The sequence below is a fragment of the Mustela putorius genome, unplaced genomic scaffold (genome assembly GCF_011764305.1).
Source record: "Mustela putorius furo isolate JIRA1106 unplaced genomic scaffold, ASM1176430v1.1 tig00003937_pilon_pilon_pilon, whole genome shotgun sequence".
Lineage (NCBI taxonomy): Eukaryota > Metazoa > Chordata > Mammalia > Carnivora > Mustelidae > Mustela > Mustela putorius.
In genome coordinates, this window is record NW_025422082.1 from 5,749,365 (window position 1) to 5,993,931 (window position 244,567).

General features: G+C 43.2%; 2 protein-coding genes across 5 annotated transcripts; one reads left to right on the forward strand and one right to left on the reverse strand.

The window, feature by feature from the left end:
• The first annotated feature begins 21,881 nt into the window (after positions 1-21,881).
• On the forward strand, positions 21,882-232,735 carry DOCK5 (dedicator of cytokinesis 5). Of its 4 annotated transcripts, XM_004763249.2 has the most exons (52): positions 21,883-22,189; positions 81,178-81,261; positions 101,734-101,774; positions 106,771-106,826; positions 108,669-108,765; positions 118,121-118,269; positions 120,951-121,086; positions 122,664-122,821; positions 124,121-124,202; positions 126,519-126,648; positions 129,757-129,829; positions 133,332-133,474; positions 136,629-136,754; positions 141,188-141,312; positions 143,517-143,615; positions 144,930-145,002; positions 147,190-147,293; positions 148,265-148,448; positions 154,955-155,052; positions 155,299-155,388; positions 157,080-157,180; positions 159,187-159,321; positions 164,264-164,375; positions 165,089-165,159; positions 165,750-165,856; positions 167,684-167,820; positions 172,350-172,445; positions 176,906-177,004; positions 179,986-180,080; positions 181,523-181,601; positions 183,307-183,407; positions 185,633-185,691; positions 186,004-186,158; positions 186,800-186,885; positions 189,078-189,237; positions 189,985-190,025; positions 190,670-190,760; positions 193,964-194,083; positions 198,535-198,624; positions 200,562-200,666; positions 205,561-205,702; positions 207,678-207,759; positions 209,170-209,254; positions 209,648-209,734; positions 211,634-211,810; positions 215,780-215,863; positions 216,486-216,623; positions 218,474-218,640; positions 225,710-225,878; positions 226,595-226,733; positions 227,763-227,866; positions 228,663-232,735. In XM_004763249.2, exons 1-52 carry the CDS (start codon positions 22,147-22,149, stop codon positions 228,765-228,767), a joined length of 5,610 nt encoding a protein of 1,869 aa, XP_004763306.1. In that variant the 5' UTR covers positions 21,883-22,146; the 3' UTR covers positions 228,768-232,735. The 4 variants fall into 4 exon arrangements, 3 of the variants coding, with proteins under 3 accessions (XP_044925433.1, XP_044925434.1, XP_004763306.1); XM_045069498.1 differs by lacking the exon at positions 227,763-227,866 and having other exon boundaries at positions 21,882-22,189; XR_006603519.1 differs by lacking the exons at positions 218,474-218,640; positions 227,763-227,866; positions 228,663-232,735 and having other exon boundaries at positions 21,882-22,189.
• A 2,922-nt stretch (positions 232,736-235,657) lies between these two features.
• On the reverse strand, positions 235,658-239,116 carry GNRH1 (gonadotropin releasing hormone 1). The gene is made up of 3 exons (XM_004763247.3): positions 238,917-239,116; positions 237,554-237,649; positions 235,658-235,803 (listed from the first exon to the last, which is right to left on the reverse strand). Exons 1-3 carry the CDS (start codon positions 239,067-239,069, stop codon positions 235,765-235,767), a joined length of 288 nt encoding a protein of 95 aa, XP_004763304.1. The 5' UTR covers positions 239,070-239,116; the 3' UTR covers positions 235,658-235,764.
• Between the last annotated feature and the right edge of the window lie 5,451 nt (positions 239,117-244,567).

Genomic DNA, 244,567 nt, shown 5'->3' on the forward strand with positions numbered 1-244,567 from the left:
TATTTGTGATTTCTTTCTCTCCCTCTTTGTCAAATAAATAAAATCTTTTTTTAAAAAAAGTCCAGACATTAATCAAAATATATGTGGGAATTTATTCTCCCTCTGCGCTTCCCCATCCACACTCTCACCCCACCCCGCCACCCCCACCCCACTCACACATGAGCACACACTCTCTTTCTCTCTCTCTTAAAAAAAAAAAAAAAAAAAGTGTTCATTGCAAGATGGTTTGTAGCAGTAAAAACCCAAAAATAATTCATCAGTAGAGCAAGGTAAATAAATTATGGTAATCCAAACAGAATATTGCGTTGCATTTTTCAGCACAGGAAAGCTTTTTTGTACTTACAGAAAATCTCTGCTATGTTAAGTGAAAGAAAAGCAAAGTGCAAGTTCTAGTTCAGTAGGTCTATGCTTTCAAGTTGCCACAAACGAGATGGTTTAGAACAACAGAAATGTATTGTCTTATGTTTCTGAAGGCTGGAAGTCCAAAATCAAGGGGTTGGCAGGGTCACCCTCTCTCTAAAGCCTCAAAAAAGGGTCCTTTCTTGCCTCTTTCAGCTTCTATTCTTGGCTGGCCGTCCCTGGCCTTCCTTGGCTGGCAGGTGCACTACCCCAGTCTCTGCCTCTGTCACCAGCAGAATTCTCCCTCTCTGTGGCCCAATTTCCCCCTTCATAGAAGGTCACCAATCATATTAGATTAGGGTCCACCCTAAAGACCTCATCTTAACTTGATTACATCCACAGACACCTTATTTCCAAATAAGGCTATATTCATGGGCACTGGAGCTAAGGATTTTAAAAATACGTTTTGGAGGGACCTAGTTTTACCTATAATTGTCCAGAATAATACACAGTATCCTGCCTTTTGCATAAGAAAAGGAGATAAAAATACATTGCTAGTATTTATTCAGAAATTCTAGAAGAATTTAAATTATATATAATATAATAATAATAATATCAGAAACTAATATAAATCTGTATCCTCTAAGGGGAGACTAGTGCACATGCAGGTGAGAATGGAAGCCAGATTGTATGTTTTCTTATATCGTTATTATATGTTATTTGTTTTAACATGAACATTTTACCTCTCCAAAAAATAAAAACGTAATTCAAAAAAATCACTGTGGGAGTGCCTGGGTGTCTTAGTTGGTTGAATGTCCAGCTCTTGATTTCAGTTCGGGTTGTAAGCTTGGGATCATGAGATGGAGCCCTGAATCAGGTTCTGCTCACAGCAGGGAGTCCGCTTGAGATTCTCTCTCCCTCTGCTCCCCGCCATCCACATCCCCCTGAAGACATGCTCTCTCCCTCTCTCTCTAAAATAAACCGATAGATCTTTAAAAAAAAAAAAAATCGCTATGATATACTGAGAGCCAAAGCCAACGGTACTTTGGGTCCAGAGTCAAAGAGGATGGCAGAGCATGACTTCAGGGATGTCAACTGTCCTGCCCAAGCACACACCTCAGAGGCATGGGGCCAAAGCAGGCCCTCAGAATAGACACCAGCAGCCATACCCTGAACCCCACACTGAAAGCCCCCCAGTTCTGATGGGCCCCAGCAGCTTTGGTACCGGTGAATCTGTAACAAGAGAGTCTGAAGTAGGTAGCGATTCAATATCAAGAAGAGACGACCCCTGGGAGGTACGTTTATGTGGCTCTTTACATGGCAGAGACCTCACCAGCTGGTCAGGCTGAGAGGATCTGTTTGTGAACACACACGAGATACTCCCTAAAAAAACTTCTGGAAATAGTGTAAAAGGATTTTGAAGGGAAAACAGGGTCTACAGGAGAGAAATAATGTTTGTTTGTACTGTTTATGAGATCCCTGGGCTTCAGTCGTGCTACTCACAAGCTGTGTCACCTTGGGCAAGTTGCTTGCCATCTCTGTGTCTCAGTGTCCTCAACTACAAAGCAAAGATCCCCTCCAATCCCCTTTTTTGTCCTCTTCCTATAGGTGAGCACACCTGCTCACTTCACATCAGGTGTGGCCATGCCAGCTGGCCAATAGAATGAAAGAGGAAGTGATGGGCAACGGGTCTGAGCAGAAGTTTTCAGAACTATTACCAAGTTCAGCCACCTCTTTTCCCTCTGCCATGAGACCAAAATAGGGGCTGACCTTGACCTTGACACCAAAGTGAGGGAGAGCTGCTGAGCTACAGCTGACCCACAGCCACCCTGAAATACAAGTAAGAAATGAAACTTTGTTGCTGAAACCACTGAAACTTGGGTTTGCTTGCTACCACAACCCTACCAAGCCATACTGTTTGATAGTGAGCACTTTCTCCCTCCTAGGATTGTCGTGAGAATTAAATGCGTGAATAGATCGAGCATTTATAATCATTGCTGGCGCAGTTATCACTACTTAATGCTTGTAACCGTTGTTTTGTTTTGTTTTGTTTTTAAGATTGTCTTTGCCTGCTTGTCCCTCTCCCTCTGCTGCTCCCCCAGCTTGTGTTCTCTCGTTCTCTCTGTCAAATAAATAAATAAAATCTTAAAAAAAAAAAACTTACAGCAATTAAAGTAAAAGTTCTAAGAAAGATAAGAGACATATAAGATGAATCCAGATGGTCCTATTACCACATGGTAGATATTCCAGAACAGAGAACAGAAAATGAATGGAGGACATCATCAAGGAAGTAAGAGAAGAAAAATGCCCTGAGTTGGGAAAAAGTGAAGAGATGTGGGTCTTCCAGTTTAAAAGGAACATGAGCATGATCTCAGGTCGTGAGATGGAGCCCTGCCTAAGCCTGGAACCTGCTTAAGATTCTCTCTGTTCCGGGGCACCTGGGTGGTTCAGTGGGTTAAAAGCTCTGCCTTTGGCTCAGGTCATGATCCCAGAGTCCTGGGATCCGGGCCCCGCATCGGGCCCTCTGCTCAGCAGGGAGCCTGTTTCCTCCTCTTTCTCTGCCCACCTCTCTGCCTACTTCTGATCTTTGTCTGCCAAATAAATAAATAAATAAATAAAATCTTAAAAAAAAAAAAAAAGTAGTTCAAATTAAATCAGGAAGTTAGAAAGCTCTTTGAAACAAGCAAAAAAACCTTTGAGTTCATTCAATATATATGTTGAATATGAAAGTAAAATTTTGCTCTTCTTTCCTATGAACACGAAAATAATAAAAACAATACGGTCCTCAGTAAAACAAAAGCTGTCCAAGAAGATCACAGGTCTGCACAGGACAAATTAAAATGTGAACCAATTTTTAGTAGTTGCTGGGCAGGGAAATTCCATTGACCTTGATACTTGGTATTTTTTTCTTCCAAGAGGAACAGTTTTAGAGATGTAGGATTGCATTTTCTTTTCTATAGGTCTGCTCATCCTGTTTTTCCTTCAGTGATTAATACCTTCAGAATCATCATATCAGAATCACTATGTTTAATTTGAGAACTAATCTATAGACATACAGACAAAGCACATGGAAAGCTTAATTATAAAAAATTAATCCTTGACAATAAGAAGCTAATGATATCACTGACAAGTCAAACATAGAGGAGTAGGAGGAAACCTGGGGAAAAAGTATAAATACAGCAACTCTTGCATCCTACTTATAGGCCATCAATAAACAGTGTCAAAAGTCAATGTCAAGTCAGTTAATGAGAGGAGTAAGGGAATGTTGAGGGGCAATAGAAGGGAGGGTGTGTGTGTTAAATCATTCTTATCAACAAGTAAAAATATCAACAGATACTTTTAAAGTTTATCAATCAACAACTAGAAATATATAAGCATGCTATTTAGAGTTTGGTAGCAAACTAGCAGAACATTTGATTGACACAATTAAAAATTATTTGGGGGGTGATTTGATTTTTTATTTTATGCCCTCTATGCTATTTATTATCCTTTTATTAAGTGTGGTAGACAGAACAGTGATCCCCAAGGATGTCTATTTCCTCATCCTTGGAACCTGGGGCTATGATACTATACATGGCAAAAGGGACTTTGAAGATGTGATTAAGCGACAGATCTTGAGATGGGGAGATCATACTTGATAATTTGGGTAAGCTCCATGCAACCTCAAAGGTCCTTATAAGAGGAGGCCGAGGGCAAGACTCAAAGAGGAGATGTGACAGAGGCAGCAGACACTAGAGTGATGCACTCTGAAGGTGGCGGAAGGGGCCGGGAGCCAAGGAGGCTTCTAGAAGCTGGAAAACGTAGCAAAAAAGATTCTCCCAAAAGAAATACAGGTTTGCTGACACCTTGATTTAGCCCCTAAGATTCATTTTGCACTTCTGACCTGTAGAACTGGAAGAGAGTAAGTTTGTGTTGTCTTAAGCCGCTCAGTTTATGGTCATTTGCACAGCAGTAACAGGAAACTAACACACTCTGTGTGTATTACTTATGCTACTTGTTAAAAAAAAATTAAAAGAAATAAACAGATGTAAGCCTGTTGGTGGAGGAAAGGTGGGAAATGGGACGACGCCCCACCCTCTTTCCTTGGTGAAGTAAGGGAAGGCCACGGTCTGATGTTTCAGGTACTCGTTTTAAGAGTTTCAGTCAGGCTGGAAAAACTGCAGGAAGATCCACATCATGAAAACACAAACACTGGATTATCAGACACGGTTCTGTTTTGAATGGCTTCCAACCCAAAGAACTTTCTGCCACCCTGCCCACCATGGCTGTCCAGGGAGGGTGGCCCAGGGACCAAGCTGATGTCTACGCCTAGGAATATCTCTGAGGAATCTTGGCCCTATGAGAGTGGGATGGCCCCACTCATGGCCTTTTATTTAGAAATGAGTGCGGCCATCAGTTAGAAGGATTGGTGAGAGATCCCACCGACTAGTGCCTACGAGAGATGGGCATAGCTCGGTTTCAGCCAGGTAGGCAAGAGACCTCCCTTCTTCATCCAATCTCCCCTCGACCGTTCCTCAGGGTGACTTTTATTCCCAGTGCTGGGACCTTACACTTCAGAAGCACCTAGCAGGATGACGGACCACAACTCTCAGGCTAACTGGTGACAAACTAAGAAGACACACTTCACCCCATCCCCTCATTTTTAGCACAACTGTGTGCAGAATTTAAAACTACCAGAGAGTCCTTGGTAGTCAGTCCAAGAAGTCTGGTTGGTATAACTCAAGTGAAATACAATCTTTCTCCCACTGAAAAGAAGGAAAAGTAGGTGGTGACAGCGCAGGTGACAAGCGCAGTTGGGAGTTTGGAAGTGTAGTTGGGGGGAGGAGGGGGACTAAAAGATTGCATTACAGCTCCTTTTTGAAAATTTCTTTATCACAGCACTCAACGCCACTTGAAAGGGTCTTCATTTATCTGAGGCTCTGGAGTGTTGATGTTTCTCCTGCACCTGCCAAGTCATTCCTGAAACTTACACTCTTTCTCCCAGCCAATGGAATCAATCTGTTAAAAACGGGAATGAGTCGACTTTGCAGTGCTTTGGTTCATGGAAGAAATAGTCATTCTTGGCAGAAAAGAAAAGAAAAAAAAAACCCACTTGGTGAATAAGTACCAGGACAAAGACAATGTTTAGTCAAAGAACAGGGGAAATAAAGTACTCAATCTAGGGATAAGAATTTCTCCTTTCAGGGACAGCTGTTGTATGGTTGAACCAACATACATGGTAGCAGGATAAAAGGACACTGACAGATCAGTGTAAATCCATCATGGAGCCCATTCCCCCAGTGAAGAAATTGCCTTCAGGTGAAGCTCGGTGATTGGCCCAAGATCTATTAGGTGGTAAGTGGCCGAGCCAGGAATTGAAAGCAGATGTCCTGACTCCAAGCCCAGGGCTGCCTACTTAGCAAGCTACACGGCTGTCAGAAAGACTTTGTGATGCTAGCTGTTTGTATGCCTCTATCACTTCTGCTCATTCTTTCTTAGCCAAGCAAGCCACATATCCACGAGGCAGGGTGTATAAACCTGGAAGCGTAGTGAATAAACGGGAAGGATGATATGATCGATACCATTTCCTTCTGTCCTTTCGGACCAGCAGTGGTAGCAGCTGTTGCTAATCCCTAGATTACCTTACTGTCCTGCGTTGGTCTCTTCCACCCCTTGGGTCCCCAATCCCCTCCACTGGCACCTCTCTGTGTAAATATTCAAGAAGTTTCCCGCTTCTTAGTTAGGCCAACAGTGTCTGCCACATCCACATTTGAAAGCTTTCTGCATTTGAGGATGTCCTGGGCACAGAGAACAATGTGTGGTGGGGATTTTTTTTTAAGTAGTATATCTAAAAATACCATGTGCGTAATAATCATGATTGTGATCAAACTCATATCGGGTATAGTTTGGTTCCATTCTGAGTGACAGAAAATCCCAGCTGACAGTGGCGTAAACAAGAAAAAACTTTTTCTTACACATAGACTATGCCTAGAAAGAAGAGACCCAAGGTTCTGATTTGGTAACTCTGGATTTATTGGGGACCCAGGATGATCCTACTTCATGCTCCAAAATAGAATGCAGCAATGATGGAATGTTCTGGAACTTAGTAGTTCAGATGGCAGCCTCCTGCCACCCCATCTTCCAATTATTTTGAAAGGGGCTAACTGCCTATATTAACTTCTTTTTTTTCTTTTTGGCTTAAAAAACATATAGACTGACCCAATTTCAATTGGCCAAAACTCCATACCTAACCACAGCTAGCCACAAAAGAAGCAAAGAAACACTAATCTTTATTCTGAGCAGCTATGTATCCAGCTAAAAACAAAAAACAAAACAGGAGTTCAGTTATGAAAGAAGGAATAGAGGGACTAGACATCCAGGAAAAATCAGCAATTTCTGGCACTCCCCACAAACATTTTCATGAATTGGTAAATTTTGAGTAACTATTTCTGTATTCATAGGAGCTATAAACCCCAGGGAAGACAGCTATTTTTCCATTTGAATTTGAGAGGAAAGAACTTACTTTTCAGAACCCTGAAAGACATGTGATTAAAAAAGCTTGCTATCCTCTGAGTTATAAAAAGAAAGAAAGCAGCTAAATGACAAGTTGAAACAGAAATTTGCTACAAATGCTATTATACTGATATTCACTAAAACTCATGTAGTCAATGTTTATATCACACTTTTTTTTTAGAATTTACAATTACTCTCATTAAATCCTCACCCAAAATTTGTAGTCTGCTTTATCATCCTCATTTGATAAATGAGAAGGTTGAAATTTAAAGAATTTAAATGATTTTCCTGGGTTTAAAAACAATGGACTAAAATTAATGTCCTCCCAGTCCAGAGTTGAGGATCTGTCTTCTTCCGTCTCTCCAGCATGCTTCCTTTTGTGGAATTTCACAGAGCACACGTCTCCATGTTGGAAGCAGATGACAATGACTCCCATAAAATCTCTGGATGACATACAAGGACACTAGAGATCTGAGCTATGTGACCTGCATGAGTCACTGAAGAAAAGTTCCAGCCCTTTGTTGCAAAGTACTCCTTCTGTAAAGGCAAGGGGATCATGCCAAAAGCTACATTTTGTTCTAAGTGAAATGTACAGGCAGTGAAGCATGGCGGCCCAGAATTCCGTCCATATGCTCTGCTTCCTGAAATACTTAGCCGCTACTGCTCATCATTCTGCCTCAGTTTCCAATACACTCCTAAGACTGCTAGACTTGTAGGTTGGGTACATTGGGTTTTTTAAAAACCCAAATTTAAAAAAAAAAAAAAAGAAAAGAAAAACCACACCCATGTTTACTGGAGCATTCACAACAGCCAAGAGGTGTGATTGATGTATGAACGGATAAAGAAAATGTGGCACATACATACAATAATATATTATTCAGACTTTAAAAAAGAAAATAAAAGGGGAGTCGGGGTGACTTAGTGGGTTATAGCCTCTACCTACAGCTTAGGTCATGATCTCAGGACCCTGGGATGGAGCCCTGAATAGGGGTCTCTGCTCAGCAGGGAGCCTGCTTCCTCTTCTCTCTCTCTCTCTGCCTGCCTCTCTGCCTACTGGTGATCTCTGTCTGTCAAATAAATAAATAAATCTTAAAAAAAAAATCTGTCACATGCTAAGACATGGCGGAACCTCAAGAACCCTATGCTAAGCCAGTCACAAATGGAAATAATACTGTGTGATTCAACTCATAGGAAGTAGCTCAAGTAATCAAAATCATTGAAACAGGAAATAGAAAGGCAGTGACCAAGCACTGGAGAGAGGTGGGAGGAGGAATTAGTTTTAATGGGTATAGAGTTTCAGTTTTGCAAGATGAGAAAGTTCTAGAGATCTGTTGCACAACAAGGTAAAATATACTTAACGCAACTGAGCTGTACACTTAAAAATGATTCAGATAATACATTTAATGTCATATGGGTTTGTTTGTTTGTTTTTTTTAACCACAATTTTTAAAAAAGAGAAAACAATTTACAACTAGTACACACGCATGTAAGAGGTAGGGTTGCGCAGGCCAGAAGCAGGATCCTGGCCTGGCAATCATTACACTGCTTAGAGATGCCAATCGAGTCTGTAACTGGGTAACTAAACCGTATCTTTTGGGCACACCATGCTTAATCAGATTGGAACTCAGCCACTGAGCTTTTCCAGCCTTTACAGCTAGATGGCATTAAATACTGCCAATGCAAATGTGCAGCGAGGACAGGGAAAGGAGGTCTGTTGAGACAGATTTTTGACTACTCACAGTGTACAACTACCACAGTGCTCTTTATACCAAAGGCACTGGATAAATATTTATATAGTTGAATTGATTGGACTCTAATAGTATCTGGTGTTGACTCTCTTTATTTGAAAGGTGTCCTCTTAAGAAACAACACACGCTGGCATGGAGTTCCCAGCCGTGGGCTTCCCGCTGGTCTCAACTCCACACCACTCCCCATGGGTGCATGCTGAGACTGCATCTCCAACTTCTGCTTTTCCTAGGAAATGCCTCTTGGGTACATATTCCTGATTTTGTTTCTCTCCTCCAACTGGATTTGCAACCCTGCTGGTGTCTCCCTCTCCCTTTCCCCTCTGCCCTCCTAAACTCCATCTATTCTATACTTTTCCATTTGCTTTATCCCCTCTTTGTTTGGTGTTTTCAAACCTTGGACACAAAAACCCATTATATTCAGCACAAATCCAGGGATTCACGGGAACATAGTACTACCAGTTTTTAGCATCTCCATACAATGGCCAGTAAAAAGTTTGGATGACTAGGGGTGCCTGGGTGGCTCAGTGGGTTAAAGCCTCTGCCTTAGGCTCAGGTCATGATCCCAGGGTCCTGGGATTGAGCCCCACATGGGGCTCTCTGCTCAGCGGGGAGTCTGCTTCCTCCTCTCTCTCTGCCTGGGTGTGATCTCTGTCTGTCAAAAAAAAAAAAAAAAAAAGAGTTTTGATAACTAGGCTTCTATCCTAAATAAGGACCAATAAGTCATTCTTACCCTCCGATAGAAAAACAATGGTGATGGAAGCCTTAGTCTCAGAGGGGGAGCTTTTCAGGGAAAATCTGGCCCATCTTCCTATCACTAACAGTAATCTGAAAATATCCAAAAACAAGTTATCACTGTCAGACACACAAATTAGCACAAAGGCATATGAAGGCTTGAAACTTGATACCCGGGTTTTTTTTTTCTTGATTAAAATAGGAAGGACCACCCAAAATAACCTGCAGAACCTCTTTTTTTGCCCTAATAGTGCTTTATAATAATTCACTCCCCTGTGCAAGTTCTTCTGAAGGTGATAACTGAGGCTGAAGGGAAGGAAACCTATATTCTGGAAGATCTCCCCCAAGGGGGATCCCAAGACATAGCCAGAAACCAGACAAAGGCAGAAGAGCAACCTGGAGGCTGATTTCTGATTAGAAAGTTCTACCCCTGGCTCTATCCGCCCCCGCCTATAGGACCTGGGCTAAGCAGTTTAGTGACTCGCAAGCTCCGATCTATGTAAAGCTCTTAGCACAGTAATTCTTCATAAGATTTAAGGAAGTGGAAATAGTGAAAGCAACACAAAACACCTGCTCCTGCCTTGAAAGGGCAGGGGTTTGTTGTTGTTGTTGTTGTTGTTGTTGTTGTTTTGAGAGGGCAGGTTTTAAAAGAATTTTGAAAAATCAGAACGAGCTATTGCGTAGCTGCAATTTACATTTACAACAGTGGGTGGCAGTAGTATCATATCTATGGAGCATGACATTGTCCCTAATTTTTTTTTTCTTTCTTTTTTTTTTTTTTTTTTTTTTGTTTTTTAAACTGCATTCCTTCTTAGCTTTCTTTTCCAGGAATAGCAGCATTCCCCCACCACACACACACACACACACACACCATCACCACCATCACCACCCCACCGTGATCTTTTAATTTTTGTTAGCCCCTTAGAGTTTCATAGGCTATTTGCCGTAGCACAGTAAATTATTTCTATTTTAAAACACAGACGAAAATTACCATGGGCTGACTTCATGAAATTTTAAAATTTATTTTGAAGTCTTGCGCTCTTTCTAATTCATTCCCTAAACTTGACTGTATTGTTCTACTACGGGCATTGAAACAAACATTTCGCCTCTGTGGACATCATTAATCCCAAGAAAGTTTCAAGCCCCTTTTCCTAGGATACCATATGATGTGTTTATTTAGAAGGAGTGTTTGAAGAAAAGATTTTGAGCATGGCAAGAAAACTACCAATGGTTCTGAAATCATCCCTCAATTGTTTGTTAGTTAATTCAGCGGTGATTATAATTGTGTGTGTTTTTTTCTGTTTAATTTTTAAATTTTTTGAATTGTTGTAAAGATTTATTTACTTATTTTAGTGGTGGGGCGGTGCAGAGGAAAAGAATCTCCCAAACAGACTCCCCACTGAGCATGAGCTGACTCAGGGTTGCATCCCACAGGATCATGACCTGAGCCCATACCAAGGGTGGGACACTTAACTGACTGAGCCACCCAGGCTCCCCTACAATTATATTTCCCAGTTCAGTTTGTGTTGCTCTCACAAACACCTTCGTGAATTTTATTTCTTATGCTGTTGCCACTCCAACTAAGTTCAGCCCAGCCTATAGCTACAATTGGGCCTTATTTGGATGCATCAGGCTTGAACTGTAACATGTGGCCCAGGGCTCCTTTGCATCACAGAGTTAGAGATTTTAGAGTTAACTCAGTCCCTAAGGGTAGGAGGCTCCCTCTGAGCCAACTGTAGGCAAACACAGGCTCAGTGCAAAATGTATTTGTGCAACCACACCCCAAAGTCTTGTTTGCAGCTGTAGTTCTGTGGTCTGAGCACAAAGGGTGGTGTTAGCAGAGATCGACAACAGGGGCAGGGCTGTCAGTTCACCCTGGGGTGGGAGGTGAACTCTGAGGGTCCTGCCAATGCTTCTTAGGGGAACAGGAGCACCAGCCTTGCAGAATTCAGAATGACATCCTACCAGTCACTGAAAGGCCCATTCTACCCTAAAAGAGCACACTACTGACAAAATAATAGCAATCGGGCTGACCCAGTTAAACTCTGTGACAAGTGAAACAATTTTGAAGCTAAATTCTCTTCTGTGTTTAAAGATGGGTTAAGTTTAAAGGGGGACTCTGAACTTTGTAGAAACTGAAATATCACACATTATATACAGTAGTAAATTTGGGGAAAGAATCCCATTGTTTGTTTTGTTTTTGTTTTTGTTGGGTCTTTTTTTTTGCTTTGGTTTTTGTTTTTTGGGGTTTTTTGTTTATTTGTTTTTTGCTTTTGTTTTTGTTTTTGTTTTTTGGTCTGTTGAAGTCCCCTTACATGTACAGCAAAATAGGAGAAAAGACTTTAATATAGTATATGATAAAATTCTGATTTATTTGAAAATATTCATTGCTGATTCTGTTAGCCAGTTATATAATTGTCAGAAAATAACAATTTGGTCTCCATATTTCACATTTCCTTGCATTCGATACAGAGAGCAATCCTGAATTCTGCTCTAACCACTGTGTTGCAGGACCTCACTTCTAATTTCTGGTGAATGGGAATGCATGACAGTCAGCACTTAAGTGTTGTTTCTTAAGTACTTGTTTCCAACATACGTTCTTCATAAAATTGAGGATGCATGTCTTATTCTTAGTTTGCTAAGAGTTTGGATTGCAAGCAAATGTTAGTTTTTTTTATTTTGTTTTAATATTTTATTTATTTATTTGACAGACAGAGATCACAAGTAGGCAGAGAAGCAGGCAGAAAGAGAGGGAGGAAGCAGGCTCCCTGCTGAGCAGAGAGCCCCATGTGGGGCTCGATCCCAGGACCCTGAGATCATGACTTGGGCCGAAAGCAGAGGCTTTAACCCGCTGAGCCACCCAGGTGCCCCGCAAATGTTAGTTATAATCAAATGCCTTTTGTATATCTACCCACATGATTGCTATCCACACTGAATGCTTGATGCGATGCACTAATATTTCATTCTGAATCTCTATTAATCTCTGTATTTGTATTATATTTGCACAAATATCAATCTGTATTTTTTTTTCCCTCCCACATTTTAACAGGTTTTTCTGCCAGGGGGATGTTGTTTCATATGGTAAATCAGGAAGCATTCATTCCATCTTTTCCTATGGAAAAGTTCATACTACATCCTCAACTGATCTTTTCTTGGAATATACAAAAGTATTTGTCTTTATGGCTAGGCCTGCCACATTTTTTAGATATAATATTTTGACCACATTTTCTATGTCTTCTATGCTGTTTGGCTGCCTGAGGTTGTGTGTTTCTTGGCTCAATTTTGTTCATTTACATTCTCCCAGTGAATTCTGTTTGTGATTTTTTACTATTTACTAAGTAAGAACTATACGCATAATCTTACATAAATTTGCTTCTCTAACTCTGTAGTCCTATGTTCTTTTGTATTCCTAGTTTGCATATTTATGTTTTGTTTGTTTTGATTTTTTAAGTAGGCGCCAGGCCAAGCGTGGAGCCCAACACAGGACTTGATCTCAGGACCCTGAGATCAAAACCTGATCTGAAATCAAGAATCACACACTTAACTGGACTGAGCCACCCAGGCACTCCTGTTTTTCTCTTATACTTGGCTGGATTCACTACAGGTCTATTTATTTTATTGGTATGCTTCTACTTAAAATGGCTCACAGAACATTAAGTAAAATACATGGCCGCTGGAATTTTCCTGTTGTTCACATTTTAGATGAATAGTAGTTTCCTGTCTTCAAAGAACTACTTAATCTGAAGAATTCTAACATTTGAACCCAGGCAATGAATTACAACAACAGATTCACAAATAGGAAGACTGAAGTCAAGAGAGGCCCTTTTGGCAAATTACAGGAGAAATCAAAACAGAAGTCCCAGAGCCAGGGCCGGCTTAGCACTTGAAGCGTGGGCCAAGCCCGGTTAACAAGGACGGACATTAGCAGTCTGATCATCTCTAAGTGGAGTTTGCCTCCACAAAGAACATAAGTGAGTTTACTTCTCCTAGAAGACCTTTTGCCTCTGTGGTATGAGTAGTTCTGAGAAATGAAGCCTGAGGCATGATTTTATGGAAGGGAAGGGCTTGTTTAAATAAGAGCATTATGCCACTGTAACGTGACTAAGAAACTAGGTAAGTAGAAAGCCCCAGGGCGCCCTCCCCTGAAGTGGTTGAGCCAGGTGATCTCGGCAAAGTATGTAGACATACCTTGTTATCTTGAAAGAAGTGAGCTCGGGAATATTGCCCAAATAGGAGGCGAAATAATCTTGGGGGGAAGCCAGACCCTGTAGACTTTAGAATGCCATGCCCGAGATTGTAGACTTTAGAATGTTGTCTATAGGGGCGCCTGGATGGCTCAGTGGGTTAAAGCCTCTGCCTCCGGCTCAGGTCATGATCCCAGGGTCCTGGGATCAAACCCCATGTGGGGCTCTCAGCTCAGCAGGGAGCCTGCTTCCTCCTCTCTCTCTGCCTGCCTCTCTGCCTACATGTGATCTCTGTCTGCCAAATAAATAAATAAAATCTTAAAAAAATAAATAAATAAAGGGCTTGGCAATCACAGATTCGCTTGATTCAAAGAACCGCTTTCAAAGGATCCCAATTTAAGATCTTGCCATCCCAATGAACAGTCCCTAAAACTTGGAGTTACTTGTCCTGGGACACTAAGTGTAGGTTCTCTCAAGAGAATAAAAAGGCTGATATTCAAAAACATGAATTCTGAGGCCAAGAACAGTTAAAGACAGCAAATGGTGGTCTCAATCTTAGTGCGCTAATGAGTGTGAAAGCATTTCAGAATATTACTCATCTATATATCCAACGGTGATGAGAACAGGATATTGGAAAGGTATCCGCACCCCCATGTTCACTGCAGCATTATTCACAATAGCCGAGATACGGAAATAACCTATCAATGGATGAATGGGAAAAGAAAATGTGCTGGATTTATTTATGCACAGTGGAATATTATTCATCATGGAAATAGAAAGGGATCCTGCCATTTGCAAGAACATGGATGGATCCTGAGGGCATTATGCTAAGTGAAATAAGTCAGAGAAAGACCAGTACTGTATGGTCTCATGTATATGTGGAATCTAAAAAAAAAGTCAAACTTATTAAAATAGAGAGGAGATTGGTGGTTACCAGGGCCTAAGGGGAGGGGAATATGTTGGTCAAAGGGCACAAACTTCCAGTTATAAGGTGGATAGGTTCTGGAAGTCTAACACACATGTGATTATAGTTAACAATACTGTATTATGTATTTGAAAACTTCCTAAGAGTAAATCTTAAATGTTTTTACCACACACACAAGGTGGTATAAGTGACAGAGGTGGTCCTTATTGTGGTCCTTACCTCACAGTATAGAAGTGTATCAAATCATCATCACACTGCACACTTTAAACGCATGCAATTTGGGGCACCTGGGTGGCCCAGTGGGCAAAGCCTTTGCCTTTGGCTCAGGTCATGATCTCGGGGTCCTGAGATTGAGCCCCACATCAGGCTCTCTGCTTAGTGGGGGGCCTGCTTTCCGCACCCCCCCACCCCGCCGCCCGCCTCTCTGCCTACATGTGATCTCTGTCAAATAAATAAATAAAATCTTTTTTAAAAAACGCATGCAATTTGATATGTCATTATATTTCAGCAAAATTTTTTTTTTTAAAGTTCCTATCAGTCACTGGTTCTACAGCTTCAACACCCTTATTTATTTCCCTGCCAAGTCCCCCTTCCACTATTTCTGGAAAAGCCCAAAGGGTGTAACTCAGAATTCACAGCAATCTGCCGACTTTTTCTTTTCTTCTGCTCTGACCTTTGCCAGATGGTCTCATCAGTATCTACCTGGCTGTGCAAACTTTTTCATGGAGGATGTCACCTCTCTTGGCACCATGAACTGAGAAAACCCATCGTCATTTCCACTAGGATACTCATGAGAGTGCCTCCCTCCATTCTTTTCCTGCTCAGCTTTACTGAGATATAATTAACATATAACACTGTGTAAGTCTAAGGTGTACAACATGTTGATTTGATACATTCATCTATTGCAAAATAATTAATCCCACAGCTATAGCTAACACCTTGATCACATCACATAATTACCATATGCTTTCCTATATAGTTCAGGTGAGAAAATTGAAGATCTACACCCTTAGCAGCTTTCAAGGATATAATATAGTATTGTCAGCTATAATCACCATGCAAGATCCTCACAACTGGGGCACCTGGGTGGCTCAGTGGATTGAACCTCTGCCTTTGGCTCAGGTCATGATCTTAGGGTCCTGGGATCGAGCCCCACATCAGGCTCTCTGCTTGGCATGGGGTCTGCTTCCCCCTCTCTCTCTGTCTGCTTCTGTGTCTACTTGTGATTTCTCTCTCTGTCAAATAAATAAATAAAATCTTAAAAAAAAAAAAAAAAGATCCTCACAACTTATTCATCTTCTAACTAGGGGAGTTTGCACCCTTTGACCAACTTCTCCTCACTTCTCCCAACCCCCAGACCCTGCCAACCACGAAACTTTCTATGAATCTGGCCTTTTTTAAGATTCCACCTTCAAGTGAGATTATACAGTATTTTTCTCGGACTTACTTCACTTAGCATAATGCCCTCAAGGTCATCCATATGCTATCACAAAAGTCTGTCTTTCGGGGCACCTGGGTGGCTCAGTGGGTTAAAGCCTCTGCCTTTGGCTCAGGTCATGATCTCAGGGTCCTGGGATCGAGCCCCGCATCGGGCTCTCTGCTCGGCGGGGAGCCTGCTTCCCCCTTCTCTCTCTGCCTGCCTCTCTGCCTACTTGTGATCTCTGTCTGTCAAATAAATAAATAAAATCTTTAAAAAAAAAAAAAAAAGTCTGTCTTTCTCATGGTGGAACAATGGTCTATTGTATGGACACACCACATCTTCTTTATCCATTCATCTTGGATGGACACTTTGTTGTTTCCATATCTTGGCTGTTACGAATAACAGTCTGAAAAATGTGCCTCCCCCGTCCACCTGAGGAAGTCTACTTGTTCCACTTGCTCGTCTGCTGTCTTACAAAGGCTTAGCTATGTTTTTTATTTATAGCTCCTATCATTCAGAATAGAGTTCAGAGGATCTAGGCCAAGAGACAATTCCCCCAAACAGATACTGTTTTCAGGAGTGCCCAAATCTCTAAAGCAACTTTTATTACCTGGAGTCATTCTCTTCCAACAACTTGTTTTCCAGGAGCTTCTCTCAAACTCTTAATGTAGCAGACTTCTGGTGGAAAGGTCCTACACTGATGTCTCCCTTGTCACCCTGACTCTTCTCCTGGCGGCACCCCCAGCCTTTCCACTCACTTCAAAAGGTGGCGGTCATAGTTTTGAGCAGGGATTGGCCAACTATGGCCCTCGGGCCAACAACAACCCACAACCTGTTTTTGTACAGGCTTCACGTTGAGAATATTTTCTACATTTTTAAATGATTGAAAAAGTCAAAAATAGAATATTTCATAACATATGAAAATTATGAGATTCAAATTTTGCATCTACAAATAAAGTTTTATTGGAACACAGTCACACTTATTTGTTCACATATTGTCTATAGCTATTTTCCTGCTATAGTTACAGAGTGGAGCGGATGCAACAGAGACCAGATGGCCTGCAAAATCTAAAATATATGTATGGGCCCCTACAGCAACAGTTCACTGACTCCTGGTTTAGAACATGGACCCTGGAGCCAGTCTGCTCAGGGTTTGAATTTAGTTCTGCCGCTAACTCATCATGTGGGCAATAACTTAGATTGTTCTGGGCCATGCTTTCCACATTTGTAAGGGTGGGGGGCAATAGTTTGATTTACCTCATTAGGTTGTGTGGGGATTAAACAAGTTGATTTAGAATAGTGCCAGGCACAGGCCATGAATATTATTATTGCTACACTACAGCTGGCGACCACGGAAAATCTATCTGGTGTTAAATAAAAATTCTGGATCCAATATGTGTTTCTTAACTGACCATGAAGTAATGGGAAGACAAATGTGCTGACTATGACAGTTACCTAAACAATATAGTCACAGTGTCACTGTTACCAAAGATTGCAGAATGAAGCTTCACTCTTGTCACAAGGTTAAATTTGTGCATTTAACTTCTTGTTTACCTCTATCATCCAGGAATCTCAGCGACCAAGAAGTTTTCTTTTTTTTATTTTATTTTGAAGAAGGTTGAATAAAACTTTTCATTTAAAAAAATTTATTTTTTTAATTTGTCAGAGAGAGACACAGAGACAGCACAAGCAGGGGGAGTGGCAGGCGCAAGGCACCTAGTGTGGGATTCCTATCCAGGACCCTGGGATCAAGACCTGAGCCAAAGGCATATACTTAACCTACTGAGTCACCCAGGTATCCCAAAACTTTCCCTTTTTCAATGTTTGATGTCATTTTTCCATGTAAAATATAATTTTATATATTGGCATGTACAAATTAATTATTTTGACATATACAAATTAATTATTTTGACTTATGCTTACACCATAATTTTTCCACATTGCTTCTTAGTTTCTACCTCCTCTTGTTTTAAAGAATTTAAGGAAGACAAATTTTCAACACATATAGGAACTTTTCAAGATACACGTATGAGTAAAGTTTTGAAAACTCCAATGGTTTTCATTGTTTCTCACATGAATATCCAATTTTCATCAAACTAATGACTTTGAATTGCTCATGTCATCAGCTTCTCCCAAAGGTGATCTTGAAGCACATTTCGGTCTTTACAGCAACGAGCATTCTAGAAACAAAACTACAAGCTTTCTGCTGTGTGAATAGGATGAAAGTGCTTCCCAAGCTTAAATCACACAACAATGGGGATGAGGCTATGACTTGCTTTAGAGCGCCGACCATCATCTCCCACTCATCAGAGAAGCAGAACCTACAATATCACATGGCAGAAGCACAAACAGACCCCAAAATGCTCACCAGACAAATCATTTGGGGGGTGGGGCAGAGAGTGGATAGTGATGTGAGTTTGTAGGGTACATTAAAAAAAAGTGCTTCTAGGGGTGTGGAGGTCAGTTTCTTTGTCCCCTTTAGCTCACAGGTCCCAAATGACAATGCATCGCCCTGTGCTCCACCTACATACAACCACCTTGTCCTAAAGCATTTGCCCTTAGAAGACCGTAAAGTGGTGGTTAGAGCCGATTATGCTTTTCCCTTTTTTTTTGGCGGGGTGGGAATTCTAGCAAATACACTCATTCATACATAGGCTCAAAGAATGAGCCTCTTCTATCTAGGAAGACAAAAAAGAGACACTTTTTTAAGCAGAATCCATAGCTTCTTTCAGAGAAGCAATCTAGTCAGCCAGATGTGGCAAAATAAACCTGGTAATCAATGGAGGAAGTGAAGGCTCTTGCCAGTTATCCCCACATTTGTCTTTCTCTTAGTCATTGTAAAGGATAGTCACAATTTTCATGTCAAACTGGCCTCCAAATTAACTTATCCTCATTTCTTTCTCCAAAGCACACTTTCTCCAAGGCATACTCTCAAGCAGAGTATGCTAATGCCGGCGGGTGCATAAATGTGTTTGTATTTGTGTAGGTTTTGAAGTCTGAATATCTCTGGTTGTGGAATATGCTTACTGTTTCTTCTGAAAAGAAATCAGCCGGAAGTGAAATGATATTTCTGGGAATCACACTCTTATTACACCTACCCATCTGGTTGACTCTCTAATTTTAAAGCCTAATTTTAATAAAAGACATTGAATAGCTCTGCTTTTATGATTTAAATGGACTTTCAAATTTGGATTTAACCATCTGATATAACAAAGTGGGTGGGCTTCAGGCTTCAGAGGAAAAAGAATAAACATACTGAAAGTCGTAATTAAAATTTTCCGTTTGCCTCCAACCCTCTTAATGCAACCATTGTCAAACCTGAGATATCCAATGCCCAAATTCAAACCTCAAGTGTTGCAAAATGTGGTAGGGGGTGGCAGCTGAAAACATTCCAGAAAAGGCAGCCGAAATGATTTTGGTAGAAATCCAGATCCACTTAATGAGCACGAACACTCTGATGTATTAAATTCAGAATATAACAGTGGTTAGAGAACATCCGTGAAACAATTTCCTTGAACAAAGGTGATTAAAATAACTTTGTGAAGGTCCCATTCTATAATGCAAATGCTTCAGCTCCTAATGGTCCACCTGTAGGCATCACTGACTGAGAAAGGTATGACAAGGTAAGCCATAAAGAAGTAAGAGGGCAAAACTTCAGTATGGGACAATTTGGATGTATTTACCAGTTGCTCAAGCCCTCAGCCTTAGAGTCATCCTTGACCCATCTATCACACCCAGGGACAAGATCCAAGTTCTCTGGGGCCTGAAGCATATAGGGTAAAGATCTTAAGAAAACACACACACAAACACAACAAACTTTTTTTCTTTGCAAATTTTCCAGAAACATAAGCTAATGAAAATGTCCAGAAGCCTCACAGTAAATTCCCCTCAGTGCACACAGCACTCCTGTTGGTTCTGCCTTCAGTGTATGCTAAGAATCCAACCTCTTTTCAATCTCTCCCCTACCATCCTGGACCCAACTATTTTCATTTCTTGCTTGAACTACTAAAATATTCCTGTGTCTTCCCTTGGGCCTCTATAATCTGTTCTTCCCACAGGCAAGCAAATTAGATTGTGTCCTAGGTTGGCTCAAAACCCTTCAACCTTTTGTTGTAACATATAAGTCCTTATTACTCCTTTCAGGGTCCTGCTCTATCCGGCCACCCTATGCCTCTTGGACCAAACTTGGTCCTTACTGACCTCTTACCAACCAGGATTTCTTATTGTTTTAAGAACATGTTAAACATGCCTCCAGGCCTCTGCATTTGTCGTTCCTGAAGTTCAGAATACTTTCCCCTGGAATCCATACTTCCTTCTAGTCTATCTTCAATGTCACCTTCGCTCAATATAAAACAGCAGATTCTACCCCTCACCCCCAATCCTATCCTCCCTGCTTGGGATTTTTCTCTACATGCTTAGCCTCATGTGGCAGTATCTTTGTTTTGTTTTTACTCTCCTCTTCCGGACTGTAGGCTCTATGAGGGTAGGGGTTTTACTGTATTCATTGCTGTGAACCATTCTTAGGACAGTGCCTGAAACCCAACAGGCACATACCTAATGTTTGTGGGAAGAAGAAGAGATTATCTAGCCTGGAAACTAGGTTAATCATGATATCATTGGCAGAGAAAGAAAAATTATTTTCAGGGAGATGGTGGAATGCCTTCATGCCTTCCTGATGTTGAGTCTAAAGTGACAGATTCTTAAATGATCACTACACTCTGTGAATAAATGCCTATTTTTGATGGAGAAGAAAGTAAGGAGTTAACTCACCTAGAACAGGACTTTTTTGTTTTGTTTTAAATTTCAGATTTGGTTTTGCAAAAGTTACCAAACTTACAATGCACTAATTCTCCAATCAAGTTTCATTCTCTTCTACTACGTGTAAATTTTATCTTTCTTTCATGTTCCAAACAGGCAAGGAAAATGTCATAGGCTGCAAGGACAAAACAAGTTGTTTCAAGAGGTGTTTTCTCAAACCCTCAACATAAATGGGCTGGTCATTTACTCTGAGATTTTACTTCTGTGGGTCGTTAGGTAGCAAAACGTCCCTCCCCCTTTCTCTACCCCCCAACTCAGGTGTCTCTAATCCCACCGTCATTCCCGAGGTCTCTCCTGGAGGAAGTGAGATCCGGAAGGGTTTCCAGAGGGCTCCAGGAGAAGCCTTCTTCAGTTCAAAGGAGCGAGTCCCTGCGTTTGGCTGTTGGTCAAAACTACACAGGCAGCGAAGGAGAGAGAGGACTCGGGTGTGCCCCGTCCCCCACTCAGGCTGCAGGTCTCTTGGAAATGGGGGGGTCCTAGGGGAGAACTTTTCCCTCGAGCATAAGGGTCCGCATTTCTCCAGCTGGGGAGGAGTGCCGGTGTTTGGGAGGGGGGTACAGAATTTCCAAGTTAAGGCTCTCTGAAGAATTTTTCCCAACTGAGCTCCCCTAGGAAACTGACGCTTCTGCAGAGCACGTCTCCCTCGCATCGGGTCTCTATTTACCCGGAGACGGAGGAGCCCGCTTTGAAAGCTATACACGGTGGCCCGGGGAGATCATGTCAGCCCCGGAGTCTGGCTTCCGGCTCTCTCGGTGTCAGTTAAAGCTCTAGGGGGTGAACGCCGTAGTCAACTGCTCATTCATTCAACAAATATTTATTGAGCGCCGCTGAGTGCCAAACACTGGGGGTGTCCCGGGCCGAGAAGCAACTTATGAATTTATGCTCGTTCCCCCAGAGGCGCGACGCGCAGTGGGCGCGACCCCGCAGTCCTTGCCCACCCGCGGCCCGCAGCCCGCCTGGGTGTGCCCCGCGCCTCCAGCGCGGCCCTCCCGACGCCCCCCGGGATCCAACCTCGAGGGTTTAATCCGGGTGAGGAAGACAGTGCGGGGGAGGGGGGAACGCCAAACACTAAATGGAAAAAACCTGAGCCGAAGCGGCTCCCGGGAAGTGCGCGAGGCGGAGCCGGCAGAGCGCAGAGCCCCAGGGCGGGCGGGAGAGGCCGGGCGCCCGCGGGTCGGGGCGCGGAGGCGGCCCCGGCGGGCGGAGGGCGCGGCCGGCGGGAGGGGCCGGGGCGGCGCCGGGAGGGGCGCGCACGGCGGCGCGGCCGCCCGGCCCAGCAGGTGACCGCGGGCCGGGGCCGAGCCGGAGCGAATCCCGTGCGGGCGGCGCGACTGGGAGACGGCTCTCGGGGTCCGCGAAGTTTGCCGGAACATGGCGGAGGAGCCCGGGGCGCGCGGGAGCGCGGCGCGGCGGCGGCCGGGGCCCCAGGAGCTGTAGCCGCCGCAGCCGCAGCCGCAGCCGCTGCCGCCGCGGGGCGAGGTCGCCGCCATGGCCCGCTGGATCCCGACCAAGAGGCAGAAGTACGGGGTTGGTGAGTGCTCGCCCCACCCCGCCCGCGCCCGGCTGCCGCGAAGTTCGCGGGAGCGGCCCTGGCTTGCGCAAAGTTGGGCGGCGGACGCCGGGCCACTGGGTACCCGCGCTGCCCGGTACCGGGTTCGGCTCCCGCTGCCCTCGCAGGCGCAGTCAGGGCTCAGCTACCCCGGCGACAGTTCCCGGTTGGGGACGTCCCTCCCGGTTTGGGGAATCCGAGGGGCTGAAAGTGCACTCGGGCTCCGGGACTGGTCACCCGGCTCCCGAACCGGCGCTCTGCACGATGGAAACGTCAAAAGACGAGCGCTTGCCTGCTATTCATTTGGGGGCACCGCGCCCGGGTGCTCGCCTTTCTCCTCCGCATCTTTGTGGTTTCATTGAGTAGTTTGTAATTCGGCCGCCGTCGGCCGAATGCGGGTGCCGCCCGGGGACCCAGGGCTTTCTGCCTTCCTTCTTCCTGGGTTCTCTCTGAGGTCCCAAAGTGAGGGTTTGGGGGTGGAATGCCGCCCGCCCCCCTTTCCTCCCAGGGACTGGGACTCTGCTAACAGTTGTAAACTGAATGGGAAACTGAAATCGTGGGGTGGGGGTGATGGAAGAGACAGGAAGTGTGTGACCAGGCAGCGGGGGGTGGTTGCCCCCCGGGGGCGGGGGGGGGGAGTACTGGTTGTGCAGACACGCTCGTCCCTAAGGGACCGTGCATGAAGACAGACGGTGTTAAGACTGCCTTCCGAGCCCCGAGTTTCATCGTGGGATAACATGAGGATGTTTTGTTAAGAAAGCTGTGACAGGTCCTGCCCAGGCACTTGGCATTCCTAACAGCGGTCCTGGAGGAGCCCCCACCACCCGCGGAGGGATTGCTTTTGTGTTGTTTTGGACCCAAAACACTGGCTGTGCCTGCTTTTGACCCAGGGGAAAAACCGTGGTCCTTGCACCTTGTATCCAGGAGTGAGGTTGCTGAGGTCTCGTGGGAAGACTGCCATTAGTCGGTAGATTACAGGGCAAGTAGATTTCCGAGCGGTTCCCTAGAATAAACACAGTTGTGTGTGTTGAGAATTTTATCACTTCCTGTCAGGTTCATTCATTTGGGCCATTTGTAATTTAATCTTTTACTTTCGTCCCTTCCCCGCCCCCATTTCCCCCTCACTGCTTCAGTTAGTAGGGAGTGGTCCCTGGACCTCTTATGTGCTTCTGCGTTTTCTGACCATGAAGTCCTTTGCAGAGATACTCTTAAACGTCCTCTAGTGCTTTTCAACTCTGTAACCAGGAGTCAGTTTAAAAAAACCAACAACCAAACCCTTTCATATTTACTATAGTATTCTTAATTGTTACCCTTTATATATGTATATAAGTGTATATAATACTATATATTGTATATACATAATTCTTGTTTTCCCTCTATTTTAAAAAAAAACACACAACTTGTTTCCTCTTACATTTTACTTAGAATCTTTGCACTTTCCTGTGGTTCCAACTCAGAAATGAGTAGGTCATTCTTCTGCTCCAGACCACCTTGTCATAATTTGGTCATGAGGCTTTAGCATGGCAGGTTCCAGTAAGTAGCCAGTAGTTATGGAGGGGAAATGGTCTCATAAGATAGAGGGAATTCGTTTCTTTATATTTGAGTGTTATAGAGTACTACTAAATTAAGGCATATTTAGGGACGCCTGGGTGGCTCAGTTGGTTGGACGACTGCCTTCGGCTCAGGTCATGATCCTGGAGTCCCAGGATCGAATCCCGCATTGGGCTCCCAGCTCCATGGGGAGTCTGCTTCTCTCTCTGACCTTCTCCTCGTTCATGCTCTCTCTCACTGTCTCTCTCTCAAGTAAATTAAAAAAAAAAAAATCTTAAAAAAAAAATTAAGGTATATTTAGCGATGCCTAATCATTAATTACTACTTACAAAGTTATCAATTTTAATTTTAACAGGATCCAAAACAATTTATGACTTTCATGTAGGCCCCCCATATGGGGTTTTTTGTTTGCTTTAAATATTTTATTTATTTATTTGACAGAGATCACAAGTAGGCAAAGAGGCAAAGATTGAGGAAGAAGCAGACTCCCCGCTGGACAGAGAGCCTGATGCGGGGCTCTATCCCAGGATTCTGGGATCATGACCTGAGCCGAAGGCAGAGGCTTTAACCCACTGAGCCACCCAGCCGCCCCCGCCCCATGGTTTTAATGCCATTGTCACAGGAGCAAGTATGACATGTTTTCTTTCTAATACACTTTCCCCCCCTGTTCTGGGATCAGATTACCTGGTTATTTATCATCAGCCAAGAAAGTATTTGAGTTGCATTTCCAGGGCATAGGTGGTAGCAAAATTGCCCAAGGATATAATTTGGCACACTTATTTTACTAGACACAATGGATTCTGATTAATCTTGGCTTGACAAAAGGACCCACTGTTAGGACAGATTAGCCTCAGAGATAAATCACCATTGTTTATTCCTGAAACTCACTGTTGTTCGTAACACCTCCCTCCTTGGAAGCCTTCCGTGGCCTACAGGGTAAAGTCTTAAATTGAGCCCAGCTTTCAAGGTTATGATAATCTGGTTCAACCTGTCTCCACCAGCCTTATCTCTCCTGGCGTCTTTCGTGAACTCACTAGTGCAGACACTGCCCTTCTTTGCTCTTGTGCAATATTCAATGGAGAGGCTCTCCTTTGGGACTTTGCTCCCTTGTGCCTGTCCCCTGCCCGGAGTACCCTCCCATGCCTGCATCTTCCCGAATCCGGCCTTTTCCTCAGGGCTCAAATCCATTTCCATTGCTTCCCCAGATCGGGTATGAACCAGACCTTCCCAAACACTACAATCACTACATTGTGCCATCCTTTGTTACTTATCCTTTTATCCTTGAGTTCACTGAATCAGAAGGTTATGGTTCTGTATCCCTGTCACAATACCAGGTATAGAGCATATATTCAGTAACTGCTTATTCGTGGCGTTGAGGTGACATTGTAACTCCCTAACCTAATTTCTATGATGATTTAATGCAGTTCCTCTCCCCACCCACCCCCCCATTCACCACAATATGAGTTTTATTTTGTTTGGTTAAATGTGTGAAATGAGGCCCTTCAGTCTGTCTTTACCTTTGCAAGTCAAAAAAAAAAAAAAAAAAAAAAAAAGAGATGTGCTGTTGAGAAAATAAGCATAGAGTAGACAGACTCATTTAAATATGATTAGGAAAATTGGCTTGTTGGATGTTTGGGGGGGACAGTTATCACTTGTGAGCGCCTGGTGGTCGGATTGCGTTTCTGGGTGAAGGAAACCATATGATAGCCATTTGGAAGCATTTTAATGACTCACAGCTACTCTGTGTGAGGGTGGCGCTTTGATCTCCATTTGAATTTTGCTAAGGGAAGCTAGCAGTCTCTATTCTTATATTATCTTGGTGCCACTCACTATTGGCTGCTCCTGACATAGCCTAGATTTTTCTATGGGGACTGAAATGCAATCTGTCTGGGCTTTCTTAGTTCTTAAACATAGCTCTGTTGGCTCAGTCTCTAGCATTTAGAAGGGCCTGAATGACCCACACGTGTTATCTGTGTTATCAAGGGAGAGGACCAATAGATTCTCTTCTTGAAAGTTCTAGTCCATTAGTATCCCGGTGTGAAGTTCTGCGTGCCAGTTCTTGGATACAAGGGCACTTCCCATTGCCATGGAAAGCTGTCTTATTTTTCTTTATTTTCTCTCTCTTTCTTGAAATTTTTGTTTGAGAATATGAGGGTGTAATCACTTTTAATCTAAATAAAGATTTAAAGAATGTTAGTGATATATATCCAGGTTACTCTTCTGATGCTTTGAAACATTTGTGTATAAGTCTGCATCCAAACAAGCAGTTCCTATCAATAATAGCCCCAGATTATGTGGATGGTTGATTTTTTTTTTTTTTTGCAGAATAATTAATTATTGCTTATTTGTGATCTGTATTGTTATAATGCGATAAAAGGTAGTGTGGGAAGAGCTTTGCTTTCACCATTAGCTCTTCATCTGTTTGGTTCTGCTAAACCGCATTAATCTGAAAGCACTTAGCTCAGTAGACTCTCAATTGCTGTGTAAAAATTGAGAGCAGACCCTTGTAGCTTTTTGGTAATGCAGTCAGGTGTGCTGTGGGTTCCCGTTCAGCTCTTGAGGGGAGGGTCTCAGAGGATAACTGGTCTGGGTTCCCTTTAAAGAGGGGAACTTAGAGACTAAAGTCGTAAAGTGAATTGCTTAACGCAAGGTAACCTTTTGACTGCATGAACTCCCTTAGTCATCTGGTTAAGCCTGTGGATCATTTCCTTCGAATAATGATTTTAAGTGCACAAAGTCAACTATGAAGGGTTGGAAATGAAACCCAGTTGTTTTGAAATACAGCTGTCAAGATATTTTTTAGAATTTGTGGTATGGTAATATATGTGCTTATTGAGGCGCTAGATAACAAGATTTAGTGGCAGATCTAATAACTACCCTACTTTTGAATTAGTGATGAGCGTATGTGATTTTCGTAAGATATCTGCAGTAACTGTGATATGATACGAAAATACCTATGATTTGGGTTTGCTGCAAGTGGGGTATATTGCCTCCAGTCATAATTAAAGTAAATGCTGAGTGTTAGAAAATAGAGATGCATTTTCTTCCCCTTTTCACATCCATGGGTCTCTGAATTTGAACACAGAATAAAAATCCTTAGCTGAAAATCACACAGCTAATTAGTTATGGAACCAGAATAAGGAACAACAGTAACACTTGTTGGTCATCTATCTACAGGAGGCCTGATGCTGCTGTAGATACTCTACATCTGGAGAAGTCTTTGCCCCAACGTATTCATGTTCTAATAACATGGAGGCTAAGGATAAGGGGAATAGAGAATTAATATTTACTATTAATTTACTTTGTGACTGTTTTAAACCCTGTAATTCAGTATGTTCCAGGTACATGTGGGGGTTATGGAGATGTTTTTCAGGGGAATTAGAAACTTCCTTGGCAGTAATACTAAGATATTATTGGCCTGTTTCACTTTACCCTCCCATAAGTATACAGTACAGTTTCCCAGAGACTGCCTGAAGTGTAATACTGCAGCAGTCTGAACACCGAAGTCGACGGAGGAATCCAGTTGCCTTTCATGAAGGCAAAGGTTAAAGAGCTTTACACAGATGCAAAGCTGTGCATCTCCTAAGTGTTTTTGTTTGGAAAAGTGTTTTTATTTGGAAAAATACATATTCACAAAAAAAATGCATTGGGTTTATTATGATTATTTTATTATTTATTTAATTAAACACAAAGATCTTGTTATTTGAGAGAGTGTGTGCATGTAGGGGGAGGAGAAGGGAGAGGAATGGACAGACTCCATATTGTGTGCGGAGCCCGAGGTTGGGCTTGATCCAGGCTCCCTGAGATCATAACCTGAGCTGAAATCAAGAGTCGATTGCTCGACCCACTGAGCCTCCCAGGTGCCCCATAATCATTTTATTTTTACGATTTTATTTATTAGAGAACGAGCGGAGGGGAAGGGTGGGAAAGGGCAGAGGGAGAGAGATAAGCAGATTCCCTGCTGAGCTTGGAGCCCACTATGAGGCTCCATCACAGGACCCCAAGATCATGACCTGAGCCGAAGGCAGCTGCTGAACTGACTGAGCCACCTAGGTGCTTCTATTATGATTATTTTAAATTAGTTAAAATCAAAAAGTGTAAAATATCTCGGTTTTGCTTTCTAATATGATAAATAGTGATAGACGTAACCCACATAAACAAAAGCTCTTTGAGATCTTGAGTAACTTTGAAGAGTAAAAAGGGGTTCTAAGACCAAAAAGTTTCAACCTGCTTCTTTTTTTTTTTTTTTTAAAGATTTTATTTTATTTATTTGACAGACAGAGATTACAAGTAGGCAGAGAGGCAGGCAGAGGGGAGGAAGCAGACTCCCTGCTGAGCAGAGAGCCTGATGCGGGGCTCTATCCCAGGACACTGGGATCATGACCTGAACCGAAGGCAGAGGCTTTAACCCACTGAGCCACCCAGGCGCCCCTCAACCTGCTTCTTTACCTGTTATTTCATTAAACTGAGATAATGCTGTAATTCTCCTATATTGCCCCCTTTTCCAGATAAGAAAACTGAGGCTTATGGAGGATACATTTTTCATCTGTGGCTGTATAATCTCGCTCAAGCCAAAACTCTACTCCATATGTTTTCCCAAACTTCACTTGTTCATTGTCACCTTGATCTCTGACGTGTCCAGGTGCCCTTGTGAAACAGCTTCATGTCTGAGTCCATACCTAGTTGCCTGGTCTGTTTCCCACTTTATCTTCTGTGTTGCCACCTTTTTTTTTTTCTTTCCATTTTTACTGAAAACAACTATTGCAAAAGAAAATCCTACGTTCCTACCATTAAAGGAGAGCCAGTATCACATGCCATAGGAAAAAGCAACTATAAAAATAACATCAACAAAAATAAAACAGCAGTGTCCTGGAGTCTGGCTAGAATCCGGTCCCTGTCAAGCCATTTCTCTATTAAAGAGCAAACATGATGCCAGATTGAGGCATTCTTTTTGTTGTAATGTAGATCCCTGTGATTGGTGGTAGTTAATATTCTGTGAAGTAGCTGGGAACCCTGACTTGGGGAATACTGACTGAGCCATGGCTCCTAGGGGAAATTCAGGGTCAGGTTCTTAGGAGCCTCTGGTTGTGTTTTCATCAACTGGTCAGCCTTACTTTATGTGTGTTTCTGTGTCAGGTTTAAAGACCTGCTTTGATATATAATTTTAATATATGTTATATAACACATATGTTATATGTGTTAATATGTTATATAACATATATGTTATATGTGTTATATATATGTTTATAGACTTGTTATATGTGTTATATAATTTAATATCTGTTATATAACATGTGTTATATAACATATTACATATTATATTTTATAATATGTATTTATATTTTATAAATATAAGTTAATATAATATCATTGATTCACCAGCAGTGAACTCACAGCCTGAGCAAAGCACGATGACTCAAGCCTGAACCAAGCTCATCTCACACATGTATTTTCTCCATGAGACAAATGCCAGCCTTTTGGGCCCAGGGTACTACCCAGCACTTCAGCGCAATGCTTGGGGCCGTTTCCAAAGGTGAAATCATTAACAGAAAGTGTAATATGAGAAGAACATGGCACTGCCTTTAAAACCACAGAGAGGATACTTGTTTGCCGTATGAGAACCGAAAGAAAAAGAGGGCATGTGGCCTGGTTGGATCTCAGGTGGGAACTTGCACATCACATTCTGCCTCTCTACACACATTTGAGAGAGGCTGTGGAAGGACCAGGAATATTCATTTGAGGCTGCCGGTAGATTCTAGCAGGTAGGAGAATTCACAAATACAGAATCTACAAATGATAAGCACCAGGTGTAGTTGGTGAGATAAAAAGAATTAAAAATGGAATCATCGTTAGAATAATCCCTCCTTAGCTTCTCCTCAGAACCCTAGCTAAGGGTACTACTGTCTTTGTCCATACCTTGCCCGCCCACACCTCTCAGTGTCTCTCTTTCCCCCCTTTCTTCTCTTTACGTGGTCTGGGACTGTCCTGCTTATTTGATTGTGTTTACTGCTTGTCTCCTGTGCTACAATTTAAAGTTATGAGGACAGGAACTTCGTTTTTTTCATTAGGGAACTCCAGCCCTGCGAAAAGCACCTGACAGGTGGTCAGCACTCAGTAAATAAATGACAGTAATAAATGAACACTGAACCCATCATCTACCTAAATTTGTCTTGGCTATCGTAAGAGGCCATTTTCTCTAGGCTATGGAGTATACTGCCCTGTGTGTCCTTCCAGTGGGGCAATCAAAAGTAGTGGGAAAAGGAACATTTAAATAATAGATAAAGTAGATTTAATACATTGCTTGAGCAGAGGATTGTATGAACATTTTGGGGTGGGAGAGGAACTGAGATCCTACATGGTGCCCTATTAGATAGGAAGGGAAAGTGGGAATAGTCCTCCTCTTCCCCTTCCCCCTCCTCCCTCCCCCTCCTCCAGCATTATTTGTGGAGGCTTCATGGAGGAAGGTGCTTGACCACAGTGGTAAATAGGGTTTAGGAGATTCTGAGTCATTGCATTAGTGCTGTGTTGAGCACATGACTTGGAGAGAAAAGAAGATGAAATCTAATGAAAGAAACCGGATTTTATTTTTAAAATTTTATTTATTTATTTGAGAGAGAAAGAGAGGGAGGGATTGTGGGCAGGAATAAGGGGAGGGTCAGAGGGAGAAGCAGACTCCCTGCTGAGCAGGGAGCCTGACCTGGGGCTCGATTCCAGGACTCAGGGATCATGACCTGAGCTGCAGCAGACACCCAGGGTGCCCCGAAACAAGGCTTTTAAGTGCATTTCTTCCTTCGTATTACAAAAAAAAAGAGTGGAGATCCCTTAGAATAAGCACAGCATATACTGTGCACAGGGTAATTTAAAAAATAGGAGATTACAAGTCACGTGGAGAAGAAAAGTAATTTAGAGTATTGGCAAGGGGCTTTGCAGCAAAAGGGAGTACTTATTCAAGCTTCAGTGTGTCCACATTCTCTGAAGACTTTTTGTGGTGGTCCTACCTTTCAATGTGTTAGCTTTCAACATAACTTGTAGTATCTCCTCATCTAAGTATTAAGAGACGAACCAGTGGAGTTCGGGGGATGAGGAATCAAATCTCACTGTAATGAATTGTTCCATAAATGGAAACTTTCCAACTTCTAGTTTCTTCCCAGCAATATTCAGTGTGACAACAATTACAACTCTATACGTAGGAAATATTTTAATACTGTCAGAAGAATCAAGAAAGGAACCTGGGTCAGTATATTACCACTCATTTAAATTGAGAATTATAATAGAATTGTACTAGAATTTGACCTGTATCTTTGGCCCCAAAGATTGATTAAGGTCACATAGTTTGTCCTTCACAAAATGTTTGAAAGGAGGGAAAAATAGTTTTCTCCCTCATCAAAGATAAAATCCTCTGGGAGAGGTCTACTGTTTGTGGGTGTTAAAGGCGTTAACAAATCCTTTGGGAGACCTTTGACATTGGTTTGTAAGTAGCCTCTGGCATTCCTTAGGAATCACAGGCTTTTATTTTTAAGTTTAAGAAAGAGCTTTTGAGATGGGGCTAAGAAATGACTTTGAGGGAGAGGTTTGGGTGAGCAAGGGAAAGCGGAGGATGGTTGTGTTAATTTTATTTTTGCAAGTGATGCTCAGGCCGTGTCCTCTGGGAGCCTGGCCTGGCAGTCGGGAACTCAAAGGATTGTTTGAATCGCTGGCAACCAGTTCCCAAGCAAGAGACAAAAGTGGTCTTTGTCTTTCACAAAGCTCTGTGCCATCGCAAAGCTGCTATTGTTCCAGTGGCTTTAGATTCCTGGATCCACGTTTCCAGATTGTGCCATTTTCTCTACTTTTCCACACCCCATTAAACCCTGGCACTGTCCATGTCAGACGCCGTAGGTGGACCCCATGGATGCCCTCGCTCAGAATCCTAGGCACCCGTTCTTTATCTTGTCAAATAACTTAGCTTGGGGAAAAGAAATCACAGCAGAGATTAATTCTCTCTTGAAAATAGCTCTTTGCTGACTCAGCTGAGGTGAGTAAGACTACGTCCTGCTGACTTGTTCGTTACACGTGTACCTGGACAGGATGCGCTGTACTTGGTTTGTACTTTCTGCGAGCCTGGAATGATAGCGCTCTCCCTCCCCAGCCTGTCCTTCTGGAGACCAGTTATAAGTCATAAACCTCTGTTATAAAAATCTGACAGCTTTGCCCTTTTGTGTATAGAATCATAAAATATTAAGGTCTAGTTGCATCTGTACACCTCCCCTCATAGCTAACATATTGGGAAATATATTGGGAAAACATGCCCTAGAGGCAGGAAGTAATCACCCAGAGTCACAGGGCTGCTCACACATTTGTGTTTCAGCCTGTCCTCTTCTAGGTGCTGCTTCTCCCTTTACAACCAGCGGAGCAAGTTTCTTTAGATGTCTGCTTAGGGGGTCTGACAAGTGATTGCCCCCCATGAAGTCCTAAAGGGAAAATGCCCATCTTCCCTGTTTTTTGCTAGGTGGAGTTTTTGGTATATATATATATATTCAATCATCTCCCCCCTGGGCGCCTGGGTGGCTCAGTGGGTTAAGCCGCTGCCTTCGGCTCAGGTTATGATCTCAGGGTCCTGGGATCGAGTCCCGCATCAGGCTCTCTGCTCAGCAGGGAGCCTGCTTCCTCCTCTCTCTCTCTCTGCCTGCCTCTCTGCCTACTTGTGATCTCTCTCTGTCAAATATATTTAAAAAAAAAAAAATCAACTCCCCCCCCACCTTTTATTGAAATACCACTGACATATAACATGATGGTAGTTTCACTTGTACAGTGTAAAGTGTCTGGCATGTGAAATGATCAGCATGGTGAGTCTAGTTAATATTACAAAGGTTTCCTAATGATGAAGACTTCTTTTCTTTTTTTTTTTTTTTAAAGACTGATTTATTTGCTTTAGAGAGAGGGGGAGCATGAGTAGGAGGGATAGAGAGAGAGAATCTCAAGCAGACTCCACCACGCCAAACATGGAGCCAGTTGGGGCTCAATCCCATGACCCTCACATCACGACCTGAGCTGAAACTAAGAGTTGGACGGGTGCTGATTAGCTGCACCACCCTGGCACCCCGTGATGAGGACTTTTAAAAGGTACCCTCAACTTTCAAATATACAGTACAGTGTTACAAACTGTAGTCATTATGCTGTACATTACATCCCCAAGACTTACTGATTTTAGAGTTGGAACTGTGTACCCTTTGATCACCACCCATCCCCCACCTCTGGCAGTCACCAGTCTGTTTTATGAGTTCCGTTTTTTTTTTTTTTTTTTTTTTTAAGATTCCACATGTAAGTGATACCATGCAGTTTTTGTCTTTGTCTGTCTGACTTCTTTCACTTAGCATCATGCCCTCAGAGTCCAAATGGCAGGATTTTCTTCTTTTTGATGGCTCAATAATATTCCTGGTGTGTCTGTGACACATTTTCTCTATCTGTTCATCCTTCAGTGGACACTTAGCTTGATTCCAAATCTTGGCTGTTATAAATAATGATGCATTAAACATAGAGGTGCAGATATATTTTCAAGTTAGTGTTCTTTTGAATAAATACCCAGAAGTGGGGTTGATGGATTATATGGTAGTTCTGTTTTTAATTTTTGAGGAACCTCCATACTGTTTTCCACAGTGGAAATGTTTATATTCCCATTGACAGGACACAAGACTTCCCTTTTCTTCACATCCTCACCAATACTTGCTTCTTGTCTTTTTAATAAAAATGTTCTAAAGGATGTGAGGTAAGATCTCCTTGAGGTTTTGATTTGCATTTCCCTGATGACTACTGATGTTGGGCATCTTTTCATGTGCCTCTGGGGCATCTGTATGTCTTCTTTGCAAAAATGTCTATTCAGATCTTTTCCCCATTTTTAATTTGGATTTTTTTTTTTTAGCTTCTGAATTTATGATTTCTTTATATATTGGATAATTCCTTATCAGTTAGGTGATTTGCAAATATCTTCTCCCATTTGGTAGACTGCCTTTTCATTTTGTTGATGGTTTTCTTTGCTGTTCACCTTCCCCTTTTTTAAGAGTTTTGGGAAGGAAGTGTGTTTGGAGGTTTGAGCCTGCTAAGTAGAAGTCGAGCTGTGGGTTCCATGCTGGTCATGTTTCAGTCCTGCTGTGGGCCCAATGGTCTTTGGTCCCCAGCACCATGGTATTGACATGATGTCAGTTACAAAATTAATAAGCAGCATGACATTCTTACAACATTATAGGTGTGTTTGAGAATGAATGTTACTGTGGTTTACCGAGTGTTGATGGGTGAAGGTGAGGTCATGTATTGATCATAAAGGATTTTAGTATTGACCTGGAAATGAGAGAAAATTGGTCTTTTTTTAGACCTGTATTTTGAACAAAATGATGATGCTTTCTTTGGAACACTTAAGCTTGGAGAAGTTTGAGTGAGGCTCCTTGCTGTTGTGGTGAGTGCAAGTCCACCTACACTGTTCCCATGGGAAGGGACAGCTTGATAGGAGGGCGGCAATGCAGTCTCATCTCAGGCAGAGAGCCACTTTGGACTTCATATGGGAACCAGCTCCTCCTAGAACAGGGCTGGCATCTTCTGCCTGGCTTTGAGGCCCTCCAACCAGGCTTTGAGCTCCCTTGTGAACAGAAGCAAGTAAACAAGAGAAGGCCTACCCCAACATCATGGCAGCATGATTCGTTTTCTTTTTTTTTTTTTAATTTATTTTTTTTTAAGATTTTGTTTATTTATTTGACAGAGAGAGATCACAGTAGACAGAGAGGCAGGCAGAGAGAGGGAGAGAGGGAAGCAGGCTCCCTGCCGAGCAGAGAGCCCAACGCGGGACTCGATCCCAGGACCCTGAGATCGTGACCCGAGCCAAAGGCAGCGGCTTAACCCACTGAGCCACCCAGGTGCACCTTCTATTCTTTTTTTAAAGATTTTATTTATTTATGTGACAGAGACACAGGGAGAGAGGGAACACAAGCAGGGAGAGTGGGAGAGGGAGAAGCAGGCTTCCCATGGAGCAGAGAGCCTAATGTGGGGCTCGATCCCAGGACCCTGGGATCATGACCTGAACCGAAGGCAGATGCTTAATAACTGAGTCACCCAGGTGCCCCAGCATGATTCATTTTTGTTTTTCCATCTCACAGGATTGTGAGGCACAGTTTCCATGAACTTACATGCTTGTATATCTTTTCTCAATCAGTGGATACTTGAAGCGTAGTAACACATTTATTGTCTTTGAAAAAGGGATCCTAAGGCTCAGAAAATATTGGGAAATTTGGTATAAGTGAAATTCTAATGTGCCGGGTCTTATAATAATACTGTGTATGCCGTATCATTGTGGTCTGAACAAATCCAATTAAAATTGGTATAATCTCTATCAAATATTGATTAAAATAGAAAAGTGCATATACGAGTTCCATTTCTGTGAGTTTATCCTGCAAATATAGTAATACATATGGGGAATGATATATGGACAAGATTATTCATTAGGGCATTACTCAAGAAAAATGTGAAAATGTATGTGACTCAGTCATGAAAGGGTTTAGTAATTTATAGCAAATACAGTGGAATGCTACACCATTAAAAAAATGGAGCTCGGGGATAGACAAAGAATCTGCTAAAGATGATACTGGCATTTGGCAGTTTAAGGATGAGCTTTTCAGAAAATGGGGCTGGGTCAGTTGGCTGTGTATATTGAAAAAATGTACTGGACCCCTACCTAAGGCCAAAAAAATTGATCACTGGACCCCTACTTTCTGCCATAAAAAAGCGATCCAAATGTCTGGAAGGTAGAGGCTTTCAGAAGAGCGTGTAGCAGGGTCATCTGGGTGGCTCAGTTAAGCATCTGACTCTTGGTTTTGGCTCAGGTCTTCCTCTCAGGGTTGTGAGACCCTGTGTCTGGCTCTGTGCTAAGAGGGGAGTCTGCTTGAGATCTTTCTCTCCCTCTGCCCTCCCCCACTCTTTCTTTAAGAATAAATAAATGCATCTTAAAAAAAAAAAAAAAGCAGAGAGCATAGGAGAACATTTTGACCTTGGAGTCAACAAAGATTCTAAAAAGGGACACAAAAAACCACCAACTTAAAAATTATACCGAGGCTATTAAAATTAAGAACTTCTGTTCACAGGAAGTGAACAACCCACAGAAGGAAGAAGACATTCCCAGTGCACATGTCTGACCAACAGATCATATTGCAAAGTTGTAAAGAACTAGAAATTGGTAAGAGAAAAGAATAACCCAGTAGAAAAATGGGCAAAAGATTTGAATAGACACTTCATAAAAGATGATAATCCAGATGTCCGGTAAACATTTGGAAGGTAGCTGCTTTGTATTTGTCATCATGGAGTTGTAAACACAATGGCAGTCCCACCAGAAGAGCTAAGTAAAACACAAAACCATGGAAGGCACCTGGGCGCCTCAGTGGGTTAAGTGTCTCCTGTGGCTCAGGTCGTGATGGGACCAAGTTCCACATCTGGCTCCCACTCAGCGGGGAGTCTGCTTCTCCCTCTCCCTTTTACCCCCCACCTCCCCCACTTGTGCTCACTTTCTCTCTCTCTCTGACAAACAAAATCTTTAAAATAAAAACAAAACATGGAATCATTCCAGCTGTTGATGAGGACATGTGGCTATAGGAAGACTCCCATGTTGTGGAAGCACAGATCAGTACAACCATTTTGGAAAGCAGTTTAGTAGATCTTAGGAAGTTAGGTGTGGACCTCTTCTGTGCTTCAGCAGTTTCAATGTTAGGGGAATGACAAATTTCTACCAAAAGCCTTGTGCAGAATGTTCAAGTACACTATTTAAAATAGCTCCAAATTGGAGACAAACATCTATGCCCGTTGGCAATTGAATGTATCTATAAATTATGGTGTTCCCACCGAATGAAATCCTATAGTCAGTGAGAATGAAGGATTTATATGTCCTCACAAAAATACAACTAAATCTCACAAAAGGCTGTGGGGAAGAAGGTGAACACGAAAGAGTACCTATCGTGTTACTGAATTTCTATAAATACCAATATAGGCCATTGTAGCTGGTTTTTAGAAGTCAGGGTAGTGGTTACTCTAAGCGCCCCCGCAGGGTGAATGAAAGGTGTGCGGGCTGTGAGGATGAGCAGAACGTATAGGTTATTGGTAATATTTGTCCTTTCTTGATCAGGGTGCTGTATAGCTAGGTGATTCGGTTTATGAAAACTTAGTGCACTGTATGTGTATGACACGTGCATTTCCTGCATGTATATTACACTGGCAGGAGAAGAGTGAGGCAGCTCTCTATACCTTGATATGGGCTGTTTCCAAGATATATTAATTTTGTTAGACAAATATTTGTGCCATCCCCACGGTATGTCAGGCATAGTTCAAGGCACTGAATGCAGTAGTAGGCAGAGAAAAGTGTGTGTTTGCATGTACTTGTAAATGCTAGACCATTTCTGAAACTGTACATAAGCAGTTGTCCATCAGTTGTTTCTTGGAAGAGGATGGTGGATTGGATGTCAGAAGTAGAGAACTTTTATGAGTGTTTTAGTACCTTTTGAAGTTTGTGCTGTGTGGACTACACAATCCACATTGAACCAGTGTGGATTTACCAATATGAACAAATAAATAAATTGGACTTAGGTATCCTGTGATTATTAATGTAATGTGTGACCTAAAGGCAGTAGCTGTTGTAACCGCTGTTTTGGAGGTCTAGCAAATGAAACAGAGTATTTGGGTGGTTTGCCCCAAATCATACAGGATGTCTTGGTTGGGTTCGGCAATTAGGTCTTCAACCCCATCTCTCAAACTATGCTGACTCTTGCATATTCTAGCATAAATCTAACTTTATGTGTCACTGTATTCTCAAGGACCATCTGTAATTTAGCATACTTTGCTTTCTATGGCTGGGTGTATTACTTGTGACACACTCTGTCTCTTTGTTCACAATCAGAAGCCAGTTCCAAGATTGCTCTTCAGTAAGGGCAAAATGGAATTTTCATGTTTACACTAGTCTCATCTGTTTATAATCTTAAAACTAAAAACTTGTAGAATCACATCTCACTAGTTTTAATCTGTCGGCTGTTCTGTGGAACTGGATGACTATTTTGTGGCTGATAAATCATTAATCTCTGGCTTTGACTCCTCTGTTCAAAGTATGAGGTCATGGTCTTTTTTTTTTTTTGATAAGGTAATGGATAGTCCCATGGCCTACACAAGACTTGGTCTTGCATTACTTAAAATAAAATGTTTCGCTAACAGAAGAGAATATTTATTCTGTACAGATTAATTCTGTAGTCTAACAACTTCACTAATAGGGTATGCCTTTAAAAAAAAAAAGTCATGTTCTGGGGCACTTGGGTGGCTCAGTGGCTTAAGTGTCTGCCCTCGGCTAGAGTTACGATCTCAGGGTCCTGGGATTGAGCCCTGCATTGGGCTCCCTGCCCAGTGGGGAGTCTGCCTCTCTGCCCCCTCCTGCTCATGCTCTTTAATCGCTCTCTCTCTCAAATAAATAAAATAAAAAAATAAAATAAAAAAATAAAAAGTCATGTTCTGAGTAAGTGAAGCAGAGCAAGATGACGATGTTGACTTGCTCAGTGCCACATGGTAAGCTCACATGGTTACCACTTCCCGTCCTGCAGACTGTAGTTACTTCCAGTGGCCAAGGCATATTAGAAATCAGAATTGTCCAGGCAGATGCAAGAGCCATTTGCTGCGGAATGAAGTTCTGGAGGGTAGCTTCTTGTGGCTCAGAATTTTGAAGTTCCGGTCTACTGACTTTCATGAATCTTTGCTTTATGAAGTCATATAAGGCTCTAAGCCAAGTGAGAAAGTAGGATTATGGTTAGCATAAGTTCCTGGTACTGCAGGCAGGTAGGGCAATCATTATCTGAAATTCTACTAGGCAGGAGCCAGCCGGCCTGAGAGTACACTGATCTGGCAATCAGGTGCTTCTGTTTGCAGAGCAGGGTTGAGTATTAAGTAGTTAATGTTGATTAACTCTGAACCCATCTTCAGAGGTCCAAACTAGATTCTCATATATTTCCAGTGTCAAAGCTCTTAGGGATAGAAACAGCCAGTCTTGCAAAAATTGTCATAGAAAATACTTGAATTCCCGGGGCGCCTGGGTGGCTCAGTGGGTTGAGCCTCTGCCTTCGGCTCAGGTCATGGTCCCAGGATCTTGGGATCGAGCCCCGCATCGGGCTCTCTGCTCAGCGGGAAGCCTATTTCTCCCTCTCCACTCTCCCCTGCTTGTGTTCCTTCTCTCGCTGTATCTCTCTCTTCAAATACATAAATACAATCTTAAGAAAAGAAAAGACTTGAATTCCCAGAGGTCTCTGGAGGAGGGACTTCTGTTCTCTGTTTCTGTGCTTTTAGAGTAGCGCCCGCTCACTGGCCTAGATCAGCCTGGCATCTGAAGAGGTATACATAAATAATAAATTCACACATAACTGGTGGACTAACATGGGTGTTTTGAGTCAGGCCAACTGGAATTGAAATCTCTACTCACCATGACTTAACTTAGCGCTCTGAGGAAGTACCGCTCTGAGGAAGTTCCCCACGTACTTGCTACGTTCCAGTGGCTTCTGGGCTGTGAGGATTATGTAAGATATGGAATGTATGGAAAATACATAGGAAGAGTAGATGCTTTACGAAGGCTGGCTTCCTTCCCTTTGGCTTGATAGAATGCCGCAAAGTACATCTTCTCCAGCCTCATCTCCAGTCATGGATTCACAGACATTTGTGACCAGTAGCCGGCCATTTCTGGCCCTATCACATAGACTATCATAGAATCTGAAAATAGGAATCCATGGAGGACAGAATCCTGAATGATGGGCTTTTGGGGTTGTGGGCCTTTCTTTAAGAAGACCGATGCCTACTTGAGTCCAAGAGAGTTGGCTGCTTATAGAACACTGCGGAATATTTCAAAAGAACCTTAGATACCTCGGGGGAGGCTAGTACCCAGTTCACCTTGGGCAGCGTGAGGACTGCAGCTCCAGCTTTTTTCCTAATCGTCGGTAGCTTCAGGGAGGTCTTTTGGAAGCTCACGGATTCTGAAATAGTATGACTCGTGGAAGAATTCCTTTCATGTTTGAGCTCTGACCTAAGCCAAGAGCCTTGGAAATTTTGAATCCATCTCTTATATTTTCTTTCCTGAATTAGATATGAGCCTGCCTGCTCCATTCAGATTTGACAGTGGGATTATTTCAGAAGCAAACGGCTCATTCCATGAAGCAGACCATAGTCCCATCTACTGTCCTTCACGCCATTTTGATTCTGATTTAAGGCAGTGACATGAGGATGGATTTTGGATCCGGGAAACAACCCCTCATTTGTTGTCCAAAGACCTTCATTTGTAAGGATCAGATCTGAGTCCGAGAGTGTTAGGGAGGACCGATGCACATGTGGAATCTTGCTTTTATTTGCTTTCTTTTTTTCACTTCTTTACTTTTGATTTCTCTTGGATCCCAGGGGGCTAAGTTCCAGGTTGAGGAGGCTTTAGCTAATGGTTATAAAACCTTAGGGAAAGTACAGCCTTTCTGTGGTCCTAACTTCCTAAAACTGCTCCTATCAAGAAATGACAGATGAAGGAAATATCCATGTTATCTATAGTGAAGTGTGCATTCCCTGTAATATGTCTTTTTCTTCTTGCATTTATCAGCAGCCTTGGGTGACAGGGTTTTAGACTTTTGGAAGATTAGAGGGTTTGTTTTCTTGCTGAAATAGGCACTCTGCCATGTTCTTTTGTCTGCCTTAGTTCTGAGACTTTTTGTTTTCTTGTTTGTTTGTTTGTTTGTTTACCAGTTTTTAGCACTACGTGTTTGGATTAAGCTTCTGGAGTGATCTGGCTTGTAAAGGTCACTTGTTTTTTATATTCTGGAGCACTTAGGGTTTGGAGGGATGATGAGTAGAATGAAACCCACAGAGAAGGATTGAAACCAGGATTAGGAAGGCAGGCTTATATTTCAGTCTCTGTTACAGACACAGTCAAGTGGCTTGACTCTCTTTCGCTCTGTTTTCCATCCATAAAATAGAGACAGTATTTTCTGCCATATTCCAGATTCTCAGAGTGTGAAGAATTTTCAAATTTCGAAAATTTCTACAATGAATTGAGCAAGTGCTGGAAAGGCCACAGACATTGACCAAGAATTTTAAGATCTAAAGTTGATAGGCCATTGAACTTTCTGCCTGAAGCCTTACTCAGAAATTGTTGTCTAGGAAAAACTTTGGGGCAAAGAAACCCATTTCTTCAGGACTCTTCTCTTCACATGCCGATTGTAATCAGATAATTTTCCTTCCAATTACTTGGTGGCTTTTATAGACTCTTCAGGCCGGTTAAGGGATTCATCACTTAAAGAACTAATTTTCTCTTGACAGTGAACTTGTGATCTCATTCATCCGGTTTCTAGTTCTGAGATTTCCCCTAACACTCTGAGAATCATCTTTCTCAAAGACTTAAAGAGAGATCAGCTTTAATAAGGGGTTGATCAAGTTCAGTATGTGGTTTGAAGTATGAATCTGCTGTTGCTAGGTCAAAGCTTAATCCCTATGTTATATTCTTGATTTTTTTCCCTTCTCCTATGGGCATTTAGATCTAGTGAAAGTAACACACGCAGACCAGATACATGCCTTTAGATGGCATCTGTTGATGCCTTCATGGATCTTGTTGTCTCTGATTTGGTTGTCAGGGCTCATCTCTATTGTGGAGCTCACGAGTTAGCAGGTATGCAATGGTAGGTGCATGAAGGTGAGGCAGAGGTATGTTACTGACCAGCCGTTATTATGTCATTGTTCTCTATTCTTTCACCATGTGCAAACAAGTGTCTGAGGAGCATAATGTGCTCAGCGCTTGGAAGGATCCGGAAGAGAAATGGACATAAATCTTGTTCATGGGAAGTTTGTAATGAAAGAAAGGACCCTACGTTATGAAGTCAGAAATAACTGAAGTGGAAGGTTAAACATGAAAAGGGGGCACAGAGCTGTACACTTTGGATTCTAGGGGTTTAGAGAAGCAGAGATTATTTAAATTGAGGGAATTAGGTAGTTTTCAGGGAAGAAGTTGTTGACCTTTATGGAGCTGGGCATCGAGGTTTGGGAAGGCTGGGGATATGGCTCAGCACGAGCCCTGGCTCCGGCCTGCGGAGCAGGTATCTGTGGGAAATGCAGAATGAGGAAGCCTTCTGTTCTGGCTGCAGCGAAGGCTGGGTGAAGAGAAGGGGGAAATGACAGAGATTACCAAATGTCAGATTGTCGGGGAGCCCTATTTACCTTCACTGCTTTTCTTCTTCTTTAACCATTAATGCTACGATGGTGTGCTGGCACACTGACTCTCCAGAAAAAAGAAAGCAAGCCTCTAATTTGTAGCATTTGCCAATGTCTAGGGTATAAGTACTCCCACTGTGGCCAATTTCAAACTAACAGCGGATTAACAAATGGCTCACGAAAATCCCTGAAAGTTTAGCAGTTGGCTCTCACACGCCAGGAGAAGCCTGCTCCTGCACCGGTCCAACAGCCTCATGTAGTACCTGGAACAGTCGCTGTACCTGTCTGGCCAGGGCCACTGCAGCAAACTTGGGGAAGGCCTAGGTAACCAGCCCTGTCTTATACTGCATCTGACTTCCTCAGCTGTTGCCGATTGGTGTGTGGGTGGGCACCCCACTGCAGGAAGCTGTTCCGTAGTCTGGACAATGACATGGCTTGGCTCAGAGAAGTAGAGTCAGTCATAGTCCCTATCTTGGGAGTCTGAATGAGAGAATCCCAAGAGGCAAAAGCTATAAAGGATGCGATTTGAGAGAGCTGTGTCCTTGGCGAACTGAAGTCACATGGAGGCCAAATACAAACGGAAAGACCGTATGGAAGATGGAGGTAAAGGGTGTTACGCTAAGTGAAATGAGTCAGAGAAGGACAAATACGATATGATTTCAGTCACGTGGCATTGCAGAAAACAAACAAGTAAACGAATAGCAGAATCAGACCTATCAATACAGGGAACAAACTGGTGGTTGCAAGAGGGGAGGGGGTGGGGGCGGGACAAAATGGGTAAAGGGGAGGAGGAGATGCAGGCCTCCAGCGATGGAATGAGTAAGTCATGGGAATAAAAGGCACAGCACAGGGAATATAGCCAATGATATTATGATAACAATGTAACGGGACAGATGGTAGCTGCACCTGGGGCGAACACAGCGTGGTGTAGAGATTTGTGCCGTCTTGATGTTGGACACCTGAAACTAATGTTAACACTGTGTGTCAACTGCACTTAAAGAAAAAAGAGAAACAGGAAAACCAGATGGAAATGGAGGAAGCTAACAGAAGGCAGCAGCTATGGAGAGCAGCCCTACAGCCTCTGGGGTCAGGGGTAGTGGGGGTGCACCCAGGTCCTGGAGCCCTCCTTGTTCTCAGCAATTTCCATTTCCAGGTCCAGAACATCCCGTTTCCTGATGCAGCTTGGGTGGGTCTCTGTTCCTTACAATGGGACGGCCTGACTGAAAAAGCTGATTTGGGACCTCAGAGTTCCTTGCAGAGCTTTCTGTGAGCACAGACAGTCGGAGGAGAGGACAGATCATGTGCTTTTGATTGAAGGTCAAGTATGCCCCGTCCTTGATTTCTCTGCACGCCTCCCAGTGGCTTGTGAATATTGGTTTTCATTCCAGCAGGTCTGGTTTGGAATCCGTGACGTTGGAAGAATAGCCAGTAGGACATGTGTTGGGGGGTGATATTTTGTTGGCACTTGCCACCATAGGAAATCATGAGAAAATCGGAGCCATTGGCAGTCGGGAGAAAAAGAAGTTCTTTATTTGCGGAGGGCATCTGGTGAGCGAGGGTACGTGAAGATGCCCTGTCCTGCATTGGTATGCAATGCCGTTTGAAAGAGGCTTAGGGCAAATTTGAGCCTTCACCCCTCTGATGTTCTCTCTACTCGCAAATTGGTGAATAATTCAATTGAGAGCAAGAGGGTGAGCGTGGTGCCCTATTTTTGCCCAGGCCTTAGTCATACACACAATGAAGTAGCTAATCCCAGAGCCCAGGGTCCAGGGTGGCAATCTGGCATTGTCTTGAGGGGAGGATCCTCTCTTTCTAGGAGACATGGGGGGAGGGGCTAAAGGGACTGCTTGGGGATCAACAGATGCGTACTCTGCTCACAGCTCCGTTGCTAACCAGCTGTTTGGCCCTTCTTAAGCTGCCTCTTTGGGGGCCTCCAGCTCCTCATCCATAATAAAGGATTTTGCCAAGAGAATTTTAACTTTTTGTTTGAGAAATAAAACTCCTTCAGACCCTAATGAGAGCCATGGATTCTTGCCACAGAAAATTGTACATATTGCATACAGACGAAATTTCACATACAGTTTCAGGAAGTTTAGAAATCTTCAGGGACTCACGGACCCCAGATTAAGAAGAACCCCTGCATTACATGATGTTCGAGCCTTTTCTGTTTGTAAAATTTCATTTTTCCAAGACTTGGGATCCTGGAAGGAACTTGGAAAGTCAGCTAGGCCCTTCTTTCTGTCAAATGAGAGATAAGACTCCTCTGAAACTCGGCAAACAGAAGGCTTAAACAGCCGGGAGGCCTGTCGGTTTCATTCCAAGACTCCATTACCTCCTGGAGTGTGAGTTCTAAGTGGGAAGAAACAGACAGCAAATTTGAAGTATATATAATATAATGGCAGTTAATGCTAAGCGCTGAGAATGTTGGTAAAGGATTGTAACACCATGGTGAGTGATAGGGGAGGGTGCTGTGGTTGACTTAGCCATCAGAGATCACTTCTCCGAGGTGACGACATTTGGGAGAGATCTGAAGCAAAGGAGCGAGGCATGCAAATCTAAGGTAGGAGTATTCCGGGTAGAAGGCTTGGCACAGTTGAGCAGTAAGGAAGACCAGCAAGGCTGGGAGTTGAATGGGAAGTTGGCACAGTTGAGCAGTAAGGAAGGCCAGCAAGACGGAGAAGAGTGGGAGGTAGGTAGAGGGGTTGGCCAAGTGTGGATGGGGGTAGTTCTGTGTCCACTTGAAAAACAGTTGTATGTATCTTAATTGACATCTCAGAATAATGGTTACTCATCAGACCATTCATTCACTGCTAAGTTTTGTTCATTATACACAACATGCAAAGCAGTGAGCTGGTCAAGTAAGACAGTGTTTGTCCTCAAACCTGGTGTGTGTCAACAGCACCCCGACAGCCTTCTGAGGCTAAAGGTTCTAGAGCACCAGCCAACACCCAGAACCTCCAGGGTATAAGGCCCAGGCCTCTGCTGTGTTTTGTCCGAAAAACTGCCCAGGGGACCCTGATAAGCAGTTGCTGCGTCTGCCTTGGCAGTACCATGGGAATAAGGTAGCTGCATCTCCAGGAAGCTGCCAGTGGACCAGAGGGGACGGGACGATGCTTGAGTTACTGCCTGTATAAGGGAGTGGGCAGTATGTCACGTAGGAGAAGCACAAAATGTGCTAAGTGGGGTTCCAGAAGCAGAAGTGCATCCTTTGCATTGGAGAGGTCAGGGAGGCCCAGGGAACAACTAAGCCAGTTTCCTCACCTCTGCAGTGGGGACGATAGCAGAACCTAATACAGAGGGTCCTAAGAACAAAGTGGGTAAGTGCCTGAGAGCTTTCCAGACAGGGTCTGGCACATGGTAGGTACTCGGGAAATACGACCACTTGAATTGGGTCATAAAGAATGGCTAATGTTTTTTACAGTTGATCATCTAAGAAAAATTTTCTCGTTAAGCTTCCATGTAAAGAGCCATTCAAATGGAAATCACCAGCTCTTATGAAAAATAAAGAATCTGGCTGTTAGCTTGATGAATAGTCATAGTTAACAAGGGGATCAGGATTTTCCAAATCCAAATCCATCTGTATAACCTTACACAGGAAACACTTTGTTCCTGACTTTGATTGGTGCTTAATCCGATTCATTGAAACTTTCATCGTATACATGTATTGCTTCGTTGATTGGACCAGCTGTTAAGGACCTCCTGTGGTCCAAGCATTGTGCTCCGTGCAGTGGGCAAGGATGCCATGGCCACGGCCTGGAGGAGCATGTATTCTGTGTAGCAGAAGTAAGAAGTACACATAAAAGTCACAGTAGGTTGAGTTTTCGTTACAGAGGTACCCCCTAGGAAGGGAACTAAATACACATCTGCTTACAACATCTGGATCCCATTTCAGCTGGAGAGTCTGTTTTAAAAGGAAACATCCAGATGTGTCATGTGACTGTGACCAATTCATTCACAGTAGTTAGAGAGCGTCTGAATGGTTTTGTTTATGTTGGTGCTTGTAAGTAATAGGGTTGGAACCCCCTTTCTGCTGGACTGCAGGATAGCTTTGGAAAAGGAAGGCTGTAGAAGGCTGGTGTGATTTCCAGCAGTACCCAGAATTCTGGGGCCGACAGAATCCTACTTCTTCAGGCCTTGCATGTGAACGCTCAGGAAACAGATTAAGGCATTAGTTCTTGGCCCTGTTTAATTGACCCCTGAATCTTGACTGCCAAAACTCAATGAGGATTAATCTGCTTTTTAGAGAATATTCCCTTGCGGTTCAAAGGCCAGTTTCTCAGTTCCAAGAAAAAGGCACGGTTAATTCTTAGCATGAGCTTCGTAGCTTGCCCACAGTGCTTGTGGGTGGGCAAGTCCGTTTGAAAAGGCCTCCTGACTCTGTTCTTGGTGGAGTGGCAGTGTGTGTGGGTTGGAATGAGGGATGGAAAGCTGAACCCTGGGCTCAGTGGGAGTCTAATCAAGAGAGAGGTTTCCTGTGGATTGGGTCCAGACCCAAGAGGTGGAGGGGGCCTCTCTGTTTCCTGCCTGAAATGAAACGGCAGCATGGGAAGCCCTGGTGTGTTACGGCAATTTCCCTGGGGCAACTGGCCCCTTCAGAGAGCTCTGCTCACCTCTACGTACTTGTTTGTTTCACACGCATGTCTGGGGCCCTGGAGAAGTGCATGATGGCGGCAAACAGCTGACGATGCCAGGTTTCTCCCGCTTCTGGCTGGGAAAACCGCCAGAGCCTTTTACGTGGTGGATGTGAGGTGCTGGAGACCTGGGCGGCAGAGCTCCGTTTTTACCCTCTTCTGGGGTGTCCTCAGGCTACATCAGGGCCTAATGAGAACTGGAGGCTCAGTAGCCTTCTGGGAGGAATCAGCTTTCTTTGCAAATACCTCCCCGTTCTCCACAAGGAGAAGTAATAACGCAAATCAGATGCATATCCAGGATTGCATTCATTCTGATCCTGACATCGTAAACACATGTATTTGTGAAGATGACTGCAGTGGACCTGGGAAGTGTCCCGCTTCTTACCGCGGCCCAGTTTAGGAGCCCCCTTTTAGGACCTTCGGAGGAGGGGGCGGCTTGATGCATCCATAGCAAACCTGCCAGCAGGGTTCTCTTTGCTCCCCCACCTGCCTCTCTGCTTTTAGAGAACTAATTCTTCCCTTCACATGGCTTGTTCCTCTTTTGATTTTAACCTTGGCTAGTCTGCTCACGCTCCCCGCAAGTTTGATGGACGGTGGGGGTGGGGAGCGGGGAGCGTAGCAGGATGAGCTGGGACAGCATATCTGGCCTGTGAGTGGGAAGTGGTTTAGGGTTAAGTAATCCGGGGGTGCGAGTGGGACAGACCGTTTCTGAGCACCTCAGATAAAGGAGAAGTGGCCTTTCACACCTGAACGTAGGTTACATCAGATCGGGTAGTTCTGGACTTCAGTCCCGTGTTTGTCTCTGCAGTCTCAGGTATGAGAGTCACAGCTGGTACCTCTCATTTCGCACAGTGATTCTGGCTTTAGGGGTCCCAAGGAAAGCCCTCATGCCCCCGCCTCCAGCCCCCGCCACTGTTGACGCCCCCACCTCTGGCTCCTGCCGCTGACTTCACCTGCCCTGTCTCAAGGCTCCTTGGCTGAGATGGTTTGCTGTGGTCTGACAGCCCACCTCAAATTCCTGTCCCTTGTTTCTCTTTTCTTGCATGGAAGTAGGTTGGATGGGTTCAGTGCACACTGGGTGAGGGTTATCCTTCCAAAGCTACCCTTTGTAAATGTGAGGGGGACAGAGATGAATGGGACATTGGGTTATGACATATGGGTGAGGCCCCATCTGTCCCAGGCCTGTGGGCTGAGGTAAGGACACGGCACAGAGGAACAGAATGGGACGCCTTACATCAGTGTTCCTACCCTACCTTGTTTTTACTCCCCTACTGGCCAGCTTCAGATTTGCTCTTACCAACAGCAAGCTGGTAACTAGAGTAAAAGGCATACTATAACTCTGGCTGTACCTATTTCTGCCAAGCATCAGCAGACGAGTCTTCGGAAGGAAGTGGCATGATCTGCGAGCGGGGTTATGGGAAAATGTGCAGGCCATTCAGCAGGACATCCTGAGCTCTGTGTCTCTGATGGAGTCATTCTCTCCACTTCTGGGATATGGTTCTTCAGACCTGGGAGTGCCCTAACAATGGTTCAGCTGGCTCTTTGTGTCTGTTTCAAAAGCATAGGGGGAATTGGGTGACCAGTTTGATTTCAGCTTTAAACCATGCACCAGCTAGAGTGACATGGCAGTCAGCATATTCTGTGGGAATAGAGCACCTTTGAACAAAACGGTCAATTTGTGTGAGGTGGGGGTGGGGAGGTTTTTCTGTGTGTGTCTTGGATTGACAGACACCCGAGAGAGAGGTACCGAACTTTCTTATCAGAGGGCAGGAATTGTTTCTCCGTGCTTCTGGGCCCCCAAGACCTTAAAAAAGACCATCTATCAAAGCAGTGTCATTTTATTATTGAAGAATTTACTAATAGAAAGTGACCACTGTTAACTTTGGTAGCGCTTCCCCCAACTTGGATAGAGTAAAAGTTTATGTGATCTCTATATTAAATAATTAGAAATAACAAATCTTAGGATTTCTTAATCTTTTCAAACTCTGGAAACACTATACTACACACACTCACACACAGTATTCATGTAATAATTGGGAGGGGATTTAAGAACTATTTTGTGTTTAGGGGCACCTGGGTGGCTCAGTAGGTTAAGCCGCTGCCTTCGGCTCAGGTCATGATCTCAGGGTCCTGGGATCGAGCCCTGCATCAGGCTCTCTGCTCAGCAGGAAGCCTGCTTCCTCCTCTCTCTCTGCCTGCCTCTCTGCCTGCTTGTCATCTCTCTCTCTGTCAAATAAATAAATAAAATATTATAAAAAGAACTATTTTCGGGGCGCCTGGGTGGCTCAGTGGTTTGGGCTGCTGCCTTCGGCTCGGGTCATGATCTCAGGGTCCTGGGATCAAGCCCCGCATCGGGCTCCCTGCTCCGCAGGAAGCCTGCTTCCCTCTCTCTCTCTCTCTCTGCCTACTTGTGATCTCTGTCTTTCAAATAAATAAATAAAATCTTTAAAAAAAAACTATTTTCTGTTTAAATGAGTAATGATATTGATTATCTTTGGACACCTAAATAACGGGCATCTTTTTAAAAAGAAGCAATTGAAATGGGGTGTTTGAATCACCAACTGCTTTCTGAAAACTTGTGGGACTTGTCCTGATCAGTGGAATTAGCTTGTTTGAGAGTTTTGGGTTCTTCTTTCAATGTCAACTGATAGGGACGTTGAGTATGCTAGATGTCAGGCATGTCAATCTGGTACTTTTATCCCAGTTACCCTGAATGCAGAAATCAAGCTTGAGCTCTTGGGTGGGACATGTTGGTGGACGACAATGGCTCAAGGTTGGCTATGAGGGAATGTTACTGCCCAGGCCATCACTTGTGAGAAGGGAGCCATGTCTGTGATTTCAAAGAGCAATAAGATAATTTTAGATGGTCCAGTACATGGCATTAATTTAACATTGAATCATATGGTGAGTAAGTGATTTCTTCTGAAATCCCTTTCAATACCTCTCGTTTCACCAAATAGGAAATTTTGGTGTAGGGTGTTAGTAATACCTCTCAAACTGGAATTTCAATCTCACAGGCCACTGTAGCTCCTGAGACTTTACTTTTTTTGGAGATACGAAATTTTACTTAAAATTTGTTTTAATTCCAATATAGTTAACATATAGTGTTATATTAGCTTCAGGTGTACAATATAGTGATTCAGCACCTCCATACCACAGCTGGTGCCCATCACAAGTGCCCTCCTTAATCCCCATTTCCTATTTCACCCATCACCCCACTCACCTCTCCTCTGGTAACTGTCAGTCTTTTTTCTGTAGTTAAGAGTCTGTTTCTTTGTTTCTCTCTCTCTCTTTCTTTTGCTTTGTTTGTTTGTTTCTTAAATTCCACGTATGAGTGGGGCACCTGGGTGGCTCACTCGATTAGTTGTCCAGCTCTTGATTTCAGCTCAGTTGTGATCTCAGGATTGTGGATCAAGCCCCGCATCAGACTACACACTGGGTGTTCTGCTTGCTTGGAATTCTCTATCTGCCTCTCCTGCCTGTCACTTTCCTCTGCTCATACTCTCTTTCTCTTAAAAAAAAAAAAAAATTCAATTTATGAGTGAAATCATGGTAATTGTCTTTCTTATTTTACTTTGCATTATACTCTAGTTCCAGGCATGTCATTGCAAATGGCAGAATTTCATTCTTTTTTATGGCTGAAAAATTATATATACACACCACATTTATATATATACCACATTTTCTTTATCCATTCATCTATCAGTGAACACATGGACTGCTTCCATAATGTGGCGGTTGTAAATAATGCTGCTATAAACATAGGGTGCATGTAACCCTTTGTATTAGTGTTGTTTGTATTTCAGGGGTAAATGCCCAGGAGATCGGGCTTACTGGATTATAGTGTAGTTTTATTCTTAACTTTTTGAGAAAACTCCATACTGTTTTCCAGAGTGACTACACCAGTTTGCATTCCCATCAAGTGTGCAAGAGGGTTCCCCTTTCTCCACATCCTTACCAACACTTGTTTTTTGTGCTTTTGATTTTAGCCATTCTGACAGGTGTGAGGTGGTATTTCATTGTGGTTTTAATTTGCATTCATTCCCCTGATGATGAGTGCTGTTGAGCGTCTTTTCTTCTTGTGTCTCTTGGCCATCTGGTTGTCTCTTTTAGAGAAATGTCTGTTCATGTCTTCTGCCCATTTATAATTGGATTATTTGTTTTTTGGCTGTTGAGTTATATAGGTTTTTATGTAAGTTTTGGGTGTTGAGTTACGTAAGTATTTTAGATACTGATTATTAAGTGGATGTGTCGTTTGCATGTATCTTCTCCCCTTCTATAGGTTGACTTTTAGTTTTGTTGTTTCCTTCACTGTGTAGAAGCTTTTTTTTTCTTTAAAGATTTTACTTTATTTGACAGACAGAGAGCACAAGTAGGCAGAGAGGCAGGCAGAGAGGGGGAAGCAGGCTCCCCGCTGAGCAGAAAGCCCGATGCGGGACTCGATCCCAGGACCCCGAGATCATGACCTGAGCCAAAGGCAGAGGCTTTAATCCACTGAGCCACCCAGGCACCCTGTGTAGAAGCTTTTTATTGTGACTTAGTCTCAGTAAATTATTTTTGCTTTTATTTCTCTTGCCTCAGGAGACATATCTAGAAAAATGTTGTGACCAATGTCAGAGTTATGATTGTGCTCTGTTCTATGATTTTTATGGTTTCAGGTCTCACATTTAGGTCTTTAATTCATTTTGAGTTTTTATTTGTGTATGGTGTAAGAAACTGGTCCAGTTTCATTTTTCTGCATGTTGCTGTCCAGTTTCCCCAGTATCATTTGTTGAAGAGACTTTTTCCCATTGGATATTTTTTCCTGCCTTGTCAAGAACTAATTGACCAAATAATTGTGAGTTTATTTTCGGGTTTTCTACTCTGTTCCACTGATCTGTGTGTCTGTTTTTGTCCCAGTACCATGCTGCCTTAGATTGCTACAGTTTTGTAATATGGCTTGAAATCAGAAATTGTGATCCCTCCAGTTTTGGCTTTTCTTTTTTTTTTTTTTTAAAGATTTTATTTATTTATTTGACAGACAGAGATCACAAGTAGGCAGAGAGGCAGGCAGAGAGAGAGAGAGAGAGAGGGAAGCAGGCTCCCTGCGGAGCAGAGAGCCCGATGCGGGGCTCAATCCCAGGACCCTGAGATCATGACCCGAGACGAAGGCAGTAGCCCAACTCACTGAGCCACCCAAGTGCCCCAGTTTTGGCTTTTCTTTTTTAAAATTGCTTTGGGTAGCTAGGATGTTTGTGGTTCCATATAAATTTTAAGATTGTTTATTCTAGTTTTGTAAAAAATGGTGTTGGTATTTTGATAGGGATTGCATTAAATCTGTAGATTGCTTTGGGTATTATAGACATTTTTTGAAAAGATTTTACTTTTTTGTTAGAGAACTAGCACAAGAGTAGAGTGAGGAGTAGAGAGAGAAGCCGACTCTGCACTGAGTAGGGAATTCCAAGTGGGACTCAGTCCTGGGAGTATATAGGGTCATGACCTGAGCCGGAAGCAGACACTTAACCCACTGAGCCACCAGGCACCCCATGTAGTATAGACATTTTAACAATTATTTGTTCTTCCAGTCCATGAACATGGAATGTCTTTCCATTTCTTTGTGTCATAAGGCTGTACTTCTGATACTTGCACTATGTTTCTTTCTGCTAGATTCTTTTTCTTTTCTTCTGCTCTCTCTTATTGTTGTCTCTTTTCTTTTCAGGGCAGGACTTTTCATTTTGGAGATGCTTCCCTAAATGTTTGCTGATTCTTGACCGATTATCTGTATATACAGATGAGAAACTCTGAACTGGCTCTTTCCTTTTCTTTCTCTCCTTTCTTCTTCTTTTTCCTTTCCTTTTTCTTTTTCTCTTTTTTTTTTTTTTTTTTTCTCTTTTTTTTTCTTTCTCTCCCTCCCTCCTCTTGTCCTTTCCTTTCCTTTAAGACCTTCACGTGCCTTCATCTACAGATATTTCTTTGGACAGGGCAGTTCATATTTTCCCAGAAAAGATTTTGGTTTTGGATATTATTAGGAGAAGAGGTCTGGGGTCATCATCAGCACAACTTTATATGTAACCCTCTTGGTCTGCCTCACTCCACCCCCTCTCCCTTGCCTGATGTCGCTGTCATTCAATTTTTACAGAGGATAAACTTCCTGTCTCCTGTTGGGTAGAGAAGGGTTGCCATCCTGAAGCATATGGGGGCTGGGATGTCATTCATTTATCCAGCTTCTCACACTTCCCCACTGGACAACCTGCTTCTCCAGTCTCACTATAATCATGGTCAATCTATCTATATTGCATTATTTCTACACATTATTTTTCAAAATCTACACTGTATTTAGGTATTTAGTTTGCTATTTTTCCAAACACAACTAAATTGTGTTTAAATTCTCTTGTCTATTTCTCTGTATTTCTAATATGTGAAATTACTGGATCAAATGGGAAGAAGACAATAAAGTAAGTGAAGCTTTTCAAAAGCTTTAGCTGTATTTTGCCAAATCTTAAATCCCAGTTCCACCACTAATTGTTGTCATCATCACCATGATCACCATCACCCTCGTCATTGCCATCATTCACTGTCACCATCATATCACCACCATTATCATCATCATCAGTATCCATCACCATCACCGTCGTCATCTCTAGGTGAACACTTGCCAGGACTGTTCTAAGCATTTTACATTCCCATTTCTTTTAATCCTCACAGCAATCCTGTGCAAAAGTCGCAATTACTAGGCATTTCGGTAGAGGACAAAATGGAGGTTTAGGGAAGTTTGGTAACTAGTAGTTGGTGGAGCTGGGATTCCTGTCCAGACCCACTGGCTGCAGAGATATGGGGATGCTATCAGCTTGCCATCCCCAGGGTTACCCTGTGCTCCTGTTTCTCTGAACTTATCTCCAGGCCATTTGGGAGTGAAGAAATGCCCTCATCCCTCTATGTTAGCAAGGAGTGCTGGCTTTTGTTAAGATCTTTGCTGTTTGCGGGGCCACTGTTTTCTTTCAGGGAGCAATTATGAGTGGGAATTCGTGTCTTCTTCATGCTACTCGAGTCCACATTGCAGTGTAGGACAACTCTCAAAAGCCCCGGCATAGGGATAGTGCTTTAGTTTGGTTTCTAGGGTGGTTGTAGATTTTTCTTTCCTTTAATAATCCTGATATTATTTCAAAGGAGATCGGAAAGGCAGACCATACCCCTGAGGACCTCTGCCTTATCACTTATGAATAGTTCCCAAGCACCATCTTTAAAACAAAAGGAAATACAATTCGGTGGGTCATATCATGTTCACTCTGGATGGATGGATATGATAGCTCTTAGGAGACAGGGGGCCTGAATCTCCTCCTGACTCAGACGCTCCTTTATTTTCTCAAATACAATTAAAAGAATGATATGCCCAAACCCTAGCTGTTTCACAGAACTTCCCCGAGAGTAAGTAAGAAGATCTCTGTAAATTTGTTTTTTCCCCCCACTAATCAGATAGGATGAAGACCAGGAATCTTAATTATTGTTGCATTACCACACTGAGGTAGAGATCATGAGAATTCATGCCTTTCTATCTCATCTCTTGTTGTTCTACCTGTTCCTACCTTTCAGCAGAGGCTCCTGGTGAAACCCAGAATGCTCTCACTTCTTACTAGAAAGCACAGAGCACAGTCAGCTAAAGAATTTTCATAAAGGCCTTGGGACATCAGTATTTCTTTACTATAAGCAGACTTCCCATCTGCAGGAGGGTTGGAGTGTTTGAGGAAATTTGCCAAAAAATGTCTTCCAGCCTTGGTGTCAGTGACAACTACCTGCCTAGCAAACAATATGCTGTGTGACCTTGTCCCCTGATTTCCTCTCACCATCTGAGAGTGTAGCCCACCCAGACTCCTGCTCTGGGCCCTTTGCTGTGGTCATTTCTGAGCATTTCTGTTGAAAGCTCTGGAACTGAGCAGCTGATTCTTCCATCCTTGTGGGGGACTGGTGGTTTACCCATGGGTCGAGATTTGGGAAATATGCAAGCTGTGTCATCCTCTAAACAGCGTACATGTGCTGAAAGGTCTTATGATCCAAAAAAAAAAAAAAAAAAAGTGACTACTTGAAGTACTTAATGAAACATAAAAAGTGAAATGAGAATGAGTGGTAAGACTGGATTGCTATTGTCAAGAGAAGTAATGTCTTGGTCTGCTTGGAGTGTTCTAACAAAACACCCTAGACTGGGTTGATGAAACAATAGTCATTTGTTTGTCACAGTTCTGGAAGTTGGAAGGTCTGAGGTCAGGGTACCAGCATGGTTGGGTTCCGGTGAGGACCATCTTCCAGGCTTGTAGTTGGCTGCCTTTTGTGTCCTTACGTGGTTAAGGGAGGAGTGAAGAGGTCTGGTTCTTCTCTTCTTGTAAGAGTAAGAATCCCATCATGGCAGCCCCATCACCATGACCTCATCTAAACCCGATTGCCTCTCAGAACCCCATCTCTGAATACCATCACGTTGAGGATCAGGGCTTCAGTATATGAATTTGGGGAGAGGCACCAATATTCCTTCCATGACAAGAGTTGTCTTTTTAGAAAATCTTATAAATACACACATATATATGAAGATGGATTTTGGGCTGTTTTGGAAGGTGATTATTTAGATTTTTCATAATCTTTAAACAGAATCCAATTTCTGTTAAGTAGGGAAATGCTGTACCTCATGGGTGACGCGTGGACATTTGTGGCCTGTTACAGCTGAGACTCATCATAAGAGAAAGTTTAGTTTCTCTGATTATCCTATCTGAGTATTACCCCACCCTTGCTTACCCAGCATTACTTTTTATAGCACTTATCGCTTTCTGACTTTTTCTGGTTTGTTTCCTGCTCTGTCTGCAGCAACTAGAACAAGACCAAGTTGTACTTGATATGTTGTATGAATGAATGAGGCAATTTTATCTTAAGCATTTTAAAGCTTTCTCCATTTATATCATATTCTCGAGTTCTTTTTTTAATAATATCTCTATATTAACAATTGTATCTTTTTTACCCCATGATAAATATTATTGGCATTTTTTATATCCATAAGTAAAAGAACAAGTGAGTCACTGTGAATTTCATTCCCTTGCAGTTGGAAAAGGTAGAAATGAACTGAGAATAAATCTTTCTTCACTAGGGCACCTGGGTGGCTCAGTGGGTTAAGCCACTGCCTTCGGCTCAGGTCATGATCTCGGGGTCCTGGGATCAAGTCCCGCATCGGGCTCTCTGCTTGGCAGGGAGCCTGCTTCCCTCTCTCTCTCTCTGCCTGCCTCTCCATCTACTTGTGATCTCTCTCTATCAAATAAATAAATAAAATCTTTAAAAAAAAAATCTTTCTTCACTAGGAGAGGGAAACTAGTTTAAAACAGATGGGCAAGAACTTGCAGGGGTTGGCATGAGGCCCCTTTTGGCAATGGGACACAGATTCATCTTTCTTTCCTATAATTCATTAAATATAAAAATAATCTGAAAGGCATCTGTGTGTTTCAGAACAAACTAAATAATACAGAGACGAATAAAGAAAAAGTTACTGACTTCATTGCCTCCACCCCCACACGGGCCCCCTGGGACCCTTCTCAGATAGTCCTACAACTTAACAGTGAAAAAAACCCCCAAATAATTCAATTTAAAAATACACAAAGGATTTGAATAGATATTTCTCCAGAAATGTATACAAATGGCCAATAAGCCCATGAAAAGATGTTCAACATCACTGATCATTAGAGAGATGCAAATCAAAACAAACTGACGTATCACCTTATACCCATTAAGATTGCTACTATTAAAAAAACCAAAATAATAATATTGGCAGGCATATGTAACAATTAGAACCCTTATATCTTGTTGTGGGAATGTAAAATGGTGCAGCCAGTATGAAAAACAGTATCGTCGTCCCTCTAAAATTAAAAAGAGAATTACCCATATGATCCAGCAATTCCACTTTTGGGTAAGACCACAGAGAACTAAAAGCAGTGTCTCCAGGGGCACCTGGGTGGTTCAGTCAGTTAAACATCCAGTTCTTGATGTCAGCTTGGTCATGATCTCAGGGTTATGAGATCAAACCCTACTTGGGGCTCCCTGCTCAGCACAAGTCTGCTTGAAATTTTCTCTCGCCCTCTGTTCCCCTGCCCCCATGTAATTTTTCTGTCTCTCTCTCAAATAAGTCTTTTAAAAAATAAGGGTTTCTAGGAGAAAAGGGTATGTTTGTGTTCATATCAGCATTGTGCACAGTAGCCAAAAGGTGAAAGGAACCCAGGTTTCCATCGATGGATTAGCGGATAAAATTGTGGTATATACATACGATGAATATTATTCAGCACTTAAAAAAGACTGAAATTCTGACATATACTACAACATAGATAAAGTTAAGGATATACTGAACGAAGTAAGCTGGTCACAAAAAGACAAATGCTGTGGGGTTCCTTTTCTATATGAGGTAGTAGTTAAATTCATAGAAACAGAGAGGCACCTGGGTGGTGCAGTCAGTTGAGCACCTTACTCTTGGTTTTGGCTGTGGTTGTGATCTCCGGTTCATGGGATCGAGCCCTGCATGGGGCTTCACGCTCAGCACAGAGTCTGCTTGGGATTCTTTTTTCCTCCATTCTGCCCCTTCCACTCATGGTATCGCTCCCTTCCTCCCCCACCCCCTTAAAAAAATCATAGAAACAGAAAGTACAGTGGTAGTTACCAGGTGCTAGCAGGTAAGGGGAAACGGGGAGTTACTGTTTAATGAGTAAAGAGTTTCGGTTTTGCAAGATGAAAAAATTCTGGGGGTTGGTTGCATAGCAGTGTGAAGGTATTTAATGCTACTAAACTGTACACTGAAAATAATTAAAGTGGTAAATTTAATGTTATGTGTGTTTTACCATAGTTAAACATTTTTTTGAAAAGTAAAATAAGAAGTTAGCTGTGTCATCAACACCCATCTCAGTGTTCGTATAAGCCAGATGTGTATATAGGCCAATTTTTGCTTCCTGTTTATTTAAAAAAAATATAGGGGGATCATATTGCAAATATTACTCAACAGATTGCTTTTTTTCTTCCTTTTAAATCCATTAACAGCATATCATGTGCAAATGTCCAGGTCATTTTTTTTTTTTAATTTATTTATTTGACAGAAAGAGATCACAAGTAGGCAGAGAGGCAGGCAGAGAGAGAGGAGGAAGAAGGCTCCCTGCTGAGCAGAGAGCCTGATGTGGGGCTTGATCCCAGGACCCTGGGATCATGACCTGAGCTGAAGGCAGAGGCATTAACCCACTGAGCCACTCAGGGGCCCCTGTCCAGGTCATTGAATATAGATGTGATTCACATGTCTTTCAAAAATGACTCATTATTCATAGGGTATGTATCTGATGATTTATTTAATGTTTCCTTTTTCTAAACCTTCTGGTTATTTCCAGTTTGGTTACCACTACAAACAGTGCTGCAATAAACACCTCTATTTGTATTTTTTTACATGCTAATGCTTTTATTTCTGCTGGTTTCCAAAACTAATTGCTAGGTCAAGAATATTGTCAGGTTATTTTCCAAAAAATTTATAGTGGTTCATGTTCATACCGGTACTTTATGAGATGTGAACCTGCTGACCCCTCTCTTAGTACCAGATTCTGTAGTCTCCTGCTGGATAAGTTTGCTATTATTTTTCAGACTTGTAGATGTGAAGTTGAGTATGTTTTCTAAGTGTACCAGCTCCTTACCTCTATTTGTATATGGGATAGGATAGGGAGTCAAATTTTGTTTTCCTTCAGGTGAATAGCCAGCACCATTTATTAGATCATTTTTTCTCACTAAAATGATGTTATCATATGTATTTGCATATTTTTCTAGACTATTTGATACCATGGATTTATTTTTCATTTTTATGTCAGTGCTGAACTGCTTTGAGTATATAGAAACTTTATAGATAGTTTTAATGGGTCGAAAGAAAAATCCCTTTTCAAAAAGTTATCTGTTCTCAGATATCTTTTCATTCTTATAAACTTTTAAACCATTTTATTCAGTTTTCTTGAAGTCCATTGTGATTCTGATCTGTTTATTACATATAATCTGGTGTACGTTGTATGTGCTTGTAGACTTCCAGTTGTTCTTTATGATTAAGAGAACTATATATGCTCATCATTTTCTTTCTTTTTTTTTTTATTTATTTGACAGAGATCACAAGCAGGCAGAGAGGCAGGCAGAGAAAGAGGAGGAAGCTGGCTCCCTGTGAAGCAGAGAGCCTGATGTGGGACTCCATCCCAGGACCCTGAGATCATGACCTGAGCCGAAGGCAGAGGCTTTAACCCACTGAGCCACCCAGGCGCCCTCAGTGCTCATCATTTTCAACCAAACCATAAAGCACTAGATAAATGCCATCTCTTATCTCTTGAACACATTAACAGTTTATTGCGTGAACTTGCAGACATTTTCTCTGCTTTTGAAACACACATTGACTTACAAAAATGGGACATCACAGATAGGTAGGTATAACAGTATAATCTTGTAAGGAAAAATTATGGGCATTTTATTAACAACTCTAGTACAGGGCACCTGGGTCCTGGGATTGAGGCCTGAGTCCTGCTCCCTGCTCAGCAGGGAATCTGCTTCTCCCTCTCTCTCTGTCTCTCTCCCTGCTCAAGCACATGTGCGCGCGCGCTCTCTCTCTCTGTCTCTCAAATAAATAAATAAAATCTTAATTAAAAAAAACTCTAGTTCAATACGCATGCATATTCATACTTCACTTTTCATATATACTCTGTGGTATTGCACAGTATGGATGTACTCTAATTTATTGGAACAATTTTTTTCTGGTAGATACATTGATTGGGGTGCCTGGTTGGCTCAGTTGGTAGACTGTATGACTTGATCAGGGTTGTGAGTTTGAGTCCCATGTTATATATAGAGATTACTTAAAAATAAATTAAAAAAAAACCTCAAATGATGTATTACTTCTTGCCCTTTCACTTTTATGAATGTATTAATTTACTAGGGTGGTCACAGCAAAGTACCAAAGACTGGGTGGTTTAAACAGCAGAAATGTATTGTCTCACAGTTCTGGAGCCTAGAAGTTTGAGATCAAGGTGTCGGCAACATTGGTTCCTTTGGAGGACTGTGAGGGAAGGCTATGTTTTAGGCTTTAGCTTGTACATGGCCTGCTTCTCCCTGTGTCTCGTCTTTTCTTTTTTAGAGATTTACTTATTCATTTGTTAGAGCGAGCAAGCACAAGCAGAGGGAGCAGCGGGCAGATGGAGAAGCAGGCTCCCTGATGAGTAGGAAGCCTGATGCAGGGCTGATCCCAGGACTCAGGGATCATGACCTGAGCCGAAGGCAGCCACCCAGTTGGCTCAGCCACCCAGGCTTCTCTGTGTCTTTACTTTATCTCCCCTCTATGCATGTTTGTCCATATTTTCTCTTCTTGTAAGGATCCTAGTCATAATGGTTTAGGGCTCACTCTAAGGACCTCATTTTAACTTGACCACTTCTGTAAAGGCGTATCTCCAAATGTGGTTAAATTCCGAGGTTCTGGGAATTAGGACTTAAACATATAAATTTGGGGAGGGGACAGAATTTAGTCATTAACAATGAACAGTCCCATAGTGATTACTCCTGTACATTTTTCTTCATGCACTTAAATACATCATAAACTCCTATAAGTGCTGTGTCAGAATTTATGTACATTTCTAATGTTCATGCATAAAAAGAGTTGTGAATTCTTTTTCTCTCTCTACAATTGGTGATATTTTTCCTTATTGGTTACATAGAACTTACCAGGGAAGCCATGTGTGCTTTGAGTTTTGTTTGGGGAAAAGTATTAATGATTCAGTTTCTTTAATAGCACTGCTCAGATTTTCTAACTCTTCTGTCAGTTTTGTTAAGTTGTATTTTTCAAAAGAATTTCTGTATTTCATCTAGGTTTTCAAATTTGTTGACACTAGTTTTTAATATCTAACAACTTCTGATTTTGTTGGTCCTTTGAATTGAATGCATATTTTTGGTTTTATTTAATTTCTGCTCTTCTTTCTATTATTCCTTCTTCCTTTGGATTTAATTTGCTATTTTTTTTTTTTAAGCTTCAACATATGGATGATTTGATCCATATGTTGAAGATGATTTGATCATTGATTTTTTCTAAAACCAAATGTTGGTTAGCTTTGGAGCTACATGGAATTCTTACTGTTCGGTTGGGTGTGTAATTTGATACGACGACTATTAAAGCTGTTTGGTGATATTTACTAAAATTGAATATACATATACCATGTGATTCAGCATTTTCAGTCCTGTGTAAATATCCTGTAGAACTGAGTACATATGCATACTGAAAGACATGTGTGAGGGTGTTTATTTTATGGAAGCATGTAGCTGAAGGGTCCCAGATTGGCAACAACCCACATGTCCATCCAGCATGGATGAATAAATCATAGATTCACAAAATGGAATACTATGTAGCATTGAATAGCATTTAAATAAAGCAAACTACTAGTAAAAGCAAGTACATGAATGAATTGCATATATATAGTATATGATTCAGATTCTGTGTACTGTTTAACCACAGACCAGGGGACCTATAGTTTCAGGAGAGTGGTTATATTTGAGAAGGAAATTGGGAAGGGTCATGAAGGGAGCTTCTGGAGTACTCACTCCTAATGTTCCATTTCTTCACCTAGATGGTGTTATGTACACAGGTTCATTTCTTTCTTTCTTTTAAGATTTTATTTGTTTATTTGACGGAGAGAGAGAGATCACAAGTAGGCAGAGAGGCAGGCAGAGGGAGAGGGGGAAGCAGGCTCCCTGCTGAGCAGAGAGCACGACATGGGGCTCGACCCCAGAACCCTGAGATCATGACCCAAGCTGAAGGCCGAGGCTTAACCCACTGAGCCACCCAAGCGCCCCCACAGGTTTATTTCTCAATAATTAATCAAACTGTGTATCTGTGATTGTGTGTCTGTTTTACTTCAATAAAAAGGTCTGTTTAAATGTACTGCATGTTTCTTAAATGGAAATGGGACATATCCCAAAAAATGTCTCTTTGGTATTCTTACTTTGCAGTGTTTGAGAGTATCTGTCTCCCACACTCTTCCAACCTTGAGAATTGCCCTATTTTAAAATATTTCCTAATCTGATGGGGAAAAAATGGATTGCTACTTTTTTTCATTTTACTATTTTTGTTGGAGATATTATGCATTTATTGGACATTTGTATTTCTTTTATATTTGGCCCATGTTCTTTGCTTATTTTTCTCTTGAGTAAAAATCTTCATTTTTCACCATGATTGGTAAAATTTTATGGCATACATCTTTCTGTCATTGCCATGTATGTTGTAATTTTTTAAAAGACCCCTTATAAAAGAACATTTTTAGCTTCACAGCAAAATTGAAAGGAAGGTACAGAGATTTTTCATATATCCCTTGTCCACACATGCATATACTCCCAGATTATCAACATCCCCCAGCACGATGGTACATTTGTTACAGTTGATGAACTTACATTGACACATCATAATTGCCCCAAGTCCACAGCTAAGAGTAGGGTTCATTCTTGTTTTTTTATAGTCTACGGGCTTGGACAAATGTATGACATGTATCTGTCATTATGGTGTCATGCCAAATAGTTTCATTTCTAAAATCTTAAAAAAAAAAAAAAAAGACCTAAAAATACTCTGTGCTCCACCTATTAACCTCTCCACAACTCCTACCTCCACCCCCACCCTCCAAAACCTGACAATGACTGCTCTTTTCACAGCCTTGTAGTTGGAATCATACAGTAAGTAGCTTTTTCAGATTGGCTTCTTTCACTTAGCAATATGCATTTGAGGTCCCTCCATGGCTTTCCGTAGATTGATAGCTCATTTCTGTTTAGCACTGAATAATATTCTGTTGTTTGAATGTTCCAGTTTATTCATCCATTCACCTACTGAGGGACATTTTGGTTGTTTCCAAGTTTGGGCAATTACGAGTAAAGTTTCTGTAAACATCCCTGTATATGTTTTTGTGTGGACATAAGTTTTCAATTCATTTGAATAACTACCAAAGAGTGCGATTGCTAGATCATAGGATAAAAGTATTTTTTATTTTTAAACAGATTGCTAATCTCTCTTCCAAACTGGCTGTACCATTTTGCATTCCCATCAGGTTCCTATGGAAGAAAGTTCCTGTTGTTCTACATTCTCACCAACATTTGGTGCTGTCATGGTTGGATTCTGGTTATTCTAATAGGTCTATGGTGGCATCTCATTGTTGTTCTAGTTTGCAGTTCCTGAATGACATATGATGAGTATCTTTTTATATGCTCATTTGTCAATTACATATGAGTATCTGTTTTTGGTGAGATGTCTGTGAAAATTTTTGACCCCTTTTTTAATTGAGTTGTTTATTTTTCTTATTGTTGAGTTTTGGGTTCTTTGTATATTTGAGATATAAGTCTTTTTGTCAATTGTGTCTTTTGCCCATAGATTCTCCCAGTTTGTGACTTAGCTTCTCATTCTCTTGAGAGTGTCTTGTGCAGAGTAGAAGTTTTAATTTTAATGAAGTACAGCTTATCAGTTTTTCTTCCATGGATTGTGCATTTTGTGTTATATGTGAAAAGTTATGAAAGACCTATGGTCATCTAGATTTCTTCCTGTGTTACCCTCTGGGTGTTATATAGTTTTGCATTTTGCACTGAGGTCTAAGATACATTTTGAGTTAATTTTGTGAAGAGTATGAGGTCTGTGTCTAAATTCTTCTTTTAATTCTTTTTTTTGTGTGTGTGCATGTGGTTTTCTAGTTCTAGCACTGTTTGTTAAAAAGACTATCTTTGCTCCTTTGTCAGAGATAAAGATGTATTTTGACCAAGATATATTTGTGTGTGTCTGTTTCTGGGCTTTATTCTGTTCTCTCCATCAATGTATTATTTTGTTAGTACTGCACTGTCTTGATGACTGTAGCTTTATAGTAAGTCTTGAAGCTGGCTAGTATGAGTTTTCCAACTGTGTTCTTCTCCTTCAGTATTATTTTGGCTATTCTGGGCCTTTTGCCTCTCTATATAATCTGTAGAATCAGTTTGTCAATATATACAAAATAACTTGCTGGGATTTTGATTGGGATTGCATTGACTGTAGATGAATCAAGTTGAACTGACAACTTGATAATACTGAGTTTCCATGAACATGGATTATCTTTCCATTTATTTAGTTCTTCTATTCCATTTGTCAGAGCTTTTTGGTTTTCCTTATATAAATCTTGTCCATAATTTATTAGATTTATACTTAATATTTCATTTTTGGGGTGCTAATGTAAATGATATTGTTTTAAATTTCAAGGTCCATTTGTTGGTTCCTGGTATATAGGAAAGTGATTGAATTTTTTATATTAATCTCATTTTTTTTAAAGATTCTTTAATACTTTCTGTGGAGATGAGCATGTCTGCAAATATCATTTACAAGGATAGTTTTATTTCTTTCTTCCCAATTTATATACCATTTAATGTCCTTATCTTACTACATTATGTAGGACTTCTAGTCTAATGTTGAAAAGAAGTGGTGAGAAGGAACATCCTTGACTTGTTCTTGATCTTAATGGGGAAGCTTCTTGTTTCCTACCATTAAGTATGATGCTAACTTAGGGTTTTTGTAGCTATTTCTTAACACATTGAGGAAATCCCCTCTATTCTTAGATGACTGAGAGTATTGTCATGAATGATCAGTTGATTCTGGTGCCAATTCCAATGTGAATGTGTATGTGTCTGTATGTAGGGAAACAGCAACCAGTGCTTTGGGTACCAGTTGGGTGTCCTACAATTCAACTCAGTCTGATACTGTCTTCCTGGAGATGGAGTCAGATTCTATAGTTTAAGGGCTCAGCCCTATAAAACTTCCCCCCCAAACTTTCAGGCACCAGTTTCAAGCTATTACTTGTGTTTCTTATGGTCCTGCTACAGATCTGAGATTCCAGTGACCCCCTCCAACTTAGAATGCCCGTCACAAGTCCGGGCTGTTACCTGTCCTTCTGACTGACTGGATATAAATCAGAAGTTCTTGTGACCTCTTCTTTGGGTTTAACTTGTTAGAGTGGCTCATGGAAATCAGTGAAACATGTTACTTATTGCATTACCTATTTATTATAAAGTGATGTAACTCAGGTACAGCTAGGCGGAAGAGATGCATAAAGCAAGGTATGTAGGGAGGGTTGTGTTCACATGTTCACCAACCTGGAAGCTCTCTAAACTCAGTTCTTTGGGAGTTTAATGGAGGACTTACCCAGTGGCCTTGATCTGTGATTAATTCCATTTTTAGCCCTTCTCGCTTCTCAAGACAATGGGGGGGTTGGGACTGAAAATGCCAAGCTTCTAATCATGACGTGTCTTTCCAGTGACCAGCCCTTATCCAGGGGCCCATCCAGAGTTGCCTCACTGGAACAAATGGCACTTCTATCACCCAGAAATTGTGAGGGTTTCAGGAGCCCTTTGTTAGAAGTGAAGGTCAACCAGTAATTGAGAGGTGCCTGGGTGACTCAGTGGGTTAAGCCTCTGCCTTCAGCTCAGGTCATGATCTCAGGAGTCCTGAGATCGAGCCCTGCATCGGGCTCTCTGCTTAGCAGGGAGCCTGTTTCCCCTCTGCCTGCTTGTGATCTCTCCCTCTCTGTCAAATAAATATATAAAATCTTTTAAAAAGTCCAGTAATTGAATGAAAGATGCTTTTAATACTCTTATCACCCAAGAAATTCCAAGGTTTTGGTTGCTCTTTGTCACAAACAGAATGAAGACCAAATATACATATTTCTTACTATAAATCAAAGTACCTTTCTTACTATAAATCAGATGGTTACTGGATTTTATCAAAAGCTTTTCCTGCTTTTATTGATATGATCATACCAGCATATTGTAATTTTTTTCCCTGTTTGTGATTCATTTTTCATGTCATTATGGTCTTTTGTTCTATGGGAGCTTGCCTTTTTTTCTGACCAAATTTGCGGTCTTTTTTGCTATCTGACCTGGCCATCAACTAAGAAAGGCTTTCCTTTTTCCAGAGTTACATTGCTCTGTATTTTTCTTTTAGTACTTTTATGATTTTTATTTTATTAAGTCTCTAATCCATTTAAAATTTGTTTTCATATATGTTATGAGTGCACATCAAACTTATCTTTTCTCTACCCAGGAAGGTGCTTATCTTGGCAACATTTATTAAATAATTTCTATCCTATCAATAGCTTAAATTGCCAATTTTCACTTTCCCATATTTGTGCCTATTTCTGGATTTCAAAAATTTTGCTGACTGATCTGTCTATTCTAAGTAACCACCTTAGTTTCATCATTATAGCTTTTAAAAAAAAAAAAGTATTGGGGGCAAGTTTCCTTTTTGTTAATTCTTCATTTTCCAAAATATCTTTGATTTTTTCATACATTCTTCTAGATGCATTTCATTATCATTTCTGTATCAAAATCCTTAAGATTCCATTGCAGTTTTAGTTGGAATTTAATTTAGGATACCTTGTATTTAGAGCATTGAGATCTTTGTTGAGACCTAATATTACTACCTTTCTTACAGGAACTTGCTATGTTTCTGTTTACTTGGGTCTTCTTTGTGTACTTTAATCTTTTGAACAAAGGTTGTTTGACTCAAAAATTCTAAAGTCAGTTGAACTTGAAGGCAACAGTAATTCACAGATAGAAGAGCCAAGAAAGAGTTGTACATGTATGCTCAGATTAAATGAATTATTAGGGGACTGATTGTCTTAGTCCATTTGGGCAGCTGTAATGAAATACCACACGCTGCTTATAAATAGCAGAAATTTACTGCTCACAGTTCTGGAGGCTGGAAGTTTAAGATAGGGCACCAACATGGTCAGATGAGGGCCTTCCTGGTCATAGACTTCTCCTGTTCTCCCATAGTAGAACAGGAGAAGCTGTGGGAGAACAGGGAGCTCTGTGGGATCTCATTTACAAGATAGTAATCCTCTTCATGAGGGCTTCACTCCCAAGACTTAATCACTTTCAAAGGACTGCCTTTAGGGTCAGGATTTCAACATATGAATTTGGGGGGTGAGGGATAGATACAAGCATTCAGACAATGGTAGAAATTTACTCTAGGCAACCTAAAGATAAACCTGAACAATGCAAAAATCATGAAGTAATGCTATAAAAAGGTTAGTAGGAAATCAGCAGTGAACCAGAAACCAATTAGACAAGCCTATACACAAGCAACTAATTAGTTTAAATATAGGTGCAAAAGAGCATGGAACAGTACTTTTTCTAAAAACAGATAAAAAATAATCAGTTAACTATAATATTACATAATGAAGCTGCCAATTTATGAGAAGAAAAACTAAGAAGTAGTGTAGATCTGAGGATATAGAAGTGTTTTTCTTACATCAGTTGATTAATGTCTAATTAAAGATACTGATAAGATAAATTCAAGAGTTTTTTGAAGTGGCAAAAGAATCAGTCAAACTTTCTGTGCTTTTCAATTAAAATTTTTAAAAAGCAAGGTATAATTTGCATACAGTAAAACTCACTTTTTTTTTTTTTAACCACATAGGTCTGTGAAGTTTGACAAATTAATTCATTTGTGCAACTACCACCCCAATAAAAATGTGAAATACTTCTATTACCCACCAACTTTTTCCTGTGCTCCTTTCTGGTCAGCTCCCTTCTATCCCTTTAGCCAGTACTGACTGGCCTGACTCCTCTATAGTTTAGTCTTTCCCAGAATACTGTGTAAATGGAATCAGACAGTGTAAATGTCTTCTGTTGAGTATAGTTTCTTTCACTTCATATAATGCATTTGGGATTCATTCATATTGTGTCAGTGGTTGTTCCTTTTGATTGCTGAGTAGAATTCCAGTGTATAGATGTACCACACCTTGTTTACTTATTCTCTTATTGAAGGACATTTGGATTGTTTCCAGTTTTTGACAACTACAAATAAAGCCTCTCTTATAACCAGAAGGGGAAAAAGGAAACCAGAATCCACAGAGCAAGATATAAACAAAACAAACCAAACAAGAATATTTTACAGGAAATAGAAAGCATAAGATGACAAATAGATTCAAATGTTTATAACAAAAAATATTGTTAAGCTTTCCATTAAATGACAGAGAATTGAAAGGGGAAAAATAGCTGTAAGCTTAGGTGACCAACTCTATTCTTTCTGAAATTTCTTGAAAGATCCAAAGAACTACCAAGATAGAGAAAACCTGGAATCAGGTTAAGGGAGTGATGCCATCTATATCCCCTATACTTGGCACATTTCACATACCACATAATCACATTCACGTCACTCCACACTTACATTCCCAACCCAACCCCCAGCCCCAGAGGAACTTTTTTGACAGTATCACAGCCTAGTGTGGGTAAGGAGAAAAAAAAAAACAAAGACTGTACAGTGGTGTACAGACAGGGCTTGACTAAAGGATGCTATCCTGAATGCTCTTAGATCTCTTTTGAGGAGATTCAATGAGGGGAAGAAGCTGTTGTAATTTAGATAAGTAGAGACACAGATACCTGGGGCCTCTTTTATCACCTCTTCAAGAAGACAGGTGTCAAGAAACCTATGGGCACATGGGGCCATGCCTGATGCGAGTCTCCTCTTTTTACAGAGACCCAGGAGGGACCTGGGCAGGTCAAACCACACAGCAAACTCTAAACTGTGGAATAGTTGGAGCATTGCAATCCCTCAAGTGGTAACACCATCAAAGGTGGGGATAATCCCAGTGAGTTTGTAGTTGAGCTTTTGTAAATTTACTTTATGGCTGGGATGTGGTGGAATGGAAGAAAGTAGAGAGGGCTGTTCAAGCAAAGAGGGTTACCAAAGACCACTCAGGAAGGGATGAGCTTTGAAAATTCTTAAATCATATGCATCAGTAAAAAATAGAGAACTATGGGAAGATTTTTGAGTGTCTTGTTAGAAAAGTGTTAGAGTGGCATGATTATGCAGCATAGTGTTGTAGGGCCAGTAATAGCTAGTTCTTCCTATGCAAGTATTGTAGGAATACTATTTAATCTCCACAACAGTCCTGGGATGTAGTTGTCATTGATTGTCCTGTTGCATACCTGAGGAGCACTGAGAGCTGGGCAATCAGCAAAGACCCGAGGGTAGTAACCTGAGTTCTAGATGATGAACAAAGACAAACACAGGAGGAGTGGAGATGGGGAGCATCAGGTCTAAGATGCTCTGCAGGTGTCAAGCCTGCATGACTCAGAGAATGAAGTCTCTAGTCATCTAACTGAAATAGACTGGTCTTTGTGTTTTCTTCTTACCTATAGTATGCTGTGATATAATAAAAAATTTCAAATGAGGCAGGGAGTAGGTTGGGGTTGTGAGTGGGGAGTGAAGTGGGTGTGATTATGTCATATGTGAAGCTCATGTTGCCTTTTGATGCTACATGATTTTTGTCCTCTGTAGTTCACAGCATAGAAGCAGAAGTTAGAACTGTAACACTTTACGTTGGAGCAGATTATTTTGAAATAAGTTATAACTTGCTAATGTGGAAGACCAGGAAATACATTTTTCCAACTAGCTTTAGAGTGATTTCTATTTTTAAATGCCAAAAACCTAAGAAGCCTAGCTTTCTGGCTGGAAAGGTGTTATTTTGCTATTAACATTTAGATTGCATTGTAAGGTAGCTTAGGTTGTTATATTTTATGAGCAATATTTTTTTATGAATATGCATGCCTAAAATTTTAATGCTCTGGCAATAACTTGAAAGGCATGTTGAGTTGGTAAAACTTATCTACTCTACTTCTGATTATGCTCAAATGTATATGAAAAGAAAGTGGAAGTTGGGTGAATTTTTTAAAATGTAAAATTATTATAGTGAAATACAACCCAAAATTTATATTTTTCTTTTGTTCTAAAATTAAATCAGAGAAATAATGTAATCGCCTCTTTTCATACTGCAGGAAGAAACGAGATGGAAAGATTTTCCGTATCTTTGCATTGAATCGACTCCAAATAATTGGGTCTTTTTAAAAAGGATTTTTAAAATTTATTTTAGAGAGTGAGAAAAAGAGAGGGGGGAGGTCCTGAAGTGTTGGCTTGAACCAGCAGCCTCAGTGGGACCTAGGGAACAGGTGCAAATGCAAATTCTCAAGCCTGACCTGCTGAATCAGAAACTCTAGATGTAAGGCCCAGCAGTCTGTGTTTTAACAATCCCTCCAGGTGACTTTGCTGCAAGCTAACATTTGTGAACCACTGGAATGATATTTATGAAGGTATATGTTACCCTGTAATGAGTTATGTAAAAGAGGTATTTTTTATTTTTTGGGGGGCGCCTGGGTGGCTCAGTCATGATCCTAGGATAGAGCTCCGCTTCAGGCTCTCTGCTCAGGGGGAGCCTGCTTCCTCCCTCTTTCTCTCTGCTTGACTCTCTGCCTACTTGTGATCTCTCTCTCTGTGTCAAATAAATAAATAAAATCGTTAAAAAAAAAAAGAGGGTTTTTTTTGTCCTTATGAATACGCCCCCTATATATATGTAGGTGTAGATCTGTCTGTCTAGTTGATGTTCTTTGTTTGAATTAAATACTGAATACATAAAAGAATAGTTGCATCACTTGTGAAGAGTATAAAGAGAAAAGTAATACACTCTCCTGTATTTCACCATCCAATGAGTTGCAAAAAAAGGTTCTCTGAATATTAGCCACATATCCATAGTCCCCCACTCCAGTCCTAGCTTGGATATAAAAATATTCTGAAATTTGTGTGTTTTATTTCCAGTTTTGCCCCTATGTTTTACCATATACACGTGCATATTTTAAAAGCCTAAATCATTTAGTTTTGCAAGGTTCTGAGTTTTCTGAAAAGCGTCATCTTGTGTATATTTCTCCAGTGATTCTTTTTTCTTTGCTCAACATTTTATTCATGGTATGTGTGCGGATTTGCATGCATTCATTTTCTTTGCTGTACTGTCTGTTTGAATATACTATAATTAATTTCTCTATTTTCCTTTCAGTGGACATTGAATGGTTCCAGTTTTTGCTGCTACAGACGCTGCTTCTGTGCACATTCTTGTACCTGTTTCTTTGTACATTTGTGTAAGAGTTTCTCTGGAGCACTGGTTTTCAAGCTATTTCCCTGAGAATCTGTGGGAAGAAATGCACATTACATCATAACCCAGTTTTAGTTTCCTGGTTATAGTATACAACAATACAAAGGATTTCTGTATATTGACAAAAATTGGGTCCTGACACCACCTAAACTCATTTGTTGTTCTGGTAACTCTTTTGTGTAGATGATCACGTTATTTTCTATGTCATCCTTTCCAATTAGTAAACTTTTTATTTCTTTTTCTTGCCTTATTATACTAGCTAGAGCCACCATTAAAATGTGGAATAGGAATGATGAGAGCAGATGTCCAATGTCTTCACCTTGTTCCGGTATTAGGGAAGCACGCTTAATATTGGACAGTTTGATATGATGTTAGCTGTCGGTGTATCATGTATGCTTTTTTATCAGATGAAGATATTTCTAATTTGCTGACAGTTTTTTCTTTTTAAACCGTGCAGGGATATCAAATTTTATCAAATGCCTTTCTGCATCTATACAGATGATCATATTTTTTTCTTCTTAATGTGGTAGGCTACATTGATTTTTTAAAAATATATTTATTTATTTGACAGAGGGAGAGAGATCACAAATAGGCAGAGGGAGAGGGGGAAGCAGGCTCCCCACCGAGCTGAGAGCCCGATGCGGGGCTTGATCCCAGGACCCTGAGATCATGACCCAGGCCGGAGGCAGCGGCTTAACCCACTGAGCCACCCAGGCGCCCCGGTTACATTGATTTTTGAATGGTCCTTGGGCTGGTAAGCAGTATGTTGCTCCGTTTCAAATACTTTGGGATTTTTAAAATGTCTATTACTGATTTTTAGTTCAATTCCATTGTAGTCAAAGAATACACCTTGTATGATTTGACTCCTTTAGTTACCTGAGTTGAATTTTATTGCTTGATCTTTGTCATTTCTAGGTCTTTTTCTGTTGTTTCATTTTTTTCCTGGATGATATTTTGGATCCTTTGCATGCCTGCTAAATCTTGAACTGGAGGTTGGACATTGTAAATCTTATTTTGTTGGGAGTTTGGATCTTGTTCTGGGATGCAGTTGAGTTATGAGGACACCTATTCTCTCCATGTTTGCATTTGATCTTGGTCAGGCTGGACCAGCACAGCCTGTACCTATGGGCCAGCTGGGTTGCACAACCGAGGCTCTGCTTTTCCCGTACTCAGAGTAGTGGCCACATCGCGCAAGGCTTCTCCATGCTGGTTGTGGAAAACATGAACGGTTCCCAGCCCTGTGTGAGGTGTGGAAATTGTTCTTTCTGTTCCTTTCTAGTGGTTCTTTTCTTTGACCTTGGGTATTTTCTTTGCATGCATGGACTGAGCAGTACGCAGCTGTAGACTCGGGGGGACACTCCTTTCCGATTCTTTGTCCTGTGTATCTTGGCCACCTGGACCTCCTGGAATTTTCAACTCTGTTTCCTCATCTTAGGGTGACTACCAGGTGCTGTTTGTGTTTCTCCTCCCTCTACTTTTGACTGGAGATCTGACTTTTCAAGAAGTAACCAGAGGCAGTTGTAGACTTACCTCATCTGTTTCCATCCTCTCGGGCATCCCTCTCCTGCACTGCATGCTGTTTGGTGCCTGAAAATCATTAGTCCCATTTTGCCTATTTTTCAAGACGAGAGAGTTCATTTAATCCCTGATATGTTCCCTAGTCCAGTATAGTCACAGTGGAAGTGAAAAACATATATAAAATATATATTTTTAGGAAAATAATTCCAAATTCATAATAATATTTCCAATTCACATACCTTAGCCCAGATTTTTTTTTTTTTATTTGTGTCTTCTATGCTGAAATACCTTGGTTCTAAAGATATCACTAAAAATTACTCACTTTTATATTTCTTTTCAGTTTATTATTTTTTTATTCTTCTATTTATTTTAGAGAGTGTGTGCAGAGGCAATGGCAGGGCATAGAGAGAGGGAAAGAATCTTTTTTTAAAAAAAGTATTTATTTGAGAAAGAGAGAGACAGATAGTGACAGAGATAGTGAGAGAGAGCACAAGTAAGGAGGAGAGGGAGAAGCAGGCTCCCTGCTGAGCAGGGAGCCAGATGCAGGACTCAATGCCAGCCTCTCAAAGGCAAATGCCACCTAGGAGTCTTGCAGGGCTTGATCTTACGACCCTGAGATCAGGACTTGAGCTGAAATCTAGAATTGGAGGCTTACTGGGCTAAACCACCCAGACGCCCCTCATTTTATTCTTATAACAACCCTAAGAGGCAGGTAAAATACCCATTCACAAATGTCATTTTATTGATGAGGACATTGAAGCCTGATGATTAAATGACTGTGAGAGTCTGGGATGGTAGTTTTCCTGGCCAAGCTGTGGGAAGGATCTTCAGTGGCCTGACTGTAAGTAGGTTTCACCTTCATGTCACTTTTCAGCTACACACACACACACACACACACACACACACACACACACACACACATGCACGGCTTACAATTTCTCATGTATGAAACAAGGAGATTGGACCAAATGGTTTCCCAGATTTCTTCAGCTTCTTCCCAGCTGTTTGCTCTTCTCATTCCCCTCTCCTCCTGGCCACATACACACACATTCTGTCTTCTCGCTGTGCTGGCAGCAAGATGTGACTGTGATGGATATAAGATGGAAGGCGCCAGGGTTCAGTTCTCAGACCCTCCTGGATGTGATCTGTGGTGGGAAGGCAACCAGTGAAGCTTGTCCTGGGACACACCCTGCTGAGATGTAAGCCCGGGTCCCAACCCGCTGCTCTTATATTCTCGTTTTCAGACTGATGTTTTCAAAGTGATGAGTTTCACAGCCTGGTTGGGACCATTTCTTCTTCTCAGTGAACTGTGTTTGGTCTCTAATCCATGTATGTGTGGAGAAAATACTCACATTTTTGCCTATCGTTTCAGGGCGGTTCTAGATTCTGCAGTAAGCCGTGGCTTTTATCTTCAGATTCTCTATTTCTCAGCTGTGATTTCTGTCCATAAATTAGATGCAGTAAACTGGACGCAATCTTAGATCTGATCATTTTTTATCTCAGTTCTGTTTAGTTTGTATTTAGTAAGAAAGCATACCAAGAAGAACCTGATTCATACCTTATTTTGTTGGGGGAAGGTGTTCTAGGCTTAGTAGTAGGCCAGGTTTGTGTTTTGTTTTTACTTCATCATTAAAACTCTGCCTTAATTGCCCTCAGATTTTTTTCTCTTTTACTTTTTCTTAACAATAAAGAGATCAGTGGAAACAAATAGAAGCTAATAGAACTGAAGGCGGGGGGGGGGGCACCTGGGTGGCTCAGTGGGTTAAAGCCTCTGCCTTCGGCTCAGGTCATGATCTCGGGGTCCTGGGATCGATCCTCGCATCGGGCTCTCTGCTCAGTGGGGAGCCTGCTTCCCTTCCTCTCTCTCTGCCTGACTCTCTGTCTACCTGTGATCTCTGTCTGTTAAATAAATAAATAAATAAATCTTAAAAACAAAAAAAAACAAACTGAAGGTATGAGTAATATTGGAATGTGTTTTAATGTTGTACCCAGGTAGAGAGTACTACAGTGAGTACATGATTGAAGCATCTTTGGTATTCTGAATATAAACCTTGGTTCTTAGAAGGGATGGCAAGAAAATGGTTAAAATATTAAGATATTCCCTCACTCTCATGCTTCTTCTCAGGGGAGCTCTGTTCTCAACTGCCTGTCGTATAGTGGTTTTGCTGTCCTTAGGGACACCTGTACTGAATTGCCCGGCAACCTTTACCCTGGAAGGACTGCAGGGCTAGCTTGTTCTGCTTCTCTGCACGCCTTCCTGATTGCCAGACTTCATTGCATGACTTTCACTGGCTTATTGGTAAGGGGGCACATGTCCATCTTCGAGGACATGGGTGCCACCATTTTCAAAGTAGGGGAGCTGGACTGGGCGAGAAAGGGAAAATGACTGCCATTTTTTCAGCGTCTACCAAGTGTTGGTCATGGTCCTAGGGATTCTGCATACCTTCTCCTCTTCGGGCTTCACAAAACCTTATGAAGAATGTACTGTTGCCTCCACTTTTTAGGTGGGGAAGCTGTGGGAGAAAGCTCCACATATTTGTAGAATATAAAGTTCCCCCTATAATTGTGACTTGCCTTTTTTCAGCTTTTCCTCTTTAGACATTCCAGGTAAACTTAATTTCATATGAGTTTAAATGAGGTGGTGTCTAGAAATCATGTGGTAACAGTGAGACAGTCTGTAAACTATAGTTGAAATATCTGTGAAATATCTCTCCTGTTAAGGGTATTTACTAGTTTCGTCTACAAAGAGATATAATCCTTAAAACAGATATTTCTTAAAGCATCACCAAAAAATTGGTTGATAAATTCACTCGTCTCCTTAGTAGTCTGGAGAATGAAGTTAAGGATCCTGTAAGAGCCTTGTTCTTGGAGTACTATGGGGGAGAAATGTAAGCTGCTGTCCTTACTTGGTTGTCCCTGGCTGGGATGTTTCTGAGTAGAGAAGTGCCAGCATGGTCATCTCATCCTAAAAAGATGAGTTTGGAACCTAGATAGAATGATCAGTGTAGGGGTGCCTGGGTAGCTCAGTGGGTTAAAGCCTCTGCCTTCAGCTCAGGTCATGATCTCATGGTCCTGGGATTGAGCCCCACATCAGGCTCTCTGCTCGGCCTGCTTCCTCTTCTCTCCCCGCTGGCCTCTCTGCCTACTTGTGATCTGTCAAATAAATAAATAAAATAAAATCCTTAAAAAAAAAAAAAAGACAAAAGAATGATTAGTGTAAAGCCATAGATTTACACTTCTTGGGGTCAGACCTGCTGTTGAGTCTATTCTCTGATCCTTAGAGTAGACTGGAATTAAAGAGCAAAAGAAAGAAAAGTCCATTTGGCCCTTGGGGACGTACTGCATTAAGTCTGGGGCAAAGATCAAAGGTGGAATCTTTTTTGTTTTTGTAGTTCTAATGGTCGAAAGTAGGTAGATCAAGATAATACTGAAAAAGATGAAGTTTGGCCATTTTTTAATATTCTGTATAGTAAACAATTCAAATTGGAACATTGGTCTGTGTTTGCTGGATTTTTCTTTTGTGGAGTCTACCAAATGACTAATAGGAAAAGTCATGTCTGACTTATTCTTCAGGGGGTGTAATTTGAGGATTCATGAAAGAACCTAATTTATTAGGAAGATGAAATGCTAGTAATGCATAGACTTTTCACTCTAGAAACTGATTCTTGTTTTGGGGCCTGTTCGTGTATTCTTTTGTTTTCTTACTGCATGATCTTAAGACCCTAACCTTCTTTTTACCTCTCTCATAGAAGCCTCGTTTAAAAGAAAAGGCCAAATCAAAGATTTGGTAAAATGCAAACTGTTTTAGATTTGCAGACATACTGTCTTGTCTACTTAGCTCTGCAAAATTACACTTTCATGATATAAACAGTAAGCTGCTTGGGGAAAAATTCCAGCAATTCGTCTTTCCCAACCTTACACATAGCAGCCAACAAGGCAATTTATATTCAACAACTCCCTGTTCTTGTTTAATTTCCTCAGACAAAACAAGAGATTGTGGTGGGCCTGCTAGTTCAAAACAGCACAACTTGTTTCTCCTGCTTCTTATCATCACCTCATGAATCAGAGGCTGTTGGAGCCACAGGGACCCTTAGAGTCATCTGATCTGATGCCTAGTTTACAGATGGGGAACCGAGGCTCAGACTGAGAACTCATTCAAGATCATGTGTTTGTAAGTGGTATAGTTGAGTCTTCAATAGTGTTTTGTTTAACCCTCAGTGTTTCCCTTATTTTCCCTTTATCTGTCTTTCTTTGCAATAATTACTCACATTCCAGGAAGAAAGCACCGTCCACTGAGAGCTAGTTGTATGCCTGTTTTCCAGATAGCTCCAGACTAGTGGACAACGTGATTACCAGTCACTGCTTCGTATAATAACGCTTGTGTTTGGAAGTCGGATTTCCGTTTTATGAGAGAAATCTAAGGCAGACATCATACTGAGAATCTCTGAGGCTCCTCTCTTTGTTTCCAGGCTGTTCCTTCACCATTTGGGAGCAGCCTTATAAAATACGACGAAGGCATCATCACCAGCATTAGGAACAGCCTTGCTGCTTATAAAGCTGAATTACTTGGGGCAAGGTGTTTACCCCTTCTGAATCTGTTTCCTTATAAAATACTGTGGTGGGGCCCCTGGGTGGCTCAGTGGGTTAAGCTGCTGCCTTAGGCTCAGGTCATGGTCTCAGGGTCCTGGGATTGAGCCCCACGTCGGGCTCTCTGCTGGGCAGGGAGCCTGCTTCCTCCTCCCTCTCTGCCTTCCTCTCTGCCTGCTTGTCATCTCTCTCTCTCTGTCAAATAAATAAATAAATAATCTTTTAAAAATAAATAAATAAATAAATACTGTGGTGTGTGGCACACACTTCTTAGAGTTACTGTATTACATATGGAAGGGAAAACATAAAATACAATGGAAATGAGGGGTACTGGGAGTGGGAGAGGGAGGGCAAGGTTCAAAGTGCATCATTGGAACGAAAAAATGACAACTCTGAGTGATTGGAAATCTTGTTGGTACTTCTGCCTGAAGACATGAAACTGGTGAATGTCCTCTACCTGGTGACTTTACACCAGTGAAAGCCATTTAAGGGTTGCGCCTCCCATGGGAATCCCTCTGAAAGCTTGGGTTGAAAAAGCAGATTCTCTCTTGTGTAATAAACAAAAAGTGGTGGGAGAAGTGATTTTGATATCTCTTTCATAAGGGCTAGGGGACCACAGCTGTTGCTTCTCAGGAAGACAGAAGCGTCTTAAGGTTTGGGGAAGAAGCGCTGAAGGACTGAATCGATTGGTCGATTCTGTAAAAGTCATCGTTGTGTCTTGAGCATGTTCTTTGGGTCTAATCCAATGCCTGGCAATGTGGAAGACACATAAATAGTGTGCGGCCAGAGCCACATGCGTGAGGAGTTTGCCTTCTGATTGGGGCAGATGAGAACCAAGATTATCTGAGATTAACAACCCTAACTGTGTTGGAAGGAGAAGACGTCAGATGTCAGAAGAAACAGATTCATGCAGGGTGATAGGGAGTCAGTGGTTGCTTGTCGAACGGAATTGTGAATGTGAGCTTCGGGTGGTTATGTAGCAGAAGATGAACTGTTGTTCCAAGTAGGGATAAACCGTGGTTTGAGCACAGAATTTAGGGGAAACTGTTAGAGTCTTGACTGGAGCAGAGGGCAGAATTTGGCCAATGATGGAGGCTCAGGGAGATAATTAAGGCCAGGAGGATTTAGGAATCTAGGAGTTATGGTTTATGGTATGTGTGTGTGTGTGTGTGTGTACAACAGTCCTTTGTAGGTGTTTGTGCTAGGTGCTGCCTGTGAGAGTGTCTGCCTACTTTCCTGATGACAAGAATGAGGAAGAGATAGACCTTGGTCATTACACAACACATTGTGACACAGCAACCTCATTACTTCCTGTTTCCATCTGTGAGCAGGGCCTCTGGAAGGAACAGACAGGTTCCGTGGGAGTCTGAATGGGGACTAGGGAGAGTCAAGGCTATGAGATGTATGTTTTCTATGGAAAACCAGACATATACTTCCATGGGCAAAACCATTGAGTGACCTGACTCTCAGATGAAGGAGAACTTCTGTGGACTAACAGCCAATGGCCCGTGGCCCATGAAGAGGTAGTTTCTCCGAACCCACTTCATTAGCCCAACCTTGTTCTGAATTCAGTCTAATCTAAAAGCTCAGTAGTAAATTAATTTCAACATAATTTGTCCAGGCTTCTGTGCCAGGACTACAGAAGAACACTCTTTGGGTGAGTCTCTCCAGAAAGAGAGGCCACTTGATAAAAGATTTGCTAGAGGTGTGCTCCTCCCATTCACAGATAGACTGTGAGGTAAGGAAAAGCCTCCCTGCTCAGGTGGCAGACAGAGGGTGCATTGCAGGTTTCAGAAAGAGCAGTGAGTACCCACAGTTCACAGTGCGGGCATACCTTTTTTCCATTTTTTAGTGACCCTTGTGGGATCTGGCAGATGGATTGAATGACGACCCTCATGTGCTCGTTAGAGCTGCAGAGATGGGGAATGTCTCGGTTCCTTGAATCCTCAGGAGAATGGCCAGAAGTGAATCTCTGAGGTGGTTCTTTCTTCCCGAAAGGATGCAGGTCCCTAATTAAAAGTGAGGGTAACAACTAGACCTACTTTTAAAAAAAACAGCTTTATTGAACACTATTTATGTACTATAAAATTCACCCTTTGAAATATATAGTTCAATGGATGTTAGTAAATTCAGAGTTGTGTAACCATCCCCTCAATCCAGTTTGAGGATCTTTCCACCTTCCTGAAAACCTCACTCGTGCCTGCTGTGTTCTGTCGCTCTTGCCTCCTCTTCCCTGCCCAGGCAACCAATAATTGGTGGGACCAGGTCTGATAGATTTGCCTGTTCTTGACATTGCAAATAAATGGGAACCTAAAATAGGCATTTCGCATAGGGCTGTCATTTAGCATAATGCCTTTGATGTTCCCCTGTGTTGTAGCACGCGTCCGTATTTCATTCCCTTCTGTTGTTGAGTGGTGTTCCATCATACCGATATACCCTAGTTCACATATCTATTCATTCGTCAGTTGATGAATTGTTTCCACTTTTTGGCTATTGCAAATACAAGTGTTGGCTATATTTGTTTCCTTTGACTGTTGTGACAAATTCCTGCGAAGTTGGTGGCTTAAAAACAATAGAAATGTATGCTTTCACGGTCTGAAGATCAGAAGTCTAAGGGGAAGGTGTTGCTGGTCCGTATTCCTTCTAGAGGCTCCCATTCCTTGTTGCCTCCTCTGGTGGTAATGCCAGTCCCTGATGCAGCCCTTTCCTTCATCTCCACGTTGCCTTCTCTTCTGTACATCTCCCCAAACTCCCACTGACCCTCTCTCACCAAGATACATGGGTTTGCCTTCAGGGCCCACGCTGGTAAGCCAGAAAAAGGTCTTCCTCTGAAGATCCTTCACATACTCAAATGTTCGGCCACACACAGGTTCTAGAAATTTGATGTGGCTGTCTTCTGGGGGATTGTGTTTCTGCCTACTTCAGCAGTTGTGAGCATTCACATAAACTTGCTGCGTAGACGAGTTTTTATTTCTCTTCGTAGATAACTGGGAATGTCATTGCTGGGCCACAGTGGTAACTTACGTTTAGCTTTCTAAGTAATCATCCACCTATTTTCTGAAGAGACCAGGCCATTTTACATTTCTGCTCATGATGTCTGAGGGTTTCAGTCTCCACATTCTTACTGGTTGTCTGCCTTTTTGAAACTATAGCCCTTCTAGCGGGTGTGAAGTGTTACCTCATTGTGGTTTTAATTTGCATTTCCCTGATGACTAATGATGATGAGTATCTTTTCATGTGTCTTAGCCAGCTTATGATTCTTGGTAAAATGTCTCTTCAGAGCTCTTACCCGTCTTAAAATTGGGTTGTTGGGGCGCCTGGGTGGCTAAGTCATTAAGTGTCTGCCTTCAGATCAGGTCATGATCCCAGGGTCCTGGGATCGAACCCAGTATTGGCCTCCCTGCTCAGTAGGAAGCCTGCTTCTCCCTCTCCCACTACCCCTGCTTGTGTTCTCTCTCTCTCTTGTCTCTCTGTCAAATTAATAAGGAAAATCTTTAAAAATAAATAAATAACTAGATAAATAAAATTAGGTTGTCTTTTTGAATTATAAAACTAAGCTTGTTTTTCATAATCTGTCCCAGTCTCTGCCAGTCTTAAGAATGTGGTGATTGAGGTGACCTTGATGAGGAGGTGCTGGGGCCATCCAGGTCCCCGGGATCCCTGGAACTGGGACAAGGCAGCCATGTCTGCAGGGCACCATGTCATTCTGTTCCTCCCAGGTAGATGGGACCCACAGTGCCTTTTGACTCCCAGTTACTGTGTCAGGGAAGCGAGGAGATGGCTTATTCTGTGTCTTAGAGATCATAACCTCAGTGGTGTTATAGGCTGGCTGTTGTCTGATGAACAAGGAGACCGACCTAAAGAACCCCACAGCATATTCTCATTATAGCCTGTTTTTCTTTCTTTTTCTTTTTTAAAGATTTATCTATTTATGTTAGAGATAGTGAGTGCGAGCAAGAGCATGAGAAGGGGGAGGGGCAGAGTGAGAGAGAGAACCCTGGAGCAGACTCCCCACTGAGTGTGGAGCCCAATGTGGGGCTCGATCCGAGGACTCTGAGATCATGAGCTGAGCCAAAGGCAGACACTTAACGACTGAGCCACCCAGGCGCCCCTTGCCGTTTTTTTTTTTTTTTTCTTTCATAACTCTTGCCACGATTTAAATTTAGTTGTCTCTGTAATATTTTACGTTGACTATCCTCCTCCTCCTCCGAGATCATTAAGAACCCCTGGAAGGTCCCACATCTGTGTTTTGTCGCCACCACTGGTCTCTAACACCATATGCTGTAGGCAACCAGCCAGTTTTTGTCGGGTGGAAGAGTGACTGGGACATGCCAGTCGTGGGGGTTAAGGAGGATGTTCTCTGCTTTGCAGTGGGTGATTCACACAGAAGTACGAGACAGACGGTTGTCTGTTAAATAAGTAATTCATGAGCCGCCGCATGTGCTGCTCAGTGTCTCGTATTTTACCCACCACTGACACCATTTCCCCCCTGTATTCTCCTTTCCAGCGATCTATAACTACAACGCCTCTCAAGATGTGGAGCTCTCCTTGCAGATTGGAGACACGGTTCACATCCTGGAGATGTATGAGGGTAAGTCTGGATGGCCTTCTGCCAGTCGGGGAAGGGGAAAAACAGTGGGAGTTACTTATTAATGAGGCACTTAGAGCAAACATCAACATGCTTTACTTCCTGAGGTAGGACTTTAGGTTATACAGTTTCGTACCGAGGGCGATTTCAGAACAGCCTGTTGAATGGAGAGGTGCCCAGACGCCCGAAACTCAAAGTATACAAGTTGTTGAAGCCCAAGCATGGGATGCCGAAGGGTCCGCCGCAGGGCTGGCTTGGGACGAGCCACGTGGGACACCAGATTGGCTGTCGTGCCAAGGAGCAATGCTGATTAAGTGGCTTTTTCTACTCAGCACTAAATGTTGCCAGATTGGGGGAGAAATGAAGGAGAGACTTAGAGGTCTGAGATTCTTTCACAGAATTAGGTCAGGGCTACAGCCGATCCAGTAAAGCCCACTAAGTGTATTCTTGCAACGAGCTCGGGCCAGGGAGGTGGTTCTGGTTAACCTATTAGTGGACTGCAGGGTAGTACACAGGATTCCCAATGGTCTGAGAGGCGTGCGTTGTGTCCCCCGCTCCCCCTGCCACATTCCACCCCACCCCAAGTTTTAGCTCCAACTCAAGCTCTCAGATTCCTAGCTGGACTCCTCCATGCATCCACATGTCAAATCCCTGAGTACAACAGACACGGACCCAGGCCACTAAAGTTGAAGGTCAAAGCAAAGACCAATTTTGAGGGCCCATTTATTCTCTCTGAAGATAGAGGCAGGAATGAGGTGGGACACTAGGCAGACTTTCCTCATAGAGTGAGGCTTGTCAGAATCAGGGTCTCTAGATTTTCAGGATCTGCACTCCCCTTCATCCCATTAAGTGCTAGTGATGGTGGAATGGCAGAGGTGGTCACCAAGAACCTAATGTGGATTCCTAGGATGGGGAAGAAGGGTTGTGAAGCCGCGGGGCAGGAGAGGGGGGTGGGGCACAGGAAGCAGCGTTTGGCCATAGAAAAGCTAAGTCATTCTGCCCAATTGCACAGAAGAGTCTGTTACTCCTGCTGCCTCCCTTTATTTTTAGGCAGAGGGCAGGGGTTTGCTTCTCCCTTCCACACAAATCAAAGTACAATCCTGCAGCTCCAGGGGAAGGGAGAAGCAAGGGGGTGCTGTGTGGACCCTTCCCACTCTATGGTCTTTTCTGTTTTCATCCTCACCATCTCAGGTCCAGCCCAACAGCAATTCCATACAGTCCCTAAGTCTCTGAGGCACAAGGGACAATCCACTGTCGTCTCATCTCAGGACTCCTTTGCTTATTGAAGCCATAGTCCCCTCAAAACTTACTGGTCATACCTCTTTGTCAGGAGCCAAATTAATCCACTCTAGGGGCACCTGAGTAGCTCAAGGGGTTAAGCCTCTGCCTTTGGCTTAGGTCATGATCTCAGGGTCTTGGGATAGAGCCCCACATCGGGCTCTCTGCTCAGCGGAGAGCCTGCTTCTCTGCTACTTGTGATCTCTCTCTCTCTGTCAAATAAATAAATAAAGTCTTAAAAAAATTATTCCATTCTATTTAGCCTATCTGTGGACCCACATTTTTGCATTGTACAGGTGAAAGGTTTACGTTTGATTTCTGTACCTTTTCTATATGGGCTTGAAAAGAATGTGTATTAAGATCATGGGGTGAGAGTTCTATAGATGACAATCAGGTTCTGATTTCTCCGTCTTTTTTTCCCCCCGAAACACGTTTTTCTGCATTTTCCGTCCCTGAGAGAACCATTAACTCTTCCACCGTGCTTGCAGTCTACATCAGCAATGATTTACACTGATGTCAGTTTTTTGCTTTATATATTCTCAGACCTGTTTTTAGGTACATACAAGTTTAACTTTAGAATTGTTATATTAAGCAGTTTGAACTTTTAATTACTGTTTACTAAATCTCCTACCATTATCTTTGTCTGTAGTAATGATTTTTCCTTAGTCTACTTTCTCTGAAATTACAGCCAACTCAGTGGCAATCCAGTGATTCTCCTGGATCCATGAGGCCATCAGAAATGCTGCTCAGCCATTCAGGACACTTTTTTTTAAATTTGGCAGGTGCCCCAACAAGAAACCAGCCTCACATGCTGGTCTCATCTTTCTGGGTTTTGGTCTTTTTCAGATCTTGACCTCGTAATTCCCACTTTACCATGTTAGATTTTCAGTACGTGTGTACGTATATGTGTGTGTATGTGTGTGTTGGGTCGTTAAATTTTTCTAAGTGTACTGTGGAGTGTGGGAGGGAAGAGTGGAGAATTGACTGGAAATAAAGTAGGTGATGTCTTTTGAATACATTTTCAAAATTCTTTTTTTGGTCTCTATGTGACCCCAACATATTTTTTGAAATAGCTAACTGAAGCACTTTGTCCTCATAGGATTCATATCAATGACCATTTCATATTTGCATCCTCTCTGTACTTAACTGAGTAGTCTCCCAGTTGACCAATGAACATTCTGAAAGATGGCACTCCTCTGGAGCAAGCTGATGGGGTCACAGAGCTTGGTTGAAGATAAATGGAATCAGAGACGCACAAGCACATCCGTTTCAAGCTTGAGTCCAGAAGCCACAGTGCTCCTAGCGTTTCGCAGCTCATACAGCGGTAGGCTTGCCGGTGCTGGCGCCGCTGATAGACAGTCACACAGAAACCTGCCAGGTGATAGATGTTGTATCTTGAATATGATGATCCTGGTGCTCTTAGTCCTGACAGCAGGAAGCTGGTGTGCCTATTAATTGCTACCATAAAATACTGGGTGTGCCACAGGACCCTTTCATGTCAAAAAAAAAAAAAGGATTTCCGTGCCCATTCAGCAAAACTGCCATGTGTCAAGGTATGAATGGGCAGACTTAGAACATGAGCTTCCAGAGTTAATCTGCCACCACCAAGTGGCCTGTCAGTTTTACAGAGATTATTATGTTGGATTAAGTTTTTAAATAGTGCTTATTTTATGGGGTTAATTTTTTTTAACAGTGCCTGCCTTGCCAGATGCAGCGATAGGTTCTTCTGTCTCCTAAGTACTTCGAGTTCTTGGCTGGATTCTCAGATTCCTTTATTATTTCAGGCAGTGCAGGACTGAGTGAGGGCAGGAGTCCTTTGCAAACATTAAACGCGGTGGAAATGCTGAGTAATAACTTGAGTTCTCTCCCTCTTCCCCCATCTCCTCTTTCCTTTAAAAAAAATAAAAATAAACAGAATGGAAACACCCAAAGTACTGCCAGATGGAATTTAAGGCTAATGCTGGCACTATTTCATGGCATCAGGGATTTTGGGTCTTCCAGCTTCCTGTCGGATTTGGCTCCTGGGCTCCCCACCGCACGCTCTGCTCCGCCCCACCTTTGCGATATTCTCATACCAGACCCATGTGTGCTTTTTCCGGTGTGGACAGGAGTCTACCTTTCTGGAGCCCAGATATGGAAAATTTTCTTCTGCCCACAACCCACCACAGAATACCACTTAGAACTCTTCCTTTTGCTGTTTCCTGCCCTGTGGTTGAATGAATAATTACGAAAGTGGTAGCCCCTTGAAGGCAAAGCACGCTCCCCTTTCATTTCAGGGTCGGTGTCTAGCGTAGCACCTGGCGTAGAGGGGGTGTTCTGCAGAAGTCTGCTAGATGGTTGAAGATCAAATACGAGACCAAGGCAAGCCCGTTGCAAGGCAAGCTAGTGTGAAGAGTAAAAAGGGTAGGGGGCCATCTCCATAAAGCCCCAGATATTATAGGCAGAGCTATTCTCCTTCCATGAGGGAAATACAGGAGGCGCCAACATTTCCTTGTCCTTTGCAGACTACAGAAGGATTTGGTTATTGCATGAGGTTTTTTGCTTTTGTTTTTAATAACAGCTTCATTGAGATCTATTTCAAATACCATGCAATTTACCCATTTAAAGTGTACAATTCAATGGTTATTTACAAAGTACGCCATTCACAGAGTTGGGCAATCATCATCACTTTCTACTTTCAGAACATTTTCATTATCCCAGAAAGAAACCTTGTACCCATTTGGTGGTCATTATCCCCCAGCCTGGAGCATCCACCAACCTAATTTCTGTCTCTATAGATTTGCCGAGTCTAGACATTTCATGTAAATGGGATCATATAATATGTGGTCCTTTGTGACTAGCTTCTTCTACTTACTGTAGTGTTTTCAGGTTCATCATCCTTATAGCATGTTTCAGTACTTCCTATCTTTTTGCAGCTGAATAAAATCTGTTGTATGCTTATATCACATTTTATTTATCCATTCATCAGTTGATGGACATTTGGATTGTTTACACTTTTAACCTATTCTGAGTAATGCTGCCATAAACATTGATGTGTAAGTTTCTGTGTAGACATATGTTTTCATTTCTCTTGGGTATGTTCCTAGAAATGGAATTGCTGGGTCATATAGTAGCTTTTATGGTTAACCTCTTGGGGAACTGCAGAACTACCGATTGCTTGAGTTTTGCCTCCAAAATAGGCCAAATGAGTAAGCTGCTATCACTTATCACACATGTCTTTCTGTCGCCTTGCCCCCGAGCTTCATTTGTTACTAAAAAGAGGGGTAGGGAGGTAGAATTGACTGAGAAGCTAGATGCTGCTCATCTTTTGTAGGCGCTTGAGAATTATTTTCCTTCAGAGACTTTCTCTGGGAACAAAAGTCCTCAAGGACTGAAGCAAGTGTCCTCTCCTTTCTCCATCTTTGGCCCTAGCCAGCCTGTGGTCATTGCCATGTTTTTGCTGCTCACTAGCTCGTTTGTTCGTTCGTTCATTCTTTTTTTTTTTTTTTTTTTTCTTTCCATGTCCTTGCTTCTTTAACCAGACAAGGGATTTGGTCATGAGACAGGTGTTCTCCATCTAGAATGTTCTTTCCTACCCCAGATCCATGGGCATGACTGAAAAATCACTGCTATCTGGAGATTCCAGTTGTGATCATTTATTCATTCAAAAACACTTGCTGAACAAGTATTATGCTCTTAATATGTGCCAGGTACATTTATTGAGCCCAAGAGAAGTTCTAGGCACTGAGGTCACCTGAGTGATGAAACAGCAAGGTTCCTGTTCTTATAAGGTTTTTATTCAAGTGAGGGCTAGACAAAAACAAGTGACCAAAGTAAGTAAACAAAACAATTCAGATGCTTAAAAGTGCCAGGAGGCAAAAGGGCTGGTATTACCAGGCCCAGAAGAAGACACGAGTGATTGCACAGGGAGTGGAGGGATAAGGCAGAAGGACTACTTCAGCTCAGATGGTTTTGGCCCTGTCAAGGGTAACTGTCCTGGGCAGGACACTTAAACTTGTTTTGTGTCATGGTCATTGCTTCTAAAATTGGGTTACTTTTTGAACTGAAAGTGATTAAATGAAAGTGCTCTGAAAAATAAGGTTACAGCATTCCTTCTTTCATTAAGCTCACCTCTCCTGTGATTAACCAGATTCCAGTCATAAGTAATTTAATGCCCAGGGTCTGCTGTTCCGCCAATGGGTACTGGTTTCTTGCGTTTGATTCCCATCCATTGGTTAACTCGCTTTCAGCTCCATGAACTACTCACAAGCTCAAGAGAGAGGGTGGATGGTATTAACAGTGATTTCTGGGGGTAAGCATAATACAGTTGGCCATAACAAAATGAGATAATGTCTGAAAGGCGTTCCAAGCTCTACAGAAGCAGGCACAGCATAAAGCTTTGTACAGTTTTAGTGTAATATGTAAGGACCCAAAGGATAGCACAAATGATTATGTTAGAACCAGATGAAACAGGTAATCTTGAAAAGTTGAAATAAAAAGAAGCATTTGTGTATATACAGGAGGTCCCTAGTATACTCATGTGATTTCTTCTATATAGAACGAGTCTGATTTTAAAATGCACCTTAATCAAGAAATCCATTCCCTGATAATAAAGGAAATTAATAAGGATTATGACTTGAGCTGTACTTATCTCTTTATAAAGCAGGCCCCCCCCCCCTTTTTTTTTCCCGGTGAGCAAGTATAGTGGGAGGTCTTATGGCAGATAGGTAGAGTTACCTGGCCCTGGATTTTGTCCATGGTTGACAAAACTTTGTTTAACAGAAGCATGGAAAAGAAGAGAGTGCTTTTGAACTTGTTTCATGCAGAGGCTTAATCATCTCTCTGAGATGTGCTCATTGGACCTGTATTGGACCATCTGACAAAGTAGGGTCTCACTGAACTCTTTCAGAATGTCTGAGTCAACAAGATAGGTTGTAACATCCTATGGTCCTGTAGAACAGCTACCCTACCCGGTAGCCTTGACATTCCTTGATCGTATTGCTTTTCTTTGCCTTCTCTCTTTGGTCAGCCATACCCAATGGTCATAGACGACAAAGAAATCAGAACTAATGTTTAAAAAATCATTTCTAAACAGCATGTATAAAGTTTTACTGGGTATAAGCTGAGATACGGCTTTTGATGTGTTTGTAACTTTCATTTACTTTTGTTACCCCATTAGTCAGGATTGTTGAAAGTTTATTGTAATTCAGAATCCATAGCCTCACCATTTTCTAGTTATAAAAACAACTGCCTTTCGCAAACGTCAATGGCAGCAAGCCCAACAGCTTGGATTTTATGATAAGGACTGCGTGCGAACATTCTGGCACCAGCCTGGAAAGCAAATGAGGCCGTGTGGCATTTTGTTGAGTGTGCCGGTCACTTCCCACATCTGTTTGACCTTTACCTTAAGTACTGCTTGTCAGCTCCCTGCTACTGGGGACATATGTTCCCGAGATGTGTTTTTCAAAAGAGGAGTGTGGCAGCAGGAGTGTGTTTACAGAAAAGCTAATTAAAAAGTAGAGCCGGTAAGAAGTCTTCTCACAGATTTAAGCTTACGGAAAGGAGAATGCCTTTTCTTATTCTTCCTTTTGAGATATGTTTGGATATGCTTCTAAAATGCCATCTTAAAATGTCTGTTCTTTGTATATGAGGCAGACATGGGATCTTCTAGGGTTGGGGTCAGAACCTTTTTTCTGATTGGTGCCTTTGTTCAGTTACTTTGCCATGAACTGGCACTTGGAGTTGGCCCATGTGAACGGCTGCGCACACATCTAAGGAGGCAAACTCAGCCTGAGAGTAATGCTGTGGATGCTCTGGAGGAATGTTCTCATGAGCTTTTGGTGTCCCATAAGTTTTGGTCTCCAAAGGATCCTGGGGGGATCAAGGGGCCAAGGAGGTGGCAAAGCTATGAGCTAGCTCCTTCTATCCCATGCATACGTAACCACTCGGGCTCCCTTCAGACCTCTGAATGTGGGGCCATTCACATTATTTGGTGTAGAACTTTGATCAAAAATGCCTTAGGTGTCTTATCTCCAGTGGGAAACGTGGTGCAACAAACCATCATAGGGCTAGGTACGACCCAGTGAGGGACTAGTGTAAAGAGAAAGTCCTAGAGAGAAGTTCAAGATCGATTGCGGGCAAACAGGAATAGGGTTTTTCTCCTCTTGCTTATATCTGGAGAGAGAAGATTAATGTATGCCTCTACTTTGCTCGTCATAATGTGAGAGCAATTTATGATCTCAAAAAGCATATAAGGGGACTTGGGCATTTTATTCAGCCCGCGGAAGCAAATCATTCAATACAAAGCATCGTAGAAAGCCTGAGCATGCTGCCTAAAAACCTAAATGTTGCCAGTGCGTCTTAGAAGCGCAGAGAGCTTTGGTTCTTTCTCTGGCCTCACCTCCCTGTGTGACCAGCTACACAGAGCTGTGGCGGGGACAAGAGGGAAGGATGCTTGTCATAGATGGATTATTCTTCACACCCTTACGTTCTCCGTGTCTGTGTCCAGCATTTGTCATCTGGGCAGTATTAAATTCATGTGCACATAACCTTGACAACAGCTATATGAGCTTTTCAACGACGGCACTGAGTACTTCAGTCCATCTTCTCAATGGCCAGGAGTAATCGACACTAAATTCCTAACCTCCAAAGCTTGCTTAGCACTCACCAGCGTAGACAGAAGAGTCTGTCCTTGTAGTTGGAACTGAAGGAATGGAAGGGGGTGGGTGTTTGAATTAGTTCTTCCTGCCATATTTATTGCCCACTGAATGTCAAGTCTTTGGGTAACTTTGGAGTTTTGTTTTGTTTTTTTTTTTTTTTTTTGGCTGCATTCAGCCAAAAATCTGCTCAGGACCTGAGTTACTCAGCACTATTTTCTCAGTTATTCTAGCCATTGTCATATACTTTTTCTGTCCCCCAAGCTCTTTTCTTCTACTTTTACTTGGTATGGTTCCCTTAAAGTCATCTTGTCTATGGTTTTCTTGGGGGCAGGGAACTTACCTTGGAAGATAGAATATGTCTTATCAGGTGCTACGGGTCTGGAGTAAAGCTTCCCCTTCTTTGCCTGGTACCCCAGCTGCCTTGTGTACACTTGGCCTTGTTCATCAGTAACTTGAGAATAATTTTAGGGAGGTTTTTCTCCTTCTTCCAGGAAGCACAGACACATTCCTTACAAAGCAGAGAAAAGAGAACTTCCGTCTGCCATCATTAGTCCAGGAACCAGATGATGGCCCTCGAAGTGGGAGAGAGTCCCTGGATTATGTCACTGGTACCCTCAGTTCCAAATCTGTCTGGCATTTTACTCTCCTCTGTGTTCCAGGCATTGAGCTGAGGGCTTTCATGTACCGAATCTTAGCTCTTACAATCATGGGAGAGCGGAGTTCCCAATGCTCTTTTAGTAAACATGAAAATCAGGTTCAGAAACCTGAAAACTTCACCCAGCCGTTAAATGGTAGAGCTGTGATTCTCACCATGGTCCTTTGGAATCAAAGTAGAATCTGCTTTCCACATTGCAAGGCCTTTGAAGAAATGATGCTTCTCTATTTTGGACCTAACCTATAGTGTTCCAAAGAGGGTGAGGTTCCTTTGCTTTTGAAGTAGCTGTCAGACAAGCTTCCCACCACCCCGAATGTGTCTGTGTTGGGGTGAGCTCTTTCTGAACTTCCTCCCCCTCCCCCCCACCCCTGGCTCATCCACACTGGCTGGCTACTCTGGCCGGGGGGTCTCCTCGCTGCTTTCTAAGCCCCACTGTGTTCTTGTGCCCCCTGCACCCCCAGGATCCATGTGCCTCATCTCTCCCCCTACTCCCGCCTGTTTTCAAGGGCTGGTGTTCTCTGAGCAGGTAGGCACATCTGTTCCAGGGGAGCAGAGCACCCTGGAGAGGAATATCCCCCACCCGGATATATGGGCCCCCTCCCCTGAGCCCTCACACTCCAGATCAAAATTACTGAGGGGCTGGGCTACTGTGTGTCCAGTATCCACAGTGTGTCCAGCTCCCTTAGGTGTGACAGGCAGGTCAGAGAAGGAAAAGTGAGCAGAGAGGTCTCTGGCAGGGTCTCTGATAGCCACAACTTGAAGCAGTCTCCTTCCCCCATGTTTGTGGCAGCAAGTGCCCAGCTGGTGTCCCTGATGGTGCCTTCCTGCCTGTGTTAGTCCAGAACGCATTGGCATTAAACCCAGCGATCTGTGGCTCCCACAGTCTTGGGAGGTCCCATGTGATTCACGTTCATGCCCTTGCTGTGGATCCTTCGCTACTTGGCCTTGTGCTGTCGTTACCACCACTGGGTCCCCACCTGTGTTTCTGCCACTGTTGATGTTGTCACACCCCTGACAGCATCTCCTTGCCTCTGTCTGGGTTCTCAGAGTGGCACCCAGTGGTTCAGTACCAGGGTCCATAAGTACAGCTTTGCCCTTTCATTTTGAGGATGCATTCCACGGAGGAACACAAAGCAGATTTCTAAGTGGCCCAGACTGACGGAGTCTGGGGCCAGCGCCATCCGTGTCACGCGCGCTCCAGGCTAAGGCATGTGTGCTTCCAGTGCCTCCGCATGGGCTGTTTCGTATCTTGCTAGGGCCTCCATTCTCCCTTCAGAAAGTAAGGCTGCCGTGTGCATGCCCTTTACCATCATGTCCTCCTCAGGAGGCTTAGATGGTCGCCAGAGAAAAGCAGCCTGCCCTGCAGTTCTAGAAATCCTGGGTAACTGGCTGTGCAGGTTTGTCTTTCCTCACTTGTGTCTCTGTTCCACCAGGGATCAGATTAGAAATTCTCTGGGATCAGGAGTTGGGGTTTAAACTCTCAAATTGCTGGGGGCTCCATAGAGCCTAGCATAGATCTTTATAAAAATGGGCCCTGAAATATTTCTCGCCTGATGAACTCATTCCTCACTCACAAACCTGCATCCCTCTCTTGTCCATCTTGCAAATTGGTGCTGATGATAAAACCAGTCTTAATGGTGAATTGCAGTGAAACTATACGCTGTGTCCTGGCATTTCAGCTCTCTGGAACTAGTTGGATAAGCTAGAGACATGTGTCACAGAGGAGGGCAGTTAGAGCCAATAGCAAGACGCCTGACTGCTGGCAGGATTACCTTGCTTTAAAAAAGATGAAGAGGGGCGCCTGGGTGGCTCAGTGGGTTAAAGCCTCTGCCTTCGGCTCGGGTCATGATCCCAGCGTCCTGGGATCGAGCCCCGCATCGGGCTCTCTGCTCGGCGGGGAGCCTGCTTCCTCCTCTCTCTCTGCCTGCCTCTCTGCTTACTTGTGGTCTCTGTCTGTCAAATAAATAAATAAAATCTTTAAAAAAAAAAAAAAAGATGAAGAAAAAAGCCGCATCCAGTTAATACAGTGGGAGTTGGCACACCTGAGTGATGATGTTGATTAAACTAGAGGAAATTTTATTTCCCCCGTGTCACTGAGCTGCAGGGTGTCTGTGAAGCCAAGAGATGTTTCCTCCTTTCGCAGTAGCCATTTGGATGTGTCCTCTCTCTGTCCTGCCAACTGTACTGCCCCTACCCCCACCCTGGACCAGGTCCTCCTGCCTCTCTCGGGAGGTGTTTGCTGCTTGAAAGGAGAGGTGTCCTGCTGTTACCGTCTCTGGTAGGCAACCAGGAGAGCTTCAGCATTTTTAGCTGTGGAGTGATGAGGTAACAAGACGTGGGGGAAAAGTAGAATGTTTTTGTGGAAGGAAATTGAAGCCACAAACACCTTAATAACTTGAACAGTTGAAGAGATGGGAGTCCCACGGAGCGGGAGAGCCCAGAGCCAGACCCTTGCCTTTCAGATGAATCTTCTTCATAAGGAGTGATCCCTCCTCTTCTCTGGACATTCTGGCCTCTGGGCCGGTGCTCAGGTCCCACCCAGCTCTGCCCACTGGGCACAGGAGCCCAGAGGGAGAGAGGGGTCTCTGGGACCCTGCTGTCAGATCGTGCTTTGGAGATGCGGGTTTTATCATACAGCCTTTGCACGATCTGTTCTGCCTGTGACCACCAGCTGGCAGGACGTTCTCTTTCACATTGATGAACTCATTTAAACTTTATGGCTTGCCTCCTGTATTCCAGGCCCCTTTCGTATTCCCTCAAGAAATAAAATGAAAGATGGAAACCTCATCTCTTTTTTTTCCACGTACTTGGCATGGGTGTTTCCTATTGGTTGGATTCCATGGCCAAGCTTCCTTCCCATGAGAGGCAAGGCCTTTGCACTGGGCAAATATTTCATTCACTGCATGGCTGTGGAGGCAGGTGGTGGAAGGCAAATTGTGATGAACCGGCGCTAGAGCCCTGTGTTTGCCTTCCCAGCGTTGATAGTAAGTCACTGTTTGACTTTGCACAACCTTTCCAATTCCCTGGTTATGTTTCCTCTTTCTTAAGTAAGGGTGTTAGATTTGGGGGGGGGGGAGTCTGAGTTCCTTTGGAGCTCACACTTGTGACATCCATCTTTGTATCATAAAGGCACAAAACTGAGCTCAGATGTTTAACTGGGAAGACTGGTTTGTGTCCCAAAAAGGTATGAAAGAATAGAATCATCTTTTACTATCTTTGCATCTTTTTCCTTTCTGCCTTTGAACTTACTTTCAGAAGCACTGATGAGGCTGGTGGGAACGCAGGCTGGCACAGCCACTCTGGAAAACAGTCGGGAGGCTCCTCAAAAAGTTAAAAATAGAGCCACCTATGACCCAGCGATTACACTACTAGGTGTTTACCCCAAAGGTACAAATGTAGTGATCTGAAGGGGAATCTGCACCCCAGTGTTATAGCAGCAATGTCCACAATAGCCAAACTGTGGAAAGAGCCCAGATGTTCATCAGCAGATGAATGGATAAAGAAGATGGGGCATATAATCATAATGGAATAATGGAATATTACTCAGCCATCAAAAAAGAAATCTTGCCATTTGCAGCAACATGGATGGAACTAGAGGGTATTAGACTCAGCGAAATAAGTTGATCAAAGACAATTATATGATTTCACTAGTATGTGAAATTTAAGAAACAACAGAGGAGCATAGGGGAAAGGAGGGAAAAATTAAACAAGATGAAACCGGAGAGGGAGAAAAACCATAAGACTCTTAGTCATAGGAAACAAACTGAGGGTTGCTGGAGGGGTGGGGGTGGAGGGATCGTGTAACTGGGTGACCAGGCACTCAGGAGGGCATGTATTGTAATGAGCACTGGGTGTTATATACGACTGATGAATCACTGACTGATATATTAATTAACTGAACTCAGATTAAAAAATTAGAAACACCAGCGAGATGCCCAGTGCATTTGGACTGTGAGCATCCCGTAGTTGGAGAACAAGGTTCCAACACCTGAGCTGTTTGTCTGTCCTCCGAGGAGTTTGCACCCAGCTGTTTCTGCTCTCCAGCTTGCCTGGTGGGCCCTGAGCCATCTTTTTGAGGGACATTCACTTGGGGATGGGAGGGTAGGCTTTGGCCATGGGAACCAGCCAGAGGAACCTGACAGGGTTACCTGACCCACAGGGGATGGACCTTTGACCTTAGCCTAATTTACTATCAGACCAGTGACACTTACAGGAAAACAACAGGATCTAGCACCTGCTCTTCCTCTATGGCTCTTCTCGGCCCTTCCCCTCCCTCACCCTGTGGTGCATGTAACCAGTGGCTCCCTCTCTGTTTCTTGCCTTTAACTCCTGGCAGGTCAACAGTATCACAATGTTGTGAATGTACTTAGTGCCACTGAACTGAACACTTAACAATGGTTAAAATAGGGGCGCCTAGGTGGCTGAGAGGGTTAAAGCCTCTGCCTTGGGCTCAGATCATGATCCCAGAGTCCTGGGATCAAGCCCCGCATCAGGCTCTCTGCTCAGCAGGGAGCCTGCTTCCTCCTCTCTCTCTGCCTGCCTTTCTGCCTGCTTGTGATCTCTGTCTGTGAAATAAATAAATAAAGTCTTTAAAAAATAGTATATTTTATGTATATTTTTCAACACAGGAACGATTTATTGTTCTGGGGGTGGGACTAATTTCTTGTGGGACTGTGAAACGAGGAGAGCTTTTCCGAAACTCTCTGTGACTTACACATCTAAATAATGCTTTCATGGTTCAGAAACTCTTGAGTCCCCCTCAGTAATTGCCTTCGGAGTCTTTAGCACATTCATAATTCTCCCTTTGTGCGCCAGTGTCTTCAAGTCTGCCTCTTAGAAGCTCTTTGTATTCAATTATTTGTTTATAGCTCTGTTTCCTTCCTTCTTGAAGACAGGGTCTGGCCCGCTGGTGTGCGGTGAGTGTTTTTATCTATAATAAATGAATGACCACATTAGTGATGTAAATCCCTGGCTCCAGTAGCTCCTCCAAGACAGTCTCTAACCACACGCTCTGAAGGAGCCACCCCCACCCATCCCTCGCCCGCCCGCCGTCCTCTCCTTCCTTAATACCTTTTAGCCCCACTGGCAGTTACTCTGTTTATTTGCTGGGTGTTTACAGGTACGTGGTTTTTTTCTTCCCGCGATAAAGCAAGACTTGGAAGGATGGAGACACTGTATGTCTTGCTCGCTTGGCATCTTTCTGTTGAATGAATCAATGAATCTCCAAACTGTGATTGATCTTTTGGAAATAGCAAAACTCCTTCAGATTAGCGAGGGATAATGTCTTAAGGAGGCAGAGTAAAAAGTAAAAATGAAGGAGAAATGGTCCTGTGATTTTTCACACACAGCTCACGCTGGTTTCAGAGGCAGTTTCAGGCAAAAATATTTAGTAATATTTGAGCAATGTCATGATCATGGAATTCTGTATCACCTTGAAGGGCTTACTTTGTAATACTTATATGATCGTGTGAAATTTCATTTGGCTTTTCAGAGTTGTGAAAAAATACTCTTATCTTAGGTATTCAGTTCACTGAATTTTGACAAATGAATGCCCCCCCTGTGCCTAATACTCCAGTCAAGATACAGAACATTTCCCTTGCCCTAAGAAGCTACCCACTGCATTCTTCTACACAGTTCTCACCCCAAAAAGCAACTACTGCTCCAAGGAAGGTCACCATGCATTGGTTTTCCTGCTTTTCAACTTTATATAAATGAAATTATGCATGTCTGTTGTGTTTGGATTGTTTCATTCACGTGATGTTTTTTAGGATCATCAATGATGTTGCTTATGACTGTAGTTCATTCCTTTTCATCACTGAGTAATACCCTAGTATGTGAATATACCACCGTTTGTTGATACTCCTGTTGATGGACATTTTGATGGGTTCCAGTTTTTGGCTATTAATAAGAAAGCTTCGATACACAATCTTATTTGTTTGTTTGTTTGTTTAAAGATTTTATTTATTTATTTGAGAGAGAGAGACAGTGAGAGAGAGCATGAGCAAGAAGGTCAGAGAGAGAAGCAGACTCCCCATGGAGCTGGGAGCCCGATGCAGGACTCAATCCCGGGACTCCTGGATCATGATCTGAGCCGAAGGCAGTCGTCCAGCCAACTGAGCCACCCAGGCATCCCTCGATACACAATCTTGTAACGTATTTTTACGGATGTATGTTTTTACTGATCTCTCCCCCCCCCCATTATTTATTTATTTATTAGAGAGAGACAGAGATAGCAACAGAGTTCAACAGCAAGTGAGGGAGAAGCAGGGTCCCCACTGAGCAGAGAGCCCTATGATGCGGGCTCAAGGTGGGTTCTGGGATTATGACTTGAGCTGAAGGCAGATGCTTAACGACTGAGCCACCCACTTGCCCCGGATCTTTATTTTTTATTTTTTTATTAGAGCAAGAGAGAAAAACCAAGCATAGTGGAGGATCAGAGAGAGGAGGAGAAGCAAACTTCCTGATGAGCAGAGAACCTGATATGGGGCTCAGTCCCAGGATCCTGGGATCATGACTTGAGCCAAAGGCAGATGCTTAACCAACTGGTCCACCGAGGTGCCTAGTTTTTATAGATCTTGGGTGCATACTTAGAAATGGGGTATTGCTAGGTCATAGGTCATATATATATTCTTGTGGTGGTTTTGTTTTGCTTTTTAATTTAAATTTTGCTAGTTAACATATGGTGCATGTATGTTTGATCTTATGTGAAACTACCAGCAATGTGAGAGAATTCTAATTGCCCGTGTCCGTACCACCTCTTGGCAGAGTCCGTCTTTTTACCTTTAGCCATTCAAGTGGTTGTAGAGTATATCTCATCCAGAAACAAATATTACTTACATTGAGATGAATTCACCCTATTTAGCATACAGATTTTGACTAACGCACGCAATCATGAAATGCCACCACAAGGTAGAGAATGATTTTGTCAAAAGCCCCAGATTTTCCCCTGTCCCCTGTATCAACCTCACACCAACCTCAGCCTTGATCTGTTTTCTTTCCCTATAATTTTGGCTTTTCTGGTCCTGGCTTACCAGGACTTATTAGCTATATTTTTTGCCTTAATTTTCAGAGTTATCATTATATGCATATCATTGTTGTGGTACATGCTTTTTCATTTCTAGGGCACCTGGGTGACTCAGTTGGTTAAGCAACTGCTTTCAGCTCAGGTCATGATCCTGGAGTCCCAGGATCAAGTCCCACATCGGGCCCTCTGCTCAGCAGGGAGTCGGCTTCTCCCTCTGCCCCTCGCCCCTCTCATGCACTCTCTCTCCAATAAATAAAATCTTAAAAAAAAAAATCGTGCTTCTATTACTTGATATTTCCGTTTTCATTTATTAACTGCTTCTTAGGAAAGGTAAGGATTTAGCGCTCTTATAATTCTGACCAGCCACAGATATACCTAGCTGTATCTGGTAGAGACCTCCCACTATAAATACATTATTATTTTTTAGAATATTATTTAGATTACTGAGTCTATGTAGTAGAAGCAGCAGATGCTGTGGAACCTACCTTCATTCTTGTTTTTTTTTTTAAAGATTTTATTTGTTTATTTGACAGACAGAGATCACAGTAGACAGAGAGGCAGGCAGAGAGAGAGGGGGAAGCAGGCTCCCTGCTGAGCAGAAAGCCTGATGCGGGACTCGATCCCAGGACCCTGAGATCATGACCTGAGCCGAAGGCAGCTGCTTAACCCACTGAGCCACCCAGGCGCCCCGGAACGTACCTTCATTCTATTTTCTGTCTTGAATAATGTTTTTCTAGAGGTGTTAATTCTTCTTTTCTTCATTCTCTGTGGACTTACTTCTTTTTCATGTCCAGATTTTCTAATAGAAGTGTTTACCTCCTTCTCATATGTTCAGACAAAGGAGGTAATTTCACAGTTCCACTTGCTTTCTTGGATTTCTTCTTCGTGGAGTCCTCTGCCCTCCTGTTCCATCTGGAACTGGTCACTCTCCGGACACTTGCATAGCTGCTTTTCTGAGCTCTCTCCATCATCATCTGTCTCAGGGTCAAAAACAATAAAAACCAGTAGGTATCAGCAGAGCCAAGGATAATGTGCACGTGTGTATAAGTATGGGTTAACACATGATTCATTTTGACCAGTCTGCCTGTTTAAGGAGTCATGTGTGCACATGGGGACCTTCAAGTCCAGTCCAGCATCTTTCCCTTTCTTAAAACTCTGTCCTGTGGGGCGCCTGGGTGGCTCAGTGGGTTAAGCTGCTGCCTTCGGCTCGGGTCATGGTCTCAGGGTCCTGGGATCGAGTTCCGCATCGGGCTCTCTGCTCAGCAGGGAGCCTGCTTCCCCCTCTCTGCTGCCTCTCTGTCTACTGTGATCTCTGTCTGTCAAATAAACAAATAAAATCTTTAAAAGAAAAAAAAAACCAACTCTGTCCTGTGACAGTAAAAAACCTGGCTTCCAGGATAATAATATTTACTTATTTCATCAGGTCCTCAGCATGTAACCAGTCTCTGTCTTCATGACCACACCTCCTCCCACTTGGACACCCTCCTCAGCCTGTTCTCTCTCTGACAGCTCCGGTCATCCCACCGTCCCCTACCCCCAGGTCGTGGTTGTGGATGCCCTTCTCATCACCCTTTTCCTGTGGACCCCCCCCATCTCCCATGGATGCCCATCTTGTTCTGCCTGGCTCTGACACACCATGCCAGTCTGGCCCCCTGTGTGGATGCCCTCCCCACCACCTTTGCAAATGCCTTAGTTGCCGTGTCCCACCTAACGGATCAGGGCTCAGTTGTTCAGGAAGGGGAGGAGATGGGCCAAGACACAGCTCTGGATTCTGTCTTCCATCCCCCAATTCTGTCTTCCATCCCCCAGTGCTTTCCTTTTTTCAGTCTTCCTATCCTGGAAGAGTTATTTCTGGCCATCCATTTGCTTAAACCGGAGGTCTGAATGCCCTTGAATATTTGCATTTGGGGTGGGGGTGGGAGGGCTGGATCTCAGGGTCCTGAGATCTTGACCTGAGCTGAAAACAGATGCTTAACCAATGGATTGGGCCACCCAGGCGCCCCAGTGATTGGATATTTGTTTATTCCAAAATGTTCATCACAATAAGGCTAGTTAACATACATTAGCTTACACAGTTACAAAATTCTTTTTCCTTGTAATGAGCAGTTTTAAGAATTACTCTCTTAGCAACTTTCAAATATATGCAACAGGATTATTATCTGTGGTTGCCATGGTGTACATGACATCCTCGTGATGTCATTATTTTATAACTAGAAGTTTGTACCTTTTGCTCCCTTTCCCCCATTTTGCCCTCACCTCCACCCCCTGCCTCTGGCAACCACCAATCTGTTCTGTGAATCTGTGGTCTTAAAACTCACTCCTTGAGACTGACGTTTCACCTAAATCCAGGCAAGACTGGCCCTCTGCACTCACCATCACCCACTGTTCTCTTTATTTCAATAATGTACTAATTTTAAAAAGCAGCCGAGATTCCCCCCAGCTCACACTACTTACTGATTGTAGTTGCTTGTTTGATAGAGAGCCTTCGCTGTCTCTTTGTATCGTGATACATTTGGAAGCCTTAAAAGCATACCATATTTAACTATAATGATCCTGTTTTAAATATTGGGATCAGTTGGAACCCGTGTTCTTTCTCAAATCCCTTGCAGTTATTAGCAATCGAATTTATGGGGTCCCAAGAGTATATGACTGAAACTCCAGAGATAGATACTCTTCTGCTAGTACCTAATGCCAAGCAAGATGAACGTTTTAGAGATTCAGTGTGGTAATTTTATGCCTTTAGATATGGGTTTTACACAAACCACAATTCTAGAGGAGACTTAGGAGGTAAAGAAAAAAAAAATTTTTTTTTTCAAAAATGACAGGTTTCGGAAGCATAATTCTGTGATGAATGGCTGTGCAAAAATACTGTTTATGCAAGTACAGAGACATTTTTCTCTGACAGTGGAGCAAAGTCCAAACTGTTACATCTTGGTTTTGTAGGACACAGGGAGTTGGAAACTGCTTGGAAAAGACCATTGTTTCTCAGCTTGCCTGACCCTCCTCCACCCCAGGAGGAGCCTGAAGCCAGTCATTCCTGCAAAGGCACTTCCTGGGGCAGCTGAACTTGCCAGCCATGTCTGGCTTGGTATTCTTCTTACATCTGACTCTCTCCTGCACTTTGGCCTCTGAAATTGGGAGTAATGTTTCCTGTTCAAATACCTTTTTCTCAACCGTGGGCCTTGATAAAAACTTGCAATGATTTTACAGCATAGTATCCTATTCTTTTCCTGATATTTAAAAAAAGAAAAAGGAAATAGCAAAATTCTTTAAATTTTGAATACTGACAGTTTAAAAATTTGTGAAAGTATTCTTTTTTTTTTTTTTTAAGATTTTATTTATTTATTTGAGAGAGATTTATTGAGAGAGATCACAGGCAGGCAGAGAGAGGAGGAAGCAGGCTCCCTGCTGAGCAGAGAGCCCAATGGGTGGGGGGGGCTGGATCCCAGGACTCCTAGTTCATGACCTGAGCCGAAGGCATAGGCTTAACCCTCTGAGCCACCCAGGCGCCCCTGTGAAAGTGTTCTTAAATTTTTGTTCAAGGTACATTCAACTTTCTTCTTGTAACATATCCAGAATAGGTTATGTGTCTCTTTTCTGGATGATTTCATGTAGAACAAATTACAAGACGGTTCTAGAACCTTATTGGCAGATGCCTGAAGTTTCTAGTAGGTGATCAATAAATGTTTAATATAAGTTATCTGTTTATGGATTGATTAAATTGTATACTCCCTTTACCAGATAAAGGGTGGAAAAGCATCCATAGGTGTATGTGTATTTATTTAAATTTTTATAAAGAAATTGAAGGCTTGGGGCGCCTGGGTGGCTCAGTGGGTTAAGCCGCTGCCTTCGGCTCAGGTCATGATCTCAGAGTCTTGGGATCGAGTCCCGCATCGGGCTCTCTGCTCAGCAGAGAGCCTGCTTCCCTCTCTCTCTCTGCCTGCCTCTCCATCTACTTGTGATTTCTCTCTGTCAAATAAATAAATAAAATCTTTAAAAAAAAAAAAAAAAGAAATTGAAGGCTTTAAAAAAAAAAAAAGAAATTGAAGGCTTTTTTTTTTTTTTTTAAGATTTTATTCATTTATTCATGAGAGATAGAAAGGGAGGCAGAGGTAGAAGCAGGCCCCCTGCTTGAGCAGGGAGCCTGATGTGGGACTCAATCCCAGGGCCCCGGGACCATGACCTGGGCCAAAGGCAGTTGCTCAACCGTCTGAGCCACCCAGGTGCCTGTGGAAGTTGAAGGCTTTTTTTAAAGCCTCATCAAGCCAACAAAATTTTTTTTATTGTCAGGGATGTGAATAGCATTGCCAAGAATTGTTCTAAATATTCTTTTATTATTTGTTTATTTCAACTCTTTTAGGTGCAAATATTTATGTAAGATTTGCCATTCCAGTTTAAAATTCTTCCAGAAGAGTGGTTCCTTACCTGAGAATTTAGATAAGAGAGAGACTATAAATTATTTTAAAGTATTTATTTTCATAGTATAGGGTGATTTGTAGAATGTATATATATATATGGATGAAAGACCTTCATTCATGCAAAAACGTTTAGTGAATATCTAAGGTATTAAAATATTAAGAGATTGAGCTGCCTTCTGTCTAGTTTGTTGGTTGGTTTGTTCTGTCCTTTCTCCAGAGGAGCAGAGATGAAACGTGGTTCTATGTGAATTTTAAATCCTTTACCTATGAGGAGAATTAAGCCCCAAAATAGATCTAGATTTCAATTGTGTACTCAACCAAAATATACATATTCTAATTAGTCTGCTAATTGCCTCTTGGATTCCATCCCAGCATTCCAGTAGAGTAAGAGGATGCATTTTGCTCCTATCTTTATATTATCTCAGATAACATAAAAGATTGTGTTTTCTTATTCCCCCGCAGGTTGGTACAGAGGATATACCCTCCAGAATAAATCTAAAAAGGTACGTTTCTCATTTACTTTTTGAATTTGAATCTGCCTGCTAGCTTTGTGTTATGCTACCTGGGCCCATTTTCTGCTCCTTGCTGCCTCTAGACCTAGTTTGTGTTCTGTGGGATGGCTGTTGTTTAGATCTGACAACAAATTCTCTGACCTCAATGTGTGTAAAATCGCACAAGTCCCATGGACCCCTTTTCCCACCAGCCAACTTAAGGGGGAAGGCCAGAGTTGAATTCACTCCCCAGGTAGGGCACTCGAAGCACTTGCAGGCTTGCCGCTCCCTGCCCCTGGAGCTCAGCAGGGCTATAACGCGAAAGGGTGTTCTTGTTGGCTCTCCTTCAGGGGAACCCATGCTGCTGCTTGGTTCTTTAGCTCCCCAGTGCCAACATCCCAGAACTAAAGCATCTCCCCATTTCTACTTGAGTCCATCCTTTGTTATAAAATGATAAGCCAGAGTAGTAGTTTTGAAACTGAACCTCACAGCCAATCCCAGTAATACATCATGAAATCACCATCAGGGATTATTAATCACCATCTTCCAAAAACTGAAACTCCGAAAAGTAGAAAAGAAAGTAGAAAATGGAATGCCGTGAAAAATACTGTCCATGAAACTTTTGTGTGAGGTGGGTATTTTTTAATGTATTTAAAATTACATTTTATGCATAGTTAAGGACTCGGTTGCCATGAAAATGTATCTTGTCATGGGCAGAGAGTTTGAAAACTAACTGACCCTAGCAGGTTCTTCCACCCCATGCCAAAACTACTCATCATCAAGTTAAAGAAAATCTGTTAGTTACGTTAATACCCCCTCAGTTAATTTTAGGTCAGGTCAGGCCTTTTCCTTTGACGCTGCATTCTGGGGCAGCGAGGCCTGTCAGCACTTTGTTTTGAAAGAGAAATGGGGTTGATAGGACCATCACTTTTCACAGTTCGTTCACATGCAGAATAGCTAATTAGGAGAGGGGTAAGAGAAACATATTAGAATTTATCAAGAAGTGAGAGAAACACACACACACACACACACACACACACACACACACACATATACACACCAAAACCCACAGTTCTTGTTTTTCAAGCATGGCATGAGATACAAGTAATCTGAGCACACAACTCTTGAAAGAGCTCAGGGCCCAGAGAAACCCCTTTCTACAAGGTTGTAGTCATTAGAAATCAGCATTGTTTGGATCAATTTTTCTATATATTTGGATCTGGAGTCACTATTTTGCACATTTACATGTCCACACATGCAGTTTGTTAACATTGACAATTTGAAAATCTACCAAAATAAAGGAGTGTTTGCTTGTCACGTGAGTATCAACTCCCACAGTTTGGTCTTTTATCCCTCCCCAAATCTTAATGCTGAATTTTTCTACCCACGGTTCAATTCCTACATTTTCCCACCTGTTTTCATTTCCAACTTAACTACTTTGATTTAATCTCTTGGTAACTTCAATTTCTCCAGACCTTCAAATAGTGACCGAGGACAAGGACATCCTGGCATGAATAAGAGCGTAGTGAGATAAAAGGCTTTCTTTATTTTAGGATCCTTGTCTGTGGTTTATAGATACTCCTGGTTAGCCCTATCTTTGTTTATTTACTCATAATTATAGAAATGATAAGTTATTTCGAAGCATGATTGGAGCTAACCATTTAGAAGTTCTGAATTCTTTTTTAAATATTTTATTTATTTATTTGACAGACAGAGATCACAAGTAGGCAGAGAGGCAGGCAGAGAGAGAGGTGGAAGCAGGCTCCCCGCTGAGCAGAGAGCCCCACGAGGGGCTCCATCCCAGGACCCTGGGATCATGACCTGAGCCGAAGGCAGAGGCTCAACCCACTGAGCCACCCAGGCGCCCCAGAAGTTCTGAATTTATTAAAGAGCAAGAAGACTTATTCCATTTCCCAGTCTGCTAAAAAAAAAAAAAAAAAAAAAAGTTAACTTAAAAAAATGAACAAAACCCCATTCTCAGGTAAGATCACATGAACTTAAAGAACAAACACAATTCTTTGATTTTTAACTGGTGATTGTGAATCATGTTGAAACAAGGTCCCTGGCCACACTTTTCCATTTCAGAGAGCTACGGTATGTAAGGATTCTTTTTGCATATAGACCTCGGTTTCTAAGGCATCCTGTGATGTCCTAATAGATCAGAATCTATCTAGCTCACACCCTTGTTGTTGGCTTTGAAAAGGAAATAGCATGCTCCCTGAGTTTGTTTTAGTTTTGTTTTCATTTCTTTAAAACCCTTACTTAAACTTGAAATCTCACCCTTAAGAAGAATTATTTCAGGAAGAACTTCTTTTAGTTCTTGATAATTCAACTTTGTAATTCAATGAAATGATAGTACTAACAAGGATGTTGCTTTTACTTGTTGATTTTTAAGTTGAAATATCTTCTGGTGGAGAGTAGCAGGAAGCATCAAGGGAATTTAGATTCAGTCATCATGAATTATGTTCAGCTTTGACACCCTTTCATTAAGAGATCCAGCCTGTTTGAAATCCTCTCCTAATGCTGTTTTTTCCTGCATTTGCCGGTCTTTGGGGGAGGAGCTATTTGAAAGGCCTGTTATTTTAATGGAAATTTTTGGTGTCCGTTATCATCAGACCTCACCATTTAGAGTGGTGATAAAATGCGCTAGTGGTTTTACGAATTGGAGAAGCCCAGAGCTTTGCAGAAACTGATTATTGATTCTGGCAGGATTGTGGAAGTGTGGATAAGGGCAATATCTAGAAAGTGGTTAGATATTTTTTTTTCCTCGAGTGAGTAGGTTGCATTGAGAAAGGAGAATCAAAATTGAGATAAGCTATAAATTAGTAATCTATCCCCCAGGTTTTTCCTGCCTTCTGTGTGTCAGATGGAAAGAAGGAAAGAAAACTTCTCCAGGGCTCAGATTTACTAGAGCAGTTAAATGGGTGTAAGTGGACACATGTTGTCATGGAGGGATGGGGCCTGCAAGTAACAGGGAGGTAATGGAACAAAATAAATACTCTCTACATTCAGTATAAATTATCTGCTTGGCTGTTACAGCATAAGACCTTTATATTTCAAATGCTTCTATCTTGGATTTCTCCCAATTATTGAGAGACTAGTAATCAGATTACAAAGGCACAAAAATTTTAATTCGTCCTTTACCTTCTTGATGAGAAAAGTTTTCTGCAAGGATATTCCCTGGGATAAGCAGTGTTACCTCTTATTTTAACCTCCAAGTGTGGCTTCTAATTAGAGCTACTGCTTTAAGTGGCTCATTATTTACCAAGTGTCCACTCCCCATTCCTTCCCAAGCCCATCCCTGGCCATGCCCATTCTACTTTCTGTCTCTATGGATTTAACCACTCTAGATCTCTCCTACAAGTGGAATCATAACAGTATTTGTCCTTTTGTGTCTGGATTACTTCACTTAGCATCATATCCTCAAGGTGAGTTCTGGACGATCAAGTCTGGTTCTCTACCAAGATGGTAGTCAACAAGACATTTACCTCCAGATGGACAGAAGAAACACCCAAAGTTCCTTAGACACCCTAAGCACAGATCTGGAGCTTCAGAACATCAGAAATTAGGCCCCACAGGAATTATACCTACATTTGAATTTTTGTTTAACTGTTTGATCAGTTTTCCAAAATCACTTTGAATCCTGCCCCTGTAATAAAAAAGGTCAGTGTCCTCTTGTCTCTCTGTGTGTTCTGGGTCTTATCAGTAACACATCAGCATAGTACTTTCTGACTTACACACCGCATGCATACCCCTTTCTCAAAGTGAAGAGGGGAAGGTAATGTACTTTTTTTGGGGGGGGGGGGTTCTTTCTGCCTGGCTGGAAAGGACAGTCATTTTGCTTTCAACTCAGGCAGTGACAAGATCTACCCTGTCATCACCAAGGTTGGGAGCAGCTCAGTCTCAGATTTTCTTTCTGTTTCCTGTTTTATTGGCAAAGGGCTAAGATGGAGAAAGAAGAGTTTTAGATAAATAGAGCACATGAAGCCGGACACAAGACTGACGCCAGTAGAAGTGAACTAGTTTTCTGTCTCTGGACGGATTAAGGATCACTGCGTACACACACATCTTTGACTCAGCCCCCATGTAGGAAGATCTTCCTTTCCCACCTTTGTGGTCAGTCCCCCAACAGAGAATGCGCACAGGGTCGCACTGACCTCCGCAGGTGCAGGGCTAGGAGCAGTCAAACCAGTGGTACCCGGTAAATAGGCTCTTCTCCTCCCTCTGCTGGTCTGGCCTGCAGAGTACCCTAAAACAAAGAACAGCAGTGCCTTTTCCCCATGGCGTTGCCTCCATTTATCCGTGAGCGTATCACACAGGGAAACACCAGAAGCCATTGGCATCAGGAAAACTCAGATCCATGACTTGCTTTCTGTGATCTGATCTTCACTTCTTCAGTGTCTACTGACCAGTTTCCAGGCTTTCTCTTAGGCCCGTATGGGCCTTAGTTTCCCCACAAGCAACATCGCAACAGTGATGTAGATTGGCCACTTAAGAACATAGACTGGGAAGCAATTTGAGACTGGGAAGTGCTAAAAATAACCAGATAACTAGTACTAATCGATTTCGGGCGCATTTGGCTCAAGTGAAAGCGGTGAGAAGGGATTGTTTCGGAAAATCACTATAATTTCATGGGCCACTAAGTACACAGCCCTTCGGGTCACTAATTATGAGAAACCCTTTCAAGGCAGCAGTTCATGGCATTAGGATCTGGATGGTTCTAGTTGCTGGCTGTCAAGCCCCTTAGGGTACTGCAGCCCTGAGTTGGTCAGGACATGTTCGCCCCCTTCCGAAGCACTTCTTCCGTGCTCTGTGAACCCGGATCTTAATTTCTGTCTTTCTAGCCATGCTTTCAGGGAGGCGCAGTCAGTGTGGTCGGGCCCTCGAACCTGACCGCACACTCTGGTGACGGCCCAGGTATCCTGTCTGCTCACTCGTTCCTGGTGCCATGTGTGCTCCTTACCCTGAGGTTTTTGCGGCCATATAACTGACGTTCTTCTCTCTGTAGGGGATCTTCCCTGAAACGTACATCCATTTGAAGGAGGCAACCGTGGAAGACCGAGGGTAAGTTCCCGTCCCGGGAAGACCCCTAAAAGTGGTGGACGTGTGAAATGATCATTAAAGAGTTTCTCGTGTGCGTTTCTGCTCTCATCTCGTCAGTGCCCTTCTCACAAGGAGAGAAATTGAATACGAGCTTTATTCCCAAGATGATTCCTTCTTTCATAATGGTTCCTCTCTGGCATCCTTCCCCAGGATAGTAAAGCCAGGCAGTGAACGAACGAACGGAGACCCCCTGCCTCCCTCCTGCCCTGTGCTCACTGAGTGTGCACACACACACAAACTTTGGGCACCCTTTTGCTGCTAGGATTTCCAAGGGCCCCCAGTTTGGCAACCATGGGAGAGAGAGGAGCAAGCTGCCTCCGGCAGTGATCCGCTCTGGAGCTTAGACAAGTCCGTTAGCCTTATTGCCCCTTGGGCTTTTTGCCCATACAAACTGGAGGACATAAATCTGGCCATGCGCTGGTCGAGAGCTTAATGTGGAATGATGAAATGATGTGTGTGAACAAGCTCTGCAGATGAAATCCACTATGTTTTGGATATTCTAATTTCTCATCCACCTTACCGGCTGTCCCAGACAGTGACTGCCTCTGTGGAGCCTGAGGAGGAGTAAGACACTCAGCCTGAGGTGGGAGAGAGAGGCCGCTAGGTTGGTGAGCCCCAGGGACAGAGGAGGGAAGGAGAGCCCAGAGCAGGACTGGAATGCCAGGGTTGCTAGAGAGGAGAATGGATCAGAGTCATGCAGACTCAAAGCGGCAAAAGAACATTTTCAGCTGTAAGTTCTACACCTGCATTTTCTAGATGAGGGGTGGAGACAGGCCCAGATTCCCCCAGCTCTTCAGTGGCAGAACCAAGACCGGAAACCAGGTGTCCTGGCCACCTGGAGAAGCTTCTTTCCAGCGGGCCATTTCCCAGGCAGCCTCCGCCGTCACTAGCGGCAGCCATGTTGGCAGAAGGGCATGTAGGGAGGCATATGCCCACTAACTAGGGTTGTCAGAGAAGAAGGCAGGGTGCTCAGCTACATTTGAAATCCAGATAACAACAAGTAATTGTTTGTGGTTAGTATGTCCCAGGTATTTCATGAGTCAAACTTCCACTGAGAAGTTATTTCAAAACAAAGAAGTTGTTTCAAGCCATCTGAAATGCAGACTTAACTGGGTATGCGGTAGTCTTATTTAAGCTGGCAATCCTACCTCTCTTTCCCATTTGTTTGCTTGCCCTCACTCTCCTTTTGCTTATCATGAAAATACCAGAGGACTGATGGGAATAAATGTCGGCCCTGCCTTGTTCTGAGTCTCCTGTGAGCCCATGAGGAGTATGGTAGAGACACGTTTTCAGTGCAGTGAGGCAGCAGGTGAGAAGAAAATCGAGCCCCATTCCGTCAGAGGGCAGAGCCTCGGTCCCCACCAGCAGGTCCTGTGTGAGATGTCCAGCCTCAGGACCCTCGTGCATTGCACACTTTTCTACCCACCCTCCCTAACGAAAGGGCCACTTGGCAGAAGCAGCGAAAAGACTGGGTTTGGGTCTCCATCCCGGGAGTCATGGAAGCCAGCCAGGCTCAGCAATTGCTCCTGTCGAGATACCAACTGGGATGGTCCCGGCTGGGCTGATGCCTTTGTTCCCTCCCAGAAGTGGTTTATTTTGAGAGCTGGATCAGTAAGCCCCTTCTTTTCTCAGAGACTTAGGTGTAATAAGGTCCGCTCAACAAATTTCCCCACAACTGATTCGTTGTCTTTCCAGCTGGACCACCCCATGCCCGTCTTTGCCCTGTGGGGAATATGACCCCTGTCAAGAAAAGCAGGGATGGTCAGCCCAGAGTAACACGAGCATCTCTCTGGTTCTCCATAGGCAGCACGAGACCGTGATTCCTGGGGAGCTCCCGCTGGTCCAGGAGCTCACGTCGACACTGCGAGAATGGGCGGTCATCTGGCGCAAGCTCTATGTGGTGAGCTTTCCCGCGGGTCTTGGAGCTGTCTGTTCCACTGCTGGGCCTCAGCAACACATGAGCTCTCTGCATGGTACAGGGTGCATGTTAGCTGGACCGTACGTGGCTGATAAGCAGCAGATTCTCACTGTCCTGGAGTAGAGTCACTGATGACATAGGATGGCAGAAGAAACAGCGGGACAGGCTCTTAACCTCAACGTGCATCCTGGAGAATAGGAATTTGTCAGTGTTTTGCTGCTCAGCCACACGAGGACTCCCAGGAAGACGGCATTCTTTACTCTAGCCAGGCTTTCTTACAGACTCTGCAATTTGAGTGGTATTAAGCCGTGGTCTGAGGAGTCTTTCTTTTCAAGGCCGACTCAAGGTATCGTGTCTTACAGTAACGTAGTCTTATAGACCTCAGAATGCAAATAAGATACACCAGCTCAGTGGGAAATGACACAGGAAGCAACACATTCTCTCCATGATAAACCGTAATCACAAGTCCCGTGTAGGTTTGCAATTAGGAAAAGGTAGATCTGGCTTTTCATGTTATCAGAGTGAAAATACGTGGGCAGCTGTCTTGCAAAAGGCCAAGAATGCTCCGAGTCCCCTGGAAGCAGCTCTTTCCTTGACAGTGGGATGCACAAACATCTTTTTCTAAAGTTCCCTCTTTCTTGGGGACCTAGAAGTCACTAGGTCCTGCCTCTGTAAGCATCTTCCCCGGGCCGACAGGGATTCCCAGGAGGAAGGTATATTTTCTCATTCAATGCGTGAATGAGTGCAGCGAGGGAGTAGACTAGACCCGATGGCCTGGAAGCCAGTTTCTTTCCTTTATGTGACTTTGTTTATCTAGGTTTTTGTTCAGTCATGTGTTAATTCTTCATTTGGACTCTCAAAAACCAATCTCAATAACTTGTGAAGAACACCTTCTGACCTTTAGTACCAAAAACAGTCATCAGACGCTCAGTCTAGCATGACTTCTAAGAGTTAATGTATGATTTCATTTCCATCCTGGGCTGTTGTTACCCATGATGGATCACAGCAGCAGAAATCACCAGCCCCTTTGGTGGGAAAGCACAGGATTTTTCTCTGCCTGCCCATCTTTCAAGGCCTATTTCAAGGTCTTCCTTGTAATGTAGCTTCTAAAACAGCAATCCATGATGTTTCCTTCTGGACCTTAGGAGCATTTACTGCTGGGCCCATCATCTGGCCCTTGGGACATCCTGCCCCGTACTGCAAGTGATCTTTTGATCTCTTTGTGTGTAATTGAGGAGAGAGCTACCTGTAAGTTCTTAAATCTCCGGGACAGACATGCTGTTTTAAGCCCTTTGGCCTGCATTGATCATCTGGTACCTCTTTTGAGAGCACTCTCTGGTTAATTGATTGGTTAGCGGCGGATGCAACAAGTCTGATAGATGAGGAATGCATATACACGAGAGCTTCCTTAATGCATTCTCTCTGGATACATACTTGATAGTAAGGACTGGGCAATGAGATTTTTAAAGTGGTAATGTTGGGGCATCTGTGTGGCTCAGTCCAATAAGCATCTGCCTTCAGCTCAGGTCGTGATCTCAGGGTCCTGGATTGAGTCCTGCATCCGGCTCCTTGCTCAGCTGGGAGCCTACTTCTCCCTCTCCCTCTGCACCCCCACCCCCCGCTTGTGTATGCTTTTTTTCTCTCTCACATTCCCAAACAAATAGGTAAAATCTTAAAAAAAAATTATCCACTTAAAATGGGGTCATTATTAATCATGACTTTGTTGGGTTCCCGTTCCTAACATACTGACAGTTCACTTCAGGCAGAATTTCTGAACTTTCTCAAAATTTGGCATCAAAGTAGCAAACCTCAGAATATTATCCTTCACTGGGTAAAAGGTAAAAGGACCCCAAATCTGTGGTTTTCACCTCCCCCCACGATTTCATTAGGTTTTTGTTTTCTAATTCTGTAAGTTCGTTCAGTTCACATAAAGATAAATACCGATTTTACTGAACCACATCAGTACTTGTGTTTCTCTCATGCCTTTTCTACCTCAGATTATGAGACCAGGTGTTCTGTTTTATTTATTTTTTTATATATTTATTTATTGAGAGGGTGAGAGAGAGAGCGTACGCATACACAATAGTGTGGGGAAGGGCAGGAGGTGCGTGATAGGGGCAGAGGGGGAGACAGAGATCAAGTCTCAAGCGGGGCTCAATCTCAGGACCCTGAGAGCATGACCTGAGCTGAAATCAAGAGTCAGATGTTTAACCGACTGAGCCACCCAGGCACCCCCTGTTTGATATTTCAGGACACCCGTGGAATCTTAGAACCTCCACAGTTCTCTCCAACACATTTCCTAGTTCTCTCCTTTTCAGTGTGTGCTCATGAGAAATCTCTGTAGCAGATCCAGAGCCTTATGTGAGAGGAAAATACCATCCACTAACCAGGATAAGCCCAGCTGTGTAGACACAGGTAATTATTCCAGACAGGAAAGACATTTGGATGGCTGTGACATAATTTTAGCAGCTGCACCGTAACCTTGTGAAATAACCATAAATATGTTTTAAAGGGGGGAGGAGTTCTTCATGCTAAAGAGAGAAGAACCCACTCCTTCAAAGCAGAAAAAGAAATGGCTGACCACCGCCATGTGCCTTCTTTTCCTCTTTGTTATATTAGTATTATTTTGTCCCATTTAATTGTCTTTCCTGGTGGTATTGGCTTTATGCCAGACTGTAGGAGACAAACCCTGGACTAGAAATTCGGAAGCTTGGTGTCTCATCCAGGCCCTGTCCAGCAAGCCCTGTGGTCTTGGGCAAGTCACTTGATGTTTCCAGGTATTGTCTGGATTCTGCCCCCCGTGCGAAAGCGATGGAAAATCCGCCTTGTTGATTCCATGGGGTTGTGCGAGCATGAAGAGAGGTGCAGGTCGTGAGGTCATTGCGCAGACGGAGCATCCAGGACTCTGCACATGGCATTCTTGCTGCCGTCTTAGCTTGAAACAGTAGCCGTTCTGGACATCCTCCCACTGGGCAGCCTTGACTTGGCATCCCTCTGACCCAGCCTGGAGACTCGAAAGCTCCCTTGTGTGTGCTCCCTGCCCCCCCCCCTAAATCCAAGGCCACTTCCCTTGTCTTTTGTTATCATTTTAGGTGGAGTGGCCTTGAGCGCTCAGTAAGCAGATTAAGTGTTTCTCACAATGGATAGCGAGCCTCCTTCGTTTAGGCTCAAGTTCGGGAGGCATGGATCATTGCAGCAAGGAAAGGGGGAAGCCTGCCAATTCAGAGTGCAAGTTCACAGCAGCTTCTGGCTTCGCCTATACTGTTCGTCCTCATTTGGAGCCTGTTTAGTGAGTGTGTTTTCAGGGCTGATCTGGAAAGGGGAAAAGAATATGAATGAAATGTGGTCGCCTCTTGAAATGACAAGACTGTGGACACTGGGGTTAGACAGGCAGCTGGATCTTAAAGTCTGACTTGCTCCTCTGCTTGGAACGTACTCATATATTCAGAAGAATATAGCATACCCAGTAATAGCTACTGCAGACAAACACACTAAAACAGGAAGAACTCAGATCCTTAAGGCAGGGATTTGGGTCCAGGGTAGGCCACTAGCTGAGTCTGCTGCCTGAGACGAGTCCTTTGACCCCTACCTTGCACTTCCCTCACCTGGAACAGTAATGATATATATCCCCTGCACACTTGCTGTAAGGATTCAGTTGGATAATATGGATTAAACTTCCAGGACAGTGCCTGGAGCTTTGTCATCAAACTGTGACAGCCCCTGGCTGTCCCCAGCACTGTCTTCGTGTAAGAGTTCACTGAGGATGGGAGGTGTTAGAAGAACAAGACTGCACGGTGGAGTTCTACCCTGAAGTCGTTTGATGGTACACCCTTCAGCTTGGGGCTGATGGGTGGGTTTGCTTCCAGCCCGGTGTGACTGTAACTGCCGTAGGTCAGTGGTTGTAAGCGCTCTGCCTGTTATTCTCTGCGGCCTCTCCGGATCATTCGTTGTCCCCAGCCTGGGAAAGTAGATCCATTGACCTGAACTCTGGCCTTCTTTCCCTTCTAGCAGCACATCTCCCTTGTTCCATGCAAGTTCTGCCAGCCAGAAGGGTGAATGAGTCTGCACTGATTTAGACATGCTTGGACTAGTGTAATACCCAGACTTCCCTTCTCACTAACAACCCGACTATACTTTTTGAATATGCATGAGTCTACATCCCACATTATGTTTTCTCAACAGTAATCAGGACTTGAAAACTGACAAGTTAGAGTGTGTTTGTGGGGACAGAAGGAGGAACATTTCTGAAAGAGGGACTCTCCTGGGAATTCTGAGATACGTGGTGATGTTAAACATACTCTAACTTCTCACCCCAAGACTTAACTCAGTGCCGTTCCCCTACCTTCCAGTTGGAGAAACGGTTCAGTGAGTTTTGGCCAGTGAGGCTGTGTTGTTCATATAATTTTGGGAGACTGAATCTAATCCTTTTTCCTGACAGAAAAGAGATAGGAGACAAGCCTGGTGTGGAAGGTGGTTTATATGTATTGTTGAATCAAGTGAACATACTTGCTAAAATGTAGTTCATAGAATGGACTGATCTCCTCTCATTTATTTATTTTTTGAATAAGATGTATTTATTAGAGAGCACGTGCCCGTGAGGAGGGAGGGGCAGAGGGAGAGACCGAATCCCAAGCAGGCTCCTCGCTGAACAGGGAGCCCCATGCAGGGCTCAGTCCCACGACCCTGAGATCACGACCTGAGCTGAAGCCAAGGGACGTTCAAATGACCGAGCCACTCAGCATCTAACATTCACCAGTACAATAAAACTTGAGCTAGTCTGTAGTTGTGTAAAAATCTGGAGGGGGAGAAAGTGCCCATAACTGAGGGTGGGGGTGGGGAACTTGCCAGACACAATGAATTGCCCTTCTTCCCATCACTGCATATCCACGCTGAGTAAAGCTACTCAAGTCTAATCTTTCTGAAGGGGTGGTTATTACGGGCTGCTGGAGCATATGCTCTGAAGTGTAATTAAGCTGGTCTCATGGTTGGAAACCAGGATCTGATTGCTTATTACCAGGGACAGAAAATTCCCATAGAAAACTCGGTCTTGTCCGGGCATTCCGTCTGTGAGTGGCAAACCGTGCTTGGGCCTGGCTGTCTCATGAGAGACAAGAGGAGAGGTGGCCGTGACCCAGGAGAGGGCAGGAGGTGTGCTCCAAGTCCTTTTCCAGTTTTATTCTATCCCAACTTGCTTGCCTGTCTGCCAGGATTTCTTGTGCTACATCCTGAGGCAAAAAATGGTCTTAGTGGAATCTTTGCTTCAAAAAGGAAGCCTTTGCTAGTCAGGCGAAGAATTTTTGTGGCAAAGAAAATAGGCACTAGGGTAGAGAGGAGGAGTGTCAGGCCATGCAGATTCCCTTTCTCCCAGAGTGCAGTGTGGCCCGAGGTCACACATGGGAAGCAGGACACTGCTCCAGACCCCAGGAGTTTGAGAGAGATGGGAGTCACTGCAGAGAGCTGTGCCGGGTGAAATTGGATGGGAGCCTCTGAGCGGGTGAGCGCATCAGAGGGAGATGGTTAGAGTTAGAGCCAGTTAATCAGGAAGGTGCTCAAAAGAGTAATTAAGTTTAAGGTCTCCACCATAGACTCACAGACGCTCAGCCTGGGGAATGGGTCTCAGACTCAGTCCCTTTGTTTCACTGCTGGGTGTATCTCAGGAGGAGTGAATTGCCCAAAGTCGTTTAGCCAATTAATGATAGATATAAGAGACCCAAGTCCCATACTTGCTGTCAAGCCCTTTGCCTCTACATCAAAATCTGCAGGCAAGAGGAAGGGTTGGCAGACAGAGGAGATGGGGAGGACCGGAGGAAAGTCTTTTGACTGTCTTCTGCATTCTTTGGGAAAGTGAGGGAGAGAATCCAGGTTTTCTGACACGAGGGAGGTGGTGCTGTTGTCCCAGCGGTCTCTAGAATTTCTGAAGTACACACTGGAGGCCCCTTTATCCCTCTTTGCCATTGCTGGAGGTAAAGCAGCTTTTTTTTTTTTTTTCTTCCTTGTGAGTTTGTTATGATCTTTAGAAATCCTTAGAGAAAGAGCATGCCATTCAGAATAGAAATGTAAAAAGTGAGACCTTTGAGATCTCCAAGTGGAAAGAGGGAGAAATTCTAAGCAAGTGCAGAAATGCCGATACTCTCTGGTGGGAGAACATGTAGATTTCTCTCGTACATGCTGCTGTAACTGAAACTGAAACGAGAGTGTGTTTTTTACATTGGAACTGTCAAAATTTGTTTTCGAGTCCCTGGATTGTGCTGACTTTTGCAGAGACAGTCAAAGAGATTATTAAATAAATTCCCTGCCCTCTTAATTATGTGACAGTGGCTGCTAGTACAAAACAAGTTTGGGATTAATGGTAACAGAGGAGGTTCTCTGCAACAGGCAGGCTCAGGCAGTGTAGGATTCAGGAAGGAAGACAGGGCGGGGGAGGGGGCGTGTTGGGAGAACAGATGGAGACACTCAGGTCCTCGGCTCAGGGTCTCATGAGGAGTGCGCGATTTTCTCCTCACCTGTCCTCATGTGCTTCCCCGGAAACCCATGAAGTATCTGGATCCAGCTGTGCACGGAACATCCTACTTAGAACAGTGTTGGAAATGTGGCGATGAAATCCATTTCCTTCAAGTAGTGGGGAAATTGCTTCCTTTGGTGTGTTCCAGCGTGTCCGTTCAGAATTCATTTGGCACAGTGACTCAGAAGAATGGCTGTCTTCATCCTTCTTTGCTGGGGGATCTTGGCAAACAGGGCTGATAGGAACGGCAGTAATTAAATTGCCCTGGGTAGTGTCTAATATAATTGAGACCAAGAACTTGTGGACATGTGCCGCAAACAAAGCCCTGTCTCTCAGAGGATCCCCTGAGTCTGAGGTCACCCTTTTCTTACTATAATATAAAGCCTAATATCTTCATTGAAATTAGAAAACACTTGGAAAAAAAAAACACCTAAGTGAGAGCAGACAAATTAGTTGCAAGAAAGAAAAAAAGGACTCTCTTTCTGCCTAGCAAATTTTATGGACTTAATTTCTCACTCCCTCTTTTAGTTCGAAAGAAAATGGAATGGCAATATTTTATACAGAATTCCATGGGAAAAAACCAAACAGGGTTTTTACTTTTGCTTATTAAAAATGGAACTTTTCAAGTCGTGTTTTTATGCTTTTGAAAGATTGGCTGATGAGAAAGAGTCAATTCAGAAAAGGCTAAACACTTAGAAATATACGTATTTACAAAATTTTAAGCAGGTTTCCCGGTCTGTATTTTTCAGATCAGTAGTGTTAATGGAGCATGTAAGGGAGTTCTTCGACCCTCTCCTTTGTATTCTCACAGAACATTGACTTTCTTTTAGAGCTTTGATCACACTGGGCTAATCTTTGCTCTTTCTCCCCCGGCCCCACTTCTGGGCTGAGGGATCTTGGCTCCAGTTTACTCTTTGTTCAGGAGTATCTTGGGTATTTTCAGTATCTTGATTGTATTTGATAGCTTGCGCAGGAATCTGCCCCAGGGATTGTTGTAGAAGATCACAGAAGGACTTGCTCTCCAGCCATTCACAGTTTCTTTGGGTGTGTACGTGTGTTGGGGGGTAAGGTTGCATTATTTTTATAGCAGGTAATAGTATTTCCTATAATCTTAAAGCATATAGTTATATAAAAATATCATGACTTTTCACCTGTAAATTAAAAAGTAGTGATTTTGTAGTATTTAAGGGGTGAGTGGAATTGTGTAGATTTTTATTTTTAAAAAAAGCATGTTTCAGCATGTTTCAAATACTGAATCAGAGGTCCAAACTGAGGCAGCTTTGTTGTGTAATTTTCAATTACATTTATGCAAATATTTCAGTTTTTATCCCTAAACTTACACACAAACCAAAAAAAAAAAAAAAACCCAAACCCAAAAAGCCAGAAAAAGACCACTTATTTATTTTTTTTAAGTAACTCACCATCTCATTTCTAAAAAGTATGTCAATATAAGGCATAGCTTTCATTAATGATTCCTTGTAGAACTGACTAATAAATGGTGCAGAAAATTTTTTTAAAAAAGCATGTTTCAGAAGTGGTACACAAACCAGATTTTCTTGAAGACTTTATCTCAAGGGTCTTCCTTTCCGTGTACACCAGATCATATTACCCACATATATTTTCCTTCTGGCACTTCTCACAATTTAAAATTATCTTGTGTTTATAAAAGGATTAGATAAATATTGTTAAACAATATTGTATATGTTAGTGATATGATCTATCATATATATAACTGTGTATTAATCATTTAGAGAAAACCAAGGTCGTAATAGCTTGGCCATCAAATATTTGACTCTTAAAATGATACAAGCCCATATACCGAGCTGGTCATAAGTTGGTTTGGTCCAGGTATGGAAGTTCTTAAGGAAACCCAGAATAATGATTTAATCATTGTAGGTCTAACGATTTCCAGGATGGTCTAACAGTTTTATGAGGCCTTTAAGACAGTATTCTCCATTTCATTTTCCACTATCCTTTATCTCTGAAATTATAGTTCTTTCTCCATCCATAATTCACGCATGCATGCATTTTATAGAGCATCTACTCTACACCAGGTCCTAGGGTTACAAAAATGAAAGAGCTCCTCGTCCTGTCCTGTAGGAGCTTAGGTCTCAGACGAGAGTCAGACGGGCCATGGTGGTCTGGGTTCTGATTGCTGGGATCGGAGTAAATTCTAGGAGCAGTGGGAGGGATAGCCAGCCCACAGTGAAGGTTTTGAGCAAGAGACTTCTCAGTTGAGGACAAAGAAGTAAGAATTAGCAGTTGGTGGAGGTTGTAGTCTGTGAGGAGACATGACATGGGGGTGAGTTTGGGGGAAGAGGAGAAAAGCAGTTCCAGGGAGAGGAAGTACATTTTGAGAGGGTCTGGAGCACTCAGGAGCAGGGGACATAACTTTTGCATGGAGGGAGCATAGATTTTTGAGGCAGAGATTGGTGTAAAATGCAGCGGGAATGTAGGCAGAACCCAAAATGGGAAGGGTTTCACAATGTGATTTACTGTGTCTGGAGGACAGAGGAAATCCCTGGAGGGTTTAGAACAGAGGAGGGACATTGTTGAACTTAGGGTACGTGGACAATGCCATCCACCCTACAATGGCTTGTCTGATTCTAAACTTGGAATAGGAGACAGAGTGGGAATGGCCTAGGGCAAGGCCATCCCTATTTCAAAAAAAAGAAAAAAATCCCTTTGAAGTGCACACTTTGCACTTTGCCACTCTATGGCAAAATTAATTGCTTAAGTAACACCTTATAAAGTCAGGGTCAAGTCAGACGCCTCCACCGTCCTCCATCCTACCTTTATTTTTTGTTCTTTCCTCCACTTATTTTCCCATCCTAGAACAACAAGGTCACACTCTTCCGCCAGCTGCAGCAGATGACATACAGCCTGATCGAGTGGCGGTCCCAGATCCTGTCTGGAACCCTCCCCAAGGACGAACTGGCAGAGCTCAAGAAAAAGGTCACAGCCAAAATCGATCACGGGAACAGGTAAACCGCGGGTGGTTTCACCAAGAACTTGGAAAGAGATGGGCACATTCAGGCTAAGGACATGCCTCGCCCTCAGCTTTTGATCTTGGAATTGTCAAAGAATGATGCGTACTGTTTTCTTTTTGTGTTGGGTAACATTTCATTCTGTTGGAAAAACATGGCAGCGCCTCACATAGGCCAGACCTTGTGTGGGATCTCTGCATCAAGGAGATGACAGACGATCAGGAAGATGGGAATTTGCTGCCAAACAAGACTGAAAGGAACAGCGCATCTGAAGTCGCATTTTCCGAGGCCTGCATCGATCTCGGTTTTTATTCTGAGAGTTGAATTTTATTTTATTTATTTATTTATTTATTTTTTTAAAAGATTTTATTTATTTATTTGACAGAGAGAGATCACAAGTAGGCAGAGAGGCAGGCAGAGAGAGAGGAGGAAGCAGGCTCCCTGCTGAGCAGAGAGCCCGATGTGGGGCTCGATCCCAGGACCCTGGGATCATGACCCGAGCCGAAAGCAGAGGCTTTAACCCACTGAGCCACCCAGGCGCCCCTGAGAGTTGAATTTTAAATCAGCATCACACACATTCTCTGTCTTTCTCTCCCATGTTCCCTAACTGGGACCATGGTGTGTAGTGTATGAAAACCAAATTTACAAGAAGAGTAAAACACATTTTTAGCCTGTTGATTATGCCTCCAGTCACCTCTAAGGAGTTAATCACTTCGCTAGTCTTCTGATTAGCTCAAGTACATACATAGGTTCTAGACGTTACTGCCCTTTAGAAAGTGAGAAATCAGTCAGTTCATCGGTTAATGGCCTGGGATGCTTCTCTCCTGACTCGTTCCTTTGAAAAGACTGGGTTGGTTCCTCAGTTTTGTTGATGATCTATTTGACATCTCGTTTGGTTTTCTAAATTTCCTCAAGTTGTACATAGGTGATTTTTTCCCCTTGCCCCTTTGCCTCAGGACCCTTGGATATACTTCTGACACCTGTTAAAGTAAGGCCCATTATCTTACTCAATTAAATGTTACAGACGCTGACAGCTGTATTCAGAAGAAAGCTGGGGTGACTACAGCATACAAGATTCAGGTTCAATCGTTATATGAAATCTCCTGTGTACCCTTCACATGCATTTCTTGATTATAATCCACTTTGTGATTAAAGAGCACAGACCAAGTGAGCTTAAGAGATTTATTTCTAAGTAACAGAGATTGTAAGTGGGGAAGTTGAAATTTGAACCCTAAACTTAAAATTCTATGTGTAATGCTCCCTTCTTAGGGTTAAGAATGGACTGTTCCCTCCCTTGTCACTTGTCCATTCATAGAACTGTATCCACAGGGGTTATATTTCTAGCTGGGTGCTGAGGCATTTCTTCAGAAACAGCGATGGTGGGCTCAGTCCGGTCCCTCCTGGTGTCTATGCTGTCCTTGTATTTTTGGGTCTTATCACAGTGTGACATGGGCCTAGAGGACTCTGATCTTCAGCAGAGGATGTTAATGCCCCATAAATAGCCAGACACGCCTGCCATCCCACTCCAGCTTGTAAAAGCTGCTTCGTCAGTGTGTCAGTGCATAGTCTCTGAGCCGCCAGCAAGATCCACAACTCCTGTGTCTGGGTGGCCTGTGGGTCTGGCTGCCGTGGAAAGGAACCTGCCAGGTTAAATCAGTTGATGGAGATACTATAAAACAGGGAGGGGAGACTCAGTCATTAGACATTTTTGCTTTCTTCCCAAAGACTTGGCACATTTCACTATTATCCCTCAGCTTTCTTGCTGTTTGGACATCCCTGTTCCCAAATTGCTGGTTCCTGGAATGAACGCTGGGCATTCAGATAGCAGTATCTGCTTTCCACCATGTCCCTAAGTCTTGGAATGAAGCACATTTTTTTTCAACTTCTTGGTGCACATTGGGCATAAGAGCCTGAGTAGGGATTGTGCCCTGCATAGACCATATGGCTCTTTTCCTGTGTAACACTCAGAGCTACAACTGCACACAGTCAGGCGTGTTCTGGTGCCAGTTGCTGTGGTAAGACCTGCCGTGTATGGAGAGTGAACTAGATACTAGATGCTGCGTTACTTGCTTTACATATTATCTCATTAAATTCTCACCACAACCCTGAATGGTAGGGAGTATTTACAGATGAGGAAGTCAGGGCTTTGCAAAATCAAATAAATCACCCTGAATCCTCTTGCTAGCATGTATTCAAGCCAAGATTGAAATCCTGATCTAAGCAACAGCAAGCTCATGCTGATCGCCTTTAAGACAGTCTTGAGTTAAGGGCTGTCCTCCAACGTTGAACTTAAAGGAAATAAGGCAAAGCCCCCAGATATTTGGTCTATCATGGTTCTTATGTCAAGCAATAGAAAATTGGGAAGAAGTGTTGGTCAGAGGAATCTGGTCAGAAGCAGTGATGGTTTTGCCTTTCCTGTGGAGATTCTGTAGAATAAATATATTTTGCATATCATATGAATTTGGTTAACACTACCATAAGTTTTCATCACTTATTGACCACAAGTTTTGGGGAAAGGAGGCAGACATCAAAAAGAAAGGAGCCAAGGAACTTTCTTAACTTGACTGGTCTAGCACCCAACTTTCTAACCATGAATCATCTCGGTTCTTTCTTGGGGAATCGTCAGGAAAGAGTCTGTTCTTAATGAGGAGACTCACTGGTCACTGCTTTCTTTCTAGAATGCTTGGGTTAGATCTGGTGGTGAGAGATGACAATGGGAACATACTGGACCCAGATGAAACCAGCACCATTGCCCTCTTCAAGGCCCATGAAATGGCCTCAAAAAGGATTGAGGAAAAGATCCAAGAAGAAAAGGTACACTTCCTCCAATGTGCAAATTTGGGTCACTGAGATTCCATTTTTACTTTGGTTTTTATTTTATTTTATTTTATTTTTTTAAAGATTTTATTTATTTATTTGACAGAGAGAGAGAGATCACAAGTAGGCAGAGAGGCAGGCAGAGAGAGAGAGAGGAGGAAGCAGGCTCCCTGCTGAGCAGAGAGCCCGATGCGGGACTCCATCCCAGGACCCTGAGATCATGACCTGAGCCGAAGGCAGCGGCTTAACCCTCTGAGCCACCCAGGCGCCCTTTACTTTGGTTTTTAATGAGAGAAAGGGAGTCATTGACAACAAGAGGCAGAAATGTTTAGAAAGTCATTTGGTGCCTCATTGAAAAGCAAAACAACAAAAAAATGAGGCAGCAGTATACCTTCTGATAAGGAAAGATTACAAAGACCTGCATTAATAGAAAGAACAAGATTCAGAACAGTGTACAAAACACTAGTCTTTGTGTCTCAAAAAGGCATATACAGACCTCTGTGTTTGCATATGCATAGACTAACTCCAAAAAGATAGACAAGAAATTGACAATTAATCCTTGCCTCTAGGAAGGAGAACTGGGTGGGAGGGAGCCTTTGTTCTGTGTAACCTGCTGTATTTGATATACACAATACAGTTTCCAAACTCAATAAAATAATATTTAAATATAAAGCATTTGAAAGGTTTTGAAAGCAACAATTAGACATTAAATAAAAATGAGAAGAGTACAGAGAAAGAGAACAAGAAAAATGCCCCAGAGTATGGTGGCACAGACCAAGCTATATTGATATTTTGGTAAATATTCTTCCAGTCTTTCTGTTCTAATGACTAAAGGCTTCTGTTTATTTAGTTTGTAGTTTTGTTTCTTTAGCACAATTGTGATAATATTTCATTGTGTTTCTGGATCTAATGTCTAACCACACTTGAGAATGAAGCCTTTCTAGTGGAATGTCTTTTGTGCAATGAGAACTATTCCCCAAAAAGAGAGATAATGGATCATGATTTTTATGCCTCTGAGGTTCATTCAGAAGCCTTGTGGGAGATGAGAAATTCTTGAAGCTACTAAGCCATGAGTTGTCATCTTGAGATAGCACTAGCTGAATTTGCTGGGCTTGAGGCCCTGAACAGGACATTTTGGGTTCTGTGGGTTTTGTTTTTGTTTTTGTTTTTAAGATTTATTTGTTTATTTGAGAGAGCAAGTGAGAGAGAGAGAGAGAGAGAGAAGACATGTATAGGGTGGGGGAGGGGCAGAGGGAGAGGGAGAGACTCTCAAGCCGACTCCCTGTCGAGCACTGAAGCTGATGTGAGGCTCGATCTCTCGACCCTGAGATCATGACCTGAGCTGAAATCAGGAGTCAGGCGCCCTATGAGTAGGACAGTCTTGATCATCCAAATCATAATGATTGTATTTTGCTTACTTAATCATCTGGCCACGTACACACTCTTTCTTCTTAGTCGGTGCTTCTCCCCTCAACTGGCGATTATATTTGTCCCCATTTGATGGCCCGTGTCTTTGCCATTATTCCCTGTTTGCTGCAACCATGAGGCTTTTCTGTCTTTTCCTGTGTGTTAAGTCAGTTCTTCAGAACCTGGACTTGCGGGCCCAGTCTGTCTTCAGTGCTGTCCACACCTATGGCCTCTACGTGAACTTCAAGAACTTTGTCTGCAACATTGGGGAAGACGCTGAGTTGTTCATGGCCCTCTATGATCCAGACCAGTCCACCTTCATCAGGTAGTGGGGTCCCAGGCCATCCACTGTTGACCTTGCAGAAACACCCAGCCTTCACCTGCCACCTACCTGAAGAGCCCTTTGCTCGTTTGAGAGCGGGAGATAGAAAAGGGATAGGATCGTAAGTGGTAGAAAATAAAATCCTTCAGGCTACTAAGCCTTTCTTTGTGGCTGTGGGAACACTACAGTGACAGATTGTGTGCTCCCTGGGTCTTAGAATCCCATAAAGCTATGAGAACAAGGAGATGAGGACAAAACGTTTAAAAGACCATGGGGGATGGGGTAAGGGAGGAATGCGTCAGCAGAGCACAGAGGATTTTAGGGCAGTAAAACCGTTTTATGTGATTCTATAATGGTGGTTGTATGTCATCCTACATTAGTGCAGATCAGTAGGATGCAAGCACCAAGAGGGGACCCTGAGGTGAACTGTGGACTCGGGACCGGGGGGGTGGGATCGGGGGGAGGTGTTGAGGTATCCGTGTGGGTTCTTCACCTGTAACAAATATACCACCGTGCTGGGGGGTGCTGATATGGGCGAGGCTGTGTGGGGGGCCAGGAGGCAGGGGGCTCTGGGAACTCTCTGTCCCCTCCACTCAGCTTTGTTGTCAACCTAAAACTTCTCTAAAAGATAAAGTCTGTTAAACTGGTGATTCACAGATCTGTACCCCTGGGGATAAAAATATATGTTTATAAAAAATAAAAAATTAAAAAAAAAAGAGTAAATGAATAAGTAAACCATAAAAAAAAAGTCTGTTAATAAAACAATTTTTTTTTAAACTGTAGTGAATGGTAGTAGGTTTCGTTCGACCCTATGGTCACACTGTCACTTAGCTGAGCAACTAAGAAAACAGTCGGTTTTTGAGCAGACGGTTAAAAGTAGTTACTGACAAATTGTTTATTTCTATAATCGAAATTTTATCTGGATGTGGTGGAGTGGATTCCAGGGCATGGATTTGGAATGATTATTCTAAAGTTATATTCCTGGTTCGGCAAAGCTGAAGATCTTACACAAAGATCTGGAGGTGGAAGAAAGATGCCAGGCAGAACTGGGCAGAAGCTGCTGCATGTGTGCCTGTCCCAAATCCACGCTGGGCGTGTATCACGGAGCCTGGCTATGGCACGCTCACTTCTCCAAAGCCGGGGGACCAGGGAGGGGCCCACTTGGGTGTTACGTTGACACTTGCCTGATAAATTCAGCGAGGCTCTTTGGGGTCTTCCTTGGACCCTGTGAAGTCTGTGTGGCGGATAGCTCCAGTGCCAGTTAGCCCTTCATTAAGGATAATTTTTTTTTTCCTTCACCAGTGAGAATTACCTAATTCGTTGGGGCAGTAACGGGATGCCCAAGGAAATAGAGAAGCTTAATAACCTCCAAGCGGTTTTTACAGTAAGTCATATCTTATATCTAATCATTTCTTTGTGCTTATATTAGCAGATGCTCATGGTGAGTATATGGCAAAACCTCCGAAATGAAAAGCTGAAAAGGAGAATCATCATGATCCCCCTAGCAGGAATAACCGCTCATTTATTCAGCAAATATTTATTGGGTGCCCACTAGATGCCAGCCACTGACCTAGGCACTTGAGACACAGTAGTGAATATATCAGAAAAAACATCCCTGGTCAAGGAGCTTTTCTCCAAAACAGGGAGACAGTAAGAAACGATGATCCAAAAAACGAGTACGTTATATAGAATGTTAGAAGTCATAAGTACTTGGGGGGGTGGTGGGAGTTTCTGGGCTGGGGAAGGGGTGCCGTTTTAAGTAGACGGGTCAGGCAGACCTTCGTGAGAAGAGGCCATTTGAGCAAGAGCTGAAGTTGACAAGAGAGTGAGCAATGCTGATAAAGAGAAAAGCATTCCAGACCCAGGGTAGAGCTCAGGCAAAGACGGAGGTCTTGACTTTTTTGTTTCCTCATATTTTAATGGACTTTACCCTGTATTCCTCCTCTTCTCCAAGGAAGGAGGGGTGCTGCTCTACATGGGTCAGGAGGAAGGAAATTTATTGGGTTATAGCCTGGGGCATGATGACTCTCTTTCTCTGGGGCTGGAATTTTCTTGGGGTTCTCTCCCTTTTTTAGGACATCAGAGCTTAAAATGCCTTAGAGTGCTGCTACCTGCTCTCTACGAGGCCTGCAGGAGACGCTCTCTTCCTTCTCTGCCTTCTTCCCTTAAGCCCACGCACATATTTTATCTCCTTATTCTCTTGCCACTCATATGTAAGGAAAATAGAGTCTTAGCGAAAACGCCTAAAAACATGATACAGAGTGGTGGACCCAGTATAGGCTTATCAAATCCCTCCTTCATTCATTTCTCCTTCTTCTTATCCATTCCCTCTTTTAACATCCCGTTTCTGGGACAAGTGGGGTGTGGTAACTATTCATGCATTCACCCACCTGTCTCTACCACCTGGTAAACAAAGAGAAAGAGCTGGAACTCTTCCTAAAACCTCCCTTCCTCAGTTCACAGACATGTGGATTTTTCCCTAAAACCAAAAGGCATTTATCAGTCAATGTGTACCTTGAAAAAAAACACTAAAAAAGGAATTATTGACTTTCTGGTCCATCTTCTGCCTGAGAGCATTTTTAGAAAAGCTGCATTTCATCCCCTTCCCCCCACCACCTCCCCCAGCTGATCGGGATCTTCTTGGGATGCAGATTTCATGTCCAGCCGTGTCAGTTAAATAAAATGTGGTGACTACTTCCTTGATCACTCAGCATTCTACAAAAACTTCTTTTACAAATGATTGTACCTTGATGAACAGTAACCGTGTGTCACAATTTATGTAACTAGTCACCCGGGGTCTTTATCTTTCTGTTACTAAGAGAAGCCTCACAAAACCTAGAGCAGAAATGCAGGGCCGATGTTATCATTGCTCTGTATTCCTATCTTGGAGACCTGCGTTCACTAAATTATAGAGGATGGATTTGGAATGACTATTGAGAAAGTAATTCTTGATTCAGTAAAGAGGCCTTGGACAGCTGTTTCATGAAAGGAATTTGAGATGCAATTAAATTATTCCTCACGTTAAAGAGAATGAGATATGTGAGCTCATTCATGGGTTTACTCACCCATCCTTAAGAATACAAACAAGTGTAGAATATGAACCGCAAAAAACCAGAGACATCTCATCTACACATCTTTTGTTAATCCACATACACCCAGAAGCTCTCAGCAAATACCTCTCGTAAAACAGATGAATAATTACAGAAACCAGCACATGTAAATTTCTCTGTTATAGTTGTCTCACAGGATTATTTGGAAGATGAAGTGAAATATCACCAACCTGTGTAGACCCCCAGTAAAGATCAGCATCTTGCAAGCTTTGATTCCCTTTGACACTGGCATGCTTCAGGGGCTCAGCCATATCCTGGCAGAATAGAAAGCAGCAATGACAGGTGTACCGACTCTTAAGTACCCTGATTAAATTGATAAGTTAGAGACTTTAGATTGAAAATGATCGGATTTCTCGATTTGAAGTAGGAACTGGGAAATCAAACAAATTCCTTCCTTTTTTGAATACAGTCATTTTCCACTGATGCCATGGTCATTCTTGGATGGGAACAGGGGAGAGAGGGAGTGGTTCTGCTATTTCAGTACGGGAGAGAACTCTCTGAATGGTGTTCTGTTGTTGAGTGGGAAGAGAAACAAAGGTGACAGGGTGATGCAGCTCAATCTCCTTTTTGCGTGCTCTCTGTCCCTGTAGGACCTCAGTAGCACAGACCTCATCCGGCCCCGCATCAGCCTCGTGTGCCAGATTGTCCGGGTGGGCCACATGGAGCTGAAGGAGGGCAAAAAGCACACATGTGGGCTCCGAAGACCTTTTGGAGTAGCAGGTACAGAAAGACCCAGAGACAACTGTAAACACCGCAGCCACTGTAAAGGACAGCATGGCAGGGCCTCCAGCGATTGAACTTACGACCCAGGAATCCCACTTCTGGGTGTCCGCCCAGAAGAACTGGAAGCAGAAGGCCTCAGGATACTTGTACATCTGGGTTTAGAGCAGCCTTATTCACACTAACCAAGAAGTAAAAGCAACCCAAGTGTCCGTGGGTGGATAAATGGATAAGGAAAATGTGGCCCGTCCAGACAGTGACCTATCATTCAGCCTGAGAACGAAAAGGAAATCCCACAACATGGCTGAACCTTGGGGCTGCTGTGCAAAGTGAAATAGGCCAGTCATAAAAAGATAAACATGGCATGGCCCCACTCCCACCTGTGTGAGGTGCCCAGAGTGGTCAGATTCATGATGAGCAACGGAAGGTAGAGTGGTGCTTGCCGGGGGTTGTGCGGAGGGGGAAAGGGGAGGGTTAGTGTTTAAGGGGGACAGAGTTTCATTTCGGGAAGATGGAAGAGTTCTGGAGAGGGAGGACGCTGATGGACGCACAAATGGTGAATGTGCCTAATGCTGCTGAACTGTACATTTAAGAATGGTTAAAATAGCAGATTTTACCCCACTGCACACACAATTGACTAGAGGAGGGAGGGAAAACCCAGAGACGGTGCAAGATGAATTTGGTTGTCAATGTGAGTATTGGACACACAGCGTTTACTACCTGGAGCTTCCAGTTATCTTTTCTGGGGGGTTCCGAGTCCTCACGTAGACCCCGCCTCCTTTGTTTCTCGCTAGGTGGTGCCCCACACAGTGCCTTGTGCACGGTAGGATCTCAATAAAGCCTTGTTGGGACTCGTGGCATTCTCCCCGCCTGTGGGCTGATTTCAGTCCAGTAAAACTCTCCCTGGAAAGTGGTTTGCCTGCCTGGACGATTTACTCTTCAAAGGCAACATTGGATTTGTAGCCCCTCTCAAAGAGGGTCCTTGGCTTACATCAAGCCCCACAACCTCCCAAGAGGCCGTGCATTTTCTTCTGTAGTTTGTTCGATTAAGGAAATACATTCCTGGTTGTTCATTAATGTTTCAGTCACTGAGAAGTTTTGAAAGCTGTCGATGAAAGGCCATAATTCTCCTGGAACAAATGGCCAGAAAATGTCGGCAGGACTGACCTTGTGGGTTGTGTGGGTAACAAGGCTTCCTCTCCATGTGGCCGTGTGCATGGTCATTCCCTGACCACCTTTGCCCTCTCACTGGCTGCTCAAGGCCTGCCAGTTTCTGAGGAGGCACGGCATTCCTCCTGACAGAGCATTAAAATGAAATCTCAGAAAAGGGAAGGAACTTAGCCATTTATATGACAATCCACAAAGCTAAGAATTTAGGGCATGTTTAAAGTCACTGTCATTCAAAATGGGCTGAAGAGATTTGAATATCAGGCTTGCAGCTTTCGGTTGCTTTTCTGTTTAAGGGGGGTGGGGTGAAGTGGTGTGTGTGTGTGTGTGTGTGTGTGTACACTCGGAGAACTGTCATTTACTCTGAGGCTCAATGCCAAGCATCGATCAGCAGAGATCTGGAGTAACTGCATGACGGCATCGACAGATGAACCGCCCCTTGGAAGGGGGGTGGTGCCAGATAGATTTTTCAGGTTTTTGGTTTTTTGGGGGAGAGGTACAGTGTTTGCCGGGGTCTTGTCTGACAGCAAGCTTTTGCTGCATCCTTTCACCAACATTATTATTTCCCCAGCCTTATCCACTGTGGTTTGGGTTACTTCGAGAAGGCATTTCCTTCTTGTCCTTTAGTTTTTCATCTGAGAAAGGTCTCCTATCTCAGTACTTCTTCTAATCTCCAAACAGGTTATCTAGGGAGAGCATGGTGAGTGTGTGTTTTATGGCCCGATTGTAATTCATTAACCCAGGGCTAGCCTCTTGGCTGTGGGCCCTGCCTGGTCTGAACAGCTGTAGGGTGGCCCACTTATTAGTTCTCTGGGTAGCCGGGCATTGTTGGCTTAAGTGATTTGGTCCCATAATTGCTGATGGGTCCATACCCCAGCATCACTGCTTAAAACTTCTGGTCTGGGGCAACCTTTCCTGTGCTCGGTGTCCTCATCTCTCTCTCTTTTTTTCCTTACGATTTTATTTTATTTGGGAGAGAGAAAGACCACGAACAGGGTGAAGGGCAGAGGGAGAAGCAGACTCCCCGCCGAGCAGGGAGCCCAGTGCGGGACTCAGTCCTGGACCCCGGGATTATGACCTGAGCTTAACCGACTGAGCCACCCAGGCACCGGTGTTTCCTTGCCTTGTAAAGTAGGGCAAATAATAGTGTCAGTATAAGTAAGATAACAGACGCTGTGGGCACAGGATGTGCTGTATTTGTTGCTCTTCTTGTGTGCAGAGAAGCAAATCACTGCACGATCTTCTGTTCTGTGGTGCTGGTGCCCTGTCCTGCCTTCCCTAGTGAATGTGGAAGCCAGGTGCAACCGCATCAAGTCCAAGAGTTGGTTGACCCCTTCGAGTCTTGAGTTTCTCTCTCAAGTCCTCATTCTGTTGGTACCCCTGATATAAAATATGTGTGTTCTGTGTCTTTGAATGCAGGCTTGCTAAAAAACAAAACAAAACCAATCTGGTTTCCGATTTCTCAAGAATTTAGCATTTGGTTGTGTAGAATTTTAAGAAGTGGGTAGTCTGCGGGATTGATCTGAGAAAAATCCAAACCCTGAGCTCCTGATGAATTGTTCTGCAGGCTGGGCACTGGGAGTCATCGCTGGCAAAGACCTAAGTGTCTCCACGTGGTATCTCACTTCTCTAGTGTCCTGTGTTTGCAGATACTGTAGTTTTCCATAGTAACTTACTGAAGCCTGACACAGTTAAGTTCTTTTTTTTTTTTTTTTTTTTTTAAAGATTTTATTTATTTGACAGAGAGAGATCACAAGTAGGCAGAGGGGCAGGCAGAGAGAGAGGAGGAAGCAGGCACCCTGCTGAGCAAAGAGCCCAATGTGGGACTCGATCCCAGGACCCTGAGATCATGACCTGAGCCGAAGGCAGCGGCTTAACCCACTGAGCCACCCAGGCGCCCCCACAGTTAAGTTCTTTAATTAAGTTTTATCTTTTTCCTAGTGATGGATATCACTGATATCATACATGGGAAGGTGGATGATGAAGAAAAGCAGCATTTTATTCCCTTTCAGCAGTAAGTACTTTGGCATTGATCCCAGACCTGGATGAGTTCTTTGCATGATCTGTTAACACAGAACCGGGTGCTAGGAACCGTTTGCTCAGTTCCAGATGGAAAGCCTTGTAACTGGAAGATTGTGAGATAGAAGCCGACAGAAGACTCTATTCAGAGTCCTTTATATTGAGATCACATGTAGGAGGGTAAGCCTAACTTTTCTGGTTCGATAGAAAGGACCGATGGAATAGAAGGGGCAAATCTGTATCTGCACCAGAAACCAGAAAATGGTGCCTCGTAGGTGTCACAAAGGCCAGAGTATATTTGCACTCTGTTGTCAGAAACAGGTATTACCGAGGACAGAGCATCCTGTAGGACAGCTCAGGGTTCCCTGGAGATCTTGTTAGAGTGCAAAATGTGGTCTGGTGGGTCAGGAGGCTGCCACTAACAAGCTTCCAGCTGGAGAACACACTCAGGGTAGAAGGTATTAAGGAGGTTGGAGAGTGAGGGGCTGACTAGTAATGCCTGGGTGCCTGTTGGGGGAGGACACCAAAGGATTGCCTGAAGAGCTCTGCTAAGGTCTCCGGGCTGAGCTTCAGGAGCTGGAACCCTGTGTGGGCGCCTGTGGGTCATGGGCCAGCAGGTGTGAACCCACAGGCCTCTGAAGAAGTGTATGTGTGAATATTAAGGCTCTAGCAGTTGCGGTCGCCTTATCCTGGGCGTGGGTGGTGGCGGCCTCGAGGAGATGGCAGACCATGCTGGAAGGGAGCCCTAATGGAGCGGTCCTATCAGTGAGGAAGGTGACTGTCTCAGCCAGCCTGCAGCTGCCACAGTAGATCAGTAGAACCGCTGAGAACTCTGGAAACCAGCCCAAGGATACTGAAATTAACATACGATTTTTAAAAAATCATAGCACAAATCAGTGGAGAAATAGGAACTATGCAGAAATAAACTATTTGACACAATTAGCCTCCCATTTACAAAACCCAGGTTAAAACCTGTCTCACATCGTGTGCAACGGGAAATTTCAGATGATTTAAATGTGTAAGTATAAGAACTAAAATCTTAAAATACTACAGGAAAATCGGAGTTTTATATAATAGTGGTGAGTGGGAGGCCTTGCTGAGTCAGACTCAAAGATCTGACTGAAAAAGAAAAATTGGCAGGTAAACCACACAAAAATTTTAAATAACAAGTACAGAATAAAGTTCAGTAAAATGTTTGCAATGTGTATTAAAAGAAAATGAATATTGTTACTATATAATTAATAGAAATTCATAAGGATATGAACATAAAATAATGTATGTGTGTATATATGCACCCAAACGTGCACACATACACAGAAAGAAATGGCCCATAAATTCATTGAGAATCAGTATAATTTGGTTTAAACAAGGAGTTTTGGTATTTGGTTTGACTGAGTTTTAAAAATATATATATAATATCCAGAGTTTGGCTGGGTAGAAGGAAATATACAGTAGTTATAGGAATATAAACTATTACAGTGCATTAAAAGCCTCAAAATTTAGATATTTCAGAGAATATACTCCATAATTAACAGTGATTCTTTCTGTTGATGTGGCAAAAGGTGATTTTGCCTTTTTTTTAACCTTTAACAAAATTTTGCCAATTTTGTTTACTCTGTATTTCTATTTTTTCTACAAAAACTATGCATGATATATAATTTTATTTAAAGTATAAAAATCTTCTCATGTAGTTTAAAGCCCACTAGCTTTAGACCAGTTTCTAAATGTAATAGTACAGATAGCTCTCGCTAAGTAGCAGTTCCTTCCTTCATCCAGAGGCTGCTATAAATAATTTTTTAAAAGGGCTTATCTAATACCCTACTACCTATATACTGACCCTCTAAGAATGTGGTGAAGTAAATATTTTATGTTGCTTAGTGCTAATATGAATTAATGAGGTGACTTTCAAATTCATGGATGCTGATCCCAATATAAATATATATATACATTCAAATATTTTAAATATGTTAAGTGTAACAAATATAATTTACTAACTATAATCTTATATTAATACATTAAGATATAGTCATATTTAATATATTGATACATTTAACTTAAACATTAATAAATAAATATGATATAATATATAGAATAAATGAGTATATAGATATATTACGATATATATATTATACTTATGATAAATATAGACTTAAAGAACCTTCATGTCCATGAATGTTCCTGTTACATATACATGTATAATGTTACTGTGTATCGCTGTTATAGTTACCTATCATTACCTAGATATTATAGGTTACCTATATCATTACCTAGATATGCATATGAGATGTGTATGTACGTGATAGGAGCAGCACACATGGATGTGGAAGTTATTCTGTATGCTTGTTTCACTTCTGAGGTGGGTTTCTTCTTTTGGTTGTGTGCCCCCCTGCCTCATCTCTGAACTAGCTCCCATCCCGAAGCTGTGTTGAAATAGCCCTGAGGTCGCTTTCACTGTGTGATAATGCACTCTGAGTTTCCGAGGAGCCCAGCCCTAATTTGATTATCGGTCACTGCAGCCAACAGGCACTGTAAAGCATTCATGATGCAGATCACAGTCTCTGGCTTTTAACTCCCAAGATTTATAGCAGATGCTTTCATAACTTACCTCATCAATAAGCTTTACAGCGTATTATATGAGGAGTGCCTCCTGGATAGATTCTGCTAGTCCGTCTAAGGGAGCGTTCTTTGAAGGCAGCCACTCAGTCCGCAGCCACCTCGCTCTTCAGTGAGACACCGCAGTAGGTTTCCTCGCTGCTGTCCTGGCACAGATCAGATGCCTGCAGAGAAGGCTGGCCTGTGTCGTGGTGGGCGAGAGAACAAGACCACAGCAGAGAAGGAGCCCGCTGACCCACAGCAGGCTGATCTGTGCTTCCTGAGAGCGCTTGTGCTGTCAGGAGGGGCTGTGTTTAGGTCTTGGATCTCAGCCTGGTTGATGATGAGAGTGAAGCCGGTTTGCTGGTGGCCGTGCCATCTCACTCTCACCCCAAGGGTCTGAGAACACCCTCCGAAAGCTGTTGCGTGCGTGAGTGCTGGTGCCAGACGGAGGCCTTTGCAGGCAGGTGATCTCGGCCCATTTTACAGATGAGGAAACTGAGGCCCAGAGCTTATGTCAGGTAGAACCAGGACCGGAGGCCAGGTCACCTGTCCCATCCCCGCTGCTGCTACAGTTCCATGACTTCAGCCTCCCCCACCTCACAAAGAGCATCAGGCCTTGCCTCTGATTTTAACATTTGCCATCAGTTTTATTTGTTCTTGGGAGGTGGTTTTTTTCCTTTTTCCATTGGGTGCCTACCTTGGACTCCAAATTCATCTTGGAAATGACCAAGACAGGTCCCCAATGGAAAAATAAAGGAAAGGGAGAGTCCTCTAGTGAGGTATGTGTAGTGTTTAGATTTCCAAATTACTTCCATAGGACCCATCCTATCTGAAGCTGTGCTATAGAAACTTCCTCTTCTTTTTTTTTTCTTTTTTTAACCTCTCATTTCTAACTTTCCCAGAATTGCAATGGAAACGTATATCCGGCAGAGACAGCTAATCATGTCACCCCTGATAACATCCCATGTGATTGGGGAGAACGAGCCACTCACTTCAGTCTTGAATAAGGTGATAGCAGCAAAGGAAGTGAATCACAAAGGACAAGGTACACAGCCCTGCGCACTACGCTGGGAGGGGACTTGTGGGGGCAGCACTGGAGCTGGGTCCTTGGACTGCTCAAGCTTTTCTCTGCCTTTCTCTGATGCAAAGCAGACCCTGCTGGGGACCGCTCCCTGCAGCTTCCTGCTGAATGCGGTTAACACTGAAGAGCTTAGAGGCTGCACTCAGCACGGAATTGGATCACAGCTCTGTTTTGTAAATTCTGTGGAACAAATTTTTATCCCAGGAGCCCTTTCTCAGTTTTGTCTCCCCTACAATCCCAATGCTGATTCTAGGTAAATGCACAAGGAGAATCAAGTTTGGGGATAATTATGTACCACCCTCGGAATGCTTGTCCCATTACATTACCTAAAATCAAGAGTAAAGAGACCAAAGTAATACAAATGAATGGATATTCATTTTTTTAAAGATTTGATTTATTTATTTGAGAGAGAATGCACACAAAAGTTGGGGTAGGGAGAAGCAGACTCCCCACAGAGCCAGGAGCCCAGTGGCTGGATCATGACCCGAGCCACCCAGGCACCCCTGAACAGATAATAATATGAAATAATGGGCTAGCTAGCAAAACACTTTGAGTTGTTTTTAGTGTTTCCATATATCGTCCTGTTGACACAGTTTTAACTAAGAAATTCTACTCATTGAAACTGCATTTTAAATTCGAATAGTATTTTTAAAAAACCAGTTAAAATTTTATAATTCAAATACCACAATAGTGATGATTTGGGGACAATTTTGAAGATGGGTCACTTTTTGTTTTTTTACCACCCTGGAACTATCTTCTACTGAAGCGGAAGCAATCAGGAAACACATTATTATCAGCACATTTCATTTTCCATGTGTTCACAGTTGATCTGGGTAGGAAAGACATGTGAGGAAGCGTTAAAGAATCTGAAAATAAGGGCACCTGGGTGGCTCAGTGGGTTAAGCCTCTGCCTTCAGCTCAGGTCATGATCCCAGGGTCTTGGGATCAAGCCCCACATGGAGCTCTCTGCTCAGCGGGGACCCTGCTTCCCACCCTCTCTCTGCCTGTCCCTCTGCCTACTTATGATCTCTCTCTCTGTCAAATAAATAAAATCTTAAAAAAAAAAAAAAAAAAGAATCTGGGGGCACCTGGGTGGCTCATTGGCTCAGGCCTTTGCTCTAGGCTTGGTTGGGGTCTCAGGGTCCTGGGATCGAGCCCCACATCGGGCTCTCTACTTGGTGGGGAGCCTGCTTCTCCTTCTCCCTCTGCCTGCCTCTCTGCCAACTTGTGATCTGTCTCTCTCTCTCTGTAAAATAAATAAAATCTTTAAAAATAAAAAAGAATCTGGAAACAAATAATGAAATACATATCTGTTATTTTAGAACCCCTAACCTAGGATATGATTTATTAGAGTGGAAAATCCTTATACTAAGTAAATTGCTGTGCATGAGTAATTCCTGTCAGAAAAGTGAAAAAAAGTATTTGCTCTCTTGCTGCTTAACAAAGCAAGTGCTTTTCAAATGTTTTTATGCTCATAACAAATATTGTTTCTGTGGCTGGCTGCATGATATTGCATTGCTTGGATCCCCATAGGGAAGCATTTAAGTGTTTTCTATTTTGTCCCCATTATAAATTTAAATAACTCTGCTGTGACTACTTTTATATGTGAAGCTTTTTCCATATTTAGGGTTATCTCCCCAAGAAAATTCCCAGAAGTAGGACAGCTGGGGCAAATGATGGGAACAGGCTCCAACTCAGAGATACCCATATTACCAGATTGCTTTCCATCAACTTCTGCCAGTGGTGCTAATTACCATGGTGCCTGCTTGGTGACCTGATAGTTAAAAATCTATTTGTTGGGTGCCTGCATGGCTCTGTTGGTTAAGTGCTCAGCTCTTTATTTTGGCTCAGGTCATGATCTCAGGGTCGTGAGATCCTGCCATGTGTCAGGCTCTGTGCTGAGCGTGGAGCGTGCTTAGGATTTTCTCCTCTTCCCCCGCTATTCATGTGCTCTCTCTCTCTCTCAAAAAAAAAATCTAAAAAAAAACCCTTTACCTATTTGATATGTGAAAAGTAGACTTCCATAGTTCTCTTGCAGTTAGAAAAAAAACTACTTGGTGGGGAATTACCTAGACTTCCTATGCATTTGTGAGTTTTTCTAAAGTTTTCCTTCTCAGTTTTCCTGAAGATAACGATGTCTTATATAGAACATGTATTTTTCAATTTTTGATTTGTTAAATATTTGCCAACTTCATGTACTTCTTTGTGAATTGTCTGTACAGGTTCTATTTATTTGTTGTTTTTCTTGTAATTTCATAATAGGTATTTCACCCTTTTGTAGCATGCCTTTCACTTCTTTATAAATATCAAAACTTTCCATTTGTGTATAGATAATTTTTTTTCTTTGAGATTAATTTATTTACTTTAGAAAGAGTACATGTGCACATGGACACAAGTGTGGGGAGCAGCAGAGGGAGAGAATCCTCATGCAGACTCCCCAGTGAGTGTAGAGCCCCATATGGGATTCAGTCCTTTGACCGTGAGATCATGACCTGAGCTTCCCTCAGGTTAAGAGTCAGACGCTTAACCGACTGAGCCACCCAGGTGCCCCTAGATAATTCTTTCTGTATGTGATTTCTTCATTTGTCTATACTTAGAAAAAAGGTTTATTTAATTTTTTAATTTTATTAGGAATTTATTTTAATGAAAACATGAGGTGAGAAATTAGTTGATTCTCTTTTTAAGTAGCAAGAAAATTATTCCAGCACATTTGTGATGTTGTTTCTTTTTTCAGGATTTGTTATGCATCTTTACTATATATTAAATTGCTATATATTATAGTACTTAATCTAATTATTTCCATTGATTTAATGTATATCTTTTCTACCACTAGTAAAATACTTCATTATAGCTCTACAATATTTTGGTATCTGATAGGGGCTATCTTTATTCGTGTTTCTTTTCCCCCAAGTAAACATGTGTTCATTCATACCTCTGTCAAATTCTCAAGGAAGTCTTGTTGTGATTTTGATAGGAATGTCATGAAAATGATAAGCTAACTGGGGGAGCATACATTTTTATAATAAAATATCTGTATATTTTATTTTTCAGTTTTCTATGGGTATTTTTGGTATCGATCATAAAAAGAGCTAAAAGTTCATTCTTTATTTCTTTAAAGGACTTTGGGTATCTTTGAAGCTTTTGCCGGGTGACCTCACACAGGTTCAGAAGAATTTTTCGCACTTGGTGGATAGATCAACTGCCATTGCCCGAAAAATGGGATTTCCTGAAATAATACTTCCAGGTAAAAGCTTTTGCGTGGTTCACCTGTTCTGCAACCTGTAGTTTCTCCTTCCATGCAACAGTTACTTCTATGGGACGGTTGAGTCAAGATAAGAACCTCTGTGGTCGTTAGTGACCTGCATCTGTGGTATCAAGACAGTGGGAAATTCTAAGAGGGCCACAGTACCCGGTGCACGAGCCCAGGGTGATGCTTTTACGTGTTAACTCAAAAGTTCCTGTTTGTGCTTTTCCTTTCTGCTCGGCTCAGGCTCCTCTGAAATTCTTCCCTACATTATCCATTAAGGATCGCTAATCGTAGCACAGGTTTTAGGCCCCGAGAGTGATGTGCCTCGTCACGTGTCCCTTTCTCGGGATGACATCACCAGCATTGCGGCTGCTGGCCAAGAAGTTCCAGTGAGGGGTGTGCTCAGCTCAGTGTCTGTCAGACCCTTTGCTCCATTTGCTTAATCTCTGACTGTGCTCTTGGCTCTCCCCATACGTGTGGTCATAAGAATGTAAACATTCCACAGTTTTCTTATTTTCATTTTGTCTTTTCTGTCACCATATGTTGGTGATCTGCACAGGTGTTCTCTTAAGTTTGCAGACTTAACCCATTGATTTCTTAATCTTTATAGTAATAAAAGAAATCCTTTCAAGTGACTTTCTATAAGATATGTATGTGTATTACATTAAGCATATGTGTTATAAATATTAAAATATGATATATATTTTTGCAGATAAGTAAATAGAATATATAAGTAAGTAACCTTTGGCATGTTAAGAAAATTTTAGAAAACCATGCTGTTGTCTTCTGTATAAAACTTGGGGTTCCGTTAAAGTAACACAACATCTTATTCCTCCTTCTGGAGAAGAAGGGGCAGTGATGATGTGTTGCCACACACATATCCTCTGCACATAGTTGGCCTTAAAAAGGATGAGTAGGAAAAAGTTGTCTGTAAAACGGTAGACCGTCTTTTTCTTTTCTTGTGAAAGAAGGTGGTTCTTTATCTGCTGATGTCATCCCTTCCAGCCTCACTCAGCCCAGTGTGTCTTCATCTTCATTCTGTGAAAGTGTTTTGTCTTCTTATTTAAAAAGAAATAAGCACTGGTGATACCCCTATAACCGAAGGCAGTGTTATTACGACAGCAAGAGTGAAAATCTGAAACAATAACACGGAGAAGTTTATTTTAGGGAACAAAGTGAATTTGTCTTTGAAATCTGGCTGGCAAGATTCTTTCTAATCTTTCTAGTCAATAGGCTTGGTTCCTGGACCACCAGGGCCGTCATAGGCTCAGGTAATCACCTAGGACAATGGCGCCCAAATGCTGGTCTTTGGATCAGCTGGTCTTTGGATCAGCACCCAAATGCTGGTCTTTGGATCAACATTATAATACAGGTTCCCACAGTGATCGAGAGACTTGATTTCAGTTTGTAAAACCAGGGCCCCCCTGCTGATTCTGGTGATCAGGCAGTTTTGAGAAGTAAGTCCAGACCAATGCTCTTTACCTTGTTGCTCCTCACCCCCATTTGAACAGGCTACAGAGATGCCCGAAGTCATTCCCTCAGCCCGACTTTCCCCTCTAGCCCAGGCGCTCCTGTTGTCTTTGTCATCTGCACAACCAGAATCTCAGAAGCCATCACATAACGTGCTCTATCTCTTCTTCTGCATCTGCCAGTCACCCTCTGTTCTCACCAGAATGGTGTCACTTGAGTTACCCGAGAGTAGATGTCACTAGGTCCAGTGGATATTTTTTAGCCTAAAGATTATCTCGGGTTCCTTCAGCAGCATGTGACACTGTTGACCACCCTCTTGGGGAAACAGTGTGCCTTCATTATCAGGGACCCACGTTGGTCTCTTTGTCTCCATTTCCCTTTGCCACCATGTCACCTACCCTGCCTTTAAATGTTGGAGTTCCTCAGCATCTGGTCCTTATGTCCTCTGTCAGTTTGCTTGGGCTGCCCTATTAAAGTACCCACAGGGCTGGGCAGCTTCAACAATAGACATTTATCTTCTCATACTTCTGGAAGCCAAAAGTCTGAGATGTCATTGGGGTTGGTTCTTCTAAACGTCCCTCCTTGGCTTGGAGATGGCCTTCTTCTTACTGCGTCCTCACATGGGGCCCCCTGGTCTAATCTGTTGTTATAAGGACACCAGTTATATCGGATTAGCGCCCACCTTATGACCTCATTTTACCTTAGTCATCCGTTTAAGGGGCCCATCTCCAAATACAGTCGCATTTGGAGGTATTAGGGGTGAGGGCCTAGACATACGAATTTAGGGGGAACAGTTCAGTCCACAGCAGGCCTCTTTCCCTTCTCATACCTATATCCTCTTCCTGTGTGATCTCATACACTCATTTTGCCTCTGTGAACTAGTTGTCTTTAAATCCATTTCCTTAGCCCCAAGACTGCTCCTTTGAACTCCGGTACTGTAGATCCAACTACTGCCTGCCTCAGGACTTCAGTAGCTACTGTTCCTATCTGACTGGATCTCTCTTCTCCTCTTACTGGTTAATTCTTACTCAGAATCCCCATCTGGAACTTGTGGTCTTTGCATCTAGACTAGCTCTTCTGTTGTATTTTATCTAAGAGAATGGCACCCTTGTCCATCCAGTTGCACCAACAAGAAGCCGGACAGTCAGCTTGAACCTCCCTTTCCTTTACACCTTACATAAAGTTAGAGACTAAGACTTGTCAGTTTTACCTTTGGAAGGCTTCGAGTCCATTCCCATCTCCCCTTCTCCATTGCAGTAGCTACATTAGTGGTAGCTGCTGCCATCAGTTCCCTGGACGAATCGTATGTTTAGACCATGATCCTGTCTACTGCCTCTGGACCTTTGCACATACTGCATTTGCACCTTTTTACTCTCCTGTCTCCAATATCAGTTCAGAGGGAAGATTCTCACAGCCTCCAGACACAGTTGGGACTTAGTGTTATGCCTTCACAGAGCCTGACCTTTTCCTTCACTGGTAATGATGCATTTTTGTCTCTGATTTTCTGCTAATGGCTTCTCTCCTCCACTAGACCATAGGCTGTGTGAGAGTGAACCTGGTGCATGGCTCACTATTGTTTCCCAAACACTGGCACAGTGCTTGGTACACAGCAGGCGCTCAGTGAGTTTTTTAAATGAATAAATGAAATTATCTCATCTGATTATTCTGTAATTTATTCAGACTGCTGCCTATTGTTGGAAATTGAGGATTTTCCAAGTTTTCACTTTAGTAAACAATACCACAGTAAATATCCTCATAGATAAATCTTTGCTTGCATTCTTAACACTGTGGGACAAATATTACCAGTGAAGTTGCTTTGTCCGATAAGGCTTTTAACACAAATTATCAGTTTCTCTATTGACAAAGTGTATGTCCGTGAAGATTTTGAACTATGTTGTATGAATAAGCCCCTTTTGCTTCACCTTAGCCAACTGCGGGCAAGACTTTAATTTTTTCCTAAGTAGATGAGTGATGGGAATGAAAAGTGCTCTAAATACGCGCCCCTGTTTTCTTATTGTGCTGGAACATTTTAATTTTTTTTTTTACATTGGGGGGCAGTTTAATACAGTACAGATTTTGGAATCCTTTTTATAATACCGAGCCTTCCTGGCCAGGAACTTGGGATGCCTTTCATTCGTTCTAGGTTTTGTTTAAGCGTCTTACTAACATTCAAATTTTTTCTTCCCTGTGGGGGCTATTCATTTGCTAATTAGTTATTAAAATTTCTTGCTGGACAACTAGGAATATGACAAGCAGGAATGATTCTGTTACTGGTAAAAACAATTAAGCTGATTTAAATACACGTAATGTTTACCTATAAGACATGTTGAACAGTGCCTAGCACAGAGGAAATACCCAATAAATGTTAGCTTCTGTTATTTTCAGATGTGTTAGAATACCACCCTCCAAGGCATACTAAAAAAAAAAAAATCTGCCGCTGTAACCTAATAAAATACATTGTGTACTTATTATTAGAAAACAGTTATTAATAAATAGAACAAAGTATTACTGTTGAAAAGAGTTTGTTTTAAACACTACCTTTTAGGGCTACTTTGGTGTATATGGAAAGATAGGGTGAGGGAAGCTGAAGAATTCATTACATACAATACATACATCTGCTCTGTGAAGAGCTCCCTGTAAAGTCACCTTTTGTTGTTGTTAAGATTTTATTTATTTATCTGAGAGAGAGAGAGAGAGAGTGAAAGAGAGAGTTCAGTTGGTAGGGGGAGGGCCAGAGGAAGAAGCCGACTCCCCACGGAGCAGGGAGCCTGATGCAGGCCTCAATCCCAGGACCCCGAGATCATGACCTGAACCCAAGGCAGACGCTTAACCGACTTAGCCACCCAGGCGCCCCAAGTCAGAGCATTTCATATTTTTTGTACACGTTATATCTTATTACATCCTGAAAATTCAAAATGACTCTCTGAGTACTGCTCACGGGATGGTTTATCCTTTTGCAGGCGACGTGCGGAATGATATTTACGTCACCCTAATCCACGGGGAGTTTGACAAAGGGAAAAAGAAGACGCCGAAGAACGTGGAGGTGACCATGTCTGTGTACGATGAGGAGGGCAAGCTCTTGGAGGTAGGTGGGACCACCCAGATGTCCTGCTGCCATCACACACTTCTTTCCAACAGGGGACTTTGGTCTGAGGTGACTTGATCTCCATGTTAGGGTGCGTTTGCTTTCTTTGTAAGGAAAAGGGATGAAACCTATTAAACTTGTGATCAGCAATTACTGAGTTTACAAAGGAACCCATTTAGACTCTTGTTTTCAAAATTTAAAAATTTTTTAAAGATTTTATTTATTTATTTGACAGAGAGAGCACAAGCAGGGAGAGTGGCAGAGGGAGAGGGAGAAGCAGGCTTCCTGATTTAGCAGGGAGCCTGCTGTGGGGCTCAATCCCAGGACCCCAGGATCATGACCAGAGCCGAAGGCAGCCGCTTAACCGACTATAGACTCTTATTTTCATTATTTTCCCTGTTCTAAGAAGTATTTCCAGCCGCTAGTGATTTCATGTGTATGCTTCTGATCCAGAAGTTCTGTATCATTTGCAAGTTTTTTGGCCAGTTTCAAGCCTGGTAGGGCTTGTGGGGCTGGGGTGGGGTGGGTGGCCTGGGTGCCCAGAAGGCACTGCGTGTACCGAGCCAGAGAACCAGAGGAGACACTGCCTGTAGAGAGCTGTTAAACTGGTAGAGCTCTTGGGTCACATTAACTCCCCCCCCCCCCCCGGTCTTTAGGTTTTGTTTTAGTAATCAGGAAACTGCAACCCAAAAGGGGTAAGCTCTTTTCTCACAGAAATACAGAAGGTCGTGGAGGAGATAAGACTAGATCCAGGTATCCTGGCGTTCAGTCAGGAGTTCCTCCACCCGTGGCAGCCTTCTGTCCAGACAGAGAAGTAGTGGTTGTTGATTCTGAAATCATGGAGGCTCCTGTTGTCTCAGCTGAGATCTAGCTCCCCCCGTATGAGCCGTAGTTACCACTAGATACCTTCTGTGGCACTGAAGACCCAAGCTCTCTGAGTGCCTGCTCACCAGAGTCTGTGAGGGCATGGCAGAGGGCGCACCCCCTTCCTTCCCCATCGGCATGATCACCTTTGAAGGCAACAGGGGACTGAGTGAAGTCATAGTCCGTGTTGCGGGGGCAAATGATGTGGTGGGCCCTGGTAGGTGGGTGACTTCTCCCTGCTACTGATAGAGCCCTTGAGTCCCGTGAGTTCAGGGGTGTGTCTTCTCCTGATGGCTCCCATCACAGCTTTGCTAACTAGCTTGGAAGTGCCTCCCTTTGAGGCCTGGTTTTACTGAAGTAAGTGGCTCATTACCAGGAGAAAACACAGCCCTGAGTTTTAGTGAATACGCTAGACCTGTACACCAGGTCCTTAAAACAGAGCACAGACGGGACCTCCTACAGCAGTGCGTCTGCACGTGTGCCACGGCTCCTGGTCACCTGCACCGGCCTGCTGCTCCCTGAGAGAGAAAGGAAGAGGAAGGAAGGAGAATGTCTGTCTGCAGATGGAAAAGGGGATGAAATTTACAGCATGGGGGTGTTAGGGTGATGCTGGGTCCCTTAGTGACTACGTAGTTCTGTACTTACACCCTCAAACAAAGGAGCAGAAACTCATTCTTCCCCCTGCTCTTAGCCTCCAAGTGCGACTGGCTGCTGTGTGCCAGTGTGGGGCATACGCAGGCTGCGTGGAGGGTGGAGTGCTCTTATTTTTCTTGATGAAGTTATTCCCTTTTAGTATTTACTCCCAAAAGACAAAAACCCTAACTCCGAGGGATACATGCACCCCTATGTTTACAGCAGTGTTATCTACAACAGCCCAGTGTCCATCAGCTGACAAGTGGATAAAGAAGATGGGTATATACACGCAATGGGTTATTACCCAGCCATCAAAAGAATGAAATCTTGCCATTTGCAACAATCTGGGCAGAGCTAGAGTATTATGCTAAGCGAAATAAGTTACTCAGACAAAGACAAATATTATATGAGTTCACGCATGTGTGGAATTTAAGAAACAAAACGAACAAAGGGGAAGAAAACAGAGACAAACCAAGAAACCGATTCTTAATCACAGAGAGCAGATGGCCACCAGACAAGGTGGGTGGGGGGATGGGTGCGATAGTGCGAGAGGGGATGGCTGCAGAGCACAGCCGCGATGAGTGCTGAGTAATGTATAGAATGGTCAGATCTCTGTATTATGCACTGGAAACTAATACTCTACTCTACTGGAATTAAAATAAAAAGCAGTCAAAAAATCATCTCTTAATTTTTCTTTCCGTCCAAAGAAAGCAATTCATCCTGGTGCTGGATACGAAGGCATCTCAGAGTACAAATCAGTAGTCTATTACCAAGTCAAGCAGCCCTGTTGGTATGAGACTGTCAAGGTGAGCTGCGCCATTTGTGATCTCCTTCATACGTCAAACCTCATGTGGATTCTTTTCTTCTTTTCTACCCACAAATCATTCCTTCGTATCCTTTTGTTACAGTGGGTTGGTGCGGTGTCCTATAAGAAATGAATTGATGCAATTCTGCATGAGAGTATTTATCTTTAACTCAGGGTTCTTAAATAACGTTCTCATTGATAAATGTGTACAAATTTGACTAGAGACGCTGATAGTCATAATGATGTAATAGGCTGCTGTGACCATCCAAAACCAAATGGAAATTTTCACACTCGGCGAGCAGTTGCCTAACGTTTTTTCCTTCCTGGTCTCTGACCAAGTTTTCTGGGCCTCTTTTCAATTTAAATATGTGTATCACAAATTCCCAGGTACTTTTTAGATAAGCCATGCCCTGTGAATCGCTTAGTACCCTGTGGCTAAAACAGTGTTGTAATGCCCTTTCTGATTAGGTAATGAAGGCTCAAAAATGTCAGGTGATTTTTCCAAGATCCTGTAACAGCTTAGTGTCCAAACCTAAATTGGAGCCCAATTCTGAATCCCAGATTGTCATAGTCAAATTGGATTGACAGAGTCTTATGAGCTCTCCCTAGAAAACTCAAAAAAAGAAAAAAAAATGCGCTGATATCTCAATGCAGAAGTGATTATTTTCCACAACTTTGTATGCTTCATATGTTTTGGAATGTGGTGTTTTTAACAGATGTATATTGTGCTTTTTAAAACTACTTATCTCAAGGCATTAAGGGTTCTTTGGAAATGGGTTTCTAGGTACTTGGGTAATGTCCCATTATATGATCATGCTATAATTTATTTAACTATTTGCCACAAATTCTCTGCCCTTTTCATTGCCATGAACTTCTGTTTTTCTTGTCCCCTCTATATACATAAACAGAAAGCTTCCTTGTCCCCAGTATTCTGTCTTTTCTTTCTGGGTATGGACCTCCGTTATTACCATATCAATAAACATACAATACACCTTGCAGTCTGGAAGCTCCTGCGTAGATAGACTCCACAGTCCTGGTCTTTCTCCTCTGAAATCTTTCCTCTTTCATGCTTGAGAAAGTCCTAGAAACTTGTAATATTTCCATCCTCAAAATCCCTGACAAATGGCAAAGATAATTTCTCTTGAGATTCTTTAGGTTTTCGAAATAACTCTGTTTTGAAAGGAACTTTACTCTCAATCTCACTGTGTAGAAATAAGTGCTTTAATAAGATACTGAACATGAACCAGGTCTGTCAGATGAGCTAAGTGCAACGTGCTGTGGAAATACAAACTGTAAGTTTCTTATCACTGTGCAGGTTTCCATTGCTATTGAGGAGGTTACTCGCTGCCATATACGATTTACCTTCCGGCACAGGTCATCTCAGGAATGTAAGTACTAGAAAGTCGGCAACGTATTTCTGTTAAAAAAATATATATATAAATTTTAAAAAATTATTAAAAAAAATATATATATATATACGCTTGCTTGTCAGTACTTTCATGGGTCTGGAAAGCAAAATACTTGGAAACTAGGTCCTTCACATCATTACTTCAGGATTCATATGGTACTAAGGAAATCAAAGAGACAAAGACCATATGCTGTCACTCATATGTGGAATTTAAGGAACAAAACAGGTGAACATAGGGGAAGGATAAATAAAATAAGATAAAAACAGAGAGAAAGGCAGACCATAAGAGACTCCTAACTCTGGGGAACAAATTGAGGGTTGCCGGAGGAGTGTGGGGGGATGGGCTACCTGGTGATGGGCAGTAAGGAGGCATGTGATGTGATGAGCACTGGGGGTTATATGCGACCAGTGAATCATTAAACTCTGTGCCTGAAACTAATAATAAATTTATGTTAACTAACTTGAATTTCAATTAAAAAAAAAAAAAACTTTTTTAACAAGGATTTCCCCAAAATGGGTTCCGTGAATGTTAAGGTTCTATATGATGTTAAACAGTGCCCTATAAGGGTTTCACAGGCTAGGACACGGGTAGTGCTCTGAAGTCTCTGCTGCTCTGGTTAAGAAGATGAGCAAGGGAAAAGGCAACTAAGGTCCGAGCAGTGTGGTCGGTGCACGGCAGCAAAGAGCTGTAAGGGACCATGTAGTACAGCGTCCAACCCTGTCATCCAAGCGTGATCTCGACATCCGAACTGAGACTTGCTGGTGTAGAAGGAACCGACGGCAGCCCAGGGAGGAGTGGTGGTGGTGAAATGTGTTTAAAACCCACAAGGTGAATGCAGTAGGGCTGAAGTGAGAGCAGTGGGAGCAGTCAGAATGTTAGGTTGAACCCCACGAAATTGCCATATGGGGAGGTCAGCATCAAATAGGCAAATATCAGCAATTTCCTCTGGTTCTACAGAAATAGCATTTACCAGGCCCTTAGTTTGTATGAGACACTAAGTGAATCTCTACTTATACACTGTGTACTGTCCATAGTCACCTAATAAGATACATAATGCTTTTATCCACATTTATACGAAAAGGAAACTGAGCCCAGAGAAATGAGTTCCTTGCCTGGGGTCATGGAGCTGGGGAGTGACAGAGCCCAGATGGACACTTCAGCGGTTTGAATCCAGGCAGACTAGAGCCACATCACGAATGATGAAGGTTAATTTGAATGAGGTTATGAAGGAGCCCTTAAAAGATGTTATGGGTGCTCATGGTGGTGGTTGTGGTTTGGTGTATGTTTATAACAGCTTTCGTCATAATATCCCCACATGGAATATAGCCTAATGGCCACCAACAGGACAATGGATAAATAAATTGTAATGTAATCCTGTAGTGGTTTACTCCTCAGCTGATCTAGGGGCACGTGAGGCACAGCTGACTTCAGAGCTGTGCGTGTGATGAGAGCAGGCCACAGGTTGCCCCTGGCATCGACACCCAGTTGGGGGGCAGTGAGCTCAAAAGCCAACACCTAAAGATCCAGAGGAAGATGCTCTGCTTCCTGGGGGAGGCTGGACCCTCCTGGCACCTAGGGTACTCTCTTGGAAGGAAGAGGTGGCATAATAAACCTGGGAATATAATGAATACTTCACTGAGTCTACCTTAAGGCAGCAGAAATGTATCTCCTGAAGGTGTTTGGTTGACTGATTAGATCTGCTTTTGGAAATCTCTCTCTGCAGTGTGGAGACAAGGACTGCTTGGAAAGATCCTCTAGAAACACAGAGGAGACTTGAATGGAACTAGGTTAGGAACAGAGTGGAGGGAGAGGAAAGGCAGAGGTTTCGAAGGTCTTCAGTACCTGGAGTTGACACGGTGTGGGGAAGGCACTGTCAACGTCCACATTTCTGATTTGGGTGAGGGAGTAGTTGCTGGTCTCACTCATTTGCAAATGTAGGAAGAAGAACATAACACGAAGGTACTAGAAGATTTCAGCATGGGGAATATTTCCTTTGAGGGGCCCGTGGCGAGCACAGTGCACATGGCTTATTGTAGCTTGCTGAAGGGTGTTGATGAGAGGGTGACCCAGTCGCACAGCCTGGAGCAAAATGAGAAATTATCTGTTACAGCCAGAGCTTCCTGCTGCCCTTCCGCACCGCTGAGACCCATATTTCTGTCTTTTCAGCCAGAGATAAATCGGAACGGGCCTTTGGCGTGGCCTTCGTGAAACTGATGAACCCGGACGGTACCACTCTGCAGGATGGGAGGCATGATCTGGTGGTTTATAAGGTGCTGCTCAACAGAACAAGGCTCCGAAAATGACTTGGGAAATATTTACTCCTTCCGAAATGGGTTCTCGAGGCTCCAGTCAGAATTATGTGGATAAACATCAGACACTTCTTTGGAGCCATGAGTGTTGGCCCCTTAAGTCTAGAAAGCCAGAGGGCTCCAGCTGCAGGGTATCCCATCCCCTTTGTATGAGGAGTGAGTGGTATGAATGTCGGGGCCTCTGAAGAACATCTCCGTCGCCTGCAGCCGAGTTCTGTGGCAGTGGGTGGTCGAGGGCTGCCCCCTTGCCTCTCCTCTGCATCGTCCTGCATGGGACAGAGACAGTTGCACTGTTGGGCCTGGTGGGGGGTGTGGTGGGTGTGGTAGGATGTGGTTTTCATATCGCCCAGAGCCGGGCACCATTTCTCTGCTTAGGGGCCCTTGCTTCCTTCCCCAGCTGTTCGGTCCTCACTCTTTAACTGCTATGAAATTATCTTCTGAGATTTTTTGAGTGCAAAGTAAGACCCAGGAAGGTCTCATTTATCTAACGATATCACAGAACCAGCAGCTTCTTTGAGCTGCATCTACTTGGTGTGGGTCTTCCCGTTTAACAGCTCCTGATGTTTTGGAAGGCGTGGCAAGCTGTTCCCTCCCAATGAATCCAGTCATCCCCTCAACCCAATGACGCATCATTCTGACCATTTATAGGTTCAAGAAAATGAAATCGAACCTCGGTCCTTCATATTTACTTATTTATTTATTTCAGAGATCTAGGATATTCTCAGTTAGTAGTTCACAACTTTTTCCATTTTTATTCGGTGTTGAAATTATTCTGGGCTCCAGCCCTGGAGAAGTATCACAGTGTCTTAGAGTTGGAAGGAACATAAGTGTAATTTGATAAAACCGTATTTCACTCCCTCGATCATGCGTTCATGATAGAAACTACTGTGATTTGCCCATCATTTAGAGTCCCTCACCCACTTCCTTTTTAGGGTGACAACAAGAAAATGGAAGACGCTAAATTCTATCTGACCCTACCGGGAACCAAGGTCGAGATGGAAGAAAAAGAGCTCCAAGCCTCCAAAACCCTGGCCAACTTTACCCCGAGCAAGGACAGCACAAAAGACAGCTTTCAGATCGCCACCCTCATTTGCTCCACAAAACTCACCCAGAATGGTAGGTGACCCCACACTGGATTTTCTCTTTGGCGCACCTGGGCTCCTTTGTTGGACCCAGTGGGGCTGGGCCACATGATCTTCCGAGGCTGGATGCTGGGCACTTTGGATTCTACTCCCTGCCCTTCATGTGATATTTTGGGTGCCACTGTTCGCAAAGCTCACGCTCAGTCTGAGGTTATCTTGCCTATCTTCCAAATAGGATGAAAAGTAGTTTGTCTTGCTTAAGATCATACAACCTATAAATGTAATTCATGATCAGAGGCTGAAAAATTTTTTGAGTCTTCTGTTTCCTTCCTTCATGGCAGCAAAGAGCTCTGATAATGTGCTCTGTAATAAAATATGAAACAACAGATGTTGGTAATTAGGGGGAGGGTACTGATAGAGAAAAAGAACTTGTCTCTTGCCCAAACAGGTGTGGCCAAGAGCAGGAAGGGTTTCCTGTTAGAATTCCATCTGCCCCCTCTACCCCGAGCCTCCTCTTTCCCCTTTTTTCCCAAGCAGTTGAGGGCTTTTCATAAAATCAGCTGAATAGTTCAGATGAGCCTTGCTTTGTTCCTTCTTAAAATCTCTGGTATCAATTTTAACTTCTCTTCTGTATAGATAATGGCATTTGATATCCAATAATGGCTTTTCATTCAGTTAACTTACGGGTAAGGGGTCCTGCTGAACATAGTGAGCCAAGAATAAGGAACTCTGGGAACTTGCCTTAGAAATCCTATAGCCACTATGATGGATAGAGGATTAGTCACTTTGGCCTTTTAGGAGATTTGGGTGAGGAACACGGCTGGGACTCTGCCTTACGGAAGTGCTAAGGGATAGACAAAACAGTTTAGACAGAAGAGGTACACTCAGGGATCAGATGTTAGTTGATCTTTAAAAGGGGTCAGTATTGTTTGTTTTGATGAATCATGGTTGGCTAGAGAACACGGATAGTATTTCAACTTGGACAAGGGGCCAGACTCAACAGAGTGAAGTACAGAGCTGATACATATGCGAAAAGTACAAACACACTCACTAAGAATTAAGCCAGAAACAAGGCCAAGCTGTGGAGACAGTGAAAAGTTTCATGATTGCAAAGGCCTGAGAGGGAGGAGGACCGATGAGTAGGCAGAGCACAGGGGATTTCTAGGGCAGCAAAACTACACTACCCGGAACCACAATGGATCCGGGGATACACGTCATTACGCATTTGTCAAAAGCTACAGAATGAGCTACACAGAATAAACCCTAACATAAACTGTGGACTTCAGTTCATGAATGCTATTAATATTAGGTCGCCAGTTCCAAGATGTACTACACTAATACACGATGTTAATAGTAGGGGAGTTGGGTGCACGGGGAGCGTATGTGTGAACTCTCTGTACTTTGTGCTTCATTTTTCAGTAAACCTAAAACTGCTCCCAGAAAAATAAAGTCTATTAAGAGAAAAACAAAAATATAGCCAGAAAACATTCTGAGCTTCATAAACAACATGATGAACTCTATCAGTGACCTAATCCCTCTTAGGGAAAAAGCCAATGTAAGAAACTGCGGGTACCGGGTTAAATGATACAGTAGTGACAGAAGATGACTTAGAAGGTGTATCAAAGGTTTTGAATATTTTCAGACCCTTTGAGCCACTTACCTCACCCTTAGAAATGAAACGTAAGTAAACAATGAAAGTGTATGAAGGTGTCTCCATATAACTCATAATAGGGGAATAGCAGAAATAATCCAAATGTCCAATAATTAATAATTAATAATCATGTAATTAAATGACATATGTGCAGCTGCCAAATATCTGTCAAGATGTAATCAAAGACGTGAAAACTTGGGCGCCTGGGTGGCTCAGTGGGTTGAGCCGCTGCCTTCGGCTCAGGTCATGATCTCAGGGTCCTGGGATCGAGTCCCGCATCGGGCTCTCTGCTCAGCAGGGAGCCTGCTTCCTCCTCTCTCTCTGCCTGCCTCTCTGCCTGCTTGTGATCTCTCTCTGTCCAAAAAAAAAAAAGACGTGAAAACTTGAGCCCTAGGCAGGGTATAATCCTAATTTGTCTAGGTACATGTTGACAATTTGGAGCCAATTTCCTGGGTTCAAATCCCAGCCCTGCCCCTAGGTGTTGCATCTCAGGCAAGCTACATGTCTTCTTTGTGACTCGGTGTCCTCATCTTTAAAATGGGAGTGATACTAGTGTATACCTAAAGAATGAAGAAATTAAGTAAAAGCAAAACATGTGTCTCGCCCATTGTAAACTGTGTGAATATTAGCCTCCACGACCACCACCATCATCATCACCATCAACGTTGTCATATTTACACAGGAAAACACTAAAGGGAAAGATGCCGGAAGTTGGGACAGCGTTTATTTTCTGTGCTCTTTCTGTTACTTTCTAATCCTCTAACTCTGAAATGTTAAAATGGTGTTTCTGTAAATATGGCAGCAGGCAATACAAAGACTTACTGTGCTTTGGGGACTTTTAAGGGATAGTGAAGAAAGATGGCATTTATCCAATAGATTATCCTTTCCAGAGATTAAACTTAAAGTAAAGCAAGTGACCAAAGTAGCTAAAATTAACTTAAAATGGAAAGCAGAAGGAATGTCCATGAAACATAGCCATATGGTTAAATTGTTTCTTCTCTCCAGTCAGACATACAGGAAGCGTATGGACAGGTGGCAGTACTCAGACACTTGATTTACCAATATCTGCGTCGCTCATCTTCTAGATGCTCTAAAGCCGTGCTGTCCACTGTGGTGGTCACCAGGCATGTGGAGCTTGTAAAATTTAGTGTCAGAGAGAAGTATGGTTGCTCTAGTCTTCGTTTCGGGGGTTCCATGGTTTCGTACTGCTGGTGGCTTTCGTGTGGGCTAGACAAACAGCATTGCCGTCATCCCAGAAAGTTCCATTAGGCGGAACTGCTCTCTGCTTTGCTGTCCACCCCATTCCTAGTGGTTAGGTCTCAAAAAAAACTCAACATAGAAACCAGGCCAAACCAAACCAAAGTCATACAATAATACCCCAAAGAAGGTTGAAAGAGGCAAATTCATGGGAACCAGGGAGGAGAGATGTGATCTCCTCAGGGCCGGGCTGGGGTAGAAGGGAGGACAGATGTGCAAGAAGTGAAGGGAACAGCGGGACATCCTGAGTATCAGAGGGCACAGGGCATTCTGAGGGACAAATAACGATAATAAGGATTGTGGGTGGTTCATGTATTTGATTTCTTCTAATTGGATGGAAGTTAATAAGGAGCCACTTTAATGTGTTCTGAGAAAGAGGAAGCTGAAGAACAGTAAGAAAGCCTCCACTCGGAGAGAGCACTTCCTGATAAGGAGGGTGGTGGTTCTTTCACAGAGACCATGACCAAGGGCATTTCTCCTTAGCCTTACAAAGGACTATTCAGATTCTAAAGGTTAAAAGCCACAGGCCATTGTTGCAAACAGAGCTTGTAGACTCTTCATTTATAAATTTTTTTCAAAACTAGATCAGGCCCGATTTACATGGGACCATTTGTTACTGGGCCCGTTTGGAGATTGAGAATAGATTTGTGGCTCCAACAAAGGGAGAAGGGAGTTCAGGTCCTTGCAGTTGTGGGGCCTGGTGCCACACGATTCCCAGAGTCATCTTCTCTCAACCCTCCAAACCCTAACACACGAAGATGCCGGCATTGCCATTATTCTCCTGTTTCAACCAGAAAGTTGAATTAAAGTTCCAGAATATTTTGTCTAAGTTCATAAGTAGTGCGCATGGATCTGAAAATAGATATTTGTAACCCCAAAACTTAATGGTTTTTCGTTATTTTTCTTTTTTAAGTGTTACGGTCTTTAATCTTTTGCCCAAAGTAGTCACTAGCCTAAATTTGGGGATTGTCATTTCAGACTATCCCGAATTCTTAAATACTTTGGGGAAGGACGTCAATTGAGAGGACTTTGGATAACATTTGGATGAAATTCCATTCTAGATTATTGCCCAGAGAAACTGCTGTACCTGGAAACCAGGGGATGCCTGGGAATGTTCATGGCAGAGTTGTTTGTGATAAATAGAAAAAACTGCAAACAACTCCAGTGTTTATCAGCCTGGGAATGGACAAACACAGTGTGGTGCATCCGCCCAAGAGGAGAGATACTGGGTAGAAACTGACAGGAATTAACTAGAGCCACTTGCCTCGACCCGCATGGGTCTCAGGAGCACAGGAAGTCTGGGGACTTTGCTCTAATGGGGCCTCCGCTTTTCTAGCCCCAGGACCTTATGATTCACCAGATGCCAGCTCTATTCTTGACACGGCTGGTGATGTGGCATGCAAATATTTCTAGGGCGTAAACCTCTGGGCCGATAGAAGGGTTGTTTGCAGATGCTTAAAGCTGCCAAGCGACTCTTCACTCTGGTGAAGTATCTAAATCCTTTTCCTCAGGCAGCAACTAGTGGAGGGAAATAACAAATGGAGCCGTACCATTGACTTGCTTCTGGTGGAAGTAGGTATGGGAAGTGGACAAGCCCAGCACTCGGTCTATTACTAAGTGCAAACTGAACAAATGAGTAAATCCAAGAACTGTGTCAGGCACACTGCCTGTTCCCTTAGGGCTACCGGTTCCCTTTCCACCCAAATATTTATTCCGCAGCAAACATGGCGTCTGGCGCCATGATGGCGTATCACAATGAGTGCAGCATGGCTCCTGCCCTCAAGTGGCTCAAGTCTGTGGGAAGAGCCAAAGAAATACCAAGTGTGTCTTTATTATTCGCTATGTTTATCTATGTATATGCATATGTATATGGAGGAAAGAGTACAAATACCGCAGAATGTTTTGAGGTAGGTCTTAAACATAAGTACGAGCTTATTAGATACATAGTGTTGAATAATATCTGGTCATTTCAGACAAAGGGAAGACCATATGGAAAGACTTGGATCTGTCAGAGCGTGCCACATCTGGGGAGTAGTGATCTGATCTGTCTGGTTGCTGAGGGGTAACACAATGCAGGGCGATGGCCTGTCAGGAAGGCCATGGGTGGGGCCTCACCCCCTTCTATGAGTGGTATCGTGACTTTATTCTGTTGACAGAAAGGAGTCTCTAGGCACTGGATTTTGGAGGTTTCCTGGGCACTAAAGCTAATAAAACAAGCCAATAAAGCAAACACTCATGAAACAAATGGGCTATTCTAATGAACAGTGTATGTTTTTAATGACTTCTGTATATTATACAAATCCATTGATTAAGAAGCATGTGTGCTACTTATACTAGATAATGCTCTGTAAATTGGAATAGTAGCTTAATGTACCACACAAAATGGCAAAATGGTAACAGCCCAGATGCCTGTTACATTTCACTGTGACACTTTCAACATTGATTAAAACTATAAGTGGCTTAAAGATCCATAATTCTGCACTTTAAATCCAAATATACCTCGAGATTTCTGTCACAGTCTTACCCCAAGGACCGTGAATCTGTTCCTCCTTCCTTTGAAATAGCAGTCTGTCGGATTTGCTTGTCTGTTTCTTTGAAGAACTCTCGGAAGGCAGTGTGATAGAGTAGTAGCAAGGACATGGTTTTTTGGGAATCAGATAAGTCTATAATTAAATCCCATTCATAGCACTCTCTGGACATTATGTGACCTAAGGCAAGTTATTTAATTTTATAAAGGCCTCAGTTTCATCAACTGAAAAATGGAAGAAATGCCATCTCTACACTGTGGATGCAGTGTTTAAATGGATTAGTGTGGGCAGTTGGGTTGCTCAGTTGTTAAGCATCCAGCTCTTGGTTTCGGCTCAGGAGCCCCATGGCAGACTGTGTTCAGTGTGGAGTCTGCTTGAGATTCTGTGTTCCTTTCCCTCTGCTCATACTGTCTCTCTCTCCCTTTCTGTCTCTCTCACTCTCTCTCTCTAAAATAAGTGAAAAGATCTTTTAAGAAATAAATGTATCAGTGGATGTATAGAAGTTCCCTTTTCCCTTTTTATCCACTGAGATACACATAGTGGCAATGGGTGAATTAAGCAGTGCAGCAAACTGAAGATATGAAGTTTCCTTAAGAGTGTTTTTAGGATGCCTGTGTGGCTCAGTCAGTTAAGCATCTGATCCTTGATTTTGGCTCAGGTCATGATCTCGGGTTGGGGGATCGAGTTCCAAGTCAAGCTCTGTACTCAGTGTGGACTCTGCTTCTCCCTCTGCCCCTCCCCGCTTCAGCTCATTCTCACTAACTGTCTTTCAAATAAATAAATAAAATCTTTTTTTTTTTAATGTTTCCAACTTTTCATCTATATGGCTACGATGTAATCATTTCAGAAATATGACTTCCATTCAGGAATTCAATTTTATGTTCTCATGTTTTAGTGGTTAATTTTTTTCTCTAAAGACTGAAAGACTGCAAGGTTTTTTCTGGTCTAGATAGGAGACATAAATTTAAAAAAAATACACAAGGAATTATCCATTATTAAGAACAGTTATCTTTTCTAGAGAGTTCTGTAGTTATTTCCTGAAATAGTGTGCATTACTTCTTCTAATCAATGTCTGATTTTATGGTTTGTGGTCATTCTTCCTAGTTGACCTGTTGGGCTTGTTAAATTGGCGTTCCAACTCCCAGAACATTAAACACAACTTAAAGAAGTTAATGGAGGTGGATGGAGGCGAGATTGTTAAGGTATGTTTATGTATTCGTGGTTAGAAATGTAGTTACGGTATCATTAGATCTATATTACAAATTAAATCAGAAATATAAAATTTGGTCAGAAATAAAAAATTTGTAATCTACATTGGAAAGCAGAAGTGCCAGTTTTTAAGAAACACTATTTTTAAACTCATTCTATTGCAACCTAATTTCTCTGAATTTTCGCAGTATGGAGCTGAACTGAAAGCATGAAATAACCTCTCTCTTTTTTATGTTCAGTTTTTGCAAGATACACTAGATGCACTTTTTAACATAATGATGGAGATGTCAGATAATGAAACCTATGACTTCCTCGTGTTTGATGCACTGGTAAGCAGTTAAACACATTAACTAATTTATTCTCACAACTGTGTAGTGTTCAGTATTTCGCTGTTGTAACTGACTGTGGTGATTATCCTTTCTGCACAAATACTTGGATACATCTCTCTGTTTCTGGAAGTTAAAAGAAACAACTGACTTATGGGGCGCGTGGATGGCTCAGTGGGATAAGCCTTTGACTTTGGCTCAGGTTATGATCTCAGGGTCCTGGGATCGAGCCCCACACTGGGCTCTCTGCTCAGCAGGGAACCTGCTTCCCTCCCCCTCTCTGCCTGCCTCTCGCCTACTTGTGAACTGTCTGTCAAATAAGTAAAGAAAAATTCTTAAAAAAAAAAAAAGAAAAGAAACAACTGACTTATGTTTAAAGACTTTATTTTTCTGTTATGTGATATGCTTTCTTTCTCATTAGGGTAAATGAGGTATTATATTACATTAGAAATCAGGAGTCACTTTAACTTTAAAATTGCCTAGTTATAAACCAGGAGATACTGTTAATGAGGGTGATTGTGGCTCTGTTGTGTGCTCTTATATGTTCATACAAGGGACACTGAATTCACACAGTGGAAACGAGTGTCAGTCTCATTCTATACAACATATAGCCCCTTCCAAAAACTGAAATCCAGACGGGGAGAGATGATGTTAGAGTCTTGGAAGGCGGGTTGCCTGGGTGGCTCAGTTGGTTTCTGCCTTCAGCTCAGGTCATGATCCCAGGGTCCTGCAGTCTAGCCCCATGTCAGGTTCCTCGCTCAGCGGGGAAGCTGTTTCTGCCACTCCCTCTGCTTGTGCTCTCTCACTCTAGGTCAAATAAACAAATAAATTCTTAAAAAACAAAGAATCTTGGAAGGCCACCAATCGTGGTGGAGTGAGTGGAGAAAGCAGACACATCCAAACCAAGCACATTTTCTCGTTGTTGGTGTTAAAATTCTGTGCAGAATTTACCTGGATATTGCAGCAGAGGAATGTCGGCTCTTTCACCAGTTTAGAGAAATTAATACATTCAAGAAGTGGTCTAGGCATTAATAAGGGTACAAAATAAAGAGAGGAAATGCTCCCGCTGAGATTCACCTCCCCAGAGTCATGGAAAAGAATGGTTCCAGTTTCTGTGGGATGGGGTCTGCAGATTCTCCTGGGATGGAGCAGCTGGCAGTGGGTATATGCAGTCACCCCGGGGGTCCTCCTTCAGCATTCTTTGTCATCAGTAGGTGCCACGTGGTGGTTTTTTATTATGTAGCTCATAGGGATCCCATTCCCAGAAAAAGGGGAAATTGAGAGACAAAAGTCTGATAAAGTTGAGTTACTGGGGGCACTCCTGCTGCACTCGGAAGAGTGTGGTCACGAAATAATTCATCAGCTGCATCCTTGGGTTCGAGTTTTCTTTTGTCTTTCTTCTGCCTTTCCCCATATTCTTCCCTGACTCATCTTGCTTGTGCACTGGCCTCTCTTGGAGACAGTGAACTCCATGAGGCCAGGGGCCGGCTCTTAGATTCTCCATAGCATTTAGCCCAGTGCCTGACACATCATAGTTTCTCTGTTGAATGTCAAATAAAAAGAAACTGCATGACTTTACTTCAGCTCTGGAATAGTAAAGTGGGAATGCTGCAGAAGGCCAACATCCGGCTTATTAACAGAATCAAAGCCTGGGGTCGTACAGTGCTGCTATCTATGTTTTTCACCTTTGGCAGGTGTTTATTATCTCACTGATAGGAGACATCAAGTTCCAGCATTTTAATCCTGTCCTTGAAACCTACATCTACAAGCACTTCAGTGCCACTCTGGCTTACGTGTAAGTCTGATTCAAGGGGACTGCCTGCTATTGGGCTATTGGGTTTATACTCTCAGGGTTGGGTTGTTAAGAAATGCAAGGGACATAAGCTGAGTAAGGGTGCCCCTAAGTGCAGAAGTTTGTTTTAAGCTTCTGGGGGGAGAAAGAGCACCAGCTAAGTGGTCCACCACTGGGAAGGGCATTCAAGTAAGTCAATCCCTGCCTTCTGGGTTGCTCCTGAAGAGATAAGGCTCTCTGTCTTTAAGAATCCAGAACACAGAGAGACAAAGTGTTGAAGGCATCGAGAGCACAGTCAAGGACAGAAGATCATACTCGGGATCTTAGGAGAGCTGGGTGTCAGGGATTCGCAGGAAACCCCAAAGGGATCTGACAGTGGGTTAAGCAAGACTAAGTTAAGTAGAAATGAGGGTCATGTCCTCAGCTGTACATCACAGGTGCTTTGTAGCATTTATTACCTACAGGATATGAGATGATGTCATTTTTCTTTCTTTTATATAAAGGAGAGTGGTCTCTGCCTTTTCCATGATCAGGTCATGGAAGCCTCCTTTCTGTCTGGTTTACGAGCTTCTGACTCGGAAGCAGCTAGCATGCGGCCCACCTCACCATGGCATTGTATGTGGCCTGTTTTCCCCACCTCTGGTGTCCCAGCCACTGTGCAGAGCAAGGTGATGAAGAGTGGCAAGAATATAGCAGAGATTGGCAGAGATCTTTGGGTTTTTTAATATATATAATTGTTAAAAGTTTTTTTAATAAATGTATAATGTATTATTAGTCCCAGGGGTACAGGTCTGTGAATCGCTAGTTTTACACACTTCACAGCACTCACCATAGCACATACCCTCCCCAATGTCCATAACCCCCCCCACCCCCCGGCAACCCTTAGTTTGTTTTGTGAGATTAAGAGTCAGCAGAGATCTTTCTGACAACGGCTTATGCCGGTTCAGTGTCAGCTGCTGTTGCTAATCTATTATGTTGGCTGCTGACCTGACTTTTTGGGTCAGGTCGTAGAGTCCCATATCTTCTTTCTGAACTAAACAAGGAAGTTCTTGGTTTGATTTGCAAGAGAGGTCCAGCAATGTTACAAGTGTAAGTGACAGAAGAGAGGTGTAACGTAGCATAATCACCCACGAACACAGTGGACATGATGCCCGCTGGGCTGGGAGAAGCAGCAGATACACTCATGACAGGTTTCTTTGCACTCAGTAGCCTCACTTCCCAAGCAGGCGGTAGCTGCACGTCAATCTTCATTGTGGATCCAGGTGGATCACTTCCCTGGATCTTCATTCCACAGAGTCGAGTACACACTCCAGGAGGTAGCAATCTGGGTTTCTTTACAAGACTATCAGTTCGGCATCTGTGCTGTGGATTTTTCTTAATACTAGGAAAACTCAGAGATTCACAGAAAGAAAGGTCAATTTATGAGTGTCCCTCAAAGTGTAAGTTAGCAGACAATTAGGAAAATGCCTAGACTCTGGAAAGACACATCAATCTGACATCCCAGCCCAGTGTTATCTGTTGGGATGCCCAGAAACCATGGTTGTCATCAGAGTCAGATGGAGCTTCTCTTCTCATCCTCACCGTTCTGTGACTCCCAGAGACTTCAGGCAGACTGAAGGGAATTAGACCTCTTTTAAGTTGACTACATTAGGCATACAGTCCCTTCCTTCCAGGAACGTCTGAGAATGTGTGTATAACATATTGGAGATTAAAATGTGTTCATGGATTGAATCCCTTCAACTTTCATTTTTGATTCTTTTTAAAAATCCTGCTAAGGAAAGAAACCACCCATTATTTCTAAGCTTTAGGGATGCTCTAAACTTGGACTGCGGTGAGGAAACCAAACTGCAAAGGAGTCAGTTTCCCTACTCAGGGCATATTCTAGAAGAGATCTTTATAGTTGTGATTTCTGCTTCCCCGGTATGCCAAGTTCCCTTCTCATATAACATACCTCAAACCTCAGAGTACCATTTTGCCCCACTGACATTTTTCTTTCTCACCCTTTTAAGGAAACTCTCCAAGGTACTGAACTTTTATGTGGCGAATGCAGATGACTCCAGCAAGACAGAATTGCTTTTTGCTGCTTTGAAAGCCCTAAAGTACTTGTTTCGATTCATCATCCAATCCAGAGTACTCTACTTGAGGTAATGGTAGCTGCAGTAAGACATTTATGCTGTCTGTTCTCTTTCACGGATATTTTCCTTAATCCGCGTGCTCTGTGTTAGCGCTCGATCACGGTTGGATCACGGAATTGCCAAATTTCAGAGCTCCAAGGCTGAACATGGTGGTAGATTCTGAAACCTCTGGAGAAGTCTGGTCCAGAGTCCTTTCAAGGCAGCAGAATATCTAAGGCAGTAATGACAGGAGGACTTAGGGACGCAGGTGGCTACTGTACGCAGCTTGATGAAAGCCTTATTTGGTGATGACAGCTCTAGGAGTCAAGGTTCCTATGGCAAGACTGCATTTAGTGCAGCAAGGGACTTCATGATGATGTCAGGTGTACAATTCTAGGATCGTGAGCTCTTGGTGGTGGATGGAGAATGGTGGCCGTTGTCATTGGGGAGATTTTTCCTCAAGTGCATGTTTCTTTGCTGACGTCATGCTCAGCTACTTGATGAAACTAAGCCAAATATAATTTCCAGCTTGAATTTCTAAAATAACAGCTCCATCAAAAATAGAGATGGGGCACTTGGGTTAGGTAAGTGCCTGACTCTTGGTTTCGGCTCAGGTTGTGATCTCAGGGTCATGAGATCAGCCCTCACTGGGCTCTGTGCTGAATATGAAGCCTGCTTGAGATTCTCTGTCTCCCACTCCTTCTGCTCCCTGCACCCCCACCTCGCTTGCTGCTCTCTCTCTAAAATAAATAAATCTTTAAAAAGAAATAGCAGAGACAAAGAATGAGGACGTAACTGTCCTGGGAATGCTCACAACCCCAGTGTTATCTCTACCTTTCAATAAGAGTTGGATTTCCAAACTGAAAATATATTGCTAAGGCAGGCTTGGAAATAGGACAGAGAGCATGCTAAAATGTTACTAGGAGTAAAACCATAGGTAAGAGGATTTCAAGTCTAGACCTGAGCATTTGTATTGGTTTTAACTTGGTATGTTTCAACAATCATAAACAAAATTAAAGGCAAACAATTAACATTAAAAAGCTTGCAATGTACAATATAGATCAAGATCTTTAATTAGCTTTATTTTTTTTTTAAGATTTTAATTATTTGAGAGATTGAGAATGAGAGAGAGAGAGAGAGAGCATGAGAAAGGGGAGGGTCAGAGGGAGAAGCAGACTCCCTGCCAAGCAGGGAGCCTGATGTGGGACTCGATCCCGGTACTCCAGGATCATGACCTGAGCCGAAGGCAGTCACTTAACCAACTGAGCCACCCAGACGTCCCTTTAATTAGCTTTATTAATGAAGGGCTCTTCCCAATCAACAAAAGAATAATAAACATCCTTAAATAATAGAAAACAAAAACAGATAATATATAAGAGAAAAATTCAAATGGTAAATTAAATTTCTTAAGAAATATTCAGGAGTGCCTGGGTGGCTCGATGGTTGAGTGTCAGACTCTTGATTTTGGCTCAGGTCATAATCTTGGGGTCCTGGGATCAAGCCTTGCGTGGGGCTCTGTGCTCAGTAGGGAGCCTGCTTGGGATTTTATTTCTCCCTCTCTGTCTGTGCCTGCTCCCACTCTCTTTAAAATAAATAAATGAATGAATGAATGAATGAATGAATGAATGAAAATCTTAAAAAAAATTCATACTATCAAAACCCCATACACCTGTAGTATCTTTTTTCCATACATTTGATAAAGATTAAAAATCTTTATCCTTTGATGAAATTTGACAGAAATAGGTCCTGCATTTTTTTTTTTAAGATTTTATTTATTTATTTGAACAGAAATCACAAGTAGGCAGAGAGGCAGGCAGAGAGAGAGAGGATAGGAAGCAGGCTCCCCGCTGAGCAGAGAGCCCGACGTGGAGCTCGATCCCAGGACTCTGGGATCATGACCTGAGCCGAAGGCAGAGGCTTTAACCCACTGAGCCACCCAGGTGCCCCAGGTCCTGCATTTTAATGCTGATAGGAATATAAATTTTTTAAGGGCATAAATTTGGCACCTTGAATAAAAAGCAAAAACAAAACAAAATCCACCAAAAGCAAAAGAAAATACCATCTTTGTCTGGTAATAACCCATCTAAAAATTTATCTGCTGGAAAATAATCCAGCAGGTGTGAACAAAGTTGGATGGGAAAAGGGTATGTTAATGAGGAAAGACAACTGTGATAGGTTCTTAAATAATAAAACTAAAGCATGAGACATAAGTGCCATCTGATCCCATTTTGAAAATACTGGCTTGGGAACTAAAATTTTAGTTAGGAATAAAACTGTAGATAAGAGGGCTTTAAGCAGGTTTTTATTCTTTCAGCATTTTTGAAGTTTCCACAGTGATTTTTTTACATTTTTATGGTTTTTAAAAATGTTTAATGACTTAAAAGTTCAGCTGGGTGAATGTTCCTCGTTGCTTACCGAAGCAAGAGCAGTGTTCGCCATGCAGGGTTTATTTTTTTATTTTTAATTTTTAAAAAGATTTTATTTATTTATGAGAGAGAGAGAGAGAGAGAGAGTGAAAGAGCACAAGCAGGGGGAGCAGTAGAGGGAGAGGAAGAGGCAGGCTCCCTGCCGAGCAGGGAGCCCGATGCGGGACCTGATCTCAGGACCGCGACCCAAGCCAAAGGCAGGCACTTAACCCTCTGAGCCATCCAGGCGCCCCAAGTCCAGGGTTTATATGCGATCTCTGTAGTCTTGTTCTCTTTTCAGACAGGCTTCTTTAATAGCTTGCTCCTCGTTCTGCACTTATGTTGAATTTCCACAAATTCATTTAGGGCCTGTGGTGTCCCACTGAGGGAACATCCCCTTACCTAGACGTTTGCACAGTGAACCCTGATGTCTAGGAATAAAGATCCTTGTAAAACCATAGAAAGGAAATCTTCATTTATGAAATTGAAAAATATATTCTGTTGATGACTCACTAGCATGTCAGCCCTCACCATGTTGCAGTATATCTGAACCATCGTCTTCAGTATTGTATAGGAGGAGAACAGCAGAAAAGCCAAGATTAGGGTGGTTAAGTAGCCCCTGAAATTAACTAAGGGAGTTGCTGTGTCAAACGCAGTCCCTGAGCTGGTTATCGCCACCCCTCCAATCGTTTCTCGTTAAACAAGAGCTTGATCTGAGAAAGCCAGCCTGGAAATCTACATTCTCTGATTGCTTAGATCAGATGGACATCAGTTTATTGGCCCTGTCCAGGAGCTGCAAATGAAATGTCACCCTACACAGATCCCCCCCACAACCCCCCTACCCCCACCACTTTGCCCTCCTCAGAGCTTAAATTCCTCTTCTGAGCTCATTTCCTGGCTGGAATTTACCCCCATTCTGGAGCCACCTAGGGAGAATTCAAGTTGTAAACTGTCCATGGTAGGTCATTGAGGACTCGGCTTCAGTCTTGAACTACCCCCCCCTTCCCCCCCCTTCCCGACCCCCAGCCCTTTCCCTTAAATATTTATTTATTCATTCATTCGTTCATTTTAGAGCGAGAGCTTGCATAAGTGGGGGGAGGGACAGAGGGAGAGCAGCAGACACCCCAGGAGTGCAGCTTAACCCCAGGATCCTGAAAGCATGACCTGAACCAAAATCAAAAGTTGGATACTTCACTGACTATGCCACCCAGGAGCCCCTGGTGCCCTCTTTTTAAATGCCCAGCTCAGAGGGTGCCTGGTACTGTTCTGGGTGCTGGGGACCTAGTAGCAGAGGAAACAGGGCTCCAGCTCTGATGGTGCTTCTGGGTTGTGTTGAAGCCAGGAAGGCAAGTAGCAAAGGAAGAAAGGGAAGATAATTTCAGATTAGTAAGGACAGGCTGGGGAGGCCTTGGGAAGCGGGGAGAGTAGAGGATAATGGTCAGGGAGGAAAGAGGCGTCTCCAGGAGTTGGCATCTGAAATGAGACCAGATAGGAGGAGGCCACCTGTGTAGGTGTGAGGGAGGAGGAGTGAGGGTGTGTGGAGGCTCTGTAGAGCCTGTGTGAGGAGTTAGGAGAAGCCAGTGCTTTGGGAGCATGGGGAATGATAGTGAGGGATTGCGGAGTGGGAAGCAGCAGCAGAGTGACAGGAGAGGTAGGACCTGGCAGGTCATCCTAAGGAGTTTGGATTTTACCCAAGTAAAAATCCTGATGCCGGAAGATCCCTACTCTTGACCAGTTGATGGTACCATTGCCACCCAGTGTAAATGCACTTGGACTACAATTTGGGACTTCCGTGTTTCTGAGAAATGTGCCCAAGACCTCTGATTTCTACTTATGAGAAAGAACCAACTTTCAGCGGCTGGACAGATCCCGAAGACAAACAGAGTACCTTAATCAAAACCAGCGGGAATCCGCGAAGGCGAGGTGTTCTTATGTGCTGTGAGGCCCCGCGCGAGGCCCTGTCGTAGAGCAGGTCAGCACCCAGCGGGCCACTTCAGTGGAGAGAATGGCATTACGGAACTTGCAGACCGTGTTGGGTTCAGAACACTGTGGGTCCAGTAAGAAGAGAAGAGGAGAACGGGGGAATAGGGTAGGAGTGACACTGGAGGATAGGCTGCGGCAAGAGTGTGGGTTGGGAACATGCGCTGGGGGCGTCCCCTGCATATCAGGTGTTCTGCTAATGAGCTGAGGAGACTGGGCATGCGCACGGGGCTCACATCTGATCCTTCAGGCAGAGCAGCTTCCTGCTGCTCCCCTTTGCCAGAAATGCCCATACACCGCTAGGAGGGTCAGCCTCGTTCAACTTTCAGGGAGTTCTTCCCAACTGGCTGGCCATGGCGGACCAAGTGGAGAGCCCTGTGGTGGGACCGTAGCACAAGTTCCTACGTGCTCTTGTCCAGGTGGTAATATCTTCCCAGCCCACTACTGGGCGTCTCCTGGGCGCACCCTCTGACCTTCCCTTCACGCGGTCTCAAGTGGTGACCAGGGAGACACGGGCCTCCAGCATTGCTCAGGTGATGGATTTAAAGGTGGAAAATTTGACCACTTTTTCTCTTTCTCCTGTTAAGATTTTACGGCCAAAGTGAAGATGGAGATGAGTTTAATAATTCAATCCGCCAGCTCTTTCTCGCTTTCAATATGCTCATGGACAGGCCCTTGGAGGAGGCCGTCAAGATAAAGGTCAGCAGGGTATCAGCGTGGGCGTCCCTTTTCTTGCTGTCTCTGAGCGTGTTCTGTGACAACGTAGAACTGGACGCGGTGGGAGAGAAGCAAAGTGAATCAGATTCGTGGAAGGCCTCTGAATTTTAGTATGACTTACTGAAAGCAAAGGGAGAAACCCATGTCTTAACTTTTATGTCCTTTTGTATTCTCAAATGGCAATTTGCCCCAGACAGACTGTCCTTTTAGACATCCTGTGATGTCTGTGAATTCAGCCAGTCGATCCCAGTGTCACAGGCAACAGGTTTTTATCCTAAGTTCCCCCATTCTTCCCAGAAGCCCAAAGTCGCCCTCATGTTCATCATTACCGATTTTTTCATGGAAAATATGCCATCTCTGGGGATTCAGATCTGTACTTCATTACTTATTCCTTGTTCTTGATGGCCACCTTGTGAGGGAGATGTCAAGATCTTAACGACCTCCTTAGATAGACGAATTCCATTACCAAACAGTACCTGTTGGTAATGAAGAAAAAGAAAAGCCGTGCCCTCTGACCTTTCAGGGAAACATTTTAGGCATCACCTTTAGCAACACTGATGAGCTCTCCTCTCTAGGGTGAGAGCGTCTGTGTCCAGTTCCCTACGTGGATGCAAGCCTTTTCCTGGGATTAAGTAACACATTCTGTGTTCGTCCTGCTTGGCAACTGAATTTGCCTTTCTGTGTTATTCTGACAGGGAGCAGCTCTGAAGTACCTTCCTAGCATCATTAACGACGTCAAACTTGTATTTGATCCCGTGGAGCTCAGGTAAACAGCAAAGCGAGTTCACGGACTTTTACAAAGAAGCTGCCCCTGCCTGGAGCCTGGGCTGCTGCACATTCTGTTAGTCTTCCAACCCATATTAACGGAACCCCTGCTGGGGCTCCATTTCTGCGGAAAATATAAAAGGAGACACAAAGCCTGCCCCTGAGTGAGGTTTGCCTTTTTCGCTGGAGAATCGAGGCACAGACAGGAAATTAACTCCAGAAGAACATACATAACGATCTGCTTCCAGCCCTCTACCCAAGTCCCTGGGGCTGGGCAAAGAGGCGGTGAGCAACAGCGGGTGGAGTTAGCCGGGAAAGGGTCCTGCAGGGGAGGAGCGTTCAGGCGGGTCCCCACAGCCGGGATGGACGTGACCGTGCTTCGCCCGAGTTCAAACAGAGGCAGCTCTGAGACTGAGAGCTAACAGCACGCATGGAGCACAGTCTTCACCTCGAGGGGCAGACTCTCAGGCTGCCTGGGGGAGATTTCCAGGGAAAACTCTCCATGCCCGGATCTCGGAGTCGAGGGGAGCTGCGTAATGGTCCCTTCAGTGGGACAGAAAGAAAATAACTAACCTCTGAGATCTCTTGCAGCGTGCTCTTCTGCAAGTTCATTCAGAGCATCCCTGACAACCAGTTAGTTCGCCAGAAACTGAACTGCATGACCAAGATAGTGGAGAGCAATCTTTTCCGGCAGTCTGGTACGTCCTCACCAAAAACTACCACTTGCCGAAATTCCAGTCTTGGCGGCTTCTCCAGCCAGAACTTGCTTGCTTTTTTAAAAAAATGTCAATAATGACCTTGCCGGTAGCTGGTTGGGACTTAGGGATCTCCCAAGAAACGGGTTTTAAGGAGCAGACAGAGTCAGTTTAGTATTTCCAAGAGGATCCGAGACATTTTTTTTTTTTTTAAAATGAGGACAATCCAGTCTTTCAGTAATTAGAGAACTTTGTCCTCCAAATGGCACACCTCAGCAGGCAAACAGGAAAGACGGTTCTTTTCAACAAATGTGTCATCTTCGACCTGTATTTGTTGCATAACCTGAAAAGCCAGGGAAGAGCTGTGCAGGGCTGTGCTATCCTCCCGTACTCTCTGTGCCCCCCCCCAACCCTGGCTCAGGAGAGCAGATGTGTGTATCTTTTCTTAACTTCCATGCTCGGTCATATCACATGAAGCACTGAAAATGGGCCACAGTGGTCGTATTTACACCACAGAAATTGGCAAACGCTCTAAGTCACAGGTTTTGGAGGGGCCTCGGGGCTTTATGGGGGAGCCAGAGGGCGTGGAGGAGAGAAAACTCTAACATGGATGAAGTGCTCTTCGTTTTGTGACTAGGGGCAAGCATACAGCCACCACGTCTAAATCACTGTGCTCTTGTCCCCAAGCTGATATGGGAAAGAGGTCTGATAACTGGTCTTTCCCCAATAAACCCAAGACTTGCCAGAGAGGGGCTGCTCTGGGAAGTTGTTTTGGGTCTACCAGAGGGTGAGGGGCTTCCAGAAGGTGACCCCATGTTGCGTGTATTGCCTCTGGAAGGTCACCAGGCACCAGCAAGACTCCTCAGAAATAGGGAAAAGTGAGCAGGTTGTTGGTGCCAGGCCTCCTGGCCTTGCCCGGGCTGGTTATGTAACTTTGGACACACCAGGAACCTTTTCTAAGTCTTAGCCTCCATTTCCACGGAAGGGAAAATTTGAACTGGATCACATCAGTCGCCTCTTTTGGTTCTGAAATATTCTGATCCTGTGAATTTTTGCTTAGAAATTCCAGTTGTTACAAGGACACTGTTGGAGGTATGTACAAAGCTAGTGAATGGTCTTAAGTAGAAACCTAATATTACTAGACATCTTTATACGCTATGATATATCTGCCTCTAAGCATGCAGAAAGGATAGGGGAGATGATAAAAATGGGCTGTTTGAGCACAAAAGCTAGCAGACACTGTGTGTTCCAATTAGAGGAAGTATTCTCACTGTTAACAGTCATTTCCATTAGCGTCCAGAACATCTGACCTCATCGTAATAATGTCTTCTAATATCGAGGATCCCAGAAGGAGGACATCATAGAAAGATAAGCCCTTATTTTGTGAAGCTCATATGCCTGCCAAAACAATAATGTCCTTGAAACACTTCACAATGTCCTAGGAAGGCTCACTCAGTATTCATACGAATTCCATTTGGTGGAAGCTTTCAAACATTTTTTACAAGTGTGACTTGCTTAATTTATTCCTTTTGTAGGACTTTGCCTCTGGCTGTCAAGTTGGCTTTTTTTTTTTTTTTAAGCTAAAGACATTGTTGAATACTTGAAACCTTTTTGTTTATGTGCCTGTGATGGGTGTAATTTTCTGAGCTTTTAAAATCAAGTAACAAGGCTGAAGTTCCATGTCTAGGCTGCTGTGCTCCCACTGGGTAGAGCTCAGAGGTCAGCTGTGGTATCAGGCAGAGGGAGAGTTGCAGGCAGAAGCGGGGCACCTGGGGGACGGTGAGGGGCTGGGTGCTGCAGCTGGTGAGCTGGGTGCACTTTCTCCCCCAGAGTGCAGAGATGTGCTGCTGCCGCTGCTGATAGACCAGCTCAGCGGCCAGTTAGATGACAACTCCAGCAAGCCCGACCATGAGGCCAGCTCGCAGCTTCTGAGCAACATCCTGGAAGTGCTGGACAGGAAGGATGTGGTGAGTTGAATTGTCACCCCATGCAGACCACAGTGCACAGGTCCCTCTGCCTCAGGCAAGAATGACTTCAGGACCTTCCTTGTCTCAGGGCTTGGCCCCAGCGGTTTAGAACCTGGGTCCTGGGGGCTGGTTTTGAGCTGATCAGAGAGGCTTCTGCTTGCCAGAGCCTGCTCTGCAAATCTAGGTCCAGGAGAGGTCCGTGGGCTGCTAGTACCTGCGGTGGGCTGCTTTTCCTGGCTCATCCACGGTGGAGATCCTGAGGGGGCTTTGAAGAACCAGAGGACTATTTAGATTTTTTATGCAGAAACCTTGGCCCTCTTTTACCACTGGTGCTGAGAGGACTGTTGTAGATGTGCCTGAGCTTCTGAGATGCTTTCATTTTTATACTCTTTCTGACACCAATCCTTCCTTTTGGAGCCTGGTGGAAATGATGTGTTTTCTCATCTCGCATCTTCTCCCTTACCTCCCATCCTCTCCAAAACCCTGGGGCTTCATCTGCCTGGATTTACCTTGTTCTAGAGATTTCACAGCCCTTAGCCTAGGCAGGGCCACTCTCAGGAGGCTGGAAAAGTTGGCAGAATGTGTTCAGTTGTGCACAAACCATACCTACTGCCCCCCACAATGGCTGCCTGGCACCAGTGTTCCCACAGAGCAAGGAGAACACTCTTGGCTTTGCCTAAGCCATTCTCTTACCAATATGTTTAGGCTCAGTTCTGTTAAAGGAGTTGAAGAACACTGTCCCTTTTCCCAAAATAGCTAAATTCTTGGCTCACCTTTCAAGGCCCACCCCAGTTTGGCCACAGCCTGCCTCCTCTTCACACAGGCACGCCTGCATTTCTGCCAATTCACACCTCAGCTGTGGAGGTCCCGGAGAATGCCATTGCCTTTTCCACCTACCCCCACCCTTTCCCTGAGTCCCTGTAGCCCACCTTAGAATTTGTGTTATTTATTGGGCATTTATTAATTAAAGGTCATGTTCCCCTTCCTCTTTTTTTTTCTTAAGTGTGTTTCTAGAAACCAAATAAAATAATAAGTTTCCCCAAGGAACTTTATGACTGGGGATTTAATTCCTAACCAAGGATTCTACAACAGATAAATAAATGTAACCAATCATCTCATGATGATAAGAATATTTTTAAAAAGTAACTCTTATGACTCCATAATCAAAGTACTAAAATGAAACTCCAAGCTCTAGTTGGCAACAGTGTACTAGGGTCTTTGGTTTAGTCAAGGCTCCAATGTGTGTATATGATCCAGGGTTAATCTAAAACATGGGAATTGGGCCGTTTTCTGGTGCCAGTATTAGCATGTGTAGCTTTTATCCTTAGGCAAATCTGTATACGCCTTAGTTCCCCTTACCTAGCATGGAGGGATTGTTCTGGATGGCCTCTTAGGTCTCTTCCACTCTGATGCTACCTTGTTTTGTTTTTTAAAGACTTTATTTATTTATCTGAGAGAGAGCATGAGTGGGGTGTAGGGACAGAGGGCAAGGGAAAAGCAGTCATTTACCTGACCAAGCCACCCAGGTGCCCCATGTGTTGTTTTTAATATAATGTATTTTAATATAAATTTTTAATATAAGTTTGTTATATTCAATTTATATTTAAATGATATATATTGCTATATATGATATTAAAATAATATAATTTATATAGTATAACAAATATATTTAAGTTATAAATATATTTATATTTATAGAAATTTAATGTAAAATTACATTAGTTTATTATATTTATAAATATATAATCGTATGTTATTGAATATATATTTACATATAAGTAAAATATATAAATTTATATAATTTATATACAATTTATGTAAATTGTATATAAAGTATATGATTATACATTTATATAAATTTATATATTTAAATCTGTTTAATGTAAATTTAGCATAACATTTATAGTGTAAATATATTTATATATTATTAATATAAATAGAGTTACTGTAATAGATTTATATTTATATTAAAATAAATCTATATTATAAATATAAAATTAAATTAATTAAATTTAAAGATTTATATTTAATACAAAAATTTTAATATAATATCTTTGCCCGCCTTCATACATGCAGAAGGACCCTTTGGAAATGACTTGAATGTATTTACATTTTATGCTGAAAGTAATTGGCTTGAGGAAGCTTTTTTTTTTTTGTCTTCCTAATAACGTTCCCTGTAATGAGCAGAAGCATTCAAGATTATTGATCTTGGAGCTTCTGTAAAATTAGTAAATTTGATAAATTTTTGGTGATGGTAATGATATGGCTTTATCCCCCACCAAAGCATTCTTAAATGTATAAACCAACCCTTTATGTCTTCCCCTATCCGCCTATTTCCTCTGTTAAAATTCCAGGCTCTGATTACTGACATGGATTCCTATGCCTTTTTTCAATAGTCCAGGATTCCTCTTTTCCCAAAGCTGTGTCTCCACACTGCCCACATTCTTCAAAGTCCAGCTGCTGTAAGTCCCTGCCTGAGGTCGCTCCTGGTCCAGTCCTGCCCAGAGTCCCCCACTCTGCCACTTCCGATTGTGCTCTCCTTATATCCCGCTTAAGGTCCTTCTTGTTCGGTATCCTGAGTTGTGGTTCAGTTCACAGACACGTCTTGAACAGCGCCCACGCTCCGGGCGCTGAGATAGGTCTGAGTGCAGCACTGACCAAGAGAGGGAAGCACCTGCCGTCATGGAGCTGCCCTTCTAGGAGGATCCTGGGTTCTGCTCATTGACCTTCAAGCCCCAGCTCTCCAGCTGAGGTGAATCTTTGAAGGGCTCTGAGAGCATCTGATTCCGTTTCTTCCCTCCACCCCAGCCAGCGGGACTCACTCACCTAGCCAGGTCTGGGGGGTGGTCTCGTTATGGAATGAGGGTAAAATGCCTCAACAGAGATGCAAGTTCTGTGGATCACGTTCCCTCAAAGAAATGGAAAGCACGTGAATGTATAATAAAAACGAAGAAGGAAAGAAGGGAGGCATGACAGGGAAGCTAACAATATTTGATATTATAATGAAACTATATATAGCAGTGATTTAGTTATTTGAACCATTAACCAGGAGTTTCAAAATATCTATCATGAAGCCAGAATGGATAGAAGCTTTGAAAGACAAGGTTGACTATTGCTAGCTTGGGGCCAAATGAGTATAACATCAAATCACAAGAAGGAGAGAAGGAGAAATAAAGAATATGTATTTGTGGGGTGCCTGGCTGGCTCAGTCAGTTAAGCCTCTACCTTCAGCTCAGGTCATGATTCCGGGGTCCCGGGATCAAGCCCCACTTCAGGCTCCCTGTTTGGCGGGGAGCATGCTTCTGCCTCTCCATCTCCCTCTGTGCTCTCTCTCTCTCTCTTTCTCTCAAATAAATAAAATCTTAAAAAAAAAAAAAAAAAAAAAAGAAGAATACGTATTTGTGAGGCACTATTTACTGTGTACACCAACCCAGCTAATTCCTGTAATGGAACCTTTTTTTTTCCAGCTATGGAAATGGAGCCTCAACAAAGTTAAATAATTGCTCAGAGTGACACATGACAGAGTCAAAATATTAAATCCTGTGTTAGTCTTCTCAGGCTGCCAAAACAAAACACCCCAGACTGGGCGGCTTAAACAACAGATATTTACTTCCCATGGTTCTGGCAGCTGCAAGTCCGAAGTCAGGGTGCCCATGTGGTCGGGTTCCTGGGGAGGGCCCTCCTCCTGGCCCGAAGATGGTTGCTGGCTCTCTGTCCTCACATGGCTTTTCCTCGGTCTGTGTGTGGAGAAGGAAAAAGCCAGCTCTCTGGTGTCTCTCCTTATATTATAAGGACACTAACTCTATAAGACCAGGGTCCCGTCTTCATGTCCTAATTGGCTCCCCAAAATCCATCTCTAAATATCATCACACAAGAAGTTAAAGGACCAGCATATGACTTTTGTGGGTTTTGAAAAATTAATATCTGTGTCCCGTGCGGGGCTTAAACTCAGAACCCTGAGATCAAGAGTCACATCAGCTGTGGGCGGCCCTGTGGGGCTGACTGAGCCAGTCAGGTGCCCCCAGCCTATGACTTTGAACACAAACATTCAATCAATAGCAATCTCCTTGACTTGAATTTCTTGTATTTTTTTCGTCCTACACAGAATGTGGCAAAAACGTTGAATTTTTTGCCTTTTCCTTCGTGCACATGCCTGTTTCTCCTGGGCCACCCCATGTGCTCAGCGTCAGGACTGACTTCTCATGCCAGGGGGGTCCTCCCAGAACTCCGCTGAATTGGTGGCCACAGTGAACTTGCAGTGAACACGGATGGTCTGGGTTACTAGGGAGACGTTCTCCCCGACATGCCCATGCTCTGTTTTTATATGCTAACCCTAATCATTTTTACCGATTCCCAAGTAACAGCATGTGTTCATCTGTGAACTTCCTTTCCCCTTTTTGGACAAGAGATTGCTTTTCAGGGAAGAGCCTAAATGAGGCTTAAGGAGAAAATTCACCTGTCCAAGGGTTTTTGAGGTAAAGTGAAGCTGAGTCAGAAGAAGTGGGTCAGTTCCCATGTTTCCCCCACAGGGCCCCACTGCGATGCACATCCAGCTGATAATGGAGCGGCTGCTGAGAAGGATCAACCGCAACGTGATTGGGATGAGCCGACAGTCTCCCCACATTGTGAGTATTGCGTCAGGGGACCCCGCGGCCACCACGGCTTCTCAGTGTCCCATCTGTCCACTCCATTGGGAGTCCTCTAGACCATTCCCACAGGCCCCCTCATCCCAGTTCACCGTCGGTGTCTGTGCTCTGTGCATCACAGCTGCCTCTAGAACTCTCCAGCCCTCCCCGATGAGTGACCTTGGCTCTAATCGCCTGCAGATCTTAATTCTATGCTGATTTTTCTCTTGAGGGGAAATGCTCCCACAGGGTGGTGGGAGAGGTTAAGGGGGGGAGAGTTATTGGGGACCCTATATACACAAAATATGCAGATCCATTCTTGAGGAACCTTTCTCCTACTGAAGATTAGACAAGCCTGTTGTAATATGTTCCAGCAGAACCTGAGACGTGTGGGGCCCCCCAGGTAGGCTAAGTTGGTATCCATTCAACCACATGCTCTTTTAATATTTGTTGACTATTTCATTTAAGAACAACATGAGCCTTTGTGAGCCGAAGATGATGGGTTGTGATGGCTGCATTTAGTCCTTCCTCTGTTGTCTCAAGTAATTGCGTTCTAATACTCACTATGTGGTGTGCACGCTCAGTCTGGATCTACCCCAGTTAGAATGATAATGGGAAAACTATTAGAGCTCCTAGCTGTAGTGATGATGATAGTAGTAGTCAGTAGCTGGTTTGGGTTTGGGTTTTGTTGGTTTTTTTTTCTAATCTGTCAGAAATTATTTTAAGCACTTATATTTCTTCCTTTTTTAAAAAATAGATTTTATTTATTTGAGAAAGAGTGCCTGTGTGTGCTAGAGAGAGAGACCACATGTGGAAGCACAAGTAGGGGAGAGGGAGAAGCAGGATCCCTGCTGAGCAGGGATCCCAGGACCCTGGGATCATGACCTGAGCCGAAGGCGAAGGCAGACACTTAACCGGCTGAGCCACCTAGGCGGCCCCAGGGCTTTACATATCATGGAAGCCTCACACAGATCCCAGGAGGCAGTTCTTTCTTTGGCTGCATTTTTTAACTTAGGAAACTTGCAAAGAGAGGTTAGGAAACCTGTGTGAGGTTGCAAGACCACCAGGGGGTGAATTGAGGTTGGGGTCCCTGGCAGCCGGCTTTCTGCCTAGGCCGTGCATGGCAGCCGCCCCCACCCCAGGCAGCTTACCAGGTAATACTTTCCAACTATGCACTCCAGTCGTCAAGAGAGGAATTCTGATCAGTTCCATCTCCCCCCACATTGGATTTCCACTTCTGTGTTTGTAGATGGGTGCCCTGTGGTACTGTCCAGCCCTTTTGGCTCAAAAAACCCACAAATGTTTGAAAGAACTTATGATTAGCACATTTTTCAGTTTGCCCTGGCCTCTATCTCTCCGCCTCCTGGATGTCAAATTAGATGAAAAAGTATGTTTGCAACCAGAGGTAACTGTTGGAAAATCATGTTGCATCATTACTTACGATAGTTAAAAGCTATGATGTGATCTTAGAGGACAGAAGGAAAAGAACCACCTCAAATGGCGACAGTCAATGAAAGCCATTCATTTATTCAACAAAGAGTTGTTAAGAAACTACTGCAAGCCAGGCACTATTCCAGACACTGGAGGTAGATTAGTGAACAAAACAGAAATCACTACCTTAGCAAAGTTTATATACTAGCAATAACAATAACGAAAAATAAGAAGATACCAGGAAAGGGCAGACAGGGTGGGAGAACTACAAATTTAAATGAGGTGATTAAGAATGATTTTCATGAGAAGGGAAAATTTGGACAAAGACTTGGAGAAGAAAGAGGGATTAGTGTGGAGGTGTAGGGAGAGGCCTTTCTGCAGAGGCAATGGCCAGGGCAGAAATGTCAAGATGTGCCTTGTAAGATTCACACGTGGTGACTGAGCTGATCCAAACAGGAATGTAGAGAATCACCCCCTGGGTTAAGACTCAAGGTGATCCAAAACATGAAAGGATTCAGATCTCACACTAAAGGTGTAGACACTAGATATACCCTTCGTTGTTACTGCCAACCCATTGCTGCCCTGTGTTTAAAGAACGTAAGGGCAGGTTGAGAACTGTATTTAGGAAATGATAGATTGGTTTTCAGGTAGTACTTAACATATCTTAATTTAAATATACCTGTTCAGCCTCTTCTGGTAGTGAAATTGTTCGTTATCTTACAAGCTTCAGCCAACTCAAGAATGTTGGCTGTGTTTCTGAAGAGAAAGGTGGGCAGTTGAATGTGAAAGGAGCTGGATCCCTGTTGTGTTTCTGTTAAAATAAGATGATGGGAGTGGTTAATGCCTGAGATAACAGGGAGTGGTAGAGAGGCCTAGAGAAGCAAAGAACTCAGGAGTAAGATAAACCTAAGAAGGGAAAGGCAGACCAGGCAAAGATACAGTCACAGAGAGAAATATGCAAATAAGTGATTGAGTATAGATATATGTCTTAATATAGCTTATCTTTATACATAAGAATAGTTAAGAATTAGAGGATCTGTTAGAGGCCTCTGGGTGGCTCAGTAGGTTAAGCATCTGACTCTTTTTTTTTAAGATTTTATTTATTTATTTGACAAAGATCACAAGTAGGTGGAAAAGCAGGCGGAGAGTGGGGGAAGGAGGCTCCCTGCCCAGCAGAGAGCCCAATGTAGGGTTTGATCCCAGGACCCTGAGATCATGACCTGAGCTGAAGGCAGAGGCTTAACCCACTGAGCCAGCCAGGCGCCCCAAGTATCTGACTCTTGATCTTAACTCAGGTCTGGATCTCAGTCAGGGTGTGAGTTTAAGCCCTGCACTGGGCGTGGAGCCTACTTAAAAAAAAGAGCGGGAGAGAGAAAGGAATTTTTTTCAGTAGAGGATCTGTGAATAAAATACATCATTTGAACAAAAGGAAAAGCACTTTATGTCTGTCTCCACAGATGCCAAAATATATGTGATGGATGTAACATCTTTTCCAAATTAATAGAAGGAGATGTTCACATGCAGTCACTAGGCAACTTGATGGGTCATGAAAAGGGAGAATCAAGGTGTTAAGTCTCAACACTGTTGAGCACTTTTCTATAAATTGCTGCCAATATGATAACACATGCACACATATATGTTTTATATATATTGAGAAAGGAGAAGATTATTTTCATAATTGTCGTTTTTAGTGAAATGACTACCATTTCTAGGAAGCCCAAGAGGCCTAACAAAATTTTAACAAAAGTAATGAACAGTTTGTTAAACTGTCCAGTTTCAGAATAAACAAACAATATTCAGTGGCCTGTCTATATAACAACAGCAGCTGTTTAGGGATCGTAAAAGAAAAGCCCCATTTAACTTAGCCACAAAAATATGAGAGTAAAAATAAATACAAGATGGGTGCCTGGCTAAGTCAGGAGAGTGTGTGACTCTTGATCTCGGGATCTTGAGTTTCAGCCCCATGTTAAATGAATAAATAAGTTAAAACTTAAAAAAAATAAATATAAGATACACATAAATGAATAGCCACATAGATTTTAATATTTTATTTATTTGAGAGAAAGAGAGGGAAAGCAGAGGGTGGGGGGTACAGAGAGGGAGAAGTCCCACATCTGCCTGATGTGGGACTCGATCCTGGGACCCTGAGATCATGACCTGAGCCAAAGGCAGATGCTCAGCCAACTGAGCCATACAGGCGCCCCCAGAGAGTATTCGTTCATTGTTTTTGTGTTTAGGAAGTCATTCCTTCCATCCCCAAAATAGCTGTATATTCATCTTCTCAATGCCAATTCATTTAAATAACTATATAAATAAAGAGGGTGTTCCTCCTAGATATTTGCCCTTTGGCCAGAAAATTAAGTGTGTGGTTCAAATGTGATTGGACGAGGGGAAAGCACATTGGAATATGTAATGCCTGACTTCAAAAATATAAATCGATGCTAATCATCAAGCCCTTCAGTCCCTTTCTTCAAAACCCGTCTGTAATCACACATGCATAACATGCTGGCAGGAACTGACTGAAGGATTCTGGAATTGGAAGAATGGCGTTGAAGTGCTCTAGGTGGGAGTACTCATTTCCCTGTCTCTCTGCTCTTTGTGCTCAGTTTTACGATCTCTTTTTTCTCCTTGCATTCCTCCAAATTAAATCCGTGCTATTTCAGACATTTCTCCACGGACTACAACTCTCAACAAGAAACTCCAGGTCCCCAAGTCGTTGTCCTCTAACCAGTGATCTAGCTGAGATCTCAGAGCCCATGTCTGCTGACCTACAGGATTCTGCAGGTCATACTGTTAAAGGGCTGAGCAAAGCTCACCACATTCCTTAACTCAAACCTGGAAGGAAGTTATTTTAAGCAGAAACAGCAAAGTGTGTACCTTTTAGCCTTTGGAGCGCACAATGTTTCCAGGTTGGCAGGGTCCCTGTTTTGGTAATTGGGTGGCGACAGCCAAAGTCCCCGTGCACAGATCTTGTTTTGGCATCTGGGGGCCTCAGGGCTGTTGGCTTTGTGTCTCTTCTGTCCTTCCAGGGGAGCTTTGTTGCGTGCATGATTGCCATCCTGCGGCAGATGGACGACAGCCACTACAGCCACTATATCAGCACTTTCAAAACCAGACACGACATCATTGTAAGTTGTCTCTGCTGGGTCCTGGTAACTTTGAGACCTCTTATATCTGGCCAAAACAGAAACAGAAGTGAGCGTCCTGACTCCAGAATTCCCTCCCACCCGCCTCCAGAGCGGCGCGGCTGTCCACAGGGATGACAAAAAGGAAAGGGGTGATGCGTGCTTTCTCTCTGTGATAGCATTTGAAGACTATAAACATGCACCAGGAGGCCCTCACTCATCCTCTGAGTCTCTTGGATTTAGAGAAAACCCTCCTTTGGGACCATGTGGGAGATCTTTTTTGCTCTCAGAAAAGCAGTGCCTCATTTTCGGAGAGAGGAGTTACATCATGGCAAGGATTCTGTGCACAGTACTGCTTCGGAGATGCGGTTGGTGTCATCCTTTTCAGTTGTCCCTGGAAGGGGAAACAAGAAGAGGTCATACTTGCCCCTTGTAACATCTATAAGGTGGTATTTGCCAGGGCAAATATCAGTCACCTTCAGTTGACAATATTCTGTTCTCTTTGATTTTCAACAAAAAAATTGTTCTCATGATAAGTAGTCGACATACAACCAAAGGTTGCCCAAGACGCAAAGTTCGGCCTCTGGTTGCTTCCCCAGGACCCTTCCCCTTAGGGAATTGTTAGTGGCTGTTAACAAGTCCCTGAAAATACCCTCTTACATTATAAAGCAGTGGGCCATACTCAGCTGGATCAGCAGTCCAATGTCCTGTTGCACTAGTCCTTGCTGTGGACAGTCTCCCACAATCCATGCATGTTCCAGTCTTCTTTATGCTCTAGATTTTCTACTTTGTAGCTATATGGTACTGGTAGTATGTGGCCTGTGCACCCAAGGGTATCCAGCTCCTTCTCTGCCAGTCACTTTCCTTTCTGTGAGGTCCACATGATGGAAAAACACACAAGGAAGAAAGTGCTGTTGAACAGTAGTGGGAGTCATAGTAAGACTATGTAATGGTGGTAGTAGTGGGTCCAGTGATCTACTCCTACTCAGTGAACCAGGCGGCCTAATCTGGAGACCTCCATGAGCCTGCAGTTAAGCCACGCTCTGGCAGGCAGCCTGGTGCTGGGACCTGCAGTGAGGTGATGTGTCTGTGTGCCTGCAGAGACCAGGGGCAAGAGAATTAGGAACAGAGAAGGGGAGGGGGGAGGTAGAAGCTGAGGTAGCAGCGTTTCTCCTCCACAGGCAGGAGGCGGAGTCAGATTAAGAACACAAGCCCGAATATCCGGATCTGGGTTTGAATTCTGGCCATTCTGCTTCCTTCTGTGAAATTTTGGGCCAGCTATTTAACTTCTCTAAAGCTCAGGTTCCTTGTCTATAAGACGCCACCTATTTCAAAGGTTAATGTAAAAGGGTATCAATTTGGTGAACACCTGGTAATCACCAAGCTTTGTGCTTGGCCTGAGGTTAATGCCTAGGCAGCTAGCTATTTACAGGAGTAATTTTATTCTTGTCGTGTAAAATAAAGTTAACCCCAAAATAGTCTAGCAACTCTTTAAAAACTTCCTTCGGAAAGTGTAGAAGAAGGAAAGTCATACTAAATTCAAGCTCATGCCAATTTGGCTCCATTGAGTAAGCAAAAATAAACAGGTTTAACTCCTGTCTTTCAGTACAACGGTAAGCTCCTTCCCCTGTATTATCTAATTTAAAAAGGATTACTATCCACCTGAGGGAACTATGGTTACCAGGGGCAAGCCTGAGGGGTATAGCTACCCACTGTCCTTTCCCTCCCTCCTGCTGCCTTCTGAGTAAATCCTTCGGAAGAATTTGGGAAGTGGGAGATCAAGTAAGGCCTGGGACAATCTCTGAATTACCTTTATTATACCATCACTCTTTGTGATTAAGTTAGTTTACCAAGAGTTGAATGTAGAATCAGCATCAGGAGTGAATAACCAGCCTTTAAATTTAATCCTTGCTTTACAAACCACAGATTCTTACTGACTTGAGAGAGTTAATAGAATAGTTGAGAAATTGGTGAATTTCTCATGAACTCATGAAATATGGCCATCTTGAGGATAGAAAAGTTTGACGCTCCATTGACTGTGGGAAGAGTCAGGGGTGACACACTCGTCACAGCGAGGTTTGTTCCCATTCCTGGTGCTGTGTGATGTCTCAAGTGCCGGAAGTCGGCCATCTTGCCCACTGTCACAGAGGAACATCCTTAGAAATAGAACCCAGGCCGCCTGCTTCCCAACTCCTGCATTCCTTCTGCTACATGATGTAACTCATGAGATAGAACCGTACAATTTAGTGCCAGAGCAATTGGCCTGGGTTTTCAACTCAGGAATCCAAGTGGAAAATGTCTAAATTTAACTAACTAATAAATAAAAAGCTTTCAAAACTTTTTAGCTTTGAATTTCAGTCCAAATTGTTCTAAGTTGCTTTTTGCTCACAGTCCCCTTCTGAGTCGAAGAGCTGTTCTGCAGATACTGAGCTGCGTGTTCCTTTGTTATTAGTTATTACTGTTGTTGTGACCCACTGCTGCTGACACTTTGGAAGGACCCTTTAGGCCCCTTCCCCCGGGCTACCATGGGAACGTTCCTGGAATAGGAAGAATCATGACTTTGCTTTTTATTTATAGCAGGTTTCTTCTGTTCTAATAATAATAAAGGAGAATTGGGCTCAGAGTTACAAGAAATATCACAATTGCTGATAAATTCAGTTTCAGCGCAGTAGATCTGTTTGGACAAACTCGGCAGCAGAGGCCTAAAAACACCATGGCTCTAAATTTGGGGTCCAGAACCCCAAGTTCTCTTTCCCGCTCTCCAACTGCCCAGTTTCTATGGCCTTAAGCAACTCTTTTACCTTTTCACAGCCTCAGTTTTATCATTTATAAAATGTGGACAACTTTTCTGTTCTTGTTGGATCCCTAAAAACCCTCATTAAAAAGATAGGCTGTAATCGTAGGCAAGGGACATCTTGTTCTGAAGCTGCACTCCCTCTTGTCACCTAGTTTTCCCCCAGATGTTCCTCTGTTGTTCTCTGCAGGACTTCCTCATGGAGACTTTCATCATGTTTAAGGATCTGATTGGAAAGAATGTCTATGCCAAAGACTGGATGGTCATGAATATGACTCAGAGCCGGTATGACACCCTGGGCCAGGTGTGAGGCCTTTGACCCTGAGTACTTGGTTCTTGTGACCAGGTGACCAGTTATCTGACCTTCAGGGAGTGCTGCTAAATCTCTTGGTGGGACGCCATGCTCTGTAGAGTAGGAAGGAGCCTCCTGTTCCTGGGATGCTGGTTCTGGGATCATGTTCTTGCCTTCCCCTGGGCTGTTGCAGCTGTCCTGTCCCAGGCTTTTCGCTCAGGTATAATCTCCTCATTGCCCTCCTGTCCACCTCCTCCCTGGCTCTCCCATAGCGCCCTTCCGTGGCTCCCTGTGGCCTTCATCATCATGACAGGACAGGCGTCTGTGGCCTGGGCCACCCTGCTATTCTACCCTTACCTTCCACTATTTCCCTCGATAGACAGCCTGCATTCCCCTGCTCCCTGAACGTGTTCTGTGCTTCCTTTTGGGCTGCTGCTTCCACTCGCAGTGCCTTCCCGCGTAACCAGGCCCTGGCTGTCAGCGTGCCACCATTGAGCGTCCTTCTCAAATGCCATCTCCAGAGGAAGCCTTTCTGACCCGGACGTGGCCTTCTCTTCCTTTGATGTCCTGTACCCCTTTGACAGCCCCTCCGCCGAATTTTCCTTCTTCTTTGTTGGGTCATGGTTAGATCTATAGGTTGCAAGTGACCCTCACCAAGTTGTAAACATCTTAAGACCAGGAACCCTCTCTTTCAAGGCAAAATCTAAAAGCCAGTGCTTGCAGTTATACTCAGTATACTGTTATACTCCGTATACTCACTCAGTATAAAAATACTCAGTGAATGGGAGCAAAATGAGCTGAATACATATATCTTTTCAGAGTTTGAGAATTTTATGTGTATGTGTGTATATACATACACACACATTTATAAATGTATGTAAATTATAAATATATATAAGATTTCAGAACTGTACATATAATATATAATATATAATCATATCATATATTATATATATCATTATATCATAGTTATTACATGATATATATAATATTAAGATTTCAGAATTTTTTGGAAGAAGTAAATAAAGTAAATCATTCTAACAATTGTTAACTCCACATACCTGATTAGAAAAACCCTTCTCTTCTACATACAGGTTAAAGAAAAACTCTCATTAGTATCTCTAGATTTGGAAAGACAAGCATCGCAATAGGGTTGAGGAGCCCTGAGGCTCCGGGGACCTGGTTGGTCATCCCAGCTCTACCCTCAAGTGGCTAAATTGTGATGCAGCCTTGAGTGACTCTTGTAGACCGTTCTAGAAACTGCACTTGAGTGTCCTGGGCCATCTGCGCTGGCGTTGGTCTTTGATGACCTCAGTGGAGCTGATGGTCTCATGTTGCCGAGTCCAGGTTTAGATTGCTTTGGTTTTTCCCGTAGGTGGGAGATGTTTGGAAGAGCAGAAAGTTGCCTTCTTTATCTGATATTTTCCTCCCACAGAGTTTTCCTCCGTGCGATAAATCAGTTTACCGAGGTTCTCACGAAGTTCTTCATGGATCAGGCAAGCTTCGAACTTCAGGTAAGCGTGCTACTCACCTAGGAGGCTCCTTGAATTCTCAGCCACAGCGAAACAACTGTGGCATTTTGGAAAATGTCACTTCAAATTTTATCATTTTCAAGCACAGTTTTCTTATTTTTTCTCCTTTCCCTAAAGCACACAGTCCTGTCACTCCATCCTCCAGACACAATCAAGTCGAGTTTTTTTTTTTCTGTGTGTATAACTAATACAGTTTGTTTTGTTTTGTTAAGATCTTATTTATTTATTTGACAGAGAGAGGGAGGGAGAACACAAGCAGGGAGAGTGGGAGAGGGAGAAGCAGGCTTCCTGCTGAGCAAGGAGCCTGATGTGGGGCTCAATCCCAGGACCTTGGGATCATGACCTGAGCCGAAGCCAGATGCTTGACTGAGCCACCCAGGCGCCCCAACTAGTATAGGTTTTTTTTTTTTAAGATTTTATTTATTTATTTTACAGACAGAGATCGCAAGTAGGCAGAGAGGGGGGGGAGGAAGGCTCCCTGCTGAGCAGAGAGCCCAATGCGGAGCTTGATCCCAGGACCGTGGGATCATGACCTGAGCCGAAGGCAGAGGCTTTAACCCACTGAGCCACCCAGGTACCCTATAGTACAGGTTTTTGTTTGTATATTTGTTTTTAAAAAAGACTAGTAGAAAATATGGCTAAGGAAAAAGAAAAAAAAAGAAGAAAGACAAAAAGTCCTGCCTTCTGCTGTTGCCATGAACACAAATACACATACACACGTGTGCCTGCAGACAGTTAGTTCTCTGCCTGCATGTGGTTTCGTTTCTCAGGGGAGGCTCATATACACACTTGGGTGAAACAGGTGGCCCCTCGCTCCTCCTGCATTCATCCGACAAATACTAGAGTATTTTTGGGCACAGGGCACCATTCTAGGCCCTGGGGAAGACAGACAAGGTCCCCGCCCCCATGGGGCACACAGTTCATTGGTGATGTGCTTTTGCTCTGTCCTGTGGCTTTGTATCTGTGAACTGTAGAAAGTTGTCAGAAGAGGAGATTAGATACGCATTTATATATACATACGTGTGTGTGTCTGTGTGAGCTACAGTGGGGTGTCTGTATTTGCTGGTTAGACATTACATATATATGCCGAGATGCAGTCAAGCTGTGCAGTTCTTTGGCAACATTAATATGATTTTTTCGATCATCTTTTCAATGACACTAAATGTTTTCACAGGACTTTTAGTGGCTGAGTACAGTCATGATTTATTTAACCGAGTTCTTGTGAACGTTTAGATGGTTTCCATCTTCTGTCATTTAAATAACACTGTGAAGGCCTTCCTTGCTTTAAATAGTTTTAAATACCCATGATTATTTTGCCAGGATAAAGTCCTAAAGTATTTACCATTTCAGCAGCTTGGCAGAATTTGGGGGCTTTTGATACATATTGCCAAACTACTTACTATAAATAGGTGTTCTTCTTGGCAGCAGTTTTGCCTTATCTCGGGAGTAAAGACAAATAGAGTAGTCTGGATTTAAAAAAAAAAAAAAAAAAGCCTTAATAGTAAGTGTTAAAACTTTCAGGGCTGAATAATTGAAACATGAGATAGAAAATGGGGTCTGGTGGATTTTATTTTGTTTTTTTCCTTACTCCCTGTGAGTAAATGTCTACCATGTGGCACTGTTTTACTCTGACCCATATTAATGTTATTTTCCATTCCTTTTCTCCCACACAATCAATTTTGAGCAGCTCTGGAACAATTACTTCCACTTGGCAGTAGCATTTCTCACCCACGAATCCCTTCAGCTTGAAACCTTCTCTCAAGCCAAGCGCAACAAAATTGTCAAAAAGTAAGTGTCCTCTTAAATTTGCTTAAGATTGGCAAGGTGATTCTTCCATTCCTATTTTTTTTTTTTTTTAAGATTTTATTTATTTGAGAGAGAGAGCATAAGCAGGCGGAGCAACAGGCAGAGGGAGAAGGAGAAGCAGGCTTCTGGCTAAGCAGGGAGCCTGATGCAGGGCTCCATCCCAGGACTCTGGGATCATGACCCGAGCTGAAGGCAGACTCTTAACCGACCGTGTCACGCAGGCGCCCCAACTGTCACAATTTTCCTTAACTGGAATCCGTACTTGGGGAGGCACCTGGGCTGGCTAGTACTCCCGTTTCCCCAAACAGTGGCCTATCTGCCGGCATCATGCTCACATTGCCGGCACAGCACCTCTCTCTCTCATGCCATGCTGTTTCACCTCTCCATCGCATCAGCAAAGGAGCCAGGACTCACACATCCCCTAAAAATCCCTCCAGATTCCTGGCTCGGAATTCAGTGTGGACGTATGACCAAGAGCGATGAGAGATTTAGGGAAGCTTTTCATCGCTTTCCTTTCCGGTCTGTTTCAGAGTTCACGGAAAGCCTGGAAACTCAAGGCTGTGTAGTTAAATAGAACATGAGAAATGTGTCACTTAAAGGCTGTGAAATTTGAGCTCTGTTCTCTTGCCGGGATGTCTGGGATTCTTGGCAAATTATTCGGTATTTGTTTACCTCTGGTTTCTCCCTAAAACACTGAGATTGGTGGTTTAGAGATTGAGATTTAAATCTCAAAGATAAAAGTAAAACCGGTTTTATGGATTTCCCTGTGGGGTAGGTATGGAGACAAAACTGATTTTTAAGATGGACGTCTTAAGCTTATTGTTTAGACTATCATAAATGACATAACTTCTCTTAAGGATGGATTTAATTTGGTTAAACAAGGAAAAGTTAGTTGACCCCAAGTCTGGTGAACAGAGTGGCTACTTAGGCTTAATGATTCTGGTTTTGATAGGTTCAACTATGGACAGGCTATATAAAATATATATGCATATGGGCAAAGGTGCACCTTGGGAAAGCATTTTTATTAATGTTACAGAAACACAAATCAGTTTTTTTCAAGATTTATTTTTAGTAGAAGTTGCACCAACAACAGTATTAATGAATAGAAGTAGTTACCATGTATTGTTTATTATGTGCCTGACATTGAGTACATATGCTTACCTAATATAAATAATAAAATTAGATGTTTTGTTATATAGGAATAGTAAGAGAAGTTTGTTTTGTTTTTGTACGGGAAGTCTTCAAATAAGTATTTTACGCTGGTTTCTGAAGGCATTTACAAAAGAGGAATTTGAAAACCGTGTTTGGTGCAGTGAGCAGAAAATGTTGAAATGCGGTTGTAGGATGGGCCATAGGTGCTCATTCGAGTTCCCAGGGAACGTTGGCCATATCTACTTTTGACCCACGGCTGTTTCTAGTAGCCTCAGGCCTTTGTGTTCTTTAAGAGATATCCGGGTGATTTTGATTACTCTCCAGCCATGAACGACTATCTAGATGACCATTTCTCTTTCTCTCTCTTTTTTCATTATTGACTCCTATAAAGAACATTTTCAGAAAATGGTTTCCTAATCACACCCCCCCAAAATACTAATACCACAGGTCTGCTACATGTCACATATAGTACTATGTGATTTGTACTTCACACATAAGAACAGTAAGCCTGCTGTGCCCTAAGGACCAACTTTCACCCCTCTGGGGACAGTACCCCTGAGTGCTGAGAAGGTGTATCTAGAGCTTCTCTCAGTGTGAGTACTTTGAAGAACGTACTGAAGTGTGGATAGGTTACTCAAATAAAAAATACGTAAAGTCAGCATGTTTGTCCGACATCAGTCACTTGACTATTTACATCATACCTCATTCCTCTGCCTTTTCATTAGCGCTTGGTATGTTTTGTTTTGTTTCTTTGCTTAACAGTGGCCAGAGTAGTCCCCACCTTCTCCCTTCAGTAAGTTTGACAGTTTCGTTTCTAAGTTATTTTTCAGTGTTCACATGTGGCCCCCTCCTGCTAGTAAAGCCCCCCTCTCCATGTAGCCCAGTTCTCTTTGGGAGTTCTTTTCAGTGTTGACTGTATCTCGTAAAGTGACCTTGCCTCAGACCTGTCATAAACGTGACCGAGACGGGCAACAGGCCATTCCTACTCACCTCATCATTTTAATATATGAACTGATTTCCACTGCAGATCTTTTTCTTGTTGATGATCTTCCTAGGTACGGGGACATGAGAAAGGAGATCGGCTTCAGAATCCGGGACATGTGGTATAACCTGGGTGAGTGTGTGACCTTGAACTGGCCCATGCACAAGTCCTGTGTAATAAGCTCCCTGTGATGGGTTCTTCTGATCTAATTCCCAGTAACCCTGAGATTTCTTGGTCTATGTGTCTAGAAGTGAAAGTTGACTTGTAGGTCTTGCATTGTGACATCCACGTGTTATCAGAATGTAACATTTAGTCATTCACCTCTGAATGGAGTTGATTTTACCCCATGACCTTTTTCTTTTCTTCTGGCCCTTTGGAGGAACATCGTGACGCTTGACTTCCAGTGAAATCACTTTTTAATATCCTCATTTACCTTCATTTCAGGTCCCCACAAAATTAAATTTATCCCTTCCATGGTGGGTCCCATTCTTGAGGTCACCCTGACCCCTGAGGTTGAGCTCCGGAAAGCCACTATCCCCATTTTCTTTGACATGATGCAGTGTGAGTTCAACTTCAGCGGGAACGGTAATTTCCATATGGTAAGTGGCAGAACTGGAGTCTTCCAAATGCGTAGATATATAGGCAGCTCTTGCTTACTTTCTCTCTCTAGAGGGGAGCCGTAGCCAGAGTAATACAAATCCAAGTTGGTCTAAAAACTGTTTACATTTTACATTTTGTAAAACACTTAGAGACAGAATGGATGTTCTATCCCATAGCCTAGAAACGGCTTTTTTGCTCCATGTATTTCCTCAAACAGCATTGCATCTCTTGGTAATTAAAATTTGACATCACGCATCTTAGTTCTACCTGTTGCAGTATAGCTGGGAAAATAGTGCTGGGGATTGAGAAACTCATGCGGTGGTCTCTTATTTTGAGGTCTCCCTCAAAGAAAGTGGTCTCGTGTTTTGACGTCTCCTTCAAAGGAAGAAAGGCTGTTGTATTTCCTATAATGTAAAGCAAAGGACAAAGTAACATGAGTCTAGTATAGAGCGTTTCAATAGGGCCCTGGCACTTGATAAATGGAAGACATGAAGTATGATCTTTCCCTGTAATATGTTGGCAAGTGTTCGCAGTTAAGTAAAAGGGTTGTGTCGATTCTAGAAATGTTGGCTGTGTGGCTTATGTGCCCTCTGCTAAGAATACCTGGTATTCTCCTGTGACATTCTGACCCTGATTTCAGTTTGAGAATGAGTTGATCACTAAGCTGGACCAAGAGGTGGAAGGGGGCAGAGGAGATGAACAATACAAGGTCCTTCTGGAGAAACTGTGAGTATTTCAGAAACAAAGTTTCAAACTGATACATCATTTAGTGGTGGAGAGAAACAGCTTCTGCTGCCCTTCTAGAGGAGTTGAGAAGTCCCAGAAGCACAGGGGTCACCACCACAAATGGTCCTCAGTGGGGTTAATGGAGTTTCCACCATCCATTGCTGACATTTGTTTGTCTGAGTAAGTCAAATGTCCGTGTTTTCCTGGCCAGCCTGGCCCCTCGAGAACAGAGCAGATGGAGGAGAAGGGGAGATGTACCGAGCGATGGCATTTTGCCCAGTGTTTGAATCGCTGAACTTCACCAAAAGTGCTAGTACCTCTAATTATGGCTCCAAAGCCCCTTTTTACAGGAGAAAGGAAAATAAAAACATTTCAAAGTCTGCTTTACCTTTAAAAGTACCTTCTGGCCTGTAGACGGGCTCTAAGAACACCTGTCATATCTCCAGCCAGGCTGGTCTTTGCACTGCCCTACTCACCTCCCTCGCGTCTGACGTTTCCATTCCCTCCTGTGTTCCCACTGTCACCTCCACTTCCTACCCCCACACACATACCCCGCACACCCCTCCTGCCCTCTGAATTCTCCTTTGCATGTATGGGATCACAACATAAAAAGGCAGTTAATAACACTTGCGGGTTGGAATTAGAGAAACCCTCAAATCTCATTTTCGCCATAACCCAGGAGTGTGACCTTGGACCAGTATTCTGACCTCTCTGATGGCTTTCGTTTTTTCATCCACACGGATGGCCCACAGGCTTTGGTATTGATTGAGGACTCAATGAGGTGACACCTAAGCATGGTGTCTGTTACTGAGCCCGAACTGACGGGGCGTCACTACTGTGGGTTTGTGCTGGTCACCGCCACCATCTTCAGTCCACCATTGTCCAGTGCTCACTACCTGTGACAACCCATTTCTTGGATTCTCTAGCCTCTGGGATACCGACCAGCTGGTCACCTGTTGATTGGGCGTATGTCTCTGTCATTTTGTTGTCCATCTCTTTCGTGGAAGTGATGCACACTAGGCTGTGTGTGGGCACAGGGACTCCCAACTCTGTTTTCTTTTTTGTTTTTTAAGATTTAAGGAGCCAGAGCACACTGGGTGCTCAGAAATGGAACTGAATTGATGACTCAGCTATGTTTTCAAGAATGAGAACTCTTTCTTAGTTTGCTTTTCGTGGATGACAAGACCCGTTCCGTTGATCTTTTTATCCTGTTTCCATTAAGTTTACCTGTTTGAGTTTCAAACCCCACATTATCACTCTTGTAATTTGGATCTCATACAAGAATTAAATGGAGAAATTACATACCTGTACAGATATATATACACACACAATTTACAAATGATAAACTACCTTTTTTTTTTTTAAGTCCCAAGCTGATTTTTCACTGTAAATTCTTTTTTTTTTCCTCCATTCTTCCTGAATCACTAACTCATAAAAATATGATTATACAAATCTCCAGTGTTCAAGAATAATTCTAAAGTCTGGGCTAATTCTTTGAATCTATTTCTTTCTCTTTTTTTATCTTGTTCTCTGAGTTTTTTGGAGTTATCAAATCCAAGAAGCCCCTGTAGAGTAGATTTGCTATATTTGGGTCCAGCATGAGAAGGTTTAGATCAAAAATTTATCCTCAGCTTATTTATTTACAACTTTGCATTTCTGTTGTTGCCGTTGCTAAATAACACTTTCATCTGAAGAGGCACGTGTGGATGTATACTAGATTCCTTGTGTCCTCTAGATTGGGCACTGATCCAGGCCTTTCCAGAATGCCTGCAGGATGCTAGGGGGAAGTGCTAGGCTTCAGGGAGAATGAAGTCATAAAAAGATGGTCCCTTTCAGTTTCAGTAGACTGATCAGATAGCATACATAAACCTTCTGGGCAAAGGTTCTTGTTTCTGTGGTATTGACAAATACAAAAGCAAAAAGCAAGTACAGATAGAAGTTCAAAGATGGGCATTGTGGGCTGGGATTTTAAATGACAGTGGGACTTGAATCAAAGCCCTGAAGACAATGTAGGACTTGAGTCACCTGGAGGGACAGCATAAGTGGAGCCCTGGATGGGGTGGCCTTGCACAGGTGTGTGTTTCCTAGTTTGGCGCCACCTGCTGCCGGAACCTTGGACAGTGCTCACTAATGGTGCTGGAACGACAGATAATATGCAAATGCAGCATTTGTTTCTGTGTCCACTCTTCCAGCCTCCTAGAACATTGCCGGAAACATAAGTACCTCGCCACCTCTGGAGAAGTGTTTGCATTCCTGGTCAGCAGCCTGTTAGAGCACCTGCTGGACTACAGAACCATTATCATGCATGACGAGAGCAAGGAGAACCGCATGAGCTGTACTGTAAACGTGCTGGTAGGTGCTGGGCCCCCGGGTTGGCGAGAGGGCACCACTGGGCCACCCCTGCAGACGTAGCTCAGCTCTGAGTAGATCTCCCAGGCCCAAAGCTACCCAGGGGCCACCTGTATGGAGTCTGTATCCTACCGAGTTCAGCTGGAACTGCTGACTCAGCTTTGGACTCAGAAGTCAGCTCCCACAGACATGGGGATGGAAAGTGAAACCCAAGCCCTTGGCTCCACTCTTGCTTGAAGACCATCCTTCACCTTTTCCTCTGTCTTGTTTATATGTGGTTGCTTTGATGTTGGAAATGTTGCATCAGAAACACTATATCACGAAGAGAGAGTCTGTGGAGTCCTTATGGTGGTAGAGCTCTGTGGTCTTGCCTTTCCCTAGATATGTGTAGCCAGGTCCACAGATGTCAGAAGTTTAGGCTGCTTTGCATTCCTCTGCTTAATAGAAAGGAAGAGTCTGACTCCACTGACCCTTTGAGAGAAAAAAAAAAGACCACCCATTAACTGAAGTACCAGTTGGCTATCTGTTCACTTAGAGGGTTTCCCTCGTGTATTTTAGAGGCATGAGTCCTAAAAAATTTTTCAACTTAACTTTATAAATGATGACTACCTTTTTTTGTGGCAGTTAAAGGAAAACAATAGCCTCTGGAAAGGTGACACTGTAAACATAGTAATTTGGCCATTTCTGTGGCCAGCTTGTCCATAACATTTGACTTACATTGGTATTTCTGCCCCCCCCTTTTTTTGGTAGAATTTTTATAAAGAGAAGAAGAGAGAGGACATATACATAAGGTAAGCTGGAGGAGATTTCTGCTTTTGCCATTTATGTCCTGGCTTTATTATTTATTTCTTCAGTAAACAAATGCTAAGTCCCAACACCATGCTTGCTGCTTTGAGAGACAACTAAAAAAGTAGGAGAGCTGCCCCCTCCCCCTAAAAGGTAAACTCTTTAGACAGATGTGTAAGTCCAGCCTTAGGGAGCGCATAGGGAGGATGGTGTTGGCATTTCGGGGAAGGATGGAAGACTGGCCAGAGCAGTCAGGAAAGGCTGTATAGGTCAGAGGCATGGATGGACAAGTGCCTTGTGTCAGGGACCGTCAGCCTGGGATGCTGAAAGCCCTGAGCGTGGAACAAACTCGGACTTTAACCAAATGCATTTCCTCGGGGAGAGGTTTCCCAAAGGAGTCCATGACATTTATAAAAAAAAAAAAAAATTGAGCACCACTGCATTAAAGGAAGAGTACAAAATAGAGCCATTGGAGTGGGAAAGACACGCGGACAAGAAGCAGCAAAGAGGGGTGGAGGGAGGAGGAGACAGGAGGTGATGGAGTCCTTAGTCTGTGAAAAAGGACGGAAGGGAAGCAGGCTGCGGTGCGGTTGCGGAATGAGCTGAACCAGAGCGGCAGAGTGCCCCCCCTTCCTCCCCTTCTGCCCAGGTACTTGTACAAGCTGCGAGATTTGCACCGAGACTCTGAAAACTACACAGAAGCTGCCTACACCCTCCTCCTCCATGCTGAGCTTCTGCAGGTAAGTGGGTCAGGCGTGTCTTTTTCCACGGCATGGAAGTCCCCTGTCCAAGCCCTTTGGGACCAAATCCTGCAGCTTCATGACTTTGGATGGGAAGGAGCCGTATTCAAGGGAGATCCTTCTATCCAAGAGCACTCGTATGCCTTCTAAAGAGGCACCGCTTATTTTCTGCTAGGGTGGGGAAAATGTCAGTTATCATTTGTTTAAAAATCCTTTGGAAGCAGAGCGCAGCTTACAGGCCTCCAGTAACTGACAATCTCATTGAAGAAACAAAATATACATTGATTAATGTATGTAAAAAATCATCGTAGAACTGCCGAGAGATGAGCTGTAAATGAATTTAGTAGCACTACCCTACTTATACTCTTACAGAGTCAGAGTTGTGTGCCAGGGATATAAATATACCTACGTGTCATGGATCCCGAGTCATGATTTCTAGCTCTGACTAGTCCACTAACTTTGTATTTGTGTATGAACTGTTCCTTCCACATCACAGTCTTGGAGCGGCTAATAGCTCACACTTCTCCCAGCAGTGACAGAAGCTGCCATTCCCCATGGTGCTCTTGGAACCTTTCCTACCCTCTTCTTTCTTCCCATTTTCCTAAAGGGAAAGCACCTTCACCCGGGTGCTCAGGTAAATACCTGTTGTCATCTTGTATTCACCCTCCCCCATCGAGGCCGAGCTAGAATCACAGACCAATAGCGATTGTGAACTCCTCTCGCAAGGCACATGCTTGCCTTTTTTATTTTTCGGCATGGGAACAATTAAGATCTAGTCTCCCAGAAAATGTGAAGTTTGTGGTACGGTATTGTCTGTAATCACTGTGTGTTAGGTGTCTGACATTTATTTATGCTCTGGTTGTACTTGCCCCCTTCAAATAACATGTCCCCAGTGTCCCTGCCACCCTGAAGCTCCTGGTAACCACCACTGTGCCCTCTGTTTTCATGTGTTTGGCTTTTTCTAGAGCCCACGTGGAAGAGCTACCAGGTAATCTTTGTCTTTCTCTGTCTGGCTTGTTTCACTTGTAGCACCCCAAAGTCCATCCACATTGCCCAGAAGGGCAGGATTTCCTTCATTCTCATGACTGAATGGAATTCTGTTGCATATATATCCTACACCTTCTTTATCCATTGTTGGACACTTAGGCTGTGTCCGTGTCTTGACTGCTGTGAACAATGCTGAGTGAACACGGGAGTGCAGACATCTTTTAGGGATCCTGATTGTCTCTTCTTTCTATCCACTTTTCTTTATCGTCTTGCTATTGTCCTGGTCCATTGTCTCTCCCCTGGAGCATGACGGTAGCCCCCATTACATCTCCCTGTCGCCATTCTTGCCTCTAGCAATTAATTTTCTGGTATAATTTAATTTTTTTACTAAAATAAGGCATGTGCATTGTTCTTAGCTTTGTCATTAAGAACAGGAGGCCCCTGCCTCACCACTTCTCAGGGCAGCCATTCACAATTCATGTTCAGGTTCAGGGCACTAATAAGCTTATTGCATTTGGGATGGTAGGAGAGCTTGTTGACCGGGGTCTGATCACAGAGAGACTCTGGTATGTCAGTAACTGTAGGTCCTTTTTGTCTCAGAGAATTAAACTCTAGCTTGGCATAAAGTTTGAGATGTGGATGCAGCTTTCCCCCACAGCTAGCTACTGAATTTAGGGGTGCTTTTTATTAAGTATTGTCCATATTTTCTTCATTGGGATAATATTCCATCTTTATCATGTACACAAGGCAAGTCTTTTACCAGATTGCATACACTTTTGCATGGTCTGAATGAGCTCTGTATGTTCACGCACCAGGACCACACTGTTTTGTGGTACGTTTCACTACCTGGTAGTTACTCTTCATTGCTGCTCTTTTTTCAGAGGTTTCTGCCCTATTTCTTTGTATTTATTTTTCCATGTGGACTTTGGAATCATGAAATTAAAACACTGATATAGGAAGAATTTCCATGTTTATGGAGTAGCATTTTCTTATCCAAAAACATGTTAGGACTTCCATTTGTTCAAGTCTGCTTTCCTGCTCTTCAATGATGTATTAAGCTTTCTTGTGTAGAAGTCTTGCATATTCCTTGTTATGTTGATTCTTAGGTATCTTTTCTTTTTTAATGTAATTATGGTAAAATACACAGAACTTAACATTCACTGTTTGAACCATTTTTAAGTGAACAGTTCAGTAGCCTTAAGTACATTCCCGTTGTACCTGGATATCTTCTTTTTTTTTTTAAGTGTTATTTACTTATTTGATAGACAGAGATCACAAGTAGGCAGAGAGGCAGGCTGAGAGAGAGGAGAAAGCAGGCTCCCTGCTGAGCAGAGAGCCCGATGCGGGGCTCCATCCCAGGACCCTGAGATCATGACCTGAGCCGAAGGCAGAGGCTTTAACCCACTGAGCCACCCAGGTGCCCCCTGGATATCCTCTCATTTGGGGTTTATTCTAGTCCTGGTCTTACCTCTTCAACACGGTTATCTATTCCTGGGAACCCACCTCTAAATTTTTTTTTTAATTTTTAATTTTTTTTATAAACATATATTTTTATCCCCAGGGGTACAGGTCTGTGAATCACCAGGTTTACACACTTCGCAGCACTCACCAAAGCACATACCTTCCCCAATGTCCATAACCCCACCCCCCTTCTCCCAACCCCCCTCCCCCCAGCAACCCTCAGTTTGTTTTGTGAGATTAAGAGTCACTTATGGTTTGTCTTATTGCTTAATTTGTTAATTTTTATGCCGCTACTTAATTCTCTCATTATCTGTGATAGTTGTTCAGTTGGCATGCTATGTGAAGAAATGGATTATGAAGAATACAGTCTTTGCACACGGTCATAGTTATACCCCTTCCTTCCCATTTTCATACTTCTAATTTTTTTCTTTCATCCTGTTGTCCGTGTGGTACCTTCAGTGCCCAGCAGGTGTGTTGGGCAGCCCTCTGCCCCCTTCACTACTGTTCACAGCAGTGCCTCACATGGTAGCTCATTTGGCGTTACTTGTTTTGAAACTGACATACATCTTATTTTGGGGGTGGGGCAATTTTTGTGTTTAGTAAATAATCTAAACATACGGCTGAATCAAAAATATATACAAATATGTCTGTGACTTCTATCAGCTGAATATTTGTTACATGGATCTCCTTTGGTTAGTTGATTTACTTAACTGACGTGTTACGTTCATCTCTTGTTCCTTTTATTTGTTTTTCAGTGGTCCGATAAGCCCTGTGTACCCCATTTGCTTCAGAGGGACAGTTACTATGTCTATACCCAGCAAGAACTTAAAGAGAAGCTGTATCAAGAAATCATATCATACTTTGACAAAGGCAAAGTGAGTATTGGGCTGTATTAGGGAAAGGAAGAAATCGGCTACAGTGTTGCAGGGCAGTTCTGATGCTAACTACCCACAGTGAGCCCAGTTCCCTCAGGTTCAGGAAATAGCCCCCAGTCAGACAGCCCTCCCTTGAGACACCAGCCACAGTTCGGGGGTTTCTGGGCTACCCACATGGATCAGCAACTAACGGTAAATTTGGGGAGGGTATCCTGTGAACCCCTCAGATTTGATAATATGCTGGAACAGCTAACAAAACTTGGTAAAGTGCTGTGCTTACAATGACAGTTTTGTCTTAAAGGACGCAAATCAGGACCAGCCAATTGAAGAAGAACATAGGGCAAGGTCTAGGAACATTGCATATGCAGAGCTCCTGTGTCTTCTCCTGTGAGTGGATTTGGGGCACATTGGCTTCCTAGCAAATAGATGTTGAGAATTTCACCTGGGTCTCTATGCGTAGTTTTTGTTGGGGTTTCATTTGAAGCCTTCATTTGTTGACCCTTTGGCCATGTGAGTGAACTCTGTCTCCAACAGCCCTCTCCTTCCTGGAGGTCTGGCTGATTCCATGTAGATCAGGGCTCTGATCTTCTGATCCCGTGGGCTGCAGTCTGGCAAGGCCAGCCCCATTCTGAGACCATCTTGAGGCCCACTGTGAGTTTTCACTAGTATAAATTCAGGTGTGGTCTGAGGGGCCCACCAGAAACAACAAAGACACTCCCCGTCACTGGAGAAATTCCAGGGACTTAGAAGCTCCCTCACAGAGACTCAGGATAAAGACCACACAAATCCTTTATTTTAAAACAATGACTCATGACTTACTCTTTATTATTCCCATGTGTTTCTTTGAATTTTGGTATTTTTAGTGGGAGAGCAAATGAATAGATAAATTAGGCTAACAAAGTCAATAAAGATCAGTTATTCAGGACACTTAACCCAATGGAGGATATAATGGGCAGCCCAGAGCCCGATTCTCCATAACCATAATTTTACTTTTTGAATACTGTTGAGTGCCAGGAGCTAGCACCATGATTTTCAGTGCATTCTCTAGAGATTGTGGGCCAGCCCCTGGTGCACACCCCACACCCAGGCCACCACTTGCCTAACACCATAGGTAGCAGGACGCCTAATTAATTGCCCCAGGGGCTCTGAAAAAAGGTAAACATGTGAACTAGGCAGGAAGTTGTGGAATCTCTATAGTCAGCTGGTCAGCATGGCTAACTGAAAGGCTTTTAAAATAGGAAAAAAATATGGAAAGCGTCAGGGGAAGAAGAAAAAAAAAAAACATGCACTATCCAAACAAAACAGATCCTAAATTTGACTCATTTCAAAAGTCTGGAGAGTTCTTACGGACTGCCACTTCCAGCCACTATTCCTGATGTAACAGTGAACCTGTTTGTGAAATAAGTAAATAAGCCCAAACAACCTTTGGAATGGGAAAGGATGTTTGCAAACGACATAGCCAATGCAGGGTTAGTATCCAAAATCTGTGAAGAACTTGTGAAGCTCAACACCCAAAAAACAAATAATCTAGTTAAAAAATGAGCAGAAGAAATGAATAGACATTTTTCCAAAGAAGACATCCAGATGGCTAACAGGCACATGAAAATATGCTCAATGTCACTCATCATCAGGGAAATACAAATCAAAACCAGAGTGAGGTATCACCTCACACCTGTCAGAATGGCTAAGATTAACAACATAGGAAACAACAGATATTGGGGAGGATGCAGAGAAAGGGGAACCCTCATGCCCTGTTGGTGGGAATGCAAACTGGTGTAGCCACTCTGGAGAACAGTATGGAAGTTCCTCAAAATGTTCAAAATAGAACTGCACTATGACCCAGCAATTTCCTACTAGGTATTTACCCAAAGAATACAAAAGTACTGATTTGAAGGGACACATGCACCCCAATGTTTACAGCAGCATTATCAACAATAGCCAAGTTATGGGAAGAGCCCAAATGTCCAACCACGTTGAATGGATAAAGAAGATATGGGGTGGGTTTGTGTGTGTACACACACACACACACACACACACACACACACACACACGTATACAATGGAATATTACTTAGCCTTCAAAAAGAATGAAATCTTGCCATTTGCAATGACATGGGTGGAGCTAGAGGGTATGATGCCAAGTGAAATAAGTCAGAGAAAGATAAATACTATATACTTTCACTCATATGTGGAATTTAAGAAACAAAATAGAGGAACATGGGAGAAGAAAAAAAGAAAGAGACAAATCATCAAACAGACTCTTAACTATAGAGAACAAACTGAGGGTTACTGGAGGGGTGATGGGGGGAAGGATGGGCTAGAAGGGTGATGGGCATTATGGAGGGCACTTGTTCTGATGAGCACTTGGTGTTTTATGTAAGTAACAAATCTCTGAATTCTACTCCTGAAACTAATACTATGCTATATGTTAACTAACTGGAATTTTTTTTTTAAATGAAAGAAAAAAAAATAATATAAGAAAAATAAGGCAGTGGGGCATCTGGGTGGCTCAGTGGGTTAAACCTCTGCCTTCAGCTCAGGTCATGATCTTAGGGTCCTGGGATGGGGCCCCACATCCAGCTTTCTGCTCAGCAGGGAGTCTGCTTCCTCCTCTCTCTCTGCCTGCCTCTCAGCCTACTTGTGGTCTCTCTCCGTGTCAAATAAATAAAATCTTTAATATATATATATAAAATCAGGCAGATACTCATCATGATAAAGTAGCTACCATCTATTTAGTGCTAGTTACCATTTTGAGTGATTCCCAGGCTTTTTTTCTAACTTAATTCTCCCTAAAACCCTATTGGGTAGGTATTATATCTTTTTTACAGATGGAAAATCTTGAGGCCCAGAGACCAAGTATATATTGCTCAAGGTCTTTGGTCTCTGTGCCCCTTGACCTGCTCAAAAATCACTGAGGATCCCAAAGAGCTTTTTTCCCCACATGGATTGTATCTACTGATACAAGTATCCTTAGAAATTAAAACAGAAAATCCTAAAATATTTATTTACTTGTTCTCTGAAGGAACTTTTTACTATGAATATAAATCATATTTATTGAAAATTACTATATTTTCCAAAAAATTAGTGCTATGAGTGGCATTGTTTGACATGTTTGACAATCTCTCCAGCATCTGGCTTGGTAGGAAGCAGCAGAATCCTCATATCTGCTTTCTGCATTCCGTCTCCTGTGGTATTACCCATTCGGTAGTTGTGGGAAACCCCCTGCATGAGAGAATGAGGACTGAGAAAGACAAATAGTATTATTATTACTAAGAAGGGAATTGTGACCATAGGGACTCTGTGAGAGGATCTTGGGGACTCCCAGAGACCAGGGACCACACACTTTGAGAAACTCTGTGCCAGGCTGTCTCCCTATTTTTGACATAACTTAGTATTTGGTAAATGAGGAGCGAGCTTGACTTCTTGGATACTGTTGATGGGTTTCCTGCTCCAGGTCCCAGCTGATCTGGAACGGTTTCCATGTGGCACATTTCAGAGCCTTTTCCAGGGATCCCAGCCCTGAAATTTCAGAGGGGGTAAATTTGGCAAAGGATGATTTCAAAAGACTTAATTTTTAAATCTTTTTTACAACTGTACGTGAACTACGCCACATTCCTTCAGCAGCCAGAAACAGTGGGGCATAGTACCTGTTAATAAGAATCAAGTAGGAAATTACCAGATGCTGTGTTATTACAAGCATCCACCTAAGAAACATTTTATGAAATATCAAAAGGAACAGAGGGCTCAGTGTGGGATGCTAGCCTCAGATACCATATATCTCCAGTAAGCTGTGTCTTACACGGTCATTAGTGAACTTAAAATGTCATCAATACAAGAAACATCAATGTTTCTTAGGGCATCAAGTGTCCTAGCAAAAGGGCATTTTTCTTAAAACTCTTTGACTAAGCAGATGGTTTGGTCAGAGATAGGGAATCAGTGCTCAAAACTGGAGAAACAGTTTCCCAAATTTCATACAACAGCGTGGTTAGTCTTTCTCCCAAACTACCTAATTCAAAGCGTGTGCGCATGCACACACACACAAACACACTCCAGAACCAGAACTAAGGCCCACACTAACTTCCTTTCTCCTCCAACGAGATTCACAAGCTCTCAAAACCCAGGCTTTGGAGCGGGTCCCTCTCAGCTCTCAATGGTCTTAGTGCTTTGCCCTTTCAGTGCAATATCGCTTTCTTTGGGACACATGGTGTTCTTCATGTTCTCACAGACAGAATTCTAGAACATGCCTCCTGGCAAAGCAGCCAAGGTAGAGTAGCATTGTCATGTTAGAAGAAAAGGTTTAGTTGGTCCAAGAGGTGAGGCGTGGTGGGAATATTTGCAGAAACTCAACCACCTGACTCCTTGGTCATTGTCAGCCACTCTCCCCTGGCTTTTGCAGACAGATCAGTGACTGCTTTGTTCTCCTCTTGTAACCCTCCTTTTGTTTTCTCCAAGATGTGGGAGAAGGCCATCAAACTGAGCAAAGAGCTGGCTGAGACCTATGAGAGCAAAGTATTTGACTACGAGGGCCTCGGCAACCTGCTGGTGAGTCCGGATCAGCATGGGGCAAGGGTCTGACAGCAGTGCCAAATTTGTGTTCATGAAAATGTTTTTCTGCTTTTGAGATAGTCAAGATAAACCGTGTTCTTTATAGTGGGAAAGCAAACCTTGCTTGAAAGAAAAATGAAAAAAAGGCGAGGTCCTAAAGGTGTTATCATTATTCCTCTAAATTATCTCTGATAAAGGGCCCAGGATCCTTGCCTCCAGACCTCTCTCTCTCTTCCCTGTGCATTTTGTTTCCCTAGAGCAGAGACCCTCCGTATTCCTGACCCATCTCCTCTTCACCCTCTTGGTTACTCGGCCTCCTGTGAACACTGTCCATAGTTTAAGTATCTTCTGACATCTTCTGTCAGAATCACTCATTCTGTGGTCCCCATCCTCAGGGTCCTGCCAAATGAATGAACTGCCAATCTATGAGCCTTCTTTTTGTTTTTTGTTTTTTGTATGTGTGTGTGTGTGTTTTGTTATACACATCTTGGTATGTTGTTAAATGCTTCTGCCGGATCTTGAGTCTCAAATTTTGCCTCCCTCCTTCTCCCAAAATGTCACTGTGGTGCTTACACACATTACAGTTCCATGAACTTCTGTGCCATGCCTGGCCATGGGCACAGACCAACTATTTAAAAACAAAACAGCAAAACAAAAATAACACTCTGAATGTCCAGTGGTAGGCCAACACACATTACATTTGATAGTTTTTAGTAGTGGAATCACAAAAGGTCAAGTTACCTGTTGTTACATATAATACAGTTGACCTTTGCACAATGCAAGGAGGGGAGTTTAGGGGAGCCAACCCCCAACACAGTTGAAAATCTGCATATAACTTTTGACTCCTCCAAAACTTAACTACTAATAGCCTATTGTTGACTATCGCTGACTAGAAGCCTTACTGATAACATAAACAGTTGATCAACACATATTTTGTATGTGTATTATATACTGTTCTTACAATAAAGCAAGCTGGAGAAAAATGTTAAGAAATCTAAAGGAAGAGAATTCCCATACTATACTGTATTTACCAAAAATATCTGCATGTAAGTGGATTCATCCATTTTAAACACGTGTTGTTCAAGGGTCAAGTGTAGCTTCTTTGAGGGGATAGTCATCACGATCCCTTTGAAAACGCTTGCCCGTATATTGTACAGCTCCTGCTATCATCACACGCAGAAAATCGCTTCTTCATTTCCTTAACTAAGTGGAGCGATTAGTGATACACCGCGTTAACCCTGCTAAGAACGCGTGCTAGAAACCTTCACCTAAATAAACTAAGTAAATACTAAAGTGAGTAAATGGTCACGGGACCATTGTGAGAGGGGCCTAGGGACGTGCCCCGAAGGGTCTGGCTACCTATTTTGCTCTCTTTAAGGCTTACTCTCAGCTCTGGCCAGGAAACCTGTTCCCAAGGGAAGAATTAATGATAGCGCTGAGACCAGACACTGAAAAGCAGAACATCACCACCACCTTCTGGGCACTCGTAGCTGAACCAAGGACTTTAATCGAAACCACCTGTGTGAACCCGAAAGTTCTTTATCTTCTTTTCTCCTATATCTCTGTTTAAGTGCAGAATCTCAGATCTCCGCGAATCTCAGAAGGGGCTTTTTAACCTTTTAGGGGTCTTGAACCCTCTTCAGAAAACTGGTGAGAGCTAAACACTGCCTCCCTTTACAGAGGAATGCACACCCCGTGTGTCTTCCCGCAGGCAATTCTGGAGATTGCCAGACCGTCCAAGGCTCATTCACAGACCCAGCTCCAAACCCTTCCATCCAAGAAAGGGATAGCTTCTTGGCCCACAGGATATTTTCCAAAGACTATTCATTTGCCTGTTGGCTCATGGGAAACAACAAAGCAAATAGTCTGATCTTCCCCACCCCTCAATGGTACCCTTGTAACTTCCCTGTGGAATGTCTTGTTTTGTTTTCCAGAAAAAAAGAGCCTCGTTTTATGAGAACATCATTAAAGCAATGAGGCCTCAGCCTGAATACTTTGCTGTTGGATACTACGGACAGGGCTTTCCTTCTTTCCTCCGGGTAAGAAACCTCAGGGTGGTCCTCCGAGCCATTAAGCCGTGCAGTCTGAAGGAGGGTCAGTCTTCATTTCTTCTCCAGATGGGCCTCATGTGCTAGCAGCTGGAGGCCCGCGTCCTCACTGTGGGAGGCCGGGGAGGGGAGCCACTTCCTGCGTGGCCCGCCTCTTCACCCCGCACCCCAGCCTCCGGTATTCTGGCAACTCCTTTGTAAAATGGCTTTTCCCACGTGGAATGAAAAAGGGAAAGAGAACCGTCACCTCCGTGGGTCTGCTGCTGTGGGTCAGGCTGGAGAAAAGTGTGGATTGATGTATTTAGTTGTTTGTTTTATTTCCAGCCTGAGCTGGTTGGAAAGCAAATATCCCGAGGAAAAGAGTACAAAAGTTTCACAAAAATAAAAACAGGTGTTGTAATATTGAGAAGGACCATGTTATTCTTCCCTTCTCTAAATTTTCTATAACATGATACCGATTTTAAAATCTACAAAACAAATAAAATCTGATTTTTTTTCCCCCACACACAAAAAAGGAAGTCTCTGTAGAGCTGGCTGTGTTTAAACATATTATCCATTTTCCTTCCCCTGATTTAAGAAAAAGGGAGAAAAGAAGTACTTTACATTGCTCATCGTGCCCCAGGAGGAGGTAACTCATCCATTCAGTAACTATGTAGCAAGTGCCTGCTGTGTGCCAGGCACACATGAGGCAGATTCCAGTCAGATAAGGTCCTTACTCTCGGAATTCACAGCCTCACCGGTGTAACCGTAATTAAATAATCACGCCAACAAATGGAGATTGAAACTGACCAAGACGGGTAGTCTGTGCTCTAAGAGTTGGTTAACCAGGGAGTAGTTACCAACTAACATAAAAACTTACGTTCATGGGAAAAAAAAAAATTGCACATGATTGTTTAGTATTTATAATCACCAAAGACCGGATGCAGCTCACATGTCCCTCCACTGGTGAAGAGATAAATAACCTGTGGGATAGCTGTGCGATGGCATACAACTCGGTCATAATCCACACAAGCACGTGCATGAGTCTCGGATGCACTGTGCCAAGTAAAAGATCTTAGACCAGGAAGTCCACGTCCTCTTTGGTTTTATTTATATGGATCTGGCCAGACCGACACTGAACGGCAGGGGTGGAAAGTGGACGAGTGGTCGTCTCATAGCAGCGGGGGAGGGTTGGGCTTCAGAGGCACAGAGAAATTTTGGCTGGTGGTGAAACTGTTGTGTATCTTGACTGTGATCATGGTGATGTTTGTCAGAATTCAGAGAATTTACCCTAAAGATAGTAAATTTAAAGATAGATTTCACTGTATGTAAATTACGTTTTGTTGTTTTTTGTGTTTTTTTTAAAGAGTTGGGAAAGACTTCCTAGGGAATTTGTGCTTCAGCTGCAGTATGAAAGGCAAGTTTGGAGTCTCAGAGATAAAGGTGGTAGGAAAAAGGCATTGCAGGCAGAGGAAGTGGTGGGCAAGCTCATGGCAATGCCTGGGAGTGGAAGTCCAGTCCAGCGGGAGCAGAGCATGTGGGGCTAGTAGGGAGCTGAGGCATGAAGTGTGGGGACAACATGCAAGACAGGCTGTGAGGTTGCTATGGCTGTGTTGATGGCACCCAAGAGCAGGAGGGAGCCATTGCAGATTGTGTGTGTTAGCAAAGTCATCATCTGGCTGGTACGGACAAGGCTGGACGTGTACAGATAAGCCACTTAGAGACCATTACAGATGTTGAGGGAAGGGAGGGCCGGACATCCTAGGCAAGTGGCTTTAGAGAAAAATGGAAAGATTTCAGATAATAAGGTAACAGTGTTTGATGATTTTTCTTGGGACACATGGGTGAGGAAGAATGGAAGTGGCAAGAATGGTTTCTAGATTTCTGGCTGCCTAACTGGAAGGACATGGAGCCATCCAGTAAGACAGCAATACTGGAAAATAGCGTCACGGTAGAGAGATTCAATCCATTCATTGAATAAACATTTATTGAACTCCTGCTCTCTGCCTTGCTGTATTATAGGCATGGGGGCACACTCCAAATCAAGCCAAATCCTTGAAATTATGGAGCTTATATTCTAGTTTAGAGACCTACAAAAAGTAAGTGAAGCATTTAGTGTGTCCGATGGCCTAGGCCAATGCCTCACCCCTTGTAGACACTCCATGTGTATCATGGAGAAAATGTCGGGGCGGGTGAAGAGAGAGGCAGGTAATGGGGATGGAGTTATACATTTAGGTGGAGTGAATAGGAAAAACATCAGTGAGAAAATGCCATTTAAGCAAAAACCTGAAAGAAGTGAGGTAGCAGTCAAGAGACGAGACGGGGGTCTAGGCAGTGAGGACAGCGGGTTCGAAAGTGTGAGGCCGGAAGAGCATGAAGAAGAGGACAAGTCGAGAAGGGGGGGCAGGTGGCTTGGGGTCCCGGATCGCAGATGGCCTTTCAGATCTTTATATGTTCTAAGTGAAAGTCTGGTTGGGGCCACATTCCACGTGAGGTAATGTGGGACATCCAGCAGATGGGAGTCGGCAAGTTCACGCACAGACCCGGAACTCAAAGGAACGTTCCAGACTGGATGTAAAACTGGTGGGTTGTTCACATGTGGAGGAGAGAGCGCAGGGAGAGAGGGTGGAGCACCAGGAGGAGAGGGTCTGGGAAGGAGCCTTGCAGTAGCTTCTAGACTGAGACTGGTGGTCAGTGTCGGTGCTCTAGTCCTGATAGGGCAGTGGTGGCTGCTGGGCATTATGTGGGTGACTGTGGTGTCCCGCGAAATAGGGGATGTGAGCTGGAGACAGCACTGGTTTGAGCAAAGGTTAGACTTTCAAGTTGAAAATGGGGGGGGGGGTCTCCATCATCAGCTATTTTTTTTTTTTTAAGATTTTATTTATTTGACAGGCAGAGAGAAAGAGGGGGAAGCAGGCTCCCTGCTAAGCAGAAAGCCCAACATGGGGCTTAATCCCAGGACCCTGGGATCATGACCTGAGCCGAAGGCAGAGGCTTTAACCCACTCAGACACCCAGGCGCCCCCAGCTATAGGATTTTGACTGAATTATGTAGCCTCCAAGTTGTCTGATGTGTGAGTTAGAGAAATACCGCCCACATCGCAGAGCTGCTTCGGAATTAAATAAATAGCATGGAGGAGCGCACTGTAAACTATAAAGTGGTGTGTGGATGTTAGGTATTGTCACTATGTGCAGGAAAATATAAAAGCCTCTGCATGGTGTAGCTTCCGTGCCCTTCTGTGTTATGGGCCATTTCCCCAGACTCAGAATATCCAGACTCGTGTCGTCCTCGTCCCTCCCTGCCCCAGCCAGGCCTCCCTCCCTCCCCATTTCCGTCAGTGGCACCACTGCTCCTCCTGCTCTGGGCCAGCAAGCTCAGAATCCTTGGTGATTCTCCCCCATCTTCTTTGCCCTCCGCCAGACACCAGGGTCAGACACCAGAAGGTTCTCCTCCTCCTGTTCAGTCCTGCTTGGGATTCCTACAGTTGGACACACACCCACTTTGCGCTGGTTCTGTCCTGTCACTCCCTCCTTCCAGAACCTCCAGTGGATTCCCCGGGCTTTGGGAACTGGTGCCTGCCTTTCAGTGTTCGGGCTCATCTTAGCTGATCTTCTGCTTCAGTCCCATACTTTCTGCCCTGTGGCCCTGTCCTTCCTTTCACTCTTCCTGCTGGTTGCCCTCCCCTTCTCTTCCCCTCTCCTTACCGTGTCCATTCACCTGGGCGCAGTCAATGCCACGTTTTCCTGGAAGTCCCTCTTTCAGTCTGTGCTAGCCTGTGCTTACCTTGTGCTTGTCTGCTTTCGTTCCCATTGTTGTCCACATCCTACGATTAGTGCTGCCTTACCCTCTGCTTCCTTACCGGCCACAGCTTTGCCCTAATGATGGAAATGCATAAAGATATTCATCTTTCCCACCTTGGAAAAATCTCATCATCTATTCCAGAAGACCTGGCAGTTTTTCCTGCCATCGGTGTTTATCCTACAAGGTCTGTTGCCTTCCTGTTACTTACATAAACTATCATACTTTCTTGTTTTCTGTTTCTGCCCACCAGAAGGTGAATTTTGTGAGAGTAGGTTCCTCGTTATATCCCTAGAGTCTTAGCATTATCTCCTGTTTGTCCAATACGTCTTTGCTAGAGGAATGGACAGGTGATTTAAAAAAAAAACATTTTCCAGGACAATATGGGCCCAAGGTTAAAAAGCAGATCCTGTATGGGCTGCCAATGCTGAGTACTCATCTGAGCGATCATTGGATGGCAGGAGCCTGTGAAGCATGGCTGCGTTTGAATTTGTGGGGGCAGCAGCACTCTGAGTCAAAGTACTCCCATGCCTGGAGCCTAGGAAATTTCTTTCTAAAAAAAAATCCAATTTCATTAATTTTAGTAAACAGAAAAGGAATGTAGATCAGAAGGGAGAGAATAGGATTCGGAGCAGTTGTGTTCTGTGAGCCTTTGACATTGCTGTCCACAGGGATTTTCAGGATTGCCAAGGAACTGCTCTGAATTATTCCTGCTCCCTGTTAATGGGAAGTTGTTGTGTGGAGTCTCTTCCTAACTTTGCTCTTCTCCAAGTCAGCCCCAGTCCGAGTGCTGGTCCACAACCCAGATCATGATAAGACAAGGGCTTGTCTTGCTATGAAAAAAATCAATTAAATTCAGCGTTGTGCCTGGTGACATCGTGGGTCTACATTAGGGCACAAGCTCATCTCCCTGTGGGTCGGTGCAGACCCATTACAGACCACGCTCTGGTACAGTGGTTGCTGCTGGGCGCATAGTAGGTGTTCAGTGAGAATTTCTGGCAGAATACCCTTTGGCCAGGGAGGGCTGTAGCTTCCTGAGCTACAGGATCCCCAGTCGCCCCTTCACTCTTAATATGTCCTCAGTCCCCTTGCTGTATCTGACCTGCAGAACAAAATCTTCATCTACCGGGGGAAGGAGTATGAGAGGCGAGAAGACTTCAGCCTCAGGTTGCTGACCCAGTTCCCCAATGCCGAGAAGATGACCAGCACCACGCCCCCGGGAGAGGACATCAAGTCGTCCCCAAAGCAGTGTATCCTCACCTTGGAGAGACGTGGCCCAGCCCAGCCACAGAAGCTCAGGGTCCAGTTCTGTCTCTGCACACGGATATGCCCTGCCCTCTGACCACTCACGTAACCTTCTGACTCAGTTTCCCATTCTGTGTAAAAGCTTTGGGACGCTGATGTCCTTAGCTTATGGTTATGAAGTAAAGGACAGAGATGATAAGCAACTCTTGAATATGAAAGGATATGTTTTATAGCCGTATGGGGAGCTTGAGAAGGACTGTTCAGGATTCTGGATTCTGGAGAAAGATGTATAGCTTTTCTTTTGTAACATTCAGTGACTTACTGAATAACATTGAATAACTTAACTGAAAAATTACATGCTTTCTTAGAAAAAAAGAACAAACACTAAGAGCTCTATAACAAAATTATCTTTAAAACTTTTTTCATGTGTTTTGTGCTAAAATAAAGATACTCCAACACTGAACACTATTCAAAGAGATGTAGATAAGCCAGAGCTGGTGTGACAGGGTAGATAAGAGAGCAGGCTCTGGAGCCAAGGTGCCTGGGTTCGAGTCTCAGCTCTGTCACTTACTTTGTCCCTTTGAGCAAGTTCCTTAATTTCTCTGTGCCTCAGTTTTCCCATCTATAAAATGGGGATGATGATCATCCTTCTCACAGAGTTCTTGTAAAGATTGAGTAAACATTTGTCAAATATTAGAACAGTGCCTGGTACATAATAAAAATTCAATATGTATTGGCCATCATTATACGTATAGGTTGGTAAGTAACTATAGAAAGATTGACAATAATAATAACAGACCTATAGACAGGCACACCTTTAAGAGAAGAGCAGCCTGTTAATACATAGCAGATGCTTGGGAAGGAATGGTCTTCCAGGATAAATCCTTGTTTGGGTTATGTGGGTTCAGAAGACAGTGGAGATGTTTTCGTGGTGCGGGAATGACGAGGTCTTCAAGAACTAGATTTAGGATTTCCTGTCGCTGGGCCCTCAGTCCTTTCTGCCTGCCCTCGTGGCCTTTACCAAATGGCTTCCCTCCTCCAGGCCCTTGGTTTCTCATCCATGAGATGTGAGTCTCTTTTCCCCAAATACCCAGTAGTGCTTCTGGGAGGCTCAAAGTCGGAACGAGGTCATTTCTGTGAAAACGCTCTGTCAGCTAGACCAGGTAACACGCAGCCCGGTGATCCTCAGATTTTGTTATAGGTGAGACTCACCACGGAGAGATTCTCATTCAGCCATTGGGAGTTCTTATCGTGCATCCTGCGAGCGTCCATGTGGTTCTGGTGCCCGAGGCCGCGTACCACCCTGAGATGCTGGCAGTCACTCTTTTGTCCTCACCGAGGGCCTTCACCTCAACTTTAAATGCTCGAGATTTTGTAACAGTATATATGCACTGGCAAGGACAAAAAAAAGTCATTATTAAAATTATCGAGACAGTTCTTCCCCTGAGCTGGATTAGAAGCCTGACTTCACCATGGACAGTTGTATGCTCTGGGTTTTCTCAGAACCTCAGAGTCTTCTTCTGTAGAAGGAGAGTCGTAACATCCACCTGTTGGTTGCTGTGTTCATTACAGGTGGGAGCACGTTAAGAACCTTATTCCGTGCCCAGCTATGGCCCTCTATGGACAAGCGATGGCCACTGACACCAGACCTTCCTATTGCATGGGCCCCGCAGTCAAGCTGTTTCACAGGCGTCCTTGTCCGAAAGAAATGACTTAAAATTGCTTCGAATCCCTCTTCCCCTGATAGTTTCCCTGTGGCAGGGTTGCTTGCCAGGGGTCTGACCAAAAAATGTCCTAAGATTGTAACTTAATCAGGCATTTTCATAATACATCAGGGAATGCTGTTTTCAGTGCAGTGCTGGCCTTCGGGGAGTGATTCAGGCATCGTTTCCATCCTCAAAGCAGGAGGAATGGGTGGTACTTTCTGCCTGGGACACCTTCATGGCCCAGCCCCTTGTCCTTCCTTAACGAGTTTCTCAGACATGCAGTGTTTCACTGTGAAGCCAGTGATGAGCCTGCCACCCAGCTACAAGGACAAACCAGTTCCGGAGCAGATCTTAAAGTAAGTGGGGCTTGGGGGCGGGGGGTTGCCTGTTTTAAAAAACTATCTTGGGGCGCCTTGGTGGCTTAGTGGGTTAAGCTGCTGCCTTTGGCTCAGGTCGTGATCCTGGGGTCCTGGGATCAAGTCCCGCATCGGACTCCTTGCTTGGCAGGGAGCCTGCTTCTCTCTCTGCCTCTCCCTGCCACCCTGCCTGCTTGTACTCTCTCTCTCTCTCTCTCTCTGAGACAAATAAATAAATAAAAATCTTTAAAAAACATTTTCTCTCTAACGTACTTTATCTAGAAGTATATCAGAATCCAAGCTTTAGGGCTCTAGGGTGGCTTAGTCAGTGAAGCATCCAACTCTGGATTTCAGCTCAGATCATGATCTCAGGGTCATGAGATCGAGCCCCACTAGCAGAATTCACCTGATTCCCCTTCCTCACCCCCCAGCTCATGTCCACACTCTAAATGAATAAATAAATGAATGAATGAATGAATAAAATCTTTAAAACCAAAGCCTTAAACTCATGTGGAAGACCTTCTGTTGCTTCAGCCCTTTGGGGTTGCTATAGAAGGACCCCACAGACTAGTTGGCTTAGAAACAACACATTTATTTCTCACAGTTCTGGAGGCCAGGGAAGTCCAAGGTCAGGTGGCAGCAGATCTGGTGTCTGGTGAGGACCTGGCTCCTTCCTGATTCACAGACACTTCTCACTGTGTCCTCACCCGCAGAAAGGGTGACAGAGCTCCCCCGGGTCTCTTTTATAAAGGCACTCATCCCATTCATGAGGGCCCCACCCTTGTGACCTCTGCACCTGCCACAGACACGACTTCCTGATCCCATCACACTGGGGGACAGGATTTCCACATTGGCATTCAGACCACAGTAGCCCTTTATTTGTATTTTCAGTGTAAAGTAAGAGCTTTGTGACTCAAAAGGCATTTGGGAGCTTTGTGGGTCTTTTTTAGGCAGACAGGGAAATCAGGAATTTCACTGTGAGACGTCAGAGCTCCTCGATCTTCCTTCTGCTCAGAAGCACTCACTGAGGAGTGGCTGACTTCACCTTGCCTGGTGGGGTGGGGTCCCCAGTGACCGAAGGCCTCATTTCTTTTTTCCTGAGCAGCTAAAATGCTAGTAGGATTGATACAATTGGGATTAAAAAAACACAAATGAAATCACAAACATGGATTATAAATACATAGACCTTTTTAGGTAGTGAGCTGTGGAATGGATTTATAAATAAGAAAAATGAGCAATAAAATTAAATTGTGCACCTCCTCCAGCCTTCTCTGTGGAGACAGTTCGGAGGTCGCTTAGTGGCTAAGACTCAGGCTGTGTAAGAGGTGGCCCAGGGTTTTATTGAAATCTGACCGAGGACTGCCCATTCTAAGAGACCAGCTACAGCACGGTGGCCATGTCTTTCTCCAGCTACTACAGAGCTAATGAAGTGCAGCAGTTCAGATATTCCAGGCCATTCCGGAAAGGAGAGAAGGATCCAGACAATGAATTTGCTGTGAGTCCACCCCCTTTGCCCTCTAAAACAAGGTAAAGTAAGCTTTCCAACTAACCAGTGCAGATCACAGAAACAATGGCAGCCGTAGGGACACAGGACAGAGGTGCTGCGCACCTCCCACCGGAGAGCAGCCGGTCTCAGTGGAGACTGGAGCCCCTCCCCCCAAGACTGGGCTCTGCTCTTCACTCCAGGGTTGCTGCTGAGCTTCACATGTCCCCTCTAAGAGGTGAGAGGGCCCAAGCAGATGATCCCTTGCAGTTTTAAACCTCCAGCATCCTCAAAATAATAGCCCATTTGCCAAGGAAGCATTTGGAAATAGAACCTCCCTGACCTCAACCAGGGAGCATTGCCGAGTTGCCTGGGAACTAATATTTCCGATTTTCCTTCCACCAGACCATGTGGATCGAAAGGACCACGTATACAACTGCGTACACATTTCCTGGGATTCTCAAGTGGTTTGAAGTCAAACAAATTTCAACGGTGAGTCATTTGAAATGGGAACTCAGAAAATTCTTTGTGTCTCCAGATATAATAAGAGCCTTTGTTAAGCCCTCCTCCAGTTCTCACTAGCTTGGCCAGCCTCCTCTGGCCAATTTTGTTTTCCAAAAGAGAAATAAAAGCCATGCTTGTCTAATAGAACTCCTTTGTGTAACTGATGTTACAACACCAACCCTAAAGGTTACTCACAGTCAATGACTCTTTTATGAGCAAATGAATCTCATCTCCTCATGATCCTGCCAGTACACCAAACCATTTTCGGAATGTCTCCTTTGAGTGTGCTGTCAGTCACATTCTCTCCCAGAACGTTTCCTCTTCTTTCATTCGTGGCTAATCCCATCACTGGTCATCCCAGATAATTCCTTCTCCGTCCTTCCCCAAAGCTGCCCCTTTTACCTTTATAATAGTTATTAAATAGTTATTTTCTTTATTTCCAGATCTCCTATTATTATACTCCATTTTAGTACCTCATTCATCTCTGGTGGATGCCACGGAAAAAGCCCCTTCATTGGCCGCCTGCCTTGGCCTTCACAGGCCTGTTTTCCTCACAGTTCCACAGAGAGTTTCACAGTGGAAAAATGACCATCTTCTTATGCTTAGAACCTTGCCGTGGCTCCCCAGTACCCAGAGCATAAAGCCCTTATTCCTTAGCAGGTTCATACAAAATCCTTGTGACTCAGTTCTGCCACCCCATTTCCTATGGAATCTTCTAGAACTAAACTCATTCCATGTTATTTCAACCCTCCATGACAGTGGGGCATTTTTTTTGCCCGAAATGCTACTTCTCAACCTAACTACCTCCCATCGAAATTCATTTTAGTAACAGCTTCACCTGGAAGCCATGTCTGAAGCTCCCAAGGAGAGTTAGATGACCTTTCCCTGTGCCTCGCTGCAACCTGGGCTTATTTCTAACAAGTTGCTCCTGTGCTTATGTGTCTTGAGACCCCACTATAAAACCGTAGGCTCCTCCCAACCACGAATTATATCCTAGTCACTTTTGTGACTGTGGAGCATAGCACAGTACTTGGCAGGTAACACACTTTAAAGAAATAGGTCTTGAACAGATCTGAACTGAAATCTGATGTGTTCCATACCACTAGTAATAAGTTGTTACTTTTCAAGTAGGAGTATGATTTTCTTGGACAGAGACTTTTGGCATCAAGGCTGCAGTAGGCAGTCATGCTGGCTGGCAATGGGTAAAATGAAGAAGGCGATTTTTCTTGAAACCTGGCTTTGAAGACGTTCCCACAGGAGTCACTCTTTTCTGAATCTGTATTGAATCTTCTTTTATTTTCATCCAGAATTCAACTTGAATATTCTAGTACATCCTCTTATTTCTGACTTCTTTGAACCATAGAACCCATACTAAGGTGACTTATGTATGGTCTGAATGAATGTATGGCTTCCAAAACCATTTCCCATTTCTCATGGAAGAAGCATCAGGCCTCTTGCCAAGAAACATTCTGGGAGCTGCAGAACTATCTGGGATCAGATAACCTGTTGCTCTCTTGTCATTGAGCTTCTAAAAAATCTCCGAGGAAGCTCTGCCTAAAAATCATCATTACAACAGCTCCAATTTTTTTTTTTTTTTCAAAATTTCTATAGACCCTTGGTACCAAGAAAGAATCACTGTAAGAGGTGTAATTTTGGGGTCACCCTTGTACTTCCTAAGGAGATTTTAAGTCGCTTATTTTGCAACTTAGCAAAACAATTTTCAGTAAGTATGGTATCCAAATAAATATAACCTTGACAAGCAAAACTTCACTCTTTTATAGCTTGGTGAGAATTTTATACCTTTTAAAAGGGAATGCTTATAATTTTCTTTCCGTCTTTCCTGTGAGCTCACAAAATGCCCTTCCTCTTCCTTGTCCTCTGTCGCAGGAGGAAATCAGTCCCCTGGAGAATGCCATAGAAACCATGGAGCTCACCAATGAGAAGATCAGCAACTGTGTTCAGCAGCATGCCTGGGACCGAGCCCTCTCTGTGCATCCCCTCTCCATGCTGCTCAGTGGCATCGTAGACCCGGCTGTCATGGGGGGCTACTCCAACTATGAAAAGGTGAATCCTGTGTGTCTCCATGCCTCGCCAGTGATTTCATTTGTTAATAGCTTCTCTGAGACATTTTTTCACTCTGCCCCCTTTATAAATGGGCAAATGAAGTTAATGAAAAGCGTGTCCTTGACCTCACACCTCCTAGAGACCCTCAGCAGCCCAGACAGGGTCAGGTCACAGCCCGGTAAGGAGTCACTGAGAGATCAGTCTCATATACCTCATCTGGTTGGTTTACCCGCTATTCCCTCTCCCACTTCCTTTCTCCCCTGAGAGGTGGAGAGCCTACAGGTGGGCCCAGAACTGAGGGTGCTCCGGAGGTGAAGCAGCGTCTAGGAGAGGCCAAGCTGCACTCTAGTTAAAATGAGCTTCTAGAAACGCCCACCCCTACGTGGTGCGCTGTAGGTTGTTTGGACAAATGCTGGCCCTGGCTGCACAGTGACATTAGTTCAACAAAGTGTCATATCTTTTCTTCTGGAAAAACAGGAAAAGAGTGCTCACCAGATGTGAATCCATTGCTTAGGATTTGGATGTAGCATCATTTAAAATGGAGGTAATGGGGGGGGGCACCTGGGTGGCTCAGCCATTGAAGTGTCTGCCTTCAGCTCAGGCCGTGATCACCGCGTCCTGGGATTGATCGGGTTCCCTGCTGAGCAGGGAGTGAGCTTTTCCCTCTCACTCACTCTCCCTCTGTGGTCTCCCTCCTTCTCTTTCTCTATCTCTCAAATAAATAAGGTTTATTTAAAGGTTTTAGAAAAATAAAACCTTTAAAAAAATAAAAATAAAATGGAAGTAATGTATACAGTAGGTAAAATTCAGTTAAGTGCAGTTAATTGAGGCAGGAGTTTTCATTGTTCAGCTGTTTTCAGTGGCTAAGTAATTTTGGAGTCTTCTTGCTGAATCTAAATCAACATTTGGCTGCTGCACCCTGTGGGGTAGCCTGGAGAGAGTGAAAGTGAAGGAGGTGGGCAGGAGGGGTGAGTGCACATTCAATGGGCCGATTCTCTTATTCCCATTTGTACACCAAGGCCCAAGAAGACCAGGGGCACTAGAATCAGCCACGCCAGCGACCCATTCCTGCTTCCCACTGGCCGCTGTGTGCCCTTGTGTGAGATACTTCACCTCTCTGAGCGCCAGGCTTCATACCTGAAAAAACTGAGGAAAGTACCTAGCACACAGGGGTGGCTGGTAGCTGAGGAAAGCATTATTTGTGGAGGGGCCATCACGGAAAGCTTGCCATTTAGCTGAGCCTTGCTGAGGATGGGTTTTCTTCTCCCTCCTCTTCTCTTGGAGCCAAACACAACTGAGCAGGGCACCCAGTGCTCTGTGACTGCTGCTGTAACCATTTTTCCAACAACCATTGTACCTTCTTCAGGCTTATGACCCTCAGCGCCTGGGCAAGGAGTCCACTGGAGGTCACGTCTAATATGCCCATGCCAAGTGTCAGTAATAATCTCCAGTGTCATCACAAAATTCAGTGCAAAACTAGGCTCCAGAATATAATACTTTTTTGCATTGTAATAATTTTGGTGTGTGTTTTTTCATATAATCTAAGCTATCTCGTACTAGTTTTCGTGTGTTTTTCCAAGTGTATTTTTTCTTTCTCTTTTTCTTTCTTTCTTTCTTTATTTTTTTTACAGAATACCCCTTAACTCAAATTCAGATATGTCAATATCTGTGAATAGTATGTAATTTCATATGAAGGTTTCCCAATGTCATTGTTGTCTTACTGAAAGTAGGGTATGTAAACTAATAAATCTCAAGACCTTTAGCTTAAAATAGTAGTTTTTACTTTTTTTTTTAAGATTTTATTTATTTATTTGACAGAGATCACAAGTAGGCAGAGAGACAGGGAGAGAGAGGAGGAAGCAGGCTCCCTGCTGAGCAGAGAGCCCGATGCGATGCGGGGCTCAATCCCAGGACTCTGAGATCATGCCTAAGCCGAAGGCAGAGGCTTTAACCCACTGAGCCACCCAGGTACCCCAGTAGTTTTTACTTTTAATTAACATGTATGAGTTTGTGTATTTCTAAACATAAGAGAAAGGTAAACTCATTGATCACCAATGTTCCCCAGTGCAATTAATTGGGGAATTCATCATCACCTACCTATATCGGTGACCTGTCTTTAAATCATGGCCCAGGGACGCCTGGGTGGCTCAGTTGGTTGGACGACTGCCTTCGGCTCAGGTCATGATCCTGGAGTCCCGGAATCGAGTCCCGCATCGGGCTCCCAGCTGCATGGGGAGTCTGCTTCTCCTCTGACCTTCTCCTCGCTCATGCTCTCTCTCACTGTCTCTCTCTCTCAAATAAATAAATAAAATCTTAAAAAATAAAATAAAATAAATCATGGCCCAGCCGGGTGGCTCAGTTGGTTAAAACCTCTGCCTTCGGCTCAGGTCATGATCCCAGGGTCCTGGAATTGAGTCCCGCATCAGGCTCTCTGCTCAGCAGGGAGCCTGCTTCCCCCGCTCTCTCTCTGCCAGCCTCTCTGCCTACTTGTGATCTCTGTCAAATAAATAAGTAAAATCTTTAAAAAATTAAAAATCATGGCCCGAGTGACAGGAACCCAAGAACTGGTTGCTGTAATTCATCAGCCTCTTTCCGTTACAAGGCAGGACCCTCCTAAAAAAATTGAATTTCAGAGCACTTGGCTCCTCAGTTTCTTGACTAAACCAATGTTTTGGGAATTTCAGTGCATTTTATTTTACATCAAAAACATTTTTTAACTTTTGAAGATTTAAACTGCTTATATTTAGAAGGTAATGGCAGATGGAGGTTTACGCATAGGACTTTTCCCCTCATTTCTCTCTAACCCTCAATCTGGCCGGAGGAAGCGCTGTCCAGATGTGCTGTCCTGCTTCCTGTTTGTGAAACTCGGCCCGCAGGCCCGCATGTATTCGTGTCCCTCCTCGTGTTCATTCACTGGGGCTTCCAGAACAAAGGAACACACAGGGTAGCTGAAAACAGTGGAAATAGATTGCCTCACAGTCCCGGAGCCCAGGGGCCTGAAATCCAGGTGTCAGCAGGGTTGATTTCCTCAGTGGGCTGTGAGGAAGGATCTGGTCCTGCCTCTCTCCCAATTTCCAAGGGGTTGCTGCAACCTTTGGCGCATATTCCTAGACTTATAGACCGTGTTCTCCTTGTACCTCTTCACAGTGTGTTCTCCCTGTGTCTGAACTTCCCCTTTCTATAAGGACTTCAAATATACTCAGTCGGACACCTGGGTGGCTCCGTAGGTTAAACATCTGCCTTTGGCTCAGGTTGTGATTCCAGGGTCCTGGGACTGAGCCCTGAGCCCTATGTTGGGCTCCCTGCTGAGCCTGCTTCTCCCTCTCCCTCTGCCCCTCCCCCCACACACGCTCACTCCCTGGCTTTGAAATGAATAAATAAATCTTTTAAAAATACATTTATAAAACATTTTCACATCAATATCTCATGTTGTCCTCAAAACAGCCTTTTGGATAAATGAGTAATAAGAAAGCCATCTTTACTTAATACAGGAAAAAAATGTGATACAGCCTATAACAGATGATAGAGCAGGAAAACTTGTCCATATACAGCCTGCTGATTTTTTGCTTTTTCCTTATTATAATATCTGTACACTTAATCTAATAAATAACCTTTAGTACTGTCAGTGGCCTTAGTCCTTTGAGAAAGTTACTTCACTGAATGTCATGAGTTAATTGGTTTGGGGTGTGTGTGTGTGTGTGTGTGTGTGTGTGGTGGTTGTGGAGAAGGTACTGTGATTAGGCATTGCACGGTTCCAGAAAGACCACAAAATAGCACAGACCTTTAGAATTGTTCACGGTGGCATAAGGGCTGTCCAGGAAAGGGGTGAGTATTCACTTAGTCGTTCCAGGTTTAGCAGAGGGAACAGAATACATTTTTCACCCTTTCAGGCTCCCCTCTCCTCCCTCAAGGGTCAGTACACAGATAGGAACGTGTTCTAATTAACACTCGCATGTGCTCCCCTTTTAGGCTTTTTTTACAGAAAAGTACTTGCAGGAGCATCCCGAAGACCAGGAGAAGATTGAGCTGCTGAAGCGACTGATAGCGCTGCAGGTGGGCGTCCTGGGAGGGGTGCGGCCAGACAGGCTTCCGCGGCCCAACGCCAGCATATTCCTTAGGGCTTAAATCCACAAGCCCACTTTTAGGGTGTTTTGTTTTGTTCTGTTTTGTAACCTTTGGAATCACAGTCTGTCTCATTGTTTGGCCGAGTGACCCTGGGAATAGCATTCTGTTGGACTCTGCATGCCAAGAGGGACCTTCCTAGAGAAGAGACTTGAGTCCCCAAATCGGATCCAGCCGAGACATGTTGGCCTCGGTCTCTCTCTCTCTCTCTCTCTCTCGCTATTTCAGTGAACAGTGGGACAAAAGGCAGCCGTCCAATTCAGCCTCAGCTTTAAAACTAGCAACTGCTCAGCCACAGAGAAGCCCCCGGGCTCAGGTCTTGGCTGGCAGCGCTTCCCCTGTTTAGGGCCTGCTTGCGCCTGTGTATTTCTCTGTGTCCTTGACCCAATGGCGTCCAGTGCCCCCGCCCCTCACGGAGAAGTAGCATTCTCACGTGGTATGTGCTGTGTCTGCCAGTTTATCTGTCTCCCCCACCCATCCTTCCCCAGCCTCCACATCTGAAGGATCCCTCTTCCTAAACCGTATTTCCTTCCTGCCACACCCTTTTCTCCAGATGCCTCTGTTGACGGAAGGGATCCGCATCCACGGGGAGAAGCTCACAGAGCAGCTAAAGCCGCTTCATGACCGCTTGTCTTCTTGTTTCCGGGAACTCAAGGAGAAAGTGGAGAAGCTCTACGGTGTTATAACCCTGGTAGGCTCTAAGTGGACGGTTGGCTTTTTCAGTCTCTTTGACTTTTTTTTATATTGAGTTTTTCATGAGTCAGAATAACAGAGGCAGGGCATGGAAATGCTGGGGGCTGGGAGGAGAGGACATGGCGCGCTTTTGGTGACCTTCTGACGCTGATATGCTGCATAGGGGTTCTTGGACTTGAGTGACTATCCAAACCATCTGGAAGGTTTGTGAAAACACAGATTGCTGGGCCCCAGCTCCAGAGTTGCCGATAGGAAGTCTGGTGGCCTGAGGGTTGGCCTTTCTTACATGCTCTGGGGAGCCAGGGTGGGGATGTGCTGAGGCCGCTGCTCTGGGCCCTCAGTGCGTGCGTGCTACTCTACTAGCAGCTGGGGCGTTCCTGCTCCCAGACCTGGTTATTCCTGTCCTGTCTGGCCCAGTTCTGTGTTTTTCCTAGTCTTTATTTTTCATTTTGATAAGAAGTTTCCACCATTGACACCTTTGAAGGGGAGAAAGAATGGCGGTGAAGTGCGTTTCACAATGCATGTATAGCTGATTTCATCATTTTTTCTAACAGTTCCAACACATTTCTCCCAGTGACGGTTGTCTCTTTCCTGAGAGGTTGGATGGGTTGGTGCGTGCGCTCCATGACCTTTTCTCTCTGGCGCCTGGCTGGCTCAGTTGTAAGAGCATGCAACTCTTGATTTTGGGGTCATGAGTTCGAGCCACATTGGGCATAAAATATGCCCACGTTAATAAAAAGTAACCCTTTCTCTCCAACAGTGGATTGAATGTTTGGATCTAGCTTCATTTTTCATTTTTCTTTTTCTTTTTTTTTTTTTTTTTAAGACTTATTTATTTGAGAGAGAGCACACACACATGTGTGCACGCATGGGGAGAGGCAGAGGGAGAGGCAGAGGGAGAGGGAGGAGAGCAAGAGAAGCAGACTCCCCACTGAGTGCAAAGCGTGAGACAGGGCTGGGGTCCATGACCCTAAGGGCGTGACCTGAGCCAAAACCAAGGGTCAGATGCTGAACTGACTGCACCCCTCCAGGTGCCCCATTTCTGCTCTTTTTAATAGGAGTTCACCTTGCTTTCTAGCTGTCTCACTCTTGAATCCCTGGTTTTCAAATTCTTTCTTTGGACCAAAGCCCTGAATTTCCTTTCATGTCCTCCTGCCCCGCATCCCACACCTCCATCTTCACTCCCTTTGCCTCCGGAGTATCTTTATGATCATTGCTTCTAACCAGGTCCTCAGGCATGTCTAACCTCCTGACCTACTGCCAGTTAAGAGCTTTGTCCAAGGAACATTTGTCTCTACACAGTTTCTGATGGAAAGACTGTGATGTTCACCTAATGACTGGTTTTTATGAGATCCAGGCCAGTGTTTCCATGTAGATTTGGTACGGTGGCCTACTGGGGCAGTCTTGTGGAGACATGTCTAATGAAGGTAGATCGCTGTTCCTTTACTTCTTAAGATTTACCATTCACTTCTTAAGCATCAGGTCTATAGTTTGAATCTAAAGCTTTCTATTCAGCCAGCATTCTGGGTTTTTTAGTGGCTGAAAGAAACTAAAGTGGAGAAGCAGACCGAGGGTTTTGCAATTCTGTTGGGGGTGATGAACAGCTTGCTTTTCCTCTCTTATGTGACTGGCTGCAAATTAGGGGGAATTTTTCTCTAGTCTTAACAAGGTAGGCTTAACCTAGCTGTGTTCATAATTAAGAACAGTAGGAGTTGCAGTATTTAACAAGTGAGGCAGCAGTGGGTACCTGCCAGTACAAACAGCACTGGCCACAAGTGGAGGAGGCGTGAGCCAGTGTATGGGCCAAGTCCCAGGCCAGCTCACCGTGAGATACTGTGTGTCCTTCAGCCGCCCACCTTGACTGAGAGGAAGCAGAGCCGCACGGGATCTATCGTACTACCCTACATCATGTCATCCACGCTGCGGAGATTGTCCATCACCTCAGTGACTTCCTCGGTCATTTCCACCTCTTCTAACTCATCCGATAATGCTCCTTCCAGACCAGGATCTGATGGGTAAGGGTTCAATTTTTAATTGCTGGGAAGAGGGGAGGGCAGGTTGTCTCCTCACTACCCTTTGCCTTGTGTCACCAAAGGAGCCTTGATTCATGTGGACACATCACCCTCATAAGGGCAGTGATTCAGAATATGTGATGCTTATTCTCTGGATCATTCTCATTGTCTTCCTCATGAGGAATATCATGATTTACATAATAATAATAGTTAGGACAGATGGGATCATAATCCCCCATCATCCTGTCACATCCTGTCACCCACCCTCTCACGTCTGATTTTTTTTATCTGAATTGATTTTCAAAAGTAATTTTAAAATTTATACTTATTCTGTAAATAGGTAATATAATTACATGATACAAAATTCCGAGATACAAAAGACATCACTCATGAAAAATGACCCATTATTGGTCCTTGACTCCTACCTTACCAGCACCCCTCTGTGGAGGCAAACGATGTTAGCCTTCAGGTTCTTGGTGCCTTTCCAACAGCTCTTCATGCATATGCAAGCAATACCTAAATATGTATTCTTCCTCACACTTTCTTTTTTGTATGAATGGAAACGTAATAATTCTTTAGCTTGCTTTTTTAACTTACTATGTCTTGAAAATCATTCCACTTCAGAATGTCAAGAGCCTCCTCTTTCCTTTGAGCTGCAGACATCTTGTGATATGGCCACGCCCTGACACGTTCCACGGTTGCCTATTGGTGGATGTTTAGTTGACGTCAGCCTTTAGCTGTCACAGCAGGGTGGCAGGACAGAAGCTTAAAAACAACGTGTTCTGTAAATATACAAGTATATCCATATGAGGAAAATTCCAGAAGTGAAATTGCTTTGTCAAACATTTATAGTTGCAGTTTTCGAAATTATTCCTAGACTGACTTCTGTAGACATTATACCAATTTAGAGTCCTGTCAGCAACATAGAAGGGTTCCTCGTCACCCGCACACCCCAAATTGTGCATTATCAGCCTTTTTAATTTTCGCCAATCTGATAGGTGGAGAGTATTTTCGTGGTATAGGGTTTCATTTTGGTTTGGTTTTATTTCTCTTGTTTTGTGTGAATCTGAGCTTCTTTGCATTCTTTAGTAGCTGTTTGTATTTTATGTTCTGCAAATTATGGTGAAGTATTTTGGGTACCTGTTTCTGCTGCATTTGCTCTGTCTGTAATATTAGTTGAAATACATCCTCCAGTTTCTCCTCTGTCTTTTGACTTTGCTTCTCATTTTTTATTTAGTTCTGCTGATTTTTTTAAATGCAGTCCAATAAATTAATGCTGTATTTCATGACTTCTGGATTTTATATTATGATTAAAGGCCTTCCCTACTCTAAGGCTGCAAATAACTAATTTTAGAGTTTCACTATTCACCACTAAATCTGATTCTTTGAAATTTATGAGTATAAAATGTGAGGTATAAAGTCAACTTTTTTTTTTAGCCACATAACTACTCAGTTTTCCCTGTAACATTTAGTGAGCAAACCATCTTTTCTCTACTGATTTGAAATGTCAGCCTCATTATAAAATCAAGTTCCTGTATGTCTATAATCTATTTGCAGACTCTCTGCGCCCCACCATTTCTTTGATCTCCCTGGGTGTTCATGCACTAGTGCTCTGTGGCTTTTAACTACTGTAGATTTTAAAGGCTTTTCTTTCTTAGTTATCCTTTTCAGAATTTATCTGGCTACTTTTACTCATTGCTCACTTGTGGATTCACTTGTCTGGAATCTTACTGCTATTTTTACTGGGATCATGTGAAACTTCTGGACTAACTTTGGGAGGACTGATGGCTTTTTTATGTCGAACCTTTTTTGCCAAAAACATGGGCTGCCTTCTCATGTGTTCAAATTTAAGATATTTTGAAAGACTGAATTTGTAGTTGTGTTCTGTTTAAAGATACTGTTTGAAAACAGTATTTTGCTAATATATACTTAATCTGTGTACACGTAGAAATTTTTCAAAGTACTAGAAGCTTAAAAGAAAGATACTTATCACATCACTCAGAAGTAACCACTGTTAAGGTTTAGTTATAGAATAAGAAAAGCATATATACATTTTATAGAATTGGAAAAGTGTCGTAGGTACCATTTTGTGACCTGCTGTTTAATTTAATATACATGATGAATATTTTTTTTTCTTTAGAGAGAGGGCATGTGTGAGCAGGGGAGGGACAGAGGGAGAGAGAGAATCCTCAAGCAGACTTCCCACCGAGTGCAGAGCCCTGTGCGGGTCTCTGTCTCACGCCCCTGCGATCATGACCTAAGCTGAAATCAAGTTGACACTTAACCGACTGAGCCACCCAGGTGCCCTAATTATCATTTTTGATGGCTATTTATACCATTGCATCCTACGAATGTGCCATAATTAAGCCTTCTCTTACTATCGAATATTTAAGCCGTGTCATTATTTCTGGACAGGTAATCATCAAAGTTCATTATGAATTTCATATGAAATCATTTAGCTTCTCTCAATATAAAATGCAGTTTTATTGTTAAGAATTGTACTGAGCGTATGTGTACAGATAGCTTTCCAGTTATTTAGGATACATTCTCATATCCTTTCTTGAGCTCTTTTGGTTAAGACCAGGTATAGGATATATTTTCTAGAAGCATACATTCTGTAGTCAGAGGACGAAATTCATTACAGTTCTGATGTCAAACAGTCCACAATATGCAGTGCCACGTGCAATAGGAGGACTGGGTATTTGCACTATTTTTAATCCTTAGCATAATTAATATTAGATAGTCCTTAGTTCACTTATTTTTCTCTTTTTATTTTTTATTTCTTTATTAAGAATAAATACTGTTTTTTCTTTCTTTATTAAGAGATCCTACCTACTCTATGGAAAGCATAAAAGTTCTGTTCAGTAAGACTCTTCTTAAATCAGTGGTCTCATTCAAAAAAAGAAAAGGTTTGACACAGCTGTTGAGCATTAGGGCACCATGATTGCTGACAGGGCAGTAAGCAGAGAACTGGTGAGCGAGGCCCTCTTCATACCGCGACCCCGGCAAGGTGGGTTATTGACCTTGCCCAAATTTCCTCAGTGAGTAAGAAGCCATTGATACTATTTCCTAACGTTATTTAAGATGTTTCTTTAAGGCATCTGAAACTGATTACCAACTAATGACCCCGAGCCTCCCATTCCCAGTGTCATGTCACAATATTCATGAATACTTTCATGATGATCATTAGGGGTGCCATCGGTTAAGGGCCAGTTCTTTATCAGAGGGAAGCAGAACATATCCATCCTATCTGGCAAATGGTAGACCAAGGCACAGAAAGAGAATTACTTTTTAAAACACAGCTCTTTGTGTTAAGAGAAACCAGAAGGCCAACTAAGTAGAACACCAGCAAAGTTGGGGCCCCAGAACAAAATTGTTTAGAAAAAAACTAATCTTTGGTATTTCAGGAAAATCACTGAAGTAATCATTATAAGAAAAAAATGACACGACCCTGGGGGAATCACATTGTAGTCACTATAGTTCAGTTTGATTCCTAATTAGGCCCTAGTGAAACTCACATCTTTGACAGGCAACCTGGTGACCCACAGCCTTCATTTGTAGTCTCCGAGGCAAAGTCATAATTGATTCCATAGAATCTGGGGTGGTTGTTTTCTTTCTCCCTGACCAATTACTGTTTGAGGTGATCTTGTTTGTTTGTCTGATTTGGCTTATTTGGTTTTAAAAATAATTAGAGTCTTGGGGTACCCGGCTGGCTCAGGCAGAGGAGTGTGCAACTCTTGATCTCAGGGCTGTGAGTTTGAGCCCCATGTTGGGTGTAGAGATTACTTTAAAAAATAAAATCTTTTTAAAAAATTAAGAATAATTAGTCTTTCTGAGAATTTGGTTCTATGATGTTTCTTTAACCAGTACAGATTTAAGATAAATAATAGCGAGTGGCTTCCCCATAAATATATTAACAATTGAAAAATACTAGAGGGGCGTCTGGGTGGCTCAGTGAGTTAAGCGTCCAGTCTTCTTGATTTCGGCTCAGGTCATGATCCCTGTGTCGTGAGATCAAGCCCTGCGTTGGGCTCTATGCTAAGCAAGGAATCTTGCTTAAGATTCTCTCTCTCCCTTGGGTGCCTGGGTAGCTCAGTCGGTGAAGCATCTTCCTTCAGCTCAGGTCATGATCCCCACATCCTGGGACTGAGTACCCAATCAGGCTCCTGCTCAGCAGGGAGTCTGTGTCTCCCTCCCCCCCCAACCCCCGCTTGCATGCTCTCTCTCTCTCAAATAAATAAATTAAATATTAGGGAAAAAAGTGTCTTTCACTCGCTCTCCCTCTATCCCTCCCTACCCTTCACATGCTCTCTCTCTCTAAACAAAAAGAAAGAAAGAAAGATAAATATAAAAAAATTAAAAGCCCATACGTGCAGTCTTTTAAAAAGCAATAGGAAAGGAGAGAATAATTTGAAATGAAAAAACAAAAAAACACTATCTATAGGCATTTCCCAGTGTGACTGCATGGGCTCAGCCTCGGTCAGACTTCCCTGGGACTTTTTCCCCTCACCTTCACGGAGCAAGGCACCCACGCTTTGCAGAGAGGGGGACCATGCACATTAAAAGCTTAAAATGGTTTAAGAAGCATATCAACCAAACAGTGAATGAATCCAGTTCAGATCTTGACTCAAACAAGCCACTTCCAAACGATTTATAAGACATCAGGAAATGTAAGCACTGGATGTTCAGTGAAATGAAGGAGTTATTTCTTTTTGTAGGACTTATGATGGGAGCGTAGTTATGTTTTGAAGTGAGTCCTTGCCTCACTGAGGTAAACACTGAAATATTTATGAATGAGATGATATAACATCTGATCGCTGCCAAGTGATCCAGTGAGGGGCGAGGAATGTGACTTAGGTGTACATAAGGAAGCAGACTGGCCGTGAGTTACCATTATTGACACTGAGTGGTACACACATGGGCATTCTCTTCACTTTTTTACACGTTTGAAATTTTCCATAATAAAATGTAAAAAAGGCTTTGCCCCCTCCAAATAGCTTAATATTTGAATATTTAATAACTTTTAACACTAACTTTTTAAACTTACTTGGATTTCCATTTCATGAAATACCTATTTATCCTTTGACTATTTTAAAAAATTGAACTACTCGTTCTTTTGTTTATTTGTAAAAGTTTCTTATATATCAAAAATATTTGCCATCTAACATATGTCCAGCAGATAGTTTTAGCTCACTAAGGATGCTTTCTGCCAAATAGACTCTTCTGTTTTATCTTTATTATTATTATTTTTTAAGATTTTACTTACTTATTAGAGAGACTGTGTAAGAGAGTATCAGAGAGAGAGCACAAGCAGGGGGAGTGGAAGAGGTAAGCAGGTAAGGTAAGAGGTAAGCTCCCCGCCAAGCAGGGAGCCCCATGGTACTCTGTCCCAGGACCCTGGGATCATGACCTGAACTGAAGGCAGATGCTTAACTGACTGAGCCACCCAGGCATCCAGAAGCTTTTATTTATTTATTTATTTATTTATTTATTTATTTAAAATACTAAGAACCCATCTGTGTTTTTATGTTGTCTTACTTCATGCCACAGCTTTTGTGTGTGTACGTGCATGTGTTTGCTATGTGGACTTTATCTTTTTTAGAGCAGTTTTGAATTCATAGCACGATAAAGAACATACAGCAGAGCGGTGCCTTCATTACCACTGATGGACTCACGTTAGCGCATGACCATTGCCCGGAGCCCGTAGTTGACGATTGAGTCCCCTCTTGCTGTTGTACGTTCTGTGGGTTTGAACAGATGTATGGTGACAAGTATTCACCATTGCAGTATCATCCAGAATAATCTCACTGCCCTAATAATCCTCTGTCCTCTGCCTATTCATCTCTCTAAGCTTCTGTTTTTATGGAGCAAAACTCTAAATTTTTAATCAAACCAGGGCTCACTGAATACCCATTCAGAAGCTCTAAGCAATACCCACCATAAAGGTCTCGTATCTTTTTTAATCCTCCTCAGTTACATTTTGCTGCAGTCACTCCCTCTCTGCCTGTCCTCCAGCAGCCCCGCTCCACGGTTTGAGAGGAGGCTGTGTGCTTTGTGCTGTAAGGGCACACGCCTGTCTTCCATCCCTGCATCCTGCCTGCAGCCTGTCCGTTCGGAGATTTGGTGTTGATGCAACACTGCAGACTCTACCCCGGATTCCAGTTTTGTCAGTTGTCCCACTATATATCTCATACGGAGCAATTTCTCGTACAGAACCCCGTTGGGGTCACGTGCTGCTTGGGCCACACCCCTTTATTCTTCTCTAATCTAAGTAGTTTGGCCTTTCCTTCATTGCATTGTCCTTCATTGCATTGACCTTTTTGAAGATTACAGGCAGTTGGTTTGTAGAATTTCCCTTTGGGTTTGTCTTACACGTCCTTGTGCTTAGGAGTTATAGACTTTTGTGTCATGTTGTGTCTTCTTTTTTTTTTAAGATTTTATTTCTTTATTGGGTGCCTGGCTGGCTCAGTGGGTGAGCCTTCGGCTCAGGTCATGATCTCAGGGTCCTGGGATCAAGTCCCACGTCAGGCTCTCTGCTCTGTGGGGAGCCTGCTTCCTCCTCTCTCTCTCTCTGCCTGCCTCCCTGCCTGCGTGTGATCTCTGTCTGTCAAATAAATAAAATCTTTTTAAAAAGAAAGATTTTACTTATTGTCCCCATTTCACAATAAGGAAGTTGAGGTATGAAAAGATTTTCTGCCCAAGATCACCCATGAAGTAGTAGAGGTAGGATCTGAACGCAGGCTGTCTCTGGGTCATGTGCTCTTCTCCAGTGTCTGAAGCTGCTTATTCATCTTTTACTGTATGAATTCTATCTTTGCCTGTAGATGTAGTAAACCTTTCTCTTCCTGCGAGGAGATACACGTTCAGAGATTTTCCTTTCATACTTGGATGGTCTCGTTTCATGGATACCTCAGGATGTCTAATTAGCAGTTAGAGATTCAGATTTAGAACCTGAGAGGGGAGTCACAGGTCAAGATGGGGTTGAGAAGTCCCAACCCCTGTCTTGTGGGAGTACATTCTGACTGCCCAGTGGTCAGTGTTCTGTGATCCTGTCCTTGTTCTTGGCTGGTAGGTCAGTGCTGGAGCCACTTCTGGAGCGCAGGGCTTCATCAGGTGCCAGAGTTGAAGATCTGCCCCTCAAAGAGGACAGTGAGAACCGGATCAGCAAGTTCAAGCGAAAAGACTGGAGCCTCAGCAAGTCCCAGGTCATTGCAGAGAAAGCGTCAGAACCTGATCTGATGGTAAAAAAAAAAAACAAAACCCAGCAACAGGGGGTCAGGGTTGAGGGGGCGGGTGTGGCAAGCAAACAAGGGCCAGAGGTTCGCTAGTGCTGTCCTTGCAGCCACTTGCCACTCGCCGCAGAGCCCTGAGTCACCAGGCGGAAGTCCGGCCGGCCGTGCTTCCTCAGGACCTGGCAGCCTGTGACAGCATTTGATCTTACACTGTGCTAAAAAAAAAAAAAAAAAAGCACAAAGGGCAAATTTGAGTGTCTGAACCAGTAGTGGTGCAAGATCTTGTACTCACAATGTAAACTGTGGGCTGATGCTCAGAGCTGTGGTTCTCACCACCATGTTCCATGAGTCAGTGCATTGTCATTTCTCTTCTTTTAACTTAAAAAGAAAAGTGCTTTTTCTTCTTCCATGAGCCACATCATGTTGTTAAGTGCGGCCAGACCAGCCTTCCCTGAGAATCAGGGGTGGCTCCTTTCCAACTCAGACAACCCAGTCTGACTGTGGTCAGACTCAGGCTTATGGCCAGCCAGGAAAGAAAGTCTGCTTCAGTGACGCCCTGTCAGGGCCTTCGCCGGCTCTCCACCTGACAGGGCGGGAAACTCAACAGTGGCCCCTGGAGTGGGTCTCTCTGACAAGTCGGTGCTCAGCAGGCAAGGTGTTGGGACCATTGACAAGCTTAGCCTTTCTCACGGGAGTCTGTTTTGCTGTGCCCCACCCCCCACCAGAGCCCAGCCCGAAAAGCACAAAGACCAAAGAGTCTCCAGTTGTCGGACAATCGGCTGACGCCATTTCATGGTTCTTCACCTCCTCAGTCGACGCCCCTGAGCCCACCTCCACTCACTCCTAAAGCTACCAGGACCCTCAGTAAGTTATATATATATATATATATATATATATAAACACACACACACACACATACACAGAGAGAGAGAGAGATTTAGAAAGATACAGACATATACTTTCTCTTCGCTTTAGTAGGGAACAGAGTATGTATATGGATCTGGGCAATATTTAGCTGGAACAGCCACACAGTATATGAGGCTATTATAAAGCTGGCTCATTCCATGGTGGTGGGTATAGCAAAATTAGAGTCCGACCAGGAGTCTTTGAGTTGCTAGGACTCATTACCCTTCTCTATAGAGTGACCCAGAGGGTCTCAAACTCCTTTTCCATTTATGAAGGTATAATGAAGTAGAGCCAGATGGGGACCAGACAGGAAGCAAATATCTTAAAAACTACTGGGTAGGTAGCCTGTACTTGGTATTGGAAAGGGTCCCAAAAAAGGACAAGAAATAGGCCTGTTCCACATACTGCTTACAGTCAGGCCTGGGGAATCAGCAATGCACAAGGCCTGAGAAGAATTCGAAGGTACCCTTGGTACAAAGAATGGAGGGGTAAGTCATCATGCCCATGGGCCATGGGAGTCAACCAAGAGCTAGAGAGATAATGCAGTAAGTTTTCCTGGAGGAAGTGGATATTGCATCCTTTAAGTGATCAAACTGAGACAGCTCAGTTAAATTTAACCAGTCTTTAATGACTGCTTACTTTGTGACAGACATTTTTTCAAAGTAATTGGGGTAGATCAGAAGATAGAGTCGTACCTTAAGTTCTAGAAAATGTCTTCATCTCCAGCTTAATAGTAAAAATCCTAAGCAAAAAAAAAAAAGGGATTTTTACTTCAGAACTTTTCATGAAACCTTCTGGTGAGTAAACAGTGCTACATTTGTCCTGAGGGCCGAGAGGCTGTTTCCATTCTGTCCACAGAAACTATAGAATATCGCCTTAGCCATTCGATTGGCCAGGTTGGTTTAGGTGTTAGAATGGCAAGCAGAGGTTCTATTAAGATTCCTTGAATTCTTCTCTCTGCCTTCATCTACTTTGTATTGTTTCTAGGCTCCCCGTCTTTGCAGACAGATGGGCTAATGACTACTACTGTCCCGCCTCCCCCTCCCCCAAAAAGCAAGCCCTACGAGAGTGGCCAGAGGAACTCCGCAGAGGTAGGGAACAACTGCACTGGGGTCAGAGCGCCCCGCTCCCGGGAGCACAGTGTTGGTTTTCCAAGCTTTTTGCTAGGGACATTTCCCAATAGATTTGTCACTGTAATCACTTCTTGACTCATGCCTGAAACCATAAAACATATAAGGGAGTTTCTTTTTTTTTTTTTTTAAAGATTTTATTTATTTATTTGACAGACGGAGATCACAAGCAGGCAGAGAAGCAGGCAGAGAGAGAGGAGGAAGCAGGCTCCCTGTTGAGCAGAGAGCCCGATGTGGGGCTCGATCCCAGAACCCTGGGATCATGACCTGAGCCGAAGGCAGAGGCTTTAACCCACTGAGCCACCCAGGCGCCTCATATAAGGGAGTTTCTAATGGGAAGTAATGAAATGCAAGCAGACCTTTTTGTCAGATCAAAGGTAGAGCTCTTCTCTGTACCTCACCCTCGGTACAAGTGAGTGAAATCAGTGAGTTCTGGTTCACATGTGAAGACTGTACTCCTTCTGGATGAGTGACAGTCATTCTGGAATGGCCTCGTCCTGCATTCTTCAACAAATATTGAGTGCCTTCTGTAGATACACCAAGAACCCAGATGTTGGGGAGATAACATTTTGGGGTATCTCTGATTAACCCAAGGAGAACAAGGGAAGTTAAATGAGTGTTGTTTCCCTTCTCTCCTGGCCAAGGCTGCATAGATAGATCAGTTAGAAGCTAAAGCACTGTGTCGGAAATGTGGAGGAGAACCAAGTCAGGAGGAAAGATGGGACTCATTTGACTCTCATTGTGTCTGTTCCCTCAGATTGCCCCTCCGCTGCCGGTCCGCAGAGAAGCCCAATGCCCACCTCCACCTCCTCCCAAAGCCCGCAAATCTGGCTTCCTTGCTTCTGAGCCCGGATCCCACTAAGGGTCTTGCCAGGTCTCCAGAACTCTGAACACCTTGAACAGCTGACGCCTAAGAGGAGGCCCTTTCCTCGCTCCCCGGGGCTCCTTGCTGACCCCCTTCCTGATCTGGGGTCAGCTGTGCTGCCTCCAAACTGGTGGTTCTTTGAAAGGCTACTGTGAAGCCTAAGCACCGCCCCCACTCCAGTCCGCATGAATTCCAGAATTGGTCGTGTCCTCTGTCTTTCTCAAAGGAGAGATCTCCCTCACCATTATTAAATTCAGCCTCCAGCCCAGAGCTGCTGCAGCCTACAGACTCCTGGCTACGTTCTTCTGTGGAGGTCGCAGAGCAACCCCAGGAACCTGTACCTTGGAAGGATTTCTTGCTTTGCTTGTGAAAAGCTCTGCTTGAGACTTGATTTTCTCACGTGGACACACCATGTCTTGAATAACATTGGAAAAGACGCGCCTCGAGTACTTCAGTAGTTGAAATAATCCTACCTTTCTGATGTCTGCTTATGTCTTCTTTAAGGAAAAGAACATCTTTGTAATGAAGATTGGTAACTTTCACGTATGAATAGCTATCATTGGTGAAAAACCATGGACTCGACTGTGGGGTCTGAGCTCCTGCCACCCCCCTCCCCCACCCCAGACGTGTGGCACAGGAACCCTCCTGGGAGTCCCTCACACTCTCAACTAACCAACCCTCACCACACCATGTCACTCCTTCCTGCTACAGACTCCCTTGAAGCTCTTTCTTTTAACTCTTCTTAGCTCACATCACTGGACAGAAGGGACTTCGAAGCCCGGGTTCAACAGCTTCTCTTCCAGGTCCCATTTGGTTGGCTCAGCGGCCCATCTCTGCCACCTGATTTTACCCTGGAGAATATAGTGCAATATCTCCCTTTGATTATTTATTCCTCGTGATTGTGGAATTAATTTGATTACATGTTCATGGTACTAAGTCCGTAGTCCTTTCGGAAGAAGAAATGGGCTGATTCAGATGATGGGATATTACATACACCTACACGAACCCCACAAAGTTAGAGACATTTTGAGCTAGAAGGGCCCCAACTAAAGGTCATACAAAGAACCCCCTCGTTCTGTAGACAAGGAAACTGAAGCTAAACACAGAACATCTGCCTGCAGATTCTTACTAACAACCCAGCTTGCTAATTGAGGCTCTATCCGCAGGTAACACTTAGATCGAGAAGACAACCCTGACGAACTCCGTGATGAATTCCTACCTTTAGATGGGACAACAGTGGAAATGTCCCAGATGTTTCTATACTACTTTGACATAGATGGCAAAGTAGAAAGCTTTTTGTGGGTCCCCTAGGTCAGCATGTGGGGAAGCTCACTGGGGTCCCTTCCGTAACTGGGCCCGGTCCTCTTCCCCACCCACCCTGCCCTGAGGTAGAGAAAAGAAAGAGATTTCACCTCCAAAGACCCGGATATGCTGGCCTGCTTCTTGGTATACGTATTTCAACACCACCCCTCTTAGAAGAGACATACTTGTGCTTCATAGAGGCAGGGACATACAGACCTCAGAGGCATGGCCAGCATCCCACAAGCAGTAAGAGTGTGGATTTAGAAGTGGTGAGGGAAGGGCCGCTCTCCACTTCCACTCAGGGCAACCTTCAAGGGGATAAACTAGAGAGAAGCCGGGTTTTGAAGTAAACCTTTTGGTCTCCAACCATCCCAGCTGGGTCACCTGTTAACTTTGCAAACTCCCTCAACTGCTTGCCTTCCGAAATGGGGATGAGGACCTTCCACACAGATAAGGTTCAATGAGATTGTCTGTGTGAAGCAGTAGGTATGAAGTGGTCTTTCCTTTCCTCTGCTCGGCCTGAGTAAGATCTGGAATTCTCTTACGAGCATTATTGATCTTCTCCCCCACCCCGAGGTCATTTGGAAAGTGAGTACAAGTTAACTGAGCACATACAGTCCGTTTTAAAAAGATGACATCTTTTGGAGTCTCTTACATAATTATTTATGACTAAAGGAGAAATGTTAATAAGAACCAAAAAGGATTTTCATGGAGAGAACGCAACGATGAGAAGGAATGGAAAGGTTCTACGGGCCTTCTGTGGAGCCCAGAGCAGCTTCTGAAGTTGCCTCGCCCACTGGCTAGTGAGGATCTGTAGGCCTCCCTGACCCTATTTTTCAGTCTGGCCTTGGAAATAGAAAGATGTAAGCTGGTCGCAAAAATGCCAAACCGCAGGCATGTCCCTTCAGAGCAGTGCAAGTGAGTTCTGCGGTGTGGGCTTCGATCAGGGGCTGGGGAAGTCGGATGCGCCAGTGCACGAATACCTACCCTTTTTTAACAGAACATATTTTTCCATCTGATCCCCCTTCCACCTTAATGGAAATACTGGGTCTCTCCTGCCCGAATAGAAAGGATTCTAGGTAATGGTGTGGATTCCAGATTACAGGGAACATGGGGGAAGCCACTGGGTCAGAGGCATGTTTGACAAAAGGTGATAAATCATGTCCTGAAGTCAAAGAGGAAGACTGCAAAGAAATGCCTTATGATTACCTTACATATGGGAGAGATAAGGGTCCGGGAATAAATGAGGAAAGAACTGGTCTTTATTTTCTTTGTTAAGAACTCCGGAGTATATTGAAAGGCATTGAAAGTAGTCCTCAAACTGTCACAACTGCGTGGTTATTATTAGTTTATGGAATTCTTTTTTTTTTTTTTTTGAGTCCCTTATTTTCTCTCTCTCTGTTCTGGTGACTTGTCTTCCTTTGAGATTTTTTTCCCCCTAAGAATCACTTTATTCAACATTTATTAAGCTTTTATTGAAATCCAGACACCATACAAGACCCGCAGGATATGGCAATTCAGTGTGTCCAGTGGGAACAGCCTGGTATGCAGAGACTATATTGTGCTGTGTGGTTAGCAAGAGAGTGGGATTAGGGGAGAGCGAACCCCTCAGTAAGGCTGCTGGGCCATGGGCCTCCCCTTTTCCACCTCCCATCTGGATTCCAGAATTGCAGTCAGGGAGACCCATGAAAAATGCAGTCACCCTGCAGATCCCTAAGGCTAACGAGAAATAAAGAGGAATTTGAGATAACAATCACCTTTGTTAACTTTTTCCATGCTGTGGGAGGCCTTCCCCTCTACTGGCCCCCAGATCAGGGGGTGATTTCTCCCTTTAAAATTGAGGCATGTCTTAACATACATATGGTCAAGTGCACAAATCCTGGGAGTATAGATGGATGAAACTTGACCGAGTCCTACACCGTGTCACACCCTCAGATCCAAATCTAGACTGCCTCCAGAGCCCCGGAAGTTTCCCTTATGTCCATGCTGTCCTTCTGCAACAGGCATTTAGAAGGTTATTCATAGCTGTAATTTCCTTCCTCTTGCTGGTGGGGTATAATGAGAAAAGGGGGAAACCCCACCATCAACACAAAACGGGACAGTCAAGACCATGGACCTTTTGGCAAGTCAATTTATAGTCCGTCCCTGGGCCTCATTTTTCTCATGTGAAGCATCTATATCCAAGGCTATGTGATTTTTAGAATCCTTGCGCCCTCGCTTTCTTTGATTCTAAGTGAATGAGAAAGGGAGTCTGAAGGCAACGAAGTTTCCATACAGTGGATTTTAGGTGCACATGCTGTTGGCCGAGTGGGATTTTAAAATTAGTTGGCAAAGGTAAGTTCCTCTTCGGGTGGGTGGAGCGGGGAGCCTCCAGTTCTAACCTACAAAAGGAAAAAGGTAGTTTTCCTTTTAAGTTGATTATTTCAGGCTGATTCTTATAATCCAGCCAGTGCTGATCTCCCACAAACGCTGCCCCAAAACTCATCTTTTTGTCAGATTTTGTAAATTGTTCATCCAGACTTTGTCAAGGCTCTGTTGCCAGGATTTTGTAAACTTTGGGTTTCAAACATGGACCATTAGGAAGATGTGCATCGAGGTAGAAAAATTTTGTTCAGATTTGCTGTTATTTATTTTTTAAATTAAAAATGAAAATGTATTTTGAAGTTTATCGTGTTTAGTCTGTTATTACCCTTATGTGAACGAAACGAAATCATTCCTGAACTTCCCTTTATCGACACCTCCTTTGCAACACGTCACACCCAGTCCCTCTAGCCTCCTGTCATTATAGGTCCTGTCGGTTTAGACTCATGCTGTGGGGTCATGGGATCATCGTTGCATGGGAGCAGGAAGAACTTGTGCTCTTCCCTCACTTCCGTCCACCTCCATCCATCCATCGGGCATCAGAGCTGATGGCTTCTGACAACAGTTCATTTAAACAATGGGCTGTTTCTTCACTCGTTCACTGCAAAGGGAAATGAAAGAGGAGTAGCTACTAACTTACCTGGGAAGGATAGAAACTGATTCTCAAATGAGGCTGAACATTAGTATAACCTGGAAAGAGGCCACACCCCAGACCAATCAAATCAATTTCCAAGAGAGGGATCATGACCCAGCCACCATATTCTTTTTACATCTCCCCAGTGTTATTCCAACCTTTGGCCAAGGCTGAAAATAGAGAAAATAACACCTTGAGAAAATTGGTGTTCAAAATGGATGTCCATTTCTTAAACTCCCTGCTGGTGGTGTGTCGTACTGTGGGGACGGCCACATTTCAGTTAGAATAGCCACACTGTTTGAAGTCCTGGGCTTATGCCTAAGATTTTTTTTTTTCTTTAAAGAAAACTGTCCCAGTGCTTTTAAACATTTGCCATCTATCGCTTTTTAGGGCAATAATGCCCCCACTGTGTACCTAAGAATCCCTGGCATGTTAAAGATGCAAATGGTTTGGGGCCCCAAGACTGAATCAGTAAGCCTGGGGAGTCTTTTTGGATCTACAGTCCCTAGTGAGAAATGCTACTTTAGAGCACTGTTCACTGTCCAAATGTGTAAGTGCTGTTATTTCTTACAGCGATCCTCAGCTTTTTCCCAATCCTCTCCAGGATTATGCAGCTTCTAAACCCTTTGCTAAAATGGTCTGTCTTCAAAGCCACTCTTTTGACTCTTGATCATTTAACATATACTTGAGACTTATATACTTGAGAACATATACTTGAGAACTTACAAAAGGGAGCTCTTGGTATGCTTCCCACCCTTTTCTTTCAAAAGGCTACATACAGGCCTTTTTTTTGAAGCTGTCTTGATGAGGTAGAGAGTTCTTCAAGTTCAGGAAATGTGTAAAATGTTAAGAAAGGGGTCATTTTCACTCTCCTCCTTAGGCAGTTGGTCATTCGCTAATCAGGTACCAAACATGTTCACGTAAGTTGCAAACCACCGGATGCTGTCCGCATCAGGCAGCTGAGTGAGCATCTTTGTAGACCATCCGGGGAAGCCCACAGCTTCTGGAAAACTGGGACTCCAACAGAACGTAAAATATAAGTGACTGTGAGGGGGCACCTGCGTGGCGCAGTCGATTAAGCATCTGCCTTAGGCTCGGGTCATGAGGTTTGGGTCCTGGGATCAAGGCCCGTGTTGAGCTCCCCTCTCACTCTTTCTCTGTCAAATAAATAAATGAAATCTCAAAAAAGAATAAGTGTGTTGTCCTGTTCTTTTAATGCATTAACTGATGTAAAGGTTGTAAAAGGTGTTGTTTTTTGGAACAAAAAAAGTTACTGAGCGATTGGCTGATGGAAGCCTCTCATCCCGCCTTGTATGTGTTGATTAAAGAAAATATGCAGTTTTGCTTTTTGTTCCACAGAGGAGGTTGTGAACTACATCTCCCTAATTTTATTGAAGTGGGAGCAAGAAAGTTCTTTGAGCTTTAGTGATTATTCAAATGGAGAGATTTGGGGAATCTATTGCACTATGATGGTCTGTATTTAAAAAGGAAGGTTTTCTCTCCCGTGGACTGTTTCCAACCCCAGTTCAAATTCCTTTACATGGGCCCTTTTTTGAGATGGAGGGGCAGGGAGAGGAGGAGGAAGGTTCTGTCTGTGCGTGAAACAGGGAAAGGGCCTCGATCATTGCCATGTGAACATGGGCTCAGTTACCGGGACATCAGGCAATTTACCTGAAATCAGTGTTTCTCAAACGGTCTCATAGTCATTTGGAAGTTGGGAGGATAATTGAGAACTGGTCTCATAGTGTCTGGGACCCCACAGCAAAATGGTCACCAGTAAATGAAGTCGACACATGAACCCCCAGGATCCCTTTTCAGCTCCAGCTAACAAACTAGAACCAGTTGAAATACATACTGACTTTCGAGTCTAATACCATCCGCTGCTCTTCTAGTGCAAAATGGGAGCCCTGCCCACATACCCCGATGGAACTGAGCAGGTCCTTTAAACCCCGGTCTCCTTTTAAAGGGAAGACCAGAATAGCTAATTTCCAAGGTCACTGTGAGGGTTAATGAAAACGTTTATGCATCTGTCCCCTCACAAAGCCGGATACTGGTCTCTGTGGAGAGTTGAATGGTGGCCACAGTATTTGACGAGGGTGCACGGGAATACCTGAATCCTGTCTTCAGCAGATTCTATACTCCAGAGCCTCTCCCAAGATGAACGCTGTTACCTTCAGGCCTCGGTCCCAAGCCTCTGTGTGCACCACTGGATGTAGTGAATGCAGGGACACTATGTGCAGCAGCAGGAACACTGGACCAAGGGCCCAGCGCAGCCTACTCTCTCCGGAGGAGAGAACCTCTCAGGTTCCAGTTGACTTCCAAAGAGATGCAAAGCAGTCTGGGAAGGGACTGCTCCCCAAGCCGGGGGAATTCTTGGCTGTGATCTCACTTCTACGGAGTATAGTCAAAAATCAAGCTACAACCCCAATAGAAAACTGTTGCTGCGTCAGATTTTGGGGCCCGGCCCAGTAGGTGACTGTACTTGGGGCAGGGATAGGGCCCCTTCCTCACCAGAGTTCAGCCTTAGAGAAAAAATTAACATTTGTGCCACTTTATTCACAACACTATACTTCGCCATAAATATGTGAGTTTAGCATAAGCATATCTGGAATTCGCACAATTTAAAGATGTCAAATGAGTCACAAGTTTCAATATCAGAATTACACTTGTGTTGTCAGTCGCTCTGGTTCAGCGGATTTAAATCCTCTTCTGCCTTTCCTCTTCAATCAGACTTTCCTAAGAAATACATGAGCAAAAAATATGTCAAGGTTGATTTTACTAGCTGAATTTCACTATGCTTTTGATCTTTTAGTTTCCAAAATATTGGAACAGGTGAATGCAGGGACACCATGTGCAGCAGCAGGAACACTGGACCAAGGGCCCAGCGCAGCCCTTTCTGTATTGATACAGAAAGAATAAATCTGTTTATTTTTGTGCACTAGAAAGGGCTAGAAAGATGTAACAGATCATGTATTTCTAACTTGTTTAATAAACATAAGATTCACATTAATAGTTTAAGGATAAGATGTGAAGGAGGTGACAAAAAGGTCTGATCTCCTTTTGGTTTGTTTTGTCTTTAAGATTTTATTTGAGAGGGAGAGAGAGAACACGCGTGTGAGTAGGATGGAGGGGGAGGAGCAGAGGGAGAGGGACAAGCGGACTCCATGCGGAGCGTGGAGCCCAATGTGGGGCTTGATCGCACGACCCTGAGATCACGATCTGAGCTGAAACTGAAAGGGGGACACCCTCAACCGACTGAGCCACGCAGACACCCTTGATCTCAGTTTGGTTGTTTTTTTTTTTTTTTTAAGATTTTTTATTCATCCATTTGACAGAGATCACAAGTAGGCAGCGAGGCAGGCAGAGAGAGAGAGAGAGAGGAGGAAGCAGGCTCCCTGCTGAGCAGAGAGCCCCATGCGGGACTCGATCCCAGGACCCTGAGATCATGACCTGAGCCGAAGGCAGTGGCTTAACTCACTGAGCCACCCAGGTTCCCCGATCTCAGTTTGTTTTTAACCAACTTTTGCCTCAATACCTTCTTTCTAAGGTACGTTTGGGAAATGTCACTGCTTGCTATTATTTTTATTATGTGGTAAGTAGGAGTAGACACAGAAAGCCAATAAAGATGTCTTTCTGCTTTTTTTCATTGAACTGGAGGTGTGGAAGCCAAGGTCAGTGGACAAAATGAAAGCTATAGCTTGTGTTTGTATATGAGTTATTCAGGCTTTCCCTGCTCCTGGCAGAGCAGCTAATCAACTATAGTGGCCTCAACTGCTGCAAACAAATGGACCACGGGAGCTCAAAGAACACAACGGTGAGTTCAATTCAAATTATATTCAGTGCTCTGCATACTTGCTTTCTTATTATCAAAAACCCGCATGAGGTTAGCAGATTCCCATTTTGGGTGGGAATTTGGAGATGGTTAGAATCCAGTCAGAAAACTGGAAATCAAATATGTGGCTCTGAATTATGAATTTACTAGGTTTGGAATTTTCTATTCCAAAAGGGAAAAATAAACTAGAGCACCATTTTTTATTTCTACAATTTTCCAGGCAAAAGCCATTTCATACCAAGAACATTAGTGAAGAGTTAAGGAATCCCGTGGAGAGGTGAGGATTAGCCTAGATTAGATGAGTCGGGGTAAGGAGCGGGGGGAGACCGTGGTAGATGAAAACAAGTGAAGAACTGACATGTAACAGTGGGAAGAAATGTAACAATCATCCCAAGGGCTAGAACCAAGATTAGGGGATAAAGGTTACAGAGAGATTTCAACCTAATGGAAAAAAGGTTCTAACCGTTAGTACTGTCTACCCACTGAGAGAGGGTGTCACAGAATAGTGAGGCCCTACCCCAGGAGGAATTCAGGCAGTCAGAAAGGTAAGCCCCACAGAGGCTGAGAGGTGGTTGTCCCACATGGACAACCTGGGAGGTGGCACCAAGGACCTTTCCATCTCTAAAACTCCATGTCATTATAGCTATGACTCACCAGAGCTCCTTTCAGGTCCTTGAGGGGAGGTCGGGGCTGGTGGATTGTGCATTCCAAGCGCTGAGGTTTTGCTGGTTGATCAAGCTCTTCCGCTAGCTGAGAAAAAAGAAGAACATGATTCTTGCTGATGGAGACAAATGGAATGGAACGGTATTTTCCACTTCCACCAAGAACTATGTGTGGAGAGTGAGGTCAAGGGAATTGTGGGACGGGGACTTTATGAACATGGACCCACCCTTGAGGCATTTATACAGAGGGGTGGGGTATTCTGGGGGTACTGGTAGTAAGGAGAGTATATTTTCTCCCTAGAGATGATGAGAATGAAGTACTTTGAACCTCATGAAGGGATGGTCTACAAAAAGTCTAGGATCTTCTAGTTACGAATAGGGATGACTTTTATTTTCAATTTCCACTAAATATGTCATAGTTAAATAAGAGTTACTTCACATGTAATCTGTGGAGAGGAGACTTCAGATTCCAGGCCATCTTTATTTCATACTTAGTTATCTTTCTTATGTCTCCAAAAAGAAAGAGAAATGATTTTAAGTTTCTCTAGTTCCCTTTTGTCAGCACTATGTTGAGTGTCCCAGCCCCAAATCACTCATCCTTTAGGTTCTGTTTGTTTCCCATTAATTTAAGAACAATAACAACTGTATGTTTATTAATCCACTATCATTTTGGACATTAGCCATCTAATATCTAAGACCTCTTTCATGTGATCCTTATATGACCCCAAGAAGTCTCATATTATAGATTAAAAAACCAAGTACCCTATGTTAGTCCTGGTACACGTACTGAGGTAAATTTATATGAAATCAAATTCAGATTCTTCCCAATATATATTTTGTGTCCTTGAGCTTACTAGCCCCTCCCCACTAGCAGCCTCCAAGTTCTTTGCCTAAACGCCCATTTCAGTAAAAAGAAATGATAAGGCATGATGCATCCTTGATAAGAATACTTATTTATGAGCTATGAAATGTATTCCAGCCTAGTATCATAGGTACTTTTAAAAGACAAAACAAGGAGAAAAAAATAAGCTGAAGTTCTAAGATTTTCTTTCTGAATCCCAAGGAATCCTCTTCCTCTGGAGACCTTGGGTCCATCCCACCGTTTTGAACTCCCTTGGCAATTCTAGATATTCAGAGTACAACCTGCTCCTTTGCACCTGTTGCCATATTCCCTTGGAACTGTTCCTGTCTGAATAGAAAGCAGGGATGGGACTTGCCTTTGCACTTGTCTCATGTCCCCCAGAATACCGACAGTCCATGGAGCCCAGCAAAGCACGCTTTGGGGCACACACAGAATGTTACTGCAGACTGAACCACATAAGCCACATCTTACTTTGATGATGAAAGAGCCTTACCTCTTGGAAAGAATCAATCAAATTTTCAGCATTTCTCTTTCCCCCAGGACGCAGTCCATAGGACCAGTGTTGGCCAGAGCAGCCCACCACACATAACGCCAGCAGGAGAAGACCAGTGACAAGTTTTGGAATCGGTTCCATTCTAAGGAACATCAGTGCAACAGTGAGAACAGACCTGGACTGGGTTGAGCAAAAAGTCAAGACCTTTTTGGTGATAAGCCTAATGTTTCTATGTTAAGTCTATAGGAGGCGGAAGTGGCAGCTGCCGGCTTTCACACATAGACGTGAAACACACATCCTCATGCGCTTGCCTCTGGTGTCCTAGCCACAGGAGATAAAGGCACTTGGAACTTGCACACTCAATACATTTTCGTACCAAGTGAGTCTGCTTTTATTTTTAGTATTTATTTGGTTATCCAAACTCCCTGATTCCTTCACTTACCAAGTTCACCTTTTTGCCTTAACATCCACCGCCCTGGCACTCCCCCACACACCAGATTAGTTTTCAACTGTTTACCAATTCCAGAGTTAAAGAGAATTGGACCATTGGCTTGGAAAGGTAGATCCTGCTAGGCATCTCTAGCTAATATAAAGTTGTAGCACATTAAATGCATACACTGTGGCACTAATTACATTTTGCTGAGTGACTTTCCTGTCATTAGTGCTGGCCGGACCATCTGTGAACATGAGAGAGAACTCAACACCTCTCAAAGCACCAAGCCCCAGACCAGATGTCTCTGTGGCCAAGGTAGCCTTGAATTAGCTGCTTACAGGAGGAATTCTCACAAAGTCTTCAAGTTACATTTCATCTGATGGGAAAGAGGCTAAAGACAAAAATCAAATACTAGTCGATGAGCTGTGGTAATTATTCCCCAAAGGCTGGATCTCTGCGGCCCCCCCCTGACAAGGACCATGAAGGTCAAGGTTTCTTGGATTTAGCCCTTTGGGTGAAAAATGCCCTACAGACAGGCAAAAGCATGTGGTCTCAAACCAGTGCTAGAAATAGAAAAGCTGTTTTACCTGTTTGCGGACAAAAAGCCAAAAGAATCCCGAGCTGCTTTTTGAGTTTGTAGAGTTCTGTGATTTTTCATTTTCTTAGCTTCCTTTTTATATGAGACTTTTTCAGTACTGAAATCTTTCCTGCTGGTAAATTATACTGCACATGGACTATGGGGGGTTTTTTTAATTGTAATTTTTAAAATCCTATTCACATAAAGCCCTTTAATGGTGTATGTAATTGGAACACCTACTGGTGTCTCTATAAAATTTACTTAAATCTTGGCCATTAAAACCTCAGCTAAGACTTTTACAGCTGAGAACACAATTCAGAGATTAAAATCTAGCTAGTTTAAATTCTCTTGAGGAAACTGATAGACCTATCCAGAGCTGAGGGAAAATGGCTGTCGTTCAATTAAGTGATGTTAAATGCAAACCATAAAGCTTTCACAAAGGAGGCCATGTAATAATTATAGAAAGAAGTTGAGTCAGGATGCCTGGGAACTGGTCTCAGCTCTTCAATTCTTCATTTGTAAGCAGAGCTGATTTATAAATACTAGAAGTGATTATTGGCACTATACCTGCATCCATCTAGGACCCTAAAGTAGATCCTGTGAGTCTGAAAATTCCCCCATCTCCTCCCTTCCTTGACTTATCTGGAAAGCCTTCTGTAGCATCACAATGTTAGGGAGAAACATTGTAGTTCAAGTACACCAAGCCCAAGACCACCTGGTGGGTGGACAGTTGGCTCATTTCAGTAGAATACTTACTGAGTTAAAATATGCAAATCACTGTGCTAAAGGCAGTGGGAACACCAAGGTGAGAAATAGTAGTTAACTGGCTTCTGAATAAGACCAACCTCACTCATTACAACAGGCTTGCGAAGTGGATATTGTTATCCAAATTTCAGAGATAGATGTGCCAACCCAGTGGTGAACCCTTGGGATATTTTATACAGTATAACATTTACACAGTATAAACATTTACAAAAGAAAGAGAGAGCCATTACTCCTTGTTTCATTTATTTGAACACATGATTGTCTTCCCCTAATTACTGCTGGGTTGTGACTCAGGAGACTCAAGGAGCCCATCTTATTTAAAAGCCTGTTAAATCCCTAGCATTTAGTCAGCATTCAGTAAGTTTAAGTTAGAATGAATGAATGAATGAATGAATGAATAAAAAGTAATGACCTTTAAACCAGATTAGGCTTCCTCTATTTCTGCATCAAAGATATGTTTTATCAGACACAGAATTAAATCTTCCTGTACAATTGTGTGTGAGGCCTGTTACATTAGCTAAGTTGTAAAATGGTTAAAAATGACTAGAATATTCATCTTAGAGCTAGGATTGGCAGTTTCTCCTCAGGTAAGATCTAAACCAATCAGTCATTGCCCAGTGTCTTCTGGATCAACTACATTTGCAAGATGTCAGCATAAAGAGCAATGTGGAGGGCAACTTAACTCTGTGCTTTCGTCAGCCATTTCTGTGGAGGCTGTCAGAGTCTCATGATAGGGTAGAGAAGGGGATAAGCTTTCAAGTATAATTGCAGACAGAGGGGAATTTAAAGAAAAAAAATAAAGTGATTAATTTCATTTAAATTATTTTATTTCCTTAGACACTGAATAATTTTAAGAGCCATTTTGACCTGAAAGTTATCTCATCTCACTGTAATACAAAGGTAATGAGAGGCTCTTTCTCAACAGGAGTTCATTATGTTTGAATAGTTTTCAAATTCTCCAACGGATTTCCCATTTGCTGAAAGAGGTGTGCTTCTAACAGTGTTGTGTAAGCAGAAGTGGTCACTGGTCAGGACTAAGGAGGTAAGACATCTGACCCTTATTTCATGTTAAGCACTTCTCTTTGGTTACGCATCAGTGGATTTCTTGTAGCTTATTTCTATCGGTTGGTATTAAACTTTTGAAACATGTTTTGCAATTTTGGGATGAACACAGCCACATAGTATAAAAATACATACAGTATGCTTTATGCCAAATCTGTGTCATATTCTTAGGGCACATAGATCTCAAGGGCAAAGGCCAGATTCATTTTCTACAGTATCATGTAAGAGATCAAACATGCAGTTAATGGAATTTTGATGTTTAGTGATAAACTTTGAAGCTTTTCATAGTTCCAAGGATAGACCATTTATCATGAATGGATTTTATGTTTGTCATAATTTTTTTCTCAATTTAGAAATTTCCAGATCTTAAAGTGTATGGCTTTAGAGGGAAAATGGTTTCACTTTCAACATTCTCAAAACTATTTAAGTGTTACAATAATGACTCCATAATCTTGATGAGTGATGGATACAACCCTCTTTTTTGCCTAATGTAAAATCTCAGCAGGAGGAATCCATGGTGAACTCCTCCTGGCATATTATAAATTGTGAAAGGCTTTCAGAGAATTAATCCTTGCATTAAGGTGCTTTGTACAGAAAACGTAACCACTTTTCTTCACAGAGGTGTACCTTTTAATTTTAAAGATAATACCTCCTTGGAAATTTAATGAAATTCTAGGGCTTTTCGTTAAACATGATTTGAAGCTGACATGGGGGTAGATCTACAGTGTAAGTCACCAATTCATGAAATGAGCAACTGGAGAAAATATTCCAAGTCCTGATTTTAGATAGTAACCTTTGTAAGAAAATGAATCTGCAGTATTTCCTACTAAAGTTTTTTGAAACTAATTAGAAGAACTAGATTATATTACAACCTGAGTAATTACACAAGTACTGAATTTTATCCATGTTGGTAATGTTAATTTAGGTTTGACCTTTTTCTAGTCTCCCACCCCCACCTGTATTTTTACCCGTGTACAGACATGTTCCATCACTAGGTTTAATATTAGTTTTACTATTTTGAAACCCCTCCCTCAAAATCCTCTCTCCCAGGTGTTAGGTGAGAATGTTTTGGGGAAAATGTTAACCTAATAAAGCTAACTTTTAATGTTCATCAGCTGAAGAGTAACTCAAATTAACTCAAAGTATTACTGGAAGGCAGTCTTGTCTTTTCAGAATTAATGAGATCTCTTTGTGTTGTTAGCATGATGGATTTTAAAAAGAGGGTCATAAAATAATCACACTTTAAGAAGTAAATTTGCCTGAATGGCACTTTCAAAGAGACTAATCGGTTTTAATTATAATGTTGCATTTTCATTTCCAACCCGAACCTTGGGGCTGGTCATCAACATATGGTGAAGAAATGTAAGCAAATTACAAGTGCTGATTTTCAAAAACATGACAAGAAACTCCTTTTCAACATTTCACATCATTTATTAATGCAGTATACATTAGATCCAAAATCTGCAGTTTCTAAGCATACCACGTTTAGCTCTTTCGGATTCTTCTGCAGTTTCAAGTTATGTCTACAGAGGTACCCTTAAGTGGATGAATAACACGTTCTATAATTATTGAAAATATATAGTACAGAGTGAAATGATTTAAATATAATTTAGGCACATATTGATTATGAAAATAGATATCTCTCAATACAATACTTCTCTGTCTTGGTAAAAATAATAAAGCAAAGAAAATAATTCATTTCTGAAGTTGCTTTCCCTCACTGGTAAAGGTCCGATCTCCCACTATGCATATTGTACCTTTTACTGTTAAGGAAAGCTTTGCATATGTATATATAGAAGAAGCTACGTAAATATTGAAGACATGTCATTCTCCCAGAGGAGACAAAGTAGTTTTGAATGATTCATTGCTTCAAACCGATGAGTCTGCAGAATTCAGAACCTATTTGGACACAGCTTATATCCCTGTTCTTGGGGCAGACAAAAGGACATGGGTTACTGGTAAGGAGTAGAGGCCCTGTCTCTGCTACCACAGAGATGAGGACTAGAGAAAATAAGTCTAGAATTGATTTAAATGAAACCAGAAAATAGAAGTCAAAGACAGGTGCTGATTGGTATTACACCTTGGACCAGCCAAATGCCTTTACTCTTATTTCAGTTTTTTGGTGGCTATAATCAAACTGTCAGTTTAAAGTCCCCTCATTCCCCACTGTAGGGTTTTAGCTGCAGTTATGGTAATGCCCAAAAGATGACTGCCATACTCATTCATATTTTATTTATAGCTTGGATTGCAGTGGACTGGGATTTATGCCTATTTCTAAGCTGGCCCTGTTTAAACTATTTGGCATTTGAATTAAATTAATAATGCACCTTGGTTTTTTGGTTCTGACATATCTTCCTATGTTTATTTTGACTATACAGGAGGAAACAAGGCGAGTAGTGTAAATTGATAAAATTGCCTGGTCTGGCGTTGAGTGGAACCTGCTTTGAATGAAATTCTAATGATGCTCTTTAAAAGCTGTAGCAATAGGTAAATTCTTTGTCCATCTGGAGAATTCCACCTTAACTTGAGCTGATAATGATGTCTTTTCTTTCACTCTGTCTCAATCAGTAAGAACTGAGGATTTAATTTAGCTACTGCTTTGTTCTAAAAAATAAACATGATAAAAATGAACCTGAAAAGAGAGCCTTGGGGAATCTGATCTCACCATATTCACACAGCGTGACAGGTATTTAAAGTAGGGGAGTGCATCACTAAAGCTATTAATAAACCTGAACTCTGCAAAATTTTCATAAAGTTTAACAATTTAAATATCCATACTGCATCTAAAGATTCAATAAATATAATTGCATATAT

What these genes read in the sequence shown, in the direction of transcription:
- DOCK5 (XM_004763249.2), top strand. Translation starts at nt 22,147, where the DNA reads ATGGCCCGCTGGATCCCGACCAAGAGGCAGAAGTACGGGGTTG. An exon ending in TTTGATCCCGTGGAGCTCAG is followed by an intron (nt 165,160 to 165,749) that starts GTAAACAGCAAA and finishes GATCTCTTGCAG; the next exon opens with CGTGCTCTTCTGCAAGTTCA. An exon ending in TCCAGACCAGGATCTGATGG is followed by an intron (nt 218,641 to 225,709) that starts GTAAGGGTTCAA and finishes CTTGGCTGGTAG; the next exon opens with GTCAGTGCTGGAGCCACTTC.
- GNRH1 (XM_004763247.3), bottom strand. Translation starts at nt 239,069, where the DNA reads ATGTTCCTTAGAATGGAACCGATTCCAAAACTTGTCACTGGTCTTCTC. An exon ending in TGATTGATTCTTTCCAAGAG is followed by an intron (nt 237,650 to 238,916) that starts GTAAGGCTCTTT and finishes CTTTTTTCTCAG; the next exon opens with CTAGCGGAAGAGCTTGATCA. An exon ending in AGGACCTGAAAGGAGCTCTG is followed by an intron (nt 235,804 to 237,553) that starts GTGAGTCATAGC and finishes TGTATTTCTTAG; the next exon opens with GAAAGTCTGATTGAAGAGGA.